We start from the raw sequence: 288,358 nt of genomic DNA on the forward strand, positions 1-288,358 counted from the left end.
CCCAACTCAAAACTGATTCAGCTTTCATTTTGGTGTCCTTGAGCCGCAGGGCAGGGGCAAGCTCCACACACAGTTCCAGGAGGTGGCTTTGTGCATCCGAAAATTCTGCAGCCACAGCTCACCACTCCATACCCACATAACAATGTGATCTCACCACTTAGTTCTTGTTTCCTGATCCCAATAACTACAGTCCACCATATGCAGCTGCTCTGTGAATGCCAACATCAATCTTGAATTGTTTCTTTCCATGGCACACAACAGGGCAGGCACCACGATATATTGTCAATTTAGCAACTCATGAAATACTGTACAATCTACCATGTTGTGTTCATAACACTCATTACAAGACTGGAGAGAAATGCAGGATTCATGCTTTTAGGATAGAGATGGCAGGTGCACAGTTTACAATTGAAAAACTGCTTGAAATGGAATTGGAAGTCCGTGGAATGATGAGATGGAGAAAACTGCATCATGGAACAGTGAGTCCACCACTATCATGCACTGCGATCCATTTCCAGAACTCTTTGTGGCAGAAGGTGGTGAGTAGCACAGTGGGATAGCTATCCATGATGCACTGCTCTCTCTTTCAGTGCTAGAGCACTATCTGTGGATGCTCTCTGCTGACTCAAGGGGTGTTGTGTGAACATGCACAAACAATGTAATTACAGTGGTTCATGATCATTGACATACCTTAAGACATCTTAACTCTGCAGTATACAGCTGATCTAAGAAACTGCTCCTTTTATTCTTGGTTCCTCTTGCATCTGGAGAAGCAGGACTTTGTACATTCCTTGTCAATAAACAAGACTGTATCAAAGAAAATACCAGACTCCAGCAATTTCTGTTTCCAACAGGAAAGCAAGGCCCCAAAGTCAGACTACAATTCCCAGGACGCAGCAGCAGCTACTCAGAGGGGACACAGATTAATGTTGCCCTTCAGTTCAACAAACTTTGTTCCATTAAACATTTTAATATTTCAATTTTACATCCTTATTTGGGACAAAAAGCAAATTTTGAAATATCAGAATTTCCTATAGAATGGAAGTGCCAATTTTTGACCAACTCTAGTATATGTAGCGGATAAAAAGGAAGATGTTTTCAGTTACCTAAAGCTGTTTGTAATTGGGTTATTCAATAGAGTAGTCTCCTTTTGTCAGAGAGCTAGCAAAACAGAATAGCACTTTTGAACTACCAGCTCATGTTATCTATTTCATTCCCTTTGTTTTCCAATAACTGGTTTAATGTCACCTAGCGTATTGCCCAATGGACCATTTTCATAATGCTGTTCTGTTCTTTTGAAGTGACAATGTTTTTCTGACATCTTTAGTACATAAGAACATAAGAACGGCCGTACCAGGTCAGACCAAAGGTCCATCTACCCCAGTATCTGTCTACTGACAATGGCCAATGCCAGGTGCCCCAGAGGGAGTGAAGCTAACAGGCAATGATCAAGTGATCTCTCTCCTGCCATCCATCTCCATCCTCTGGTGAACAGAGGCTAGGGACACCATTTTTTATCCTTTCTGGCTAATAGCCATTTATGGACTTAGCCACCATGAATTTATCCAGTTCCCTTTTAAACATTGTTATAGTCCCAGCCTTCATAACCTCCTCAGGTAAGGAGTTCCACAAGTTTACTGTGCGCTGTGTGAAGAAGAACTTCCTTTTATTTGTTTTAAGTAGATGAACAAGCTCTCTCCAGCAGTGTTTTGTCAGGTGTGGCTACTGCCTTCATAAAATCCTGGGTTTAACTTTGGTGGTGGGTAGGAGAAAGGCAGCTTTATTTTTCCCCATCCTTTCACACTAGCCCAGGACAAGCACTTTTAAAAACAAAGGGTGGGGGTGTCAGCCAGCACTTTAACAAAATGAGTCAAGATGGCTTGTGCTAAACCTTGTAATCATGTGAACTAACTCAGCAAGTCAAGGAACCAGAACTAAAAACATTTGATTTATGGATTAGTTATAACCAACCAGTTCATCTTGAACATGTTACAAACAGCACAGCAATGGTGCAGCTAGATACCGGGGCACAGGCAATTCTGACAATTGGGCATTGGCATTCAAAGCACACAATATAGTGAGCAACTTCAGGTGGTCCACTGCCACTAATATGTTGTGATTCCATTTCAGATTTTGCTAGACTGAACATGGAGGTGGTGGTGTATATCTGTGGGCACAGGATTGTTTTTCTTATGCACATAGGTGAACATCCTAGTGGCCTTAAGGGTGAGAAACTGGGGTCAAGCAATGGGGTAAGGCTGCATTGGCATGGAAGGAGAAAGATTATTAGACCAGCTCATGCCATTGCTGTGTGCCGAGAGGCCCATCAGCAGTCACTGTCATGATGTGGCACACGTTGGTGCACACTATTTGGGAATGTGTAAAGGAGTTCAATTACTGCCAAGGACAAGAAAGGACTTGATGCAGATCTGTGTTGTCAGACTTGCATTCATGCAGGGTCTGGCTGAGAGCTGTAGAGTGCCACCTGAGTGGACAAGGCTCCAGGTTCCAGCAGGAAGTCACCAAATCCCTTTGGGTCATAAATGCTCATCAATTTGGGCATCCTGGGGCACCAAATTATTCAGAGAGTATGGGGTCCCCCTATAAAGCTTTGGAGCCCATTTGTTTTGGGCAATATAAAAGGAGGACAGTAAAAGGTGTCTGGGAACTTGACTGGGTTTGGTGAGGAAGCATTCAAACTAATTGTTCGTGCCTCCTTATGTCGGATGTTAATGATCTGGAGAATGGCATGGACTGCACTCTCAGCAAGTTTGCAGATGACACTAAACTGGGAGGAGTGGTCCATATGCTGGAGGGTAGGGATACTTAGGGTGACCAGATGTCCCAATTTTATAGGGACAGTCTCAATATTTGGGGCTTTTTTTTAATATGGGCTCTGATTACCTCCCACCTCCTGCCCCGATTTTTCACACTTGCTATCTGGTCAACCTAGGGATAGGATACAGAGGGACCTAGACAAATTAGAAGATTGGGCCAAAAGAAACCTGATGAGGTTCAAGAAGGAAAAGTGCAGAGTCCTGCACTTAGGATGGAAGAATCCCATTCACTGTTACAGACTAGGGACCGAATGGCTATGAAGCAGTTCTACAGAAAAGGACCAGGGGTTACAATGGATGAGAATCTGGATATGAGACAACAGTGTGCCTTTGTTGCCAAGAAAGCTAGTGGCATTTTGGGCTGCATAAGTAGGGGTATTGCCAGCAGATTGAGGGACATGATCATTCCCCTCTATTCAACACTGGTAAGGCCTCATCTTGAGTACTGTGTCCAGTTTTGGGCCCCACACTACAAGCAGGATGTGGAAAAATTGGAAAGAGTCCAGTGAGGGGCAACAAAAAATGATGACGGAGCTGGAGCACATGACTTATGAGGAGAGGCTGAGGGAACTGGGATTGTTTAGTCTGCAGAAGAGAAGAATGAGGGGGGATTTGATAGCTGCTTTCAACTACTGAAAGGGGATTCCAAAGGGGATAGATCTAAACTGTTCTCAGTGCTCCCAGATGACAGAACAAGGAGTAACGGTCTCAAGTTGCAGTGGGGGAGGTTTAGGTTGGCTATTAAGAAAAACTTTTTCACTAGGAGGGTGGTGAAGCACTGGAATGGGTTACCTAGGAAGGTGGTGGAATCTCCTTCCTTAGAGGTTTTTAAGGTCAAGCTTGACAAAGCCCTGTCTGGGATGGTTTAGTTGGGGATTGGTCCTGCTTTGATCAGGGGGTTGGACTAGATGACCTCCTGAGGTCCCTTTCAACCCTGATATTCTATGATTCTATGATTCTATGTCTAGCGCAGGTACTCCATAGGAAAGGTATACAGTGAGCAGATAAATGGCTTGGAAAATGACTTTAAAAGAGTTGTTCATTAAAAGAATGAACGGGGGGCAATTGGGGACTCCTATGATTGGTACAGCAGTATGCCAACCCCCATTCTTATAGCCCACCATAACCTTCCTACGAGGGGAGTGGATAGTAAGGTCCCAGCCGTGGATTTGCTGGAGGGACTGAATGGAAAGAGAGGAGGAGCTGGTAAAAGCCCCTTGGGTAATTATGAAATAAACACGGGGTTATCTGCACTGTACACTTTTATCTGTCGGGTAGTCCCAGACATCTAATAATAAAGTTGCAGCCTAATTAAACCCATGTCAAATGTCTCCTATCCTTCTTTCAGTATAGCTACTTTGTTTGTTCTTGTCTCAGTACAAACCTTTGACCAGCGCTGAGAGTATGACAAGAAAATAGAAAAACAAACAACTTTTTCCCATTCAACCATTAGGTCAACTTCCTGTCCAAGCACTGCCTCTCTCCATAGGTGAAAAAAGAAAACTCATGGGCTTGTCTTTCCCCTCCCTTCAAATTAAGGAATGCTCAGGGAGGGTGGAGTACTAATCCTAATTCTGCTCTTTCCCATGACAGCCCAGAATCTCTGCTCCCTCCATAGGGAAAAGAAATTCAGGGTTGAAGCCTTTTGCTATCCATTACCAAAGCAAAGAGCATATGTTTCCTGCTGCCAGCTCATATTGGGCCCTAGATGTGAAGGCAAGTGGCTGCAGATTTGCAGAACAGGAAGGAATGGATATTGTATTTGGAGTGAATGGGTTTGAAGAACTGGAGTGTTGACGAGGGGAAATGAAGAGAGAATATACATTATAAGGCCTTCTCTACATTTTAATGTGGTGGCCTATTTACAAATTGATATGTCCCTGCTGACAGAGGCAGTATGAAGTTAAATGTATTCATGTTTGAAAAGGTCTCTTAGATCCTTAGATACAAAGTGCTGTAAAAGTACAGGATAGTAGGTCATATCATGCCACTGATTTATACACAGAACATCCCACTGATTTCAATTGAGTGTTCTTCTTAAAAAAACAATAGCACAATGTAGTCTGTTGTTATCGTGGCCTGAAATGTGACAACAAATAGAAAATAAGCCAAAATAAATTAATCCTTTTTTTCCCCTCTGTTAGAATATAATTCTCTAGCAAATTTGATAAGTTGCAGAACTGTATTTTTTCTATTATTTGTTTCTAGAGAACCAATTATTTAAGCATATTTTTCTTTATTTTTCAAGGAAATGGTTGTCAGTAGATTACTTGCCTTAATTGCATTAGGAAATAATCTGTTCTGGAAAAATGCCATGGAATATAAGTGCATTAGGCAAGAGGTGCTAAAGAGACTTGTGGAACTGCTTTTCTGCTGCTGTGCTAATTGGATGGCAGGGAATATTTCAAAGACTGTTCTCTGCCTTTTAAGAAGAATACAGCAATCTAATACAAAAGTCTAAAAACTACTGCACATTGCAGCTAATTACAAAGCAGAGTGAAGCTATGGTGTTTAAGTGTCTTAAAAATTATGACAAGAAAAAAATCATGCTCAAGCAGGAATATGTTATCTTGTCTATTACCATGGTATCTGGGCATCTGAGAATATAGCTTCACATGAAGGAAATTCAGGATCAGAATATATGGGAGGGGAGGGGAGATTTTCAAAGTTGTTATGTTTCTGGGGATGTTTTGGAATTTATTTTAATTTAAAGAGTGGTTTGAACATTAATAAAGTGGTTAAGTTTTAAATAGGGCAACATTTACTTCCGAAAAAAATATCTCAAATGAAGTAAGTTAAAACCATTTCCTCCATCCTTTTTTCTTTTAATGTAGTGACATTATAGTGGTGTTTCAATGGTTTTATTTTTTGAGGATTTGGAAGAGATTTTAGGATTTGGGGGCTAGAACTTCCCTCCCCCCCAGTCCTCGTATTTTTGATTCTGTTGCTCCAGTTGTTTTTCATCATTGATTGTAAATTAAGTTCACAGTGTATTTATCCTCCTTTTTCTGGATTATGCTCAAGAGGAGATTTCTTGGTACATCCCATTTATTTTTTTAGTCCAAGTTGTCCAACTCACTTGACTATAAATGGGAATTGGGCACTTTAACTGGGTTCATAAATCCCATTTTAAATCCTTAGCTCTGCATGTCTGATCCAAAGCCCATTAATGGAACTGGGCAGTATAACATTTGTATTATTGCATTTTAAGGTTGCTTCTTACTCCTTCTCTTCTTATGTCTCCTAAAAGAAGCTAGACAGTCAAAAACAGGGTTTCTCAAACAGGGGTTGCTGCTTCTGTAGAGAAAGCCCCTGGTAGGCCGGGCCGGTGTGTTTACCTGCCCCATCCAGAGGTCCGGCCGAGCGCGGCTCCTACTGGACTCGGATCACTGCTCCAGGCCAATGGAAGCTGCTGGAAGCGGCGCGGCCCAAGGAACTTACTGGCCACCACTTCCAGCAACTCCCATTGGCCCAGAGCAGCAATCCGTGGCCAGTGGGAGCCATGAACGGACAGACCTGCGGACGGGGCAGGTAAACACATCGGCCTGCCCCGCCAGGGGCTTTCCCTACAGAAGCGGCTACCTCTGTTTGAGAAACCCTGGTCAAAACTATAGACGAATTCTAAAAATACTTGGCTGAATTTACTAGGACACAAAAAGGGATTAGTGATGCAAGGAATAGTGTTTTTTCTCCCTTCTTCCAATCCCCTCTGTGATCTCTGGTAACAAATACAGCTTTTGAGATAGGCCACTTATCAAGAAACTGACCTCTAAACAAACTCAAAGTTTCACTGGATCAGGGGTTCTCAAACTTCATTGCACCATGACCCCCTATTGACAACAAGAAGGTGACAGAAACCTGACCCCCGAGTCCCGCCGCACCAAAGCTACTGCCCCAGGCAAGTGAGTCCAAAGCTGAAGCCCAGATGGGAAGCCTGTAACCTGTTCCCCGCCCTGGTGACCCTATTAAAATGGGGTTGTGACCCACTTTGGGGTCTCAACCCACAGTCTGAGAACTGCTGCACTGGATATAATTCAGAGCTATTCAAACCATAAATCTAAATTTGATCCATTTGAATCAAAGTTGGATCAGGCTTTATCATAAATCTTAGATTGGAACAAAAAGCAACTGTTGAAAGAAAGATCTAATAGAAAAAGGTAGTTTTGAACCTGTTCATCATAGTAAAAAAAAAAATCTGTAGAGGAGTGTCAATAAAATATGATGCTCATGTGGGTTTAAAAATTAAAATTATGGTTTTAAAAAAGTCTTCTGAGAAGAATATTAGGTATTCAGACTGTTTGACTGTAAAGTTATTTGAAATATTTTTTTTTGGTTGTTGAACTCTTACCAAATGAGATTTCATCCCCCATACAGACACACAGACCAGTCAGATCTTCTCCATTTATACCACAGTCTGTTTCACCTATCTCAACTAAAATAGTCAAGTAAATATAGCATTGCAATAGGGTCAGAAACACAAATACAGTCTGGAGAAAGAATGATATCATCATTTTTAAACAAAAAAAGGTCCCCTCCCCCAGTATTAATACAACTACTCGAAAACACAGAGCAAAAATTATTGGCCCAGCAGCCTGAGTTCTTATCATTAGGTTTTCAAGCATCACTTTTGAATGAAAAACAGAAACTTTTTTTTCTTTTTGCACTAGTATGTTACCCCTTTCTTTCCATTAACACAATTAGGCCAAAAGGAAGCTCTTCAAAATGAAGATGTGTGTTCTGATGAGGATGTTTTGAATAAGTCCCTCTTAGCTGACTATGAAGAGTTGATAATTTGATGAAACAAATAGCAAACGCACAAAAATAAGTTTATATGCCACAAAGCAAAATGATTACCTTTATAATTTGTCTTTGAACTATTAAGAATGATATCCTCCAACTTTTCCTTTTTTGGCTATTGCGTATTAGTGGACTTTTTGCTAGGTCACTCTTTGAGAATTTTAAAATTTCTGTAATGACAAGACTTTTACATTATTTCTCTCTTTTCCCCATGTTAAGATATGACAAACATAAACATTTCACACTAGACTACTGTAATGAGTGCTACAAGAGCCTATATCAGGGGTTGGCAAACCTCTGGCACGCGGTTCGCCAGGGTAAGCACCCTGGAAGGCCAGGTCAGTTTGTTTATCTGCCGTGTCGCCAGGTTCGGCCAATCATGGCTCCCACTGGCCACGGTTCGCCATCCCAGGCCAATGGGGGCAGCGGGCAGCTGCGGCCAGCACATCCCTTGGCCCATAGTGCTTCCCGCTGCCCTCATTGGTCTGGGATGGTAAACCGCAGCCAGTGGGAGCCACGGTCTGCCAAACCTGCTGATGCACATGATAAACAAACTGGTCTGGCCCACTAGGGTGCTTACCCTGGTGACCATGTGCCAGAGATTGCTGACCCCTTGCCTATACCTTAAGTCAATCTGGAAACTGAAGCTGGTGCAGAGTGTATCTGCCAGCCTGACATTCAGTGGTCGGGCGCTCATGACACCTTTTGTGCTGTGATCTGCCCTGACTATATATTATTTCCATTTTGAGTTTAAGTGGCTGATTTTCCCCTATAAATCCCCAGATAGTTTGGGAACCTGCCTGCTTGAGAGCACCTCTCCCATCAGGAGGGAGCTATTGGCAGTGTATTCTATGGAAGGAAACTTCATCTCAATCTCCCACCCACTTCCCATTTGTCCAAAATACCCCAAATCTGTTGGCTTTCAGGGTACTTAGTGTGTCCAGGCTCTCGAGGAAGGCATGACATAATGAAGACTGCCATTTGTAAATGGGTAGGGTATTGTTTGTGTTTGTGCTTATTGTTAATTGATTACTTTTATGGTTTAAGGTAAGGAGAAGCTGCTGGTTTGTTATGTGATTGTATTTTAAAAGTGTAACAAAAGGCACCTTGAACTTTGGATTTTCACTTTAAGTTGCGCTACAAATGAAAATTGGAAAGAAAGAAAAAAGAGTTTGTTTCGTTTGTCTTTAAATCTACCTAATATTGCAGAGGTAAGATAGGTAAGATGATATCTTTTATTGGACCAAATTATGTTGGTGAGAGAGAAGCTTTCGAGTTACACAGGGCTCTTCTTCAGGTTAGGGAAAGGTACTCAGTGTGTGTCACACCTAAATACAAGGTGGAACAGGTTGTAGCATAGGTGCTTAACACACATTTTAAGAGTATGTCTACACTGCAATTTAACTCCCACAGCAGTCTGTGTCAGCTGGCTTAGGCTTCAAGGCTGTAAAATTGAGGTGTAGATGTTCAGGGTTGGGCTGGTGCCCAGACCAAGCCTAAATGTCTACACTGCAATTTTACAACTCCACAGCGTGAGCCTAGTAAGCCCAAGTCAGCTGACACAGGACAGCTGTGGGAGTTAAATTGCAGTGTAAACATACCCTAAGAGCCATTCAAGGTGAAGTGGCCTGTTAGAACATCTACAGTCATAGAAAAAGAAAAAAAAAAGCAGAGGGGAGTTAATGAGTTACAGATTATTGTAATAAGCCATAAATCCAGTGTCTTTATTGAGACCATGATTTTTAGTGTCTAGTAAGATTCTGAATTTTAGCTCCCAGGCTTGTCTTTTGAATGGGGTTGTGCAGATTTCCTTTGAGGATGAGGACTGAAAAGTCAGACATGGAGTGATTCTTCTGTGAACAGTGTTTGCACGTGGGTGATGTGGTGTTTTTTTGTCTTATTTTTGTGAGTTCATTCAAAAGAGTAGCAATTGTCTGGTTTCATCCACATAGTTATTGGGGCATTTAGTTCTTTGTATGATGTACACCACATTGTGATAAGCACCCCGGGATCTTGAAAGTTATATTGTAGGACAAAGTGATCATCATAGCAGAGGAAAATGCAAGTAAATTTTGCATTTGTTGTTTTTACATGGTCTTGTGCCACTTTGAGTAGGTGGGTCCTGGGCTGTGGGCACCTAGCTTTTGATTATGAGTTTGGCAAGGTGAAAGAGGGTTATTTGAAGGTCAGAAGAGGGGATTTAGGAAAGATTTACTTCTGAATGTTATTCCCATTGAATATGGTTGTAGTTGTTTAATTATAGCATGTATGAACTCCAGTGTGGGTGATAGGTGACAACAAGGGGTGTGTGGTTGGAAGGTTTTTTTGTTTGTTTTTCTGTATTGAAGCAGGTTCTCTCAGGGTATTTGGGCAGCTGCTATCTGATGCAATCTACTTCTCTGGTGCAGTATCTTTGTTTGGAGAAGGTGAGTAAGTTAAATTGTGTAACCCAGATTTTCTCCCAGTAGCATATGTTGTGGTATATGAGTGCTTGGCTGTAGATATGTGTGTTTGGGGTTATTGGGTCTGTGAAGGCAAGCATGGTGATCTCTGGGTTTCCTGTATATAGTTTTCTGTCGAGTTCATTGCAAATACTTATTGTGGTGTCCAGGAAGTTGATGCTGTCGTGGGAGTGTTCTAGAAAGAGTTTGCTATGTTTGAGGTGATTGTGGAAGCTGTGGTGGAAATCTATGATGGAAATAATTTGTACAGAGGATGAAAATATCATTGATGTATCTCAGGTATATTTTTCCTCAAGGCTCACAAAGAAGTTGGACTACTGGGGAGCCATCTTAGTACCTGTGGCTGTTCCCATGGTTGAGCAAAGTGTTTGTTATTGAATGTAAAATTGTTATGATTGAGGATAAAATGGATGAGTGTGGTGATGTGTTTGGGGTGGATATCTGAGGGTTGCCCATTGCCTTGTAGATATTGGAGGCAGGCAGCAATAATACCTAATATTGTCTGGAAAGTTGAGAGGTAGTTATAGCATCCTGATCTAAATTACATAGTATGGGGATATATATTGTATATTTAACAGGACAGATTTATATTTATGGTGATAATTTGGAGAACGTCTACAACCCTTAGGTCAGAATTGGTTGGAGTGAAGGACTCAGGTTTAGTGTTCTGTTATGAGCTGGGTTAAAACCTGTTGAAGTTGGTGGGTGTAACACTTTCATTCAAGAACACAGAAGCAATTAAGCTCCATTATGTAAGTAGGTAGCTGAAATAACAGAGTACCACCCAAATCAAACCTGAAGAGTTTCCCTGAGGACTGTTACAACAAATACTGGAGGGAGGAGGGCATTGCTTAATGGAGCCATATTTCTCTGGGGTTTCTGTTAGTAGATGAATAGAAAAAACAGAGAACCTGAGAGAGAAGGCAACAAAAAAGCACCAGACTGGTAGAAATGGTAGCAAGGCCCTGAGGAAAAAGCGTTTGGCCTGAGTACTAGCTGAAAGAAGTTTGGAGCTGTGAGAAAAGGCTTTATTTTCTGTTGGATTCCTTCTGTGCTCAGAGAAACGGGACTTTGTACATTCTTTGTAAATAAACAGGATTGCATCAAAGAAATACCTGACTCCATTATCAGTTTATTCTCCTAATAGAAACAATCCCTGGAGTCTTGAACTTTGGCTAACCTTTCAGGTCAAAAAGGCTAACCTTTCAGTTATAACACTAACTGAATCTCCTGAGTTTCTAGCTTTTGGAATTTAAACCATAACTCATCCTTAACATTGTTTTAACCAACAAGATAGTTAACTGTATTTATGGATTTGAGTAAGTATTTGGTTTGGCAATAAAAGTTGAGTGCTTTGGATCCCTCCCTACGCCCCTCTCTTATTTCTTGATGCATCTGATTACTGGTGAGTTATTTTTGGTTTATACATCCTATTGTTTCAATATTGTAGCATAGTTATTTTCTTATACTACCAATTTGGAAAGAAATAAAAATGTGATTTTTCATTTCATATTAAAAAAGAAAGGATAATATACATATTTAAATTTCTGTAATGTCTGGTTGAGGCAGATTAGACCATGACAGCAAACTCATTTTCATTGCACTGCCTTGACAGCAAAGTCACATATCTTTAACTTAATAAACATGAAAGAAAAGGGAAGTGTTTAAATGTATTTGAAACTTCCATAGCAAAGACACAATGAGCAGTTGGGAACATGGGGCACCCTCATTGATTTGGCATTTATTTAATCAAATTGACAACAAAGTCACATATCTTTAACTTAATTCATACATAGCATTTTATTGTGAAAGGTCTTGACTGTCTTGGCAAACTGGGAATACTCAGGACCAGTTTAATTTCAGAACAAAGCCACAATGCAACTTGATATTAGACTGAGCTCTTTTGAAAACCTGGCCCTTAATGTTCTCACGTTATTGTATTGTTATTGAAAAGCCAAAGCTATATATCTGTTCTCATTTCCTTACACTTGTTCATAGATAGGGGTATGCACTAGAAAAGATCACTTTATTAGAGCATATATTTAGCTGACTTATTTGTCTTCAGTCTTTATATGATAACATTATTACTACTGTGATAAAGTTCCTTCTTTGCCTTGGTGGGTCCTATGCTTATTGTCAGATTTGTTTTCCTCAGAGATTCAAGGCAGCCCTCAGTTTGGCCACTTTTGCTAGTGGTTCAAACCTGCTGTTCACTCAGCTAACCTCATCACTGGCCAGCGTGGTGAAAAGGAAGGAGAACAATCCACACAGTCTCTGCTGATCCACGTAGTGGGTTCGGGGACAGGCCAGGGACCTTCCCCTCTGGTGGGACTCACAGTCCAGGTCAACTTCTCTTGTATCCAATAGGGGGGAGGCGGTTGGGGGGAACCCAGGCCCACCCTCTACTCGAGGTTCCAGCCCAGGGCCCTGTGGATCACAGCTGTACAGTGTTTCTTGTGACAGCTCCAACTCCCTGGGCTACTTCCCCATAGCCTCCACCAAACACCGTATTTATCCTCACCACAGGACCTTCCTCCTGATACCAGATAGCATTTGTACTCCTCATTCCTCCAGCAGCACACCCTCTCACTCTCAGCTCCTTGCGCACCCCTCACTGACTGAAGTGAGGTCCTTTTTAAACCAGGTGCCCTGATTAGCCTGCCTGTCTTAGTTGGTTCTAGCAGCTTCTTAACTGGCTCCAGGTGTCCTAATTAGCCTGCCTGCCTTAACTGCTTCTAGCAAGTCCTTGATTGTTCTGGAACAGCCCCTGTTACCTTACCCAGGGAAAAGGGATCTGCTTAATCTGAGGCTAATATATCTGCCTTCTATCACTCTCCTGTAGCCATCTGGCCCTACTCTGTCACACTACAAAGTTATAGCTTCGGCTCACCCATGAAGTGTGCATGATCATGCACCCTAACATGTTGAGGGTGAGTGCCTAAGGTTTGGGTTTCAAGTCTATGTTTAGGCACTGAAATAAAATGGATCAGACCTTCAGAAGTCCTGAGCACCAAGAGGTCCTAAACAACACCTCTGAAAAATCAGATCTATTTTATTTAGGTGCCTAAGAATGGATTTTCATGTCTAACTTCCAGGCATCCATACATGTAAGTTTTGGCCTTGTAGCCATATTTTTATGTAATAAGTGTAATGTTTGGGCTAGAAGTACATTTCATTTAATTATTTAACAAATAAACCATCTAAACTACAAATACAAAATTACAAATACTATGTTTTATTATTCAGAGATTTTCTTAATGTGTGGGTCTGTTAGTGCTATCTGCTATAGAACAGCGGTTCTCAAACTAGGGCCACCACTTGCTCAAGGAAAGCCCTGGTGGGCCAGGCTGGTTTGTTTACTTGCCGTGTCCACAAGTTCGGCTAATCGTGACTCCCATTGGCCATGGTTTGCTGCTCCAGGCCAGTGGGAGCTGCAGGAAGGGCAGCCGCTTCCAACAGGCAGTGGGAGCCGCGATCAACCAAAGCTGCAGATGCGGCAGGTAAACAAACCAGCCCGGCCAGCCAGGGGCTTTCCTTGAGCAAGTAATGGCCCTAGTTTGAGAACCACTGCTATAGAATACTTCAATATTGCTGTAAATATATATTTTGCAATATAACACAGGACTGTAAATACAGTTTTACTGCAGATCTGAATTTAGACTCTGTCTTGCACTGCTTAGCATGACATTTAATTTTTGCTTAACAGCCCAAAACAAGGGGAGCGTGAAATATACTGGATGCAGACATTTCTCATTTTACAGTATCTATCTAGTTCACAGCTAAAGGCTAGTCTGCATCAGAGCTCAACCTCAACAATGTCAAAGAGATAAAAATCACAAGAAAGAACTTTGTTACATAACACTTTGGGCACTCCTCTCCCAAGCCACACAATCTTTGCTGTTCTTGACTAGGAATAGGAAGGAACAGCTGATTACACAATGGGTCAGATTTTCAGACGTGTACATCTCCCACCAGCTTCTGTTATTTTGCAAGGGAGTGACTGGGTGCCAATCTCTTTTTAAAATCTGGCTAACTCTTACTTTCCATTGCCATCATCAGAGGGATGCCAACTGGGAGGTGAGAGAGTGTGGGGGGAGTTCTTCTTATCGACTAAGACCAGTGATAAACAGTATGGCCAGTTTTTCATTGCCTCACACACACACACCTTACCATCCTATTAATTATTAATTATTATTATTCTCATTAAAGAAGGAATAACCATTTTTTATTCTGTCATCCAGGTACAAATACTAACCACATCATATCAAATGAATCTATCACCAATGCATAGACTGTTTCCCGTGGTATTTTCTAGGGGCAAATCCAGCTATCTATAAGTTCAGGCTCGTGCATTCTGGTTCACATTTTAGATGCTAGTACACAAGATTCCGTGGCAGCTTTAAAGCTATATTATTTTCGGTAAGCCCCCAATGGCTAACATGCATAAACAAACTTTTATAGTTGTCTCTCATAAAAAGTGTTGTTGCAATTAGAGCCTTCCAGATCTTTTTGGCTGCTCACCATATAATCCCACTTCTTGTCCATTTCTATCTGAAATGGTGTTAAGAGGATCAGCTTTTCTTATGGACTGCTATGATTTGGAGTAATTTTCCCATCAACACGGTCTTACTTACTTCCACACCCATATGGGGCTGATGTCAGGGAATTGGCCTCAGGGAGGTCCATTCCTCACTCACCTATACCCAGCTGCAGGGCTGATATTATGGCAGAAGTCTCAGAGGTCTATGCTTACCCACCTCAACCCTATAGCACTTTTTAACAGGGTACCAGACTCTGTTTCACCAAACCCTGTGTTGCAAAGCTGCCATGAAAGCAAAGGCCAATGTGGGATTGCTGCCTTACCCATCTCTTCTCTCTAGTAACACATCTGCCTCTGGGGTTCCAGCTCATATGATTTTATCATAAGGACCACAATAAATGTCCTTATTTGGGGAAGAGAGTAGGAGAGTTTCAGGTTGTTAAAAACTTTTGCATGATCTGCCAGTTTCTCTCAAACTTGGTCCTTATTTGAAATAGCTGTCATTGTGAGTTACTTTCAGCCAGGTTATCCTCAACTAATATTGCTGCCATTTCCTTACACCCTTTGAAGATAGCAGGAAGGCTCCTTTGTCCCATCATCTCCCATAGGACTGAAAGCAGATTGCCATATTCTGTGAGGACAATCTCCCAGGCTCTATTATTTGGTGCAGGGTAATGTGGAAGACAGATGGAGAATAAGAGGGAAAATAGAGTAAATGTTGGTGGGCAAGAGACTATGATAGATTATGGGAGGTAAGAGAGCGTTTGGGGCAAGAAAGGAGGTCCTGACAGGGAGAAAGTGTTAATTCCCCTAATTTTGTGAAGGGTCCCTATCAGAACAATATGGATTCTAATGTAGGATGTGCAAATAAACGTTGAATTTTCAACTGAAATGATTGCATACACATTAGAGAGAGACCTCATCCCCCTAAAAAGGCTCAAATTCAACCAAACAAATCAAACAAACTGAAAGCAGACCGAAGTGATTTTTTTTTCTTTTAAATCTCATAATTTTATTGACGGAGGGAGAGGTCTGATTCATTAAATGGAAGTGTCTGGCTGTACCGTGAGTACAAACCAGGATTCCTCATCAGTTTCGGGTGGCTTGGCTTGCCTTGCCATGCACCTCTCTGTGACTGGCACACACAGCATACAGATCATTCCACATTGCCATGGCTTCATCAACTTTTCTGAGGACGTGAGCTTCTGCTATGCAGTAGGCATATGCACTGGGCTACGTTTCGGCGTACTGAAGGGCATAATTTTAAGAGAGAAGAGACATTCTGTTCTGCTGTGCAGTAGGCAAATGATGGAATAAGGTATTGCAAGAGAAGATCAAGAAAGACATATTTTTGGTCTGTCCTTTAAACCCCCCAAATAAGAAAAAAAACTAAAATGAAAATGCGAATTTAGAGATTAAATTGACATCAAATAAAAAAATGGCACTTAGTTATCTTAAAAACTCCCCATGTTTAAGACTGTGCTTTTTTCTTTAGAAACTATACTCTGAAGGATTTTTCCATCTATATGTTTGAAAACAACAATTTTACAAACTTTTTTCCCCTCATCACTGTACTCCAGTCATGGGGGTTGGGGAGGTTACCTCTTATGTTTCTGGATCAATGAAAACGTCACACATTGAATTTGAAAGTACTTTCCCTCTATTATTTCAATTGCTATGAGTTAGTTCCAGGAGGAAACATTTTTGAAGCTCTATCAGATGATCTTTTTATTTTTAGTGGAGCTTTCTTTATTACCTTCTGAGAGAAGCTGACAGTTATCCTAGCTTCTTGTTAAGTATGTATTACTGCTTCAATACATTCTGAGGGATGTTTGATACATTTAATATGAATTTTGCTTTTCTACCAGAGGTATTATTACTTTTTTAGTTAAATATAAGAAACAAACAATATATAGAAGCAATGTTTTTTCCCTCTAAAGTGTGCTATCTATTGCTGTCTCTTGTTTTTATCCATATGGTTTGATTAGGTCAGCTGATTAGTATTGAAAGTGAATCAGGAGAAGGGAAGGCTGAAGGAGAAAAGAAAAAAAGCCAGGAAAAAAGAATGTGTGTGTTGTGTTGTGTAAATTGAAGGAGAGAAGGAAAGGAGGCAGGGGATAGGGAGGAGATACAGAGAATAAAGAATGTACATAAGAGATAACAATAGTCTATTATTAACCTGTTCTTAGAAGTAAAATAGTCCAGTTTATTACCTGTCTGAGCCAGACTCACACTCCTTTGACACTAAATTTAAAAAAAGCTATTCAGTAATATGTAGGCATGTGACTGAAGGGAATGACAGTTCATATGTAACAGGTAACAGTACACTTTGGGAATGCAATATGTCATGTTTGCAGTCATTGTTGTCATTTGAAGGCAGCCAAGAAGCCAAAGCTTTTTGATAATAGAAGGGAACTCTGGAATCCAGATGAAATCCATTATAGGGATGTTACCCTGACCCCTTTGGAATAAATAATATAATTCCTATTGACTATTACGGGAACAGCAGCAGTCTCAATGTAATTACAGACACGCAATACATAGCTGTTTTCCCACAAAGATAAGGTAGTAAAGACTGAAGACAAACTACCAGATATTAGTAACCCAGGAGATTTAGCTATGATTAAATTTACATGAACATTTAGATATTTGAAAGAATGGGAATCCACAGGTATGTTAGCCAAAACTCAACTCATGCCACCTTCTTCACACATACCAGGCAATATCCTTGTACCAGGGATCAACAAGAAGGCAGGAGGGGACAAACTCTCCACTAACTCCATCTACTTCCCAGCTCATCTCTGAGCCAAAATTAGCTTGTATTCACCCAACAACACACAACAATATTAGTAATTAAAATGTTAACATGTCAAATTTGATTTTAGTTATGTAATTGCTGGTGCTGTGCATTAGTTGGATCTGGGAGTACAGTAAAACTAAGTTCTTTCTTTTCTTCTGATTGCAACAAAATGGAAAAGTATTCTATAGTAATTCTATTTTACCAGTTAATTCATCCCAGCTTCCAACCAACCCAACAAACACTTTTCTGACTTGATCAAGACTGTGTTCTAAAATATCATGGGGTCAAAGGAGCTCAGCATGAGTCTTGGAGCCAAGAAACTCCTGCGTTCTAAGATTTGTGTTGATGCTTACTCATTGAATGGCCTTTGCCAAATCATTCAATATATAGGTCTCATTTTCTTCTTGATATAGAATGGGGACACTACCACTTACAGTATCTCACAAGGTTATTGCAGGGATTAATTAATATTTTATGCAACTTTGAAAATGTAACATTATACAAATTCTAAGTATTATTTTACAGCATACCCTAAGACAGATATTTTAGTAGAAAATATTGTCTTTAAAAAGAAGCAATCATAAGTCCTAATCTTGATCTCCTTTTTGGATCCTCACACCTCTATGGAATCTCACTGCACAATTGTGGCTTGGTTTGCTCTGTTAATGTCTCCTAGTGAAAATATAGTAAAATTAAGGTTGTTTCTAGTGATTGGATAAGCATCCAAAACTATTGACGTTAGCCAAAGTTAATAGAAACTTAGCTGAAATTTGAGATTTCTTTTATCCTTCTCTTGCTCCATTTGTTTCACCCTCATCTTACTTCTTCTCTCTCCAGAGTATACCATGATCCTTCTCCTTTTACTGATTACCAAGTCCACCTCTCTTCCATCTTTCAAAGTCTAATCCCAGAATACCCTTACAACACCCAGCCACAGCTCCTTTTTAACTCAAGTTATCTTTTCCAAACCCACACTTTCTTCTCTCTAATTCTCTCCGTCAGCATAAACACACAATTTTTTCCCCTCATAACAACAACTTAGCCTGTGGGCACTCCAGGTGAGAGGATGTTGTGGACAGTTTGCATGATTGCAACCACCTGCCACTATAGTTCCTTTGTTCTGATTAATTCTATTAGGGGTGCATTTATCACTTCTAATTAGTGGATTATCTGTTTCTTAAATTTAGCATGATGTGTCCAGCACTATTTATAAAAAGTTATTTTTCAAAAACTGTAATGGTGTTAAAAAATGAAGAAACAGCAACAAATTACAAAGATAATTATTAGCAGCTCTGCATGAATGTCTAATTGCTGTTTCGAAACCTGTGGATTAAAGCTGAAAACAACAGCTCCCTTCTTGAGTTCAGAATTATGTATAGTGTATTCTGTACATGACCCAGTAAGCATTAATGCAGTACTAACAAGACACTATCACATTAGTTATTTATGGAAATCTTTCAAATTGTGTGAGAACTGAAATATGCTCTGATACTACAAATATTCTGGAAATGTGTAATTTATTAATTAATGCAAATTAGTAAACCTTGTGTCAATAAGTTACTGCTTGTACTGTTTTAAAAATACAAAGAATACAAAATGCAGGATAGTATGTGTCATGGCTAATGAATCTCATCATCTGAGATTCACCAGTACACATGTAAGATCTTTAAAAATGTATTAGATATAGCATTGCCTGAAAGTGAGCAGACAGAGACATTAAGAATCCAATAATTAATCTATCTCTGGTTATGACTCTTTCCTTGAGCCAAGACTCTTCCTCTATGAATATTCACAAGGTTCAGTAATTAGCCCATTGTTCTTTTCTATCTAATTTCTCCACCTTTTTCATTTAGTGCTTGATTTTCAGAAATAGTGAGCATCTACAACTTCATTTGACGTTAATGGGAGTTGTAAGTGTTTGCCGTTCTTAAAAATCAAGACTTTAATCTTCAACTTGAAATTTAAATCCCTTTTTTATATTGATGATACTGAACATTGCATATCTTTTTTGCACCTTTAATAATTCTTTGACTACTTGTCCTTTCTTGGAAAGGAAGTATTTAACTTCATTCTAGTTACTTTTATTCAAATACATGATACACATATATTATATTTCTCTTAGGAAACAAGATCTTTAATTCACTACTCCACCTGTTCCCCCTCTACCCCTCCACTCTTTCTTACATTTGCCTCCCTTTATGTTTCCAAATCTTCTGAGTCTACAAATCTACCTATTATGACCTCTGCAGTATTGCCAAAATTGAATTCCACCTCTGCTAAATCTTACCATTACCTTCATCTTCTCTAACCTGACGATTGCAACTCCCTCTTTTATGACTTCCTTAAGTTCAGCTCTTAAGGCTGCAGTAAGGACAAAATGCCACTTTCAACCTTCTAATTTATATCAAGCAGGACACACCCACTAACCTCATCTTCATACAGTTCAGATTTCAGGATCTATTTAATAATTCCCTCCCTGTTTTATAAGTCCCTCTTAGGACATACACCATTTCACATGTTCTTTCTCTCTCCTATATATTCCTTCCTCTTCATCTAGTACTGAACTATTTTGTATACAAGTGTCCTAAATCTGATCATCTGCTACAGACAAGTCTCACCTCTAACCAATAAAACCAAGGTTTTCTGTAGTAAGACCGACACACATAAATCTAGTTAAAACTAAGAATGTAGGAATATCCAGGGACTCTGTCTCCACTATCTCTCCAAACCAAGTAGTTGATTTCTCTAATTTTCATGTGAAATCCATCACTATTGCTGCATCAGATAATTTCTCCATCTCCCTGTCCTGCATTGTTATTTTCTGAATTCCACATTCCAATGGACAGAAATACAAAATTAGCTGTTTCTTCCTAAAATGTGTAATGTTGCAGTGCAAACCATACAAAGTTAGCCCCACTTTAGAAGACATAAAATTTCAGCAATATTGCTTTTCTTTTGTATTTTAAATATAGCAGAGGCCAGTTTTAATTTGCCATTAAAGGCAAGTTGAATGAGGAGAAAAAACAAATATACGCAACTCGAATTATCTTGAAAAAACAGCAGAGCTGAAAATCTCTAAATCTTCTTGAGCACTGGTGCCGACTTCAAAAGCAGTCTGCTTGAGGAGTTTATACTACGTAAGTTAAAGGCAACTGGCTCATGATGGTGAATCTTGTATTTTTTTCCTCCAACAAAACTGCCTCAAAGCCATTCCTCCCCTCCTCACATATCTTATTTTCAAACTGGAACAGGTTCAGAGACGGGCTACTAGGATGATCTGAGGAATGGAAAACCTGTCACATGAAAGGAGACTCAAAGAGCCTGGCTTGTTTAGTCTAGCCAAAAGAAGGCTGAGGGGGGATATGCTTGCTCTCTATAAATATATCAGAGGGATTAATATTAGGGAGGGAGAGGAATTATTTAAGCTTAGTATCAATGTAGACACAAGAACAAATGGGTATAAACTGGATACTAGGAAGTTTAGACTTGAAATTAGATGAAGGTTTCTAACCATTAGAGGAGTGAAGTTCTGGAACGGCCTTCGAAGGCGAGTAGTGGGGGCAAAAGACATATCTGGCTTTCAGACTAAGCTTGATAAGTTTATGGAAGGGATGGTATGGTGGGATAGCTTAATTTTGGCAACTGTTCTTTGATTATCAGCAGATGAGTATGCCCAGTGGTCGGTGATGGGATGTTGGATGGGATGGGATCTGAGTTACTGCAGAGAATTCTTTCCTGAGTGCTGGCTGGTGAGTTTTGCCCACATGCTCAGGGTTTAGCTGATTGCCATATTTAGGGTCGGGAAGGAATTTTCCTCTGGGGCAGATTGGCAGAGGCCCTGGAGGTTTTTCGCCTTCCTCTACAGCGTGGGGTAAGGGTCACTTGCTGGTGGATTCTCTGTAGCTTGAGGTCTTCAAACCACAATTTGAAGACTTAAATAACTCGCACATAGGTTAGGGGTTTGTTATAGAAGTGGATGGGTAGGGTTCTGTGGCCTGCTTTGTGCAGGAGGTCAGACTAGATGATCACATTGGTCCCTTCTGACCCTAAAGTCTATGAGTCCTCAGTACAGAGTGACATTGTCAATGAAAAATGAAGAGCAAATACAAAAAGAGCTTACCAACTCTGCAGAGAGGGTGTACTAGTTTGCACAATTTATTTTATAAATTTTGTTTTAACATCCTGATTTGTATTTACATTTTATTTTAATGTCTTAGGTTAAACTAAAAGGTGGCTCATAGTTTTAATTTCAAAGACTGTCAGAGAGCTTGAGTTGGAGTGAATTAAGAATTACCTTATTCTTCTCTTTAGAAGTTTTCCTAAAATCCATGGGGAGTAACTTTTGAAAGAAAGCCCTATAAAATATTTGTACAGCTATTTAGGCATCTAATACGCATTGAAGTAAGCACCTAAATATCTTTCAGGATCTGGGCCTTAGTCATCATTAAAATTATTGATACTTCTCCTTTGAGCACTCAATTCCTTCCCTCTCAGTTTTTTTCAATAGATTTTTACTCTGGCCTGCCATGGGGAAGGAAGCACAAGGAGATGGTTGTTCGAAAAGCGGGAGGTAGCGCTAAAGTGGCAGTTAGGATGGGAGGAGAGTAAGTGAATAATAGTTGTGAAAAGAAGGGAGTAGTTTGACGTAAGTGGTTATGTATAGTGACACTGTGCAAGCAGGAGGAAAAAACAAGGCTGATATTTGTGTAACAATATTTAAGTATTAAATTAAGACCATAGGAATTTCCATATGTATATACTGTCTTGGACATTGGACTATAACAGCAACTTCAAAGAAAAATATAAATCCCCCATAAAGAATAATTACTACTATGTGGAAGGTTTCTTCCTCACTTGAGTCAGTTATTGGTTGCTTTTTTCCTCTGAAACATAAGGCTTGATACATAAGTCAGCTTCCTGAGTGGTTATAGTTAATTTAAACCCTAGCAGTATGGATGAGAACTATTGACTAGAGTGTTAGGACATTTTTTAAATTTGCCTCATGACTGCTCCTCCCCCACAATCTAAATCCATCAATAAACATAATAAAACAAAACTCGCCCTAGTGACACATCACTATGAAAGTCCTTACATGTTGAGAACTAATCATTCATTCTTACCTCAATGATTTTTTAATCTAATGCAAAACTTTGCTTTACCTGACTACTTACATGCATCCAACGAAGTGGGTATTCACCCACAAAAGCTCATGCTTCAATACGTCTGTTAGTCTACAACGTGCCATAGGACTCTGTTGTTTTTTACAGATCCAGACTAACACGGCTACCCCTTTGATACTGGCTACTTAGTTTTCCTAATAGCTTCTTATAGGGACCATATCAAAACCTTTTGGAAAATCTAGACAATGTATCTCTAGCAGCTCACTGCCCTTCTTCCCATGATTTTGATGATTTCTTCAAGAAATTATAAAATTAGAAACAAAGCCTTCTCCTTACTTATACAATTTTTAAACTAATGCAAGTCCATTGCTTTCACGTTTACAGTGACGTAAGGGAAAGAACCAAGACCACAGGTTTCCTTTACAGATATATGCTGGTTAGTCTCTATCAAATCACATGTCAGTTGAACATTTATCTTATCCCAAACTCTGGTTGCTTCATAAGAGAAAGTCATTATGCTGAAGAATAAGCATGTTTGAGAAATAACTGTTTCTCCCAGCCCTTTCATTTAACACCAAGAAAACGACAGTCATCAGTAGCTGTGTCATCTGTCCAGCAGGCAGCATCTGAAGCCAACATGATAGATGAATGAAGATCCGCCTTGGCAAAAGAGTGGAATTAAACCTTAAACTCTAGAATTCAGTCACTTGAAGTGACAGGCCATTTAAAAAGAGACTGATAAAAGATGAAAATATCATTTGTAGGCTAGAGGAAAGGGGAAAAAAAAACTAAAACAACCAACCAACCAAACAAACAAAAACTACAGGCCTCTGTAGCCAAGTCAATGTTGTAAAAAATCCTGGATTGTTGGTGTAAACAAGGACATAACAACACACAGTATAAGTTGGATGATACTGAAACTTACAGTGAACTTCAGAATAATGCCCTCTAATCATATGCACTTTTGAAGCAGTGCCTGGGGACATAACAGCATTTTTGAATACATGGCTGTCTGGAGCAAAGAGCAGATAGCAGCTCAACAGGTCAAAGCTATAAGCTGGAATAGCTGCCCTGCAGAGTGACTAAAATGTTGCAGCAGTGCTCCTGTAATCATTCACCTTGAAGCATCTTAAGGCAGCTGCCTCTTGCAGCTTTAACCACCACATAGCTGCCTCATTGTCCTAGATCTCTTTGATTAGACCCATTGCCAAATAATTCCCCTCTTTCAAATCCTTATCCTCCAGTATTCCTCCTAAGCCAGGGGTCGGCAACCTTTGGCATGCGGCTCGCCAGGGTAAGCATCCTGGAGGGACAAGTCAGTTTGTTTACCTGCCGCTTCTCCACATTCAGCCTACCATGGCTCCTGTGGCCAATGGGGAGTTCACTGTCCCAGGCCAATGGGGATGGCGGGAAGCACTGCAGGCGAGGGACGTACTGGCCAAGGCTTCCCGTCGTCCTCATTAGCCTGGGATGGTGAACCGTGGCCACTGGGAGCCGCGATCAGCCCAACCTGCCGACGCAGCAGGTAAACAAACTGACCCAGTCCACCACTGTGCTTACCCTAGCGAGCTGCATGCCAGAGGTTGCTGACCCCTTGGCTACTGGATTCTAGTTAACTGTCTCCTGTTGTGATGGTCTCAGTCAGGAATAAGCATAAGTATCTCGTTTATTATACATATTTATAGATGTATGTGAACAGTTTTTGCCATTTATGTGTGACTTGATCTTTTGAAATAACTTGACTTGGATTGACTTTGTTCACATTGCAGTGTACTTGACTAGGTTTCCTTTGTGCATAAAGTGCAATTAAATATTTACATGATTATCACTGATAAGGAGCCTGTAAACTGATACACATTTTATCAGTACAGTAGAGAAAACCAAGAGGCATAAGGGTTTTATCTTGGATATGTTTGAGTAACTCACACCAGTGATGAATTAACAACAACAACAAAACCCAAAAAACTAGCTATTTTTCTGAAGAGTGGGAGGAAGGAAAGAGACATCACACACAGTAAAAGATTTAAAAAATTGTTATGAAATGAAGTGCAAAATGTGATAACATGGTTTGTTATGGTTTGTTGTGTACCCCTGCACATTATCAGCAGTAGGGACTGAAAGGGGGGAAGTTCTGAATCTAAGAGCATGAGCCTATATTGCGACAGCTCAGGTCTGTCTCGTCTTACACTGGGGTTACGTTCTGCAGTCAGGGCCTAAAGCGAAAATCGTGTATAGTCAAAATTACATTGAACATACTGGCGGGTGGAATTGCCCGCACTATAGAAACAATATTTAAATTGTTGTTTTTCTCTTCTTTTTTTTTCTTGTTTTTGCCGACCGCATAAAGCTGAAATTGCGCATGCTAAATGCGCCTAAGATGCAGCAGACCTGTAAAGATCCCAGTCTCTTCAGACGGCCTCTTGTTGTTGCTGGTTTTTTTGTTAGGGGGAGAAGCATCTTTCACAAAAAGTTTTATTGGCAATATTGAACAGAGACTTTTTTCACATAAAGCATTCTGAAACCAAATCTATATAAAAAACAGTTCAAAATTGGTGCGGTGGACCTCTTCCTCACTGGGAAAAAAAAGTGAAGAAAAAAATTAACAGGTGATAGAAAAGAATATCTATTTTTTTTGTTTAGAATTTTTTCAAAAAGTGAAAATTTTTGACCAAAATAATTTCAAACAGACACACACACATATGGACACACACACAAAAAATCAACAAGGTGGAGGTGGACATAGGAGATGGAAGTGTTGAGAGTCTCTGGGTTAGGCTAAAAGGGGTAAAAAACACAGATGATGTCGTGCTGGGAGTCTACTACAGGCCACCTAATCAGGTAGAAGAGGTGGATGAGCCTTTTTCAAACAACTAACAAAATCATCCAAAGCCCAAGATTTGGTGGTGATGGGGGACTTCAACTATCCAGATATATGTTGGAAAAATAACACCGCAGGGCACAGACTATCCAATAAGTTCCTGGACTGCATCGCAGACAACTTTTTATTTCAGAAAGTTGAAAAAGCTACTAGGGGGGAAGCTGTTCTAGACTTGATTTTAACAAATAGGGAGGAACTCGTTGAGAATTTGAAAGTAAAAGGAAGCTTGGGTGAAAGTGATCATGAAATCATAGAGTTTGCAATTCTAAGGAAGGGTAGAAGGGAGTACAGCAAAATAGAGACAATGGATTTCAGGAAGGTGGATTTTGGTAAGCTCAGAGAGCTGATAGGTAAGGTCCCATGGGAATCAAGACTGAGGGGCAAAACAACTGAGGAGAGTTGACAGTTTTTCAAAGGGATGCTATTAAGGGCCCAAAAGCAAGCTATTCCGATGGTTAGGAAAGATAGAAAATGTGGCAAAAGACCACCTTGGCTTAACCGCAAGATCTTGCGTGACCTACAAAATAAAAAGGCGTCATATAAAAATGGAAACTAGGTCAGATCACAAAGGACGAATATAGGCAAATAACACAGGAATGCAGAGGCAAGATTAGAAAGGCAAAGGCACAAAATGAGCTCAAACTAGCTATGGGAATAAAGGGAAACAAGAAGACTTTTTATCAATACATTAGAAACAAGAGGAAGACCAAGGACAGGGTAGGCCCACTGCTCAGTGAGGAGGGGGAAACAGTAACAGGAGACTTGGAAATGGCAGAGATGCTTAATGACTTCTTTGTTTCGGTCTTCACTGAGAAGTCTAAAGGAATGTCTAGTATAGTGAATGCTTACGGGAAGAGGATTAAAAGATAAAATAAAAAAAGAGCAAGTAAAAAATCACTTAGAAAAGTTAGATGCCTGCAAGTCACCAGGGCCTGATGAAATGCATCCTAGAATACTCAAGGAGTTAATAGAGGAGGTATCTGAGCCTCTAGCTATTATCTTTGGGAAATCATAGGAGACGGGGGAGATTCCAGAAGACTGGAAGGGGGCAAATATAGTGCCCATCTATAAAAAGGGAAATAAAAACAACCCAGGAAACTACAGATCAGTTAGTTTAACTTCTGTGCCAGGGAAGATAATGGAACAGGTAATTAAAGAAATCATCTGCAAACACTTGGAAGGTGGTAAGGTGATAGGGAATAGCCAGCATGGATTTGTAAAGAACAAATCATGTCAAACTAATCTGATAACATTCTTTGATAGGATAACGAGCCTTGTGGATAAGGGAGAAGCAGTGGATGTGATATAGCTAGACTTTAGTAAGGCATTTGATACGGTCTCGCATGATATTCTTATAGATAAACTAGGAAAGTACAATTTAGGTGGGGCTACTATAAGGTGTGTGCATAACTGGCTAGATAACTGTACTCAGAGAGTAGTTATTAATGGCTCCCAATCCTGCTGGAAAGGTATAAAAAGTGGGGTTCCTCAGGGGTCTGTTTTGGGACCGGCTCTGTTCAATATCTTCATCAACAATTTAGATGTTGGCATAGAAAGTACGCTTATTAAGTTTGCAGACGATACCATACTGGGAGGGATTGCAACTGCTTTGGAGGACAGGGTCAAAATTCAAAATGATCTGGACAAATTGGAGAAATGATCTGAGGTAAACAGGATGAAGTTCAATAAAGATAAATGCAAAGTGCTCCACTTAGGAAGGAACAATCAGTTTCACACATACAGAATGGGAAGAGACTGTCTAAGAAGGAGTATGGCAGAAAGAGATCTAGGGGTCATAGTAGACCACAAGCTTAATATGAGTCAACAGTGTGATACTGTTGCAAAAAAAGCAAACGTGATTCTGGGATGCATTAACAGGTGTGTTGTAAACAAGACACGAGAAGTCATTCTTCCGCTTTACTCTGCGCTGGTTAGGCCTCAACTGGAGTATTGTGTCCAGTTCTGGGCACCGCATTTCAAGAAAGATGTGGAAAAATTGGAGAGGGTCCAGAGAAGAGCAATAAGAATGATTAAAGGTCTTGAGAACATGACCTATGAAGGAAGGCTGAAGGAACTGGGTTTGTTTAGTTTGGAAAAGAGAAGACTGAGAGGGGACATGATAGCAGTTTTCAGGTATCTAAAAGGGTATCATCAAGGAGGAAGGAGAAAACTTGTTCACCTTAGCCTCCAATGGTAGAACAAGAAGCAATGGACTTAAACTGCAGCAAGGGAGATTCAGGTTGGACATTAGGAAAAAGTTCCTAACTGTCAGGGTAGTTAAACACTGGAATAGATTGCCTAGGGAAGTTGTGGAATCTCCATCTCTGGAGATATTTAAGAGTAGGTTAGATAAATATCTATTAGGGATGGTCTAGACAGTATTTAGTCCTGCCATGAGAGCAGGGGACTGGACTCAATGACCTCTCGAGGTCCCTTCCAGTCCTAGAGTCTATGAGTCTATGAGTCTATAAGGCATTTCCTATCAAAAATGATGATTGTAAGTGTTTGACAAGCTATGTGTAAGGGGACTGTTGCCTCCTTACTAACATTCAGTGGGGGTGTTTTGGTTGCTAGCTCCCAGCACTGAAAGAGGAGGGGTCGATGGGAAATCAGGATCCTGAGACTCACAGTCCCCGGGAACAATGGGGATAGGCCAATGCTCCAGGTCAGCCCGATTGACAGGACGGGCAGGCTAATTAGGGAGTCAAGAGGCCAGGGTGGGTCCTATACTCCGCATGAGCTGGAATTGCCTGGGTCAGACAGAGTGGGGCCAAGCTAAGGAGAAAGCAGGGGCCCAAGCTGATCTGGGGAGCAGAGCTGTGCCAGATCCAGAGGGACCAGAAAAGCCACAGAGCCAGAGTCACAGCCCAGGAAGAGAGCAGAACCTGTGCTGGGAGCAGAGCTGCAGCCACAGAGCCAGGTGTAGTGAGCAACTGGGGCCAGCCAAGGGGGGACCCTGGGCAAAGAACCCGGTGAAAAAAAACACTCCCAGCCAAGGGTCCTTGCAGGCCAGGCTGGGAGGGGGATCTTAACCCAATGGGGGGCTGACGTTGGGAAGAAGGGTCCCACCACCCAAAGCCCGGAGGTGTGCGGCCACCACCATTGCAAGTGTCCAACCCACAGCATCCCTGCAGCACAGCCAGGACCTGAGAAGGAGACCTGGAACCTACAAGGAACAGACTGCAAAGTGCCTTGATTTCCAGAGACACTATTTGTAATGTTCCCTGCTACAGAGCAGAATGATGTGTTTTCTTTTAACTTTTTCCCATTTTTCCTTATTCTTTTCTCTAAATTCATGATTAAGTAAACAACTTGTATTTGCTTTAAATTGCATGGACTAATCAGTGGGTCAAGGAGGTGCCCAATGTAGAGAGAGTGGGGACACCCTAGCCTCTGTCCTATGTGACCACAGCAGGGTCAGGGGTCGAGCCTCCTAGACATCCTGGGCCCACCCTTATTGGGGTTACAAGGACTCTGCCAGACAGAAAAGTGGAAGGGGAGTCCTCAATGGCAGAGAGGCCTCTGGGTAAAGGAAGTAGGAGCGAGGACTCAGATCCTTTCGCTAGCCCACTTCTCCCGGGTAGTGCAGAAGCCAGGAAAGTTCCCCACAATAGCCGGACCATTCCCCGGCTTACATATGCTCATCAGTTCAAAAGCTGACACTCCTACAAGTAGTATTTCTGGGCATATCTACAAACATTTATACTTGAACTTTTCGCTGTTAAAAGATCTGACATTCTATCGAACCAGTCGATTACCCAATGTGGTTTTAGCTTCCTAGGCTGATATCATGGCACAAGCTACTTGAGTTGACTGGCTTAGCAATTGTCACTTGCTGGGTTCATGGCACTAAGTTGACTCAGCAGTTGTAGCATAATTGCTGTAATTAAGGCACAGGGCTCAGATGCCAGCTTAGCTGCTCTGTACTGATGGTATGACATGAAAGCAAATGCTTCTGTGGAGTCATTTGCTCTACAGATCTAGCTTGTTTGCCTGATGTCAAGACACAGGCTTGTGTGAGTTTACTGTCTCAGCTCCTCTAGTTTGTTGGGTTGATGTCAAAGACTGTCCCTCTGGGGTCACCACCTCAGAAGTTCCAGTTTGTTAAGCTGACCTCAAGGCACAGACATTTGAAATTACTTATTCAGCACTTCTAACTTGGTTGAAGAATATTGAACATATGTGGGATAACTGGAATAGCAACCCCAGCTTAATGAGCTAATATCAAGGTATTGGCTATTGTGCTGTTATTTTCTTGCTTGGCTGGTGTCTAGGACTCACTTAACTGAAACTAGCCTTCTTTGTGTTCATTTACTATGGATTAAAAAAAAAAGAAAAAATGGTTTTGATAGTGGAATAGTCATACAGGTAAGATAATAAGTGACAGCCAGCCAGTACTAAAAAGTCAGCTGAATTCTTGTAATTGTGAATAATGGAGAAGTTCAACTGTTGCATATTGCACATTTTATCCTACTGGAAACTCAAAAAAAAATCTTTTCTTTGGATATTAGTCTGACTGCTGTGCCAGCACTAACATCAAGAAGAATCTATTATAAAGGCACATGAACATTGGTGTTCTTTTCCACATTTTCTGCCTACTGGCCATAGGTCTGATACTCATTTGTGCAAGATCAGTTACATTTCATTAGGAATCAGGTTTGGAATATGAAGTGTGCACAGCTGGTAAAAGTATCTGATGTATCTACTGTAGGAGTTCTTTGCCTCATTGTGCAGGTGCATGACACTTATAGTAGCCTTCTTTTTAATGTCAGTCTACTTCCCAGTTTTACTAAGTAATATATTCTTTTATGTCTTTTATGTATTTTGCAATGAATGAGCTAATATATTACTGCTTAGATTCTTTTGGTTTTGGTTTTGATGGGTGATTAGCATGTACATATTTTTTATAACAACTGGATTCAGAAAAAATTAAGATGAGATGGTTAAATAGGTAAATGTTTGGTGGGGGAGTTGGGTAGAAGAAGTACATTTCTTTCAAGGGTCCATTTATGAATTGAATTGCATAAAGCATGACGGTACTGAAAGTAGAGATTTGGAAACCCAGCATAGTTTGAGGTTTTGTGCATATATTGAAATATTTTTTCTCAAGTGAGCAAATCCAATTTTCTATAAATTGTTGGTTGGTTTGTTTGTAAGATTCAGTTTATAACAGAAAACATAGTTGTCTAATAAAAGCGAAGTCTGCTTGCAAGGGTGGTGTGCTATAGAATAGGTTCTCCAGGAAGTGTAGAGAGGCCATACTTCCTACATACTCCTCACGTCATCAGTGACTTTCCTGTGATTCACTTTCTTCTAGAGCCAGAAGCAAGAAAGCCTACAACAGGGCAATTGCAGGCTCCTCACTGAGTTATTTTAGCTACCCTGAAAAAGGGCTGCCTACAGCACCTGGATTTCCTAGGTGAGGGATCGCAACCTTTGACATGCAAGCAGACTGGTGTCAAGATTAATCCTTTATTTTTTAAGGAAAATTTCTACTAGGCTGATTAAATTTGGGTGGGAGACCACCTAGGACAGGGATCAGGAACCTTTGTTATGTGGCATGCCAGAGTAAGCTCCCTGGTGGGCTGGACTGGTTTGTTTACCTGCTGCGTCCACAGCTTCGGCCGATCGTGGCTTCTACTGGCCGCGGTTAGCTGAAGCTGCAGCCAGCATATCCCTTGGCCTGCGCCACTTCCCTCAGCCCCCATTGGCCTGGAGGGGTGAACCACGGCCAGTGGGAGTTGCGATTAGCCAAACTTGTGGATGCGGCAGGTAAACAAACCCTGGAGGGCCGCGTGACAAAGGTTGCCGATCTCTATTCTAGACAATGTCTATGATTGACAAATCAAAGCTTTATTTTCAGGTCTGTCACAAACTTCCTGTATAACCTTTGCCAAGTCACTTAAATTCTTTGGGCCAGAACTCCATTTAGAATAAAATCCATATAACTATAACAATGTGCCAGTTTGTACAAGAAAAAGGATCTGTCCCAGTAACTCTGTTCCTCAGTCACCCCGTGTGGCGAATGGAGCTGTGAACATTCTGTATTCATAAGGAGGAAGACAGAGGATCTTTTTGCCAGATCTCAGAGTTTCCTTTTGAAGAATGGCCCTGCCTGGTTTAGAGGTCAACTGCTAAAACCCTTCCCTTTTCCCCAACTTCTTCAATATTAATGAGAGATTGAGAGATTTTTTAAGAGAATATATAAAAAGGCATTGAAAACTCAATCACAGTATGTAACTGCACTGTTAAGAAAAGCAATCAAGACAAGAATGAACTACTCTTGTCAGTTGCATTGTACATCTATGATAAGAGTTAAAGTTTGCCAGCTGTACAGTTTGTCCACAGCTGTTATCATTTGACTCTTTGTACAACATCCATATTCTCTCCAACATTTACAACTGAAGACAGAATTGATCAAAATTGCTGCAGCGTAGAACACCAGTAGTATAATAGCTTAGTTTTAAGCCATGCATAAGGAAATCTATTCCAGAAATAATTCTTCACATAATGCTTAAGACTGCACAGATGTCCATATCTGATCTAGCTCAACATAATTAAGAGGAAAATGCTGACACAAGCAGAGTAGAGGCAGTACCTAATAAAGCAGAAAAATCATTTGGAGGAGGTTAAACTGGCACTTTTGGGGGAAGAGAACATATGTAAGTAGAATGTGTCAGCACCTGTATAGTTCCCCTAAGTACTAGAGGAGCAACATTATGTTTTGGCAGGGCTGTCACAGTAAACTGAAGCAAACAAACCATGAATATCATCAGCTGGTAAGTGTTGGAACATGCTTTTCTCTAGAATCGTTGATTATTCAAATATTTGGTACATGAATGCCTGTTTCATTAGAATAAACAAATTGAAAATATATAGAGATAACTATTTAATAAAACAAGTCTCGATCTGAGCCTAAATGCTGAAATATAACTCACAGCTTCATGGAAAATCTTTGGATTAATTCTGTAAGTATCACACCTTCACAATGGTGCAATATCATGGTGCGGTATGGTATGCTGTACTAGTAAGATATTTATAGCCAGTACTCTGTACCAGGAAGACACAGGAGGAGCAGAACTGCTGGGCAGCCCCATGCCAGCTGCTCCTACAGCATGGCTGTACCAACCCCAGCCCTGCCCCCAGCCCTTCAGTGCAACTGTGTCTCCTGTCTGAGGTCTGTACAGCACCCCACTGGAGGACATGGCAGAGGGCAGGGCTGGGGACAATATAGCCATGTCAGAGGAGCTGCCAGTGGCCCCATGTTCTGCTCCTTTTGCCATTATGGTTCCAGAGAGCCCTGCAGTTCAGAACTCTCTGATGCAGCGGGAGGAGGACAGAGCCCCTCGCCACTCAAGTAACGTGGGATTGATCATTGGAAGGGGAGAGGGAGAGTGCAGGGGCCCTGAGTTAGGGAAGGGACTGAGAGGAGTCACACAGGGTGTCCCGTGGGAAAGTCACATGCCCCCCCCCACTTTAGCTGGTGCTCCCCCTTTGTGTCCCTCCCATGAAAGCAGTGTACTGGTAAGAAATTAATTCTACTTGCACCACTGCACCCTCACCTCTATACAAGGATTGTTCTGCCCCTATCATTTACTCTTATCTTTGCTCATGTCCCAGCAGATCTACTGCAGGGTTTCAGCAGGTCTGCCAATCACTGCACAGCTGGCTCCTATGGCAAAATATTATGGGTTCTCAATAATTTCTGCAGTCATATGGGGTAGTGCCTTCTGGGACACTTCTGACCTGGGAAACCTAGTAAGCAGTAATTTAAAGAAGCCAGCTATTTCAGCAGGGACTCTCTGCCCTAATGAGACCTTGCATCATGACTTGTGAGGCTATCATTTATGGTTTCTCTGAGAACTGCTTGCGGAGGTAAACCTCTGCACAGAACTCCCTCTCCTATACAAAAAGTGGATCCAGCCACCACCATGGCATTGTCTCTCCCTTTCTTTCAGTCCCACAGAATAGGAGAGGGTTAGGGCTGGGGAGACAAAGCACTTGCACTCAACAGATCTCAGAGCAGAAGTGTAATGCAACCTAAATTGAGTTTCTTCACTCTTATCTCCTCTCTTATCTCTCCTTATCAATCTTTCATTAGGAATCCCCTGTCAAAAGAGTCGCAGAGACAGCTGTCAGCTACAGAGGCCCTGACAACCATATTACCAGGGATCAGGTACCTCTGTAGATACAGAGCCAGAGCAGAAGCACCAGGTCTTTGTGTAGTTGGTCCTGGCCTCTCACTGATCCTCTAGGGTGCATGCAGAGAAAGGATTGGCCTTAGCCTATAGCACAGAAAACCCAGGTTCAGTTCCCTGTTCTCCCATAGGCTACTTGTTTGACCTTAGACAAGTTACTTATTCTCTCTGGCCCAGATACTCAAAAGCATTTATGCACCTAGTTTCCACTGATATCTGTGACTCTGTGCCTCAGTTCTCCATCTGTACAAACGGTGGTAAAAAACCCTCTCTTATTTCACAAGGGTCTTGTGAGGATAGATACTATCGTTTGCTAAGGTAGCACCTAGGGAAATAATGTGCAAATACATAACACAAAGACTGTCCCTGCCCAGAGGGACTTATAATCTAACTAAACGCAGGTATCACAAAATGACACTATTAATTGTAGTCTTCCAAGGCTTTATATTAGCGTGCAAACAAATGTTCTGATGTCTGATGGTGTTAGTTTGGGGTTATACACAGCTCCTTTGCCCAGAACATAGTAAGTAGGAGACCTTGCTTTCTGCCTTAGTCTCTGGAGTCAATTACTGGGGCAGAATTACTCCCTGGGAACTGTATATTGGTGATGCGATAAGATTCCTGAAATAAAAGACTGTCCTGCATGCTGTTTTATGACACTTCTGTTCAAGAATGCTGCATGTGAGTAAATAAAAAAAGTTACACTTAATATATAACCAGACTCCACATCACTAATTTCTCTTCCAGTGTAAAGCCAAACTGCAGCATATCAGACATCTGCTACACTGCTTGACAGAGGAAGTGCTCAGATATTATGAAAAATGGGGGTCACATGATTACCCAAGACAGGCAGAAGTCTGCACTGTTTGTGTACTTGCTATATAGCCTCTTCCATTGGCATAAAAAAGTCAAACATCTTCCTCCCCTCTAACTGAACAATTGGAGAGTCTTTTCACCTCAAATAGATATTTTATTTTCTCTTAGCATCTTGTCAAATGTTTTTCCAGGGTCCAGTTGCTTCCTCCTATGATTTATTTATATCCTTACTCAGCTCCCATGGAAATCCAGGTAGATGTGAACTGAAGGCTAATCAAAACACTTAATTGGGATTTATAACTGAGAAATGATTTAACTGAATGATAGTGAATGGTAAAGACTATTGCTCACTCAGAATACTATTAGCATAAATTCAGAAGCACATTCAGCCATGTATTAATGGTTGAAAACAAAAATTTGTTTTTTTGCACACCTCTAAGTAAGGGACATGTCAATGCTAGCATATCTTGTCTTTGCCAATAAAGATAACCATTAGAAAGATGTTTAATCTCTCTTGTATTTGAATTTTAAATGAAGTAAGCAATGAGAGTAGACAAGAAGCTGAAATGATTCAGGACAACCATAGGAGTGAGACAAGGATGCACACTAATTACCAGATTTGTCCAACTTCCTATTGGAAGCAGGAGTAGCTGTAGCACTGAGATATGAAATAGGAGGAGCCATATTATGTGGTAGGACACTGCATAATGATTTGCAGAGAATAACTGAAATGGTAGACTGAGAAAGCAGAAAATTCAGCACAGAGAAAACAAAAATTATGGCATTTGGAAGACAAGCAAAAATAGTAAAGATTAACATAAAAGAGAAACAACTGGAATTATTGGGGGAAAAAAGTGCCGCCCTGGAGGACTAGTGTCAAAGAATGAGAGTTGTGAAGTTTACCTAAAAAGAAGAATCAGAATATCCATTACTGCATTTATAAAACTCTACAAGATCTGGAAGGCTAAAGGCATTTCAATAACAATAAAAGTGTATATGAGTATCTTGTGGATACTGCTGTATTGGTTGAAAAAGCTGAAATATGAGGAAAGCTAATGAATTTAAGATCTCAGCTGAAGAAATGAACTGGCTGAGGGGAATGCTGACAGTATCTAGGCTTTAGAAAATATGAAGAAATAAGGCTAGGGCAAATAAAACACTGTTACCCAAGATTCAAGAAAAATGACTGTGATGGTTTGGACATGAATGAAGAATGGACCCAGAAAAGATACCATACATGACAATACATACTACAGCACAAGGAACTAGAAATAGAAGACAACTGAGGATGTCTTGAATAGAAATTCATAGTGTCCCTGCCTGCAGGTATATGGGATCTTGGGGAGCAATTACCACACAGGTGGGGTGCAAAATAAACTTTATTAAGAAAATGCAAAAACAGGGAAAATTTAATAGTGAGGGGTATGGGGTTTGTTAAGGTAGGCAATTGGGGAGGGAGTTCTTTTAGTATAGTATAGGGGGTTTCAATAGTGGGGTACAATACAGTGGGGTACAATACAGTTGGTAACCAACTAACACTGAAGTATAAATGTAACAGGTAGCTAACAATTTCTAGGTAAAGGGTGTGTCACAGCAGCATATAACCAACTAACAGTTATGGGTAAAATGTGTTAAATAATCAACAACTCTAGGTAAAAATGTGTCACAGTGGTGTAAATATAAAATGTGAGGTGTGTGAGAGAGAAAAAGGGTAACCAATGGGGTTTTATGCTAGACTTCAGTAATACAATTGAGGTTTGGCAGCAGTAGGAGCGGGGTGAACACGTGGGGGAAGGGATTAAAAGAGAGAGGGAGAGAGAGAAAGGCAGTGGTAGAGGAATGAGGTTAGGGGATGGGGGAAGAGGAGCACGTGGTGGAGCAGAAACCAAAGATAGAGGCGCTACAGAGGGAGATTTAAACTCAGGGAGACACAGAGAGCAGACAGGCTGCAAGTTTAAACAGCAGAGAGACTGCAATGAGTGACTGGGGAGCTCGGGAGGGGGGGATTGGGGCAGTGGGAAGACAAATTCAAATAGTAAAAACCTTATCTATCCCCTAACTTAATCAAACTTATATAAAATGACAAGCAGCTACAGATACAACCAGGCAATGATTTTCTAAACTTATCTTAACCAACAATTAGGCAACACAACAAATATCACAGAAACTTACAAGCTCTACAATCTTAACAAACTATGACTTATTAAATAAAAAAAAAAACAAGACCTATGGTGCACCTTATGCTATGGGGAGGTTACAGAGGGCAGAGTGGTATGTATCCAGGACCCAGCTCCCAAGGAAGCCAAGGGATGGTGGCTACAGCGGTGGATACAGCTGAAAGCAGAGAGCCCCAAGGCAAAGCCCACAGGAGCAGAGCTTAGCAGTGGCAAAGAGCCCTGTAGTTTAAGAGAGGTTTTAAGACACAGACCAAGGTTTAGCTTGAGTCTGTGTGCTGGGGAAACAGAGCCAGCAGCTAAAATAATAAAATAAAAGTATAGAAAGTTTTACAGAGGGATTCTTACCAGTCCCCAAGGCAGCAGCAAAGGCAGAAGCAGCAACAACATCAGAAGAGGCAAGGAGGGTTCGGTACAGTCTCAATAATCAGGAGATCTCTCAGGTAGCAATTCGTTCTTCGTGGGGGGGGTTTCAAAAACGGGGGTACGCTCAAAAATAAAACGAGAGCGGAGAAAGGACCCCCCAGAACCCCTGGCTGATCAGACCAGGCAGCAATGCAGGAACCTTTCTGAGGTGTGTTTCAAAAATGTCTGGTTTTAAAGGCAAACTTGGGCAGTTTCCCACCAGTAATCCTGATAGGCTCCCTCTGTCACAGGGGAGGGGGCACAGGGGAAAAACTGAAGGTAAGCCCAGAGACATGCCTGGACATAGTCCTGTGCAATAGGTGACTCAAGAGCACATGAGACTATGACTCATGCCCAGGATCTTAAAACCACAATAGGCCTTGCAGCTCTGGACATTGCCTACCCTACACCAAGCCCAGGTTCAACGAGGTGATAACAGGACTAACCCTTTGAAAAGGGCAGTGGTCCCACTTAGCATGCAGCACAAGTGGCCATCCCTTTGAGAAGGGCAATGGCTCTTGTTAAACAACTTAAGGGGCCCTCCCTTTGAGAAGGGCAGTGGCCCTGGTAAACAACTTAACAGCCAGGGAAGGGCGGCCACAGGAGAACAGAAAACAAAATGGAGTCTGGGGAAACAAAATGGAATAGGGGAATAGCTGTAACGGACATGCCCCCCTGGCCGACCTGAACGGGCTGTGAGGGGGATGTCCCATGCAAAGACCAAAAAAAGAAAAAAAAAGAAAAAAAAGGTTTTACAAGTCATCGTCTTCGTAGTATGGAGGTGGTGGTTTGCTGCTGTCCAAGGGGATGGAGGAATACCTCACCTGCAAAGGCAGGGCTGACACAACCTTATGAATTAGCTGCTTGACCACTGCTATCCCCAACAGAAAGGCCTCAAGAACAATAGCCACAGTAATAAGCCACTGCTTGATGGACTGAGCCCAGGTCCCCAACCCCCAGCTGGACCACTGAGCTTGCCACCAATCCCACTGCTTACGCTCTTCACGAATCTGGACGGCGAGGGAGGATAGTTGGTCAGCCACGGCTGAGACATTGTTCCACCCAGGCTGAAGGCGCAGGCAACATTGTCCTTTAAAGCGAGGATCGAGGTCCTCCAAGGCGACACAAAAGTCCTTCTGTAGGATGGTCTGGATCAGAAGACGGTTCTGCTCGGCGTAGTTGGCTAGGATAGTGAGGGCGTCGCTGGTTCGACGAAGTCCTTCTGCTGTGATGTTGGTGAGGGCCTCCAGACCAAGCGACAGTCCACGGATTTGCTGTAAAGTTAAACTGTATGAGAGGGGGTTAAACTGTATGTACCCTCCTATGACCATCTCGGTGGCTGACTTGAGTCGCTCCCATGCGGTGGCTGTTTGTCGTTTGCGTGGTGAGGAGAAGAAGGGGCGACGGTGGTGAAAGAGCCCTCCTCCCTTTATGACGAGTTGCCCGATGGCACATACCCCCTTTGGGAATGCGGGTAGAGCAGTCCGGGCAATGTTGTTCCCACAGAGCCACACTTGTCCTGGGGAAGAGGGTAAAAACTGGTCATGGATGGAGCTTCGCTGGGGGGATTTCTGGCCAGGTGGTATATCGACCTCCATCCATAGTAGGTGGGCGGCTCTGACCTGTCTCAGTTCTACATGGGTCTGAGCTGTGGATAAGTATTGGGTGGGGTTAAACACTGTACTTGTTGAAAGATGATTAAAAAACCTGGTGAACTCAGTGCGGTATCTTGAGCTTCCTTTCTTGGGGTTTGAGTTAGGCCGAGGTCCTATGAACCATTGGGTGCAATTGGGATACTGCCCCAACGGAGTGGGATTGGAGAAGCCAAAGAACACGATGCAGGGGGCTGCTGGGAGTGGTCCTGTCACCGCAACAGGGGCGAATGAGTTGGGTCTTCGGTCGTCGCTGGTGGTGTTGCACGTGAACAGAGGCCGATGAACCCAGTTTGTGTTGTTGCAGGCTGAAGCTGGATGCTGTGGAGTCAGGTTCGTGAGGGGGAGGAACTCCCAGAGGAAGGGGGACCCTCCCTCTGAGGCCTTTGGTCTTGTACAGGCAACGCAATCGTGTGATGGGGGGACATCTGACAGGTTCCCGATGAGGACCTCCTGTAGGGCGTAGGCTCTCAACCAGGCAACCAGAGGGTTTTCTCGAGGCGGGGTGGCAATCATGGTGACTGATTCCTACGGAGACATAAAAGAAAGGTGGCCCCTCTTAGGGCCTGTTATGACCGAACACTAAGCCAGTTGTGGTGGACCAGGTCAGGCTTGCCCCGTCCATCTATTTGAATATGATAGGTGTTAGGGAACCGGCCAGGTGTGATGATGGTGGCTGCTAGTGGAGTGCAGGTTCCCTGGGCATTGGGAATAGAGACCCACACTGGCTGAGAAATACTATAGGCAGGTTTCCAAGGTTCCCGTGGTTTAGGAGCAATTTCTGGCCATCGGCTGTATGCTGTATTAAGGGAAATGAGGGCTTGAGGCAGGACCCGGTCCCACCCCTTGTAATCAGGGGTGCCAAGTATGGCCCGAATCTGGGTTTTCAGCATTCCGATCCATCTCTCCAAGACTCCGTTGCTTTGGGGGTGATATGGCAGGTGGGTGTGAAGACGCACCCCCCACTGGGACACCGTCTGGCCTATAGCTTTACTGGTGAACGGTGGCCCTCCATCGGTCTGGATCTCTTTGGGTGCCCCCCAGGCAGCAATTACCTGGAGAAGGGCTACAGAAACAGCTGGTGCAGTAGATCGCCTGAGGGGAGAACACATTAACTGACGAGACCCTAGGTCAACTATTACAAGCCCCTTTGGATACTGTTTGGCCCCCGGGAGGGGGCCAATGAGGTCCATCTGCCAGGTTTTACCTGGGCTAAAGTGCTCAGGGCTATAAGCACCATGAGCATAGACAGGCTTGTTAGTGACTCGTGCCTGTTGGCAGCTCAGACACCCTTGAACAGCTTGGGTGCACTGCTGCCTAGACACGCTCGATGTTCGTCTCCCTCGGTCAGTCAACAGCTGATGTAGGGCACGGGCAGGCAGGGGCCCCCACTCTTTATGAAGCCAGGTGATGAAGGGATCACTGCAAGAGATAATGTTAACCTGGGATATGTTACACTTATATTCTCGGAGTTGTAGATCCAGGCTGGAATGAAGAGGGTTACTGTCAGACCTGTGTGAAGGACAATGAGTAACAAACCATGGCAGCTTGGACTGTATAAATAAGATAGTTTGTGTCTTGCACGGTGCTCACAATATCTGGGTGTTATTAGCAGAGCGCTGTGCTAATAAAACAGAGTGGTCTGACAAACTCTGAGTCCTGAGTCTAACTTTGAAAATTTGGAGGTCCCACTCAGACGGCAACTGTCTTCATTGGGGCCATATGATTCCTGACCCTTTTTGTAGGATGACCGTGGCAGCCGGCACCTGGGCATTTGGCCCGAGCGGTCCTCCACTAGAACGGAAAGGCACACAACCACAGAGAAGTCTATGCTATCAAACCTGTTGGTTCCCACTCTGTTCTGGTAGGGATCCCGGGATCTGACATCAGGAATCTGGTCAGGTAATTATTTCTGTGTTTTGTCCGGACTGAGGACTGTCCTGTCTCTGTGTTTATCCATCCTCTTGTGGAGTGTTTGAGTTTGGGTGCCGTCTCTGTCCGGGGATTGGCCGACCAAGGGGTTCCTGTCCCTGTGGTCTGAGTGAGTGGAATCTGCACAATCGCAGCCACATCGCACTTTGGATAAAGCTCCTGGTGTGAAAGCAAGGCCGATTGAGGCAGTAGCCTGTGGGCTCCTTTTGTGTGTTGCACCAGGCATCGCTCTGACTAACCTGAATTTCCTTCTTGTGTGATTGGTGTGTGAAGTCCTCCTGTATGGGTAACCAGACGTCTAAGTCAGGACAGTTCCTTAAATGAACGCCGGCTCATTTTATTTATTTAGGATGGGTCCGGACTCCTGTAAAAAGGGTCCAGACTCCCGTAAATTTCTGGGAAAATGGTCTAGGCTAACTCAGAGGGATCCCAAAACTCAGTGGCCACTGTTAATATCTTGGAACAAAGACCGAGTGGACATCTTAAAGGACAAACTTGGCCAACCTGAAACTACATTGGCTAAAGGAGAGGTTAATTGTTTCATGCAGTGATGGGAAAAGGCAATTCGTAGGTGGACAGAATCAAAACTGTCCTCTGCCAATTATTCAAATAATAAGTTAAAAGCTTTATTAAAAGTCTCCTCTCCCACCACCAGACCGAGTACTCCCCTTTACCCCATTCTCCAAACCCCGGATCGATCCCAACCCCTTCATACTCCTATATCATTGTAAAAAGGACAAAAAGCCCCTTGTTCTGTTCCCCTTTGTTGTCTGCCTCAAAAACTGATTCTTTAGTGTTCCACTACCAATTCAGCAAGGAGGGTGGGCTCCTCAACTAGCCTCCACCCTTCCTGGTCCCTTTCCTTAAACATTTCTTTCAAAATTGTGAAATGACCACAATATCACTCACAAAAATGGTTCATTGGAAAAAGCAGGATCAGGCCCAGACAAGCAAGCAAGCAAACAGATAAAGAAACCGAAAAACAGATTGGAAACCCTGAGGACATAGTGTCAGGAGTAAGAAAAGCAGTAAGTGTAGGCATGAATCCCTGGAGCAATACTTAAAATATTTAAATTTGAGTTCATGAAGGTGTCATTTTGGGAGATAAACAAGTGATTTAAGGAAAGAGAGTGAAAAGTTAACTCTACAGAGGCTGCAGAGAATTAAACTTTGTGAAAATGTTAAAAAGGACCATGTTAAAAAGAGAGAATTCTTGGTTTCTTTGCAGCCATTCTGAAGGGAAAATGGGCCCTTTTCCAAAAGAGTGCTTGTAAATAATCCAAATATATGTACAGCTATGTAAAAACAAATCAGTGTAAAGGAATGTTAAGGAAAAGAAAATGTGTATGTATCTATTTGTCTGTGAAAATATATAAATTTCTAAGAATCTAATCCAGCACATCTGGTTTTACAAACTCCTGTTTTGTAGGTGTAAGATAAATTGGCTTTGTTTTTGTTTTTAATGCCACTAAAAATTCATTTGACTCTTTAATTCAAAGTTGCAAAACTGACAGACCTTTTTGCAAGACACAGGTAATTAGTGCTGTTTGGCTTTGGGATTTAGCATTTAACCCTTAAGGGGCAACTTAATATGTTAATGTTTAAACAAAAATTAAAATGTTCTTAAATAACGACCAAGTCATGGCTGCAATAGGGCAGTCAAAATCAGGAGAATAGGTAGAGATTCTGGAGTCTTTTTGTTTGTTTGTTGTTGGTTTTTTTTGTAACAATAGCAGATAACAGCTGTAATGAAAGAATAAGAAATTAACAGTGACCCTCTGAAGCAACAGCAGAGGTGAGGTGCACAAAACAAAAAGAAGCAATGTTAAAAACACTGAGCCTTAAAATAGCTCTGTGTAATCAGACTGTCACTTTGATAAGGGTACATGAAAACTCTGTAAGAACAAAGGAAACAGTTACACCTTATGTAAAAATTGATATGGCTAATGTTTTTAAAAAGTTATAGTATAGAAGGAATGTGCATTTTCCCTAGGACATGTGCAATGTATATTGTAGAAAGGGGTAAAAGAAATGCAAATGAAACGTGCTGCTGAATTTAAATCCTATTAGAGCTCCAAAAAGAGTGCAATAGGCTGTGTTTTCTTTTTCAGATCCCTGTGTGTTAAGACAGAGTCTCTGAGCTCTGCTGATGGCTTTGAATCCAAAAGCCAAGCCTGTGTTGATGCAAATTACCTAACTGATAAAGAAAGGTGAGAACTGCCAGCATAAAAGAAGCTGCAAATAAAGAACATACCTGGTCAGCAAACAAATTGCCTACCTAAAAGGCACGGTATAACAAGATACCTTTAATAGATTTGATGCTAATGTTATTGTTAATATTAAACGTTAAAATAAATTTAATGTTAGTATGTACCCCTGTAACAACTTAAAGTGTGTATGATTTTTGGAAAAATCCTTTCAAGTAATATGGTAATGATGCTTCTCAGCTGTTACCTGTGAATAAACTGAAAGCTTAACACAGCAGAAAAAACATTACAAACTTGGTCTGCTACATAAGAGGAAAAACTTGAGGTGCACTACCTCATGAATTTAATAGCTAAACAGTGGAATAATTTCCGCATAACCCTTAAAAAGTAGAAGCCATTAAAACCTGGCCTGCCTATAAAAAACAAAACAAAACAAACAAAAGAAAATACAGGAAAATAAGGGGGTAATTCCTCTGTTTTGCCTGCAATAAGCAAGAGTCTTTGTAAAAGAATGGAATATTTAACCAATAATCAATGCCACCCCAAAAGGGGTAGAAAAATGTTATTTTTGTCTTTCAGATAATCCAAAGTACTGTATAATGAGCTATGTGTATGTGTTAATTCTCGGGGAAAAGTGTTTAAAAAGTGTTAGCAACCCACCAGAAGACAAATGTAAATGTAATGTAAGTACTTTGTTTACCAATAATCACATTTACTATTTGCTACAACAACAACAAAAAGGCTCAGCTTACTGTAAGCACTGATTTAGCTGAGTTCTCTATCAGTCTTGGCATTGAATGGCAAAAAGTTACCAATCATCTGTTAAAAAGGTAAAAAGGTAACATAGTTCCTAGAAAAAAAAAAAACCACCACTGTCATAAACAGATAGTTAAGGGTTAATGTTTCTTTTACCTGTAAAGGGTTAACAAACAGTGAACCAGACACCTGACCAGAGGACCAATCAGGAAACAAGATACTTTCAAATCTCGGTGGAGGGAAGCCTTTGTTTGTGTTTTTTTGGGTTTTGCTTTGTTCTCTCTGGGTCCTGGAAGGGACTAGACGTTCAACCAGGTTTCTTGCCAATCTCCCTGCGACAGTCTCTTATATACTCAGAATAGTGAGTATTTAGTAGAGAAGGCGGTTATAGTCTTTTGATTGTTTTCTGTATTTGCAAATGTGTAGTTTGCTGGAAGTATTTTAAATTGTTTTTTTGCTGGGGGGGAGGCTTCTTTCTAGTGTCTATAAGCTGTAAGACCTTGTAACTTTTACCATCTAAATTGCAGAGATAACTTTTACTTTTTTTCTTTCTTTTTTATTAAAAGTTTTGTTTTTAAGACCTGTTTGATTTTTTCCCCTTGTTGAGGCTCAAGGGAATTGAGTCTGTACTTAACAAGGAAGGGGAAGGGAGGGGAGAAGGGGGAATCACTTTGTTTAGATTCACGGAGCTTGAATCTGTCTCTCTCTTCAGGAGCCCAGGGAGGGAACACCTGGATGGGAAGAGCAGGGGAGGGAAATGATTTATTCCCCTGTGTTGTAAGACTCAAGGAATTTGGGTCTTGGGGTCCCCAGCGAAGGTTTTTGGGGGGAACGGGTGTGCCCCAAAACACTATATATTTTTGAGTGGTGGCAGTGTATCAGATCTAAGCTGGTAATTGAGCTTAGGGGAATTCATGCTGGTACCTCAACTTTTGGACTCTAAGGTTCAGATTGGGGAAAGATACCATGACAACCACGGAAACGGAACCATTCATCTTATACATGCAAATGGAGACATGTTAAGAATTGCCACTGCAGAAAGACGTAACAGCCTACCATTGGTATAACATATTTTCTGGATGTGTCATAAACAGATAGCTAAGGGTTAATGTCTCTTTCACCTGAAGCACCTGACCAGAGGACCAATCAGGAAACCGGATTTTTTCAACTTTGGGTGGAGGGAAGTTTGTGTCTGAGTCTTTGTTTTCTGTCTGCCTGCTTTCTCTGAGCTTTGGAGAAGTAGTTTCTACTTTCTAGTCTTCTGTTCCTAAGTGTAAGGACAAAGAGATCAGATAGTAAGTTATATGGTTTCTTTTCTTTGGTATTTGCATGAATATAAGTGCTGGAGTGCTTTGATTTGTATTCTCTTTGAATAAGGCTGTTTATTCAATATTCTTTTAAGCAATTGACCCTGTATTGTATCATCTTAATACAGAGAGACCATTTGTATGTATTTTTCTTTCTTTTTATATAAAGCTTTCTTTTAAGACCTGTTGGAGTTTTCTTTACTTCAGGGAAATTGAGTCTGTACTCGCCAGGGAATTGGTGGGAGGAAGAAATCAAGGGGGAGTCACTCTGTGTAATTTCACAGAGCTTGTGTCTGTGTATCTCTCCAGGAGCACCTGGAGGGGGGAAGGGAAAAAGGATTATTTCCCTTTGTTGTGAGACTCAAGGGATTTGGGTCTTGGGGTCCCCAGGGAAGGTTTTTCAGAGGGACCAGAGTGCCCCAAAACACTCTAATTTTTTGGGTGGTGGCAGCAAGTACCAGGTCCAAGCTGGTAACTAAGCTTGGAGGTTTTCATGCTAACCCCCATATTTTGGACGCTAAGGTCCAAATCTGGGACTAAGGTTATGACAGGATGGTATCCCACAACTACTAGCATACTAATGTTGCTACCCCTAATTGTTTTTGGTTTTAAATTGTATGTGTTTAATTGCAATATTTAAAATGTGCTGTTGGATAAAACAAATGTATGCAAAGCTAGAGCCACAGGCCCAAATCACCTCCCAGTATTTTCTATTACGTGGACTAAATAAGAAGTGACACTAGCGATTAATAATCTTAGTGTCAAAAGGGGGATATGTAGGAGCAGGATTTTATAAAGTCCCATAAGAATTAATGTATGATTTGATTTCATCCTGCTAGCCACCCTTTTTGAATAGCAGAAAGAAATGACCCTCTGGGACTGTAAGATTCCATTTTCCCATATGCATTACAAATTAGGCCCTCTCTCAACTCTTTGTTTTAAGATTTAGTTAGTAAGAGACAGGATTCTCTATTGTGTCTATGTTAAGTAAATTAGAGAAACATTGAAGGCCTGGGTCTCAATGTAAATTGTCTTGGTTATTGATTGTAAAACTTAGCAAGATTTAATTTGCAATGCAATTTAATTGGAATGCAATGCAATCCATTTTGCTCAATATAAAATACTGCTGTTTGTATTCTCAGTCTGTTTGTGTGAATGAGAAATGTATGCATCAGGAAAAGATAAGATGTGAAGGCCATTGTTATAGCCAGAGTCAACGAAGAAGTAGTAAAGAGACTTAAAGAACATCAAAGAATCATCAGGCACTGCTTACTACCCCGACGGCTGTTAAACTGTCTGGCATTTCAGAGTGGATACATGCTTCGCAGTGTAAGAATGCACCACCCCCAGTGAACCAATCATCACCTCAGGACCATGCAGAGTCAATTTTGACTCCAGAAGAAGACGTAGAGGAACAGCCTGCAATACCTTACAATCTACCCTCTCATAAGGGTTGCCAGAAGCAGACAACCACATAAAGCAAGAAGCAGTAGTGAGCCTAGCACCTGCTGCCTGGTGACTGCAGTTCCCTCAGTTGAGGTTGTCAGAACCAGAAGGGCCCTGCCTCCAACATGCACCTCTGGTGGTGCCTGTTCCTCAGCTGTTGGTGTCTTAAGGTCTGGGGAGTCCACAATGAAAATTCTTTTATCCAGCAGCAAGTGTGGATAGCTCAGACCCTTAATATTTCTAAATGCTAGGTCTGCAGCCACATCCCAGCCCATTCTCAAACTGGTGTTCCTTTCCCGGCTACCCATTCAATTCCCCAGACCTTACTGGAGGACCTTGTCCGTTTAACACAATATGGAACAGTAATGACACCTGGGAAGAGGCTATTGGCAGTTCCTTTATCCCACTTGGAGGAGTAATACGCCATGCAAAAAGCTCCTGAGGTTACAAGCAATAGTTAAAATAATGGCAAATAAAACTGGAGAAAGTTTAAGAGCCCTGGCCAAAGAAACAGGGGTGATCTGACAGATGGCCCTCCAAAACTGTCAGGCATTGAACATAGTGCTGGTGGCCAAAGGAGGGTACTGTGCTCTCATTGGAGAAAAACACCAGTGAGGTAATAGATCGCTCCAGCCACTTAGAACAAATTGCATATCTTCCTCATGTAGAGCCGAGTTCTTTATGGAAGTGGCTAAGTAACCTATTCAATTTCTCTGGCATAGAAAACTGGTTGTTTCAGGGAGCCCTGACTATCCTGTTTGGAATCCTAATGATTTTTGTATGTCATGAGTTAATCTCCTGGTGCATCCAAAATCGTATAAGACATGCCACACAGATAGCTGCCCCAAACCAGAGTGCTAATATGATGATTTTAAATATCACTGATGAAGAAATAAAGAACGATTGATTTGTGGAACCCAGTAATTGTTGGTCATGGCGTGAGCTTGACCAAAAGGATGGATTGTGAAAATAGAATGAGTTATATTGTAAAAATAAGAATGGATTAAGGAAATGTTGTATGTACCTTTAAGCAGAAATAAGAAATGTTGAAAAACAGGTGCTAGAAAAAGAAACATTAGGCATAAACAAGGGTGCTAATGGCGAAACATTAAAAGAAGATCAGTAATAGTAAGGAAATAAGATATGTATGCCTAGAAAGTAGAATGAATTATATTGTGAAAATAGAAAGGATTAAAGAAATGATGTCTGTACCTTTAAGCAAAATTGTTGGAATGCTGCAATCCAGGTGTCAGGAATACAGACATTAACATAGAACAATTGCACCGTTTAAGGGCAATTGGTGAAGTATTAGCCTTAGATCGATAAGAGTTAGTAAGGAAGTAGGATATGCATGCTGTGCCCCAGGTGAATTTTACTGTTTTGCTTTCTTTGTCCCTTTGTCTAATTCCCGCTCTTTTATCTGTATAAATAAGATAGTTTGTGTCTTGCATGGTGCTCACATTATCTGGATGTTATTAGCAGAGCGCTGTGCTAATAAAACAGAGTGGTCTGACAAACTGTGAGTCCTGAGTCTAACTTTGACAGATTGAACTCACAACCCTGGGTTTAGCAGACCAATGCTCAAATCTCTGAGCTATCTCTCCCCCCAAAACATAGAGAAGAATGACATAGGACAAAAAAGGTTTGCAGATGAACAAAGCCAAGTTTTTTCTAGTACAATAAACAAAAAAAAATGAGGGAAAGAACTCAGTTGGACCCATCCTTGCTATTTATCTGATGGATGGATATCAAAGAAGAAACTAATAATTAATCAGTCTAAAAGCAAGGTTGCTGATTTATCTGAAGTGTCTGTAAACTGAAAGAGTTTATTCTTTGGTTCACTAGCTATTCATTTACATTTTGATTACTGCAATAAGTTTTTATCCACTAAATCATTCATACCTCTTCTCGAGATACAGTATGACCTTTAATATTAGCCATTATAATTCAATAGATGGAAAGAATTTATGCAATACAAATGTACAAAATCATATTAATTACTTGAAGGAGTCAAAATTCTGTTTTACAGACATTGTTAAATGTCATACTCAGATAATTCTAGAAAACTGTTTCATGCAATTTATAATGCAAACAATTAAAAATAAACCTTTCAAAATAAGAACAGAAAGGATAGAATTTTCAAAAAGATTTAGCACTGGCCGCATTGTGCTCCCACAAAGTTAAAAATTCCCACCTCAACGCTAGTGACTATGAGAAAGTTTTAAAGAGAAAATGTTTGGAAAAAAGGAGAGAGGGAGAGAGAGAGAGAGAGAGGGAGAAGAACAATAAACAAGAGCAAGTTATGATATATCTCAAGTAATTAGTGGGGGGCTGGTGGTGATCTAGGGTAAGAAGTCTGTGCAGCTCATTCTTCTGGGTCTGTGTTAGTTTCCTATACTAATTCCATCCCATAAGTTGAAGGCTGCTTTCCTGATTATTTTTTTTTTCCAGATAGCTTGCCTTGTTGAACAGTTAATATATTTTATGTAGTTTAGCTAATTTAGATTTATAGCTAAGTTTAAATATATTTAGATGCAGAATGAAATCTGTTTACATAACTGAGATAACAGGTGACAGTATTTGTCTGGTCACCTTCATAGTTTCAACATCTTGGATTTTGCATCAAGATGGTAATTTTGCAAATAAAGCTAGTTACTAGGCATAATTATAAACTTGCTTTCGAGAAACACACTGTAATTGAATCATTATAAATATGTTATATTAAGTCATGGGAGGAAATCTGAATAACCAAATAGTGATACAGGTAAATATATATGTAAAAGTAAATTTCTCTTTACACGGTGAAAATAATCTAGTTTGCATCTGCATTTGATCAGGGTTTTTGTAAAGTAGAAAGATTAGTGGGAGTTTGCCAGTCCTGCAATCTCTTATATTCATATGTTTAACAGAAAGTACTTGAGCAGTACATGTTTAACAGAAAGTACTGACTGTGCATGTCTTTAAAGTTAATTATCCTGTGTGTAAGACTTCACAAAATTCTGCTTGAAAGGAGGCTACATTTCAGAAAATTATTTATTTACTGAGATTGGGATTTCTAAAGGACCCTAGGAGATTTGGGGGCCTAACTCTCTTAGACCTTCTTTAAAAATTCCTGCCCAAAAGATTTGGCTCTGACATTTAAACATATGTTATCTGTGAAACTAGATTTTTTTAAAATGATTTTCTAAGACCACCCACTCAGCAACTAGTTGCAAAAGTAATTGGTTCAGAGAAGAGAACTAATATAATAAAGTACTCTTATAGTGTGTTGAAATATGTAAAAATGTAGATTGCTTCCAGTGTTTCTATACTCCAAGATACTTGGGGGCAGAAAGTATTCAGAGAGATGCAAATAAGATTCAAGTAAAATCAAACATTCACCCTTTGTTTAATGAACTATAAATAACTGCACTACAACTATGAACTTTACTTGGAATATTTTCAGTACTGAAACAGTACTACAATGAAGGATAGGATTCCATGGAACCAATGCCACAACTTTTAATTCTCGTGATTAGTACAGGGTAGGTAACCTATGGCACACGTGCCAAAGGCAGCATGCGGACTGCTTTTCAGTGGCACTCACACTGCCCGGGCCCTGGCCACCGTCTGGCGGGCACTGCATTTTAATTTAATTTTAAATGAAGCTTTTTAAACATTTTAAAAATCCTATTTACTTTACATACAACAATAGTTTAGTTATATATTATAGACTTATAGAAAGAGACCTTCTAAAAACGTTAACATTTATTACTTGCATGCAAAACTTAAATTAGAGTGAATAAATGAACACACGGCACACTACTTCTGAAAGGTTGCTGACTCCTGGATATATATTTGCTCACAGGGCAAGTGCAACAAGTTCATTTGCAATAACTAGTCCAATGGACTACTTGTTTGACCACATATTACACTCTAATAAGTCTTGATTGAAGAATTTGAGTGTATGCATCTAGTGTTAGTATTTTTAAAATGTATATGTTCATGACTAGAGCTGTTAATTTAAAATGCAACTGGTGGCTCCAATTCTGTAAACTATCACATGTGAGCAAGCCCTGTGTTCATCAGGAACAGTAATGAATTACTGAAATCAATACTGTAGGTTTTGATGTCAATTTGGGTGCAGGAATCCACTCTCATGGAGCAGCTAGTAGGATTAGGGGTCATCTCGCATGCTGATCGTCGGAGCCTTGGGCAAATGGGACCCCAGTAATGAGCGAGTGCTGACAGAATATGGAAATGGACAACACTACACTCGGCTGATGCGGCAACTCATGGAGTCGGACGCCATCAGGTGGTCGAGGGACATCTATATAGAACACATCACTGGAAATTGACAATATCAGGAGGAATGAGCTGGAGTGCCAATGAGAAATGCAGTTGGGAAAGTAACTCAAATACTTTCCTGATGGACTCTTTTTTTTCTCTAAATGTACAACCTATCCTAAATTCTCAATTACTGAGGGACAATCTTTACTCATTGATATATTTTGCTTTCTACCACCAACTCTCTGTATGAGTTTTTTCATGAATAAGGTACCCAAATGCATAGATGCTAACTGTCTAAATTGTATTCTTAAATTCATTCATCTAAATTTGGGTTATTGCTGATTATGCACTATAAGTATCTTATGATTTTAAAAACAAACTTTGTATTTGTGGATAATCTAAGCACTATACCCAGATGAACAGACATTCTTTTCTCAACCTGTGCAATAATCATAGTCAACACAATTCTTTATTCTCCAGAGGTCTAGCTGCCTCTCCCTGGATTGCCATTGTTTTAGAGCATTCATAATTTGTCTCACATTTTTTCTTCTGTAGTAAAAACAAAAAAAGCATATATTTGATTTCATGAGTTCAAAAATATACTTCCACTCCACCTACAGTAAGTGCCTTTGTTGTCCTAATACACACCACATTTAAAAAAATGTATTGTTAATAGTAAATTTATGTTGCCATATTAAAAAAAAAGTTTTGTGGGAAGAACATTGCAAGGTTATTGAAGTGAATTCATTCTTCTTGAACCAAATGAAGTTTAATTTTCATTCAGTAAGAGTAACTATGATGCATTCTCTATTAATGCAACAGGTAATACATTTGTAAACTCAGGGAATATGGAGTCTAATTCAAAGCCCACTAAAATCATTGAGTGTCTTTTCATTGATTCACAGGGCTTTGGATATGGCCCATAATCAACAAGCAAGCTATTTGTCCAGGAAATTTAGACATAGTTAAAATGGGGCATAACAAATTATGCTGCATCTTTCCTAAAAAGGGAACGGGTTATTAAAGTGTGCCTTCATGACGTGCATTTGAGTCAGAATTAGAGCCTGATCTCCTAGAGGGAAGACATGATACGCACCATCTCTTGATGTTTTAAATAGCACTGATGTTTGTTTAATGAAATTGGAATTATACCTTTCAAATATGCTTTTGCTCTTTACATAAACTTACTTAATGGCTTCTGACAGTGGATTAAACTTCATATATTACATTTTTACCCTCTAAGTTTAACATTATACAACAGCTTTAAAAATCACATTTCTACAGTTGGTATCAAGAGCACAAATCAATAACTACTAGGACTCTATATTTGACTTACTATTATTATTATCTTTCCTGGGGATGTATCATTTGCTAAACATACTCTGTGGAACTGAATAAAAAATATATTCTTGTCCTATTCAAAGAAAAATGTTTAATTCTCCTATCAGCTCTAGTCCTGATGAACACCCAATATAAAGACATTTATTTGATTAGAACTAGCTGAAATGGCCATATGTTTGAAACATCCGCCAGAATAATTGGCCCATGGATGCCAATAACACATAGGCTGTCTTGAAATATCCAGCATCATTTTCAAGTTTAAGGTACTTTGCTATGTGATAATTTCCCTATGGACCTTCCTAGGATTCTGACTTATTCGTGCACATCATTGGTGAAATTATTCTTGATGACATTTTTTCCATCAGATATCTTCTCATTAAAAGTAGTACAAAAACCATGGCCTTCAGACTCAAATGGAATGTTACTTTAATTGAAAAATTAGGGTCTAGGTCAGGGGTCGGCAACCTCTGGCACACAGCTCGCCAGGGTAAGCACCCTGGTGGGCCGGGTCAGTTTGTTTATCTGCTGCATCAGCATGTTCGGCCAACCGTGGCTCCCACTTGCCAAGGTTCACCATTCCAAGCCAATTGAGTCTGCGGGAAGCGGTGTGGGTCAAGAGATGTGCTGGCCACGGCTTCCTGCCACCCCCGTTGGCCTGGGATGGTGAACCACAGCCAGTGGGAGTTGCGATCAGCCAAATCTGCTGACTTTGCAAGTAAAGAAACTGGCCTGGCCCACCAGAGTGCTTACCCTGGCGAGTCGTGTGCCAGAGATTGCCGACCCCTGGTCTAGGCACAGATTTTTCTGCCTGCATACAAGTCTATATTTCATTACTTACAAAACAGTTTTAATAGTTTCCATAATACTAAATGATTCTATATATTTCTTGTTGGATTGAAAAGCATTGAATAGTGATGGTGGAATTCTAGAAAAGAGGATTCATGAATATTTGTGAAAACATGGCAAATTTGCTCCACTAATTTGTGGAATCACATCATTAAAATTATTGCAAGTATTTGAATGATTGCCAGGTTTGGTATTTATGAAAACATTTGAGAGATTAAAGCAGGATTTTGATTAGTTTTTCTGAAATCCGTAGCGTAAGATTAACTTTTTTTGGCCATTATTCTCCTGTTAGAAAAGTTTCAGTAATTGAATATCATCTTATTTACATGACTAAGCATGCATTATGACTACTTAAGAGTCAGAGTGGACAATTGTGGTGCTCTGCTCAGAACACCCAGAACCATAAGTCATTATATTACCTTAGCAAGAGAGCTTTGCTGCATCTTAGACTTGGACTGAGACAGCTCCCTTCCACACCAGTGTGTCCACTGTACTGGAAGCCTTCTTGAGAATCTGCCAGTCTAATGTTGCCTACCATGTACCAATCAGTGAAGCCCAGTTCCTGAGTTTCCAGAGACATCTTTCTGAAGTGTCTAGTCCCTTTCACTGGGTACTACCAGAAATTATTATATTTACTTCCTCCAGAGAGACAGTATACACACACAAATCAGGACTGCTTCTCAAACCTGGGGTGAAACATATCACTTTATTTTCCTGATAATTTACTCATGACCATTCAACCATCTTCTAGTTGTCACACTCTAGAATTTCCAGAAAAATGATCCCTTTCACTAAAACCTACTCTTGTAGAATGGATGCTAATACAAAGTTTATCATGGGCCATATCTTGCCATCAGTCTAAAAACATACCAGTTGTTATAGATCAATTTTTGTGTCTTTCATTAAAAATATAGTTATCTAATAAGTCAGATAAACATTTTAACAAATTGAACTAAAATAAATATTATGGAGATAAGATTAATAACACATTTAGAGGTATTTCTACAGTTAACTGAAATAATCAGGAAAAACTGAATTTTTGTGGGTTTTATGCATCTGCTTACCACCTCTGAAAGAAATAAATTTTAAAATAAGTCAAAATTGGAAAGTGATATATTTAAAAGTTTAGTAAGTGACACTAATGAACAAATTAGTTGTTTTTAAATATTGTATATTAAGGATTCCAGAGAGAGTGGTCCTTATACTGCTGTGTAGATTGAGAAAGAATTGGGAACTTTTCATGGCATTTTTCTTGCATCTTAAAGGAAAAAAAGAATTGTGAAGGTATCTTGGAATCAGCAAAAGCTTTTTTTCCCTTTTAAAAATATAAAATGGTGGCTCTGGAGTTTTCTTTTTTCTTTATATTTTTAAAAGGCTGTTATCAGCAGGAGCATAAAGATAATTAATTTATAAGCTCCCTACATGTTCTTTACTCATAATGAAAAGATATATATTTTAGAATAGCAACTCAGCAATTAGTTCATTGCTTTTTAAGCTGGGTGTTGGAGGACCAATGAATAATGATAGCTCTCCTGGTTGTCTTTAAATACTTTGTTAGAGTTCAAATATTACACTTAAATTTAATTAAAGTCATCTTGATAGGAAACAAAAAAGCAATGTTAATTGACAAAGTATCAGTTTGGTGGGTGGTATCTGGGCCTGGTGAAGTATCAAAAGGAGAGATGTTATGTTTGGATAGATAAATCTTACAAGTAGGTCTAAAGAGTATATAACCATGGATTGAAGAGTTAAATGGACTGAAAAATTACAAAATGGGATTCAAATTGGAAAAGTCATCCCAAAACACTGATACTCAATCAAAAGGAGAAGAAACATGAAAAGCAGCAATGCTGGAAGATGTAGGAGTGAGAGTGGACAGCAAATTAGAGATGAGTTTACAGCCAAAAAAAAAAATGCAAATACTGTTTGGGGCTGCCTTTGCTGAGGCATCAAAATACAGGAACATATAATCTATCTTTACATCAATGTTCCATGCCCACAGATACAATATTTTGTTCAATTCTGATCCACTTATTACCTGAAAGACAGACAAATTACAAAGAATTCAGAGAAAAGCAACAAGAATTAGAAAGGTGCAGATAATGCTTTATGAGGAAAGATTTTAAAAGATAGTATAAATATTAAATATAATAGTTTGTCATAGAGAAGACTAAAAGGAAAATAATGACCATCTACACTGGAGTTACTCCTGGTTACAGTAGTATTGGTGAGAAAAGGATCAGATCCATGCAATGATTTTCTTTAAAACATTTGGGGAAATGGTGTAGTACTGTTTGTTTAACCAATATTGTGATTAGAGAATACTATTACATCTTATAATATACTTCTCACTTTTAATATTTTCTTGTAAGAATGTGTAGGAGGAAAAGAAAACAAATATATCTAGTTCCAATATATATCGAAAAGAAGGAGACACTCCAGCAAAGCAATTCTCATCCTCTCTTTAAAGTATCACAGCTATCAAAGTAGATAGTGTAAATTTAACACATGCCCTTTACCCTGGCGTTTTAGATTGAATTGATATTAAACTTAGCGGGATAGTCTGAACAAAGGTTATGAGAGAGTGTTAAGTTTGGAGACCATAGAAATCTAGAGATGCAAGCATGCCCAACCAATAATAGGTTCAATCTCCACAGTCTTTACTTTCAGTGTCTTCCCTGGCGCTATTCTTCACAGACATGTATGAAAGCTTATTTGCTGTGCCATGTTACTCAGACAGTGTGCAGATATTAAAAGGTACCCTCAGTTCTACAGGTTAGAGCAGTGTGACCACAACCTCTTCTTTCAGGGAAGTCTTTTAATTCTCATTCAATTCTTTCTTTTAACTGAGGGGTGATACCTACATCAATAAAGGATAATGCCTTCGTGCATAACCTATTCCTTTTTCCTCACTGCCTGTAGCACTCTAACAGTGTCCCAGGTGTCTACCAAGGTCAAAATCATAGTCCCTCCTACACTGTTACTCACTGATGGACTCATTGTGGGAATCCTATAGGATTTATTGATGTAGATTAGATTTCTTTCAAGTTATATAACTGAACTATGGATAAAAAAATCCATGAAAAAGATGGTGTCAACACTTTTGGTTCCCTCTGGAAACCTCAGAAACCTAAGGTTTCTGTTTTGCTTTTAGCTCTCCAAAATTTCAAAATCATCTCTTCAATACTTTCATCTAAGGATTTAATCTACCCTGGGCTTTTTGCATCAGTTATCCCTTTCCCATTCTATTTCATTATTTGAATTTGAGTAAGCAGTGGTAATTAAGTAAGAAATGGACAGAATAATGTTTGACCTTTGACTCTCTTTAGAAGCAAATTAGTGCATTGTGTGAGATGTTAGAGTTTTGATATTTCCTTGTTTTGAATTACTATGACCTTTCAAAGTAGGAGGTTAGAGAGTTATTCATACTTTGGTCTCTTCTAGGTTTGTTTAGCCTATATAGCTCCATCACACCTTTGTTATGATGCAATTAATATTAGGTCTGCCTGGAGATCTGTGACAGTTGAAGCCAACCTATTATATCACTGTGCCCCATTTTCAGATACAAAACTTCATGGAGTTCCAATGTGAATATCTGCTTGTATTTGAGGGAAAACACAACTCCTACAGGCTGGAGTATGACAACATACGTGATCTCTCAGCATCTCTTCACTATGGCAGCTCATGAATCCCTGAACAAGAATGCTACTTGCCCTTTATCATGCAGAAATGATCAGTGCTACCAGGGTACTGAAAACTACATGTTTGTAGAATGGAGGCATCAGTGGGAAAGAGTTTTACACACTAAGGCCATGGCTACACTAGAGAGTTGCAGCGCTGGTGAGGGGGTTACAGTGCTGCAACTTAGGATGTGGCCACATTTGCAAAGCACGGCCAGCGCTGCAACTCCCTGGTTGCAGCGCTGGCTGTACACCCGGTCGAGCCTCGGGTGTAGCGATTCCAGCGCTGGTGATCCAGAGCTGGTCAGCAAGTGTGGACTCCCACCAGCGCTTTTATTGACCTCCGGGGTATAAGGAGGTATCCCAGCATACCTTTTAAGCCTCTCTGGTAATCCTGCACACTCCACTGCCCTGGGCTCAGCTGACCCCACCTTTAAATGCCCCGGGAATTTTAAAAATCCCCTTCCTGTTTGCTCAGCCAGGTGTGGAGTGCAATCAATCAATCAATCAATCAGCGACCATGCCTCCATGCCCCAGATGAGCCCCAGCATGGAACAGTTCCGAGCTGCAGGACCTCATCAGTGTTTGGGGTGAGGAAGCTGTGCAAGCACAGCTGCGCTCCAGCCGGAGAAATTATGATACCTATGGGCAGATATCACAGTTCTTGCTGATAAGGGGCCATGAACGGGACGCGTTGCAGTGCAGGGTAAAAATTAAGGAGCTGCGCAGTGCTTACTGAAAAGCCCGTGAGGGAAATCGCCATTCAGGAGCTGTCCCCACAACCTGCCATTTTTACAAGGAGCTGGATGCCATACTTGGGTGTGACCCCACTGCCAATCCTAGGAGCACGATGGAGAGTTCAGAGCAGAGAGAAGTGGGGGAGGGTGTAGAGGAAGCCGAGAGTGAGGCTACTGGGGTGGAGGGAGACACCCCGGAGACCCAGGAGGCATGCAGCCAGGAGCTCTTCTCAAGCCAGGAGGAGGCTAGCCAGTCGCAGCAGTGGGAAGTTGCTGGTGAAGAAGAAGCAGAGGAGTGTTGTCGGGGTAAGCAGATTTTATGTTTTGGGAGAGGACGGTTTGGGTTATGGCTACCTGCATGCATGCCTAAACGTGGAATAGCCCATTGATTTGCTCTATCACGTCTCTGTAATCGGCCTCGGTAATCTCTTGAAAAGTTGCAGCCAGAGCGTGGGCAATGTGCTTTTGCAAGTTTATAGGGAGAGCCACCGTGGTCCTTGTCCCGGTCAGGCTAACTCGTCCGATCCACTGTGCAGAGAGGGGTGGGGGGACCATGGCTGCACACAGGCAAGCTGCATAGGGGCCAGGGCGGAATCCACATTGCTGTAGAAGACCCTCCCTCTCTTCCCAGGTAACACGCAGCAGTGATATATCTGGCAGTAGGAAACCCTGTTGAGAATTTAGGGATACTTCAGTGCAGGGCGCCGAGTTCGCAGTCCCGCTCCCCCCCCCCCCGCGCCAGCAGGTCGCGAGCACCGCATTGCGTTCCGGTCTCCCCACCCCCTTCCAGCAGGTAGCCAGCACCGCGGTGCGTTCCGGTCTCCCCACCTCCCTTCCAGCAGGTCGCCAGCACCGCGGTGTGTTCCGGTCTCCCCACCTCCCTTCCAGCAGGTCGCCAGCACCGCGGTGCGTTCCGGTCTCCCCACCCCCCTTCCAGCAGGTCGCCAGCACCGCAGTGCATTCCGGTCTCCCCACCCCCCTTCCAGCAGGTCGCCAGCACCGCGGTGCGTTCCGGTCTCCCCACCCCCCTTCCAGCAGGTCGCCAGCACCGCGGTGCGTTCCGGTCTCTCCACCCCCCTTCCAGCAGGTCGCCAGCACCGCGGTGCGTTCCGGTCTCCCCACCCCCCTTCCAGCAGGTCGCCAGCACCGCTGTGTGTCCCCCCCCCCAGCAGCCCGGCAGTTCCGCGGACCGCCCCCCCCCCCGCCAACAGCTCGCCAGCTTCATGTTCCCTACTTTCCCCTGTGCAGGCCACCTCCTGTACCCAGTGCAGATAAACTCCATTGAGCCATCAGTCAGTTCCCCCTCCCAGGTGAAGTCGGGGCAGAAACACTCACCCCATTGCTCGCCATGCCTTCGCTTCCCTGGCCTCTCTGTGTTATGTTAGGTATGTGGGAATGATGCTACAAAAAGTCTACAAACTCCTTCACTGTGTGATAATAAACAATGTAGCCTCTGTGTATTACATGTTTCTATCTATGTTTTTTTTAGTGACCTTGACTAATGCAGCAGGATCACCGGCCTCACGTCGCTTGCAGAACTTGAGAAAAAATCCGCGAAAATCAAAAGAAGAATTGATCAAAGCAGTTATGAATCACTGCAACAGAGGAAGTAGGAAGACGCAGGAATGGAGAGAGAAAATGTATGAGTGGAGGCAAACACAAAGCAGGAGAAAGGAATTGGCTACCAGAAAAACCTCCAAGCACATGATAAGCCTCCTGGCTCGCCAAACTGACTCTTTCGAGTCTCTCATAGCCATGCAGGCAGATCTGTACCGTGGTAACCCACAACCCTCCCAAAGCTCTCTTTCTTGTTCCCCAGTATTTGCACAAAACACCTTTCTCCAGCAGCCAGTGTCTTAATACCCCCAGCTGCCCCCAATACCTGTACGATCACCTACCAGCCCTGATAACTACAATCCTTACCCTGTGCACTCCACCCCCATTACTCTGCAGCATAGTAATCCTGAAGTGCAGCAGACATTGAACAGCAATCCAAACAGGACATATTCAAACCTCTGAATGTACGGTCCACCACCCTAACCCCCCTGGCCTTTTATGTACTGTACTTTGAATAAAGGATTTTATGGCTTTTACAATACTTTTTATTATTGCAGAAAGTGGTAAATACGGTACCCCAAGGTAGAAAGGAGCACAGCAAAGGCACCAAACATTACTGTTGGCTCTCAGCATCAAATTGCTCCCTTAAGGCATCCCTAATCCTTGAAGCCCTTTCCTAGGCCTCTCTAGTAGCCCTGCTCTCTGGCTGTGCAAATTCATCCTCTAGGCGTCGAACCTCGGAGGTCCATTCCTCACTGAATCTTTCACCCTTCCCTTCACAAATATTATGGAGGGTACAGCACGCGGATATAACAGGGGAGATGCTGCTTTCCCCCAAATCTAGCTTCCCATAAAGACACCTCCAGCGGGCTTTCAAACGGCCAAAAGCACACTCCACAGTCATTCTGCACCGGCTCAGCCTGTAGTTGAACCGTTCCTTGCTCCTGTCAAGCTTCCCTGTATACGGTTTCATGAGCCAAGGCATTAAGAGGTAAGCGGGGTCTCCAAGGATCACAGTGGGCATTTTGACATCCCCTACTGTGATCTTGCGGTCTCGGAAAAAAGTCCCAGCCCTCAGCTTCCTGAACAGGGCACTGTTCCGAAAGATGCGTGCATCATGCACCTTTCCAGGCCATCCTGAGTAAATGTCAGTGAAACGCCCACGGTGATCCACAAGAGCTTGCAGAACCACGGAGAAATACCCCTTGCAATTAACGTACTCTGATGCCAGGTGGGGTGGTGACAGAATAGGAATATGCGTCCCATCTATTGCCCCTCCACAGTTAGGGAAACCCATTTGTGCAAAGCCATCCACAATGTCCTGCACTTTCCCCAGAGTCACAGTTCTTCTTAGCAGGGTGCGATTAATGGCTGTGCAAACTTGCATCAGCACCATTCCAACGGTGGACTTTCCCACTCCAAACTGGTTCGCCACCGATCGGTAGCTGTTTGGAGTTGCCAGCTTCCAGATTGCAATAGCCACCCGCTTCTCCACTGGCAGGGCAGCTCTCAATCTCGTGTCCCTGCGCTGCAGGGTAGGGGCGAGCTCAGCACACAGTCCCATGAAAATGGCTTTTCTCATCCGAAAGTTCTGCAGCCACTGCTCGTCATCCCAGGCTTGCAGGATGATGTGATCCCACCACTCAGTGCTGGTTTCCCGAGCCCAAAGGCGCAGTTCCACAGTGCTGAGCACGTCTGTTACTGCCACAAGCAATTGAGTGTCTTGAGCGTCAGGCGTTTCAATATCATCGTCTGACTCCTCACTGTCACTTTGCAGCTGAAGGAATAGCTCCACTGCCATGCGTGATGTGCTGGCAACATTCATCAGCAAGGTCCTCAGCAGGTCAGGCTCCATTTGTAACAGAAATCTCAGAAATCGAGCTGCAGACTCACAATGCTGCCAAACTGCTCGGAATGTGTAGCAAAGAACCACGGGGCGTTGGAACAGGAAGCGGAAAGACACGCACACTTCCTTCCCCTTCCCACAAGCCACAGCGCCAAAATGGGACGAGGTGCTCTGTGGGATAGCTGCCCACAATGCACTACTCCCAACAGCGCTGCAAGTGCTGCAAATGTGGCCACACTGCAGTGCTGGTAGCTGTCAGTGTGGCCACACTGCAGCGCTGGCCTTACACAGCTGTACGAACACAGCTGTAACTACCAGCGCAGCAGAACTGTAAGTGTAGCCATGGCCTAAGTAAATTCAGGAGTCCGTTACTGCATCTGCCTATGTCTACTTGGTCACATATCCTATACCAGGTGCTACAGGCTGCTCTCTGGCTCATCCAGAGTTGCTCCAACTATGCACTGGATTGGCCTGTTATCTCTCCATGCTGTGACTGGGGGGCAACACTGCAGATCGTAACATGCGGTAGAAGAGTGCCCAACTCGATATATGGAGGGCAGTTTACAACACCTAACCTCTCTTGCTACAGGAGCGATCCTCTGCTTATGGTACATGGACATTGAACTCCGATATCTGCATTGAAGAAGATGATAGATATATATTAGTTCTTAAATTGCTTCAATATAGAGAACAGCTAGAGCTGTTGATCCAAATGGAGTTACATGAGGGACATGTGAATGAGATTTTCCATCATAGTTTAATTGTACATGAAAGTGTTATTGGGTAAATATCTACTAGCATATATATTTTTAAAAAGTGTAAAGTGATGCATGTCCTTCAACCAAACTGTCAAGGAAATATGGAAATAGCTCCAACTTTGAGGGGGCAATGTTTTCCCTCTGTCAGCCAGAATTGAGGGAGAACTGGCTCTAGCACCTCTGAATTTTTCAAAATCAAGGATTGTGGTAAAAAAACATGGATGGGAAGGACATCACACAGTGCAATTGTTTCTCACCCCACCCCCCACAAATGTCATTGCTCATGCTCCAGAGATTATCTCTGACCAGAGTACTCTAGAATGACTCCTAGGGTCAGCAGCTATAGTCTGTCCATTTTCCCATCACTTTTACCAGTATGTTTTTAATCTTGTGTCCATTAATTTTTATTCTAATACCTAAATTTTACAGGGGTCGTCAACCTCTGGCACGTGGCTTGCCAGGGTAAGCACCATAGTGGGCAACCTGCCGAGTTGGCAGTTCAGCCAATTGCAGCTCCTGGGCCAATGGGCGTGGCAGGAAGCGCTGCGGAACTAGGGATGTGCTGGCCGCGGCTTCCCACCTCCCCCATTGGCCTGGGACGGTGAACCGCAGCCAGTGGGAACTGCGATCGGCTGAACCTGCCAACGTGGCAGATAAACAAACTGGCCTTGCCCACCAGGGTGCTTACCCTGGTGAGCCATATGCCAGAGGTTGACGAACCTCTGATAAATAATCAGCATCTGTAGCTTGAAAATAGCTCAGTGTTTGGAACTGAATCTCATAGAACTTTACTTCTCTTTGGATAAAATAATGGAAAATGTTGATGACTACAACTGAAAAAGGAAAAAGGAAACTTAAAAACAACAACAACAACAAAACCAAAAAGACACAGTTTGCTTTCCATAGAGTATTCTTTTTTCAAAATTCAATTAGTTATTTTTTGTCCCTAATATTAACCTATCCATACAATCCCATCAATTTTGTGATGTCTTTTCTTTTTGTCCAATCCATTCACATGTGAAGATTATTCTGTTTTCCTCTCAAGCACTGGTCATCCTAGAAGAAAGATACCTGAATTCATGCCATAGACCTGAACCCCTTGTAAATTCTAGGCCCCTATTTGCAACTAGCTGTACTTGGATTTCCTACATAATTATCCTAGAGGTCACAGATGACTATCCAATATACATTGGACAAAAGTGTGACATCAAGTCTTCTCATCCCCATCACCCTTCTCAGGAAGTCTGGGAGACAGACACAGGCACAATGATTCCTATAACTTATGGGGAAGCACAGCTGTGGCTCCACCTTTAGAAAGGGCATGCCCTCCTGACCAGCGCAGAAGAATAGGCCCTGCACAATGGCCCAGCTCTTGGCCATTTCATTTCAGTTGTATCCAACAAAATTAGCTCTTCTATTTGTGCTCAGCTTTTACAATGGTGCAAGAGAAGGGCAAAAGTGTATGTTGGAAGGGCACAATTTGTGGATCTTTCTGTACAACGTATGAATTTTGGTTGATACTATGAAATGTTATTATGTATACTGATATGTCACAAATGCCTCATTATGTGTGTATTACCATGTCCCCGTAACCTTCTCTTTGTTAAAATAAATAAAGCTCCTTTAATCTTTCTTTAAGACATGTTTTCTAATGCTTTAATCATTCCTGTGGCTCCTCTCTGAACACTCTCCAATGTATCAACATCCTTCTTAGTCAAATCACAGTTGTTTAAGTACCTTCCTATTGTCCTCAGTCTGGGGAACAAACATTTGATAATGAGCTCTTCAGTTTATAAGGGAAAGGTATAATATAATTCAATGGCTGGAAGTTGAAGCTAGACAAGGTCAGACTGAAAACATAGTGTAAACATTTAACAGTGATAGTAATTAACAAATGGAACAGTTTACTAAGTGTTGTGGTGGATTCTTTATCACTAGATAGAGATTTTTAATCAAGATTGGATGTTTTCTAAATATATGTTCTTAAGAATTATTTTAGTGAAGTTCTATCACCTGTGTTGTACAAGTGGTCAGACTGGATGATCACAATGATCCCTTCTGGCCTTGGAATCTATGAGTCTTGAATCTAGCTATGCTAACAAGCAACTGCATTCTCAGGGAAACCAGTTTGTCCTACTTCTCTACTGGGAGGGAGTCTGGTGCAGGTTTTGGAGCAGTAGAAAATTACCAAAAAGAACAAAGACAGCCAGATTTGGGAAAGAGGGACCTAAACAGACATACAGATCCTCACAGAAGAACTTGGAAGAGAAACACAGGAATGGGAAATGCTGGAAAGAAGAAAGGAAAGCTGAGGAAGATGACTCCATGAGGAAGAAGCAACCCAACATGTAGCAGCCTGTCTGCGATAGGGGCACTTATCTATTTACCTTCCTGAACACAGTTGGTCTCTCAAGGGAGGAGGAAGCTAGCAAGGGACATTGCAGTTAGGCTGTTTGTTGCGTTCTATTTGCACTATATTCTCTTGTGATTAATATGATTAAGTAAAACAGCAATAGTGTTACACTGTGGCAAAGTAGCTCTCTGTGTTATGTGTTTTAAAATCATCATGGACCTCCTGAAAGAGCTAAACTGAAAGCTAAAGTTTGGAGTAGTTTTCAGATATGATGTGTTGAAATGACTAGGGAGGCTGTTGGGTCAGCATTGAGTCCAAGGGTTAGCACGACTGTGAATTCCAGCTCTCAAGGAGCTTTAGAAGGTCTACACTCCACATGCATGCCCAAGCACCCTAAGTGTGGAGCAGTTGTTAGGCTCCACTCTGGTTCCAGAGGCTTAAAACAATCAGGGATGCAGAGTGGCTAGGATTCCCCTCACAGCAAACAGGGAGGTCCTAGGCTGATCTATGACAAGGGGAAAAGAGGAAAAGTAGAGAGGCTTCTTCTTCTCCCCTACTTCACTTGCAGGCCCACAGGGATCACACACAGTCGAGACTGATATATTTATGAACAGCATGACATACCCTTCACAATGCATCATAGCACTGGGATGTTTTCTTCACTGTAAAATGAATGTTCCAAAAAGGCTGCTAAGTGAATCACTGCTATAAACAGGTTCAGATGAGTATCATTAATATGTGCCATTGAAGATAAATGACTTCTGTGTCAATGTAGTAAAGTTCTTAATGTGAAATATCAACATACATGACACAGCAGTCAAATATATAGTTCTAGGCCACTTTGACTGCCTGCAGGAAACATTTTCACTTTCAGATTAATCAGTTGTGGCATTTTGATATGATTTATAGATCAGGTATGCAACATGTAATTTTAGCTCTAAATTCATGAATATTCTTCAGTTCTTAATCATGGAATATAAAGAAGATTAAGACTATTAGTATAGCTAATCTTTCCCTCTCTGTCTTTTTAAAATACTAGAATGAAACTAGGCTGACACAAGAGAGTGATGTGAACTTTGAAGGTGTTGGTTGAAGAAGGCCAGGTCTCATAGGAGGCAGGACTTTTGGTGGCCAGATTCAAGACCCTTACTTATGATGAGTAATGGCTTAGCTCACAAGTGGTAACACCTTTGCACCACCCTCCTCCTGAGATGCATCAAGACCTAGATTTTTAAATGTGATATTCTTGAATTTAGAGCTAAAATTGCATACTCAATGTTGCAAGACTGAAGTGATATAAACAGCTAAGTTTCATTTTCAAAACAGACTTGGGTACATAGGATCATATGTATCATTGAAAATCAATTAATATTTTGGTATTTTCACAGTTGCAGGGGGCAGGATGGTAATATTGCCAGCAGGCACTATGAACAAAACAAACCAATCTGCATGCCTAGTGGAACTTAAAAAAATACATAAAATGAGGGAAAATGCACAAGGTGTTACAATTTAAGAAGGTCGTCGTTATGAATCATGACTAGCTGGACATATTCATACTGCAGATGAGGCATACATTTTTAACATGAAGGTAATTACCAGTTAGAACAATTTACCAAGGAGCATGGTGAATTCTCCATTATTTAACTTTTAAAATTGAGTGATATTTTTTTTTCTAAAAGAAAAACGTTTTGGAGACTTTCTATGCCCTGTATAATATAGGAGGTCAGAGTAGAAGATCAAAGGGGTCCCTTCTGGTTTTGAAGTCAATACAAACAGCAACTTTAATTAAAAATATTATTTGCCATTAAACATCAGATCGCTGGTCCATCAAGTCTAGGCCACTGCCCCAGGCAGTAGCCAATACCTAACACTGCAGAAAAAGACAATACATCAGACAAATAATTCACGTAGTCAATTGTGCAACAGTGCAAATGGAGGAGGGAGGAATTCCTATTGACCTCTGCAGATAATTAGCTTGCATCTTAAAGCATGATATTTGATTATCTATATCTTAGCTGGCAAAATTACAAATGTTATTAAATTGTCATGAAATCATACAAACATTTTTGAAAATTGTACATATTTCACTTTAAGATCTCATGTGGCAGTTAATTTCACAGGTTTGCTCTGTATTATCTGCAACAATATTTTCTAACTTGCTTTAAGTTTACAGGTAATTAAATTAATCATGTTTTCTTGCCTTATGAGACAGGAGGAAAAGGTTTCATTATATCTTTCATAATTTTGCAAACTTCAGTCAAGGACTTCCCATCTCTTCTCCTTTCCAGGCTACATAAACTCAAATTTCCGTTATAAACAAGTCTTGTAATAACCTGACTCACCTCATCCACTTTTGGAATTTCTCCGCTGTCTAGCAGAGTGCTAGGAAAGGTTCTCATTTGGATATTTTCAGTCTCATTTCTTTAAGGTAAGGCAACCTAAACTAGACAGAGACCTGGTCCAGAAACCATTGGAGTCTATCTCAGATGAGGCCATATCCCTCTTTCATATGGAGTCATAACAATATTTTCCATTAAGTATGATTGTAGATCAGAGATAGGCAACCTACGGCATGTGTGCCGAAGGCAGCATGCGAGCTGATTTTCAGTGGCACTCGCATTGCCCAGGTCCTGGCCACCAGTCCGGGGAGATCTGCATTTTAATTTAAATTTAAATGAAGCTTCTTCAACATTTTAAAAACCTTATTTACTTTACATACAGCAATGGTTTAGTTATATATTATAGACTTACAGAAAGAGACCTTCTAAAAACATTAAAATGTATTACTGGCACGTGAAACCTTAAATTAGAGTGAATAAATGAAGACTCGGCACACCAATTCTGAAAGGTTGCTGACACTTGTTATAGATTTTGGTACTTAACTGTAAGTTCAAACCTGGCAGAGTACAGATGCTCTACTGAATCCAATCAAGTTGCATCTTTTCACCACATTTGTACTTGGACTAAAATATTTTGCTCTTTTTTTCTCTGACAGTTAAGGATGTTTAAAATGCTTCCCTTGCTTGCCTTTTTATTTCATTTGTTGAGGCTGCATTCTCTCTCTATAGGCTACAAAATATTTCATGAATTTATTTTTGTTATGGATTCTGTTCTTAATGAGCTGGCAGGGTACACAGAGTCCAGAAAAGAAGTTTTTTATGCTTTTGTTAAACACTATGTAGGAAAGTCAGTGATACAGTAGAGTTGTGGTCACAAAGTAGTGACCTCTGCTTTTATCATGAAATTTCCCTGTTAGGGCTCAAACCTGCCAGGTGCTGAGAACTCTGGCTCTGAACCAGCAAAGCACTTTAGCACATGGAATTACTCAGGTATCAATGGGACTTTGTGTTCAGTATGGGCTTGAGTGCTTTCCTGGAGTAGGGTCAAAGTACTCAGTACCCTGCTGCATCAAACAGTGAAAAATAAGTCTCATATTCACTGTATCCCAGTTCATTACAACCAGTCTCCTTATGACACTAACGTTTTGTTTGATAAAGTGCTGATTACCTTCATGTAACAAAGAATTGGATGTAACTATATTTAAGGGAAATTATTTCTCTAGTCTTCTCCTTTTGACTAAAACCTCGACTAGTATAAAATGTATCTTAGAATGCATAACCTATTCTAATAGTCTAGTGTAGACAAGGCATACAAAGTTTAGCACATATTAAAGGTAAAGGCTATGGAGGAGACCTGACATTAACCAACTTAATACTTGATAAAGTGCACACAGCCTGTCTGCACTGACTTTTAAGGTGTTAGAACACGTGATTGTAGAACATAGGCAGAAACTGCACATTATTCTTTCTGACTGAATTGCTTCTTAGGCAGCAGACAGATGTTACAGGTTAAAATATTCAGCTTGTATAAATAAATTAACTGCAAAGACATTTCTCTAAGATGTAACTTATCTCTAACATTCAGTTAAGCTGAAGTCTTAGAACTATGTTATAGATCCACTTGAGTAATATCCATTACATGTTAGGGGTCGCTGCTTCCTCATAGTGCCTACACAGATAAAAAATATCTGACATCTTATTTTCATCCCATATATGCATCGCTGTAAGTGCTCACAGCCATGTATTTCAACCTGCATGTAGTTCAATCCATAGATGTGAGAAGCCCGGACAAAAAGAACACAGACTTCTATTTGCAGAAAAAAAGGACAAAGTCATCACTAGAATGCCTTTACCTGAAGAGTTACCTGTTTGGTTTTGGTAATATGCTTTCGTGAGAACATAATTAGTTGCTCTTGTTGCGCATCCTGTTAGATCTTTTTGTTGAGACTTCAAGGTACATTGTAAACTTAGCACAGATTGGTTTCCTAAATCTAGTGTTTTCTGGATCAGCACAATTCTTTGCAGATGTCTATCTCACGTTTTAGTGCTCCTGTTATACTTTGTGGAGTACCTATTCCTAAATCTATAATAGTATCCACTTCAGTCCGTTGTGCCTTAGGAAATTGCTCTCATCCATTAAATCCATTTATATAGTCTTCAGATAAGTCACCTGGTTTAACATGTTTTATTAACTCTAGCATGTTTTATTAGCACATTCTTTTGTGCTTTATATTGGCATCATATTAAAAATCCAGTTACCCTCAAATCTTATTAAAAATGAAGTAAAACAAAAACAAAAAGACACCTATTTAGTTATATTAATTATATAATAATGAGCTATTAGTTTACCCATAAATATTTTATATTTCCTACAAAGGAGGATATGATACAGAGTTTCCTTCATTCCAGCAACAGTACTTTGAAGGACAGAAATTAAACACCTTTGTATCATTATTTCGTCTCTTTTCACTCTCATCTTTGTTCACTTTGATCACACAGGAGCTAATAAACTGACATTCCACTAGACCCAGATCTAATTCCCTTACAAAGATAGATAGATTAAATGAAGGACAGAGGGATGCAGGCCAGTATTGAATAAATTGCAGTGAAGAGAACAGACTAGAATGGTTGCTCACAGATTGCTCCTTAGTATTCTTCCCACATAATCAGATGAGAAGATCACCTTTAAGGATTACCCATACTAACGATGGGACTGGGATTTCACACATTCATCTTCAAATGAATAATAATTTACAGCTGTATTTTCCATTGCAATGCCACAGTTTACGAGGAACTTTCTAGGATGATCTGAAGGTCACTAATATAAATGGAAGTCTTTCTATTCATTGGGCTTTGGATAAGGCTATTCAGTGACTATCTTACAATATATTGGAGGAGTTTAAAACTAAATATATCTGTGGCCTTGGAAAGATTAGAGAGAGAGTGATGGAGAAGGGGAGATAATCCCTGATTGGGCACAATGACCGGAATTCTGCCATTTACTAGACACTATCAGGAACTGCGGATGTTCATCTGAGAGCAAAATATGCCCCATGCTAGAGAAGCTTTATTGGTATCATAATAAATGACACATAGAAGAACTGAACTCATTCTCCTGCACAAAGCTGAATGGAACAAGAAGAAGGAAAACTTGTGGCAATGATCTTTTTGTTCTTGGTCTGGAGGGTTGGTGCTCTTTTTGCATGAAATGGTCACTTGCAAGAAGCAATGGAGTTCAGCAAATTGGGCACTCAACTGACTTTTAATATCCAACTGATAGCAATCTACTGCGTGACTTTAGGCAAGTCACTTCATTTCTATTCCATTTGCAAAATGTAGATTATACTTACCATCCTTTGCAAAGTTCTTTCAAATCTACAAATTAAAAGTTCCATGAAAAAGTAAATCTAAAATTGCTTACTGACTACAAAAATACTGTCATAGATAAGCAAGGGATGTACACTGGTGAAATCAAATATGCTAAAGTTTTAATACTGAAGCTGCAACATTCTCACTATTATTTTGTCTTTGAATGGTTCATTTAGACTTCAAGTTCTTCAGAGCAAGGAACTTATTTATTTGTGCTAGGTTCTTTCAAGGCAAGTTTACCACTAAACAAAAAAAATAAGCAAAAATAAAAGTGTGGATGCATGTTATTGTTAATATAAGGATATGATGAAATTCAAGCCATAGTATTGCTTCAGTGATGGGAAGGGAATGAAGAAATTGGAAAGTGCATTTACACATTCTACAAATAGCAGGAGTTATTCTGTGAATGGTAATAAATGGGAAAAAATTAGTATACTTAAACTGAACATGGCATCACATCCGTAGTCTGCTATTTCTGGTGCTAATTATTGTCACCAAGAAAAATATTTATTAGAAGAGATTTATGTAATACTGAAAAAATCACTAGGACAGCTCATCAAGCTGTGTCATCCTAGTCAGAATCTACAGAATCTGAACTCTTTAAAAAGAAGAACAGTTACACAGTATCCTCTTCAACCTATTAGAAAATTAGCTTCTTGTTGTTCTTAACTTTGGCAAATACCATGAAATGAAGTTTGTCCAGGGACATCTGTCTTCATTATATAAATGTATTTATAATAAATAATGAATAAACCATCCCTTCCAGGAAGGAAACGAATAGTGACACATTCATTTATTTTGATTGCAGTATGTCATGAAGATGACTCACTAGATAGAAACACAAGTTGAAAATGTTCTATATGTTGAAAGTTGGACAGTTCTCTTTATTATAAGAAGAAAAGAGGTTTGCATTTGTATCCTTTAAGTTGTTATAAACAAAGGGTGAAATTCACCTGGTTAGAAGGCAGAACAAGGCCTATACATCATGCAAGTCCTATGTAAGTCTATCCAAAAAGGGATTACCTAGCACGAAGTTGTGCTAGTTCTCTACACATGAATTAATTTCACCCCAAATTTCTATTGCCTTAAGTATTTTTCACAGAGAGTGTTCATAAGGTCTTGCATGCCCTTATGAAAGTACAAATAGTACATGTATATGCCAGAGCAAGTTCAGTGTCTCTAGGTACTATTAGAAAAGTTAATGTTTATTATTTGTTTAAACTTTTGGGAAAATCTGGAGTTCATAAGCAGGTTGGGCAACTGTCATAGGCTAGAAAACAGAAGGACCACAAATTCTGGCAAGTAAGAAGTATAATAAGGAAGGCCAAGAAGGAATTTGAGAAGCAATTTTCTAAAGATGCAAAGACTGAGAGTAAATATGTATGTCAGTAGAGGGAAGCCTGCCAAAAGTCAGTGAGGCCAATAGATGACAAAAGGTACTAAAGGAGCACTCAAAGACACAGCAATTTCAGAGAAACTAAAAGAATTATTCTCTTTGGTCATCACTGCAGAGGATGTGTGGGAGATACCCAAAAGGAATACTACTGATGTGGGTGACAAATCTGAAATACTGTCCCACAATGATGTGGCAACAGAAAAGGTTTTGGAAATAAAACAAACAAAAACCAAACTGATAAATTATACAGAAATAAGTTCTCAGGACCAGATGATACCTAAGAGTTCTGAAGGAACTCATATTTGAAACTGCAAAAACTATTAACTGTAGTATGTAACCAACGTATCACTGAAGCCAGCCTTTGCACCAGCTGACTAGAAAGTACCTCATGAAATGCCATGCCAATTTTCAAAAGAGGTTCCAGAGGAAATTCTGGCAGTTACAGGCTGGTAAGCTTATTTTCAGTTCCAAGAAAATTGGTAGAAACTGCTGTAAAACAGAATGATCAGACACATAGATAAATATATTTGTTGGAGAAGAATCAGCATGGCTTTTGTAAAGAGAAGTCATACCTCATTAATCTACTGGAGTTCTTGGAGGGCATCAACAAGCATCTGCACAAGAGTGGTCCACAAAATATGGTGTACTTGGACTTTCAGAAAGCCTTTGACAGTCCCTCAGCAAAGGTTATTAAGGAAACTAGGTAGCCATGCTCTAAGAGGAAAGGTCCTCTCACGGATCAGTAACTGGTTAAGAGAGGAACCAAAGGGTAGGAATAAATGTTCAACTTTCACAATGGACATAGGTGAATAGTGCGGATGCCGAAGGATCTGTGCTGGGACCGGTATTGTTCAACATATTCATTAATGATCTAGAAAAGGGAGGTGAACATTGAGGTGGCAAAGTTTGCAGATACTAAGTTACTCAAGATAGTTAAATCCGAAGCAGACTCCAAAGATTCACAGAGGGAATATCACTAAATGGGGTGACTGGACAACAAAAAGGCTGATGGAATTCAATTTTAATAAGTACAAAATAATGCACATTAGAAAAAAATACCAACTAGACATATACAATGATGGGTTCTAAATTATCTGATACCACCTAGAGGTGGAGTTGCCATGGCTAATTCTCTGAAAACCTTTGTTCAATGCACGGCAGCAGTCAAAATGGCTAATAGTATGTTACGAACTATAGGAAAGAAACAGATAATAAAACAAATGATCCCACACCTTGAATGCTGTGTCCAATTTTGGTCTCCCCATCTGAAAAAAGATATAATGGAACTGGAAAAAGGTTCAAAGAAGGGTAACAAAGATGATCAAGGGTATGGAGCAACTTTCCTACAAAGAAAGACTAAAAATATTAGAGTTGTTCAGTTGAGCAAAGAGACTAAGGAGGGGTATGATAGAGGTCTGTAAAATCATGAATGGTGTGGAAAAAGTCAGTAGAGACAAGTTATGTACTCATTCACACAATACCAAAAGAACAAAAATGGGCCACCTTATCAAATAGGAGGTAGATTTAGTATAAACAAGAGGAAGTACTTTTTACACAATGCACAACTAATCTGTAGAACTCATCGCCATGGGATATTGTGATGGCCAAAAGTATAACTGGGGTCAAAAAGAAAACTAGATAAGGGCATGGAGGATAGGTCTGTCAATGGCTATTAGCCAAGATGATACAACTCCATACTCAAGGTGATCCTAAATCTCTATCAGAAACCAGGAGTGAAAGACAGAGGTTGATCACTCCAGATTGCCCTGTTCTGTACATTCCCCTTTAATGCTCTGGTATGGGTCAGTGTCAGAGACAGAATACTGGGTAAGACGGAAGATTATCTGAATCAGAATGGTTGATCTTATGTTCTTAAGAGCCCCTTCAAATATCTACAAAAAAAATAGCAATGGTCCCAAATTCTGACAGCCAATTTTGCTGATCAGTACTGGAATGACATCTCCTAAGCAAAATCTAAAAACAATGATGAAATGCAGAACTGCATACTGTTTTTGGGTATCCACTGATTACAAGGCTAAATCCAAATTCAGACTAATAATGGATCACCATCAGCCTAACCTAATTGGGAGGACAATTAGCTATTTAAAAATATAGTCAGATAGGGCACCCTTTTAGTAATATATCCTGATCTGATTTGATTTAAGATTCCAAGTTTTTCTGCTCTGTAGCTTATGTTCAAAAGGGTCTTGTGTAGTGCTGGATATAACAAAACACACTCATGCTTACAGTTTCACATCATGAGTGTGTCTAGTGCATGTTCACTTTCAGCAGCGCTGCTGCTGTTAATGGAAGTCATTTTCTTTCAGGGTGTGGGGGAAGTCATGTACTATCACCACAATTTGAAAGTTATGACATATACACAGGCATACACAACAAAAAATGGAATGTCCTCTAGTATAACAGTTTTCAGAGTTACTTGTGAAAAAATACACATTTTTTCAGCTGAAATTGTAGGGCTAAAAAAATTTTAAGTCTGGTAGATAGACTGCCTTCAAAACACACTGCATTCTCAATGGGTAGTGTTTTATACTCACTTTGCACAGACTAAGTGACAAATGCCTACTGTAGAGGCATCAGGTCCTTAATCTAAGCATTAGTTTCAGAATGGGGTCTGTCTTAATATTGCATTCTTAGATCAATGTAAGCCATCTTTCACCAACATAGTTGTGCATTGCCTAAACTAAAAATTTCTAAAATGGCTACGACTCTGAAACCTCTCCCACCAATGTAAGTGCTCCACACAGTAACCCCACGTCCCCGAGCAGCAGAGTCATTGCCAATGCACAGATGTTGATGTAGCATGAGTATAGACACTATGTTACTTATGTCAAGCCTAAGCAATCCTCCAGAATCTGTCTCACAATGCCCAGCATTGACCCCTCTGATCACAATTGTCAGCTCCATCACCCAGGAGTAGCAGAGACTGGAAGGCCCTCCTCCTGCCCCTTTAAAGCTCTGTGAATTTTTGAAATGCCTTTTCCTGATTATCCAGCTTGGCAAGAACACTAACAGCTCTCCATTGTTGCGTGGAATTGCCTAGCTGACCATGCCAACTACACACTGTAGATGTGCTGCGGTTTGGAGTAGACAGGAGAGATGGCTCATGGGGAGAAGAGGGTATGCAAGCACAGCTACAGACCAGCCATAGAAATGTTGACATCTATGAGCAGATTCCATGGGGGATGAAGGAGAAAGGGTACAAGAGGGACCAGAAGCAAAGGAACTGTGTCGGGTATATCAGAAGGCCAGGGAGGTCAACAGTTGATTCAGCATCTAGCCACAGACCTTTTGCTTACCCCTTTGGATACCCCCAGGAAGTCTGAATCACAGGCCCTTGTCCTCACTGTTCATGCCAATGAGGTGATGGAGAATGAGGTCCAGCTACACTATGAGCCAGTACATGTTTAAGACTCCACCACAGTACACTCAGTCCCTGCAGTAAAGCACAGGTTAGCTGATGTAGGGGGAAGGATCCTCTGATGAGTGTGTAATTTTATTTCCCGTTATAATGATGTGCTGATTTTGCCCTCAACTTAACAGGATACAGATATTAACTTTTCATTAATTTACTCGCAGTAGAAGACATAGCAGTACAACCATGAGAGGTAGTGTTATCTGCTTTTCACTCCCCTGTAGAGTTAGGCAAGGGGAGCCACGTAGAGCAGTTTATGTACACAGGGACATCCCTTGAATCTTCCTGAGAGATTTCAATTAAACTCTTTTAGAGGTACTCTAATCTTTTCCTGAAGGTTTCTAGGGATGGCAGTCTTATTTCTTCCATCACAGTAGGACACTTCCCCATGCCAGTCAGTGATACCTTTGGCAGGAACCACTGGAGTACACAGCCAGTTGCACTCTGTGTCTTTGTTACCCTAGGGAGTGAGATGTCAGCTAAAATCCCACTGCCTGTAGAAATTGGTGCCAGTATTCAGTGTCACTGCTCTAGAGTCAGGATCATTCAACCAAGGTGTCATTTCCCTAACACCAGACAGGCCATGATCATCATGGCTGGTACTGTTAGTGCTGCTGTGCACAAGCACTCTGCAAGAGAAGGATTAATAAGGATATCTTGTTTAAAACTTTAGGGGAGAAAAGGAAGGAAATTCTTGCCTTAACTCTCAATTTCCTTTGTGATTGTCGTGACAATGGTGCCTGTGTGCATATGTATAATCTGCAGCTGATGCCACTGTATGGAATGTCAGAGCCAGATGAGAAGAAAGAAGAGGACTCAGGATGACATGTTCAATGGATCCTACAAGACAGTGCTTCATCAGACTGTGAGAAACATTGCAGACAGCCTTGAAAAAAAAAGTTGACAGGAGAAAGGGCCAGGAGTCCTACCAGGAAAAGGAGGAGATGCACCAGGACATCATAGGGCTTCTCAGCAGGGGTGGCTCTAGACATTTCGCATGGTGGCAGGCCAAGCATGGTGGCAGGCTGCGAGGGGCACTCTGCCAGTCACCGGGAGGGCGGCAGACGACTCCAGTGGACCTCCCACAGGCGTGACTGTGGAGGGTCCGCTGGTCCTGCGGTCCGCATGTCCTGAGGCTCTGGTGGACCTCTCACAGGCATGCCTGTGGGAGGTCCACCAGAGCCTCGGGACCAGCGGACCCTCCGCAGGCACGCCTGCAGGAGGTCCATCAGAGCCACCTGCCGCCCTCTCGAGGACTGGCAGAGCGTCCCCCACGGCATACCGCCCCAAGCATACGCTTGGCATGCTGGGGCCTGGAGCAGCCCCTGCTTCTCAGGTAGAAAACACAAATTTTGTAGACTCTTCTGGACCTACAGGTTCAACAATCATGGGTTTGCTTCCTTTGAACTCCATTACAACACCTCCCTATACTTCCCAGCCCACAATATCCTACATGGAAGCAGAGACCACTCCACATCAAGGAAAATTAAGGACAACCACAGCTTCACATGCACATACAGCAGCTGTGGCTTATATGAGTCATTGTAGGTAAAATGGACATAATTGTTAACCTCCATTACATTATTTTTATTTTATTTGCTTTTAAATTGCACAGATTCTTCTTCCACGGGTTTTGTTGCAGAATAGAATTCTATTATTTGGACAATTGTTCATTTTTATTAGTTCACAACATATGCTGCAGAGTGCCTAGCAGTTCTGAAAGCACCCAGTTACTGTACAGTGTGACAACTCATAGGATCAGTGACAAAGAGTGTAATAGTAATCACAGATTTACACCAAGCAGTACACAATTCCTAAAAGACCTCAAAAAGCAGGGCCAGGTAGAACACAGTACATAAACATTACTATGGCTCAATCTTTCAAAGCCTCACTGAGCTGTTTAGCTCCATCTTGAGCTCTTCTACTAGTCATTGTGTCTGGCTGTTCAAACACAGCAGACAGCCACTCCACTTCAGCAGCAACTTTATCCCATTTGCTTCGCAGATATTAGGCAGGACATAGCAGGCAGATTTGCCACTTACATGTTTCCCTCTCCCTCCTGAAATCCAATCTTGAGAGTAAACAACATCAGCATCCCTTTTATCTGTCAAAAGTGCATTCACTCGTCATTCTGCACTTGCTGCACTGGTAGCTGAATCTTTGCTTGGTGATGCTGAGGTGGCGAGTGTATGTTTTCCGTGATCAGGGAAGCAAGGGTAAGTTGGATCCCCCAGGATCTCCATTGGCATTTCAACATTCTCAAGGGTAATCCATCCATCAGGAAAGAGTTCCTGGTTATAGCTTTCTGACTCATACTGTATTTTTAAAGATGCGAGTGTCATGCACCTTCCCTGATAGTCAATATTGGTGTCAGTGAAGCATCCCTAGTGATCAACCAATACTTGCAAAAGGACAGAAAAATACCCCTTTCTGTTGACGTACTCTGTGGCAAGATGGTCTGCTGCCAAGATAGTAATGTATGTGCCATTTATTGCCCCACTGCAGTTTAGGAACCACATTGCTGCAGATTCATCCACTATGTCCTGCACATTGCTGAAAGTCAGTGTCCTCACATATGTGTATGACAACTGGCCCCACAGTGAATTTTCCGTCTCCAAAATGATTTCCCAGCTCACCAGTAGAAATCCAGCTTTGCAAGTTTCCATAGTGTGATCATCACAAACTTCTCCACTGCCAGTGCAACCCTTGTTTTGGTGTTGTGGCAAGGCACCTCTTCTCTCACCAGACTTAGTGTTTCTCCCTCTGATGATGGCGGGCTGGGGGTAATCAGCCCCATTCAGGTAGGGTTTGCCTTCCCCTTTCTGTGATTCTTTGGTCGTATTTTCAGGGTATTCCTGAGGGTCGGCCTAAGCAGTGATCCTCTACCAAACAAAAAGGAAACAGTCTCAAACAAACACCCGAGGGCGAGGGGGTAGGTACCTTTCACTGGCCCCCTCACTGGGCAAGGTGTCATCTGGTGGGTTGCCCTGAGGTGTCAGTCCTTCCCGTAACAGGCATTCAGATTTGGCAGTTTCCTCTACGCTAAGGAGCACAGCCTCTTAGCCAGGAACAGCCTATTTACCTGCTGCCCTGGCAGCAGCTTCTCTCTCTCTTCCGAGAGAAGGGTTTTTTAAAGGCTTCAGGCAGCCCTTATTGGATTCAGATATGGCTAATTGACCTGTGGTAACCTCTTCTCAGCTTCTAAGAGAAAGGGTCTTTAAGATTCTAAGGCTAATATATTGGCCTTCCAGGATCCTCTTGTATTGGCCAGCCCCACTCTTGGATCATCATTTGGTGACCGTGATGGCCTCTCTCATCTCAGAGAGCTGGGGCTAGCCTACTGGCACTTTAATAACAGCTTGTTGGAGGATTTGGGCTTCGTGGTGTCCTTCCAGGAGTTCTGGCTGCCCTGGTCAGGGCAACAGTGTGCTTTCCCTTAGCTCAGTGGGAGGTGGGAGTGGGAGGTCTTGGAGCTGGAGAGGTGTCTGGCTGCCAGCACAGGGGATCCATCCCTCTGCGGAGCATGCCAGGAGAAGCAGGAGAAGGTCCAGGTCCTCAAGGACCATCAGGCTTGGGGCATGTTCATTTGATCCTGCATCCATCTCTGAGAGATGAATCACGGCTCCCGCTTCTTCTACACCCTGGAGAAGAGATTATGGCACCCCCCTCATGAATCCAGAGGAGATTTGTCTATGGGCAGGCCATACATCCCTCAGCCTGAGCCGCTTCCAGCAGCTCCCATTGGCCAGGAGCAGCGATCCGTGGCCAGTGGGAGCCATGATCGTCCAGACCTGTGGATGGGGCAGGTAAATTGTTCTGGCCCACCAGGGGCTCTCTCTTCTCAAGGGATGACCCTTGTTTGAGAAACCCTTGGCTATCCCTCCATCTCATGCCCTCTAATAAATCTCCAGGCATGGACAGGCTGACCATGGAGTTCCACCACGTGGTCTGGAAGGTCCTTGGCAGGGATCTTGCTTCTGAAGGAGGGGGACCTTAGAGACCTTCAGAATTGGAGTCCCATCTTGCTCCTTAGCACAGATTATAAGGTCGTAGCGAAGGCCATCTCACTGCGGCTGGGCTCTGTGCTGGTGGATGTGGCCCACTCCGACCCATCCCAGGCCATACCATCTTCAACAGTCTGTACTTGTTCCAGGATCCCTTGTCATTCACCTTTCTGTCCTTGGATCAGAAGAAGGCATTTGACAGGGTGGACCATGGGTATCTCCTGGGCACTGTGTAGGCATTTGGCTTCAAGTCCCAGTTCGTGGGTTCTCTCCAGGTGCTGTACTCCTCCTTGGAGTGTCTGGTCAGGCTCAACTGGACCCTGATCAAACCAGTTAGCTTCAGGCGAGGGGTGCATCAGCGTCCTGTTAGTGTACACTGATGACATGCTCCTCATGGTCCAGGGCAACCTGGTTCAGGTGGAAGCTTGCCAGGCCATCTCCTCAGCACCCTCCTCTGCCTGGGTCAAGAGATCTATCCTGGTGGGTAGGGATGGATGGCAGGCAAACTCCCTTGCACCTGTGCTTCAAGCCATCTGGTGGAGACTAGGTCTGCTGCTTTATCTTGGCTTTTACCTTTCTGTTATGCATCCTTCTCCACTGGAGAACTGTCTAGAGTTGGAGGGCAGGGTGTCTGACTGGCTGAAGAGGTGGATGGGAGTATTCTGGTGTCTCTCCCTGTCAGAGAGGGCACTGGTTCTCAACCAGCTAGTCCTGTCCATGCTCTGGCACCGGCTTAACACCCTGGTCCCAGCCTCGAGTTTCGTGGCTGTTATCCAGAAGCTGGTTCTGGAGTTCCTTTGGCCAGGACTGCACTGGGTCTCTTCAGGGTTCTCCATGTCCTGCTGGAGAAGGGAGGACAGGGCCTAACATGCTTGTGCACTCAGGTCCATGTCTTCCACCTCTGAGCTCTGCAGAGACTCCTCTATAGTGCAGGTAGTCTACTTGGAGAATGTTGGCACATGCTTTCCTGTGCTGCTTCCGAGGGCTCTGTTATGACCGACAGCTCCTTGATCTCCATCTGAGAAGTCTTCCATGAGACCTCTCCAGGCTGCCTGTTCTACCAGGACCTCCTCTGAACCTGGAAGCTGGTTTTGTTGACCAGGTCCATTGTGGCTACTGAGAGGGCAGATCTCCTCACAGAGCCCCTCTACATAGTCCCCAACTCTGTGTTCAGGTAGCGGAGTCCCACTCGGTACTGCAGAGGTTGGTCCTGGCAGAAATCACCAGAATCAGAGACCTCCTGAACTACGAGTAGGGAGACTGGGTGGATCCCCCGACACTTGCTCAGTGCAAGAGGATCTCCACCCTTCATCCTCCCCAGCATGTACTTTCGGAGGTGAGGGCAGCCTTACTGCCCACTACTCAGGTTTATCTCTACCAGGTCCTGCAGGAGGGTACTCCCCACCCACCCTGCACCCTGTGCCCTCTGAACCTTTTCACTGGGCCCCTGCCCTGTGAGTCCCACCAGTTGTCCCACCTATACACCATAAGCCAGCTGCTTGACTTGCAGCCAGTTCGTTTTTGGACTGCGCCAAGGAAACCTCTGTACAAACTCGTGCACCACCTCCTTCATTTCCTTACCCTTCTGTCCCACCCCAATATGAAATGGTGGAATGTATTACCACCTCTTGAGGGTGAGGAACACTGGTGGACCAGCCTATATTCCAGCCTAGTCTCAAGGCCCGCCTGGGATATTAGTTGGTGACTCCTCCACGGAGCCATAATCATGGGCGTGTACTTGGTATTGTTCAACCCCATCCCTAATGCCTGTCTCTTTTGCAGCATGAGGGAGACCCTGGTGCACATGTACCTGGAGTCTGCCAGGTTGCAACCCCTATTCCAGCTCCTCCTGGACATCCTTTTACCTTTCTGGCTGCACTTTTCCCCTCACCTTTTCATATGCTCACACCCTATCTGTGGCCCCACAAAGTCACGGTACCTCCTTGTCAACCTCTTCCTAGTGCTGGCCAAAGTGGCCATCTATAAGACCAGGGAGAGGAGGTTGACTGACGGGGTTTCCTGCAACTGTGGGGCCTATTTCTGATCGTGCCTTCACTCACATATCCTGGCAGAGTTCCTCTGGGTGGCATCCACTGGCTCTCTTGCCACCTTCGAGCAGCAGTGGGCACTGTCCCAGATTCTCTGCTCGGTGTCTCCTTCAGGTTCCCTTTGATTGACCCTTTGAAATTCACACTTATCCTGTTATGTTTTTGGTTATGCTCCATAATTCTTTGAGTTCCTGGACTTTGTGGATTCTCCCTCAAAGGCTGGGGGAAGGTCCTTTAGCAGTGGGCAAACTTATGTCCACCCACTGCCTGGAACCCAATATGAGGATCCTCTTGTAGCCATCTGGACTGACTTTGTCACACTGTTCTTGCACTTGAGGGCTGGGATGGGCTTGTCACACAGATCCAGGAATGTGGCCTTATACATCCAAAAGTTCTGCAGCCACTGCTCATCATCCCAAGCCTGCATTATGATACAATCCCACTAGTCAGTATTCATTTCTCGATCCCAGAACGGATAGTCGATCATCTGTAGCTGCTCTGTAGGTGCTCACAAACCACCTTGAATCGATTTGTGCTATGTCCCATAGTAATGTGTTTTCCAAGAAATTGTCATGCACCCTGTTGATTTGGTTCTTCTTATGCCTCTGCAAATACTAGAGGATCATGCATCCTTTTATTGTAACACTCATGACAGTAGTACAGAGCTGTACAGGCTCCACAGTGCATGTTCATGGGATTTTTTTTTAAAAAGCTTTAAAATTATGGGATATAGATGACATTATGGAATAGAAACCATTGCAGTCTTGGAAGGTGACTCCTTGCTCCAAGTCACTCTTGCATGACTTGTTTCTGCCCCTTACTGCATTGCCAAAACTTCCCAAAAGACAGTGCCCTGGATGTAGGCAAGTTGCACACAGGGATTCCTATCCCCCGTGCACCAAGACAGGCACTCATAGTAAGTATGATCTGCACTGATACAAGGAGCCAAGTGGGCAAATGCCAAAGAGATACATTTACATTGCCATATAGCTGCCACTGTAACTTGAGACAAACAAAGTTTATAATGTGGACATGGTCTTAGATATTCAAAGATTAAAACCAGAAATGAGCATTGAGATTGTCTAGTCCAGGGGTCAGCAAATTTTCAGAAGTGGTGTGCCAAGTCTTCATTTATTCACTCTAATTTAAGGTTTCGCGTGCCAGTAATACATTTTAACATTTTTAGAAGGTCTCTTTCTATAAGTCTATAATATGTAACTAAACTATTGTTGCATGTAAAGTAAATAAGGTTTTTAAAATGTTGAAGAAGCTTCATTTAAAATTAAATTAAAATGCAGAGCCCCCCGGACTGGTGGCCAGGACCCGGGCACTGTGAGTGCCACTGAAAATCAGCTTGTGTGTCACCTTTGGCACTCGTGTCATAAGTTGCCTACCCCGATCTAGTCTGACCTCTTTCTTAACACAGGCCATAGATCTTCCACAAGTTTACTCCTGCTTCAATTCTAATAGCTGTTCTCGAACCAGAGCATCTCTTTTTGAAGACATCCAATTTGATTTAAAAGCTTCCATTGAATGAGAATCCACCACAACTCTATGGTAAAACTGAGTCTGTTAAATTTGAATTTGTGTAGCTTCCTACTTTCAGCCATCAGTTTAACATGTTCTTTTACCTGTTAATATCCTATGACACATGAAGGAACATGTTTTTAAATTTTGAAGCTATTGGATTACTTTTCCTTAGTTTTTCCTTACAAGTGAAAAAAAAAAATTACATGATCCATTTTTTATGCACTACCTTACATTGAAGAACAGTGGTGTTTTAAAACTCCCATCTTATCTCTAGGTGATTATATATTCCTTGGTAGTGCAGAACTCTCACACTGACTGAAGGAACAGACAGGTTTAATATAAGTTTTATTAGATTGAATGCATGTCCGATTGCTATTGAAGTGATCCTAAATCACACACTGTCAAAGTTATATTTTTACTCTCCACTTTTGCACACACCATGTATATTTATGGATGATCAAAAAGCAATACCTGGTTATAGATGCAGTATAGTTAAAAAAAAAAGGGGGACTTTTCACTCAGTAGAGAAGTTGGAACCATTATCATTAATTTAACCTTGAAAACATTCTGAAAAGCTAGGCTTGCCTGCATTTGATCCCATCTGCAATCACTTAAAGTTATTCTCCTGCATTATGAACCATAAAGAGCCTTTATTCACATTCTGTAATAAAAGCAGGCTACCTTGGTAAAATTGGAAATTACAGGCTGATTATGTTTTGATGGAGTCAGCTGCTGAATCATAATATACTGTAAGTACAATACGGCTAAAGGTAACTTTTATAATTGCAACTCATTTCATGAGCAACAACATGTTCTTCCTAGATTCTGTTGTCTAATAATTTAACCTCTTCCTGATACACAGTTGCAATTGTATTACTCTCTGATGCACCCCAGAACAGCACTCCCAAAACAGAAGAAAATTGGAGCAAGAAAAACAGGTAAGTGGTCAATCAAGGGGCTCCATTCATTATGTTGGCACCTCCTGCTGGTTGTCTTGGGGATTAGCGCTGCAGATCAGTACATTCTCTCCCAGTGGGGCCTCACATGCTGTCACATCTTCTCCCATACCCATGACACTCCAAGGACCGTGTCATTATCTTCTGGGGACTCTGCAGTCAACTGTACAGCCACTTCCACAGTGGTGAAAACAACTGTCCAATCAATTCCCAGTGATGAGTGGGAGGAACCCAGGCCCACTCATTACTTCAGGTCCCAGCCTAGGGACCCTGTAGATGACAGCCATGTGTTCTGTCACCTCCAACTCTTCTGTCCCTCCTTGAACTCTAGAGAGTAACCAACCCCACTCTGTCCTGCATCTCTTTTTGTACGGGCCTGCTGGGTCCTGATTGGCTGTTCCTCTCAGCCCCACTCCTATTACCTACTTCCTATGCCCTATTAACCCTTTGCATGCTAGTGCGGGGAGGATGCCTCACCACTATGTAATAACCATGAACCAGTCAGGTCAGCATCAGCCTGAACAAGATGTAATGGTCCAAGTGGTAGGTATGTAGCAGAAGACTCAGTAGCACACACCCAATGCTAAGTACACACACACACAAACGTGTGTGCATACACAGGGACTGGAACATTCAGTTCAGGGAGCAAGATCCAGGAACCAAACAGGAACAGAAAGGCAATACACACATACCAGTTAAAGTTGCAAAAAGTTATTGTTAGAGAAGCAGAATATTGTTTAGTACAGGTATTTGGAGAAGCTTTTATTTGGTACGGCTCCAAACTATGCTGTGGATTCAAATAAAGTCACTAGACACTTCTAAACCAGAACATTTGAATGAAAATTGAAAAGCACTGTAACTAATCAAATCCCATAAGATAGGAAGCACTACTCTTTTTTTGTACATAACTGATCTTAATAAGAAATCTGGATAAAACTCTCAACACAGAAAGAGGGTGGTTGAATGACTAGAGCCGGGGCAGAGAGGTGCAGGGGGTCAAGCTTACCAATATGTATTCCGAGCTCTACTATTTTGATGTTAAACTCAATTCAGCTCCCTACTGAAGTCAATTTAAAAACTGTACAGCCCTGGTTTGCAGCCTTGAATCATCTCTGGGCCTCAATTTGCTTGTCCGCAATATGAGAATACACTTAGGCTTAGTGCTTTGCAAAGTGGTTTGAATGTTTGGATGGAAGGTATAATTGCAAAGACAATTTGTTTCAATCAACTACCACTGGTATAGATTATTCTGTTCTGTAGATCAAAATTAGTTTACATCTTATTGATATTAATTACACTATCATCTGAAATCTTCAGTAAGAATTAGGCCCACCTGGGCTAGAAGCCAGGAAAATAGGTCTTTTATAGCAGAAAAAATATCTACTCAAAATCTATTTTGAAAGATGACAGAGTGAATGGAACAAAGGCAGGTGGAAAAAGGAAGGCAAGAACATAGTTTAGTTATTGTACATTTAATTGCTTCTCCAAAACTTGCAAAAGAGATATTTCATTTTGTTCTGCCTCTTCCATAGCCATTAGTGTTTGACTGATTTCTGGTAGGCACCACTGAAGTGGGTGTTGAAGAATATGATGGAGTGGAAGAATCTGTTCCATGTGGTCCTTTAAACATGACAAAAAGTGTAGCGTTGTTCACAGGGGAAAAAACACAGAGAAATGGGGAATGGTGACTGGAATTGTTGGCTTAGTGGAAGGGCAGATGGTAACACAAGGTAGAAGTGATAAGTGGAAAGGTGAAGAGTGACAAAGGTGAGGACATGCATTTTGAATGTGATGTAATGGGAAAGGTTGCTTCCCTGGAGAAATGCAAATGTGTGCTCATGAGTTAGGGGACATAAAACAGTGATCTTTGCAGCAATGTTTTGAGGGACAGATGGTGTACATGCATATGGCCAGGAAAAAGATGTCGGTTAAGATGAAGGTAAGTTTCTGAACTAGTTTTTAACAATGTGGATTTTGAAAGGGTTATACAATGAACAAGCAATAGAAATTGGATAGTCTGATTGTGTGGAGTGAAGGTGACCCCCAGGATACAGTCTTGAATGGCAAGGAGAATGGAGAGAGAATGGACTCAGGAAAGTGAGTTCATTTTTGGCCAAGGTTACATTGATGAGACATCCAGTGGAAGCAGCTAGACAGGCTGCAATACAAATTCAAAAAGACAAAGATGATGCCAGAATAGAAAGGCAGATTTGTGAACCATTGGCATAAAAACAGTAGTTAAAACCATGAGTGGATAAGATCACCCTCCCATCTACTCACCCCCCAAAATGGGGTATACAGCAAGAAGGTTACTCAAGCATGGAGGCAGATATTGTGGGTGAGCCAAAGTTATAAGTTGGTGGGATAGACATTGCAGAGTGCGGAGAAGGAAGAAAGGTGCCAAGGGTGATATTGATAGAGTATGGAGGGAATCAGTGACAGACTCCATTCAGAACACAGCAAGAAGAAAGGTCAGGATCGATGTGGCAGAAGAGTCACGAGCATTGATGGAGATCACAGAAAGGGTGGTTATTTATTTTCTGCAGCTCTTTCAAGTGCTCTTTCATTCCACAGATTTAACATGATTTTATTTGTAAAATACTAGACTGCATAAATGTATTTCATGATCTATAGCATCAGCATAAAAAAACCTCTTCATCTTATATTTTTAATAACTTCACTGATCTGGATGTATTTGCTGAGGTTTATTGATTTCTCTAATTCTTTTCTAGTAAAGGCTTTTATGGAAAAATGCCAACTAAGTTATAACTCCTGGTAGATCTCATTTCCCTTATCCATACTTAATTTCTAGTGTACTCATGCTAAAGAAAGAGCTTGTTTCATAAATTAGAACTTGTGTTCAAAGTAAATTTTTTTCCTCACCCATCTCAGAGGAATATAAGACATTGCCTCTTTTCCATACTTCCCAGCCACTGAACTTACAAAACTTTTCATGTGAGCTGTGACCAAGGAAATTCATTCCATTAGTGTTGTCTCATACATAAAGTATTAGAATACTGAGTAAAGACAAGCTTCAGGCTTTTTTTGCATCCATGTAATGGTAACCTGTTCACAGTTCTATGCTAAAGACCTCCTCATATTGCTCTGAGGATAATTCTAGGAAGAAGAGATTTAAAGCCATGAATCAGATAGAAAATAGCAATAATTTCAGTTGGACAGCTAAGTTTGACATAGTGTTAAAGATAATTCAGCCCATCCTACACTGGCTCTTATATCATGACTATCAGCAATGCATTCCTGAGTGCAATATTTTCCACTATAAACGTTCATTCAGTGCTTGTTCTCCAAGTTTCATATCCATGCCTATTTTTCAAGTTCCCACTTCAATGCTCTAGTTCCATAGGAAAATTAAAATGCTGTGTAGAGCTTTGAGGAAGTATTCACACACACACACACACACGCAAAATAGCACAATTTCAGCCTATTTCATATCCTTTTAGGTTTTTTTCTACCTAGTTAATGCTGAGTCACTGCTTTTTAAGTCAAAACATGCAAAGATGTGAAGAGGCCTTCACCCAAAACTGTAAGCACACAGTTTTAAAGAGAAGTGTTCCACATATGGGTTTGCCTTAATTGAATTTCCATCAAAATGTGTTGAGCAAGCTACATGAAGAATCCCACCCTCAAACCCTGCATGCATCATAGCAGCCTCATTGCCTGAAACTACAAAGGAGCTTATCTATTCCTCTCTCTTCTTCCTGGTTCTTCTTCAGAGGGGCACAAGCAGCATGGCCTCTGCTGAAAGCTCTTGCCATAGTAGTGAAATCATGCTGGTCATCATTTCTACCTCCAGAGCAAAAGCAATGATTATGTTCATATATGTGTATTTTTAAATTCACTGTGCCTATGCCAGTAATAACTGACTACAACTAATTGCAGGCACACATAATAGCCTTTAGAAAGGCCAATTAATTATGCTGTAAGGGTCCATCACAAAAGGATTTCAGCACCTAACTGCTGCATTAGGACCTGAATTCTAGAATCAGGCCCCACTTGAATTCTAAAAACCCTCTATTCAGCTGCCTTCATACGCTCAAATGCCTAAGTTTTTCCAGTAAAAATGTATTTTCTGCCTCTGGTCATGCCCACTGCACCAGGTGTCTGGATGCCTACACCCTAGAGTGATGTACAAACCAGAGAAAGTAAGCATTTCTTTGCCTATATCACCTGAGGGACCCAACCCACTAACCAAGGTCAGCCCTCATTTACTGGACTGGGCCTCTATAGAGAAGTTCAGACAAAACAGGATAAGGACTCCTGTCATAAACCGTTAGTAGGAGTTAATAGAACAGAAGTACTTTATATCTTTTTGCCTGTAAAGGGTTAACAAAATCAGAAGCCTGGCTGTCACCTGACCAGAGGACCAATCAGAGGACAGGATACTTTCAAATCTTGAGGGAGGAAAGTTTTTGTGTGTGCTCGTTAGAATTTGGTTGTTGTTCACTCTGGGTGCTCAGAGGTATCAGACGTGCAACCAGGTTTCTCTCCAATCTCTCCGATACAGGCTCTTATAACTTCAGAATAGTGATTACTAGGTAGATAAAGCGAGTTAGGCTTATGGTTGTTTTCTTTATTTGCAAATGTGTATTTGGTTGGAAGGAGTTCAAATGTGTATTTGGCTGAAAGGAGTTCAAATTGGTATTTTGCTGAAAAGATTTTAATTCATACTTGTATACTTAGGCTGGGAGGGTATTCCCAGTGTCTATAGCTGAAAGATCCTGTACCTATTCCATTTTTTTAAATTTACAAAGATAATTTTTACTGTTTTTTTCTTTTTTTAATTAAAAGCTTTTCTTGTTTAAGAACTTGATTTTTTTTTATTCTGGTGAGACCCCAGGGGATGGGGTCTGGATCCACCAGGGAATTGGTGGGGAGAAAGGAGGGAAGGGGGAGAGAAAGGTTAATTTCTCTCTGTGTTAGGATTATTTTCTCTCTCAGGGAAAATCTAGGAGGGGGAAGGAGAAGGAGGGGGGAAGGTAAATTTTCCTCTCTGTTTAATGATTCAAGGAGTTTGAATAGCAGTGATCTTCCAGGGGAACCCAGGGAGGGGAAGCCTGGGAGAGGCAATGGTGAGGGAAAGGGTTTACTTTCCTTGTGTTAAGATCCAGAGGGACTGGGTCTTGGGGGTCCCCGGGCAAGGTTTTGGGGGGACCAGAGTGTACCAGGCACTGGAATTCCTGGTTGGTGGCAACGCTACAAGTACTAAGCTGGTAATTGAGCTTAGAGGAATTCATGCTGGTACCATATCTTTGGACGCTAAGGTTCAGAGTGGGGAATTATACCATGACATGGTGTGCAGCGTGTGGGATAGATAGATAAGATAGAATCCAAAAGCCAGTGAGGTTTTTATTTCTCTCCCTGCTAGCTATCTGCAGTCAGACTGAGAGGTTTGGGTTTAGAAGCAAAAGCCAGTAGGATTTTTTCTTTCTCTTTTCCTGCTAGCTGTGTGTAAGGCAGGCTAGAGAAGACTGTTTTTAAAAGCAAAGGTCTGCAAGTTTTTTTTGGTCTCTCCCTTCTGAGTACTCTGAAGGCAAAGACATTAGGGTTTAACAAAGATCTTTGTTAAACAAAGGGACTCCAGTTGTGAGTCACCAAACACCAACAAAACACATTTGCAAATGAATGTTTTTTTTTTCTTTCTAACTCTGTCGGGAATACCTAGGTAGAAGGAGTTAAAAAAAAGACTCTGTTGCTAAGCAACCCTAAGGAGGCAACAGAGAAGCAGTATTTCATGCAGTAAACACCAGAGGGCACCCCAACACAAGAAAGCAGAAACTATGACTACCAAGGACACCCTGAAACAGGAACGAGCAAGACTGGAGGCAGAGGGACAAATCAAAGACGCAGACCACAGGCAAGACATGGAAAAGAAACAAAAAGAACTAGAACTAAAACAAAAAGAGATAGAACTGAGAGAAAGAGAAAGAGAGGCTGCCCACAGGAGAGAGCTGGAGATAAAAGAAAGAGAGAGGGAAGAGAGAGAAAAAGAGATAGAACTGAGAGAAAAAGAGATGGAGCTGAGAGAAAGAGAAAAAGAGGCTGTCCACAGGAGAGAGCTGGAGATAAAAGAGAGAGAGAGAAAGCATGAACTGGAATTAGCGCAGACTAGGCAGCATGCTCCAGCCAACCCTTACAACCCTTCTCCAGTTATTGTTCCACATCCCAAGAAATTTCCCACCTACAAGGCAGGTGATGACACTGAGGCCTTCCTAGAAAATTTTGAAAGGACCTGGCATGGGTACAGCATCTCTGAGGACCAATACATGATAGAGCTGAGGCAACTGCTCAGTGGACCCTTAGCAGAGGTGGCGACTGAAATGCCTAAGGAGAACATGAACGATTATAAACTTTTTCAAACCAAGGCCAGAATCAGAATGGGGTTAACACCCGAGCATGCCCGTTGGAGGTTCAGAGCCCTAAGGTGAAAACCAGATGTGTCATTCACGCGACACACCTACCACATTGGAAAGAATTATAATGCCTGGATATCAGGAGCCAATGTTAAATCTCTGGACTACATGCACCTCGTAATACAATTGGAGCAGTTCTTAGAGGGTGTTCCAGAGGGAATCGAAAGGTACATCCTAGATGGGAAGCCCAAAACTGTAACTGAGGCGGGGGAGATTGGAGCCAGATGAGTGGAAGTGGCAGAAAAGAAAAAAGCTACTATCAAGGGGAGTGAATATCACAGAGGTCAAACTGACAATAAACCCTATACCCGAGGGCAACCCAAGACCCCACCTACAACCCAAGGAAAGCCACCGACTCCCTATTCTCTCACCTCACCAGTCTCCAGTAACCCACCTCGGCCCAGTGACCAGTCAGCTGGGCGATGCTTCAAGTGTAATGAACTGGGACATATAAAAGCCAGCTGCCCCAAGAACCCCTACCGAGTGCAGTTCATTACACCATCGTCACACCAAAGATCCCCACGCTCAGATGCCTCTCAAATACCCTCGGAGCGAAGGGAAATTTTGAGAGTGGACAGAAAGAAGGTTATCGCTTGGAGAGACACGGGGGCACAAGTGTCAGCTATCCACCAATCCTTAGTGGACCCCAAATCCATCAACCCAAAGGCCAAAGTGACAATTTACCCCTTCATGTCACAAGTGGTAAACTTGCCTACAGCTAAACAGCCTGTCCAGTACAAAGGCTGGTCAGGAATGTAGACTTTTGCAGTCTACGACAGTTATCACATCCCCATGCTACTGGGGGAAGACTTGGCCAACCAGGTAAAGTGGGTCAAGAGAGTGGGAATGGTTACACGCAGCCAAGCCAGGCAAGCTTCCAGATCCAACTCTGTTCCTGAGCCATCCACAGGGGCCCCGTCTGTGTTAGCAGAGACCCAGACAGAGGTAGTGGACCCGGATCCCCTGCCAACGACTGAAACAGCCACAGTACTTCCAGTCCCAGACCTGGACCTGGAAACGCAACCAGCACCAGAACCATTGCCAGCACTGACACCAGCGCTTGCAAATGCATCTTCAACCCCAACGCCAGAGGGCACCAGCCATCCTGAACTGGCAGAAGCAGCAGACAACCATACCCAAGAGGCTCAGCCAGAGCCTGAAATACCACCTGGTGCACCAGCGGAGAGCGGTTCACCAGCCACGAAAACAACCCCATCACCTACATCGCTTCCCAAAGGATCAAGCCCAAGTCCACAGCCTAAGGAAGAACTGGTGTCTCCAGCCTCCAGGAAACAGTTCCAAACTGAGCAGGAAGCAGATGACAGCCTTCAGAAAGCTTGGGTGGCGGCACGGAGCACCCCACCGCCTCTCAGCTCTTCTAACCATCCCGGTTTGTTATAAAACAAGGGCTTTTATATAAGGAGACTCTTTCTGGTGGACACCGGGAAGACTGGTATCCACAAAAACAGTTGGTAGTTCCAACTAGGTACCAGGGGAAGCTCTTAAACTCAGCCCATGATCATCCCAGTGGCCATGCTGGGGTGAATAGAACCAAGGACCGGTTGAGGAAGTCCTTCCACTGGGAGGGGATGGGCAAGGATGTTGCCAAGTATGTCCGGTCTTGTGAGGTATGCCAAAAAATGGGAAAGCCCCAAGACCAGGTCAAGGCCCCTCTCCAGCCACTCCCCATAATAGAGGTCCCATATCAGTGAGTAGCTGTAAATATTCTGGGTCCTTTCCCAAAAAAGACCCCCAGAGGAAAGCAGTACATACTGACTTTCATGGACTTTGCTACCCGATGGCCGGAAGCAGTAGCTCTAGGCAACACCAGGGCTAAAACTGTGTGCCAGGCCCTAACAGACTTTTTTTGCCAGGGTAGGTTGGCCCTCCGACATCCTTACGGATTCAGGGACTAATTTCCTGGCTGGGACCATGAAAGAACTGTGGGAGACTCATGGGGTGAATCACTTGGTTGCCACCCCATACCACCATCAAACCAATGGCCTGGTGGAATTGTCGTTAGCTAGAGAAATAAAAAAAAAGTGGATATTCAATTAATTAGCTACTGTCCATTCAGTAAGTTTTCTGGAAGAAAACATCTTCAATGAATGCCTTGATCTACTTCAGCTACTAGTGTACCACTCAGCAACTCAGATCTGGCAAGCACTTCACATAGCTTGTTGCTCCATTAATGGATATGAATACTTGTGTAAGTAATATTTTTGACATTGCAACTCCAGTGTGCAGCCACAGTGGCTTAACCCAGTGCAATGAGACATTCCTGTCTTCTGCCCTGTATAGCTTAACAAGTGGCAAGAACCAGCAGCAAGGATAGCCTATAATATAAATTGACAGTATGGTATGGTATATGATAAAAATGTATGGAAACCTCACTTGTAATGTCTACATCAAATTTTTGTTTTACTCCTCATGTATGTATCATTGTGGGTCGCACTATAAAAATATCTGTTCTACTTTGAGTAATAATTTTTAATTGCGTCAGTTATGTATTGCCACAATTCAGCTTACTAAAGCAGTATATATTTCTTGAGAGCTATTACCTTTGTTTCATATATTATTTGATTCATAAATTCATATATTAATTTGGCAAAGGTGTCTCCCTTATACAGTTATCAAAGTGACAAGGAGGGGACTGTTATCCAATACATATATATCAGGCATATACCACGTTAATGGGTATTATGCACACAGTATTAATATACATTATATCTATATATAAAAAATATTGGAAAGTTGTTAACTGAATGTATTGTGCACTTACCATAATTTGTTCACTCATGCTCAGTACCTCAAAACACTTCACAAACTTGGAATCAGCTTCTGCAGTAGCTAATAGAGAATTTGTCAAAGGCAAAACACATTTGCCCCATAGAACACCCCATAGAACATTTGTTCTATGTCCTGGTACAGAAGTCTTCAGAGGCAGGCCCATCGACGGGTGGTGAGGGGGATAAAGGGGGCAATTGCCATGGGGCCCAGGTGATTTAAAAGGGCCTGGAAGCCCCAGGTCCTTTTTAATTGTCCGGGAAGGCCACAGGGATCCTAGGTGCACACAGGGTAGCGACCTCTCTGAGCCAAGCACTCTGGGGGGCCCCGTTGGCCAGCACGATTGTCCAGCCCAGCACAGTCAGTCCCAGAAGTGACAGGACTGGTCCCAAAAGTGACAGGTTTCTCACTTCTTCCCTGGGCCCCGCATCCTCCTAAGGATGGCCCTGGGGCCCGGAATTGCTGTCAGTGGACCTGTTCATAGGCAACTGGTTTAGAATGTAGTATAAAAAAAATACAAAATAAAACAAGGTCAGAAACTGTTATAAACTGGTGAGTTGGACTTAAGAGATTGTCAAAGCTTATTCCCCACTCTGGCACTTTGAGTGCAGAAGGTGGGGGCCCGCAAGGATTTTAAAAAGTAATACTCCGCACTCCAGGCTGGTATTAAACTCCCAAGGTTACAGGTTTTCTCTGACCTTGGATTTGTAGATGCTACCACCACCCAAGTGCAAAACCCTGTTGAGAACCCAGGAAGGTGCATTTGGGAATTCTTTCCTGTGGCGTACCCTCAAGTCCTTTCACCCCAGCTCCAGTGAAGAGCTGAGAAAGAAAAGAAAACAAAATGAATTTAGCTGTTGCCACCATCTAATTCAGAGGTTGGCAACCTTTGAAAAGTGGCCTATCAAGTCTACAGTCATTTAAGGTTTTGTGTGCCCGTAATAAATTTTACATTTACAGGGGCCCCCAATAGAACTCCAGACTATCAGCTGGCTGAGCCTTGCTGCCGGTCTGGGGTTCTGTCTGTTAGCCCCTGCCAGCTGGAGTCCCATCCGCTGGCCCTTCTCGGCTGGCTGAATGGGGCCCAGACCCTGGCTGGCAAGGGGCTGGCAGACAGAACCCCAGACAAGCGGCGAGCTGAGCATCTCAGCCAGCTGACAGTCTGGAGTTCCAGCTGCTGGCTCCTGCCAGCCAGGGTCCTGGCCGTTGGCCCCACTCAGACCGCTGCCAGCCTAGGATTCCATTCACCCAGGCAGGCAGTGGCCTGAGAGGGCCGGTGGATGGGACCCCGGCTGGCAGTAGCATGCCAGTAAAAATCAGTTCGCATTCCACCTTTGCCATGCATGCACCCTGAGCTAACTAAACAACATGTACACAAACCTCTTAAGACATAAAACCCCAATTATGTTCTTAAAAAAGATAAAAGTCATTAATTAAAAAAAGAAAATACATCTGGGAACTTAGGCTTTTACTTGATTTAAAAAAAAAACTACAAGGATTAAGCATCAAGAATAGCTCTCTTGATATCCATCTTAAAGGTTACAAGCAAAACAAAAGTACTTGGGGTTAGCACAGAGGAATACACAAGCCATAAAGAAATAAAAGGGATAAACCTCATTGCATCTTCCTAGACATTTCCTGATCTACTTACATATCTGGGGTTTTAGATGAGTAGTTTCTAGGTCTGATACTGATGATTTTTCGTATCTGGCCCAAGCTTCTCACAGCATAACTGCTCCCTGTCTGCCTCTCCCTGAGAACAATGGACAGACAGACAAAAAGGGGATTGTTTTTTTTCAATTTTAAAAAGTTCTAGCCTTCCCGTTAGCTCTTTTGGCCAGGTGCCCACTTACTTCCTTTTACCTATGCATAGCAGTGACACTTTTTAACCCTTTACTGGTAGAGCAATTAGGGAACAGCTACTGCGAGGGATTTTATAGGTACTGTCTGGCTGGGTGTCCACACTTTATTTATCACAGAGATGTATAGAAAATTTTGTAATTTTTTAAACAGTACTATAAATAGAGCTAGTTTAAATGAATATTTCCAAATCACACTTTCTGTGTAATGTAAACATGCTACTAGATAAAAACAGCTTCCTAGAAGGAAGCCACATATGTTTCCTTTTCATCTCGTACTGCTTTATCTTTAGACAATAAATTTTGCTAAGTTCAGTTATTTGGTCTCAAACACATTCTTAAAAATTAACCACAAGTTGTTTGGATTCCCTCAGAGACCTTTCCACTCAGCTTAGCTAAAACAGCTAGTCCAGTTCTTAGTCTAGTTCTCTGGTATTCAAAACAACCACAACAAGAACCCTCAGTTTGACTCCAGCTTGTCACTCAGGTTACTTTATTAGTCATAGAATAACTCTTTACCTATGTTGGCCCGGCCCAGATGCAGGGTGTTTAGTTACAGAGTGATATCACTTCATTCACACACTATACAATTTATGTACATCTCTTCTAGATACTAAGATCTACGCCAATCGTGAAGACCGACCATAGTAATTATGTCAGCAATTACTTGTTCAGGCTTCTTCAGCACTTACTTGTTCACGTACGTCTTGTCTAAACTTGGGCCTGCTCATGTCAGCTAAGCCAGCTTCATATGAGTATAGTCAAACAAGTGGCTATAGTTAATAGACCTACTAGACACAATTTCCTTTATTATGTTTTTTAAACAGCTATATCATGAACAGCAGTTGTGGTGTTACCCTGGAATTGAGAGATGTTTTACCCCAGAATTTCGTCAAGCTAATTGCAGCCATATTGTGTGCATTCAACCACCATGAATTAATAAAATAGGTAAGGGTTAATTTGGACAAACAGGGCTTTTGGAGGCAAGGACAAATACTAGCTGCAGGCTTGCAGGTTCTGTTAATCAGAATGGGTGGAGGGGAGGAAAGCATCAACAAATTTTGATACTGAAAGAAAATAAGTGGACAGAGACCTTGAGTTTGGGTGCCTTTGATACAGAAGCTTATTATGGCTAAGATTGTTAAGAGTGTTTTGTTTATAAGTAGTTGATTGAAGTTTGGAGAAGTGATGGCCCGGTAGGGGTCACTATGAGCTATGTGTTTTGTGAAAAAAAAATGTTATAAAAAGACTAGATCAGTGGTTCTCAAAGTCAGTCCACTGCTTGTTCAGGGAAAGCTCCTGGCGGGCCAGGCTGGTTTGTTTACCTGCTGCATCTTCAGGTTTGGCCAAACTGGCCGGGCCCGCCAGGGGCTTTCCCTGAACAAACAGCGGACTGGCTTTGAGAAACACTGATCTAGATAATAGAGTGTACTTTGGAGCAGTTCTCTGAAGCTATCCTGATAGATACTCCATCATGTGCTAGCAATTCCCCTCTGCTATGTACATGGGCCAATCTGGACAGGCCCTATGTAAAAAGATAAATGGACACAAGTCAGATATTAGGAATGGCAATATACCAAAACCACTTCAACCTCCCTGGCCACACAATAGCAGACGTAAAGGTAGCCATCTTACAGAAAAAAAAACTTCAGGACCAGACTTCAAAGAGAAACTGCTGAGCTTCAGTTCATATGCAAATTTGACAACATCAGCTCAGGCTTAAACAAAGACTGTGAATGGCTAGCCAACTATAAAAGCAGTTTCTCCTCTCTTGGTGTTCACACCTCAACTGCTAGAAGAGGGCCTCACCCTCCCTGACTGAACTAACCTCATTATCTCCAGACTGATTCTTGCCTGCATACTTAACCTGCCTCTGGATATTTCCATTACATGAGTCTGACAAAGTGGGCATTCACCCACAAAAGCTTATGCTTCAATATATCTGTTAGTCTTTAAGGTGCCACAGGACTCTTTGTTGCTTTTTACAGATCCAGACTAACATGGCTACCGCTCTGATACTATCCTGATAGACTTTTTCCTGACACTTTATATGCCGGCAGGTAAGTGACCGGCCATCACTGAGCTTCTGCTAATTACTCAATACCATCTCAGATTTTAGGTAATTCTTTAGGATTTTCTAAACCAGAGGTCGGCAACCTTTCAGAAGTGGTGTGCCGAGTCTTCATTTATTCACTCTAATGTAAGGTTTCACGTGCCAGTAATACATTTTAACGTTTTTAGAAGGTCTCTTTCTATAAGTCTATAATATATAACTAAACTATTGTTGCATGTAAAGTAAATAAGGTTTTTAAAATGTTGAAGAAGCTTGATTTAAAATTAAATTAAAATGCAGAGCCCCCCGGACTTGTGGCCAGGACCTCGGCACTGTGAATGCCACTGAAAATCAGCTCGTGTGCCACCTTTGGCACCTGTGCCATTGGTTGCCTACCCCTGTTCTAAACCTATTGCTTACGTCTCTGTGTGCTTAAATCTAATAAATAATTTTAGATAAGAGCATGCTTACTTGTATCCATCTTTCATCAGACAGAAGCACTATATTCTCATTGATTTATTAATTAAGTTACCACTGCTTTGAGTTCTGAAAACTCTGAGTAACAGTAGTAAAGGGAAGGGAGGTGGAAGTAACGCTAATTAATCCAGAGGCATTCAAAGGGGTTATTGAAAGCAATAGCTGCCTAGATCAATCCTGTGGATGATCACTAGAAGAAATCAAGGAGTGGATGACCTTGGCATGCTTACCAAGGACACGCTGACTGTAAGAGTTGCAGAGGGCTGTGGTTCTCTCTCACTATGCACCTTTTGTCATATTTTCTTCTCTTGCAAAATGTACAAATAGAATGTCTTCTGATCTGGTATATGTGTGCAACTGAGCAAACATTAAAGATGAATATGCAGTGTGCAAGGCAATAGAAAAATAAAGTCTACATTATTTAGCCAGGAGGAAAGAGCAGTGTTTTTTCTCAACCGTAGCCTAGTCTATTCCAGCTTCTCCCTCATCCTTTCCAAGCTAGGAGAGTTTGGGACGGGGGGAGGGTGGAAGGTCACTCCCCACACATCTTTAACCAACCATCCTTATAACACCATTACAATTATGTTTTAAGTGTACATTTTTGGAAGAGAGAGCAGCATAAATTGCTTCTGAACATTGTTTATCATGTCAAGAGAATCACCCACAAAGTGTCATATTTGTCAAGACAGTTATTACAGCCAACAGTTGCAGCAACAAAGACACAGATTTCATATTTTGCATCTTACAAGAAGTTGCACAAACTCATGAACCTTATTATTGCACAACATTTTATCGTGCCACGTGATAGTCCTTTCCATCTCCCAACCCTCTGAATACACATCTCAGTAGCCCCAAACTTCTGTTACCCCATTAGTTAACCTCTGCCTACTCAATCTTCATAAATATGCTCTCATACCATTAAAACTTTAAATGGGGGTGGGGGAGGGAGTATCCTCATAGCTCCTTCATACAAATTATTTTTACTGAGACAGTCAAATTCAACATTCTCCTAATCTCAGAATAATTTCTGGTTTAGTCTCTACCTTCAAAATGGGGAAGTGTCATCACTCCACAGGCTATTTTAAGTGCCTGAACATGTTCAAGGCAAGATCTTGTTTAAAAGAAGGCAGTTATTGTACCAGAGCTCTGGCACATTTGGTTGCTAAATCTTATTAAAATTGTATAGATGAATTCTTAGTCTAAAATAAAAAAGCCAACATATTTTAATAAAAATTAAATGTTCAATACCCTATATTTAAACAAATAGAGGTTATAAGTGTTGTATTCTTCTGTAATAGTTAATGCAACCTGAAGGGTACAGATAATATTCAGGAGTTTGTTTTTTATTTTAAAAAGTCCTGCAGTAATCTCCCTTTCCAAAGTTTTCCTTTTATAGATAGATAACAGTAGTTGAAGAATTTAAGGATGATCACGTGTATTCATATCTACATTATAAATGATAGGCATATATACAAAATGTGAATAAGATAAATTAATAATCTAGTCACATGCTCAGGTCAAATGTTGCAATAGACACAGGCAATCTACAAAAATATGTCATTTCAAAATTCTGGTTCAGCAGTTCTTTCTCCATAACTTTTAGGAGAGCATTTATTTAAAAATGTTCTATTAATTACAAATGTTTAGTCACAATTAGACATTTCTACTGCATAAAGTTTTTCAAAAATACTGAACATGATATTACATGCACATTTACAAAAAGAGCACTATAAGCAAAAATAGTGGATGGAAAGTATTTAAATGAAACTTTTTAAAGTTTCTATTTGGTTCAGAGTGTTTGCCATTTGTTATTGCTTATTTTTATCATTTCTTTCTAAAAGTGAGAAATTCTTATGTATAAATATTTATAGCCAGAAATTCTATAAGCCCTCTTTGATATTTAAGGTATGAATATTGAGGAGAACATACAGAAGGACGACCATACTGGGTCAGACAAATGGTCCATTTAGCCAGGTATTCTGTGTTCTGTCAGTGGCCAATGCCAGGTGCCCCAAAGGGAATGAACAGAATAGGTAATCATCAAGTGATCCATTCCCTATTGCTCATTCCCAGCTTCTGGCAAACAGGGGCTAGGGACACCATCCTCGCCCATCCTGGCTAATAGCCATTGATGGACCTATCCTCCAGGAACTTACCTAGTTCTTTTTGAACCCTGTTATAGTCTTGGCCTTCACAGCCTCCTCTGGCAGGAATTACCACAGGTTGACTGTCCTTTATGTGAAGAAATAGTTCCTTTTATTTGCTTTAAACCTGCTGCCTATTAATTTCATTTGGTGATGCCTACTTCATGTGTTATGAGATACAGTAAATAACACTTCCTTATGTACTTTCTCCACAATAGTCATTTTTTATAGACCTCTATCATATCTCCCCTTAGTCATCTCTTTTCCAAACTGAAAAGATGCAATCTTATTAATCTCACCTATCAGAAGCTATTCCATACCCTTAAACATTTTTGTTGCCGTTTTCTATAATTTTCTCAATTCTAATATATCTTTTTTGAGATGGAGGAACCAGATATGCATAAAGTATTCAAATTTGGGCATACTATGGATTTATATAGAGGCAATACGATATTTTCTGTCTTATTATCTATCCCTTTCCTAATGATTCCCAACTTTCTTTTCACTTTTAATTGCTTCTGCACACTGAATGGATGTTTTCTGAAAATTATCCACAATGACTCCAAGATCCCTTTCTTGAGTGGTAACAGCTAATTTAGACCCCATCATTGTATATGTATAGTTGGGATGTTTTCCAGTGTGCATTACTTTGCAAATATCAGTATTGAATTTCATCTGCCATTTTGTTGCCAAGTAACCCTGTTTTGTAAGATATCTTATTAACTCTTCAGTTTGCTTTGGAATTAACTATCTTGAGTAGTTTTATATCATATGCAAATTTTGTGCACCCCTCCCATTTATCCCTTTTTCAAGATCCTTATGAATATGTTGAACAATACCAGTCCCAGTACATACACTTTGGGGACACCACTATTTACCGCTCTCTTTTCTGAAAACTGACCATTTATTCCTACCCTTTGTTTCTTATCTTTTAACTAGTTACTGATCCATGAAAGGACCTTCCCTCTTATCCCATGACAGCTTACTTTCCTTAAGACCGTTTGGTGAGGGACCCTGTCAAAGGCTTTCTGAAAATCTAAGTACATTATATCCACTGGATCCCCCTTGTCCACATGCTTGTTGATCCCCTCAAAGCATTCTAGTGGATTAGTGAGGCATGATTTCCCTTTGCAAAAGCTATGTTGACTCTTTCACTTTCATCTATATGTCTGATAATTCTGTTCTTTACTATAGTTTTTTGACCAATTTGCCTAGTACTGAAGTTATGCTTACCAGCCTGTATTTGCCAGGATAGCCTCTGGAGCCCTTTTTAAAAAATGGTGTCACATTAGCTATTCTCCAGTCATCTGGTACTAAAGCAGATTTAAATGATAGATTACACACCACAGTCAGTAGTTCTGCAATTTCACATCTGAGTTCTTTTAGAACTTTTGGCTGAATACTATACTGGTGACTTATTACTGTTTAGTTTATCAATTTGTTTTACAACCTCCTCTAAGGACACTTCAATCAGGAGGAAGTAGTAATGGGGTAAAAACAGAGAAACAAATGAAAAGAAGTGAAAGAAGAAAGGAGGCAGAGTATGTATCCGAACAAAGACACTAAATATCTGATCAAACAAAGCATGTAGAAGTCAGTGGGGCTATTCATGTGCTTAAAGTTATAAATGGGCTTACGTGCTTTGGTGGATTCCATGCTAAATATATTTTGGTTTTCTAATGTGTTGTGATGATATAGAGAAATACATGATAATGTGGTATAAAGGTTATACCATGATTAAGGTATGCAGGAAACCACGAGTTATTCAATTCATGACAAACACGTTAGGACAAAGGATAGAATTCTCAGCAGTTGCTCGACTGAGGTCAAAGCCTTTGTACCACATCAGATCATATTCAGTAGATAAACTTGAAGTTACTGGTTCCAGCAATATTCCCTCGGGAGATGGAGAATACTGCTGGAACCAGTAATATCTCTGAAAATGGAATGGTTTTAAGTATTCCTTTCTATTACAGATTAAAGCAATATCTTAGAAATAGAGTCTTTATACTTATTGAGACTATTGTTTATATCTCTCAGCCTGTAAATCCTGTTGCCATAGTTACCAGCTACACAGGGTTTCATGAGCCATAAAGGTCTCTACAAATAATCTAAAATACTTTTCATGTTCAGAGATGGCCATCTTTATCATTTGTTTTGTGACCTTCCTTGACTGGAATACAGTGCTAGACGTCACATTGGGAGGTTGGGAATCTCCCTTTTCCTACAGGAAAAAGCACCCCATTTACAACTTAATACAGTTGTGTGGAGTCCATTCCAACATTGCCACAGGTAGCTTTGTAGTCATGAAGTTTATGTCTAGAAATGCAGAAATAATCTTGCTACCTAGAGCTGTGGTCCGATATAACATTTTTAAAAGAAAAGATCACTTTCAAGGAGGAGGTGCAGAGAAACAGTTGTTGAAACTTCTCAAGGATTTGAAATGTTGAATAAGACAGAGAAATGGTTTTACTGGGCAGAGAGTAGGTCACGTGGTCAAAGGGCAGCATAAGTTCATTTCCCATGAAATATATTGCCATACAAAAATGCAAATATTAAAGCTTCAAAATGAAGCACTCAAAACTTTAGAAGGTCCAGAATTAAGGTAATTCATACAGTCTTAGTTATGCCCACTTGTTTATTATAATTAGTTTCAGTTACATTGTCACACAATTCTGCCCTTTCTTCACCCTCTACCCCCCCCCCCGCCTCTTTCTTTGGGCTCAGGAATTGGAAGAAAATGCAATACAGTCCTCCTAAATGCATGCTCCCATTTAATTTTCTCAATACTTTTGCTCTCCAGTGATCACAGGACAGATAAGCACTATATCCCTTGGTATTTTTTTTAAAGTTACACAGCTACAAATCCTCCCATGTTCACAAAATCCTAAAGCAATATGGTACAGCATATGGAATAAATTTCCACCTCTTAACAAAGTTTTCCTGCCTATATGTACTATCATCTGATTTCTGAAGTGGAACATTTGAGATGGCCATAAGCAGCTGATATAGCTACTACATGCAGCAGCAGTTTCATCAAGATCCAATTATACAACCCAATTTTAAAAGATGGGTTTTAAAAGAAAAAAAAGTTACTACGTATTTTACTCTATTCCTCACCCCTCCCTGAGCTTATTGGGCTGCAGGAGGACCTGGAACATACAAGAATTTAAACTGAAGATTACACATTCAGAGTATATCTAGAATTTGTTATTTTTAAGAGACTTGGCCAACTAATATTGAATCTTAGGGGCATGTGAAGCTTCCCTTGAGCTGCATGGAAAATAATTTGGATTTTGAAGTTTCAGCAGAGAAAGCGCCCCTGACACACACTGAACCTTATGTTTAAGAGACTGGGGGGCAGGGAGGAAAATGGTTCCATCCCTCTCTGATCATCTTGTTGTCTGCTTCCTAGCGGTAATGACAAAGCAAGCATAGGCCTAACCTGAACAAAAAAGTTACTCCATCCTTCAGGTGTCACTTTCAGAAGTTGCTCATCCTAACTGGGTCTGAAACAGATTTTTAAAAGTTTGTACAAGTCTAATTGATTCAGTGACCAGTTCAACCCATAATGCAAGGCTATTGATCTAGGAAGCTCTCTAATTAAGATGCCCTTCACCTCTTGTTTTACCTGACAGTGTGCCTTCTGTCAACAGTTCTATTGTTAGACAAGACAACGTTCACAGAAAGTGCCACGTACTCAGGCAAAAATCCCTTTGAATGTAATGAACTTTTCCCAGTTAAGTATTTCATGGCTGACCCCAAAGAATAACTTTGTTGGTGTAAATCCCACGCACCTGATTTATATGCTATTTAAGTACTAAACTTGTTGCAGTTTCAATGATTTTTGAAATGGCAGTTTTAGAGTGGATTAAAAAAGTAAACACATGGGATTATATTGGTTTTCAATGAGCATTCAGAGAAGGAGCATAGTGAGCCAGTGCTGCAAGGATCTCTCTGAATTAGCTACTTGTGGCAGTGTTCTAAAGGACAAACCAGGTTGCTGGAATCTCTCCTGCATCCCTAATCAATGTAGAGGGCAAAGAACTTATGACCAAATGATAGGGCAGCCTGCTGATTTTGAATAGAAACATATTAGACAGATATTTCTATGGAGAAAATGCCTTTAGAGTTTAGTAGAGGAACAGGAGAGAGTTAAGTAAAAATAGGAGACAAATTCAGTTCAGTTATTTCCGTTCTACCTGACTCAGCAAGCTGAGAGGGAATCTCCTTGCACCCTCTTATCCTTACTATGAACCCACATAAGTAAGGCAGACTCTGCTGCATTTCATACTTGGATCTTGTCTAGTGTTACAGGATTGACCATTGCAATACCTCTGAAAGATAGGTGTTATTCCTTAAAGATGAAGAAACTCAGCTACAGATAAGCAGAGCACATACAGACAGAATCCCTTTCTCACACGCACTCTCGTTATGTCAGCAATAGACCACACTTTCTTTGTCTAAGCCACAAGACAATCCTCTCCCTCCTGCAGCATATGGCATATCCCCCCAAACTACCATTTTGAGACTATTAAACTATCAAAGCACAGAAAATTGTAATCCCTTTGATAGGCAGTTGTTTTGTACTCTTAAAATACTAATTCAGCTAAACCATCCTAGAAGAGTTAGATAAGAAAATGAAGATAATATTGTCATTGTGAAGAGTAATTTTAATGTACAATAGCTTAAACATTATCAGAATCTTTTGCTAATCATTTTTTGGGGAAAATGTTCCAAGGCTGGTCTTTCTACATCAGTGGAAAAAACATTGTATTATGTTAATGGTTTTCACAAAACTCAAACTTTGTTTTCTTTTTTTGGTAAACATGTTGGTCTATTCCATACTGTGTTCTGACTTATGCTTTATGAGAAAGAAGAGCTTTATTGCTTTAAAAAGAGAGAGAGATTAGATAATTATATACATATATTCCTAAAGTTTAACTCTGTACTTTTATACTAGTGCTACTGCAAAAGCACGCTACGCTAATAGATCAGAATTCTGCTCCAGATTAATATAAAATAGCATTCTTCATTTTACACTAGTCCAGGGGTTTCAAACATCTGTACTGGTGACCCCTTTCACATATCATGCCTTAGAGTGCGACCTCCCCCTTACAAATTAAGAACACTTTTTTATATATTTAACAACATTATAAATAGTGGATGCAAAGTGTGGTTTGGGGTGGAGGATGACAGCTTGCAACCCCCCACATAATAAGCTTGCCACTCCATGAGGAGTCTCGATCCCCAGTTTGAAAATCCCTGCGCTAGACTTTTATATCAGAGGGAGAGCCGTGTTAGTCTGTATCCACTTCATAAGGGTAAATTCATTGCCTTGCATGGTACCAAGTATCAGAGTGTTAGTCATATTAGTCTGTAAGGAGTCTTGTGGCACCTTAAAGACTAAGCCCTGGTCTATATTATGAGTTTAGGTCAAATTTAGCAACGTTAGGTCAATTTAACCCTGCACCAGTCTACATGACCAAGCCTGTTTTGTTGACATAAAGGACTGTTAAAATCAATTTCTGTACTCTTCCCCGACAAGGGGAGTAGTGCTGAAATTGACATTGCTGGTTCGAATTAGGGTTAGTGTGGACACAATTCAAAAATCCAAAAATAAGATCTTGTTAACTTCCAAAAACAATTAAGTACAAAGCATACTTACTAATGCAAAATGCAAAAACATTACGGCCGGCAGACGCGTAAGCTCCACTGAAACACGAGAGCTGAGAGAGGCTTCGAGGTGATCAGGCTCGGTTACGGGCGCACTCAAGGTGCCAGTGACTCAGGTGCGCTCTCCTCTCTGCCTGCCAAACTGTGGGCAGGACAGATATACCCAAAGTGACGCTCCCCAAGATCTAGTGTTGAAATCGCTGATAGGTATATGGGGCTTCTCGTCTACCAAATAAGGTTAAATAAACTATAGATAGGGTTTCGCCAAGTTTCCCCGAAGAGGCGGGGGGTATTCTGTTGCAAGCTGTTTGCAAAATATCTGTAAAGTTGCAACAGAGCGGTCAAACTTCAGCCTCAGCCTTTACTGGAACGGTCATCCCTCTGCCTTTACTGGCAAAGACAATAACAGGAAACAGTTCGGTGTACGTGCTGGCTTTGCATCTAAGCATGGAGGCCAGGGCAGACATGCAGAAGCAGGCCTGGTGTTACACCAAAATCCTGCAAACTTTTGAATTTTGTTTCCTGTTTGATGGCAAGCTGATCAGCGCAGGTGACCATGCAGTCCCAGAATTGCAAAAGAGCTCCAGCCTGGACCGAATGGGAGGTACTGGATCTGAACGCTGTATGGAGGGATGACTTTGTGTAGGCAGAACTCTGTTCCAAAAGACAAAATGCCAATATATTTGCCAAAATCTCCAAGGGCATGATGGACAGAGGCTACAACAGGGACATACAGCAATGCCACATGAAAATTAAGGAGCTCAGGCAAGCCTATCAAAAAACAAAGGAGGAAAATAGTAGCTCCAGGTCAGAACCCCATACTTGCTGCTTCTATGATGAGCGGCATGCAATTCTAGGGTGGGGAGCACCCTACCACTACCCCACCACTGTCTGTGGACACCTGCAAGGGAGGCGTCTCACACAACAGGGATGAGGATTTTGTGAATGAGGAACATGAGGAGGAGGAGGAGGTGGTTGAGGATAGTGCACAGCAGACAAGCAGAGAATCCCTTCTCCCTGACAGCAGGAACTGTTCATCACTCTGGATCCAATACCTTCCCAACCTTCCCAAGGCAAGCTCCCAGACCATGAAGTTAGAGAAAGCACCTCTCATGAGTGTACCTTTCTACATGTAATACAGAGTTTAAACGCAAGCAAGTTTAATGATTAATTTGCCCTGAAGACTTGGAATGCATTCATGGCCAGTATAGCTACTGGAAAAGTCTGTTAACATGCCTGGGGATGGAGCGGAAATCACCCAGGGACATCACCATGAAGCTCTCCTGGAGTTACTCTAAAAGCCTTTGCAGAAGGTTTCTGGGAAGGGCAGCTTTATTCCATCCTCCATGGTAGGACATTTTGCCTAGCAAGTAATCTGGAATCATTGCAGAACAAATCATTTGCAGAACAGCAAATGGGCCCGGGCTTTGGTGGCATTCAAGCAACATTCGTTCTTTATCTCTCTGTGTTAGCCTCAGGAGAGAGTTACATCATTCTTGGTCACCTGGTTGAAATACGGGAAATTTGTTTAAGGGGACAATCAGAGGTGCCTGTTCCTGCTGGGCTGTTTGCCTTTGACTGAAAAGAAATCATCCTCGCTGTTAGCCACGTGGTGGGGAGAGGCCTATTCATGCTGAGTTGTTCGCATTTGGCTGACAGGGATCTTCTCTTGGCCCGCACCGCTTCCCACAGCTCCCATTGGCCTGGAGCAGCGAACCGCGACCAGTGGGAGCTGCGATCAGCCAGACCTGCGGACGGGGCAGGTAAACAAACTGGCTCAGCCCGTCAGGGCCTTTCCCTACAAAAGTGGCTTCCCAAGTTTGGGAAACATTGCATTAAGGGGTAGGCTGGGTCCCCAAGGATAACTATAGGCATTTCAACATCCCCAGTGGTAATTTTCTGATCTGGAAAGTAAGTCCCTTCCTGCAGTTGTTCAAACATACCAAAGTTCCTGAAGATGTGAGTGTCATGCACCTTTCCTGGCCATCCCACATTGATGTCAGTGAAACATCCCTTGTGATCCACCAGTGCTTGCAGTTTACGCACTGGTTGTCAAGGTGGTCCAATCCCAAGACAGAGCTATACATTCCATCTATCGCCCCACCACAGTTAGGGAATCCCATTGCAGCAAAGCCACCCACTATGACTTGCACATTTCCCAGAGTCACTACCCTTGAAAGCAGCAGCTCAATGATTGTCTTGGCTACTTAGATCACAGCAGCTCCCACTGTAGATTTACCCACTCCAGATTGATTCCTGACTGACCGGTAGCTATCTGGTGTTGCATACTTTAAGAGGGCTATCACTACTCGCTTCTCAACTGTGAGGGCTGCTCTCATCTTAGTATTCTTGTGCTTCAGGGCAGAGAAAAGCAAGTCACAAAGTTCCATGAAAGTGCCCTTACCATGCGAAAGTTTTGCAGCCACTGGGAATCATCCCATACCTGCAACACTTGCAGTACCACCAGTCTGTGCTTCTTTCCTGGGCCCAGAATCGGTGTTCCATGGCAGGAACCTGCTCCATTACCTACATGATGTCCAAATTGCGAGGGCCGTTGCTTTGAGAGAAGTCTGTGTCCATGTCCTCATCGCTATCATAATCGTGCTGTCATCGCCTCTTTGCCTCTTTTGCAGGTTCTGCACATACTGCAGGACAATGCATGAAGTGTTTACAATGCTCTCAACAGCAGCAGTGATGGTGAGCTGAGAGGGCTCCATGCTTGTCGTGGTATGGGCTCTGCAGGAGAGCAGAGTTGCAGCAGAAGAGGTGGATGATGACGAATGCCACGAGAATAGATATTTATAACTAATGACGAGAGGGCCTGTGAGGTGGATTCATGGCACCAGGAGAGCAGAGTTGCAGCAGAAGCAGTGGAAGATGACGGTTAGCACCATGCACATTTTCCGTGCAAGAACACACGTACCTGGGAGCACATGACAGACAACTTGGAGAAATTTGCTATTGAGACAAGAGCAGCAGAGCAGAGTTGCAGCTGAAGTGGTGTATGGCAACAGTTAGCAGTCCTACTGCACCGTCTGCTGACAGCAACATCCAGGATATAACAGCGGTGGTGTTAGTGAGCTGAGCTGAGCTGAGCGGGCTGCACGCTTTCTGTGGCATGGCGTCCACACAGAAAAAATGGTGTGAAATGATTCTCTGACGTTGCTTTCCTGGAGGGAGTGGCGAATGACAACATGTACCCAAAGCCACTCGCGACAAGGTTTTTGTCCCGTCACGCATTGGGAACTTGACCCAGAATTCCAATGGGTGTCGGAGACTGCGGGAACTGTGGGATAGCTACCCACAGTGCATCACTCTGTAAGTCGATGCAAGCCATGGTAGTGAGGACGCACTCTGCCGATTTAATGCACTTATGGATATGCAATTGACTGTATAAAATCAATTTCTAAAAATTGACTTCTATAAAATTGACCTAATTTCATAATGTAGACATACCGAAACAGATTTACTTGAAATGTCAAAAAAAATTACAGATGACAATTTCTTAGCATGTTTTAGTACTGGCAGCATGACACCTCCAGTTTATGTTGCTCAATCCAGAGGCCCACAGGATAATGCAGTTACCCTGCCCGTTGCCCCCCACCCCATCACTGTTGATATAATGACTTCCCTGCACATGTGTGTGATTTGGTGGTCTGTAGAAGATGCCAACTAGTACCCCATGTTGTGCTCAGGTTTCCATATCCAGGAAGTAGACATAATATCCATCTCACACAATGCTGTGAAGTTTAAAGCATAATGGATCAGAATATGGAGTAGTTACTCAATTTGCCCTATTCGTTTCAATGGGACTACACAGATGCTTAAGTGTTGACTAGTATAAGTAAAGCCTCCACTATTAGAGCCAATGTTTATAAACTAATTTGACTTTAGAACTCAGCACAGCTTCCTAGTTTTAGATTTTTATGTCCTTTTTTGGACCAGTTCGATTTCAAATACTCAGATGGAAGGCATATATAACTGCAAAGTATTATTGTTATTCAGAAACTGTTTTTAATGATAGGCAAATATAGCTGATGCTAGACCAGAGGTCAGCAACCTCTGGCATGTGGCTCACCAGAGTAAGCACTCTGGTGGGCCGGGCCAGTTTGTTTATCTGCTGTGCAGGGGTGGCTCCAGGCCCCAGCACGCCAAGCGCATGCTTGGGGTGGCATGTCACGGGGGGCGCTCTGCTGGTCGCCAGGAGGGCGGCAGGCAGGCTGCCTTTGGTGGCGTGCCTGCGGAGGGTCCACTGGTCCAGCAGCTCCGATGGACCTCCTGCAGGCACCTGTGGGAGGTGCACCGAAGCCGCGAGACCAGCGGACCCTCCGCAGGCATGCCTGTGGGAGGTCCACCGGAGCCGAGGGACCGGTGACCGGCAGAGCGCCCCCCGTGGAATGCTGCCATGCTTGGGGCAGTGAAATGTCTAGAGCCGACCCTGCTGCTGTGTCAGCAGGTTCGGCAGATCGTGGCTCCCACTGGCTGCGGTTCGCCATCCCAGGCCAATGAGGGTGTCGGGAAGCCGCTGCCAGCACATCCTTGCCTGTGTCACTTCTTGAGCAGACATTTATTGTAGAAAATAGCTTTTCCATTTTTAAGATACAGGTATAATTGTTGGCGTCTGAGATGCCAGTGTCTCCTATGCTGATGTAGATTTCCCAAAACCTTTTTTCTTCACATTTGTGTTGTTCTATTATTTAAGAAATACAGTCCATATGAGAGCCCAATTCTTATCTCAATTATATCAAAGTTTGTAAATAACTCCATTAATTTCAGTGATGTTATGCTATTGTGAAAGTGGCAAATGAAAAGACAACTTGCCCCCTGAAAATCCCAAGTAATTAAAAAAATGGAAAGTCACTTGTCATAAAAACAGAAGCAAAATGTACGATATTTGTTTGGCTATTACTATCAGGTGAGGAAGAGCTGGGCTTCAAACCCCAAATTGTCATTCCAATCCATTATCTCATTTGAGATATTGATAGGGTTTGCTCCTAATTAACTTTGAGCCAGACACTGTTACAAGACAAACACTTGTAACATCAGTCAGTTTGGAGAATGAGCTTTCGTGGGTGAATACCCACTTTGTCTTTGCTGCTTTTACAGATCCAGGCTAATACGACTACCCCTCTGATATCAGTCAGTTTGTTTTTTATTCTGTAATATCCCCATGAGTAAGTGTTAAAAGCACTGTCATAGTGTCATAAACAGATAGCTAAGGGTTAATGTCTCTTTCACCTGAAGCACCTGACCAGAGGACCAATCAGGAAACCGGATTTTTTCAACTTGGGGTGGAGGGAATTGAGTGGCTTTGTCTTTGTTTTCTGGCTGCCTGCTTGCTCTGAGCTTTGGAGAAGTAGTTCTACTTTCTAGTCTTCTGTTTCTAAGTGTAAGAACAAAGAGATCAGATAGTAAGTTCTATGGTTTCTTTTCTTTGGTATTTGCATGAATATAAGTGCTGGAGTGCTTTGATTTGTATTCTTTTGGAATAAGGCTGTTTATTCAATATTCTTTTAAGCAATTGACCCTGTGTGTATCATCTTAATACAGAGAGAACATTTGTACTTATTTTTCTTTCTTTTTATATAAAGCTTTCTTTTAAGACCTGTTGGAGTTTTTCTTTACTTCAGGGAAATTGAGTTTGTACTCACCAGGGAATTGGTGGGAGGAAGAAATCAGGGGAGATCTGTGTGTGTTGAAGTGGCTAGCCTGATTTTGCATTCCCTCTGGGTGAAGAGGAAAGTACTTTTTGTTTCCAGGATTGGGAACAGAGAGGGAGATTTACTCTGTTTGGATTCACAGAGCTTGTGTCTGTGTATCTCTCCAGGAGCACCTGGAGGGGGGAAGGGAAAAAGGATTATTTCCCTTTGTTGTGAGACTCAAGGGATTTGGGTCTTGGGGTCCCCAGGGAAGGTTTTTCAGAGGGACCAGAGTGCCCCAAAACACTCTAATTTTTTGGGTGGTGGCAGCAAGTACCAGGTCCAAGCTGGTAACTAAGCTTGGAGGTTTTCATGCTAACCCCCATATTTTGGACGCTAAGGTCCAGATCTGGGACTAAGGTTATTACATGGTGGCAGCGGTGGGATATAGACTAGAATCCAGAAGCCAGTAGGAATATTATATTTTTCTTTTCTCTGCTAAGGGCTTTTTAGCAGAGAGAAACAGTTGGTTTTAAAAGGGAACCAGAGAGAATTTTTTTTTCTGCTCTCTCTCGCAGTTTGTGGCTTGCATGTTAAGCAGAAGTCGTTAAGGACTATTAACAGTCTTTTGTCACACAATAGCACTCCCATTGAGAGTCATACCAGCACTTATAGGCATGCAAATAAAGTGGTTTTTCTGGTTTCCCTTCATTGAACATTAGCTAAAGAGAGAAAAGGACAAAAAACACTGTTGCTAGGCAGACTTCAGGAGGCAACAGAGAACCTGCAGTTCAGAAGATAAACACCGGAGGGCACCCCAACACAAGAAAACAGGAATCATGACTTCTAAGGCAAAAATTGAGGCCCAAGAGCAAGTCAGAGAAGCTGAACACAGGCGACAACTGGAAATAAAACAAACAGAGATGGAAATAAGAGAAAGAGAAAGAGAGGCGGCCCACCGCCGAGAAATGGAAAAACAACAAAAAGAAAATGAAGAGAAGGAAAAACAGAGAAAACATGAACTGGAGTTGGCAAAAGCTGGGCTGCATGTGCCAGCCAACCCTAACAACCCGGCGCCCATTATTGCTCCACAGCACAGGAAATTTCCCACCTACAAGGCAGGTGATGACACCGAGGCCTTCTTGGAAAATTTTGAAAGAGCCTGTCTTGGGTACAGCATTCCCGAAGACCAGTACATGGTAGAATTGAGGTCACAGCTCAGTGGACCTTTAGCAGAGGTAGCAGCTGAAATGCCTAAGCACCAAATGAATGACTATAAACTTTTTCTAACCAAGGCCAGATACAGGATGGGGATAACCCCAGATCATGCCCGTCGGCGTTTCAGAAACCAAAAGTGGAAACCAGAGGAGTCATTTCCCAAACACGCCTACTACATTGCAAAAAACTATGAGGCCTGGCTAACAGGAAACAACATTCAAACCTTGGAAGAACTGAACCTCCTCATACAAATGGAGCAGTTCTTGGATGGTGTTCCTGAAGACATCACACGGTACATACAAGATGGAAATCCCAAAGATATCGCTGAGGCAGGGGAGATTGGAGCCAAATGGATGGAACTGGCAGAAAGCAAGAAAGCTACTGTCAAGGGGAACGATTACCCCAGGGGGCACACAGACCATAAACCCTACAACCGAGGACAGCCAAAGACCCCACATACCACCCAAGTAAAGCCACAGATACCCTACCCTTCAACCTCACCAGTCTCCAGTAACTCACCTCGGCCCAGTGACCCATCAGATGGAAGATGCTTTAAGTGTAATGAACTGGGACATATCAAGGCCAAGTGTCCCAAGAACACCATGCGAGTGCAATTCATTACACCACCATCACACCAAAGATCCCCAGGCCCGGATGCCTCTCAAATACCCTTGGAGCGAAGGGAAAATTTAAGAGTGGGCGGAAAGAAGGTTACTGCGTGGAGAGACACGGGGGCACAAGTGTCAGCTATCCACCAATCCTTCGTTGACCCCAAATTCATCAACCCAAAGGCCAAAGTTACAATTTACCCCTTCATGTCACAAGCTGTAGACTTGCCTACAGCTCACCTGCCTGTCCAGTACAAAGGCTGGTCAGGAATGTGGACTTTTGCAGTCTATGACAATTATCCTATCCCCATGCTACTGGGGGAAGACTTGGCCAACCAGGTGAGGCGGGCCAAGAGAGTGGGAATGGTTACACGTAGCCAAACCAGGCAAGCTTCCAGACCCATTCCTGTTCCTGAACCGTCCACAGAGGCCCCGTCTGTGTTACCAGAGACCCAGACAGAGGTAGTGGACCCAGATTCCATGCCTACCACTGAAACAGCCACAGCATCTCCAGTCCCAGGCCCGGAACTGGAACAGCAACCAGCACCAGCAAGTGCAACCCCATCTTCAAACTCAACGCCAGAGGGCGCCAGTGAGCCAGAACTGGCAGAAGCAAAAGACAACCATACCCAAAAGGCTCAGCCAGAGCCTAAAATACCCTCAGGTGCACCAGCGGAGAGCGGTTCACCAGCAACGAAAACAACCCCATCACCTACATCGCTTCCAGAGGGACCAAGCCCCAGTCCACAGTCTGAGGAAGAACTGGTGACCCCAGCCTCAAGGGAACAGTTCCAGACTGAGCAGGAAGCGGATGACAGCCTTCAGAAAGCTTGGGCGGCGGCACGGAGCACCCCACCGCCTCTCAGCTCTTCTAATCGATCCCGGTTTGTTATAGACCAAGGACTTTTATACAAGGAAATTCTTTCTGGTGGACACCGGGAAGAATGGCAGCCGCAAAAACAGTTGGTGGTTCCAACTAAGTACCGGGGGAAGCTCTTAAGCTTAGCCCATGATCATCCCAGTGGCCATGCTGGGGTGAACCGAACCAAGGACTGGTTGGGGAAGTCCTTCCACTGGGAGGGGATGGGCAAGAACGTTGCCAAGTATGTCCGGTCTTGTGAGGTATGCCAAAGAGTGGGAAAGCCTCAAGACCAGGTCAAGGCCCCTCTCCAGCCACTCCCCATAATTCAGGTCCCATTTCAGCGAGTAGCTGTGAATATTCTGGGCCCTTTCCCAAAAAAGACGCCCAGAGGAAAGCGGTACGTACTGACTTTAGTGGACTTTGCTACCCGATGGCCAGAAGCAGTCGCTCTAGGCAACACCAGGGCTAACACTGTGTGCCTGGCCCTAACAGACATCTTTGCCAGGGTAGGTTGGCCCTCTGACATCCTTACAGATTCAGGGTCTAATTTCCTGGCAGGGACCATGGAAAAACTGTGGGAAACTCATGGGGTGAATCACTTGGTTGCCACCCCGTACCACCATCAAACCAATGGCCTGGTGGAAAGGTTCAATGGAACTTTGGGGGCCATGATACGAAAATTCATCAACGAATTCTCCAATAATTGGGACCTAGTGTTGCAGCAGTTGCTGTTTGCCTACAGGGCTGTACCACATCCCAGTTTAGGGTTTTCACCATTTGAACTTGTGTATGGTCACGAGGTTAAGGGGCCATTACAGTTGGTGAAGCAGCAATGGGAGGGGTTTACGCCTTCTCCAGGAACTAACATTCTGGACTTTGTAAGCAACCTACAAAGCACCCTCCGACACTCTTTAGCCCTTGCTAAAGAGAACCTAAAGGATGCTCAAGAAGAGCAAAAGGCCTGGTATGACAGACATGCCAGAGATCGGTCCTTCAAGGTAGGAGACCAGGTTATGGTCTTGAAGGCGCAACAGGCCCATAAGATGGAAGCATCATGGGAAGGGCCCTTCACGGTCCAAGAGCGCCTGGGAGCTGTAAACTACCTCATAGCATTTCCCAATTCCTCACTAAAGCCTAAAGTGTACCATGTTAATTCTCTCAAGCCTTTCTATTCCAGAGACTTACAGGTTTGTCAGTTTACAGTCCAGGGAGAGGATGCTGAGTGGCCGGACGGTGTCTACTACGACGGGAAAAAAGACGGTAGCGTGGAAGAGGTGAACCTCTCAACCACTCTGGAACGTCTGCAGCGGCAGCAAATCAAGGAGCTGTGCACCAGCTTCGCCCCATTGTTCTCAGCCACCCCAGGACGGACTGAACGGGCATACCACTCCATTGATACAGGTAATGCTCACCCAATCAGAACCCCACCCTACCGAGTGTCTCCTCATGCCCAAGCTGCTATAGAACGGGAGATCCAGAACATGCTACAGATGGGTATAATCCGCTCATCTACCAGTGCATGGGCATCTCCAGTGGTTCTGGTACCCAAACCAGATGGGGAAATACGCTTTTGCGTGGACTACCGTAAGCTCAATGCTGTAACTCGTCCGGACAACTATCCAATGCCACGTACCGATGAGCTATTGGAAAAGTTGGGACGTGCCCAGTTCATCTCTACAATAGACTTAACCAAGGGGTACTGGCAAGTACCGCTAGATGAACCTGCCAAGGAGAGGTCAGCATTCATCACCCATGCGGGGGTGTATGAATTCAATGTCCTTCCTTTCGGCCTTCGAAATGCACCCGCCACCTTCCAGAGGCTGGTAGATGGTCTACTAGCTGGACTGGGAGAATTTGCAGTTGCCTACCTCGATGATGTGGCCATTTTTTCAGACTCCTGGCCCGAACACCTACTACACCTGGAAAAGGTCTTTGAGCGCATCAGGCAGGCAGGACTAACTGTTAAGGCCAAAAAGTGTCAAATAGGCCAAAACAGAGTGACTTACCTGGGGCACCAGGTGGGTCGAGGAACCATAAACCCCCTACAGGCCAAGGTAGATGCTATCCAAAAGTGGCCTGTCCCACGGTCCAAGAAGCAGGTCCAATCCTTCTTAGGCTTGGCCGGATACTACAGGCGATTTGTACCCCACTACAGCCAAATCGCTGCCCCACTGACCGACCTGACCAAAAAGACCCAGCCAAATGCAGTTAAGTGGACTGATGAGTGTCAAAAGGCCTTTACCCAACTTCAGGCAACGCTCATGTCTGACCCTGTGCTCAGGGCCCCGGACTTTGACAAGCCATTCCTAGTAACCACGGATGCATCTGAGCGTGGTATAGGAGCAGTGCTCATGCAGGAAGCAACAGATCACAACTTCCATCCTGTCGTGTTTCTCAGCAAGAAACTGTCTGAGAGGGAAAGTCACTGGTCAGTCAGTGAAAAGGAATGCTATGCCATTGTGTACGCCCTGGAAAAGCTACGCCCATATGTTTGGGGACGGCGGTTCCAACTACAAACTGACCATGCTGCACTAAAGTGGCTTCATACTGCCAAGGGGAACAACAAGAAACTTCTTCGTTGGAGTTTAGCTCTCCAAGATTTTGATTTTGAAATTCAACACATCACAGGAGCTTCTAATAAAGTTGCTGTTGCACTCTCCCGTGAGAGTTTCCCAGAATTCAGTAGTTAAAAAGTGTTCTTAAAATGTAGAAGTCTGTTAGTTATATACTTAGGAGTATATGTAAAGGTGTATGTGTTGTATTAATCTGTTTATTTTCAAGTTCTAGAAGGAAATCGCCGCCAGTGAGCTTCCCCACTGTCTGCAATTTGGGGGGCGTGTCATAAACAGATAGCTAAGGGTTAATGTCTCTTTCACCTGAAGCACCTGACCAGAGGACCAATCAGGAAACCGGATTTTTTCAACTTGGGGTGGAGGGAATTGTGTGGCTTTGTCTTTGTTTTCTGGCTGCCTGCTTGCTCTGAGCTTTGGAGAAGTAGTTCTACTTTCTAGTCTTCTGTTTCTAAGTGTAAGAACAAAGAGATCAGATAGTAAGTTCTATGGTTTCTTTTCTTTGGTATTTGCATGAATATAAGTGCTGGAGTGCTTTGATTTGTATTCTTTTGGAATAAGGCTGTTTATTCAATATTCTTTTAAGCAATTGACCCTGTGTGTATCATCTTAATACAGAGAGAACATTTGTACTTATTTTTCTTTCTTTTTATATAAAGCTTTCTTTTAAGACCTGTTGGAGTTTTTCTTTACTTCAGGGAAATTGAGTTTGTACTCACCAGGGAATTGGTGGGAGGAAGAAATCAGGGGAGATCTGTGTGTGTTGAAGTGGCTAGCCTGATTTTGCATTCCCTCTGGGTGAAGAGGAAAGTACTTTTTGTTTCCAGGATTGGGAACAGAGAGGGAGATTTACTCTGTTTGGATTCACAGAGCTTGTGTCTGTGTATCTCTCCAGGAGCACCTGGAGGGGGGAAGGGAAAAAGGATTATTTCCCTTTGTTGTGAGACTCAAGGGATTTGGGTCTTGGGGTCCCCAGGGAAGGTTTTTCAGAGGGACCAGAGTGCCCCAAAACACTCTAATTTTTTGGGTGGTGGCAGCAAGTACCAGGTCCAAGCTGGTAACTAAGCTTGGAGGTTTTCATGCTAACCCCCATATTTTGGACGCTAAGGTCCAGATCTGGGACTAAGGTTATTACACATAGCCAGAGCCTCACACAACATTGCCTGCCTCCTCCTAGTGTCAGCATCACTCTTGAAAAAAATTCAAAACAAAAAACAAAGAGAGTTTCACTTTCCATTCCCCAGCCTCTCTCAAAACTTCTGCAACCCAGTTACTGGGCAGAATAAAAAACCCATTGCAATGGCATTGCTACAGTTACTATGCTGAGTGGTTGAATTACACTCACAGCCACTCCCCAGAAGAATGTGGCTCCTTCTGGAAAATAAAGACTCTTGCCTCAGGAAGCAATTATGTTAAGAAGTTCAGGGGCATGTCTGTTGTTCTTAGCTATAGAGGAGAGGGAAATAGGAAGTATCAGCAACTCCAGCAGCAAGAAAAGAGTGGTCTCTGTACCCACTTATTTGAATAAATGGACACCGTTCTTTGGCTTACTGAACTTGTATCTATGTTACCAATCCAGGGATTATGCGGCTTCTGGCTAACACATGAGTCGGCTAAAGAGTGGACTGTAAGAGGACATAACAGAACATATGAGAAGAAGGACCTCAAACCAAAGTCTTGTGTTGCAAACTTCTTAAATTTTGCGGATGTTTAAATCAGAGATGGATGAAATTTTTCAGACAAAAGTTTATAAGCTAAAAATGCAGATTCGAGTTGACTGAAATATTTTACAAATTGATGTTGAACTCACCAAATTGATTCAGCTGGAAAATAGTTCCAGAGAAGTATATGTGTTTTGAAAATGTCAAAACAAGTGTTCTGATGTTTTAAATTGAACCTCTCTTCACTTTGCATTTCACCTTAATTTTAGTTTAAAAAGTTAAATAATCCAAAAATGATAAACTTTTTCTTTGCTCAAAATTATTCTAATTGTTTAGTTCAGCTACCAAACTGGGGCTGAGTGGGAGGAAGCTACTTGTACAACTCATTGTAGTCTAACTCCAAAGACATATCTGAATCTTAGTTTGACAATTCACAAAGATCAGGTAAATAAAGCTCTCTTTTAACTGTATATTTTTAGCTTTTCACTAGGTTTTCCAAGCTCCATTTGTACATCACTAGTGGATTAAACCAGAAAGTTGGAGAAAACTAGATTTGCCATTTTTAAGCATGAAAAAAGTGAAAAAAAAAGAAAAAAAGAAAGTTCCCAAAGAATATTTTAAACAGCTCTACAGGCAAAACAGCTAGCGTGTGACAGCTGAAAATATTGTATATCACCCACTATTATAAATTCCTGCCAAATATGTTTCTTTTTGATTGCCTAAAAGTACTAAACAGATGTCTCTTGCTAAATATTGCAATATAGTTAATGTAATATATCTCAGGACATGCACTGTGCCACTTTGTGTATTAATATTTCTTATTATTCCATCCCATTAGGTGCCCTTCTGGGTCAGTTTCCTCTCACTGATCAACAGTAGCTCTCTGCTGACAGAATAGTTTGGACCTCTGGCCAGCTGAAGACTTCTCCCCTTCCAGGATACAAAAATCCCCTCCCCCCTCTCCAAAAAGCCAGTCAAACCTTCACTGCCATAGCTCTACCAATAAGACTTCACTCCTTGGCTGAAAGATACTTAGTCACCCCCCTTTAGAAAGCACCACTAAGGTGAACAGGAGGCCATGTCTCCCCTCTACCCCAGGTTCCAGTCCCAATGTCCTAACTAATGAAGCAGCCATCTGCTTCAGCCTCAAAATGACACCAGTGTTTTTGTTTTTGTTTTTTCTCTTCAAGGTTACTTCCTGTACAGGTTGGCTTGCTTGCTTCTTGGCAAAGGACAACTAAAAGAAGAAATAAAATTAACAAATGTACTCACACGAGTCCCAGTTTAACATAGCCCTTTCTCAGGAACTCCAGGCATTTCCTCCCATTCAGTTCTACAAACTGTTTAACTCTCATGTCTTTAAAAAAACAGCATAGTGCTCTTCTTTTCCCAAGCAGAGTAAAAGCTGTTTCCTCTTAAGATAAGTACCTGTTTTCCTGAGATCAGGTCAAAACTCTTTCCTTAATTAGACAGCACAGCAGTTTCTGAGAGACAGGGCAAACCTTTGTCTGTCTGCCTTTGTAGGAAATGCACCCCTTCCCCATCTAATCCAATGTGGGATATGGTAACCCCCTGAAGACTGTACGTCCAGTAATCCACAGAAGGGATTTTTTTTATAATACTGCCCTTATACTTCTATAATTACTACTAAAATTTGTTTCAAATTCAAATGATTTCAATAAAGCCCTGAAGTTTTAGAGAGTCAGGCTTTTAGAAATCTGGTTATGCTTCAGTATTGGCAATCAAGCTCTGTTGACCTTTGGTTTGACATTCAAGATACTTCTGACCTTCTGTGGGCCATTTTTGCTTTGCCTCCTAACAATCAAAACCAACTGAATTGTCCGATGAGACTGCAAGATACATATTTACAGGGCATGCAAAGATAAGAGAATAATAAGGCAAACATTTCACGTACAAAATTTTTAAATAGAGCTAGAGAACATTATGTTGCAGTATAACCTAACACTTCGACTATTAATTCATTTTAAATATAATTAGAGCTTTGCTTACCAGTATGTAGCAGTGATTGATTCAGTGTATTAATTTAATAATATGTGGTAGCCACTGGGTTTACACCTGTGCAAACACATGTGTGTTTTTAGAATGTAGTCCGAAGTATTAATGTGACTGTAGCTATAACTTCTCGCTATTTTTCAGAAAGGAATTATTTAATTTTTCAAAGATTTTTCTAATACATATAACAACCATTACAACCATACTTCTATAAAACTACTAGAAGAAATGTATGTTACTGAGTGAATTAGATACATGTATGATGTTCTACATCAGAAAGTCAATACTGAAGTATAAGGTTGGGGAGGTAATATTTTTTATAGGACCAACTTCTGTTGGTGAGAGAGACAAGCTTACACAGAGCTCTTCTTGACCTGAAGAAGAGCTCTGCATAAGCTAGAAAGCTTGTCTCTCTCACCAAACAAAGTTGGTCTTGTATCTCCAATATCCTGGGACCAACACAGCTACAACAACACTGTATAGAATACAGAGGGAGGCTGGTTTTTCTCATGATAAATGCAGTGACATAACCTGATTTGGCCTGTCATATTTTGTTTCATCCCAACTGTGTAAGTTACAGTTACCCTCTTTCGTCAAGTAAGAAATTAGAGTTAATGAACAATATTTCACAGCCCTGAAAGATATAATTAGACCTATGTTTTAGGTGTAGATATGGCTTAAGTCTCCCATTTGTGATGCACAAAACTTCTGCCAAACCTCATAGGTGCCTAAACTCATTTGGCACCTATATTTTCCAAAGTAAAAATTCCCTCAGTGCCCAAAGTTTTGCACGCAACTGCCTCATTCCAGGCATCTGGATGTCTAATTTCAGAGTGATTCACAAACCAGGGGAAGAAAGTCATACAGCTGCCTTACTTGCCCAGGGGGCACAATCCAGTAGCACACACACTGGATTGGGCCCCATGCAAGTAAGGAGGTCATTCCAGTACCCACTTGTCAACTTTTAGTCAAGTGATTAGAAAACTCATTTGGGATGTGGAAGTCCAGGTTTCAATTCCCCCATCCCCAATAGAGAGGGAAAAAAGATTTCAACAGGAGTATCCTATCTCTTGAAAGAGTGCTCCAAACACAGGTCTATGGGATGTTCTAATGTGGGGTTCTTCAATCTTTCCTGCTGATGCTGTTCCACTGTGGATAAATAATGAGAGTACTAGAGCAAGAAAGAGCAAGAAAGTAATAGAGCAAGGCACCCAACTGAGGGGCAGGAGACCCAGGGTCAAGACCTCCTGCTCCAGTTACTCTTTATTTATCCACAATGGAATAGCTTCAACAAGAGAGACTGAGGGACACTGCATCAGAATATTCCAGAGCCCAGTTATTAGACCAATCTCTTGAGAGAGAGGATCTGAAATGGGAGTCTTCTTTCTCCCTCTCTGCTAGGGAAAGAGGAATTAAATGTGGATATTCCACATCCCAGGTGAGTACTCTGACCATTGGGCTAAAAGTTATGAGGTGGACAGCAGCACCTCCTGGAATGAGACAGGTGTCTAACTTGTTCCCACAAGCAATTAAACCAGGAGAAGAGTTCCCATTAATGGATCACTAGCAAAACTGAGCACCTCCTTACAGTTTGGACTGAAGTGTCAATCTCTGAGAAAGGGGTTGGACTTAGAGCATTAGTGTCTCCCATCAGCTAGTGTGCTAGTTTTTGTGGATTCCATTCTTAGACTCCTAACTCTCCCTATTCTTTGTACAGGGAGTTTAGGCACATAACTTGGCTTTGTGGATTGCAGCACTGTTCCTCTGATTTTCTAAGTACCTCAACACTTAGAACTCAGCATTGCCACACTTAAATCCCTTCATGGCTTTCAGCCTTGGTGATGGAATACATATGCTAGGTTATCTACTTCAGTTGTTCTCAGCCTTTTTGCCACTGGAATCCAGATCTGACTCTGGTTTCTTCTGTAGGGTTCTCTGCAGGGTGTCAGGCATATGTAAGATCAGAAAATTCCTCCACCAACTTTCTGCATTAAATGGCTCCGGTATTAGTGACCCAATTCATAATATCAAACTAGAAAGGAGGGAAGAGGCACACTCTAAAAGACTTGCTTGGATAGAGTAGGGAGGGATGTTGGACTATGCTATGGCTAAAACAGCCTAGCCTCTGAACTTCTTCATTCCTTCCTCCAAATGCTGCCCTAGGTTCTTTATTCCCTGTAGTTGGCTGTGCCTTTGAACCCCATGTCAGAAGAGATGCTGTTTTTGTCCTCCATAAAGGAAGCACCTTCTGTGACATCACAGTAGGGACTCATGGCTTTTGTTTGTTTATTTGTTCTTTTTCCAGGAGGTTCCTGGGAGTCCCTATCCTCTCCTCCCAAACCCCTTCCTTCAAAAAGCCACCACCACCACCACCACAAAATTATTTTTAAACAGCATTTGTATTAAAACATTATTAGACCCTTAGGACATGTCTACACTATGAAATTAGGTCAATTTTATAGAAGTCAATCTTTAGCAACTGATTTTATACAGTTGATCAAGCATGTTCCCACTAAGTGCATTAGATCAGTGGAGTGCCTCCTCCATACTGTTGCTAGCATCAACTCACAGAGTGGTGCACTGTGGGTATTTATCCCACAGTCTCCGCTGCCCATTGGAATTCTGGGTTAAGATCCCAGTGCCTGATGGGGCAAAAATACTGTCACAGGTGGTTTTGAGTACATGTTGTCAGTCTCCCCTCCCTCTCTTCCTCCTTGAAAGCAACGGCAAACAAACATTTTGGGCCTTTTTTCCTGGATTATCTGTGCAGTTGCCATAGCATGGCAAGAATGGAGCCCGCTCAGCTTCAGATTGCTTTTGTGAGCATTGCAAACATTTTGTGCATTATCCTGCAGTATGTGGAGATCCTAGCTAGGAGCCTCCAGCATGAGGAAGATTGTGAGGAGGACATGGACAAAGAAGTTCCTGAAAGCACGGGATGTGGCAATTGGGATATCATGACGGCATTGGGGCATGTTAATACAGTGGAACGCCAATTCTCACCTTTTTGTGTATCACTGGTTTCACTGAGACTACACATGTCCTAAAAATTAAACATATGCTTAAGAGAGCTAAAAAGTACTTTTCAAATGGAGTCCAACCCTGCTATATTTGCAAATGCAAAACTCCCAGGAAATCAATGGGAGTTTTGACTGAACAAAGTCCAGAGGATCATTTTATGAATAAGGATGAATGTCTGTCACAGAGGTCATGGATTCCGTGACTTTCTGTGACTTCCATGACTTTTGCAGTGGCTAGTGTGGGTAGCCTGGGGCTGCCCAAACAGATCAGGCAGCCTTGGAGAAATCACACCAGCCACTGCTGGGACCATTAGGGTGTGGGACGGGGCTCAAAACTGAGGTTTGAGGTACGGAGCAGTGCTTACCTTTGGGGTCTCCCCGGAAGTAGCCAGCATGTCCCTGCAGCTTCTAGACAGAGGGGTCAAAGGACTTCATGCTTTTCCCGCACCTCCAGGCACTGCCTCCGCAGATCCCTTTGGCTGTGGTTCTCAGCAAATGGGAGCTATGGAGCTGGAACTTATGGGAAGGGCAGTGCGGGGAGCCCCCCTGGCTTTCCCTCCCCCTAGGATATGCAGGGACATTGCATCTGCTTCCAGGGAGCTGTTCAGAGCCGTGTAGGGAGACTGCCAGCCCCGCCAACCTTCTTCCCCCCAGCACGAGCAGGGGTCCCAGGCTGCCCATTGCTGCCTGCCCCCCACCCAACACCAGTGGGGGCCCTGGGCCGCACACAACCGTTCGCCCTGCCCCAGCACCAGTGTGGTCCTGGGCCATGTGGCGCCACTCAGCCTCCCCACCAGCACCAGCGGTGGGTCCTGAGCCATCCCCCCAGCACCCACAGCACCCCCAGACTGCCCCTCTCAGAGCACTTCTGGCCTCCCAGCCCAAGTTCTAGTTAGGGATATATAGTACAAGTCATGAACAGGTCATGGTCCAGGAATTTTTGTTTACTAACCGTGACCTGTCCATTACTTTTACTAAAAATATTTGTGACTAAAAGGTAGCCTTGTTTATGAATAACAGGACAAGAAAGAACACTGAAAACAAATAGTATGTCTTTTAAAAGGAATTCTGAAATGTCTGTTAGCTTTCAAATATTGTGATGATGGTTTTGTGCTCCATTGACATGCATTGCTAAAAGATCGAGATAGCTGCACTTCTCTGCCAGGTAAAGTTTGTGAAACTCTCTACTATCTTGTAAAATGAGAGGGGCTAAGCAAATGTAAAATATTATATAATATTTATTTCCACTTTGGAAAAGCTCTCAGAATTACTTAGCACTTCATTCTAAAACTAAATAAATGAAAGTTACTTGCAAGATATATTTTTTCATTGATGAATGCAGGAAATTAAGCATGCTATCCACCCACAGAAAATGTACCTCTTCATGACATTTGCAAAACAATTTCATTTATGTTACCATTTTTACAGCATTTTTCATAACCTTGCACTACTAATTAATAAGCACAGTTGCCAACTTCTTCTCTTTGGGTATTTATCAAGTGTACAATATACTAAATGGTTTCAGCTAAAAAGAGTTTCTTATCCATGTTTAACTCTTATCAGTTGATGATTTAATTAAAGAGAGAAAAAGTGAATGAAGAAAAAGAAAAATACACTGTAAAGACATAGTGATTAAAGGAGAGATCACAACGTTCTTTATCATATGTTCTACTGTTGTGCATCTAGTACCTCAGACATGTCCAAGACAAAATAATCAATGCAGGGCTTTGGTACTTTGGGGATCAGAACTTTCCATCTGATTGAGCTGGGCTCCATGCAGAGGGTGAGAAGTGGTGAGAGGCAAAGGTGTCTTTAAACCATTTTTATGCTTGCCTGAACTATGCGCTATCCAGTTCCCAACATGAACTAGAGCAGCTCGTAGACCATTGCAGCAGCTGGTATAAGAAGGCTACACTGGACAAGAGAACTTTCAGGTAGGTAAAAGGCTATTGAAAAGAAAAAAAATATTGAATATAGGAAGCTTCCCATATTCATTTTAAATAGAGAAGAGCAGCCTTCATTCAACCTTGTCTGCAGAAAGCAGTTCTCTTTGCTCGGACACAATGCCACCCGCAAGAGTGAGCACCAAGCAGTCTGAAGACATGCTGCATGGTGCGTTACTTAGGTAATAAAGAGCAGTTTTTACAGAAGCTGAGCAGAATCAATTGTTTAAAATACGCAGTCTTCCCAGACACTTGCAGAACATTCTTCATGGAGATATCATCCTAGTGTGACATAATAGCTAGTGGTGATAGGGAGAAAAATAGCAATTGTTGGCCATTGATAAGAAAATCTCGAAGCTCTCTTTCTGCTCCACTACACTAAGCCGTAGCATGGCTCTGATATCATTTTAAGTTTATTACTGTTGTTGAGTTACTGTTTTTCACCTTCTTTTAGACAAATCCATCTTATCACTTTCTCCCACACTGCTCCATATATATGGAATATTCCATCCCTGTGATCTTATCTGTAAAGCCATTACCTTCCCTACAAGGCTCATCTCTGCTATGATGACTGAATTATTATCCATTTAATAATTGATTTAGGGGCAGATAGAAGTAGCTGCCACTTATTTTAGATAATTATAATTATTAGAAAAACATTGCAAATATATATATAAAAAAGATCATTTTTTTATATATTGATTTGTATCCCTTTTCTCCATTCTAGTGTCACTTTTGTTCTTAGGCACTAATGCTGTGAAGACTTACACACATGATTAACTTTACACACTGTGGGCTGGTCTACACTATGGGGGAAAATTGATCTCAGATACGCAACTTCAGCTAGGTGAATAACGTAGCTGAAGTCGAAGTATCTAAGATTGAATTACTCACCGTTTTCATGGTGTGGGATCGATGTCCACGGCTCCGCAACTCCGTTCGGGTTGGCGGAGTTCCGGAATCAATATAAGCGCGTTTGGGGATCCATATATCGCATCTAAATGAGACGCGATATATCAATCCCCGAGCAATCAATTGCTACCCTCCGATACGGCGTGTAGTGAAGACGTAGCCTCAGTTACCAGATTTTCCCATTACTTTGGGGTATGCTTATTTATTAGGGTTACTCTTCTGGAGGAGGGGGAGTGTTCTGTAATTCTATCAATGAACTTCTTGTGTCACTTGTGTTTTCATATGGAGCTCTACTCGTCCCTTCTGCAAGTCCTCTCCCAGTGGATTTATCCTGCTGGACCTAGTTTCCCCAGAGCTGGGCTCTTCCAGCCCCAAAATCAGATGAACACACACGTACACGCACACACATGCACACACACACACACACACGCACATACACACATATTAACAGAGCAAGTCTGAGTGAACTGGGTCAATCAGCACTCTCAAGCTGACCCCTTATATCTCCCTGGACTCAGTGGTCTGGGTCAAGCAGGATTTCCAAGATGCCACCTTTATATGCCACAGGTACAGCACTTGAATAGAGTAAGCCTGAGCAGGTTGGGTGGAACAGCATTTCCACGCTGTCACACTTGTATGCCCCTGTTCTCAGTGGACTGGGTCAAGCAGCACTTTCAAGCTGCCAACCTTATATGCCCCTGGACTCAGTACTCTGGGTCAAGCAGCACTTCCAAGCTGCCATCCTCCTATGTCACAGGTCCAGCACGTCCCTATCCCCACTTTCATGTTACAATTGTTCTGGTAGTAACCCACTTGATGAGCAAACCCCACAGGATTTTTGCGTGCCACCGGGATCTTTAGCTTAGGTAAGAGGAGCGTTGTTGCAGAGTAAATTGGGAAGCCAAAAACACAAGAGTAAAGTTCAGAGAAAGAGGGAGGGAAGCAACCAGCTTAACCATAAAAGTTATTTCTTGAATAATAATGATAACCACACAAGGAGAGCCTAAACCAACATAACAGTTACCTTATTAAAAATGCAAAAGTCATTTATAGAAAACTATACCTGATCAAAAAAGTCAGGGTTAAAAAGTTATACCTGAGGTAGAAAACAGAGAGAGAGAGAAAAAGAGAGAGACAATTGGGGTCTCACCACCCCATGAAGCTTGAACTGGTCGGGGTTTCCAAGTGATGGTGGTAGCTCAGGGTCCTGAGTGCTGGAGATAGGCAGAGCCCCCAGCACAGTCAGTCAGGAAAAGATGAAGTCCCAGTGGAACTGATGCAGAGTTTGAATCCAGGCATCAGAACACTTACTTGAACGTGGGTAGGGGTTTTTGTAGGGAAATAACAATGGTTCAAGGGAGAACACTAGATTTGTTTATGGGTAAACAAATGACTCAAGGGTTTTCTTTAGGCTAGACAATAGGAACTGATCATTCCTGGCTACAGGTGGTGTTCCTTCAAGAGAGCTCACAATGCAGTTAGGCAGCTTCAGTATTTTGGATATCAATCAAGGATTAATTACTAGAATTGGTCAGATAACTGCTGAGCTGGGTGAGTGCAGACATAGGTTCATTAACATCTGGAGCAGAGATTCTCCATGATGCAGTGCTTCCCTGCTTTCGTGGTATCAGAGTTCAGTGAGGTTCTTACCTTGGACTCTCTGTTCTCCATTCTGTATGCTAATGGAGATGCTTCCTTGTCCCATCTTTGATGCAGATGAGGCTAGGGGAGTTGCTTTAATCCTGTCACCCTTGTCAGGGTGGGGTTAGGTCTCCAACTGCCTTTTCATTGCTTTCTGTAAGTCTTTCCTTTGATCAGTTTTGGTTCAAGCAAAGGCTGGGGCGTGGTGTCCTTCACGAGCCATACAGGCTGGATACGGCACCCTGGTTCCCTAAGAACACAGAGATGACTGTATTAGCTGTGAATTGTCCCATTTAATTCTACAGGACCACTCATAGTTTGTGAAGTTAAGCATAGGGCTGGCCATAAAATGAGGAGGAATATCATCAAAAATACATAAATGTCTGACCCATTTTTTTCAACTATGTTTGAAATTTCTACAAAATATGTTATCAAATTCAAAATATGGAAAGTTCCCACCAGCTCTAAGTAACCAAAACTTACTTAGTTTTTGAATGAGAAGTTTTTGAATGGTCAATGACCTAGAGCACGGGTCGGCTGCCCCCATTGGCCTGGGATGGCGAACCGCAGCCAGTGGGAGCCACGATCAGCCGAACCTGCTGATGCAGCAGGTAAACAAACTGGCATGGCCCGCCAGGGTGCTTACCCTGGCGAGCCACATGCTAGAGGTTGCCGACCCCTGACCTAGAGGGTAACCTCTTCAGGTGTGATTTTCTACAGCACTGAGAAGGCCTCAGTCTTGATGTATCTAGACTATCTAGACATCTTTACTTTTTGTAGGGTCTTTTCACCAAAGAAGGTGCCAACTGCAACAAGCATACATGGGTTCATAATTAAGCAAACAGATTACAATTTTGTTCAAGTGTTCATTTGTCAATGGGTTGTTTCTGAACTATAGACAGTGGTTCTCTGTGATACTCTTTATAGTAGCAGGTAATATAAAAACAGCCTTACTCGTTAACACCAGAGGTCCATCTAGCCTAGTATCCTGTCTTATGACAGTGGACAATGCTAGGTGCTCCAGAGGGAATGAACAGAACAGGTAATCATCAAGTGATCCATCCCCTGTTGCCCATTCCCAGCTTCTGGCAAACAGAGGCTAGGGACATTATCCATTCCCATCCTGGCTAATAGCTACAGATGGATCTATCGTCCATGAACTTAAATTTTTTAAAACCCTTTTATAGTCTTGACCTTCACAATATCTTCTGACAGGAGTTCCCCAGGTTGACTGTGCATTAAGTAAAAAAAAAAATCTTTTTGTTTCTTTCAACCAGCTGCCTATTAATTTCATTTGGTAACCCCTAGTTCTTGTGTTATGAAAAGGATAAATAACACTTCCTTATTTAATTACTCCATTTCATAGACCACTATCATAACCTCCTTAGTTGTCTCTCTTCCATGCTGAAACCTCCCAGTCTCCTCATATCTCTCCTCATATATAAGCTCTTCTATACCCCTAATAATTTTTGTTACTTTTTTCTGTACCTTTTCCAAGTCCAATATAGCTTTTTTGAGATGGGATGACCACACCTGTACACATTATTCAAGATGTGGGCATACAATGGATTTATATGGAGGCAATATGATATTTTCTGTCTTATTAATTATCCCTTTCTTAATGATTCCCAACATGCTGTTCACTTTTTTGATTGCTGCTGCACATTGAATGGATGTTTTCAGATAATTATTTCTTTCTTGAGATGTAACAGCTAATTTAGACTCCGTAATTTTATATGTAGAGTTGCAATTGTTTTCCAATGTGCATTACTTTGCATTTATTAACACTGAATTTCATCTGCCATTTTGTTGCCCAGTCACCCAGTTTTGAGAGATCTTTTTGTAGATCATTACAGACTTCTTGGAACTTAAATATCTTGAGTAGTTTTGTATCCTCTGCAAATTTTGCCACCTGTTTACCCCTTTTACCAGATTGTTTATGAATACGTTGACCCCTAGGGTACACCACTATTTACCTCTCTCCATTCTGAAAACTGACCATTCATTGCTACCCTTTGTTTCCTATCTTTTAGCCAGTTACCAATCCATGAGAGGACCTTCCCTTTTATCCCATGACAGCTTAGTTTGCGTAAGAGCCTTTGGTGAGGGAACTTGTCAAAAGCTTTCTGAAAATCCAAGTACACTATATCTACCAGATCCCCCTTGTCCACATGCTTGTTGATTCTCTCAGTGAATTCTAGTAGATTGGTGAGACTTGATTTCCCTTTACAAAAACCATGTTGACACATCCCAAACAAATTATTTTCATCTGTGTCTGACAATTTTGTTCTTTATTATAGTTTCAACCAGTTTGCCTGGTAGTGAAATCAGGCTTACCGGACTGTAATTGCCAGGATCACCTCTGAGACCTTTTTAAAAATTGTTGTCACATTATCTATCCTCCAGTCATTTGGTACAGAAGCTAATTTAAATGATAGATTACAAACTACAATTAGTAGTTCTGAATTTCATATTTGGATTCCTTCTGAACTCTTGGGTGAATACCATCTCATCCTGGTGACTTATTACTGTTTAGTTTATCAATTTGTTCCAAAATCTCCTCTAATGACACTTCAATATGCAACTGTTCCTCAGATATGTCACCTAAAAAGAACGTCTCAGGTTTGAGAATCTTCCTCACATCTTCAGCCATGAAGACCAATGCAAAGAATTTATTTAATTTCTGCACAATGGCCTTATTGTCCTTGAGTGCTCCTTTAGCATCTTGATCATTTAGTGGCCCCACTGGTTGTTTAGCAGACTTCCTGCTTCTGATGTACTTAAAACAAACTTTGCTAATACTTTTTGAGTCTTCGGCTAGCTGTTCTTCAACTTCTTTTTTGGCCTTCTTAATTATATTTTTACACTTCATTTGCCAGAGTTTATGCTCCTGTCTATTTTCCTCATTAGGATTTAACTTCCACTTTTTAAAGGATGCCCTTTGTCTATCATTGCTTATTTTACTTATTTCACTGTTTACTCATGGTGGCACTTTCTTGTTCTTTTACTATGGTTTTTTTTGTTGTTGTTTTTTAATCTGGGATATACATTTATGTTGAGCCTCTAGTATTATGTCTTTAAAAAAATTCCAGGCAGCTTGCAGGGATTTTACTTTTGGTGCTGTACCTTTTAATTTCTGTTTAAATAACCTCCTCATTTTTGTGTAGTTCCCCTTTCTGAAATTAAATGCTACAGTGCTGGGCTGCTGTGGTGTTTTCCCTGCCACAGGGACATTAAATGTAATTATATTATGATCACTATTACTAAGCGGTCCAGCTATATTCACCTCTTGGACCAGATCCTATGCTCCACTTAGGACTAAATCAAGAATTGCCTTTTGTGGGTTCCAGGACTAGCTGCTTCAAGAAGCAGTCATTTAAGATGTCAAGAAACTTTATCTCCGCATCCTGTCCAAAGGTGACATGTACCCAGATAATATAGGGATAGTTGAAATCGCCCATTATTACTGAGGTTTTTTAAAAAAAATTTATAGCCTCTCCGATCTCATTGAGCATTTCACAGTCACTATCACCATCCTCGTCAGGTGGTCAGTAATATACCCTACTGCTATATTCTTGTTATTAGAGTATGGAATTACTATCCATAGAGATTCTATGGTACAGTTTGTTTCATGTAAGAATTTTACTTCTTTTGATTCTATGCTTTCTTTCACATATAGTGCCACTTGAGCATGACCTACTTTGTCCTTCTGATATATTTTGTAACCTAGTATTACTGTGTCCCATTGATTATCCTCATTCCACCAAGTTTCTGTGATGCTTATTATATCTATATCCTCATTTAATATGAGGTGCTCTAGTTCATCCATCTTATTATTTAAACTTCCAGCATTTGTATATAAGCACTTTAAAAACGTGTTACTTTTTAGCTGTCTGCCATTACATGATGTAATTGAATGGGACTCTTTTTCATTTGACTGTTTCTCATCAGATCCTACCTGTATTTTATCATCTTCCATTCTCTCCTCCTTACTAGAACATAGAGAATCTCCATTAATAGATCCTCCCCTGAGGAATGTCTCTCTCTGAAACATGTGGTCCTCTGCATCTGTTGGCTTTCCCCCAGCCCTTAGTTCAAAAACTGCTCAATGATCTTCTTAATTTTAAGAGCTAGCAATCTGGTCCCATTTTGGTTTCAGTGGAGCCCATCCTTCCTGAATAGGCTCCCCCTTTCTGAAAAGTTTCCCCAGTTTCTAATAAGTCTAAATCCCTCCTCCCTACACCATTATCTCATCCATGCATTGAGACCCTGCAGGTCTGCCTGTCTAACTGACCCTGTGCGTGGAACTGGAAGCATTTCAGAGAATGCCACCATGGAGGTCCTGGACTTCAATATTTTACCTAACAGCATGTATTTGGCCTCCCGGAACTCTCTACTATCCTTTCCTATGTCATTGGTATCTACATGTACCAAAACTGCTGGCTGCTCATCAGCAATACATATAAGTCTATCTAGATGTCTTGAGTGATTCACAACCTTTGCGCTAGGCAGGCAAGTCACCATGCTGTTCTCCTGGTCATTGCAAATGCAGCTATCTATATTTCTAATGATTGAATCCCCCATAACTATTACCTGTCTCTTCCTAATAACTGGAATTTTGTCCCCTGGAGAGGTATCATCAGTGCGAAAGGATACCATAACATCATCTGGAAGAAGGGTCCCAAGTATTGGATCATTTCCCTTTGCTCCAGCTAGATGTTCTTCTTCACTGAGACTTTCATCCTCCTCAACAGCACAGACGCTGTCAGATCGAGGGTGGAATCATTCTACTGTGTCTCAGAAAGTTTCATCTATGTACCTCTCTGTCTCCCTTAGCTCATCTAGTCCAACCATTCTGGTCTCCAAAGCCTGTACATGGTTTCTGAGGGTCAGGAGCACCTTGCTCTGAATGCATACATACACCATCTGCCCATAAGGCAGGTAATTATACATGCTTCATTGGATGCAATAAACTGGATAGCCTCCACTCTGTTGCTGGACTTCTGCCAGCATTCTCTTTTTACTCCTGCATCTGGTTCCTTTGTTGACAATTTGTTTTTATCAGGGGGTGTATCTAGCCCCTCCCCCTACACTCCTCCCTAAACTCCCTCACAAAACTTCTCTGTTAGCCACTCCTGTTCGCTAACTACTCTGTCTCAGTGTATGATCCCCCATACAAACATACCACACAGTATATTTCAGTCAAGCAGCAGGCAAATCACAAACACAAGCACACAAACTACTGGGAAAAAACTTACCCCCAGGGTCATGTAATTGCTCCTCCTTCTGCTGGACAACTCCCTTGCAAAGCTCCCCTGATAGCTGCTCCTGTTCACTAGCTCCTCTGGTCACTTAGGAGTGGGCTTTTTAAAGCCTTAGACTTCCTGAGTAGCCCCCTATCCCGATTAACGGTTGATGGGTGCTAAAGGCTAAGGGATCAAAGCCTCATTAAGAAGCTCTCAGCCTTGCTTAGCAGGCCGCTAGGCTCAGCATATGGTCCCCCAATAAACAGACCACATGGTATATTTCAGTCAAGCAGCAAGCACACCACAAACACAAACACTACAGATAACAAACTTACCCTAAGGGTTATGCAATCGCTCCTCCTTCTCCTGAAGAACTCCCTCAAAAAACTCCCATTAGCTGCTCCTGTTTGCTAGCTCTTCTGGTTGCTTAGGAGCAGGCTTTTTCAAACCCTGGTCTTCCTGAGTAGCCCTGCCCCCTGGGTAAGAGTTGATGGGTGCAATCGGATTTAGGGATATCCTTGTTATATCAGATTATCATTTGGAATAACCCATATTGTTCCAGAGAGACAACATCTTCATGTTTTGAACTGATGTACTGAATTGATGTACAGGGGTGTGTGTGTGTGCGTGTGTGTGTGTGTGTGTGAGAATCACTACTGAGTGTCGCTTAATCAGTACCCACTTAATTTCACCATGTCTTGTGTATCATTTACAGATAACTAGACCACAAATCTGGGGCAGGAAGGGGAATCATCCAGCTATACTGAAAGGACAGGAGACATTTGATCTCCATTTAATCAGGCCACAACTTTATTATTAGATGTCTGGGACTACCCAACAGATAAAAGTGTACACTGCAGGCAATTCCATGTTCATTCAAATAACTACCTGGGGCTTCATCAGCCCATCTTAATTTTCCATCTAGGTTCACTAGCCAACCCATGGTTTGGACCTTACCATCAGTCCCCTTTAAGGTGGTCTATAGGATAGGGAGTTGGCTCCTTGCTGTACTAATCATATGATCCCCAACCTCCCCTACTCCACATTCAATTTCTTCCCGATGGAGTATCTGCACTGGACATCCGCCACAAGGAGGCACTAGTAATTAGGAAACCCAGACATCTCCCAATGGCCTCTTTTATAGCGGCAAAAAACATGTTACCCTCCAAGTTTAAGAGGTGAATTCCCAGCCTCCTGAAAGAACTCAGCTGGCCCTTGCACTACACCAGGACCATTGAGGATGCCAGCAGCTCTGCTGCCAACAGTCATGTACTGCCTTTTTGCAGCAGTTTCTGACCTCCTTCTCCCCCACCCGCCTACCCCAACATGTTACCTTCCTCCTGCAAGCCTGGACAATGTCTCCTCCTCCCTGCTTCAGGTGCAGGGTGGCCATTTCTGTCCCACAAATCTCTGTGCATTTCCCCACAAAATGACATTCTGAATCAAAAGAAAATGTCAAATATATGAAAATTTTTTGTGGGAAGGACATTTAAAAAAACAAAGCCATTCTGGAAGAATGAAACTTAAAAAAAAAAATTTGAGCATAACCTCCCCCAGCCACCTGGTTCCCTAGCAGCCAATCAAAGGGGCTGCTACAGATATCAGGAGCTTGAAATCCCATGGAGCCCCACTCCCAAGTTTCCTATCCAGCAAGCAACTTTGAGACTTGCTCACAGCAGTGAGGAAAAACATAGACAACATTTATTGGAATTAGAATATGTGGCATTGATTATGTCTTATAGGTAGCTAATAAAATAATTATTTATTATTGAATTCCTGAAGTGATTCTTGTCTACCTATTAAGTATACAAGAATTCAGATAAATCAGTGTAATGTATGTATGGAATTGACAGCAGGAAATGAAATAACATTGACTGATTAGTTGTTAGTGGTGGTTATTGATAGATTTTTTTCCCCTGGGTAATTAAGAATCTATACTGTGTGGTGAACCAGAAAATCAAGATATTATATGCAGTGATAAAAATCACTGGATGTGGCCAAAATGCAAACAAGGTTAGTAGTCAGGGAGAGATTGTACTCGGCTGATCCTGGGGCTGCTGTGTGCAAAGCTACTCCCCTGGTACAAATTAAAGAAACATAAGAGATAACTGAAACAAGATGCCAAAACCATAGCTGGGTTATAGAGGAATCATAGCTATGCCCTTCTCTCCTCCATTCATACCTTTTATGCCAGCAGCATGAGTCAGGATGGTGGTTTAGAAACCATTCAATTGTCCTTTTGTGATCAGAGGAATCTATTTGAGGTACCTACCTGAAGCCAGATATGCTTGATCTATGCTCACATTTTACTGGTGACATGGTGCCTGCAAAATGGAGGATCTGAACTTGAATCCCTGCAGGTGACAATTTGTAAGTAACGGTGCCTGGTAGAAATTTGAAAAAGACAGATTGTCATTACCTAGAGAAATTCCACAACAAGACTACATTTTAAAGCAATTACAGTTGGCAAGTGCAACATCCCCTGAGCACAAACCCCTTAAAAGCCAGAAATGCCAAGTTATAGGACCTCTCCTAACTGTACCCTAAAGCTCACACAACATTTCCACTGACAATGACAGCCTTTGCATCTACCCAAGAATTTCCTTCAGCCTTCAACAGATAAGAAAACACTACACAATACATCATTCTTTCTGACAGTGTAATGCAAATGTTACTTACCAACTCAGTGGCATTATCAAATATTCAGTGTTTGCATAATTGCAGGGTAAGTGGGAGGTGAGTTATAAGTTTGAGGGAGGAGTTTTAGGTGGTAATTATTTTTTGCCTTAACACTGATTCTATTGCACTACCTTTTCTGAGTTCTGTCTGTGCCCACACACAATCTGAACTGCTAGATTTTCCTTTACAAAAATCTCTTTGGAGGGGTATGGGTATGGGGGGATGATTCTTTCATTCTCCAATCCCTCACTGCAAAACAGTGTTCCCTCTATCCCATTTACTCTCAAAATATAGCTGTGTTCCTGGCACATATTCTGGAGGTTTTTTTCTCAGAAGTACTTAAAAAATGTTAAAACAAACAAACAAAACACTCATGAGACAGCCGAAAATCCAGTGGTTTCATAGTCATCCATTACTTCAGGGGAACAAAAGTTGTCATGTTCAGTTATATGCACAAACCTACTATTTTCCATTCCAACCCTTCTTACATTACATCCTACTTTTTTTTTCTCCTATGACTCAGGCTATATGCGAAACCAAAGGCCTCGTGTCTTTCCCTAGAACAGATACTTGGTTTAGAGGTTTCTTATTGCTAAAAAGATTATTTTCCGCAGCTGTAATCTGAATATGTGTGAGATTCTTAACTATTTCTTAGATGGCCATGTGGAATGAAAGTGATGTAATATTTAATTTTGTAATAACTTTTCTTTGCAACATTTTAAGCTAGTTAATAACCTCAAACAAAGGGCAATATATAGTTGTACTCCCTCAGAAGACAATGTTGTGTCTGTTGCTCATCGCCAGGGCCGGCTCCAGGCCCCAGCATGCCAAGCGCGTGCTTGGGTCGGCAAGCCACGAGGAGCACTCTGCCGGGCCATGAGGGCGGCAGACAGGCTGCCTCTGGTGGCTTGCCTGAGGAGGTTCTGCTGGTCCTGCAGCTTTGGTTGACCTCCCGCAGGCGTGCCTGTGGAGGGTCCGCTGGTCCTGGGCTTCGGTTGACCTCCCGCAGGCGTGCCTGTGGAGGGTCCGCTGGTCCTGCGGCTTTGGCGGAGGCAGCCTGCCTGCCATGCTTAGGGCGGCAAAATCCCTAGAGCCGCCCCTGCTCTTTGCAACAACAAATATAACAGGAAGGAACCTCCTAAACACATTGGGGTTCAAATTATTGTGTTTACTAACTACCATGCCAGGGCTACCTACATACAGAGACTGCTTCTCTGGCAGGATTCTCGTGGCTTTTGAAATATAGAAGACAGTGAGTACCACAAACTATTTGAAGAAATACTACACAATTCTTATATTCTGCAACCAGGAGCCAGATTTACACTCAGAATTACAATCTGTTTCCCAGTCTCCCCCTCATGATTCTCTCACCCACACACATCAGGAGGAAAGTATGCGTGCCAGTTCTATACCTGGCACAGGCTACTCCCCTGGCACATTGAGGTGCTGGAGCTATGACATTTACTTCCCAACCCTGTCTACCTACTCTCTTCCAACCTGTGCAGGAAGGGTAGGAGTCTTGCAAATGCTATCTCTCCTACCCCTCTACTATCTGTGGTTAAGGTAGACTGCAAAGAGGAGTAAGGGGGGGCTCTCTTACTTCTCTTGCCTAAGAGCATAAGAACGGTCACACTGGGTCAGACCAATGGTCCATCAAGCCCAGTATCCTGTCTTCCAACACTGAACATTGCCAGGTGGTTCAGAGGGAATGAACAGAGCAGGCAATCATCATGTGAGCCATCTCCATCATCCACTCCCAGTTTCTGACAGTCAGAGGTTAGGGACACCCAGTGCATAGACTTGCATCTGTGACAATCTTAGCTAATAGCTATTGAGGTACCTATTCTCCATGAACTTGTCTAACTGTTTTTTGAACCCTGTTATATTTTTGGCCTTCACATAATCCCCTGGCAATGAGTTTCAAAAATTGATTTTTGCATTATGTGAAGTACTTTGTTTTGTTTGTGTTAAACCTGATGCCTACTAATTTCCTTGCATGACCCCTGGTTCTTGTGTTATATGAAGGAGTAAATTACAGGTCCTTATTCAGTTTCTGAACACCATTCATGATTTTATAGACCTCTGTCATATCCCCTTCTAGTTGTCTCTTTTCCAAAAGTCCCATTCTTATTAATATCTCCCCATGTGGAAACTGTTCCATACCCCTAACCATTTTTGTTGCCCTTGTCAGAACCTCCTTCAATTCAAATATACCTTTTTTTGAGATGGGGTGACCAGAACTGCATACAGTATTCAAGATGCGGGCAAACCATTGATTTATATAATATCATTATGAAATTTTGGTCTTATTATATATCCCTTTCCTAATGGTTCCTAACATTCTGTTTGCACTTTTGACTGCCGCTGCACATTGAATGGATGTTTTCAGAGAACTGTCCACAATGACTCCACAATCTCTTTCTTGAGAGGTAACAGCTAATTTAGACCCCATAATTTTGTATGTATATTTGGGATTATGTTTTCCAACATGCATTACTTTGCATTTATCAACATTAAATTTCATCTGCTGTTTTGTATCTCTGTCACCTAGTTTAGCAAGAACCCTTTGTAACTCTTTGCAGTTAGTTTTGGGAATTAACTATCTTGAATAATTTTGTGTCATCTGCAAATTTTGCCACCTCAATGCATACCCTGTTTTCATCATTTATGATTATGTTGAACAGTAAAGGTCCCAGTACAGAGCCCTGGAAGACACTGCTATTTATCTCTCTCCACTCAAAAAAATGAACTTTTTTCCTGTATTTTAACCAGTTACTGATCTATGAGAGGACCTTCCCTCATATCCCATGACTCCTTACTTTTCTTAAGAGGCTTTTGATGAGATATCTTATCAAAGGATTTTTGAAAGTCCAAGTACACTATATCCACTGGATCACCCCTGTCCACTTGTTTGTTGACCTGAATCAAATAATGCTAACAGATTGGTGAGGCATTATTTCCCCTTAAAAAACTTCATTGTAAAGTTGTGTTTATCTATATGTCTGATAATTCTGTTCTGCATGTAACAGCTGGGGACAACTTATTCCTGGTAATGGCTATCCAGTTATGGAGCAAATTTCCAAAACCAGTTAGGTGAAGCCAATGTCTGACTATTTTAGGAAACACTTCAATTCCTGCCATCTTGAACAGCCCTATCCTCCATATTAATGGCATGCACTAAATAAAATAAAACTTACAAAGAGAGGCTGAGGGAACAGGGGTTTAGTCTGCAGAAGAGAACAGAGAGGGATTTGATAGCAATGTTCAACTACCTGAAGGGGAGTTCCAAAGAGAATGGAGCTAGGCTGTTCTCAGTGGTGGCAAATGACAGAACAAGGAGCAATTGTCTCAAGTTGCAGTGGAGGAGGTTTAGGTTGGATATTATTAAACATTTTTTCACTAGGAGGGTGGTGAAGCACTGGAATGGGTTACCAAGGGAGGTGGTGGAATCTCCATCCTTAGAGGTTTTTAAGGCGTGGATTGACAAAGCCTGGGCTGGGATGATTAATTTAGTATGGGTTCTGCTTTGATCAGGAGATTGGACTAGATGACCTCCTGCAGTCTCTTCCAACCCAAATATTCTATGATGCTATGAAAATAGCAAGCAAACCTTGCCAATGGCTACCAAAAATTATCCTGAAGCAAATCAACCTGGAATAATAATTAGTGAAAATAAATATAAATAAAATCTTAAAAAACCCCAAAGATATCTAAAAATAAAAAAACCCTTCCCTAGTCAGAGATTTTTCCCCAAAAAAGGAAGTGCCAGAGATTCTTTGAAGTCCATTATGGACTTCATTACTATTATTGATTGTATGCAACATGTAGCAGTATAAAATCCTAAAACATACTTTAAAAAAAACAACAACTAAACATTGATAATTTTAGTCATACTTTGAAAGCGTTTTATAATGACCTCTGCTACCCATTAACAGATATAGTTGGTCATAAAATGGTGAAATATACTGATACCATGAGACATGCCAGAGAAGAATCTTCACAGGCCAATGGAGCAGATGTCAGCTTCTTCCCATGTTTTGCACAAATCATTCTGCACTGGAAATTCTGAAATTTGACAACACGTATGTGGCAAAATAACAACACTTATGAAATTATGAAACAAACTAGTGAGACTATTGACTTGGTCATTCTACTTGCTGATAAAGCTGAAAATATGAAAATTACCAATTCAGGTGTTTTTTGTAAGATTCAGGAAAATGTCAATAATATTAAAGATAACTTCAATGGTTAATAATTGACATTCAAGATTTCACATAGAAATTTGCATGCATTTTTTCTGTTTCATTTCTTCCCTTATTCCTCCCTTATTCAACATTTGTTATTTTTTCCAAAATAACCGTACATTGACATTTGAAAAAATGTTGTCATGCAAAACGCATATTGTACTTTTCCAGTTTTAGTTGCACAATTTTCAAAAATGAAAGGCCAGGTCCTTCAGCTGATATAAACCAACATAATTCTACCAACTGTGGATTTGGTCTTGAGTGTGAATTTTCTAACACTTAAACAAATCCAAATGTTGGTTTCTCCACCAAAGCTGTACAGGTTTAATTGTAATGTTTAATATAGAAAGTAAGAAAAGAAGTACTTCTTTGATAAGTCACTTTAAAATACCCTTCAATTCCCATTATTTTGTTCTTAAAGAAGTGATATAATTAGATGATCAAAACTTTAATTGTTGGCTGAATAGAACTTTCATAACCAAACAGCTATCAGAAATCCACTGCTTGACAAAAAAAGGCATGCATAATATTATTTTAAAGCTCCTGTTCTGTGTTTGAATATGTAGAGGGTTTTTTTTGTTTGTTTGTTTGTTTGTTTTTAAAAAAATCCATGTTCCGAGGTAAAAGAAGTGCAAAGAATTGTTAAACATTGTTCTACATTATAAAACACAACTAATTTTGGATGGAGTGCTATTGGAACTCCCATTTTCTCTTCTACTTTGCAATTTCTTAAGAAAAATTATAGCACCCATTTTTAGACCCATAATGGCTTCTTACAATTAAAATATAGGGAGTAGGGATAGAAAATAGAACTTGCTATGGAAGTCTGGACTCAATCTCAGCAATGGAGTCCAGGATTTTTAAAAAGGGGTGCTGAAAGTTAGGTTATTAAGTCTGTATTTAAACATTTAAATAAGATGACAGATATTCAAAAGTGTTGACCCCTTAGAACTAGCTTAGCTCCAGGCCCTAGTGTATAAAATGGAGTCAGTTTCTGGAAAGTTGTCAACCTTAGGTTCAAAAGTTGCCACTGATAAGCAGAGATCAAGCCATGCATCACTGACGTTAAAGGGACAATAAAAATGAAAAAGTGATCTCTAAACATGCAAAATCACTTAATAAAAATGACTCTGCTGGAAAGAAAATGGGAAGCAATTAAGAATCAAGATAGGATTCAAAATACCTACATCCTTGGAATTCCAAATGAATGAGACTCTGAGTTGTAGGTGGGTAGGAAATTGTATCTTTAAGCTCCTGAAAAGGGATATTACAAACTATCTCAAGTAAATGAAGAGCAGTTAAAATATCCCAACATGAAAAACGATGAAAGGGGCAAGAGGGAAGGCAGCACTATTACTGCTACCCTGCCTGAAGTACATGATAGAGTGAACTCTGAAAGTAGCTGAAGTCATAAGGATTACATGATAATTGGGTTCTATGGAGTTCTTCAAAAAATATCATATAGTCCAGTTTCACAGCCATGTTTGAAAGAGTTTGTTCTTCTTAAATGGCCATATGAAGCATCAGTAGTAGAAACAGGTGGAATATTTCTGGGAAAATTCTGGGTTATCTATGAAGAAATGTAGATTGGCCAGATCTTGGGGTTCAGATGCCCTGCTGGGAGTGCAGATCAGGATGTGTATGCAGAATTATCATTAAAGATCATCTTTGCCCTTCCCTGACCCTGATGCAGTCTCTGTGCAGGGCCAGTCCCTCTGTCCTGGGTTAGAACAAGTTAGAAAATCCTGAGCACAGATCTAGTTTGAATTGGCAGCACACTGTTTTTGGGGGTCAAAACCACACCAGAGGTGGACATGGATGTGACAGCCATGCCCCTTTACTCAAGACAGATCTTCTTTTTCCTGGTATATCAGCAGCAGGGAGGAGTGGTCTAGAAACCACTGAATGATCCACTAGGGTGATACTTCTAAGACAGATACGCTGGCTTTAAAGTCAATATATGTCATTGGTTCAGCCCAAAGCAGCCTCACTAAACCAGAGAATCTGACTATTTTTTCTGTGACATTAGTTCATCTAACACCTGGCTGGAAGGGATATTATAGCCAACCAGTCTGGCTCCTTTGACTTCTCAGAAGAGAAAGACTGATATATTTATGTTTCAATAGCCTTCCCAAATAATGTGTATTTTGGAAACTCATTCACTCATTTCATAGATTTATAGACATTAAGGCCAGAAATGACCACTGTTATAATTTAGACCAATCTCCTGTATAAAACAAACCGTAACATTTTACCCAATGATACCTTCACTAAGCCTAGTTACTAGTGATAGAACTAAAGCATATCTATCAGAAAGACATTCAAGTCAGATCTGGGTAAAAATTTTCAGACTAATAGTCAATCCAAAATTACTTGTGAATTAGACACAAATTTACAGAGTAGCTTTGCCCCTCTCTTCACTCTCCACCACCGCCAAAGTGGCTACATTCACAAAACCAGAGAAGGAGGTGGTGATTCCGTTATTAATGTTAGCCCAATAGTTAGGCTGCTTATGTAGAAGGCAGAAGATCAAGTTTCAACTCCCCACCCTGGAGCAGGGACATGGAGAAACATCTCTTCTCCTTCAAGGTGATTGTCCTAACCACAACATTAGAGGGTATGCTGGTATGAGTGTCCCTTAATCTTTCCACATGAAGCTGCTCCACTTTGTATAAAATACTGAGATTGTCACCGGGACACAGAGAAAGAGTGACTCTATAATCTGGAGCCTAGTGCATTTACCTAGAAAGGGGGGCAGTCTACTTCAGAGTGAGACTATGAAACTGGGTCTACCACATGAGTGTCCTAAACATGGGACTGAAGATTAAAATGAAGTGTGGGGGCACTTCCAATTCTTCTTTCATCAGTCTGTAAATATAGCCCTTCATTTCTGTTTTTATTTTAAAAATGTCCAGAAACAAAACAAGTGTGTTAAGTATTTTAGGTACATGGGATTATAAACAGAATTAACTGCCATTGGGGAAAAAAGACTTCCTTAAAGATCTTTATTAAACAAACAAACAAACAAACAAAAAAAGTAAATACAACTATTTTGAAGGAATTCTATTAACATTGTCATTTTATGCAAAATACATCTAAAATAAGGTATTTTTATATAAACAGCACTGGTTGTTAAAAGTAAACAGCCCATGGTATACGTGGGATAATAAATCCACCTTAGGATCCAAGGAATCAAAATTAATATTCCTTTCCTATTATTTTCTTTTAAATGAATTAATGCATTATTGATGCATTCATGGCAGCTGATGGGGAGACAGAATTAATACAATTTGAATTCAATTCCACCTCAGCACTTCTATATTTTAACCAATAATGTATAATTAAATGATCCTTTAAAAATAAATTGAATTACTTAGAGGTCTATTCTTCTTCAGTGTACTTGAGTAATTCTCCTTGGTTTTCACAGTGCAAGAAGAGTGGGGCTGTGTTTACCCTAAATAATCCATGAACTAACCCCTATGCATTGCTTCATTGCGGATGCAGTTAGAGCAAATTCTTTATATTCTCCTGGACATATGAGGTTCTGTGTGATCTAATATAAGCTATACATTTCTATTGAACCTAACACCATCATCTGAATGACAGTCAATTTTATAAAATTATGTTTTTGTTTTGTTTTGTTTCAAAAAAACAGCTAGAATCCACCCCTCTCATTCACATTAGAGCTTGGAAAAAAATTTAGACTGAAAATTTGTGTGGCAACATATGCAGATTTGGAAACTACTAAATATTTCACATTTTCATGGTAGTTTTGTCAAATTGTTTTGGGAAAAAAACAAAAAAAATCTGGTTTTGTTTTAACATTTGCAAAATTAAATGTTTCATTTTTTCCCATTCAAAACACTTTGGTTTCAATATTTCTTTTTTTTTTAAATCAAAAACATATTGTGGACGAGGGGGCGCCAGGGCTCAACCCTCCCTGGGGAGGAGGGGAGCCACACCGGCCTCGTCTCGTCGTCCGAGTGCCTCTGCCCTAGGGATCGCAGTCCGCTCCGGCAGCTCAGGCCCTGTATACGGGACCGAACAGCTACACAGTTACATAATAGGGGCCCAGCCCTGGGGTCGGGCGGGCACCAATATAGTTACCGTTATCGGCTCTGGCCCTTTGAGGCAGGGCAGAGCAGTGGCAAAGTCAAAGGGGGCCCAGCCCTTGGTTCGGGCGGGGCACAAAACACAGTTCAGTTAGCTCTGGCCTTTGGAGCAGGGCAGAGCAGTGGCAAAGTCAAAGGGGACCCGGCCCTTGGTTCAGGTGTGGCACCAAACACAGCAGTTGGCTCTGGCCCTTTGGAGCAGGGCAGAGCAGTGGCAAAGTCAAAGAGGGCCCAGCCCTTGGTTCGGGTGGGGCACCAAACACAGCAGTTGGCTCTGGCCTTTGGAGCAGGGCAGAGCAGTGACACTAGGCGGGAAGCGGGGGAGTCTGCCACCCAGTTACGGGTGGCAGGGGGAAGGCAGGCCCACCCACTCCTCTGCGTTCCAGCTCGGGGCCCTAGTAGCGGCTGACGCCGCTAGTGGCGGTCAGTGGGGAGGTCCTGACTGAAACACACTGACATAGGCACTGGGCCTTCTACAACCTGACTATAGTCAGCTGCCCCCGGGCTACTTCCAGCCTCCCCCCTGGTTCCTACCTGGTCCGTCGGGGTGTCCAGTACCATGGGCTCCTCCCAGTCCGGGCAGGGCGGTAGGTCCGGGAATACCTCCGGGACGGCAGACCAGGTCTGGTCTAGTGGCTCCTCGAGGCCGTAGTGAGGACAGGGCAGCTCCGGCAGCTCCTGGTCGTAGCGACTGTGTGGCATCTCTGGCAGCTCCTGGTTGTAGCGACTGCGGGGCAGCTCCCACCGGCCTCAGGCCTCAGTGGCTTCCCGGTGAGGAGGGTCAGCAGGCACGTCTGCTCCTGCCGGCGGCCGGGGCCTGACTGAGGGCTGAGGCCTGGCTTTTATCCTTCCGGGTCGCCACCTGACCCTTTGAGGGTCGCGACTTCCTCCCAGCGGTTCCGCCCTGGGGGGTGATTGACGGGGCTCAACCCTCCCTGGGGAGGAGGGGAGCCACACCACCTTGCTACACATATAAATCTAACTGTTGCTGTAATCAAAATAAAACATTGCATTCAACCAAAAACAATTTATTCTCAACTTTTTGATTTGCCAAAAAATTTAGAAATGTCCCCAAATGATTTTTTTCTTGTAAAAAATTGCCATCCAACTGAAAAATCCATTTGTCTAGCCCTATTTCAGAGCACTCTTTCCTCATTTATTTACTGTATTCTTTGCTTTCGGCTGCTCCCTGAGAAGGGATATCACTAGGCTTCCGCCAACATCAGCCAGAGAAGGTTGTGTGTGAAAAGATGAATTTTGCATTATAGCAGTCAGCTTGGACTCACCCTGATCTCTTGCTCTATAGAGTTCCACAGCCCAGGGTCCTCAACTGCAAACACCCTTTCAATAGACTAGAAAAATTTTACTCTGGGCTCTGTTAATGACAGCATCCCTGAATAGTTGGTGTGGTAGGCCATGGAAGGAGAGATTAGTCCTGCTTCTCCTCTGCCTAGCAACTTGTCTAGTTATTTATCCATCTCTCATTGACCTCTTTCTATCCGTTCCACAGACACACCTTCCTCTGAAACAGCCTTAAGGAACCTTGCCATGGCCCTACTTATCTCTGTCCATCTGCTAATGTCATCTAACTCCAGGATTGTGTTTGTGCACATGGAGCTATATGGGAAGAGAGTCAAAAGAAACCAGTTAGGAGAAGGAGGCTTGCAAGGTCCTCAGCTGTGTGAATATCCTTAGCCCAGGTTCACTGAGCATTTGAAAACAAGGGTTGAAGTTCACAAATGCATAGAGGGCCTGATCTGAAGTCAAGATTCAAAGCCCATTGAAGATACCCACTGACTTCAGTGGGCTTTGGATCAGACCCTAGAACTTGAACTCCAGGCTTATTTTAAATGAGTCTAATGTTCAAAGATGAAATAATTCTAGTTTCAAACATTTTTTGGATATTTAAGCTGAGCTCTCAGACTTTGTGGATAGATAAGCAATGGCACTGCCTTTCAGCCAGTGTGTAGCCAATGCATTAAACATCATGCTGGGACAATAGGTTTAATCTGAACTACTGATATGTCGGTTAAAGACTGATAATTAACTCAGTCTAAATATTGTTTTTTAAAATTTCCATTAGATACATACTTAAATCTCTAACAAGTCTGAAACTTACTCTTGGGTTTTAAATCAGAAAAAATGTGTTGCCACTTTGTAATGGTTCCCAATCTCAGTTTATCTGCAATTAGCTTAGTTTAACTTTAATGCTGCAGAGAAAAACTGTAACCATCTTGCAAACAGATGCTAGAATTTTGTAAGTATCAGTTAGTGGCAGCAAGATGGGAGAAGGTGAGGAAACGTAAGGGAGAAAGACCTCCAGAGTTAGAGTGAACAGAGTAGTCAAGAAATGTCTCTCCACCTGCTTAGTGATCTTACTGACTGAGCCACCACTATCATATCATCTACCCTTCCGCAACTGATGAGAGGTTGATAGGATTATACAGTTTTAATTATGGTCAGTGCCGCTTAAGATATCACCTGCAGAAAGATTTTTAATTCTTCTCAGTACTGCTGCTTTACGGTTCATCCTGATCTCTCAGCTGCTTGTTCAGTAGCTGAATCAAAGAAACAGAGGGTGGTGCCATGTTTTATTCATTAATCTCACTGATTTAATAGACTGCAAACTAGCACTGGCATCCTGCTGCATGTATCAGAGGTGTAGCCGTGTTAGTCTGGATCTGTAAAAGCAGCAAAGAATCCTGTGGCACCTTATAGACTAACAGACGTTTTGGAGCATGAGCTTTCGTGGGTGAATACCCACTTCTTCAGATGCATGTGGTGGAAATATCCAGGGGCAGGTATATATATGCTAGCAAGCAAGCTAGAGATAATGAGGTCAGTTCAATCCTGCTGCATGGCAAGTATGATAAATAGAGGAGAGGGGGGAGTAGCTCCCTTTTATGGACACCCAACTAGCCAGTAGCTATAAAATCCCTCTTAGTAGCTGTTCCTGAATTGCTCTACCTGTAAAGGGTTAAAAAGTCTCACTGCTATGCATAGGCAAAAGGAAGTAAGTGGGCATCTGGCCAAGAGCCAATAGGAAGTCTGGAACTTTTTAAAATTGAAACAAGACTCCCTTTTTGTCTGTCTGTGGTTGTTCCAGGGGAGAGGCAGACAGGGAGCAGTTATGCTGTAAGAAGCTTGGGCCAGGTATGAAAAGTCATCAGTACCATACCTAGAAACTATTCATCTAAAACCCCAGATATGTAAGTAGATCAGGAAATGTCTAGAAGACTTGATTAGATTTATCCCTTTTATTTCTTTATGGCTTGCGGATTCCTCTGTGCTAACCCCACTTCATTCTACTCTAGTTAAAATTTCTGCATAGTTTGGAGATATACAGTGCATTGCAGGAAATCTAACTTCAGAGTAACAAAGCTATGAATAATATGAAATGGTCCACCTCAATAAGATAAAGCCTTAATCTCTTTTTAGAGTTCAAATGATAAAGAACTCATAGTAACAAATGCAACATGAGCATCAGAAAACCTGCTAGGGATCCATCCAGGCTGTTGGACTATGAGCTTTTATAATAGATAGTAAAAATAGTACTGGAACTAGGAGCATTGATATTAACTTCTCCCTTGCTTCTAAATAAGGGATCGGCAAACTTTGGCATGTGGCCTGCCAGGGTAAGAACCCTGGCGGGCTGGGCTGGTTTGTTTACCTGCAGCATCTGCAGGTTGGGCCGATCGCAGCTCCCACTGGCTGCAGTTTGCCGATCCAGGCCAATGGGGGCTGTGGGAAGTGGTGCGGGCCGAGGGATGTGCTGGCCATGGCTTCTTGCAGCCCCCATTTACCGGGAGTGGCAAAATACTGTCAGTGGAAGCCACGATCAGCCAAACCTGCAGACACAGCAGGTAAACAAAATGGCCCAGCCCGACAGAGTGCTTACCCTAGTGGGCTGTGGGCCAAAGGTTGCCAATCCCTGTTCTAGGTGCTTTCTACTCAATCTTATCTGGGTTATGACTCAGAAAGCTAGACTTCATTTATGTCCTTACTTCTGTTAGGCATTGGGTTCATTATTTAAGCAACAAGAATGATGCCTATGTTTGAAATGTAGCACTGGGAACAGGTCTACAACTTCTCCCTTAGACATAGCTACCATCTCTTGCGGGAGGTGGGTCAACTACCCCAACGGGAGCACTGGTGTCTTCACTGAAGTGCTACAGAGCCACAGCTGTACCAGTGTAACAGCACTGCTGCAGTTCTTTAAGTGTAGACCTGGGTGTTATCAGCAGGTTCAAAATTTTCCATTGAAACCTTTTAATTGATGAAAAGTTGTGTTTTTGACCAAACAAAATCTTTCATGGAAAGTATGATTTCCTCAGTATTTTTTTTTCAATTTTTCACTGGAAAGCCAAAATCCTCAAACTGAATGTTTTTTGACAAATATTTTCCATTGTTTGATAGCCTTCAGTTTCATTTGCTAAAATCATGAAAACATGATTTACAGCTTTTTGATGAAAAATTATAATTTTTCAGTGGGAAAAAAATCCCCTAAGAATAGTATGCGTGGCTATATGCAATGTCAGTAAAAGAGCTAGGTGGAGAGCTAGGTTCAAGTTCCTGGTCCGAGTGGGGCAGAGCAGGAGCTTGAACCTAGTTCTTTCATATCCCAAGTGAGCACCCTGAATACCGAGACATTGGTTATTCTCTCCTTTCTGGTTTTGAACAAAAATTCTATCCTGGATGAATGTTTTCAATCAACATTTAGTCAAAATGGTACATTCCTGCACAAGAGCTTCAGTTTCCATGGATCAGCACTTTTCAACAGTAAAGTAGAGTTAAAAATTTGCTAACTCCTCTGGTCTTTAAGTATGTAAGTCTCTGTGATCATATGAAATGTATACACAGCAACGGAATTAAATCATAGCCCACGTCCAGACTAACCCGCGGCATCGGTGGGTTAAAATCGATTGCTCGGGGATCGATATATCGCGTCTAGTCTGGACGCGATGTATCGATCCCCGAGCGCGCTCACATCGATTCCGGAACTCCATCAACCCGAACGGAGTTCCGGAATCGACATGGAGAGCCGCGGACATCGATGCCGCGCCATCTGGACGGGTGAGTACCTCGATTTTAGAAATTCGACTTCAGCTACGTTTTTCACGTAGCTGAAGTTGCGTATCTAAAATCGATTTTAATACCCTAGTCTGGACGTGGCCTAAGATGAGGCAATGGAGACAAGGACAAATTATTGCGTTTTACAACCTCTGAAGTCTTAAGAAAGTAATGGGGTTTATATACAGTTTTGTACTGTGAAGCAAAGGTATCTGCATTTTTTTTAAGATTAATATGAGAGAACAGAGAAAGAAAAACAGAATTGTTGCTGTGATTTCCAAAATCTTCTGTGTTTCAGTATCATTCACACTTTCCAAACTCAAGGCAATACCCTTCTAAAAATACTAACATTATGATGTGTCTATAGATTACATTAATTTTCAGGTTGACTATAGGAGTTTGCAACCATATAATTATTCAGAACTATTGTAAAATATGAATCAATAGTTAATTAGATAAAAAGTTACTTCTTCAATAAAATGAATTCATACCAAAAGGGGAGAAAAGCTATTTTAAAATTATTCTGCCTGTCTTTTTTGGAACCTTTTGAAATTGATTTTTGAGTTTGAAAGTCTCCTGATTAACTGTTTACCCATTCAAAAACATATTTGTTATTGGTAAGTAACTGCCAGCCACTTTTCTGGAGACTTATTATTTACTAGTACATATAATGAAAGCAAAGAGAGGCTTGCGGTTAAAACTGGTCAAAACTAGGAATTTCCAATTCACAGGAAACTTGGACATTTTGAAATTTGATTTCATTCCAATTTAGACAGAACCCACATTTTTTTTCTAAATTTTCCACAAACTGGAAATTCTGTAAAATTTTGTTTCAGAAATACCAACTTATGGTGTTCCAAAATGAAACGTTCCTTGAGACCTCGGCAGCGGGCTTACTAAAATTAACGTGATCCTTGTAAGTGCTGCTCACCATTGAATAACGGTCATGAATCTAACAGGAATTATTTCAATTAAGGTCAGCAACACCCAAGGCTACTAAGGTCTGTGGATCTGGAATGTCCTGGCATCCTCACTGTGTAGACTGCAGGATTTCCAGACTCTCACCCTATCTATCTCCCCAGCCTGGCTTATTCTCAGGGCAAGTGCAGGAGATCTATGTTTGAATTCCCACCTTCCCACGGCTCCCATTGGCCGGGAAGAGTGAATTGTGGCCACTGGAAGCTGTGGGGGGCCCTGCCTGTGGATGGTCAACGTAAACAAAATGTCTCTCAACCTGCCAGTGGATTACCCTGATGGGCCACAGGCCAAAGGATGCCGATCCTTGTTTTATCTTATTAAAAGACAAAGCATCAAAAATTGTTACTTACTGCTCTGTAATCTCCCAAGCCAATTTGCCTATGTTCTTCTTTCCCTGTTTGTGATTTTACACACACTTTCTGGATTCCAATGATCTGTCCATTGGCTCTTTGGATCTGGCTCTTTCTGCTTCTATATGTTCACATTAGTTCCTGAGTAATTCAATCAGAATGGTACCATCAGTAATGTCCAAGATGATGATCAGTAAGCTGCAGAAAAAAGAAACTATGTCACAGAGAGGTCCATGATACAGAGCTCCTGACTGTTTCAGTGTAACAGAATCCTCCTGATTATATTATGCTAGGGATTTTGAAGAGAGAGTTTCAACACTTCAGAGAGAGAGAGAGAGAAAGGAAAACATTTATTCCATTAGTATGATAAAGAATTATTATTTTAGCAAATTAGAAGAAAACTCAGCATCCTTACAGAGGTGAAAGATATTATTTCCACTATTTCTTCTTCTTCTTCTTCTTTGATTCATGTTAGTCAGATCAGCAGCAACAATGGGGCCAAATGAAGTATTGTCCAGCTATATGGGAAGAAGAACAGGAGACACTGGATATGGTTTAATTAGGCCACAACTTTTTTATTAGTTGACTGGGAGTACTCAGCAGATAAATGTACAGTGATGGTAACTGCATGATCATTTCATTATCTATTCAGGGGCTTCCAACAGCTCCCCCCAGCCACACAAACACTTTTCCATTCTGGTCCTCAGAAAATCCACTGGTGCAATCTTACCACCCACCACCTCAAATGAGGGTTAAGGTGGGCTTTAAACCTTTTTTACTATATCTCATTCTTTCCCATGTCTATCCAACACATCCTTGATCTCCCTGTTTCTCGTTACTTACCCTCCAGTATGTGTCACCATGTATGATGTACTTTCTGGGTCCCTTCTTCACGTGTGCAAACCATCATAGTTGTCTTTCTTGAATAATCCTAGACAATTTCTATTAGTTTTTTTTTTATTATTTTCTGCAGTATTCCTCTCAGCCAATTCATTTCTGCAGCCAGTATATTTCATTCATTTGCTTTCCTCATACTACAGCTTTGACCTGTACAGCAGTATCAGCACAACCATTGTCCCATATACAGTGATTTTCATTTTTATCAAAATATGTTTAGCTTTCCAGAACTTGCAGAGCTTTCTTAATTCAGTAGAGTCTAATCAGGTTCTTCTTCTTATGTCATCTTCACGATTCCCATTCTTCAATACTAGTCCATGATATACAATTTTTTCACTTGTTCTAGTGTTTGGTCTCTGATTTTGATCTATACTTCTTACTCTTATCTTTTTTAAGACATAAATTTCCATTGTTTTTGTCTTTTCTGTACTGATCTTCCATTCAAATTTCCTGCTTTCCTAATCTACTATCTCAATTATTCTCTGTAAATTCTTCTTGGTCAGCCTTAGAGTCTGCTAATCTAAGGTTATTCACTGTCTTCCCACATAATATGACTCATCCTGTTGTTACTTGGGGTTTTCTGAATCTGAAGTTCTGGTAACTAGTCTGTGTTTTCCAGGCAGTGACAGGACATAAATCAAAGGGAGCACAGCTTCTCTATCTAATAAATTATTGGTACACATAAGAGTGCTTTAACCCAAAAATCCTTTTTTTATTAAGTCTAAGGCAGACATCAAAACTCAGCAATAGTCTACAAGCACCACAAACATGGTTACCCAACGTCTGAGGTGGTGTTTGAGTGTACAGCAGCATGTCTCTGGTGGGCAGCCTTCCTCCTCACTGCTGGAGAGATTGATGTCTATGTTTCGTTGCTTGTAGAACTCCAAATTTCTTCAAAGTATATTCTCTAATTAAATTTTTTATAGGTAGTATAAGACAAAGCAAAAATTCACAGTATCCTCTGTGACCACTCCTTAGAAACAGTAAAGAAACAACAACAAAAAACACTCTCATTTTTTCTACCTATCAGCAAAGCCATTTTTCAGCAAAAACTTATAATCAGAAGCACACAGGTTCACAGTTTCATAGTCAGTTTCTTAACACTCCCGTCCATTTCTTTGAATCTGTCACTCTCTTATCTTTGTTAACATGCATTTAAGCTGCAGATATCTTTTTCTTTTTCTTTTTGTCTGCTTAAGCATGGCAAAATTCTTTTTCATTATGTAGTGTCCTCACTTCCAGTTTATGGTGGCTAAGTGCACAAGATGGCTGTGGGTTATGTCAAAACCAGGTTATGCTAAGTCCAGTTCTCTCACAGACAGCTGCAGTGGCATAGGTGCCAGCAAACAGAGCTGCAAACAGGAGAGTTTGAGTGGGAGTTTACAGAGGGAGTTTGTGGAAGACTAAGGCCTGATCTACACTACGTGTTTATGCCGAATTTAACAGCGCTAAACCGATTTAACCCTGCACCCATCCACACAACAAAGCCCTTTATATTGATATTAAGGGCTCTTAAAACCAATTTCTGTATGACTTCCCATAGAGGGGGGTAGCGCTCAAATCGGTATTGCCATGTTGGATTAGGGTTAGTGTGTGTCCATAATTCGACGGTATTAGCCTCCAGGCAGTATCCCACAGTGCACCATTGTGACCGCTCTGGAAAGCCATCTGAACTCGGCTGCACTGGCCAGGTAGACAGGAAAAGCCCTGCAAACTTTTAAATTTCATTTCCTGTTTGACTAATGTGGACAGCTCACCAGCACAGGTGACCACGCAGAGTTCATCAGCACAGGTAACAAAGAAGTCTCCTGAGAATCAAAAAAGAGCTCCCACATGGACTGCAAGGGAGGTACTGGATCTGATCGTTGTATGGGGAGAGGATTCCATGCTAACAGAACTCCATTCCAAAAGATGAAATGAAAAAACATTTGAAAAAATTTCCAAGGCCAAGGCCATGATGCAGAGACACCACACCAGGGACTCAGTATAGTGCAGAGTGAAAGTTAAGGAGCTCAGACAAGCCTATCAGAAAACCAAAGAAGCAAATGGAAGGTCCAGGGCAGGGCCGAAAACATGCTGCTTCTACACTGAGCTGCATGCAATTCTAGGGGGGTCTGCCACCACTACCCCACCCCTATCCGTGGATTCCAAGGTGGGGATGGTAATCTCAGCCATGCCTGAGGATTCTGCGGACAGGGAAGATGAGGAGGAGGAAGAGGAGGACTAGCTATCAGAGAGCACACAGCACTCAGTTTTCCCCAACAGCCAGGAGCTTTTTCTCACCCTGACGGAATTACCCTCCCAGCCCTCCCAAGCCACTATCTCAGACAACGAAGCCATGGAAGGGACTTCTGGTGAGTGTACCTTTGTAAATATAAAACATGGTTTAAAAGCAAGCATTTTTTAATGATTAATTTGCCTTGAGGACTTGGGATGCATTCGTGGCCAGTAAAGTTACTGGAAAAGTCTGTTAACATGTCTGAGGATAACGCGGAAATCCTCCAGGGACATCTCCATGAAGCTCTCCTGGAGGTACTCCAAAACCCCACCCTGGCTACCTTGTCAGTTCTCGCCCTCTTTATATAATTAATTAATAAAGAAAACATGATTTTTAAACAAGAATGATTTTATTTCCTTAGGAAGCAAACTGTAATCGAAGGGGGAGGGTGGGCAGCTTACAGGGAATGAGTCAATCAAGGGGGAAGGGGGTTTCATCAAGGAGAAACAAACACAACAGTCACACCGTACCCAGGCCCGTGATGAAACTGGTTTTCAAAGCTTCTTTGATGTGTACCGCTTCCTGGTGTGCTCTTCTGATCGCCCTGGTGTCTGGCTGTGCGTAATCAGCGGTCAGGTGATTTGCCTCAGCCTCCGACCCCACCATAAAGGTCTCCCCCTTACTCTCACAGAGATTGTGGAACACATAGCAAGCAGCAATAACAATGAGGACATTGGTTTGGCTGAGGTCTGAGTCAGTAATGTGCACCAGTGTGCCTTTAAACGGCCAAATGCACATTCTACCACTATTCTGCACTTGCTAAGCCTGTAGTTGAACAACTCCTGACTACTGTCCAGGCTGCCTGTGTATGGCTTCATGGGATAGGCTGGGTTCCCCAGGATAACTACAGGCATTTCAACATCCCCAACTGTTAATTTCTGGTCTGAGAAGTAATTCCCTTGCTGCAGCCGTTTAAACAGAATAGTGTTCCTGAAGACACGAGCATTATGAATCCGTCCTGGCCATCCCACATGGATGTTGGTGAAACATCCCTTGCGATCCACCAGCGCTTGCAGCACCATGGAAAAGTACCCCTTTCAGTTTATGTACTGGATACCATAGTGCTCTGGTGCCAAGATCGGGATATGGGTTCCATCTATCACCCCACCACAGTTAGGGAATCCCATTGCAGCAAAACCATCCACTATGACTTGGACATTTCCCAGAGTCACAACCTTTCGTAGCAGCAGCTTAATGATTGCTTTGGCTATTTGCATCACAGCAGCCCCCACAGTAGATTTGTCCACTCCAAATTGATTCCCGATTGACCGGCAGCTGTCTGGCATTGCAAGCTTCCAGAGGGCTATCGCCACTCGCTTCTCAACTGTGAGGGCTGCTTTCATCTTGGCATTCTGGCATTTCAGGGCAGGGGAAAGCAAATCACAAAGTTCCATGAAAGTGCCCTTAAGCATGTAAAAGTTTCGCAGCCACTGTGAATCGTCCCAGACCTGCAACCCATGCGTTCCCACCAGTCTGTGCTTGTTTTCTGGGCCCAAAATTGGTGTTCAATGACTAGAACCTGCCCCATTACCAGCATGACCTCCAAAGCGCTGGTTTGAGAGAATTGGGGCCCGCGGTTTGAGAGAATTCTGTGTCCATGTCCTCATCACTCTCGTTGCTGCGCTGCCATAGCCGCCTCCTCCTTGACTGGTTTTGCGGGTCCTGCTTCAGCATTGGCTACACGAGAATGCGCGAAGTGTTTACAATAGCCATGATTGCTGTCTTGAGCTGAGCAGGGTTCATGCTTGCCGTGCTATGGTGTCTGCATAGTTCACCCAGGGAAAAAGGCACAAAACAGTTGTCTGCTACTTGCACGGAGGGAAGGGTGAGGCTGTACCCAGAACCACTCACGACAATGTTTTTTGTCCCATCAGACACTGGGATCTCAACCCAGAATTCCAATGGGCAGAGGAGACTGGGGGAACTATGAGATAGCTATGGGATAGCTACCCACAGTGCAATGCTCCAGAAATCGACGCTAGCCTCGGTACATGGATGCACACCGCCGAATTAATGTGCTTAGTGTGGCCGCGTGCACTCGACTTTATACAATCTGTTTTAAAAAAATGGTTTCTGTAAAATCAGAATAATCTCGTAGAGTAGACATATCCTAAGAGAGGCAGGCAGAGGAACACACAGGCTACTGAAGGGAGTGTGCAGTGCTGTAGCAGTGTCTTGGTGCTTGTTGGGGGTTTGTTTTGCCATGGGTGGTGGTGTTTTGGGTTAGTTTGTGTTTCCCAGATTTACAGGATTTAGGTGGGAAGCCTATGACAGATATTGAGGCAGCAGTTGTAGTGACCCAAACAGTGAAAGACCCAATGAAGATGACTGGATGTGAAAGCTGCAGCATGTACATGATCCTGGAGGAGGAACCTGAAAAGAGTTTTGTCTGCATGTACTGCTGCCTGATGGAGCTGATGGAAGAAAAGATCTGAGGACTGGAGATGCAGGTGAAAATTCTGGTCAAGTTTAGAAGCGGGTTCGAGTGGATGATGGAGAAATAACATGATGAGGCTGAAGGGAAAAGTTCAGACTTGCAGATGGAAGCAGGACAAAAGAACTCTGAGGGGAGACTGCTGGGTGAGGAAAGTGGACAGTGCAATCATGTGACTAAGCAAACCAGGCAAAGGAAAAGACAGGTTAGTGAAGGAGCAATAGAGCTCAGGAATGGGTTTGCGGAGTTGGGAAATGAAGAAGGGGCACAGTAGGTGGTCGCTGAAGGTGAGAGGGCAAGGAAGAAGAGAAGAGCAGCTAGTCCTATAAGGAGAGGGGAAGAGTCAATGGAGATGACACCAAACATGAGCCCCAAGAGGATATGGGATGGGTTGCAGAGGATTGCAAGAGTGAATAGGAATCGAGAGGACTTACATTCAGAGGGAACAGGGGATAGACCAGAGAATCGCACCGTCACCAGGAAAAGGCAGGTGTACGTGACTGGGGACTCCTTACTGAGAAGAATAGACAGGCCTGGAACTAGAGCTGATCCAGAGAACAGAAGGGTGTGCTGTCTGCCGGGTGCTAAGATACGGGATATGGACCTGAGGCTGAAAAGGATATTAATGGGACAGAGAAAGAATCCGCTGATTGTCCTTCATGTGGGAACGAATGATACGGCTAGATTCTCGCTGGAACTTATCAAGGGAGACTATGCCAGGCTGGGGAAGACACTTAAGGAAATTGAGGCTCATTAGGATTCTGCCTGTCCCTAGAGAAGAGCAACAAAAATGTGACAAGATTATGGTGATCAAAGAATGGCTCAGGTAGTGGTGCTATAAGGAGAGTTTTGGGATGTATGGCCACTGGGAGGCATTCATGGACAGACAACTGTTCTCTCGGAATGGACTTCACCTGAGTAGGGAGGGAAATAGACTTCTAGGATGGAGGCTGGCACAACTGATTAAGAGAGCTTTAAACTAGGAATTGGGGGGAGATGTCCAGGTAATCTCCATGCCGAATTTTAATATCGAGAGGGAAGAAAACGAAGCAAGAAAGGATATTGTCATGGGCAGGAGAATGGACATACAGAGGAAGGGTACTGTAGATACAATTCTAATAGGTGATAGTGGCGGTAGGATGTCTGGGCCTAATCGGGTAAAGAATGTGAGTGAAGCCAAACAGCAAGAATTAAGATGTTTGTACACCAATGCGAGGAGCCTAGGTATCAAAATGGAGGAACTAGAGTTACCGGTGCAGGAAGTAAAACCGGATATTATAGGGATAACAGAAACATGGTGGAATAGTAGTCAGAACTGGAGTACAGGTATTGAAGCATATGTGCTGTTTAGGAAAGACAGAAATAAAGGCAAAGGTGGTGGAGTAGCATTTTATATCAATGATGAGGTAGACTGTAAAGAAATACGAAGTGATGGAATGGATAAGACAGAGTCTGGCTGGGCAAAAATCACATTGGGGAAGAAAGCTAGTAGAGCCTCCCCTGAGATAGTGCTTGGGGTGTGCTTTAGACCACCGGGATCTGATTTGGATATGGATAGAGACTTCTGTAATGTTTTTAATGAAGTAAATACTAATGGGAATTGTGTGATCATGGGAGACTTTAACTTCCCAGATATATACTGGAGGACAAGTGCTAGTAATAATAATAGAGCTCAGATTTTCCTAGATGTGATAGCTGATGGATTCCTTCACCAAGTAGTTGCTGAACCAACAAGAGGGGAGGCCATGTTAGATTTGGTTTTGGTGAGTAGTGAGGACCTCATAGAAGAAATGGTTGTAGGGGACAATCTTGGCTGGAGCGATCATGAGCTAATTCAGTTTAAAGTAAGTGAAAGGATATAAAATAGATCTGCGATTAGGGTTTTTTATTTCAAAAGTGCTAACTTTAAAGAATTAAGGAAATTAGTTAGGGGAGTGGATTGGACTGAAGAACTTGGGGATCTAAAGCTGGAGGAAGCCTGGAATTACTTTAAGTCAAAGTTGCAGAAATTATCAGAAGCCTGTATTACAAGAAAGGGGAAAAAAATCATAGGCAGGAGTTGTAAATCAAGCTGGATGAGCAAGCATCTCAGAGAGGAGATTAAGAAAAAGCAGAAAGCCTACAAGGAATGGAAGATGGGAGTGATCAGCAAGGAAAGCTACCTTATTGAGATCAGAACATGTAGGGATAAAGTTAGAAAGGTCAAAAGCCATGTAGAGTTGGACCTTGCAAAGGGAATTAAAAGTATAGTAAAAGGTTCTATAGCCATATAAATAAGAAGAAAACAAAGAAAGAAGAAGTGGGACAGCTAAAGACTGCAGATGGAGTGGAGGTTAAGGATAATCTAGGCATGGCCCAATATCTAAACAAATACTTTGCCTCAGTCTATAAGGAGGTTAATGAGGAGCTTAGGGATAATGATAGGATGACAAATAGGAATGAGGATATGGAGCTAGATATTACCACATCCGAGGTAAAAGCCATATTCGAACAGCATAATGGGGCAAAATCAGGGGGCCCAGATAATCTTCATCCAAGAATATTAAAAGAATTGGCACATGAAAAGCCCATTAGCAAGAATTTTTAATGAATCTGTAAACTCAGGGGTTGTGCTGTATGACTGGAGAATTGTTAATATAGTTCCTATCTTTAAGAAAGGTAAAAAAAATGTGGTCCGGGCAAATAAAGGCCTGTCAGTTTGACATCTGTAGTAGCAAGGTCTTGGAAAAAATTTTGAAGGAAAAAGTATTCAAGGACATTGAGGTCAATGGTAATTGGGACAAAATACAACATGGTTTTACAAAAGGTAGATCGTGCCAAACCAACTGGATCTCCTTCTTTGACAAAGTAACAGATTTTTGAGACAAAGGGAATGCATGGATCTAATATACCTTGATTTCAGTAAGGCATTTGATATGGTTCCGCATGGGGAATTATTAGCTAAATTGGAAAAGATGGGGATCAATATGAAAACTGAAAGGTGGATAAGGAACTGGTTAAAGGGGAGACTACAATGGGTTGTACTGAAGGATGAACTGTCAGGCTGCAAGGAGGTTACTAGTGGACTTCCTCAGGGATTGGTATTGGGACCAATCTCATTTAATCTTTTTATTACTGACCTTGGCACAAAAGTGGGAATGTGCTAATAAAGTTTGTGGATGATACAAATCTGGGAGGTATTGCCAATACAGAGAAGGACCAGAATATCGTACAGGAAGATCTGGATGACCTTGTAAACTGGAGTAATAGTAATAGGATGAAATTTAATAGTGAAAAGTGCAAGGGATTAATAACAAGAACTATTGTTATAAGTGAAACTATTGTTATAAGCTGAGGAGGCATCAGTTGGAAGTAACAGAAGAGGAGAAGGACCTCGGAATATTGGTCGATCACAGGATGACTATGAGCTGTCAATGTGATATGGCTGTGAAAAAAGCTAACGCGGTCTTGGGATGCGTCAGGCAAGGTATTTCCAGAAGAGATAAGGAAGTGTTAGTAAAGGCAGTGGTGAGACCTCATCTGGAATATTGTGTGCAGTTCAGGTCTCCCATGTTTAAGAAGGATGAATTCAAAATGGATCCGGTACAGAGAAGGGCTACTAGGATGATCCAAGGAATGGAAAATCTGTCATATGAAAGGAGACTCAAAGAGCTTGGCTTGTTTAGCCTAACCAAAAGGAGGCCGAGGGAAGATATGATTGCTCTCTATAAATATATCAGAGGAATAAATACCAGGTAGGGAGAGGAATTATTTAAGCTCAGTATCAATGTGGACACCAGAACAAATGGATATAAACTAGCTATCAGGAAGTTTAGACTTGAAATTAGATGAAGGTTTATAATCATCAAAGGAGTGAAGTTCTGGAAAGAGTCTTCCAAGGGGAATAGTGAGGGCAAAAGACATATCTGGCTTCAAGAGTAAGGTCTTGGCTACACTGGTGCTTTACAGCGCTGCAACTTTCTTGCTCAGGGGTGTGAAAAAAACACCTCTCTGAGTGCTGCAAGATACAGCGCTGTAAAGCGCGAGTGTAAACAGTGCCACAGAGCTGGGAGCACAGCTCCCAGCACTGCAAGCTAATCCCCATGGGGAGCTGGAGTATGTGCAGCTCTGGGAGAGCTCTCTCCCAGTGTTGCTGCTGTAACCACACTCACACTTCAAAGCGCTGCGGCAGCAGCATTTTGAAGTTTCGAGTGTAGTCAAGCCCTAAGCTTGATAAGTTTATGGAGGGGATGGTATAATGGAATAGCCTAATTTTGGCAATTAATTCATCTTTGACTACTAATGGAAAATATGCCTTATGGCTGGTGATGGGATGAGATCTGAGTTTCCACAGAGAATTCTTTCCTGGGTGTCTGGTTGGTGAGTCTTGCCCACATGCTCAGGGTTTAGCTGATCGCCATATTTGGGGATGGGAAGGAATTTTCCTCCAGGACAGATTGGCAGAAGCCCTGGATATTTTTTGCCTTCATCCGCAGCGTGGGGCACAGGTCCTTTGCTGAAAGGTTCTCTGTACCTTGAAGTCTTTAAACCATGATTTGAGGACTTCAATGGCTCAGACACATCTTTGATACAGGAGTGGGTGGGTGAGATTCTGTGGCCTCCATTATTCAGGAGGTCAAACTAGATGATAATAATGGTCCCTTCTGACCTTAAAGTCTATGATACTATGATAACAATATTTCATCTCTCAGTGCTACAGTCCTTACTGTTGAACAAATCTGGTGATAGCGTGCAACTTTGTTTCAGTCCTACAGTCATTTTGAACCATTTTATCATCTTGTCTACTCTCGTCATATTCATCAACTAGCTGTAAATGTTTTCTAATCAGTTTTCTCAATTCCTCAGTGATGTTATTCATTCTCAACACTTGTCATAACCCTTCCTGCCAAATGCTATCAAAGCCATGTTTGAAGTCTGTACAGTTGTTGTAGCATGTTTTGTTGTGTTTTATGTACTTCTCCGGCAGCTATCTAATCAAAAATGGCTGATCCATTTTACTTTATCCTGGCCTGAATCTGGCCTGTTCCTTGGCCAGCACTGCTTCCATGAATCTCTTCATTTACTTCTGTAATGTCTTGGTGAATACACCACACTCAATACACCACTTCTTATCTCCATTGCTATAAATATGTACAATTATCACTTCCCTGCATTTGCTCAGTGCAGTGCCTTTATTGTGTTCTTCACCTGTTTGCAGCAGTTCTGTGGTTGTGCTGTCTTTTTCTCTATTAAACTTTCCATGGAGATCTTTGCTTCTTTTTCTAAGAATTCTGGCCTGTGTTTTCATTCACTTGTACTGTGAAACTTCTCCAGCACCATTTCATATAATATCAGGGTTAGAAGGGACCTCAGAAGGTCATGTAGTCTAACATGCTGCTCAAAGCAGGACTAATCCCCAGACAATTTTTTGCCCCAGATCCCTAGATGCCCTCCTCAGAGATTGAACTCACAACCCTGGGTTTAGGGAGCCATTGCTCAAATCAATGTGCTATCCCTCCCTGGAGGGGAAGTGCCTCTTCCCTGCTCCTGCTCCTGCCCCTCCCTCCCAGGAAGTCCTAAGTGCCATCAAACAGCTGTTTAGCAGTTCTTAGGACTTTCTGGGAGGGAGGGAGGAAGGGAAAGAGGGGAGCAGTGGAGACACAGAGCTTCCCCGCTCCTCCCGCCCCCTCCCAGTGCTTCACTCTTAAGACTTTCTGGGAGGGAGGGGGAAGGATCGGAGACATAGCACTTCCCCGCTCCTCCTCCTCTCTTCCAGTAAGTCCAAAGTGCCACCAAACAGCTGTTTGGCAGAGGGGGAAGCGCTGGGTGAGTGGGGGAGGAGGCGGAGAAGAGGAACTTGTGCAATGCTCCCTTGTAAAGTAGTTGCTCTTCCACAGAATCTTACAAGCAGTGGAAAGAGCAGGCAGCCAAATTACATTATAAGGGAGCATTGCACAACTTTAAATGAGGATGTTCCCTAGTTGAGCAGCAACATAACTTTGAAACAATGTTAAGTGGGAAGATGTTAAATGAGGAGTTACTGTATTTTATTACACTGCTTCTTGTATTTTCAACATTTATTTCTTCTTGTAATAGAGACATAATTATTTTTCTCACAATTTCTTTTTACTTTTCCTGTTTTCTGGTTCTTTCAATTTTCCACATCATAGATCTTAGTTCTTGGAACTTTTTAAAAGTTTTTTTAGTTGCTGTCAGCCTCAAGCCTATATCAGCCTCAAGTGATCTACATGACAACACACTTGATTTCTGTCTGTGATTCATGTTCTTACTTTGTCCATCAGGTGAAACCCAAGTCCACAAGTGAAATTCCTGTGAGGTTTTCTTTGTTAAAATAGCATGTTCAATATCAACAGGTTGTTGCTTAGACTGGAATTTAGTAACCTTTCTCCTCCTCTTCTTTTCTGCCTATTCCTCTGCCTATTCCTCAAGCCCAGGAATTCCAGTCTGATGCAGATTTTGTATTAAAATCTCCCATAACCAAAAACATATCTCATTTTGAATCTTCTTGTAGTACTTTCTATAGATTGTTATTAAATTCATCAATGTCTTTCTTAGGGACTGCTGAGATCAGCATATATACTTCTACTATTGTGACTACATTGGATTTTATTCTGTATCTTGCCTTCAACATAGAAAGAGTTATTGGTGACACTCTCCAAAGCTACTCAGAGTTGTGAAACACGTGACTACCACTTGCCCTTAGCATAAAGCAATGTTGTCTCTTCCTGCTATGCATCAGATACCTGAAACAAACAGCCTCTGGCGGCAGTGATTTCCAGAAATCCGCAGGCCTTGCTCCTTCTGTACAGATAGTGATAAGCACACCAAACCCCCAAGTTTTCTGAGCAATCCCTGCAATGTCCAGCCCCTAACAGTCACAGAAATTACCAAACTTGTTTTCCCCAAAGTAACAATACACACCAGCTCATAAGATTCAACTCAAACAATAGAGATTCAAGCAATAATGAGTAAGCATATGGGAAACAGATGGCTAGATATAAAACAAAATTATAACACACTTTCTAAGAAACTAAATTTACCTAACAAGTTATTTTATTGTCTAACGAAACTGATCTCATGCAAAGTGCTCTCCAGCATTTTCAGCTAAGACTGGCTGAGACCCCTTTTTTCATGAAGCCAAAGCACTATCCTTTTAGTATCTCAGGGAAGGGTGTCTACATGCCCTATTTGGCTCCCACCAAAAATAGTCAAGCAAACCTGACAATTCTGAAAGGATAGTTAAAGGCAGATATATCAGTCGTGGAATGATTAAAGACCTTTTTTATCCATGAACTGAAAGACTTTAACCTAAGTTCAATTAAGGGCTGCCTGTAACATTTAAAAACTTCTTCCACTGGAGGAGGAGACAGCAGAAGCTCCAGAAGGATTGTGTGCAACAAAGGGAAAAGGCCTCTCCTAGGTAAAGAACTGATTTTTTCTATAAAGGAAAACTTGGATTTATTTCTGTTTGAGAAGTGGGCCTTGGTTCCCAGAGGAGCTGAGCCCAGAGTGGGTTAGAAATGTTGGCTGATGACTGTAGGTAGTATAAGAAAAGGCTTTACTGCAATGGAAGTTAGGAGATGTAATGAAAGAGGTGCACTGTCACAATATATAACTCCTTACACAGTATCTGTATATACATTTCACAATGATATTAATGACTAGAGTGGCACCAGATTTCATTTGAAGATAAGAACATAAGAGTGGCCATACTGGGTCAGCCCATAGGCCCTTCTGGCCTAGTATCCTGTCTTCTGAGAGTGGCCAATGCCAGGTGCCCCAGAGGGAATGAGCATAACAGGTCATCATCAAATGAACCATCCCCTATTTCTCATTCCCAGGTCCTGGCAAACAAACTCTAGGGGCACCATCCCTGCCCATCTTGTCTAATAGCTTTTGTTCTGTCCCACTATGTCTTTTCTTATGTATGAATTCATCATCTGTACAATACTTGGTCATATAAAACAATTCTGTAGAATCAAATTGGTAAGCAACTTGGCTTGATCCTTCAATGTAGGTAACATAAGTACCTTTGAACATCCCAATCCGATGTCCACTTTTGATTACTGCACACTTCAACAAAATGGTCTCTTATAATCTTGTGTATTTAGCCATACATTTTGGATTTGTTTAAAACAGGAATTTATAAGTGCAATAAATTAAATAAAAATTATATTTATTAAATAAGCATATTCACTCAATAAAGTATCCACTACTGTCTGGCATTTAATCCTTGTTTTGTACTATATCTCATAGAGATGACTGAATAACAAGACAAATAAAGTTTAATTAGGTAGTTTCCTTTTAGTAAATGTAAGAAAGGAAATAAGAAAAGCATCATAGCTATTTCAGTGAACAGTAATTTATCATCACTCTCTAGATAATTAAACCTAAAGTATATCATCAACATATTATTTCACGGATCAGTTTGACTTAAGAGAGGACATGGTTAACAGTACATCTGGTACAAAGTTGTCTTTGCCTTAGTCACACGAGTAATCCCTTCATCTTAAGCACAACTACTCAAGGGAGTAAGGCAAGTAGGATTTTGTTCCTATAGTACTATTATTGATTAAGGTTATATCTACACTGCAATCTGAGGTGTGATTGTAACATGGGTAGACATACCATTGCTAACTTTACTCATACTAGAACAGCTAGAAATAGCAGTGTAGACGCAGTAGCAGAGGACTAAGTATGCCACACCCTAAGTGCATACTTGCATTGCTAACCTATGCTGAAGTCCATGTTGCTACATCTACACTGGCATTTTTAGCAGTGCTAGCAAAGGTAACACTAACATAGATATATCTTCCTGGGCTGCAATCACACCTTGGATTGTAGTGTATACATACCTTGATTAGTGTGCCAAAGTCACTCCTATCACAACTTCTCCTGGTTTATCATTGCATATTTTCCTTTCTTTTTTATGGTTCATATAATAATATTGCATTCCATTAGCATAAATAAGGTGTTATTCTGGATTTACAGTAGTGGAGCTGAGAACAGGCTCTGGCTCACTATGTATAGTCCTTGTCTCCTTGAAGTCCTATAGATGGACTCCATAATGCAGGATGGACAAGTTAATTTTGCAGTTGGTAGTAGAAGCAGTCTGATTTCTAGAGATATTTAATGCAATGGCTATTCTGTGAATAATTTCCATGGCAAAGTACTTGTCTGTAATTAGGCTTGGAAGGATTAAATTTTTACAGGTAATGTCAATTTCACCCTACACATACAAACTGACAAAAACAAAAACAGATTATAATAATAATTTACAGATAGACAAAGTAAGAAAATTGGTGCTTTAGTATTTCTTAGAATTTTATTTAATGATATTTCCTTCATATGGTTTGACATGTGATATTGACAAGTTGTGTTTAATGCTTATAAACAGGGGTCGGCAACCTTTCAGAAGTGGTGTGCCGAGTCTTCATTTATTCATTCTGATTTAAGGTTTCGCGTACCACTAATACATTTTAACGTTTTTAGGAGGTCTCTTTCTATAAGTGTATAATATATAACTAAACTATTGTTGTATGTAAAGTAAATAGGTTTTTTAAAATGTTTAAGAAGCTTCATTTAAAATTAAATTAAAATGCAAAGTCCCCCGGACCGGTGGCTAGGACCCGGGCAGTGTGAGTGCCACTGCAAATCACCTCGCGTGCCGCCTTTGGCACCCATGCCATAGGTTGCCTTCCTCTGTTATAAAAGATTAATTTGTTGAATCTCAGTGTCTACTGTCATTAAAAAAATATTGTCTAACACTCCCCATAATTTCCCACAGATGTGAATTTTTAAATAAACTTTGAAAAAATGCTTAAAATAAATATTAATATTGCCCGTGAATATTATTAAAAATAAGTTTATCTGTGAGACAAGATGTGTAAGGTAATATCTTTTATTTCATCAACTTCTGTTGGTGAGAGAGACAAGCTTTCAACATGACAAAAAGATTTTCTTCAGGTCTGGGAAAACGGAGTGTCACAGCTAAATATAAGATGGAACAGATTGTTTGCATAAGTAATTAACACATATTTTAAGGGACCATGGGCACTGATGAAGATAGAGGGATCAGCAATTTTCTTTCATGGAGAGGGCTATGTCAAGAAGAATTCTGCTGATTTCAATCCACGACCAAGTCCCCAATGAAGCGGTCAGACAGAGGAGTGCAGTGCAGGACATCATTGTTGAAAGCAGGTACAGTAAAATGTGATGGCCTGGGCATGTAGTGAGGCTCACTGACAATCGATGGAGTGCAGCTGTCACTGAATGGTACCCACGGGAACTGAAATGACTGTTTGGCTGACCTCCAAAGAGATAGGAAGATTTCATCATGAAAAGACATAGCCACAAATGGAGAAGGAAGACCAGGATAAGAGCAGAATGGAAGACATGTTGTGATTGACACAATCTATATGAGGTCTGAAGAACCGATCAATTAAGGTGATCAAGGTGACTATTTTTCCCTTTCCCATTGTCCCAGAGCAACGATCTGCGGCCAGTGGGAGCCGCGATCAGCCAGACCTGCGGACAGAGCAGGTAAACACACTGGCCCGGCCCGCCAGGGGCTTTCCCTACACAAGTGGCGACCCCTGTCTGAGAAACCCTGATGTGCGTTAACCTCAGGTATTATGTTGGCAATTAGAGAAAACATTTAGTTGTATCACCTAACCAATTATTTCAGCATCCACAATATTGAATACATATAGTACTTCAAATAAAGAAAGCTACTGTAGCTATTAGACTGATATAGTATCTTTGGTTCAATGATGTAATACATTTAATGAACACATTTGGCCTCTAATCTGTGATTCATTTTTATGGTGTTTTCCCAGGCTCAATCCCACTGACTTTTTGTAAAATTACAAGAAACTGTACTGAGATCTAGCCCACAGATTAAGTTTGAGCTACCCCTAGCATCTCTGCCTTCTTTCTGCATGGCCAAGCTGCAGAGGATGACCCTGAAGCCTGTGCTTTCCCTGCCATTCAGTGCAGATCAGCTTTGGACTATATTCAGGGATGAAGGTGAGCTGGTACAGGCTGGTACTCTGAACTGGTAAGAACCCACACCCGGCCCATACCCAGCCCACACTAAAGTTGCCTCCACTGTCGTGGCAAAGACCGTCCTTAACATTGCTGCCCTTTCCCCCCACCCCACCCCCCTCATCGTCAGCCCTGCCTGTAGGGTCCATACCAGCAGAGCCGTTGACAGGGGAGGCAAAAGGGGCAGGGACATTAAAGTACTGACGCAGCAGTGCTTTAAGGATGGTCCTTTGTGGCAGCAGCATTTTAATGTTGCTGCTCCCCCACCCCGTTGGCAGGGCCACCGATGGGGGAGGGGAGGTGCAACAAAGTTAAAGCACTGCTGCGGCAAAAGACCCTGCAGTGCTTTAATGTTTCTGCCCCTTTTACCCCCCCTCTCAGACACTGATGGGTGGCGGGGTGCAAAGGAACCAGCTGCCCTGGGGCTGGTGATTTAAAAGGGCCAGATGGGCTGCCACTACTGCAGCAGCTGCGTCTGGAGCTCCAGGCCCTTTAAATCAACACGGGAGCCCTGGGCAGTGTGGGCCAAAGGCTGGCTGGGGGATGCTGACCCCAGCCCCACCCCTTCTGCTTGATGCCCCACCCCTTCTGGGGACCAGAGCCACGCCCCAATACCTGTAAGTGTCCTCAGTTACTTTCACCCCCAACTATGTTGCTCTATCTGACTTGTGTCTGAATAACATATATATTCACACAAATATATCTGCCCAAATTACTTAAATCTATGCTTGCTTTTTAGAATAACAAGAGTAAGGCAGCAGACTTTTAGGCAAGTAGGTTAACTATAACCCATTGCTACATTTAAAAAATATATTTTCCTTCTTTGGACTAAGGACTTTACAAATACCTTGACATATAAATGCTGCAGATGAATAGATTACAACTACCCTGTAAAACTACCCGAAACTGTATTGAGATCCAGCCCACAGATTCATTCTGGGTTGCCTCTGGCAGCTCCATCTCCTCCCTGCAAGGCTAGGCTGGATCTGACTAGAGCTCAACATAGCTGTATGTTTTGTATCCCTGACAGAAGTCACTACTGATTGGCCAGGATTTTCCAGCTTCTGACTAACAGGTTATGTGTGTACATGTTGTAATGTTTTCTTTTAATGACGTCTTCCACACCAGCTTCAAAACACCTACTGAGGATGTTTAACAACTTCCTGCGCACCATCGCAAGGGTTCCCAAACTGTGGAATGTGAGACATCTCTGGGGGGTACACTGGAGAAATTGTGTAATGGTGGATTTTATTAATTAATTATTTTATTTATTGCATTATCACAATAGGTCACTCAGATGAAGCTATAAAACTCTGTGGTATTTTTTTTAGCGTAAAAGACGGTAGTACAGAGCCCTCATCTCCGATCACTGTAAGGCATGGATTCAGTTGCTGAGCAACTGTCCAGACTAACCGAGCTCAGAACTTAATCAGAGTTTTTTGTTTTTTTTATTGTATATGTTGCACTCTACCTACATATATAACAGTAGCAGTGAAATATAGACAGATGGCTAAAGACAGGTAGTGTTAAGAAGAACACCCAAAGTATCACTGATGAGAAGGGCAGGAGCATGCAGGAGGCTCATAGATCTAGAAGAGGTACATAATAAGAAAAGTTTGGGAACCTCTGCTCTAGAGTACTGAAATAGCAACTACTGTACTTCTGTGCATTCACTCAAGCCTTTATACCGTCATCTTGTCTGAGAATGTTTCCATATCAACGCACAGCAAGCAGAAACAAAAGATGTAATGATAGCAATAAGGTTTTTGGCTGAACACCAGAAAATAATAAGAAAAAAAAACCAAAGATAAGGGCGTTACACTTACATGTGATAGGCCCCCAGGGTCTGATCCTGCTTCCATTGAAATGAGTGACAAAATTCCCATTGACCATAATGGTGCAAGATTGGCCCTTAGAAAGTCCACAGACGTGTTTGCCAAAATACCTTAAGCCACTTTGAAAGTGGCAGCAGAAGAAAACAATGTTTCACTAAAAATGACAATATATTGATTAATTTCAAATAAACAAAAGTCAGGTTAATAAACCAGAGTTAATAGAAGGGGTTCTTTCTCAGCATCTTCTTAACCAGTGATCTAGATGTTATTCTGACTGCTGTGGCTATGGATCTCTGACTAGTCTACTCTTTTCATTGTTCCCCCGTTAGTGAAAACTTTTGAGATTTTTTTTCCCACTTGTTTTATTTTATTTTAAAGAGTTTAGCACATTTGCTCCATCTGACTCATTCTATTTGTCAGTGCTGCATAGTGCCTAGTGCCTATTCCTATTTTTAATGTCACTTAGTATCTGCTGAGGAGGCTTTTAAGTCTTTCTTTGCTTTTATCATGTCTGAGCTTGGAAGTTGTTCACATCTTCAAGAACCTTCTCTTCAATCCCTCTGCTCTTATTGTCTCCTTTGAAGGTAGATTACTCTTTTTTAATTCTGTGTCTTCTAGGGACTATGAGAGCCAGCCTTGCTGGTTTTTGATCTTTTGGTCTTCTAAAGTGAACTTTGTCTCTAGGCTCTAAGTATGGTGCTTTTGATTTTGCTTTGTATTTAATTTTGAAACAGATTTTACAGTATGAGGCCTCACAAGGTGTCCATCCACCCAGCGTAATAACATGCAGCCAGCATCTTGCTAAGAGGCTTGGGGAGATGAAAGGGGCACTAACTACCTTTGTACTGTACCTATCAGTAGCAGGTGAGCAGTGAGACAGACAGGAATATGTCATTCTATGAGTGACATGTTCTGTTCTCCAATTCCTTCCACTAACATTAGCATAGAATAACTTTCCACTTTGGTCATCAATGTATCATCTCTTTATTTCTATCCTTTTCCTTTTCTCAACAATTTGCAGATAGACAGCAGGGTGGTTGAAACCTTAATATCATAAGAAGAGCTTGTTCTCAAAATAATCTATTGAAAATGTCATAAGAACAAACCAACCACACAATATATTATTGAACATACCATGGAAAACAGCTGTTCCCACCAAACTTAACTCAAAGTATATTTGCTATCAGGGTGTTTTCTTTCACAGACTGATTTGGGTACCAAATTGCAGTGGGCTCTGAAGGTATTTGATTGTGGCCAGAAATGCTCACCCATTCTCCAATACCTTCTATCCATCTTCCTCACTGGTGTATCTCAATTTATATTTGTATAGGTAATTAATCTTCCCATTCACACTAATAACATTAACATAGGATCTTTTCATTTAATTTAGCATCCCCTCAGTCTCCCAGATGAAAGGTATTTCAAGTAAACATTGTAAATGAATATTGGTGCTGTTTGTAAGAGGCTGCTTCATTTGCTTGAAAATATGACCATATTTCTGAGTCCACAATAAAAGACCTGATCAAGAATCTATTGAAATCTATAGAAAGATTGCCACTAACTTCTCTGGGTCTTGCATCAGGATCTGAGTGCCTATATACAGTTTTCTGATGTAAAGATACAGAGAGATTTTCAAATATTGATTGAATTGGTAGTAGAAAGAATGCAATCCTGATATAATACACCTACTAAACACCACAACCAGAAGAGAGATAAAACATAATCCCCCCAGAATCACAAGCACTAACACAATCTGAAACTAAATGAGAATCAAAATATCATTAGCAGTACACCTAGACAAAACATTTAAAAATAATGAAAAATACAAATGTCAAAGCAGTTTCTGTTTCAGAAATTTTGTCTTTTTTATGAATATTTTAATCAATATTTGTACTGGAAACATTCTCCAAAATATTATGTACATCACTATAGAAACTATACCAATATAGGAAATTTTCACTTACTGAAAAACCTGTTTTTTTGCTGAATGAAAATTTTCAATTACAGTTTCTATAACTTTTTTGATAAAAAATTGCAAAATATTTACATAATAATTGAAAAAAGTCAGTAGCTGTTTCATGAAAAGATCTATTTTTTCTATGAATGAACTTTTAGTTTGAAACATTCTGTTGGGTGAAAAGCACTGTCCACACCAATTACTAAATTTTACTAAATTAAACTTTTAATTAAAAAAATAGGACAATATACTACCACCTTAATTAAGCAGAAAACCTAAGTAAAACAGATAGAGCAGGCTAATTCAATAATCATTTAACCTGTCCTGGTGTGCAAATAAGCTGTTTCTGTCATTATTAGATCCATCTTCTCCGATTTGGTGAGGGTCCAGCATTGCTCCACCCATCTTTGTTAAACATACATCCTTTATACTCTGTCTCATAACATTGCAGATGCAGATTATTAAAACTACATAATGTATAAACATTCCACTGTAAATATATATTCTAAAAAGACAAGGAGAGTGATATGATATCTTTTTACTGAACCAACTTCTGTTGGAGAGACATGCTTGTTTCTTGCACCAATAGAAGTTGGTCCAATGAAAGATTTCAACTAGAAATAATCACACCTCAGATTAACTTCATTGGCTATTACTTCAGCCACCTTGTCTCTCTAATATCCTGGGATCAACAGAGCTACAACACTACTGTATATTTTCTAACATATTTTTACTTATTTTGCTAAAACTCTAATTGGTACCTCCTTATCTAAATTTTGTTTAAAAAAAAGCAAAAAAAAAAACAAAACCCAAACCCTCTGTTTTCATGTATTCATCATTTCGTACAATAGTTGTCTTATTATTACTTATCTACTTCTTGTGGCCTTGAAATTACTGGTTTTCTAGCTCTATTCAGTCAGTGTTTATCCTCCTCTTTTACTATGGAGGTCCACATCTGGCTAGTAAACCACACATTTGTCTTGTTTGCTTATCCTGGCTATCTACACAGACCAAAAATCCGCTACACAAAAAGACACAAACCAACGTTCTGATTTCTTATAAAACTTTGAAAACTGTGTTAACAAGATGAATACAGAAAGCAGAAAAAATCCCTTTTAAATTTTCTCATAACACTATTAAATATATAATATCCACTTCTCTAACATTATTTAATACACATTTGTATAGCACAGTTTATACACTTCTTACAATTCTGACCAACTCTAATTACTGTTAGTGTTGTCATACAGGCTCCAACCAAGATCAGGTCCCCACTTTGCTAGGCATTACACAAACACATAGAGAGAGTCAATACATCCTCAATAGTTTATTATTTTGTCTAACTAGACAAACAATTAGAGAGGTGAAGTGGCTCATCGTTGAACACACAGCAGGTTAGTGATAGAGGTGGGATTAGAACTCAGGACTCCTAACTCAGTGCCTTATCTACTACAATATGCTGTTTTCCATAACCAAGTTTCATTATCAAGAACATCAGTGATGCAATTAGTGCTGGTGTGCACTGAAGGACAGGCAACTCCTGTCATGGATCTCTTCCTACAGTGAGCTATATGGCACCAGATGATCCCTCAGGGATCATGTTCTCCAGGGCTTGAGTCATGCCAGAATGCTCTGGAATGCCATTCTGGCAGTTGGGGCGGGGGGAGTAGAGAGGAGGGCATTCTGGTACTTCCAGTCCTATCACTTACAAATGTGCATTCCAACAGGTTTTTTTCTGGAACTCACACATTGATTATTATATTTGAACCCAGCAGAGAAGGTGATAGACACAGAGAGGAGCTGATAGACACACATCTATCTGGTGTGGTGACTTTCTTGTTCTGGCAGCAAAACTGAAACCAACACAAAACTGAGTCTTTTAACTGGGAGTGTAGGAAGAGAGAAATGAATGACCAAACACTTCAAGGGGAAAGACATCACATTCCTTCACCTTTGCTTTAAATACTTTCCAAATATATACAGCAATTCACTAGTTAACAACTTATAAATTCAGGCACACACTCATTTTCAGATTCTTTTGGGATAACATGGTGGTGGTGGTGGTGGTGCAGGTGTCCTGAACAACAGTAACAGTCAGAAGTAAGGAATCAGCTGGATCTGGTAAGCAATCAGCTGCATCTGGCACCTAAGTTTCTCCCAACTAGTTGTCAAAATTAGTAGTTGTCATGGAAGGAGGTTTGACCAGTAGAACAGCACATCTTACTAGAATATTCCCTCACTCTGGTACTTGTTGAGGCTGCAACTGGTCCATAACTCATTTCCCTAAAGTATTATCAGATAGTTTTACCACAAACAAAACCGATCCCATGCATTTTACAATTTCTCCAGGCACTCATTTCGCTCTACCACCGGAGTTGCAAGACCACACTAAGTCTTCTACTTGAAAAGAATGATGACAAGTCGTATGTCGTTGACCAGTTTGCATAGCCTGGGATCTGGCTACATGTGAAGCAACATCAGGACATATCAGATCCCAATAGGTACACAAAGATAGCTTAAAAAAATAAAAAGACTTGTTGAGTGGCTCCTGGCTAGTAAGAGTCACTGTGGTGAGTCTCTATAGACAAGCAAGAAATTGTCCAATTTCTGCAGCTGACTCAGAAGAGACTTGTTAGCTCTAAAGACATACTTAGGTGTCTGCACAAAGTGTTTTCCTAGTCCTTTTTTTTAGCAGGAGGATATAGAGAGATTACGTGACCTGAAATCCATTTGAAGCTAGGAACCTCTGAACAGAATTGAGGTCTATTGTCACTTATCAACAGTAACAGTAAACCAAATTGGCTAAACAAGGTACAAAGATGTCCAATGTTCTTAGTAGCGGTAGCAGAAGTCATTCAGAAAACTTCTGTCCATTTCAAATTATTCAACTACTGTGAAAAACATATAACCTTCTAATGGTCTAGCATATGCCATGTGAAGAAGTGTCCAAGGAATCTGAGCAGACAACTAAAGGTGTAGATAAGCAGGGCCAGGATCATGCTGAATTTGCTGACAAACAATGCAGCATTTCGCCTTCATCGAAATTTCTTTGCCAACATCCAGCCACCAGACAGGAATCCAGGTTAGGGCCTTAATTCGTACAATGCCAAAATGACCTTCATGAAGAGCTTCCAAAACCTGAGACTGAGGTGATTTTGGAAGGATCACTCGCATTCCCTATAAGCGGCAACCTTGATTCACAGATAAATCAGGCTCATGTGACACAAACTGTGTAAACTGCGAATTCTTTTGATCCAACACTGTACTCTGTAGTACCATTCCCTTCACAAGAGAAAGCACATCATCATTAGCAGTGTCTTTATTGATGTCTGTGCTAGTAATGGGCAACCTCCCTATCAAACTGAGATGCAACTTTTTGGCTGAAGTTTTTTGGGGTTGATGGATTGGGTCCTTGGGCATGGCAAGTATGACAGACCAGCGTTACCATGCTGAGTACCTTTATGGAATTAAATAGTATAGGAATGAGCAGAAAGAAGCAATGCCCATTGTTGCATAAGAGCAGCAGGTAATGATGGGATTCCATGTTTTTTGTCCAAAAAATGGAAGTGTTGATCCAGCAGCAAGGTAAAATGTCTACCATACAGTTAAATATGGAACTTCCATATTCTGAAAATAATCCTGAGAGTTTCTTGCTATATTTACACATACTTCTTCTCAGGGCTGGTGAATGTTTGTGAAAGAAAGGCAATTGGTTTCTCCATGCTATCAGGAAAAATGTGGGAAAGAGCTGCACCCACTCCATATGGTGAAGCATCACAAACTGCTTGCAATGGTAATGAGGCATCAAAGTGCTCAAGGACTCTGGCTGATGTCAGTAGCTTCTTTGTTTACTTAAATGCTTACTCACTCTATTTTTCTTTGCTTGTAAGAATTTGTGTAAAGGTGCCAATACTGTTGCCAGATTAGGCAGAAATTTATCATAGTAGTTAAGCAGTCCTAAGAATGAATGTATCTGTGACGTGTTCTCTGCCGATGACACTTGAAGAACTGCCTTCTCTTTCTCTGGTGATTGCCTTAAGTTCATTGCAACTGTAACCCTTCTGCCCCTCTGAGTTGGCAGCAACAAGGGCCGGGTTCAGTATCCAGGGGTTCCGTTTCAGTAACACAATGCATAACCGGCTCGAGCCCCCACCCAGTGACCTGGGACACTCATATACCACACCCCCCTGGGCGCCTCTAGGAGGCAATACTTCCCCTCTCGCAAGCACGGTGTCTGAGTGTAGCAAAATCTTTTTAATAAAGGAAGGAATCAATGCGGCATCCCACTGGAGAAACACCACAAACAGGGTTATAACACAAACCATAAACAAAAACCCACCTCCAAGTACGTTTGGCAATGTCCTTTTTCCCCTTAGGGTTTTAAGTCCAATCACCCCAAAGTCCAACAACCCAAAAGTCTCTGGTCAATGCCACCCCAGAGTTCAAGAGTTTATCTGTAGAGGTCCCTCCCCCCAGCCTGGGTAGAAAGAGGTACCTTACGTGGTCCGGGGCCAACTGCCCTGCCTCTCCGTGGGTTCTGCTTCCGCTTTCTCCACGAACTGCTCCGCTTTACCAGCCGCTCAACTCTGCTCCTCCAGCCATCCTCAGAAACTGATCCACTCCACCAGCTGCTCCGCTCCATGAGCTGCTCCAGTTCTCCCTGCAAACTGCTCGGCTCCTCTCACTCTGTGGGCCGCTCCACCTGTCCCACAGCTACTCCGCTCTGCCAGCCGCTCCGCTGCCACCAGCTGTCCCGTGATCTGCTCCAGCCGTCCCCACAACTGCTCCACTCCGCCAGCTGCTCTGTTTCACAGTATAGCTTCAGGCTCCCCCACTAGTTAGCACAGTACTCAGTGCTCTCAGCTCAGTAATTTCAGCTCTTTAGTGATTTCAACTCTTAGTGATCTCAGCTCTTAGTAGGGGAGCCCCAGTGCTAGTGCACCATTAGCCCAAAGTGAGTTCAGCTCAGTAACCTGTATTTAGATTCTTGAGTGAATAAAAAAATCAACTCTGACATTCCACAGTGGAGAGAGGAGGGGGTGGAACTGGTGCTTCCGGCTCCACAAGGAGACTGCACCACCAGGCACAGATATCTGTCCCCAGCCTCTCTCAATTCACTGGGTTTTGGAACCCATGTCCCTTGTCTAGCAAGTACCATTCAACTGAGGTTAAGTCATTTCTGTCACAAAGCAGTCCCACAGCTCGGCAGCATGGGATGGGGTAGGCGTGCCTATGCAAATACACTCTCTGAAATTCTTTCCACCAGATGTCAGGGTAGAGCTCATCCTGACTCTGCTTACACAACAGTTACATGTGTCATGGCATAAATCCCCAATCTGAACCTTAGAGTCCAAAAGATGGGGTACCAGCATGAACTCCTCTAAGCTTAATTACCAGCTTAGATCTAATAGGCTGCCACCAACCAGGACTTACAGTGCCTGGTACACTCTAGTCCCCCCAAAACCTTCCCTGGAGACCCCAAGATCCAGATCCCCTGGATCTTAACACAAGGAAAGTAAACCCTTTCCCCCACTGTTGCCTCTCCCAGGCTTCCCCTCCCTGGGTTATCCTGGAAGATCACTGTGATTCAAACTCCTTGAATTTTAAAACACAGAGGAATTCCACCTCCACTCCTCCTCTCTCCCATCAATTTCTTGGTGAATATCAACTCAATTTCCTTTGAGCCTTAACAAGGGGAAAATCAATCAGGTCTTTTAAACAGAAAACTTTTAATAAAAGAAAGAAAGAGTAAAGATCATCTTTGTAAATTCAAGATGGTATATTACAGGGTCTTTCAGCTTATAGACACTAGAAAGAATCCTCCCCCCAGCAAAAATACAATTTAAAATACTTCCAGCAAAATACACATTTGCAAATCCAGAAAACAATCAAAAGACTAAACTTGCCTTTTTCCTGGTACTTACTAAAATTAGAACAGAAGAGATTTTTTCAGAAAGATTGGAGGAATCTGCTTACATGTCTGGTCCCTCTCAGAACCCAGAGAGAACACGAACAAAGAAAGAACACACAAACAAAGACTTCCCTCCACCAAGATTTGAAAGTATCTTGTCTCCTGATTGGTCCTCTGGTCAGGTGTTCCAGGTTCACTGTCTGTTAACCCTTTACAGGTGAAAGAGACGTTAACCCTTAACTATCTGTTTATGACAACATGTTCATTCAGATGAACATTTGAAAAAGTCACATTTGTCTTGACATACTCTCAGTCTATATTTTTACAAACATTGTAAAACAGTATCCAAGTTTTGAAGATGATACTCTTAACCATTTCCCTCTAACCAGATGTCATCCAAATAGCATTGAACTCCATTCAGACCCTTCAGAATCTCATTCATGGCTTTCTGGAACAGGTCAGGTGATGATGTGATATCGAAAGGCAATCTATTGTAATAAAATAAGCCTTTTGTGAGATATTTGTGAGAAACTGGATCAATCTCCATTTGTAGGCACATATTGGGCAAATCTCATTTACTGAAACATCGTCCTCCATTAAGAGCAGAAAACAAATCTTCAGTATGAGATAGTGCAGTGGTAGGAAATCTATGGCACGGGTGCCAAAGGCGGCACATGAACTGATTTTCAGTGGCACTCACACTGCCTGGGTCCTGGCCACTGCTCTGGGGGGCTCTGCATTTTAATTTAATTTTAAATGAAGCATCTTAAACATTTTAAAAACTTTATTTACTTTACATACAACAATAGTTTAGTTATATATTATAGATTTATAGAAAGAGACCTAAAAATGTTAAAATGTATTAGTGGCGCGCGAAATCTTAAATCAGAGTGAATAACTGAAGACTAGGCACACCACTTCTGAAAGGTTGCCAACCCCTGAGGTAGTGCATACTGATCTGCACATAAAACTAGATTCAGCATCACTTTGAAATCTCCATATATTGCTCATCTATCCAAGTTCTTTTTTTAAATAGTCTGTCCTGTATTTCTTGAAGGTTTTGAGGAATTTTCATGACTACTTTGATCTTGATCCAATTCAATGTGAGCTTCTGAAGCCAAGATCTGCCAAATAATGGTGGATAGTTCCCTTCAATCATACACAAGGTTAAAGCAACTGGTTGTGCATCTAGTTGAACTTTCAGCAGGAATATCCCTTTGGGGACTATCTTTTCTCCCATATAAGTTCTTCTTTAGGGTCAGTCTTCACATGTATCTTTTTGGATGGACAGTTACTTTGTTTTGCTCGTTGTTGAAGTCTACAACACGTCACAGTTATGTGTCCTTTTTTCAAGCATTTCCTGCAAATGACCTGGCATGTCCAGCAATCTTCTCAGCATGTGTCATTTGAGCACAATGGCCACATGGAGATTCCTTACATTACTGTGTTCTTCTGTCTCATTGATTCAGAAGCCGAACTTCCCAATTCACAGTAAATTCCAGATAATCTTTTTTTGCTGTTTCCATGGCAATAACTATTTCAATTGCCTCCTTGAATGTAAATACTGATACATTTTTTTCCAGATTTGGTAATTGTGTAATCCAGAAGCAAACTGGTCACACAGAGGCCTGGTCTACCCTAGTCTGTTATTTCGGAATTAGCCGAGTTAATTCGGAAACAAAAAAAAAGATTCCGTCCACTTACCAAACCGACTTTTTCGATTTAAAGGGTTCTTTAAATCAATTTCTGTACTCCACCTCGGCAAGTGGAGTAGCACTTAAATCGAGATCACAATCCCAGGCTAAAGGTATTGTGAACACAATTCAACATTATTTGCCTCCAGGAACTATCCTAGAATGCTCCCTTGTGACCGCTGTGGACAACACTCTCAACTCCGATGCACTAGGTAGGTGGGATGGAAAAGCTCCTGGAACTTTTGAATTTCAATTCCTGTTTGGTCACCATCAGCACAGGTGACTGTCAGCACAGTCCACCATCACAGGTGACCATGCAGAGTCCACCTTCACAAGAGATCACGCAGTCCTGGATTTGCAGACGAACTCCAGCATGGCCCGAACAGGAGGCATTGGATCTCATTGCATGCTGGGGAGATGAATCTGTTATGTCAGAATTACGTTCCAAAAAAAGGAACGCAAATACATATGCTAAAGTCTCCAGGGCCATGACAGAAAGAGGCTACTCCAGGGACACAGAGCAGTGTTGTACAAAAATCAAGGAGCTCAGGCAAGCATACCAAAAAGCCAGGGAGGCAAACAGGCTCTCTGGGTCACAGCCCCATACATCCCACTTCTACCCTGAGCTCCATGCAATTATGGGGGGTGACGCCACCACTACACACCACTGTCCATGGACATCTGCAAGGGGGGAGTTGCACGGAGCGAGAAGGAAGAATCATTGGAGGATGAAGAGGAGGAAGAGGAAGAGGAGGAGCAGGAGGACAGTGCACAGGCACCAAATGGGGAATCCATTTCCCCCTCTAGCCAGGAACTATGCTTAAGGCTGGAGCCAATAGCTTCCCCCAACTCCCACTGCAGAATCCCAGACCATGACCCTGGAGAAGAGCCTGATTGGAGCCACATGGTGAGGGGTGGGGGAGGAAACCCAGCCACGCTGGGCTGTTGGCATATAGTTTAAAGGGATCATCCCTGTTCAGAGCCTCATTGGAGCCACACGGTGGGTGCGGAGGGTTGGCGGGGTTGGGTGAAGTGATCATCTCAGAGAGCCCGCAGGCCCTCCTTTATGGCAAACCCACCAGGCATTGTTTGCTATGGAAAAAGGGTCCCAGCAGTTTGAAAACATTGAAATGAATGTAGAAGAAGCAGAACCCCACATGCCCCTAGGCTGCCTGCAAATTGAATTCTGTTGCCCACGTGTGTGTGATGGCTTATTCATACCAAAGTGTCCCCTTTGTTCTCTGAAATGTATATTTTAAAATACTACCCTCCCTTTTTCTCCTCCTGCAGGTGCAAATGTTTCAACGTGGTCCCTATCTACTCCGTCCCAGAGGCTCATCCTGATTAGAAAGCGGAAAAAATGAAGTCAGAAAGACATGTTCGCCAAGCTCATGCAGTCTTCCTGCACCGATAGGGCCTACCTGAATGCATGGAGGCAAACAATTGCAGAGTCCCATAAAGCATTACAGGAACACGAACAGAGGAGGGATGCACGTGATGAGAGCAGGCAGGACACTATGGTCAAGCTCATGGGGGAGCAAACTGACATGCTCTGCTGTATGGTGGATCTAATGCGGGAAAGACAGCAAGACCACAGACTGCCGCTGCAGCCCATGTAAAACCTCACCCAGGCGCCCAAGAACACGATGGGGGAGGCTATGTGGACCCACACACTCAACCCCAGAGGATTGCCCAAGCAGCAGAAAGCTGGCATATGTGAACTTTGGTTTGGTTTCTTGACTTGTGCTTCCCCCCTTTCCACCCTCCGAACCCCCACCCCCCCCACTCCAGTCTGCCTTCTGTTCTTTCAATGTGTTGTGCAACAAATAATAAAGAACAGTTTTAAAACAATGTAGAATTTATTTATTTATGCGTGAGGTATTTACAATGGTCAAAACTGCAGCAGAGATCTGAACAGGCTCCATGCTTGCCATGCTATGGCGCCTGCACAGGTAATCCTGGAAAAACGGTGTGAAATGAGCTGTTAGGTTCAAGATGGCCGATAAAAGGTGGTAAATGGTTGTCTTCTGTAGCTTTCATGGAGTCGGGAAGCTCGTTAGAGCTGCAAGAGCGGGAAAGCAGAGTTTGTGGTGGAAATGTGAGCAGGGTTTGTGGCAGAAGCAGTGCGGCTCTGTTCATGTTGGCTGAAAAATGGCAGGGAATTGCTGCCTTCTGTACCTTCCATGGACAGACGGCATGGAAAAAGTGGTGGAAGCTGTGAGGTTCTGTTCATGGTAGCCGAAAAAAGGCAGGAAATGGTTAGATGAAAGGGTAGATAGAAAGATGAGATGACATGCGAGGTGGATTGATAGTACCAGGAGACAGGCGGTGCACCGTGCTGCACCGTCTGCTGGCAGCATGGCGTCTGCCGTAACTTTCACGGAGGGAAGAGAGAGTGACGGCACACACCCAGAAACACCTGAGAGAATGTTTTTGCCCCATCATGCACTGGGAGCTTAACCCACAATTCCAAAGGGTGGCAGAGACTGAGGGAATAGTGGGATAGCTACCACAGTGCACTGCTCTGACTTTCGATGCTAGCCTCGGTACTGTGGATGCACTCCACCGAATTCACGCTATTTAGTGGGGACACAGAACATAGAATGTATAAAATTGCTTCCAAAAATTTAAATAAAATAAGTTCAAATTAATTTCGTACTGTAGACATACCCAGAGTGTCACTTCATGTATGTCCAAACTGACAGTGCTCTGACAGCTGCCTTAGAGCAGCAATTAACTGTACTACCAACTCTCCACTTCCCTGATGTAGCTTATGGAACCAGTATTGTTCTGTTATCGTTGTTGGGGTAGGAGAAAAATGTTTCCACACTGCTGCAATAATTGTGGCGTAGGTGCCAGTTCCAGGCACAGTTGGGGACAGTAAGTCACATGGTAGTCCATATGCTTTCAGACCCATAACTTTCAGCAAGATTGAAATCTGTTGTCTGTCTGGAATTGAATTACAAACAACAAATTACTCAAATCCTTTGAGATACACCCCACCCAGGGGATTCATAGTTTTTGTTGAACTCAACAATATCGCTCACAGAAGTTACCATTTCTCTGTTCTCCTGTTGCACTCCATGTCCTCGTATATGTCTTCACACCCATAGGGAAACTTTTATTTCCTTTTTCTTATGTATTCACCCATCTGTTCTTGATTTGCCTCTGCTGTCTGTGGGCTTACACCGAAGAATGAAGAATTCTTTCTTTTGCTATATTTCATTCACTCTGCTGGCTGTAGACTCTCAGTGCAGGCTAACAACTGTTTCTCTCTCTGTTTGATTGCACATGGTCAGACGAGATGGGTGCTTGCTTTCCCCTTGCTGTTTTGTTTGAATAGCTTCATCAAGAATTTGTAGCCAACTCTTCCCTTTTTAGTTTTTATTTACCCACTTGCCCTCTATAGCTGGCTGGCTGCAGCTATCTGAAGCAAAAAACGGCAGTCTGCCACCTGGAGCCTATTAGTGAACTTTTTTCCCTTTTTATTTACATATTATTTTCTTATTTTTTTCTTCATGTTCAGCAGAGGTAGCACTGGACACTTATGGGATATAAATTCTTCATCACAAATATATTATATTTGGACCCAGCTGAGAAGGATATAGACACAGAGCTGCCTCCTGTGGTGACTTTCTTGCTCTGGCAGCAAAACTGAAATCAACATAAAAGTGAGGCTTTTTTACACTGAGATGAGGAAGTGGAGTACAGAACAATCAAATATTTAAAGGGACAAGACATTACTCTGATGTTCTCATACTATTTAAGGTTTATGTGAAAAGTTTTTGATTGTGGTTTATGGAAGGTGGGTATTAATTTTTTTCAGGGCTGGTCTTTACCAAAGTTTATTACTGTAGTCACCCTTTGCAAAAGAGCTTCTGAACTTTATTGGGACTATTCCAGGGGAAAACCCTTTGTGCTGCAATCTAACCTTAGAGCAGGGATCTGCAACCTTCAGCATGTGGTTTGCCAGGGTAAGCACCCTGGCAGGCCAGGACGGTTTGTTTACCTGCCACATCCAGAGGTTTGGCCTATCACGGCTCTCACTGGCCGCAGTTCGCCGTTCTAGGCTAATGGGGGTAGTGGGAAGCCACGATCAGCACATCCCTCGGCCCGCTCTGCTTCCCGCAGCACTCATTGGCCTGGGACGGTGAACCACAGCCAGTGGGAGCCCCAGTCGGTCAAACCTACCTATGCGGCAGGTAAACAAACTGGCCCAGCCCGCCAGGGTGCTTACCCTGGCGAGCCGCATGCCAGAGGGTGCCAACCCCTGAGTTAGACCTATGCCACAGGTTATTATTATTATTATTATTATTACTATTTGAAGGGGTTTATTACTAGAGGTTCCCAAGGCACGCCATTGAGTACGTACAGGGACCATCCAGGTAAAGGCACCACCAATTTTAGCTTCTTTTAGGAGTAACGAGACTGCAGCAGAGGCGTGGATAGAGGATTCCCACTTATCCAACATTACCACTGGAATACTCAGGATCTCCCTTAATGTCTACAACATCAGGCATCCAGGCACACAGGTGAGCGTTGCCTGCTCCTAAGTTACCCTGGTAAGAAAGGGGGGCGGGGGGATTACATTAGCTCACGGGTAGGCAACCTATGGCACAATCTGCTTTTCAGTTGCACTCATGTTGCCTGGGTCCTGGCCACCGGTCTGGGGGGCTCTGCATTTTAATTTAATTTTAAATGAAGCTTAAACATTTTAAAAACCCTATTTACTTTACATATGATAGATAGGATGCTTTACAGTGGGCCCGAAGGCCCACAAGATAGGCTGAGCAAGTGATCACATGCTTGATGCATGAACAAGGGGGGCTCAGAAGGTGGGTGAATGAAGTCAGCAAGCAGGATAACCCCTCCCCCCTTGCAGTCAAGCTTGAGAAATGCCGATAAAAAAGTTCTCAGTACTGATAAGGACTACTACTTGTAGGCCAGGAACTGCTCAAGGCCAAGAATTTTGTGATCAAATGCTTTACCAGGTGCCGTTAATTAACCACAGGCAATTAAATGCTTTAACTGTGATGTAAACTTGCTTATATAAATTTGTGCTGTATTGAAGAAAGGGGGGGGCTGGTTTTGGTTCTCTGTAGAGAACGGGCTTGTTCTTTGTTGTGTGTGTGCATGCATAAATAAAGAACTTGGTTTCGGACTTTGCTGGGTTGCCTCTCTTGCGGTCAGACAATGAACGTGAAAAGTCTGGGATAAAGATAAATCCGACAAATTCAACAATAGTTTAGTTATATTTTATAGACTTATAGAAAGAGACCTTCTAAAAACTTTAAAATGTATTACTGGCACGCAAAACCTTACATTAGAGTGAATAAATGAAGACACGGCACACTACTTCTGAAAGGTTGCTGACCCCTGCATTAGCTTGAGTTAACTGAAGACCACTTTTTTCCAACTACTTTGGAAAAGCTAATATGGACACTTTCCACTTTTGTTTCACTCTAGGCTGAACTCTAGCATAAATCAGAAGTGTTTGCACACCAATATAAACATATGGAGTATCAGGGGCGGCTCTAGACATTTCGCCACACCAAGCACAACGGCATGCCGTGGGGGGACATTCTGCCGGTCGCCCGTCCCGCGGCTCCGATGGACCTGCCGCAAGTGTGCCTGCGGAGGGTCCGCTGGTCCCAGGGCTTCAGTGGACCTCCCGGAGCTGTGGGACCAGCGGACCCTCTGCAAGCATGCCGCCGAAGGCTGCCTGCCTGCCGCCCTCTCGGTGACCGGCAGAGTGCCCCTCGCGGCATGCCACCCCAAGCATGTGCTTGGCGTGCTGGGGCCTGGAGTCGCCCCTGTGGAGTATCCAGACAAGACTTTCCAAATGTGTTAAGAGAGTCCTCAGACTTACGACGCCTGACTTACGTCCGATGCCACTTACGATGCTTTTCAATTGACTAACCATTTTGCCCTATGACACTTGGTTTGCCCTTACTATGCTTGATTTGCATACAGTTCACTTGTAATCATTTCCTGGTTGTATTATACTGGTATGAAGCTGGAAGGGGTCGCTTCTGATTGGCTTTGAGGCAGCAGGGTAGCTTGTTGCTGGGTAGGGTTGCCACTTGTTTTTGATTGGCTTCTGTCCCCCAGGCTCAGCCAATCACTTTTCGAGCTTTCTGATTGGCTGAGGCTCAGCATGTGTGCCATTCTGCCTGGCTTTCTGAGCCTGTGTTTCTGACGTTCTGAGCAACATATGTTTATTTGAATGCTGTTTACAAAATATAATGTACAATAAATACATTGATGTTGCAACACTCGTCATCTAAAATTCATTTAGTACAAAAATCTCAGTTATTGTGATTAAAATAGTGTATTAAGCCTTGGATGAGGAACCAATCCCCCTTTCATACCATTGATTCCTATGGGAAAAGCAGTTTCGACTTATGATGCAATACTGAGGAAAGAATTGTGTCATAAGTTCAAGGTGTCCCTGTATTGATAATTAATTGGCAATCAATTAACTCAAAGTAAAAACCACAGTGTACAGATAACCAAAAGAAATAGCAGTTATGCTGCTACTCTCTGCTGCTGTTGAAGCCTATGACTGGTTTTCATTTCCCCCTATAGAATCCATTCCAACATAATTCAACCTAGAGTTATGGATGACTATAGAAAACTGCATTTGGAGGAACACATCTCAACTACCAAATATTTCAGAAGTGACAAAAATCATTCTTGACCATCACTGAACCCTAGACTTCCATGGTTAGACCATTATATGAAAAATAACTTCAAATTCTGAAAAGTATGAAGTTTCCTAGGGCATATCACATTCACAAACAAGACAATCACAAAATAAGTGGAATCTCTGTAAAATTGGGATGGGCTTAGTGGACATGAACTTCAATGACCAGTCACACTGTGTCTCACTATGGTCATGTTAATTGCATATGTAGGCATCCCAGGCACATTAGAAGTATATTCTATTATTGAAGGTCACTTAAGGTATGTCTACACTATGAAATTAAATTGATTTTATATACGTTGATTTTTAGAAATCGATTTTATACAGTCGATTGTGTATGTCCCCACTAAGTGCATTAAGTCGGCGGCGTGTAGGTTGACCAGATAGCAAGTGTGAAAAATTGGGACAGGGGTGGGGGATAATAGGAGCCCATATTAAAAAAAAGCTCCAAATATCAGGACTGTTCCTATAAAATTGGGACATCTGGTCACTCTAGTGGAGTGCATCCTCGCTACCATGGCTAGCATCAACTCACAGAGTGGTGCACAGTGGGTAGCTATCTCACAGTTCCCACAGTCTCCGTCGTCCATTGGAATTCTGGGTTAAACTCCCAATGCCTGATGGGGCAAAAACATTGTTGTGGGTGATTTTGTGTACATGTCGTCAGTTGCCCCTCCCTCTATGAAAGCAACAGCTGTCAATCATTTTGTGCCTTTTTTCCTGGGTTACCCATGCAGATGCCATACCACGGCAAGCATGGAGCCCACTCAGTTCACCATCATGCACTTTAAATGCTCGCTGGTGCTGTTTGCTGCCTAGGTCAGACCTCAGTGCAACCAGCATTCCCATTGTTATTGCTGCTTGCTGTGTGCTCCATAATATCTATGAGAGTAAGGAGGAGACGTTTATGGTGTGGTGAAAGGTTGAGGCAAATCGCCTGGCATCCAATTTTGAGCAGCCAGACACAAGAGTGAATAGCAAGCTGCACTGTGCATCAGAGAGGCTTTGAAAACCAGTTTCATGACTGGCCAGGCTACGGTGTGACAGTTGTGTTTGCTTCTCCTTGATGCAAACCAGCCCCCTTTGTTGATTTTAATTCCCTGTAAGCCAACCACTCTTCCCCCTTCGAAATAAAGTAGCTTATTAATTAAAAAAAATTAAGATAAGGGGCAAGGTAGCCTGAATGAGGTGGCGGAGGAGAGAAGGACACAGCCACATTGTTTACTGTAGTCATACTAAAAATCAAACTGTTTAAATGACAGCCTTCTGTTGCTTGGGCCATCCTCTGAAGTGGAGTGGCTGGGTGCCTGGAGCCTCCCCGCCCACCCCATGTTCTTGGGCATCTCTGAGGAGGCTATGGAACATGGGGAGGAGGGTAAGTGGTTATACAGTGGATGCAGCAGGGGTCTGTGCTCTTGCTGGCTTTCCTCAGCATCATGTCCTGCCTCCTCTCTTCACACTCACTTAATTCTTTCCTGGCCTCTGCCACTGAATGTTTCCATGCATTGAGCTGTGCCTTATCAGTGCAGGAGGACTGCATGAGCTCAGAAAACATGTCATGAGCACATTTTTTTCATCTTCTAATTTGCAGTAACCTCAGGGACGGAGATAATAGGGGAAGCATAGAAACATTCTACACTCTATGATTCTGGAGGGACTGCACAGTCACGTGTGCTGCTGAGTGCTGCTGAGTTCATTATGCTGACCAAACAGGAAATTAAATTCAAAAGTTCCCAGAGCTTTTGCTGTGTACCTGGCTACTGCATCGTAGTTCAAAGTGCTGTCCAGAGCAGTCACATTGGAGCACTCTGGGATAGCTACCGAAGGCCAGTACCATTGATTTGTGTCCGCGCTACCTCAAATTCTACCCATCAAGGTTCATTTTAGCGCTAATCCCATTGTCGAGGGAGGAGTACAGAAGTCGATTTTAAGAGCCCTTTAAGTCAATGGAAAGGGGTTGGTTGTGTGGACGCATTCATTTTAAAATCGACCTAATGTGGCTAAATTTGACCTAACTCCGTAGTGTAGACCAGGCCTTACTGAACCTTTAGTAATCCTATTATTTTTAGGATTCAATTTACACTTGCTGTTCATTATACATCCGAAACTTTTTCCTCGACTGATTCCATCTTTAATTCAAAATGAACAGTATCTGTCATGTGACACAGAAATTCCTATGCCCAGTTGCGGGCTTAACTGTGAAAGGTCATTGGGTGAGACCAATTAGCCAGGCTCTGAGCTCGGGGAGGTGACCATAATGGTTCCTTTTGACCTTGGAATCTACGAACACTTCAAAGGTTCAAGTTTTTCTCTGTGGAGGAACCACTCTGTTCATTGCAAAATATTGCAACAAAAAATCTGCCTACTGAAGCCATACAAGATGCACCGCTCAATGCAAAGATTCTCGGACAAGGGAAATGGGACAGCTTTATGTAGAAATGGCTTATGAAGCATGTAGGGGAGCCTGAACATGTACACATTCATGATTGCCAAAACATAATACTTGAACTTTTTCCATGCTACATGAGGTGGGAAAACACATCAAAGGGAATGCCTCAGCCATTAAGGCAGGCAGAAATATTCTTCAGCATTCTTCACATTTCTGCCAGTTTCATAGTCTGTGAATTCGCAACAGATTCTGAAATATGAGTTAAAGCCTCTGGCATTGGGATGACAAATGGCAGTCTAAGAAGAGGCACAAAAGCCATACTGGGTGATGTATTGACATCAGATGTCCACTACCAACCAAAAGTTACTCCTGTTGGGAAAGGCTGTCTTGTGGTAGTTGAACAAGCTTTGGTTCAAGCCATAGGAAACCTGTCCAGAGCCAAAACATTTGGAGACTTTGCTGACACTATTGGAAAATAAACAAAGAAACAAACAAGCAATTGTAGAAAAATAAAGCCAGTGTTCCACAGAATAAACATTGTGTTTGATAGGTATTACAAGAAATCTGTTGAGGCAGGAGGGATAGTGCATTGGTTTGCTAAATCCAGCATTGTGAGTTCAATCCTTGAGGAGACCATTTAGGGATCTGGGGCAAAATCAGTACTTGGTCCTGCTAGTAAAGGCTGGACCCAATGACCTTTTAAGTTTCTTTCCAGTTCTATAAGATAGGTATATCTCCATAAATTATTTTTTTTTAATTAGTATTAAGGGTGGAACAAGGCAAAAATTTTCAACTGATTCAGACCCATCCAAAGAGTGGTAGAAGGCAGATATGTGCCTATTCAAAGTAACTGGATGAATTTAGTTGTGTTTCCAGAAGATAATGAGGATCCTATAGTGCTTTTATCTGAGGAACTAATGACAAAAGTGCCACATGATAAAATCATCGTTCTGGCTAGTGGATTTCAGGATGAGGCTGAAGTATGGTGTTCAACAGCAGCAGCTGACACTAAGTAGCTGTGCCCGCATCAGGAAAAAAACAAAAACAGGAATGATTTTACATTGTATCCACAGTGATACCAACAGTGAATTGTTGCAGCCAGGGACATTGAAGTACTTATTTTTTTGCAGACTCACTATAGCAAAATGACAGGTGATCAGCTTTAGAAGAAAGCTGGCACATCAAAAGAATTGCAATACTTTCTTATTCCTGTCATTTTTGAGAAACTACAATATGGACCCACTATTCTAAAAACTGCTTCCATTTTATTCCTTGACTGGTTGTGATGATCCTTCTTTTATTGCTGGGCACGGCAAGAAACCTGGATGAAAAGTTTTACAGTGACACCATCGGCTTCTATCACACACGGAACAAGCTAACCTGGACTTGGAGAATATATAAAGTACAGAAGAGGTTCTTTGTAAGCTGAATGGCTTGCCAGAGGTGCAGAGCAATGACAAAACATATGCAATTTTGTTCATATTCTTCCAGTTGACAAAAGCTCTACCCCCAACACATGTTGCTCTTTTACTCCACATACAGAGAGCTCATTACCTGGGACAAGTTTGGAAACAGGCCTACCGCCAAAATCCAATACTTTCTCTTCCAAATAGAATGGGCTGGAAACAGATGGACGGAGGTCCAGTGCCATAGCTCATGCCGTTACCACCAATATCAGCAGACTACATGGAGGCATACTCTGTGGCAGAACAACAGAGTGCAGAAGTCAACATTACAGATGCAGGATAGCACAATTTGTTTTTACAGGAGCATGCAAATGTAGAGAACTGCAACAAGAGTGTATTAAACATTTAAATTAATTTTATCCAATAAGTAGATGTGTCATAATAAGTGCCCTAATAAGATGAAGCTTCAATCTGCCACTTAATACCAAAGTTTCTTGAAATAGCACATTAATATGTGCGCTTAATTTGTGTACATTAAAATGTTTACTTAATTTTTAGTCTAGAAAATATCACTTGTTTTAAAAACACATATTTTCAGATTAGGTGCTGTACTTTTAGGAGCTAAATCAGCTTGTATACTTTTGTTTCACGGTGTTAATGATGAAGTTGTAAGAGCCATTTAAACATGCACATTCATGGTTGTATAATATATTGAAATATTTCTAGTACTTTTGCAAAAAAGAAACTGAAATTCAACAGCTTTATAAAAAATTCTGCATGTTGACACTTTTCTTATATCCTACAGCTCATTAAGATCCAACTGAAGTATAGTAATCCTAAATTAAAAGGAATAAAAATTTACACTTCAGTGATTTCTCCATGTTACTGTGTTCTTTTTGTAGAGGCCTTTATACACAACATACAGATTGGTAACCATATTTGGACTTCCTAATTATCTGTAATAGACTTCTTACCAGCTTTTAACAAAAATACGTCCTAGAGTTAACTTTTTTTGAAACCCAGCTAGCCTCTGTATTCACTCGATTATATTGCAGTCCTGCTGGCTAAAGGTCTAAAATGCATATTGGGTGAAAGCCACCGTACTTGATGGTTTCAAATCAAATATTTCTTTCTGGTGAAAAATAGAAAATAAGTTATTTTATTGAATCCTCCAATCATTTGATCCTCCAACAATAAATTAATATTTTTTTCCATTTATAATCTAGGAGGCATATTTCACCACTGAAAATACTTTATAGTTATTCAGTTCAAGGGGATTTAAAGGGAGATTACATGGTTGGAAAAAACATTTTATGCTGGTAGATATTTGATGTTCCTTTATCATATTGTGTAAAACATCTTTATTTTGTCAATAAATAGTTGAATTGTCATTCAAAAATTCCCTGTTGGTCTGATTCAAACATGTTTTGAACAAGAATAATCATGAGTGCTGTTCTGCCATTGTGATAATGCACACTGTTTTTTCCCTCCAGGACAAACGACACTGATTTTAGTAAGACCAGAAATCTGCATTTTCATCACAGAAAGCCCCATTTTTAATAATCCTTTTGAAAAGATCAGGCTTAATTTCCTATGTCAAGATAGACAAAGAGCTCTTTAGGATTATTAATAAATGCAAAGGTTTTGTCTTCTAGATAAGAGACTTTGCTCTGTGCCAGTCTCAAGTAGTTTTCATTAGTTAAAGAAATGAGACTCTTTGTGATCTTATAAAAGTACTACATCTTCTTGTCTCCTAGGCTCTGTACAATTCCAACCTTCCTGAAACTCTGTTCTTCTCATTTCTCTACCTTTTTGACTACACAAATTATTTCATTCTCCTTGTCTTGTTCTTCTCTTCTAATTCCTATTGAAAGGTGTTTGAGGCAGTGACTGTCTCATCCTATGTGTCTCAACAGTACCTAGCACAATGGACCCCCAATATCAGTAGTGACATGCAGGTACAATACTAATAATAATAATTAGAACAACTCAATTATTTTCAAACTACTGTAATACAGGTAACATAGTGTAATACAGGTAATGTGGTGTAAAAAGAAAATTAAATATTTGAAAGTATTAAAAAACAAACCCCAGAACCATTATTTGGTGTCCATACACTCCCTTGCACAGCTGTGAAGTCATAACCCCATTTTATTCACTCCTGGATTACAAGGAATGGGAGAAACTGAAGGCTAGTTCTAAACTCTCCAAAGACAAAGGTGTGGGGCTAGTGGACACTAGATACCTATTCTGTATCACCTAATGGACCTGAGTAGGCAGGCTGGGGTAATTTATGGATGAGTTAAACAGAATTTAGAATATAGAATCTAGTAGACAATAACCTATTGGAACAATCTAATAGACTGCAATAGAGAATTATACCTCCCCTAGAGGCTTCTATCAAGTGGTTTAAAAATGTATCAAATTATGTTAATTCTTTGTCTCAGCTCTTTGACTATAGCTAAGGTGCCCACAGCAAAGCTCTCGAAAGATATAAAGGTGGCTTTCCACTCATTTGATTATAGTCTTCCATGTGCTGGCTTGGTCTCCTGGTACGATTTAGAGCAGCCATATAATTGATCTAAGATATGACAAATAACAATGGTGTAAGGGAAGACCTGTGAAGCCTAGGGAAGCAAAGCTCTGAACATACATTTTCCCCTGACCATACCATTATGCCAGCAGCCCTGAGACGGCTGGCATAGGTTGTGCTACAGTGGCTCTGCACCACTGGAGGATCTCTCTACAACCAGATGATCCTCTTGTGGCTACCTACACTGGATTTAGGGCCAGAAACTGTATCACACCCCAGTTTCTGGTCACAGAGTGATTTCTATGGAGCCCTATTTAATTCCTTTAGAATCATATTGGTTTCATCCTCATGGCATTCTCCAAAGCTTTTTCACAAGTGTGTTCTTCCCCAAATCTCCTAGGGGCATTGTAGCTCTTTCAAGCATAGTGACTCCAGAAGCTGACACCTCTATAATGGGCTGTGACACAAAAGCCGCCATCTTCTCCTCAAATATTTACACTGTGTAGAAGACAAATGCAGATAATCAGATAATTTTACATAAATGGGGTGCATTATATTGCAGAAATACACAAGCCATGGAAATGTATAATGGAAATGATGTAGAAATATGGTGATCTATTTGAAAAACCATTGTCTGAGTTCAGGCATGCTTCCTTTGCACTGTCAATGCACAGATGCTCAGATGGAGTAAATCAACATAGTTCCACTGTCTTCACTGGTAGCATGACAATTTACACTGGATGTGGCCCTGTTTGGTCTGTTTCAGACCTGGCATGCAAATTCCTCCTGGAACAGAACTTCGCATCGCTGTAGCCATCTTCCTTTCCTGAAAGGAAAGCATAAAGTATGATTGGTCTCCTGGACAGAATTACAGATATCCTCTTGGTTAAATGAATGGAGGGCAGAAAAATACATAAATTAAATACCAAACTCAGATTTTTTTAATAATAGGCAGTGCTTGTACTGGCATCATTAGTTAAGGGTGTCTAACCCCTTACATTATTACTCCTGTTTTCAATTGCTTTTAATTGTGCCAAAGTTTAACCATTTAGGCTGAAGTTTTTCATGCTATGTCTTCACCTCAAGCTAAATCATTTTAGAAAAATTCAGCAAAAAATGCTGTCATTTTCAAGAATGAGACTAGGGAAAAGCATTTGTTTTTTGTCTCTATTATTTAAAAATGTTTTGTTGTGATGCACTACCACCTCCATAATGTAGAGCAGAGAGACTTAAAATTTGATTGTGGAAAAAATATGTGATCATGAAATTAAAGGCTTTAGTGTAATGTCTACGCACAAGGGGGTAAAATGTAGGCTGCACAGGCAACCTTAATTGTGGTATTAATTTCTTGTGTGCTTAACTTTGCAACCCTAATGTTCTTTTAACTAGGCAAGGGAAGGATTGTCTATGTATTGATTTTTTAAATATAATTTATGTATAGGTTTTCCTTCAAGGCCTGATGTAGCTCCCACATAAGTCAATGGAAGCATTTCTATTGACTTAAATGGACATTAAATCAGAGCTTTGGTGCTCAAACAGTATCTGAAAATATATACTACTGGAGAAGATATAGGATAAAATTCTGCATTCCTAACTTGACCTTGACTTCATCATGTTTCAAGAAGCTGGAGGGTTATTTCTACAGTCATGAGGGCTAAAACACTGCTTTTTTTAAATGAAAGCTTAAAGTCTGCAAAACATGAATGTCAAGACAAGCCACGTACAAAGATGAAGCAGGAAAGAGCAGACTCATGGGCTAGTGGTGTGACAACCTTGATCAAATGAATGATCAGGAAATAGGAGAAAAAGATTAGAGGGAAAAAAGAATAAATCATTAGATTGAATACATCTTCGGAGGAATCATCTTGGAAGCTAATACTCATCAGTTGAACAAACATAAGAAAACTCAGGTAAAAGGGTAAATCACAAATAAAAAAAGTGCTTTCAATTAGGATATCATAAATCAATAATTGTACTACAAGGGCATTATTTTCCCTGAGATTGTTAGTCTTCACCCGCTCACAGTTCATCCACTGGTATTAGTATACTACCAGCAGACTTCCAAGGAAAATCATATTTTTTTTAATTTGTACATTGGTTTATAAAATATGCACTAAGCAATTTGTAGCCTCTGCCAGGTGAATAACTGCCAGGTGATTTGTTCAGGGATGCAGTGCTGAAGCACAGAATGTCAACATACCATACTCATGTAACTAAACAATCCCCAGGAGTGTGGATTCTTAGTAATGTTTTGGTTTTGAGTTTTTTTTTAAATGGTCATTTATCAAAACATTTTTAAATAATACATTTCTGATTTATGTCAGTCTCCGTTGCTGCATCAACTGGCTTGGGAACAGTTATACCCTTACTAGCCTTGGATACCACAACAGTCCACAAGCAGTCCTATTGAAGTCAATGGGTCTAATCATGAACTAAAATATGAAGAAAATAGCATGAAGAAGAATTGAGCCTCCAATTTATAAAAGCAATAGTGCCAAATTATGGCTGTTTCTGTGCTGATATGCTGGACAAAGAGAGGTTGCAGGAAACCTCTCATGCCTCCTCACTCCGTATTTGCAACTAAAAAGCAGCCATAATTTGGTTGCAAGCAATCCTGAGCTTGGAGAGTGTGTGGAGTAGCTTTCATTGTTGAGTCAGAATGTGTGGTGTGGCTGCGGTGACCAAAGGTTATTCTCCATTTTGAGACACAGGACTCTGACCTGCAGGGGGCAGAAAAGGAACAGAACATTTGACCAAACACAGATGTCGTGTAAACAAGTTATAGTCTACTAAAGTCTATGGAACTGTAGCCCCTGACATCAAGTCTGAATGTGTCGGAGTAACCAAAGATGAAAAATGACATGGACCTCAACTGCTGTTTGTGGGCTTCTCATCATCAGTGAAGCAGGAGCAGGCTCTAAGTGTGGTTTAAACTGGCTAAAGCTAGGGCAGGCTTTCATTGCTGTCAAGTATCAGAGGGTAGCCGTGTTAGTCTGGATCTGTAAAAGCAGCAAAGAATCCTGTGGCACCTTATAGACTAACAGATGTTTTGGAGCATGCTCCAAAACATCTGTTAGTCTATAAGGTGCCACAGGATTCTTTGCTGCTTTCATTGCTGTGTTACATAATGCTTACCTAAAAATAGTGTAAATGTTAAGTACAAGCTTTCCATACCTTAATAAGAATAACAACAAAACAGAGAGAGGGATAGTACTGATGGCAGTGCTTACTGCCCATGATGGGACATGTTATGGTGGGAATCCAGACATTCTTCACTACACACATACACACAGAGTGAGAGAGAGACCTGGCAAAGCATCACTGTGGTGAGTGCATGCTCTTATGTAGATATAGTGTGCTGTCGGCATCATTATGTCTTACACAGGTGACAGTCATAATTCCTGTAGACAACACCCATTTAGTTGGTATGCTTCCTTCCCCTCACCCCATCTCCAGTCTTGAGGATTGTTCAGGTTTATATGACATGCAATACAACCCATAAAGAGTGGATATATTTGCTTACTCAAAAGTTTATCTGTTAAATGGCAGAACGCTTTAGATAATGACCAAATTTCTAGATTTACTTAAATCAGCTCTTCTCAAATACCAGCTTGCGATCTTATCTACATACTGTCAGTGTTAGTTGTTTTATGGTATATACAGAAATTCACTAATTAGCATTAAACTACGTTTAACTTTTGATTCTGATAAATAATTAATAGTAATGCCATCTGTTCATTAGAATATGAAATAAAAATATCAGTCTCTTGGATAAATCCAGCCCTGTGTCTGTTCTATAGGTTTATAAAGCAGTATGCTCAAGGGCTGCATACAAAATGTAAATTAGAACAAAAAATAGAATAGGAGTGGCCTATCTCTGGATATTTGGGATGCTGCAATCATCCTGCCCTGTCTGGTAAATAGTATATATTTATATTTAGTCTGAGAGAACGGTGACCATTTTTATGCACATCATCTTGTAAATCACTAGGGCTAGAAACTAAGGACCTAATTTTACAACCACTTATTGATACTGCCGGGCACAGCACTTTCTACCAGAAAGTAGCCTCATTGACTTGACTTGCTATTACTCTGATAGTAAATAATAACCCAGTAGTAGGCGTTTTCAGGACAAGGTTCTATTATTATACACAATTGGAAAGTTGGGAACTCAGATACATTGTTAATGTATAATTTGCTGATGGCCCCATGAGATATCAGACCTAAAGATAATGGCACTCTCATTACTATATTTCTCTCTCCCACACATCCACTTTCAACCTCATTTGAATGAAGAATTCAGAACTAGAATGAATGTTACATATACATTCTAAGTTTGTATATTATTTCTTTTGTGGTAGCATCTCAAGATTCAGTTAGGATTGGTGTCCTCCACATCACCCAGTGGACCCACCCATTGACTACGAGGTGGGAATTGGAAGAGAAGAGCAGCAACAGTGGAGACAGGAGAAAGACGAAGGTGGTGTCCAATGGCTACTAACCTTTTTAGTGAAAACTGAAACAAAAAAAAATCATTTAGCATTTATGACATTTTCTGTTACTGTATTTCCCCCCGCCCTTGGGCCTTCCCCTTGTTTCTAATATATTTGTAGAATGTTTTCTTGTTACTGTTTATGTCTCTAGCTAGTTTAGTCTCAACTTTAATTCAATAAAGTTTAACTTAATTCAGTAATTTTAATACCTTCAAGGCCACTGTATTATAAATGCAATTGTGTATGTATTATTGTGGAATTGTACGTTTGTGCCTTTTCTAGGAGACTGACCAATGCAATCTCTGAAAGGCATTAGGAATTCCTATGGGCTTTTGGGAGCAATGCCTTTAAAGTTGTAAGGGGAATGCAAGTGACCCACTTCAAATCTATCCTTTTAAAGCTGCAGCCTTGGGAGAAAACCCATTGTCTACTAATTTCCTGCCCCTGGAAACTCCAGATCAAAGACCCATGTAACGTATAAAGGGTGGACTAAATTTGTTATGAGTGTGCTTGGTTTGACTTGAAGATGTGATGAACTTGTGAGGGCAAAAGAAAACCCTTGGTTGGGGTTTGGAAGAACTGCTTCTGCTGGAACCCATGTTATGGTTGGGATAATCTCTGGTAAACTTATTAGCCTGTGTGCAAGTTCTTTTATTGTTTTTAATATGTTTTTTTTCCCATAGTGATTTTAAAACATGCTTGCATAGAAGGAACTGTATAGTAACTCTGCTACAGTCTAAGGCCTTATCTACACTATGGGTGCAGATCGATCTAAGTTACGCAACTTCAGCGTTGCAGTGAGTCAACAGCAGATGCGCACCTGTCAACTCTGCCTGTGCCTCTCACTCTGGTGGAGTACCGGAGTTGACGGGAGAGCTCTCGGTGATCAATTTATCGTGTCTAGACTAGACACAATGAATTGACCCCTGCTGGATCAGTCAATGCCCGTCGATCCAGCAGGTAATGTAGACAAACCCTTTAAAGACAAAGCATGCAGCTATGCTTGGACAGCCTATTTCTTCTGGGATTAATACAGTGAAGGCAGGGAAGTGTGCAGCCTGGAAATAACCTGATCAGAGGGAAGAGAGATGCAAGTCCCCACCATGTCGAGGTTTTTTCCCCACTTTGAACTTTAACGTCCAAAAAGTGGGAACCTGCATGGACCCTTCTAAGCTTAATTCCTAGCTTAGATCTGATAATGCTGCCATCAGCCAAAAATATAGTGTTTGGCACACTTCCTGTTCCCCCAAAACCTTCCCTGGGGAACCCAAGACCCAAACCCCTTGGGTCTTAAAACAAGAAGAAATAAACCATCCCCTTTCCTTTCCCCCCTCCAGACTTTCCCCTCCCTGGGTTGCCTTGGGAAGCTATACAGATCCAAACTTCTCGGATCTTAAAACAAAGAGGAATTAACCATTCCCTTCCTCCTTTCCCCCCCACCAGTCCCTGGTAAGTTCAGACCCAATCCCCTTGGGTCTTAAAACAAGGAAAAAAATTACTCAGGTTCTTAAAAAGAAAACTTTTAATAAAATAAAGAAAAAAGTAAAAATTATCTTTGTAAAATCAGGATGTAAAGTGCTTTACAGAATATTCAGATTCATATAGCCTAGAGGGACTCCCCGCCCCCCCATTAGCCTGAGATTTAAAGTTACAGCAAACAGAGGTAAAAATCCTTCCAGCAAAAGACACATTTACAAGTTAAGAAAACAAACATAAGACTAATCCGCCTTTTCTGGCTATTACTTACTATTTTGAAACATGAGAGACTGATTCAGAAAGATTGGAGAAAACCTGAGTGTACCTCTGGTCCCTCTTAGCCCCAAGAGCGAACAACTAACAAAACAAACAGCACAAACAAAGACTTCCCTCCAACAAGATTTGAAAGTTTCTTGTCTCCCTCTTGTCTCCCTATTGGTCCTCTGATTAGGTGTCAGCTTCTTAACCCTTTACAGGTAAAAGAGACATTAACCCTTAACCATCTGTTTATAGACTCATAGACTCATAGACTCTAGGACTGGAAGGGACCTCGAGAGGTCATCGAGTCCAGTCCCCTGCCCTCATGGCAGGACCAAATACTGTCTAAACCATCCCTGATAGACATTTATCTAACCTACTCTTAAATATCTCCAGAGATGGAGATTCCACAACTTCCCTAGGAAATCTATTCCAGTGTTTAACTACCCTGACAGTTAGGAACTTTTTCCTAATGTCCAACCTAAATCTCCCTTGCTGCAGTTTAAGCCCATTGCTTCTTGTTCTATCATTGGAGGCTAAGGTGAACAAGTTTTCTCCCTCCTCCTGATGACACCCTTTTAGATACCTGAAAACTGCTATCATGTCCCCTCTCAGTCTTCTCTTTTCCAAACTAAACAAACCCAATTCCTTCAGCCTTCCTTCATAGGTCATGTTCTCAAGACCTTTAATCATTCTTGTTGCTCTTCTCTGGACCCTCTCCAATTTCTCCACATCTTTCTTGAAATGCGGTGCCCAGAACTGGACACAATACTCCAGTTGAGGCCTAACCAGTGCAGAGTAAAGCAGAAGAATGACTTCTCATGTCTTGTTTACAACACACCTGTTAATGCATCCCAGAATCACGTTTGCTTTTTTTGCAACAGTATCACACTGTTGACTCATATTAAGCTTGTGGTCCACTATGACCCCTAGATCTCTTTCTGCCATACTCCTTCCTAGACAGTCTCTTCCCATTCTGTATGTGTGAAACTGATTGTTCCTTCCTAAGTGGAGCACTTTGCATTTATCTTTATTGAACTTCATCCTGTTTACCTCAGACCATTTCTCCAACTTGTCCAGATCATTTTGAATTTTGACCCTGTCCTCCAAAGCAGTTGCAATCCCTCCCAGTTTGGTATCGTCCGCAAACTTAATAAGCGTACTTTCTATGCCAACATCTAAATCGTTGATGAAGATATTGAACAGAACCGGTCCCAAAACAGACCCCTGTGGAACCCCACTTGTTATACCTTTCCAGCAGGATTGGGAGCCATTAACAACTACTCTCTGAGTACGGTTATCCAGCCAGTTATGCACCCACCTTATAGTAGCCCCATCTAAATTGTACTTTCCTAGCTTATCTATAAGAATATCATGTGAGACTGTATCAAATGCCTTACTGAAGTCTAGATATATCACATCCACCGCTTCTCCCTTATCCACAAGGCTCGTTATCCTATCAAAGAATGTTATCAGATTAGTTTGACACGATTTGTTCTTTACAAATCCATGCTGGCTATTCCCTATCACCTTACCACCTTCCAAGTGTTTGCAGATGATTTCTTTGATTACCTGCTCCATTATCTTCCCTGGCACAGAAGTTAAACTAACTGGTCTGTAGTTTCCTGGGTTGTTTTTATTTCCCTTTTTATAGATGGGCACTATATTTGCCCCCTTCCAGTCTTCTGGAATCTCCCCCGTCTCCCATGATTTCCCAAAGATAATAGCTAGAGGCTCAGATACCTCTTCTATTAACTCCTTGAGTATTCTAGGATGCATTTCATCAGGCCCTGGTGACTTGCAGGCATCTAACTTTTCTAAGTGATTTTTTACTTGCTCTTTCCTTATTTTCTCTTCTAAACCTACCCTCTTCCCGTAAGCATTCACTATACTAGGCATTCCTTCAGACTTCTCAGTGAAGACCGAAACAAAGAAGTCATTAAGCATCTCTGCCATTTCCAAGTCTCCCGTTACTGTTACCCCCTCCTCATTGAGCAGTGGGCCTACCCTGTCCTTAGTCTTCCTCTTGCTTCTAATGTATTGATAAAAAGTCTTCTTGTTTCCCTTTATTCCCATAGCTAGTTTGAGTTCATTTTGTGCCTTTGCTTTTCTAATCTTGCCTCTGCATTCCTGTGTTATTTGCCTATATTCATCCTTCGTGATCTGACCTAGTTTCCATTTTTTATATGACGCCTTTTTATTTTGTAGGTCACGCAAGATCTCAAGGGTAAGCCAAGGTGGTCTTTTGCCACATTTTCTATCTTTCCTAACCATCGGAATAACTTGCTTTTGGGCCCTTAATAGCGTCCCTTTGAAAAACTGCCAACTTTCCTCAGTTGTTTTTCCCCTCAGTCTTAATTCCCATGGGACCTTGCCTATCAGCTCTCTGAGCTTACCAAAATCCGCCTTCCTGAAATCCATTGTCTCTATTCTGCTGTACTCCCTTCTACCCTTCCTTAGAATTGCAAATTCTATGATTTCATGATCACTTTCACCCAAGCTTCCTTCTACTTTCAAATTCTCAACAAGTTCCTCCCTATTTGTTAAAATCAAGTCTAGAACAGCTTCCCCCCTAGTAGCTTTTTCAACTTTCTGAAATAAAAAGTTGTCTGCAATGCAGTCCAGGAACTTATTGGATAGTCTGTGCCCCGCGGTGTTATTTTCCCAACATATATCTGGATAGTTGAAGTCCCCCATCACCACCAAATCTTGGGCTTTGGATGATTTTGTTAGTTGTTTGAAAAAAGCCTCATCCACCTCTTCCGCCTGATTAGGTGGCCTGTAGTAGACTCCCAGCACAACATCACCTGTGTTTTTTACCCCTTTTAACCTAACCCAGAGACTCTCCACCCTTCCGTCTCCTATGTCCATCTCCACCTCAGTCCAAGTGTGTACATTTTTAATATATAAGGCAACACCTCCTCCCTTTTTCCCCTGTCTATCCTTCCTGAGCAAACTATACCCATCCACACCAACATTCCAGTCGTGTGTATTATCCCACCAAGTTTCAGTAATGCCAATAATGTCATAGTTGTATTTATTTATTAGCACTTCCAGTTCTTCCTGCTTATTACCCATACTTCTCGCATTTGTATAAAGGCATCTAAGATACTGGTTTGATTTTGCCTCCCAGCTTTGCCCTGACCCTCCTTCCTCTCTGCCATTATAGCCCGTGCTCCCTCCTGTTTCCAACACCACCCAAGGAAGAAAACAGCTGGAGAGCTGAAAGCCTGAGTGTGGGTGCCATTGTTGGACCACTGAAGGGAAACAGAGGTGTAGTGGCTTAAACTGTGACAACTACCATTATGTTTCCACACATTCTTAAGCAGATAAAATCCTAAGACTCTGATATTCTATATTTGAAATGAAAGCTTGGATACATGTTTAAAATAAAACATACTTAAATCTGGTATTCAGGAATCAGAAAGGAAAAGAAATAAAAACAGATTCATTTTGGTATCAGATGATGATTATTATTTGATCACACTGGTTCCCCAGTGTGACTCACGAGGGAGTGGAACTAACCTAGGCAAGGAGGCTTTAAAAGCCAGAGACAGAGAGACTAGGGGGCTGCAGACAGGGGAGTTTGAGAGGGATTTTGACAGTGGGAGGCCTACGATGGTTAGGGAGACCCGCAACACCTGTGCCAGCACTGCTTCTGTCTCCTCCACCTACACCTATAGCCAGACAGAGCTCCTGAGCATGGATGCTTCTACCAAGATCCTAGTGTGGTTTTGCAGAGACTGTGACTTGCAATTCCCACTTACTGATATCCAGGCTGGGGAGACCATTCAATGTGAAAGGTGCCTGCTGGTGGAATCTTTCAAGCAGCAGGTGGGAGAGCTACAGGAGGAGGTGGCTAGGTTGAGGAGCATCCAAATCCACGAACAATTCCCGGACAGTGTCCATGTGGAGATAGCTGAGGTAGCTGTCCCAGTTCACAGAACTGCTGACACACCACTGGTGGAGGAGGAGATGGCTCAAGGTGGACACTGGCAGCTGGTTACTGCTGGCAGTAGACAGTGCTCCACCCCTGCTCCAAACCCTCCCACAGTGGTAATAGGAAACCATTATGCTCTTCTTGATACAGGAGAGAAGGAATCACCCCCTACAACAGAGGAGGAGAAGCTTCGTACCCCTTAGGCTGGGAGGTCTGCTGCCACCACTGTGAATAGGAAACGTAGCATAGTGGTGGTCGGAGACTCTCTTCTGAGGGAGACGGAGGCACACATCTGTTGCCTTGATATTTAATCTTGGGAGGTATGCTGCCTGCCGGAGGCCTGTATCTGAGACGTTACGGAGGTATTGTCGAGGATTATCCAGCCCTCTGACTACTACTCCATGCTACTCATTCATGTGGGCATGGATGATACTGCGAGGTGTGATACTGAATGGATCAAAAGTGAGTGCAGGGCTCTGGGAGTACAGGTGAAGGAGTTTGGAGTGCAAGCAGTATTCTTTTCAATCCTTCCTGTCAAAGGTAGGGGCCTGGGCACAAGACAGGTGCATCGTGGAGGTGAATGCCTAGCTGCGAAGATGGTGTCGCCAGGATGGCTTTGGCTTCCTCGACCAAGGGACGCTATTCCAGGAAGGACTGCTAGGAGGAAATGGCATTCACCTTTCGAGAAGGGGAAAGACTCTATTTGGACACAGACTGGCTAACCTAGTGAGGAGGGCTTTAAACTAGATTCGATGGGGACAGGTGAGCAAAGCCCACAGGTAAGTGGAGAACATGGAGACCTGTGAGATCGGTTGGAAACAGGAGGGAGCATGGGCTATACTTGCAGAGAGAAAGGAGGGTCAGGGCAAAACTGGGAGGCAAGATCAAATCAGTTTCTTAGAAGCCTATATACAAATGTGAGAAGTATGGGTAAAAAGCAGGAAGAACTGGAAGTGCTAATAAATAAATGCAACTATTACATTGTAGGCAGCACAGAAACCTGGTGGGATAATACACATGATTGGTGGGGGGCACATGATCACCCTACATGTCATCTCTGAGAGTGTGGGAGACATGGGGAAAGTTGAAAATTCCCTGCTGACTTTGGCTGGACTTTTGCTGCCAGCCGGAGCAGAGTCATTCACAGGGGAGAAGCCCTGTCCTGCAGGGTATCTGACCTGTGGGCTGGCTGGAGGAGATGGGTGAGGCTGTGACTGCATTGTTTTGCCTGCAGATGTGAGCCTGGGAGTGGTGGAGGAAGAGAGCCCAACCTGGGGAGTGAGGAGAGGAGGAGGGAAGCTCAGCATGGACTCTGGTCCCATTAGACTGACTGCTTCATGCCCCGGTGTAGAACAGAGAGATAGGAAGGTACTGAGTTGTTAGGAGTGATGCAGGACTGAGCACACCCACTCCCCTGCCATTTCTAGGTTCATTGGGAAATGGAAGACACATGTCCCCTTTAATTTTTTTATAGTTTAATAGACATATGGATAGATAAACTAATTTTGCCAGTTTATAACTCCTCTCCTCTCCCAATAATCAGGACAGTTCTACAAACTTGAAAGTGGTCTTTATTTTTATTATATATCTAAGTGTAAATACTTCTCTCTTAAAAATAGTTCAGTTCAGTCCTGCATATAAACAGCTTCATTTTGCATCATCAGTAGATTTCACTATTAAGATATAACAACTTAATTTTAATAAAAGCATTGGTGCAAAGCATGAGATCCACTTTATTGCCATATTTCCTCTGTATTCCTAGTTCTCAATGATACTGTAAGATGGAGTGCTCTCATGGAAAAAAATTAAAGCTTCATTAAGTCCTTTTAGTTATACAAGATATACTCAACTCAAAAACTGCTTAAAGATGCTGGAGAATATACAAATATATAGTAGTATATTGACAAAACAAGAATAAAGACTAATTATAGATTACAGGCAATACATCTTTCCTATCTGTCAGGTTGCTGAATTTTGTGTTTTTAATGCAAAACAATAAAAAGTGCCACTTTAAGACCAATAAACACTTAGCTGCCTGTAACTTATATCTTCCTGATCAGCTGTTGCCAGCATTTATTCTGCCTTATGACATGTTGCTGTCTGTTTAGCATACACCACGAGAGAACAAAAAGTATGAGACCGACAAATGAGTCATAACATGATTTTTTTCAGCTTTATGGCTTTTAGTTGTAATTAATCTATCAAGATGGTTAGCACAAAATGCAATCTAAAATATAACAACATCTAGCTATGTATTTCAAAGCTGCAAGAAAGAGTTTTCTATTTGTTTATTATTCTATTAACAAGGAGCACAAATGGGACATCCAACTTAGTAATGGCTCATTAACTGCTTTTCATGTTAATAATATTATGAAAGAGAGTCTTAAAATACAAAACCTTTTAATCATTTTGGACAGCTGCAGAGGGGAAAAAATGATTCCTTTCTGACAACCATATTTTTCCAAGGGGGTGGGGCTATTCTACAGGCAGTGATATGTGCCAGGACTGTGACAGCAGCAGTAATTACCTTCATCCAGTGGTACTGGGAATGAAGCTGTCATTTGTCTCCATTATGGTTGAATGTTGCCGTCCACATTATTCAGTAAGTGAAATGCTTTAACACCTGATTGTGCAATGCTGCTGAACAAAAGCAGATGAAGAAAGAGGCGTTAAAAGCAAAGATAAGAAACAATATCTACTCTTTGGAAAGCATATTCTAGTGTTCTTCATTTGTTTATGTTGTCAGAAAAATTAGGAATTCACATAATAGATTCCAGAACAAATACTGTCTGCTGGTGTTTGAGATCATCACTACACCTTTTCTTCAATCTGAATGCCATGTACTTTTTATTATTATTTTTATCTATTATTGTTCCTGACAAAGAAAACCTTGCTCTAAATTCTTCACCGACTGAAAGGTCAACTCTTGTTTTCTTTTCTACAGTTTTTAGGCACTCTCCTTTTTGGCCTAAATAAAACATTCAATCAGAATTATTTTCCTTTGCTGTCCAAAGGCTAGAAGATTCTTTATGGAAAACATATTTTAGAAATGTAGAATGTTCCTATTACAGTGAAGGTGGTGAGTCAGTGAGAGGTCATGCAAGGTGGGAACTGCACCTGTGATTCCTGACCTAACATCCCTTGAAATTAATGGGAAGATTCCCACTGACTGTAGTGGATATTGGATCAATCTATTGTGAGATGTTTTCGTTTTCAGTTTCCAAATGTAATTCCAGAATAACTGGAGTAATTCCAGATATACAATTTGTAAATGAAAGCAGTGTTTGATATATAGTAACTAATTTTTATTTGAATTATCATTACCCTAACACAGGGATTGGCAACCTTTGGCAGGCGGCCCACCAGGATAAGCACCTACCCTGGCGAGCTACATGCCAAAAGTTGTCGATCCCCACCCTAACACCTCCCAAATACTTCCCTCTTCTTCAATGGCCACTACAATTAACTAGCCACCTCACAACAGCATGGCTTGAGACTAATTTGAAAAAGTCTATAAAATATACATCAATAAATTGTGTTAAAACTTTGTATTGCCAGGGCATGGTCAATCACTAGCTGGCTACCTCCTGAGGCCCCTTTCAACCCTGATATTCTATGATACCTTACAAGTTTATGGTTCCCATTTCCATTGTTCTTTGACTCTATCAGTTTTGGGGTATTTTATTGAGTAAGAAGGGTATGATATCAAGGTAAGAACAATGCCTTCTTTGTCTTAGCACATTACTGATCATAATGTCAAATAATTGAGACAAAAATATCAGTAAGAAATATTAATCACTAATCATTATCAATGTTAAGCCACCAGGCTAGGATACCACAAAAAATAACATGTCAATCTATGCTTTAACAGATTTTTTTTATCCTGCATATAACTGTTTTATTTACACTGTTTTTCATACAGATCCAGGATGAGACAGAGAAAATTTGTTTCAAAAACTCATGTACACAAGAGTGATCTCTCAGGTGCATAGTGTTCCAGTTTCTTATAGAAAGACTTATAAACCTGTAGATCTCAAGAATGGAGCATTCTATTTCCTATCACCTCTGGGATTCTAAAAAGTGTTGTAAATAACTCTGATTCGACTTAAGGAAGGTTAAATTCTATCAATGTCTTTGTGAAAGCCAGCTTTCCTGCACAGACTTTATCTTTATATGGTTAAATGATGAGACATCTTTCAGTTTCACAAATCTATTATGCAAAAATATTTCTTCATATGAATCTGCATGGGTTCCTTTGTACCGTGTATGATATATTTCTAATGATTCCTAATTATTTCTTTATCAAATGTAACAGAAAATGCTCCAGATTCTCAGAGTTATGGGTACTCCCAAAGATGTTGATGGATTTATCTGCATTATTAAGGCAAGTACAATTTGACCCAAACACTAACTATTAATAGCAGTATTATGACCCAGTTCAATAAAGTACTTAAACATGCATGCAACTTTAAGAGTGTGAGTAATCCCATTGATTTCAATGAGAATATTCACATGGCCAGAGTTAGGCATGAGATTTTCTGAATCAGTATCTATATGAAGCATAAACAGCCTTAAATTGGAGCTGGAAGATATTTTATTTGCCTACTCTTGATCCTGTTACAAATAAAACTAGATAAATATAGTTAAGCAATTCAGTTTACTTGACCCTATTATGTATTGCATTCTTTTTCATGAGTGAGGACATCATATCATAGCATATGATATTCTACTCAGCGAAGGCCACATACTGGCTTTCTGACTTTGTTGAAAATAACTGTTTGACATGTTTTTTACTTCACTGAGAGGCATACTTCTCTTATGATTTGCACAAGTAATTCCAGTTCTTTTATATTCTCACACATGGCATTATGGAGAGAGATTAAATAGGATTTCTAAAATGGTAACAGCTTTTACTGATATAATTTAAGTACACAAACAATCCATTCCATCAGTGCTTAGATGGAAAGCTGATGGATTCTTTAAAGATACCATAATAGGAACAGTTCATATATTCTTTTCACATGGTTTTTCCACAGTTTTATATGCCACATGTTCTAAATGTTGAAGTTATTTGCAATCTGACAAGGATAGCTGATTTCCAAATCATATTCTCTGTTTTACTTAATCCTACAGTTAGATCAGCATGCCAAATTTGTGATGCTGCAAACATATTCATGATCCAAAGAAACAGGACAAGTGGATCTTAAGTCATGCACAGGCCTTGTGCAGGCTAACTGCATGGGGTGAATTTCACACTTTGATTTCATTGTTTTTAATGACTGAAAAAATATTAGTGTACATCTATGTCAATCACAGCTGTAAATACTAAGGACTAGCCCCTCAATAGAGTTAACTCAGTAGTTTCATTGACTTCAGTGAAACAATACTGATTTATACCTACTGCAGGTCTGGTTCCAAAGGTTTCATTGTACTTTACTAATTGATTTATGTTTTCAAAGTCTTGCAATGAGCACCTCAAATACAGATGATGCTCCTGAATACTAGATTTCACATTTATGTTTCTGAGTTAACTGAAGGAAGTGTAAAAAGTCAGGTACCCAAATACAGCTTACTATACACACATAAAAGCTCAGCTATCTAAACTGCTGTAGCCAGAATCTGAATAAGCTATACTCAAGAAATGTGGTCCAATTGCACCTCTCTGAGACATTGTAATGGAAAGAATTTCTGCACAGGGCTGAAATGTCTCTCTCATTCTATCCATGCTCACCTGGGGATCTGCCATTTATCAGAAATATGGAAGCCATGCAGACAGGGCTTTTGGGATAAGAGCAGAATATGATATGTCAAATATTTCAATTTGGTCACAGTTTGCAGCCCCTCTAACACATAAATGATTGTATTTAGTGGAGTGGGGCATCAGCAGACCTATGGACATAATGTGTGTGCAAATATTTTTGCTGATTTTAATCTAGTGAATTTAATAGTATCCAGGCACTGAACATATACTGCACTTGTGATTCTGGAAGCTATACAGAATTAGTGTATGATAACACTACTCTTGCATTTCAGTTGAAACACAGCATGATCTAATAAGAGCCATGAACTAGAATCACACTAGACAAAAATTGATAAACAATTAACAGAAACAATAGAACATTTGTATAACTTAGCCACTATAATACTATCCCAAATAAATAGTTAGTGTTGGCAGAGCCTGTAACAGGAAGAAGAGGTGGGAACATTACTTATGAAATGTAATCCTTCTTTTCTAGCTTTTGTAATTGAAGAGTTTACTCACCTTGTGCAGTAACTGAGGTTCTTCGAGATGTGTGTCCCTGTGGATGCTCCACTATAGGCATTTGTGCTCCACTGCACTCATAGTCGGAGACTTTTGGTAGCAGTGCCCAGTTGGGTCACACATGCATGGACCCTGTCTCACCCTGTCCCAGACAGCTAACTGACACTGTCCAATGGGAGATTCAGGAGGCAGCGTCCAGCACGTCCCTGCAGCCCACCGCTTCCTGCAGCTCCCACTGGCTGGGAGCTGGTTTCAGGGTGGACTTTTCGGTATTTATTGGGAGGCCCAGGTTCATGAAGGTTACCGTCTGTTTGGTGGCTTGCAATGCTGCTGTGTTGGCACTTTTAGCAGGCAGTTGTCCAGGTATGGGAATATCATAATTGCATTCCTGCACAGGTAGGCCACCACCATGGTCAGTACCTTGAAAGACACTCAAAGGGCAGTGAAGAGGCCAAAAGGGAGGACCTTGTACTGAAAATGGTCCTGTCTGATGGTAAAGTGGAGAACTCTGTGGTGGGAGGGGTATATGAAAGGTGGGAGGGGTTACATGAAAATAAGCATACCTGAGGTCAAGGGCTGAGAACCAATCCCATCTTTCTAGTGCTGGGATTATGGTGCCTAGTGTGACCATCTTGAATGGCTGACAAGTTTATTGAGTCATCAGAGGTCGAGTATTGGTCTCCATCTGCCAGACTGCTTCTTTGTGAAAATATAGTGGGAATACAACCCACTTCCTGTGTTGTGTAGGAATGGGTTCTACTGCTCCTCATTGCATGACATGGTTCACCTCTTGGCGCAGTAGGTACTTGTGAGAGGGGTCCCTGAAAAGGGACAGGAAGGGAGGGTGGGTAGGGGGTTTGGAAAGGAAGGTGATGGTGGTGAAGTAAGCAGTTTGTTGGATGTGATTGTCTTCCAATTTGGATAGAACAAGACTAAGCGATCCCTGAATGTTCAGGAGAGAGATGGCATCAGCACAGATAGCGCTAGGGATCATGGGTCCTCGGCCAAGGCTTCAAATTTGTTCTCTAGAGGTTGATGGTTGAGACGCAGCTACTGAATAAGTAGATTGTCGGCTCCTTGAGGACCTATGTCTACCACCCTGTGACTCAAATCGTCACTGTTGTTGTTGTGAATACATACTCTGGTGGTATCATTGGGACGTATAATATTCCTCTGTTTTTCCTTGGGTTTGGGGGTATAGATTTCCAAGGAGCAGAGTGTCACTCTTGAGTCCTTAAGTGAGTGGAGGGACTCGTCTTGCAGCTGTGTCTCTGGAATCAAGTGTGGTGTGGAGGGATGTTTTGGAGATAAGTTGTCCCTCTACCACAAGTGCTGTGAATTTTTCTCTCTTGTTCTCAGCAATAAAATTAGTCATTTTGGACATTTTAGTGTAGTTTGTATAATCATATTTCGCTAGTAATACCTCTTAGTTGGCTATATGGAGGTGTAGTGTAGCCAAGGAGTAAGCCTTACAGTTGAACAGATCAAGTCTTTTCCAATCCTTATCATGAGTTATATTTCTGGGCTGTTGTTGCCTGCCACTTTCCTGGAATGTGTCTACCACTGAGGAATTAGGGGTTGGATGCCAGAAAAAGAACACGGTGCCTTGGGCTGGTACATAATATTTCTTTTCGGACCTTTTGTATATTGGAGGGGCAGTTGCAGAGGTCTGCTAAACGGTTTTGACAGGGTCCATCAGTTCATCATTCCTGGGAAGGGTGATTTTGGATGAAGCAGATGTGTGCAGAATGTTGATTAGCTTATGTTATGTCACTTGGACCTCCTCAAGGCAAATATCTAGAGAGCTAGCTACCCTCTTAAACAGGTCTTGTAATAGTTTGAAATCATCCCCTGTATTAGGAGGAGGAGGTATAATAGTATCCTTTGTGGACAGTGATGGCAAATGGATAGGTGATTCCCCCTCCAGGGGTTCTTCCTCTTCTTCCCCAGGAGCCACCAAGGGTCCTGGCACAGAAGTCACATGTGATTGCTGTGTGCTGGGTCTGGACGTAGTGGGCGATCCCTGTTGTGTGGTGTATGTGGCCCATGGATTCCGTATGCCCATTGGGCTGGGAATGGCATAGGGGGCCCCAGAGTTGTCCATATCACTGTAAGTACTTGGAGTCAGTGTAATATGCCCCAGGAGGGACCCCTGGTTTGGCTGGTTCCTGGTAGATAGGGGACGATGCAAAGAGAGCTCTTTGTCTCCCTCGCTCGAATAAGGGAGTGATGTTGGGAATCCAAGAAGACCTGGTGCTGAGCGTACCATGCTCGTGTTGATACCAAGGATAAGGTTGTCGGGGCAGAGCCAACTACCAGATCATTCTGCCTGAGGAACTGCTGCCGTGCTGGTTTGATTGGCCCTTACAGCTACCTGTTTGTTCATGCTGGGGGTTGTGGAGCATAAGATGCACTACTGACTGCGCTTTTGTGTGTGTTGGGCATGGCTTTGAAGAAGCCGCCTTTTGTATCAGTGCGATGCTGCAAATTGCAGGTCACAGTTTCTTTATTGGCAGTGCAGAGGCATGGGGTTTTGATTTCCTCTCAGTGTCTCTGTCAGAGCCAGCTCTTTTGGAGTCTCTGGTTCTAGTAGTGCTAGGGTTTCCCACTACTTCTGCTTCTGGTGCTGACAGCACAGTTGGTACCAGTGCTGGATGTCCACCCATGGAATGGCTTTTTTTGGCTGATTCCTGAGGTGGGGACCCAGGTGTTTGCCTCTTCACTTGATGTCTGGTGGGGTGATCCAATGTAGAGGTGGAGGAAGGACTTCATCAGAAGCCGTGGTCGGTGAAGTGAGTCCAGAACAGGGGGCTGGGGGGTATGAGTTTTGAGATCCCATGTGGGTCTGAGAGACTTCTCCATAAGAAGGAGCTTGAGCTAGCCCTTTGATTCTGGTCATGAGCTTAAGGCAATGTTGACACTTTTGTGGTATGTGTGTTTCATCTAGGCAGTGAACACATGAATCGTGGCTGTCCGAGATAGGTATTGCAAGCTTGCAGGTGAGGCAGCATTTAAAGCTCGGGAAACTGGGCATTCCGGGGGCGGTGAGGGGTGGGGGGAGGGATTCACCTTCACAACAGCTATGTATGCCAAAGTTTGACTGAAATTCTCCTCAGGCAGTGGCCTGGGAGCCACGAAAGTTAAAAAGATTAAACATGTAGCTGCTAACAAGGAAACTAAGTAACTAACTGTAAACTAATTAACTACTAAGTAACTGTGACGAACTAGGAATGTTCTTAATGTTTGCTCTGAATACTGTGTTGGTGCCTCAGTGTCCTCATGGCAGTTCTTAAGTATCTAGCAGAGCAAAGGGCCAGTGCACCTAAATGCCTGACCCTCTGTCTCCTAGCAACTGATGGCCTGGGCCCCTCCTCTGCAAAGGTGCCAGCTGAAGGTGTTGGAGACAAAGGGATCAGGTGACCTCCTGGCCCGGGAAAGGAGCTGAGCAGAAAGGAGGGGCTGGAAGGGGTGGTTAGTCTGGAGCTGGCTGGGGTTGAGGGTGGAGGGCAGACCTGGGGGTCTGGCTCACTGACCCCCAGAATGGACCCGGCCGAGGGGTCTGGTTCACTGTATCTACAAGCTCTGTTTTAGACCCTGTTCCTGTCATCGAATAAACCTCTGTGTTACTGGCTGGCTGAGTCATGTCTGACTGCAAAGTTGGGGTGCAGGACCCTGTGGTTTCCCCAGGACCCTGCTGGGGCAGGCTCGCTGTGGGAAGCGCACGGAGGGGCAGAGGATGCTGAATGCTCCAAGGAGAGACCCAGGAGGTGAAGACGTGTGAGCTTCTTGCCCTGAACAAGTCTGCTCCAAGGGATAGGAGGCTCCCCAAAGTCCTGACTGGCTTGGTGGGGAGCAGTTCCAGAGCATCGCTCGGGGACTCCGTGACAGTAACAAGGTGCTGCTGATTGCTCTGAGTTGTAGCCTAGGGCAGTAGAGAAGGAATTGAGTTGAGGTAGGTCGCATAGCATCAGTTAATTGTCTGGAACTTCACGAGACAGGGACCACGCATGTGCGACCCAACCGAGCACTGCTACCAAAAGTCTCCGACTATGAGCACAGGGGAGAATAAACACCTAAAGTGGAGCACCCACAGGGCCAGCACTGGAAGAACATCGTCCAGATTTCTATCACAGATTTGTGGTTACAAAGGACATTTTGTCGTAATTCGTTGCATCAAAATGGTGGAAAACTGTGGAAGTAAAAATCACAGAACTCAAGATGGTAAAGTTCAGAATTTTCTCTGCCCAGTCACCTCATCATTAGCCGACTGAGGTTTTAACACATTATGATGGGTTTGGTTGAAAATTCATAATAGATAAGGTGCTGAGAAAAGCAAATAAGTTACAAAACGTCTCTTTGTATCTAAGGACAAATTCAAAAGCATTAGCAGATAGGACTCTATCATACAGCCCTTTATGTTTCTCATTATGGACAATATATGTATTTTTTTATAGCTGAGAAATACATTTTCTTATCAAGTCATTCACATTGTATGTATTTTGTGGTTTTTTTTAATCAAATCAGTGAAGGAGTGTTGGTTATTTTGACAGTGTTGTTTGCTTGTGTTTGTTCAGATGTTTAAGCATTTTTTTCCAGGTTGTAGGCAGGGTGGGGAAATTACAATAACCCTGCAAAAATAACTTAGTCAACTGACTATTTCTTGACTCTTAATCTTCTTGTAATGCCTGACAGTGCAAACTGCCATCTTTATTACCATTTAACACTGATTTCCCCAATCCAAAGACTGGCACCTTGCAATGGACAAATGAGAATATCATTGAGACAGAAAGTAGCAGGGGGTAGCCATGTTTGTCTGTGTTGAGACAAAAAGAATCACATTCACTCTCAGAATTTTATGTGTCATTTAAAGAAGATTAAATCAGTGAACAATACATCCCAGTTAATTAGATTTTCAATGAGTCATCTCCATTAATCATCTCTACAAATCTTCATTATCAGTGTAAATACATGAACACTACAGGAAGGTCTGAGAGGGAAAGGTGAGTGTCAGCTCAAATTATAAGAGCAGCAAAGAATCCTGTGGCACCTTATAGATTAACAGACGTTTTGGAGCATGAGCTTTTGTGGGTGAATACCCACTTCCTCAGATGCATCTGAGGAAGTGGGTATTCACCCATGAAAGCTCATGCTCCAAAACGTCTATTAGTCTATAAGGTGCCACAGGATTCTTTGCTGCATTTACAGGATCCAGACTAACACGGCTACCCCTCTGATAGCTCAAATTATAGTTAATCCTATAAAAAATTTCAGGATTAGTAACAATCTCGGTCCCACTAGCCTTTGAATGGAAATATACTACTGGATGGCCTTTTTATGAGAGGTGAGTTCAGTGATGGCTCTAGGTCAAAATTTTAGATGGTGCATTCTAACTTGCCTTTGCTCCAGATCTGCTCATTAATGAATAGCACTTTCTAAAAGTGTTCTTTTGCCTTCTAGTGTAATTGATAGACTGTTCAGATTAATCCTGTGGATTCTGTATTGGATCCCTTTACCGGAATGTGCAGTATAAAGTCCTGGACATTGCTGTGGCTGGCCAGTCTGAATTTTTCATGTGGAAAAGTCTATTAAACAAACAGCTGCAACTGATATATAGAGCTGGGATTCTTTTTAACTGAGGAACAGCGTGAGGTACCCTGCAGCAAAGTTGCCATTGAGCATGTTCACCCTTCAAACCCAAATCTAGCTTTGGGCTAGATCCTTAGCTGTTGTAAATCAGCATCTCTCTCTTGAAATCAATGGCTCTATGCTAATTTAAATTGGCTGAAGCTCTAGTTTTTCCTTTTCTGCTCAGAAGAAGTGAACTCCTTTGAATTTGACACTTTTAGGTTACATGCCTTGAACTGAATCAATCAAAAAAAATATATCAGAGAGCTCTAGTTTCTACAGGAAAAAGAGGGCAAATCTAGTTCTGTCTGATGGCAAAACACAGGTTTTATCATAATAAAAGAAAAGCTCCATTCACAGTATCACCATCCTCACATCACTTTATTCTCAGGAGTATGTGAGACACTAATGTAGCTTTAAATGACCTTGTGACAATAGCCACAGCAGAGACAATATGGAGAATTCAGTACTTTCTGCTGTGTCTAATGAAGCAAAATATTGCTTTCATCCTGCCTTAGTAATGCAGTCTTTAGAAAACAGTTTAGAGAAAAAAATGAGAAAGACCATATGTATTAATCTACTTTTAACAGGATTCAGTTCCAATTTTCAGCACAATTTCAGTGTTATGTTAAAGGAAAATGTGATGCTACATATACATGCAAGTTGAAATATTGCCTGCATTTTCCTTTAGCACCTTAATTATCTAGATTCCACACAGTTGATTATTATGGTAAAATGTGATCTCAAATGGAATAATTTTCTCTGCCATCATGAATTTTTTAAACATTATTTTCAAGTAGTTGTACCTTTGGTTGCAAACAGCTTTTTTCATATACAACTAAATATCTACACCTAGGGCACAGAAGCTCCTGAACAGGACTAATGCATTCCAACAATTATTGCACTTTATTGAAGCACATAGAGGACAGAGCATCAAAGAATACCTCATCTCAAGACTGTTGCACAGAGTCTATGCTGCTTTTCTGGTGTAATTCTGAAATAACTCCACTGAAGTCAAATCACTTAAAACAGCTGTCAGTGTACAAGCAATGACAAAACCTGATGGCAGAATCATAATTCTTGCACACCACTGTGACCGTATTTCTCCTACCACTCTTTGAACCCTCTGGCTTCTCAATCTGCATCTGAAATTTAACCTTTTTGTTCTCAGGCCAAATCAACAGCTGGGGTAAATCAGACATCATATAAGGATCTGGTCTCTTCTGTTAAACTTCTATATTGCTTAACTTTTGCCTACATCTCAGTTCTGGTCTCTTTTCAAGTTCTTTCCGTTCCTTCTGCTTCACCGAAATTTGTAACAGGAATAGATACAGCTGATCAAGATGCAATTGCCACAAAGCTTTGGAGTTGCAATGCTAGAAACCAGAAAAATATCAAGAAACTAAGGTTAAAATAAAAAGCAACTCCATAGTAAAAAAGTTAAACATATAGAATAAGTTACCTAGGAACAATATTGAAGCCAAGAGTAAAAATGTATTCAAGAAACACTGAGAGTAGATTCATTTCTAGAGAAGAAATGTGTTAACTGAAGGGTGAGAGTAAGATAAATTACAAAAAATATGCTTGTTCATCTGGATTCTCATCCTTATTATTTCTTATTCTTCTTACCATTCAATAGAAATATGACTTCAGCAATTTCCTTGAGTCAATAAAATCCAAGATCTTTTTCAAATTACAAGAAGTATTTGTTTTCCTTGCTAAAGATTTTGTAGTTACAATAAATTGCTTTCAGACACATATGAAGAACGTTAAAGAGGTATCTTAAATGCATAATTTTCAGTATTTGTGTTTAGCAAATAGAATGCAGTAGACTTTAAACAATTGCCCAGAATGTAAGAAAAAAAAGCATTAAAAAAGTCTTGAAAAGTACAATTTAGTAAAATAGTATTTTAATTCCATGTAATGATCTACTGAACAAAATATATATGTGAGTGAGATTAATTCTGAACTTTTCCCACACTGTGAAAGCAAACATGTAACGAAGGTTGATCTCTTAAATTGTTTCAGACAGTTAAATGTCATGTATGGAATAGGAGAAAAAAAAACATTCTTATCTACTCATTCGCAAAGAAACATTAGTAATAACAGGGCTAAAATCCTATCATCATCAAAATCAATGTCAAAACTTACATTGACTTCAATGGGACCTAAATGTCATTCCAAGTCTTTTCAATTCAGAAGACCCATGGTCCTGATCTCCCTACTGAAATCAATGAAAGCATTTTGATTTACTTTAACAAGAGATGTATTAAGTGTTAAATGTTCAAGGAAGGAGGAGTTCATAGGTTAAAAAAAATCAGTTGCTAGTAGTTCAACTAACTGTGTCAAATCATTCTATAGTCACTGCCCCTGCAAAGTTTATTGCTTATGTAGATTATGAAAGATGTACATGACTCAGACCTCATTGCTCCCCCCTCCCTTTTAAAGCAATGCCTACTAATGTGCACTTACATTATGGTCAGAGAAATTTGTTGCCAAATAATTACACTAGTAGAGATATTTTTTGAGTCAAATATATTTACATACAAATGTTTTAGTGCTGCCTTTGTAATATGTCTCTCCAAGACAAAGTAACACTCTTAGTGACATAATATAAACATGTTTATTGATTATTCTTTTAAAGCAAAATAAAACAACTGCAAATCTACCATTGGCTACAATCAGAACCAAAGAAGGCACAAGACAGGTAGCTGTAAAGTTAACACTTCACTTGCTTACTTGTGTTTTGGAAACGAACTAGCTTCAGATAGTCTATCAGGCATGACTATTGTTCCCCATTAACAATTTTTCAAAATAGTATTGCTCAAGCAGCCTGGATGAGGATTTTACTGATTCTACAGTAACACAAACTTATTTACAGAACAAAATTATTTCTTGCTCCCAGCTAGCAGGATTGTTAATTCCATTTGAAAATTCCATATGTGTTCAGCTGAGTAACACATAGCCTCTCTCTTTAGGAATAACATGGATAATATAATAATCCATTATATTTTGCAAAAGTAGATTTTTGATCAATGTACATGGGAAAATATTATGACTGATGCTGTCTGATTATTCATGGTGTTCGTGGCAAGGCACCTGCTTCACCTTGTCAGGCACAGTGTTCCTCCCCCTTTCCCCCCCACCCCCAGTGCCAGAGTAAATCAGATCCTCTCTGAAGAGTTTTTATTCCTCATTTGGGTTTTTGTTCTTCCACATTTATAAGGCAGGCCTCAGGGTTGGCTCAAGGAGTGTTTTTCAGCTCAAAAGCAACAAGTTAACAACACAAAAAAAGGAATACCTTTCCTTGTCACCTCTCTTGGTGTTACTGGCCTCTGTCTTTCCCCAAAAACTCTGTTCATGTGGTTTCTTCCTCTATAAGGAGGAGAGCAGCTTTCTCCACTCAGGAAAAGGCTTTTGTCCAACTATTCCGAAAGGACAGTAGACACTTGATATGCATTTAATCAGGCCGAAACTTTATCAGATGTCTGGGACTACCTAGCAGATACAAGCGTACAGGGCAGGTAACCCCCAGTTCATGCAAATAACTACCAGGGCAGCCACCAGACCCCCTTCTTTTTCCATCCAGGTCCCCGAGCCAACCTATGACTTGGACCTTACCATCCACCCCCACCCTCGTATGAGGTCTAAGCTGGACTATAGGAAAGGGGTTTTGCTCTCTGCTGTACCAATAATAGGAGCTCCAGTGCCCCCCCTCATTCTGTTCCTTTAACCAGCATCGCCTTTTAAAGTCATTTACCATTTATCCAATCACTGTATACCTTCCTTATGGAGTCCCTGCACTGGTTTAGGTACTTCCCTGCAATGGAGGTGCCAGGAATTAGCTTGGCTGCCTATCTCCAAAACCCAGATAGTTTCCTAGACATCTCCCAACGGCCTCTTCTATAGCAGCCAAAAACATATCTGTCCCCAATTCTGACAGGTGAGCCTCCATTGTCCTGAAATAACTCAGCTGTCCTTTGCCAGGATCACCAGCAGTTGCCAACAATCATGTACTGCAGTACCCCACTCTCCATAACGGGCCATATTGGTGACCAGCCTTCCAGATCTGGAAGAACTCATTAAAACTTCCTTCATAGTTTGACCATGTGCCCTGAGCCAAAGATCTCCATTGACATCATATGTCAAGGCTCCATAGCACCAGTGACATCTGCTTAGGTTTCTCGCTAGCTCCTGGTACAAGCTCCCAAAATCTATCAAACAGTAAACAAGACAAGGCATCTGCTATGCCATTATCCACTCCAGACATGTGCTTGGAAGACAAACAGATGTTAAGGCTTAGACATTGTAGCACAAATGCCCTCAGTAACTTGATAATTCTATCTGATCTGGAAGTCTGGCAATTGATAACATGTACCACCGCCATGTTGCCGCACCAGAAACACACTCTTTTTTTAGCTAACTCTGGTCTCCAAATAACCACTACAACTAAGATGGGAAAAAATTAAAGGAAAGTAATTCACACATTCACCTCTTTTGCATCCAGATGGTGGGCCACTTCTGGGCACACCACCTGCCTTGGTAAAATACCCCAAAATCTTTACCCTCAGAAGCATCCAAATAGATTTTCAAACCCACCTCTAAAAATCATTCTTCCTTCCCTAATTACACTCCATTTTAATTTGTATATAATGGTGTGGCCTGACTATTCCCACTGTTGCCACAGCAAGCTGGGTACAGAATGAGCACCCTGGAGCAACAACCCTGCAGGCAAAATTCAGGTGCCCCATAAATGCCTGCAGGTCTTGTAGCATTAACATCTTGGCTCCTACAGCTATCCTGAAGCTTATCTTGAAGGAGCAGCAATATGCCTGCCCTTTTGTCCAGCTCAATCCCCTGATATGTTAGTGTAGTTCTTCCACTAGTGGAACCCCAAACTGTTTAACCAGGGCCTGAAATGTGTCCAACAGGTGAACATACTCATCTGATTCAGCTCATTTTGCAAACAAAAAGTCATCTAAATAATGCACTGTTTGGCACAGTCGACCTGCCTACACCACTGTCCAAATAATCACAATACAACACTGAGGTTATCCATCCAAGCATTAAAGGAACACAAAACAAAGAAACAAATCAAAACACAAACAAAAAAACATAGCTCAGCTTCAGTACTAGCAAAAGCATGTAATTTATTGTTAAAAACAGTAACTATTATGGAGGACTAGGTCATGGCTAATCTTCCATACATTGTTTAGCAGGAATTAAGACCAAGTCTGAGAAGTATAGATGATTGAGTCCTACCTCTGTACCAAATAGTTAAGAAAATTATTAAAAAAGAGAGAGTAACAATGCTGGGGCAGCAGGGGGATGCGGTGAGGAGCCCAGGGCTGGGATAGGATGCAGCCAAATTTTTCTTTGCTTGGGGCAGCAAAATACCTAGAGCCAGCCCTGCCAATTGCTACTTACAATTGTTTTGATTTTATATGATATTGTAAACTACAGTTTAGTGTTATGTCATTCATTTGTTGAACACACAACTGAGTGGATCACTCTTAGTCTGCTCAGGATTCTGGAAACATCTATTCACATTAGACGTGCTCAGAGAAGTAACATATGCATTGTAACTGCCACTTCCATAATTAAATAACTGTATCTTATTTGCATAATGACTCTCATACTAGTAACATGATACCTATTATTACATGGACTCAATTAATAGTATCCCTAATTAGTGACCAGACTTTTGACTAGTCTATGCTAGAAGCACTACAGTAGCGCATCTGCACCGCTGTAGGATGTCTTGTGAACATACTTTATGCCAGCGGTCAGAAATCTCTGGCATGTGGCTCGCCAGGGTAAGCACCCTGGTGGGCCAGGCCAGTTTGTTTATCTGCCACGTTGGCAGGTCTGGTGGACCGTGGCTCCCATTGGCCACGGTTCACTGTCCCAGGCCAATGAATCATAGAATCATAGAATATCAGGGTCGCAAGGGACCTCAGGAGGTCATCTAGTCCAACCCCCTGCTTAAAGCAGGACCAATTCCCAACTAAATCATCCTAGCCAGGGCTTTGTCAAGCCTGATCTTAAAAATCTCTAATGAAGGAGATTCCACCACCTCCCTAGATAACCCATTCCAGTGCTTCACCACTCTACGAGTGAAAAAGTTTTTCCTAATGTCCAACCTGAACCTCCTCCACTGTAACTTGAGACTATTACTCCTTGCTCTGTCATCAGGTACCACTGAGAACAGTATAGATCCATCCTCTTTGGAACCCCCTTTCAGGTAGTTGAAAGCAGCTATCAAATCCTACCTCATTCTTCTCTTCTGCAGACTAAACAATTCCAGTTCCCTCAGCCTCTCTTCATAAGTCATGTGCTCCAGCCCCCTAATCATTTTTGTTGCCCTGCGCTGCACTCTTTCCATTTTTTCCACATCCTTCTTCTAGTGTGGGGCCCAAAACTGGAAACAGTACTCCAGATGAGGCCTCACCAATGTCAAATAGAGGGGAATGATTACGTCCCTCGATCTGCTGGCAATGCCCCTACTTATACAGTCCAAAATACCATCAGCCTTACTGGCAACAAGGGCACACTGGTGACTCATATCCAGCTTCTCGTCCACTGTAACTCGTAGGTCCTTTTTTGCAGAACTGCCTCCTAGCCATTCGGTCCCCAGTCTGTAACAGTGAATGGGCGGCGGGAAGCAGTGCGGGTGAGGGATGTGCTGGCCGCGGCTTCCCGCCACCCCCATTGGCCTGGGATGGTGATCTGCAGCCAGTGGGAGCTGCAATCAGGTGAACTTGCTGACGCGGCAGGTAAACAAACTGTCCCGGTCCGCCAAGGTGCTTACCTTGGCAAGCCATGTGCTATAGGTTGCCGATCCCTGGTCTAGATAATACTTAGCCCTGCCTTGAGAGCAGGGAACTGGTCTAGAAGACATCTTGAGGTCCCTTCCAGTCCTATGATTCTATTATTCTTTAGACAACATACAGTCAATCTGTGGAACTCATTGCCAGAGGATTATGTGAAGGCTAAAACTATTACATTTGTGTGATGCTGGATTTATAGACATGTTTGTTTTGTGAATGTTTAAGCCTCCAGGTCCATGATTAGAGTATCTAGGTGCTACAGTAATATAAATAATAAATAATATGATCTGGGGTGTGCTGGATTACAATACAGCAGATACTCATTTTCTTTTTTAGGATTAAGTGGATCTATTCAATCTGTGAGAAAAGCTAATTTTAATGTTAATTCACTTTATTTCTTTTGATCTTTATAACTCACCGTCTAATTTTCTGGAGAGTCCTGGTAACCTTTTTAAAATCCACCTATAAACAAACAGACCCATCAACTACCCAAAGATCAAATAACCATGCAGCATCATGTATTAAATTTCCAGAAAATCCCTGGAGTCCCATACCACCCTTCCCCATCATCTACATCGTTTTGAGGAAGAAAGAAAACATGGGCTTTTAATTACATTCTGAATGCTAACGAATTCAGACTCTAATGTAATTTATATTTCTTGGATGCTTCAGTCATGAAAAATACCCAAGGATTGCTTTAGATTAGAAATGGGTTCAAAAAAGCAAAGAGGAAGTTCTAAAAAAAGTAAATTAAAAACATAGGAAATGATTGTGAGAAGGAGGAAAATAAAAGTTCAAGAAAGATGTTCCAAAGCTACCTTCATGTTTTTACTTAATTCAGTTAATAAATAAATTGAAAAAGTATAAACACAAGAATAATATCTATTATATAGGCATTAAAGTGGAATAGCTATGCCTTACAAGTGTCTTGGGGAATGATGGGTGGAAATCAAATGCATGTCTCCAGAAGATAAACACCCTTTACATCCTCATCCCTAAATAAACTTGAAATGCTCTTGAGTGATGGAGCCTGCTCCCAGTTCAGCCAGGGAAGTGGTCCTCTGCAAGCAACCATGTAATACCGTATAAGGCATCAGGCAGCCATACAGTAAGACCATCCTTTTTGAGGCGATATGTAGCAATCAGACTCAGTGGAATGGGACTTGGGGATGTGCTTTTCTTCCCCTTGCAGATTCTACATGTTTTCCAAAGGTAATTAGCCATATTAATAGGCTTGAAAATTGGAGAATGCATCCTGATTGACTTTGAAACTAATCACATGCATAAATGGACCAGCAGATTTTCAGCTATAGACTATATTTTGAGATTGCCACCCCACTCCTTTCCAAGCCAGCCAATATGGTCACTGAGACTTTCCTCTCCATTATGATCTTAAGGAAATCATACTGGGCCACTCCCTCAAAAGTTTCAATGAAGTTTGTTCAAATGGTCAGCTACATATTCAATCTTGTATTCCCTCATGCCTCCATTTCTTTCCTTTCACTCATCAGTGCACTCACCATTCAAGACTTTATAAAGGTAAGAGCTTTTTTTTTTTTTTTTAAAGAGAAACTTCTTTGAATTTGTGAGTCCTGTTTCAAAGAGACAACCTTACTTGTAATAACTTTAGCTCAGTGAACACTTGCAATAGTATCTCAGAAACTGATGCATACAGTTTGAGTTCCGATGCTTGGAATCCCCCAGAATTATTGCACAACTTCTTATTTCCCATGAATGTTGATGATGAAAAAAAATCTGTCATATAAAAACATTCTATAAAGCAAAAAAATTTAGGCTGTGCACACTCTCTCTAGGTAGCTGCTTGTGACACCAAGCAAAACAACAAAGAAGGCCTTGTTACATGCACTGTACTTTTAATGGTGATTCTATAGACACTTGCCAAGAAATTTAAAGTGTCTGTCAAGTGACTGTCAGCCAAAGGAAGAAAGATAGATACCTTGGAACTTGACCCCTAAAGCTTTTATTTAGAAGGCAAACATCTGCTGAAATGAGGGAACAAAATCAGCAAGAGGAGAAAACTGGTTAACAACAAATCATACTGGCATGTGGTTTCTCTACAGTGCTAATCACACAGTAGGAGATGTTATTGGAAGACAGCTCTGAAAAGCTGAAGTAAAAAGAATCTTGATTATTGTCAATAATTCTATATCATTGCAGAATTATATTTCCCCCCCCAATGTATTTGTAATGTACTAAATGATTGATTTTGCCAGTTGTTTAGACTTAATAATGTATGTTGCTATTGGAGATTTGAGTCAGTGCTTATTGAAAATTGTTCCAAAACAGAGGTGACAAATCCTCCTTGCACATATCATCATATATACATTAACAAAGATAAAGAATTGGATAGATAAAGATAAAGAATTGAACTACAACACCCTTACAGTAATTGCAGTTTGTGCCTTGGGGGGCTGCCATTGTATGTTATGTGGAAAATGTCCACCATATACCACTGCTACAAACACATTGTTTGGTGCCAGGATTTTTCTTATTTGTTTGTGCAGACCATTATGTAGTTCTTCAGAGTCAGTGCTTTTTAAATTAGAGCAAGGACTTGAAGGAAGTCAGGGGGAGGATCATGCAATGGAATTTAACTGAATGAGTCAAATATATGTGAAGGTACATAGGACCTTATGCTATAAACACTTATGAATGCGCGTCACTTTGAGCATGTAAGTAGCACCACTGATTTAAAAACAAAAATTGAACATATTAATCAACACCTACATTTTAATATTAAAGAGTATCCGTGACTAGCATGTGTTCCTCACTCCCATTTCAACACTCAGCATGATATTAGGATCCAATATTCTCATAAAATCGTATTAGGGATTAATGAGTAGGCACTCTTACTAGAAGGGCTTTGAAACTTTATTGGGAGTGTTCCAGCTGGGAAGATCCTGTGTGCTGCAAGCTAGCCTAAGAGACTACAATTCCCATGATGCTGATTTTTTAAGGTCTGATTATTTGCAAATGACCATGGCTATAAAAATATTGATGGGAATCACTGGAAAGCTGAGATTTCTTGTTTCCAAATGGTATCTGGAATTAGTTTACCACTCTGATGGTTCAGAAGATATCAGCCCTTAAAATAGTCACTTGTCCTTCAGACAAAAAGAAAAGAAAATAATAATAAAAAGAACTGGCCATTTGTGGAGTTATTTCATCTTTCCAAGCATCATGACTAGGGTATTCTGCTCTAAATACATGTGGATTAAAAACCATGTTGGAATTCCTATTTAAGAAGGAATTACAATAATCAAGACTAATGTTATCAGTTCAAGTAGCTCTCTCATTATCTTTGTGTGCAATATCCTGGTTCCCTAATGGATAAGTCACTGGTCTCTTAAACCTAAGACTGTGGGTTTGAATACCATCTGGCATCACTGATTTATGAAATTCTATGGCCTATGAAATGCAGAAGGCCAGACTAGATGTTGATAATGGCCCTTCTGGCTTTAAAATCTCTGGACATACCTGAAATGCCTGTTTAGTGCAGTGCAACTGCCCTTAAAATAATACTTAATATCTTAACATTTGTAGGCCACAATACAAAATTCAGTGTTTGAAAAAGATGATTCCTTCTTTTTCAGTTTTACATTCTAAGATTATGGTATTGTTAGTATCTTGAATTTTAGGCCAAATGCATTGTGTGTAACCCTACTGTGTATTTTTATGAAACCATTAGACCTCTATTAGACTTCTGGAAAGATAACAGAAATAAAGTTAATTATATCTATCCTACTCTGTGTGTGTGTGTAAATAATTCAGTCATTTCCCAAATATTGTTCTTACACAATGATACATTAAAAATAATATGTTGATTCATAAAAGTTTCATTTTTCATTACAGAGAAAAGTTGAGTGTGGGGTGCTAGGAAAGGGAATTGAAAAACTAAGTGAATCTTTCCTGTTACCTGTGTGTGAAGAGTGCATGCTCTGCACTTGTATGTATAATGATTCTTGTAGTTATATATTAACATAGGATTTTGTAGCTATTGTTACCAACATATTAACAAAAAGCAACATCATAAAAATTGGTAATGTGTGACATGAACAGAACCTAATGTTATTTTCAATAAGGTTGATTAAAGAACTTGATTAGAATGGAACTGGGATGAGTTCGTCAGGAGAGGTTCTGAGCACCTACTGGAATTAGATCCTTAGGACACAATATTGAAGGCATTACTCAGCAACTTCAAACTGACAGTTCATGTGTGAGGAAAGCTTGATGTAAGCTAATCGGAAAAAAAAATCTGCTGAAATAGATTCCCACCCCCCCTTCCCAGTTTTTGGGAAAAGAGGTATTCTGAAATGCTTCTATTCTGCTTCATAGGAGTTGGAGTTTAGATGCCTAGTGCCTCTATTCTCTCTTATGGGCTGCACTCCCTGAACTACTCCTCTAATGAGGCGCCACCATCTGCCCTCTTTCTAAGCCACCATGGTGAATCATAGGAATCCTTGACCATAATGCCTCATGGAACATGCCTTCAAACTATAATACCCGTGAGGTCCAACAGCACCATTTCTGAGTGAAAAATATTCAAGTTTTAAACAATTTTTTGAGTTATCGGCCGAAAATAAAACTTTTCAGGTGTTTGGGATTTTCAATGAAAAATTGAATTTTTCCATGGAAAACAGTCATTTCTCATGAAAAGAAAATAATTTAATAAAAAAACTTCAGTTTTCCATCAAAAATAATTTTAAATGAAAATTTTCAACCAGCCCAATGAATAAGTCAATGACAATTCAGAACTCCGCAACACTTCACAGTACTGAAACCTGAGTGAGACTTTTGAGGTCTGCTTTCACTCCCATTAAAGGGAGTGGCAAAACTCTTGTTAACAACAGTGAGATCTTTAGCTCTTAATAGAAGATCAAATATACTGTGGGATAAAGAATCATACTGCATCCCATTTGAAATAATAATATTCTAATCAAGTTCCAGAGCATTTTCTTCAGTGACTCAATACAAATTAATTAGATAAAACCAAGCAGAATGAAAATCAGTATCAGAAAGTTTCCTACAGCTAATAAAATAATAAATCTGTTGTTAATTTTTAGCATGTTAATAATCTCCTGTATAAATTGCCTAGTAACAATAAGTCTTAAATTGTCAGTGTCAACAGAAGAGTGCTAATCAATCAGAAAGACAAATAATTACTGATTGGGGGAGCTCATGTTATCATTGATAAAATAAATAAGCAAACATAATTTATATTAGAGGAAAAATCTATCTGCCTCAAGGAGTCTGATTCACATCAAGACATATTAGAAATTTGGCATGATCATTCTTTATAATTTAAAGGCTTCTAAAAGCATTCTGTTTGGTTTGGCAAATATTTTAAATGTCATATTTCAAACAAACAATCACTATCTCTGTAGGGCGTGATCCTGCTCCAGCAGAAGAGAATGGGAATTTTGCCATTTACTTCAATGACAGTAGGATTGAACTCATAAATAGGGCTCCGTTGGGACTAAAGTCATAGGGGTGTATTTGAGGTAGTGCAGAGTTCTACGCTACCCTCCAAGCAGGAACACCTGGAAGAATTGTATTTCAGTGAGGCATAAACCTTTCCCAACTTTCTGCAGGAAGAAAGGGGAAGAATGTCTATGCTACACCCATTTAGGCCCCACCTTGGTAATGTCTTCTCCCTATCCTTTTACCAGATGGCCAACACACAGAGGACATTATTCAAGAGCAGTCCTGACTGGGTAAGCACAAGGCGTGCAAGGGTAGCTGTGTAGGTGAAATGTTCCATGGGTCCTCTAAGATAGAGGCTGGTCACAGCATGCCACATGTTTTACTGTGCACTTGTAAGTGCCAACAGTGTGCCCAGTGCTGTACAAGTCACAAAATGAAGACAGGTTCTGCCACAAAGAGTTTGCAGTCTAAAACAACTGATCTGGAGAAGATATTTCACACTGAGAAAGTCAGGGGAAGTTATCTTGGAAGTTTTACATATCTATATCTAAAAAATAGATAAGAAGAAAATGATTTGGAAATTAATTGTATGATGCCAAATCCATAGGTGAGGAGCTAGCATTGGGGATAGAACTGGGGGAATCAGCAATGCTTAATATATGAGCCTCCAGTGTCAGAGCCAAAAGACTCGGCTTTCTTAGTAAAGGCTTCAGCAGGCTCATTAAACTCTATTTGGCCAAGCCCTCACTAGAAGGGGACAGAGTGCCACACCATGCAGGCATGGCTGACATACCCCCACAGGCTAGGGCATTGATGCAAAGCCACTCCTTTGTTGATTTTAATTCCCTGTAAACCATTTCATCAGTCGCCCCTCCCTCCATTGGAGCAATGGCAGACAATTGTTTTGCACAAAACCAGGCAAGGAGGTGATGGCAAAACGGTGATGAGAGGGACATGGTCATAGACTTCTCACAAAGTAAGGGGCTGGTGAATGTGCCCTGGCAATGTGCACATCATGCTCATGAGCTCTGCATGAGCTCTGCAAACATGCTGGCCAAACAAGAAATGATATTCAAAAGTTGCAGGCCTTTTCATGTCTACCTGGCCAGTGCATCTGAGTTGAGAGCACTGTCCACAGTGGTCACAATGGAGCACTCTGGGATAGCTCCTGGAGGCCAATACCATCAAATTGCATCCACACTATCCCACATTCGACCCATCAAGGCCGATTTCAGCGCTAATCCCCTTGTCGGAGGTGGAGTAAAAAAATCGATTTGAAGAGCCCTTTAAGTTGAAAAAAAGAGCTTCATTGTGTGGACGTGTCCAGGCTTAAATCAAGGTAACGCTGCTAAATTTGACCTAAAGTCATAGTGTAGACCAGGCCCAAGTGTCAGTCATCTTCCTTATAGGATAAGGCCATGGTGGAGAAACTAAATGAATTCTCTGCATCAGTCTTCACAGATGAGTATGTGAGGGAGATTCCCAAACTTGAGCCAATTTTTTTAGGTGAAAAATCTGAAGAACTGTTGGAGATTGAGGTGTCATTAGAGAAGGTTTTGAAACAAATTGATAAGCTATACAGTAATAAGTCACCAGGACCAGATGGTATTCACCCAAGAGTTCTGAAGGAACTCAAATGTGAAATTGCAGAACTACCTAACCAAGTTTCTGTCCCAAATGACTGGAGGATAGCTAATGTGATAGTAATTTTTAATAAGGGCTCCAGAGGTAATTCTGGCAATTACAGGCTGGTAAATCTCACTTTAGTACCAGGCAAAGTGGTTGAAACTATAGTACAGAACAAAATTGTCAGACACATAGATGAACATAATTTCTTGGTGAGGAGTCAACATTGTTTTTGTAAAGGGAAATCATGCCTCAATCTACTAGAATTCTTTTGAGCAGGTCAACAGCATGTGGACAAGGGGGGTCCAGTGTACTTAGATTTTCAGAACGCCTTTGACAAGGTCCCTCATCAAGTGTCTTAAGCAAAGTAAGTTATCATGGGCTAAGAGGGAAGTTCCTCTCATATAGTGGTAATTGGTTAAAAGATAGGAAACAAAGGGTAGGAATAAATGGTCAGTTTTCAGAATGGAGAGGGGAAATAGTTGTATCCCCTAGGGGTCTGTACTGGGAGCAAGATATTCATAAAGGATCCAGAAAAAGGGGTAAACAGTGAAGTGGCAAAATTTGCAGATGATACAAAACTGCTCAAGAGAGTTAAGTCCCAGGCAGACTATGAAGAGTGTCAAAAGGATTTCTCAAAAATGGAAGGAATCTGGTGGCACCTTAGGGACTAACAGATTTATTTGGGCAAAAGCTTTTGTGGGTAAAAAACCTACTTTGTGTATACAGACTAACATGGCTCCCCTCCGATTCTCAAAACTGGGTAACTGGGCAACAAAATGACAGATGAAATTCAACATTGATAAATGTAAAGTAATGCACATTGGAAAACGTAATCCAAACTATACATATAAAATGATAGGGTCTAAATTAGCTGTTACCACTCAAGGAAGAGATTTTGGAGTTATTGTGTATAGTTCTCTGAAAACACCAATTACTGTGCAGAGGCAGTTAAAAGGCAAACAGAATGTTGGGAATCATTAAGAAAGTGATAGATAATAAGGCAGAAAATATCATATTGCCTTTATATAAATCCATGGTATGTGCACATATTGAATATTGCATGCAGATGCAGTCACCCCATCTGAAAAAATATATACTGGACTTGGAAAAGGTTCAGAAAAGGGCAAGTAAAATGATTAGAGGTATGGAACGACTTCTGTATGAAGAGAGATTAATAAGACGGGACTTTTCAGCTTGGAAAAGAGATGACAAGGAGGGGATATGATTTAAGGTATATAAAATCATGACTGGTGTGGAGAAAGTAAATAAGGAAGTGTTATTTACTCCTTATAACACAAAAACTAGGGGTCACCAAATGAAATTAATAGGCAGCAGGTTTAAAACCAACAAAAGGAAGTATTTCTTCACACAATGCACAGTCAACCTGTGGAACTCTTTCCAGAGGATGATTTGAAGACCAAGACACTAATAGGGTTAAAAAAAGAACTAGATAAATTTATGGAGAATAGGTCAATCGATGGCTATTAGCGAGGATAGGTAGGGATGGTGTCCCTAGTCTCTGTTTGCCAGAAGCTGGGAATGAGCGACAAGGAATGGATCGCTTGATGATTACCTGTTCTGTCATTCCCTCTGGGGCACCTGGCATTGGCCACTGTCAGAAGACAGGATACTGGGCTAAATGGACCTTTGGTCTGACCCAGTATGGCCGCTCTGGTGGTCTTATACTATAAGTAAATATATATTTTTACAGCTTCAGTTGCTAACAGATGAGTAGAGATGTGGCTGGAGAGCATGCAGTTATTCTCCCAGCCACACTGGAAGAAAAACCAGACACAACTTGTATAGTTTTATTAGTCTGCAAGATAAAATTAGAAGCCTAATCCCCCTTCCCCGGCTTCCTTAGGATTGCTTTTCTCTAAAATCCCCTTCCAATCCATTTTATCCAATAATCATATCCCTATCCCACTTGTACTAGACATCTGCCACATTTTTAGTTATTAAGTTATGACATTTTAACATATCCTGCCCGCCCACCTTACTGGGTCCCTGACCTGCTGTGAAGAAAATGAAGAAACCCACACCCTACTTTACTCAATCTGACAGTGAGGGAAAATTTCTTTCCCAGGCCTGAAGAAAAATGTGACTAGTGCAATCTCAGTGGGGGTTCATGATAAAATCCAATTCTATTCTGATTCCATAAGTAGGAGGATGGGTATTAGCCCAATTGCAGTGTGAGGCTCCTCTGGCAGTGACCAGGGTATAAATACCCCAGTCACCTGGAAGGACAAAGCCTCACACATGGTCCAGTCTCTTTCTGTTCCTCCCTGCTTTGCCTTGGTAAACTTTCCCTGTCACTGATAAGAGAGGGGGCAACAATCCCCTTTCTTCTGGCCATCCAGACAAGAACCTACTACACAAAGTAGCATTAAACACATTCACTCAGTGTTTGGAAAGGAAAAGAAAGGCACATTGCCTACTTTATAAATCTTCTCACTTACTGTCTCTTTATAGTTGGTGAGAACAGCCTCCAAATTAGATGAAAATATAAAAAGCGCACTATGTTTTTGGAATTATGCAGACATATTGATCGACACATGCTTTAGGCCAATAAAAATTTTCAATTGAAAGGCTTCTGTTGTATGTACGTTATTTGATCCTCAACAACGCCTCACCCAAATGTGCAGTACAGAACAGTATATAACAAGTTATTCCAATATAAAGTAACAGGACCACTTAAATACTGCTGATTCCCCATCAATGAAAGCAAAGCAAAAACAGAACATCTGAAGATAAATAAATACAAATATGGAGAATAATTTGTAAATAAAAAACAGCAGCTCAAACACACAATTAGATTAATTACAATGGAAGGCACTGGGAAATCTTTGGTGTTTCTACACAGCAAAGTCTATACACAAACTAGCCCACCTGAGCTAGCTTAAATCTAGTTATTGTGGATAATAGCATAGAAGACAGAACAGCATGGGCATCAGCATAGGTAGTACAAGCCCAGCATGGACCCTGACAGGATGAATTAAATAAATGGATTTCTAATGGATTATATAAATACTTTTTTCTTTAAGAAAAATCTATTTACAATTGATTTTTAAATTTGCCATAACTTATGTTAAATATCTAAACTTAATTTAATTTTTCATGTTATAAGAAGTTCAAACAGGGCCATCTGGGGGGGGGAGGGCAAGTGGGGCAATTTGCCCCAGGCCCTGGGCTCTGCAGGGGCCCCCAAGAGAACGACCGAGGCTCCCGCCTCCGCCCCTCTCCTGGAGCCTCAGCGCAACAAGCAGTGGCCCCGGACAGCGCTGCAGCGTGCTTCCGGCAGGCCTCCTGAGCTCCGCCCCGCTCAGAACCGCATGGTCAGAGGGCGGGGCTGTGAGCTCCAGGCTGAGCAGAGGGAGCTCAGGAGGCCGGCCAAAGGCATGCTGCAGCTGTTGAGGGATGCGCTGAGCTCTGGGTGAGAGGGGAGCTGGGGGTAAGGGGTCAGGGCCGGGGGACTGGCTAAGGGGCAGGGAGTCTTGGGGCCAGTCAGGGCACAGGGAGGGGGCAGAAGTTGGGGGAGGAGTCAGGGGACAGGGAACGGGGGGGTTGGATTGTGGGCATTCCGGGGGTCTGTCAGGAAGCAGTGGGGGGATGGATAGGGGTCGGGGCAGTCAAGGGGACAGGGATCAGGGTGGGGTCCTGGGGTGGTGGTTGGGTGGGGTTTCTGGAGGACAGTGAGGGGACAAGGAGCAGGATGGGTCAGGGATTCTGAAGGAGGCAGTCGCAGGGGGGTAGAAAGTGGGTGGGGGTCAGATAGTGGCAAGGCCAGGCTGTTTGGGAGGCACAGCCTTCCCTGCCCTAAAGCTCATTCAGCAGTCTGCGGCTTGCAGAAGAGCCAAGCTGTTAGGTTTTCCATTAGGGCTACCATCCCTTTCACTTCTCAAATGCAAAATTATAGTCAATATTTGATTTCAGTGCCATAGGGAGATTCATGTCAGGGGAGGGTAGCTTCATATAAAATTAGCCACTGGAGGAGGGATCACATGAGAAGAGCAATATCCTTCCCAACCCTACCAATGGAGACCCCCCCCCTGCATTCCCTGAGGCTTCAGAGGGGTTAATTCAATGGTTCTCAAACTTTTGTCCTGGTGACCCCTTTCACATAGCAAACATCTGAGTGTGACCCCCCCCCTTATAAATTGAAAACACTTTTTTATATATTTAACACTATTATAAATGCTGGAGGCAAAGCGGGGTTTGAGGTGGAGCTGACAGCTCGCGACCCACAGTAATAACCTCGTGATTCCGAGGGTCCCGACCTCCAGTTTGAGAACCCCTGGGTTAATTTAATTTTAGCACCCTGTGTCCATTCACATGCATGTGCTATTTTGAGCATTTCAGTTTTCACAACATAGGCTCATCTCTGACTGGATGGGCTCAGGCATTTGGTCACAAGCTGAGGTGGTTCAAAAGTTTTAGATTTTTTTTAAGCAGAATTTTTTTATTGTTTCTTTAAACAATCAAACACAGTAAGCAGCAAATATTTGGCCACACAGTTCTGAAACCTCAAACCATGTTTAGGTTTTGACAGACTAATTTCAGCTTTTCAATTAAAAAAAAAACACAACAAATTTTGATGGAAAGCAGACATTGTCCATGATTTTTTTCTGCTTTTTAAAAACCCCTGGTTTTCGATCCAAAAAAAGTTTTGATGGAAAATATTTGTCCAACCCTTTTAATGAGCTTTAGTGCCTTTTAGCACTAACTGATGCTGAGAACCAGTGATACTTTATAAAGAAGTTTTCTCAAAACTGGGTTTGTGCTGAGATGCGGAAGGTTTATTTTTCCCAGGTCTGCCCATGGAGGGGAGCAAATGGGGCAATCTGCCCACAGGGGCCCCCATGAGAATATAGTATTGCAATTTTTTTATGGAAGGGGCCCCCGAAATTGCTTTGCCCCAGGCCCCCTGAATTCAAAATTCATATTAAGCAACACATGCTGGTTACCAAAGTTTTAGAGAAAGTCAAACCACTGAGAACCTGGAACCAGTTTGTGTTGAACTGCTATCCCAGGTTTTGACAGATTTTTAAAGGCACACAGAGGATATATTCTTCATTTCAGTTTATTCAACTAGTTTTAGTTCAATTACTCTAATTCATTCACATTTAAGAAACCAATTGGGAGTTAAAAAAAACAACAACAGTTTTCCTCTTCTAATCAGTGAATAAAAACCTGATATGAAAAGGAAGTCTGCTGGATCTAATTTTGAAATGTGTGATGGCCAGAAACAATCAGTGCAATTCATTAACTACAGATAATATTTCTTTCATTTAATAGATCAGTTAGCTTAAAATGCAAAATGTAGCTTTATGGAACTAACAAATATAGTTAAGTGTTTTTTAATTATTTAATTGAATTTCAATATCCATCCAAATAGATCTTACACAAATTTTGAGTAAAACAATAATCAGCTAGTGAAGAAATGCACCATTTAACATTTTCTAACATAATTAAAATGTAAAAATTAAGAATCTGAATATATATAAAACTAAATAATTGTTTAAACATATACACACATATATAGATATAGATGATATAGATATAGATAGATAGATACACACATAGATATATCACACATTGTGTATCTTTGTACCTTGGTTGGCAAAAATGAAGCATCAATTTCAATGTAAACAAAAATTTTAGTTGCAAATCAGCATGTGTTATTGGTTATCAACCAGTGAGAACCAATGTTTCTTTAGGAAATTACCTACAAAGTATGAAGGCAAAACAAGATAAAAGTTGATTTAAAACAGGATTTTTTCCCTGCTTATTTAAATTGCTTTCATTTAAATCAATCCACCCAGCTCCTGGATGTTCATTTGTCTCACTAGTTCACTCTGTGCTGTCTTTACTACTATTGTTACCCACACTAGCTGGATTCAAGCTAGTTTGGGTAGGATAGCCCATGCATAGCTTCTGCTGTGTAGGCATATCCACTACCTACACAGACTGTATGGTGGGATGGAACATGCTGCCTGATAAAATTAAATTCCTAAAAAGTTGCTATACAGTAGTCAGATTTTTCTAGTGTCAAAGTTCTTTGAAGAAATGATCTCTACCAGCCTGTGTATTAAACAGTTACTGTATTACCTAGGTCAGTGCCGAGAAAGAAAAAATTCTGTGCTGCTTCAGCAGGATTTACTCTCACTAATTTTAGCAGCCTGTCTTGAGGTGAAATCCTGAGCCCACTGAAGACAATTAGAGTTTTGCTATTGATTTCGTTGTGGCCACAATTGTGTTCTTAATCTTCAAGGTTGCCAAAAGATTTAAAATAGCCTTATTTCCACTGCTCTTGTTTCCTCCTATCAATAGTCTGAAATATATTTTAGTATATAAAGATGACTATATTTACTTTGTCATTCTGCTAGAGAGCCTTGGTCATCCAATGAATCCTGTCAGAGTTCCTAACATAGATGTTCTGCCTCTCAGATGGTTTTCTTTTGAATCTATTTCCTTTCAAGTGATCAATTTTAAACTTATATTTAAGTCAATATATTTTCTTGATATAACCTTTCCCTTACTGAGGATCTCTTCTTCTAATTTGTTACCTCTTCCACCTTCCTATTCTACTATTGATCACGTTATCCATAGGATTATGTTTGCTTGATTAATCTTCCCCCCACTCCACATGAGATTAGGTAGTGTGAAGCTTGACTAATTCTGTCTATAGTGGTCTAACAAGAACCTCACCATTTCCTCTTTGAGTAAGAGAATTCAGGAGAAAAGGAGTCTTTGGCTTTGATTTTAGGCATTAGGATTTCTGTTTTCCACAGGATAAAGAACTCTCAGTCTAGTTAGTTGAATATATTTCACTTGTTACATAAACTATTAAAGCAGCAAAAAGTCATATGTCTCCTTAGGAGTTCAAAGAGAATATGCTGCTGGAAAAGAATCAGTATCTGCTACCACATAGGACCCAGTTCAAATCCCATTAAAGTCATTTGAGACACTTATGGAATCCTCTTAATTTAATATGTAAACTTCTCCAAAGAAAAAGAAACACCAAGCCTTTTCAGTTACAAGAGAAGCAGTGCTCTTTAATCAGTTTTCAAATAAGCAGATTCTAGCAATGTACAGCATAACGCTTCAGAGCTCTATTTTGCATCTGTCATGGAATAAACACATCTCAGGTTTAGCAGTTCTAATAAGTTTTAGAAATTTCCAATGCATTTTCACAAGTTTCCATGATCTTGGCCGAAAATTGGTCTATGAACCACATGAAAACTGATATACTTACTACACTTGTATTACTTTCTTAAATCAGGCAAATTCAACTTCCCTATCTTCCCCTCTCCAAACCTGAACACTGGGATCCTTCTTGTCCTTTTCCTATCCTCTTGCTCAGATTTATATATGTGTTCATCTTCTTCTCTTCTCAACTCACTCTTATGCCCCATGTTTTTTTTTAAATAAATAAATAAACCAACCTATAACCCAAACAATGTACCATCGAACTAATATAATGTTTGCCAGCCATCATTCTTATCACTTTGCCTATGTGTTGTGTTCCTTTCATCCCTGCCTTTTTCTGTCTTGCATAATTAGACTGCAAAAATCTTTGGGGCAGGGACTATGCCTCACTGAGTATTTTCAGTGCCCAATAAATTGGATCACTGATGCCGACTGGGGCCTTTGGGCATTACCACAATAATAAAATAATAATCACTACAGATACAGAAACATAAGGAATTGGATGCTTTTTAAAAAAAATAGTTTGTCATGGTTGAGTGGTTTAAAACATGTAACTTATAGTTCCTGTTTAAGCATCTCGTTACAGTGTCTCAATGAGGTGTGGTACACCTAACGATGGAAACCTTTAGGGGCTGTATTTTCATCTTGATGGTGCAATAGTATGGAAGTTTTTCAACTAGTTGATGTAGGTGCAGTGCACAGAAGTGATTACATACCTCTAACTCTGATATTTTGTAATACTGGCATTCTTCACTTTGTTAGAGTTTAAATATTGAGGTTATACTACAAGAAAAATAAATCTCTTGTTAAAAACAGGGGCGGCTCTAGACATTTCGCCACCCCAAGCACGGCGGCATGCCGCAGGAAGCGCTCTGCCTGTCCCGCGGCTTTGGTGGACCTCCTGCAGGCATGCCTGCGGAGGGTCCACTGATCCCGCGGTCCGCTGGTCCACCGAAGCTGCAGGACCAGCAGATCCTCTGCAGGCACGCCTGCGGGAGGTCCACCGGCCCCACCTGCCGCCCTCCCGGTGATCGGCAGAGTGCCCCCCACGGCATGCCATCCCAAGCATGTGCTTGGCGTGCTGGGGCTGGAGCCGCCCCTGGTTAAAAAGCCCCACAGAATTTGGTATCTACTATCTATAGTATATTTATATTACTACTTTTCAAATATAGTTTTGAAAGTTAGGGTTCAATGACAAAGCTTTTTCCTTTTGCAACTTTTCAAGGTTAATCAACTGTCAGAAAGAAACTGCAAATACACGTGCCTACAGTGAACATTACAAAATGTGCAATCACAGCAGGAAAAGGAATACGTTTTCCACTTGGTTGAAGTGCATTTATCGAGAGAGTTCTAAAGGAAAATGGTCTGTAACTTAGATGCAGTTAGGAGTCTTTTATAAAAATAGCTACAGACTCATGTCATGTTGTTAATACTTTTTCAAAATATTGCTTTGTAAGGACATAAACTAGGGATGAACTTAGAAGGAAAAGAACTGTGTGATAAAATAGAGCAAGGAAATATAAGTTATCTTTCAGTTCAGTCTGATTCTTGCCGCTACGTTTTCAAAAAGGTTATGATCGTGTTGCACATCTGTCAGTGGCAATTGCTTATCTAATTGGGCATGCAACTGCACTTGCATGGAGTTTAACATTTAAATAGGTATTAGATAGTAGGATAACTATTCAAAGCCAGATTGCGCTTAGCCCTTTGCAGATGCTAAGTGGGACAGGGATATTTCAGGTAGCACATAATGGGTAATAATATGAAAGGAGTCCATGCTTCTAAAACTAATATAGCTCTTTATTAAGATAACTATTTTGTGCAAGAAGTTGCTGACTTACTGGGGCCAGAGATTACTAATACATATTCCATCCTAGGGGCATGACTTTTTTTTAATCTCCAGATCACTGTAGCCTGTTAGGCCTCATAGTCCTTCACTTATACTGGCCTTTGAACTAGTCTCCCACTTCTTGTTTGTCTTACTACTGTTGGTGGGGAATCATGCTTCCATGCTGTTGCTGCCTTCATTCTCTTCATTGGCATCCTGTTGGTTTGTCCTCTGTGATGCTCATATAGTTTGTTTTTTCTGACTCTCCTGAATCAGGCCAGCTGATAGCTGAGGCTCTTTCTAGTCCTGGCCCCATCTATCTGGATGAGCCAGCTATCTGCCTCTACTCCACAATTCTCTTTGATTTTGTCTCCACTACTATTCAAAGTTTGTAGCTATGTCAAATGACCTGTGCCCCACAGCAGTTTTGACTATTGATTTCATCACTGCTTTGTGCGGCTATTTGATGGTTGGACTCAGACCTCCTCACCTGTGCGCAATGGCCTCAGGTCATTGCATCCTTTGTAGCAGCAGGCTGCCTGCTTAGCTTGGCATTCTTTTAACTGCTTCTGTATATTGTCCATTGTTCCTCACTGGGCTGCAGCAGAATATTCCTCATGGGAAGTCAGGTTTTGGTTCTTGGGTCTGCCAGTCTCATTTTAGGAGATGCCCCCAAAGCCACAATTGAGAAAGAAGACCACATTGGTTAAAAAACGAGGTGAGGGAGGAAAGAATGAAAGAACAAAGAAAAAAAAACTTGGCTTAGAGGGGTAGGCAGATATAATTATTATTTTGAATTAGTATATAACAAATGGAATAAAGGGGAAGTTGACAGCCATGACAATAAATGAGAAGCTAGAAACTGTAGAAAATTGTAAAAGAAAAAAGTACACAAGGAGAAAGCTATGGCTAGCAGAATTAAGAACAATAAGTTTAAGTATATTAGGAACAATAACAAAAAACCCACCCTAATAGTGGTACTGGTCGATTACTAGATGTAAGTTGTGCAATTGTCAATAATACTGTGGGAAAAAACAGATATGTTCAATTAATATTTGTTCTGTATTTTGAGAATAACACTGATTTAGTCATATATGACAACACTTTTGTCATGGTATAATTCCCCACTCTGAACCTTAGCGTCCAAAAGATGGGGTACCAGCATGAATTCCTTTAAGATCAATTACCAGCTTAGTACTTGTAGCACTGCCACCAACCAGGAATTCCAGTGCCTGGTACACTTCGGTCCCCCCCCAAAAACCTTGCCCAGGGACCCCCAAGACCCAGTCCCTCTGGATCTTAACACAAGGAAAGTAAACCCTTTCCCTCACCGTTGCCTCTCCCAGACTTCCCCTCCCCTTCCAGGTTACCCTGGAAGATTACTGTGATTCAGACTCCTTGAATCTTAAAATAGAAAGGAACATTCATCTTCCCCCCTCCTTCTCTCTCCCCCTCCCAGACACTCCCTGAGAGAGAAAGTAATCCTAACACAGAGAGAAATTAACCTCTCTCTCCCCCTTCCCTCCTTTCTCCCCACCAATTCCCTGGTGGATCCAATCTTCCCCCCTCCTTCTCTCTCCCCCTCCCAGACACTCCCTGAGAGAGAAAGTAATCCTAACACAGAGAGAAATTAACCTCTCTCTCCCCCTTCCCTCCTTTCTCCCCACCAATTCCCTGGTGGATCCAGACCCCGTCCCCTGGGGTCTCACCAGAATAAAAAAACAATCAGGTTCTTAAACAAGAAAAGCTTTTAATTAAAGAAAGAAAAAACAGTAAAAATTATCTTTGTAAATTTAAGATGGAATATGTCACAGGATCTTTCAGCTATAGACACTGGGAATACCCTCCCAGCCTAAGTATACAAGTACAAATTAAAATCCTTTCAGCAAAATACAAATTTGAACTCCTTCCAGCCAAATACACATTTGCAAATAAAGAAAACAAACATAACCTAACTCGTCTTATCTACCTAGTACTCACTATTCTGAACTTATAAGAGCCTGTATCGGAGAGATTGGAGAGAAACCTGGTCCCTCTGAGCCCCCAGAATGAACAACAACCAGCATCTAACAGCACACACAAAAACTTCCCTCCTTCAAGATTTGAAAGTATCCTGTTCCCTGATTGGTCCTCTGGTCAGATGACAGCCAGGCTCACTGATCTTGTTAACCCTTTATAGGCAAAAGAGACACGAAGTACTTTTGTTCTATTAACCATTGACTATCTGTTTATGACAACTTTCCATTCCAATAGTAATGCCAGAGCATGTTAAACAGCAGCTCAAAAGTTAGACATTATAAAAATCAGCAGGTCCAGATAGCTATCTCTTTAAACATTCTTGGATCCAAATTGAGGAGCTTGCTGGACCATTAATGTTGATTCAGTAATTCTTGGAACGCTAGGGAAGAAAGAAAGAATGAAAGAAAGCTGAAAGAAAGCTTATGTTGTGCCAAAACTTGAATAGGATAAATGGGATGACATGGGCAAATTGTAGGTCTGTCATCCTGACATCAGTCCCAGGCAATATTATGAAGTGGCTGATACAAGACTCTGTTAATGAAGAATTAAAGGAGGGTAATATAATTACTTGAAATGAGATGAGTAACATCAGGACAAATAACTTTGTCAACTGGGCATATCCTATTATATTCTGAGCTACCAAATGCCAGTGGCATACACAAAAAATGGTGTGGGTTTGATAGTATCAAGGGGGACAGCTAAAAGTCTGGTAGAAATAGCACCACTTCCAGAAAGGATTATAACAGCATGATTTACATTAAATTTCCAGAAAGTCTTCATTTTTCAATACTATGCTCTAATAAATCAAGCTAGCCAAGGGAGAAAAAAAAGAACACTTCTACCAACAGCCTCAGAGCATTGTAGATAAGGCCCCGGAAAGGGATGGCTTCCTAGGAAATGGAGACACAAATGCCAAAGTAAGGAGCAACAATACTGAAAAGGAAGTAATTATGGGGAAACCAGGCCTCAGTGAGTAAAATGAATGAAAATGGTGATATATTTGCTGATTTTTGTGAAATTAGCAGCCTGGCCATTGGAGGAACTATTTCCCCTCACTGTTTTATCTGAAAGGTAACTTTGAAGTCACCAGACCACAGAACAAGGAACCAAATTGATCACATTACAATTTGACACAAATGAAGAACTTTAAAGGATGTATGTAGCATGAATGGGGAAGATGAAGGAATGGACTATGCATTAGACTGGCTAAATGGCATGTAGCTGATTTGCAACTGCTAGTAGCAAAATATTTCCAAGAGCCAGTGATGGGACACTAGTTGGGGAGGACTCTGAGTTACTACAGTGAATTCTTTCCCAGGTGTCTGGCTGCTGGGTCTTGTGTAACTGACTGGATATTTGGGTACAGAAAAGAGTTTTCCTTCAAGTCATTTTGGCAAAGACTCTGGGGCAGGGGAGATTCACCTTTCTCACCTTTTGCAGAATAGGGAATGGGTTACTTGAAGATTTAAACTAGTGTAAATGGTAGATTCACTGTAATTTGAAGTCTTTAAATCGTGATTTGAAGACTTCAGTAACTCAGCCAGAAGTTATGGGTCTATTACAGGAATGGGTGGGTGAAATTCTGTGCCCTGAAATGTGCAGGAGGTCACACTAGGTTGTCATGATAGTCCCTTCCAGCCTTAAAATCTATGCATCTATGAGGTAATAACGGGGCAGGGCTCACCTTTGCAGCGCCTCCTGCTGGTCATCCAGGGAATTAGCATCTCCAGCCTCCAGAGTACCCTCTGCAGGCCAGTGTCCTGCTTGCCACGGACCCCCATGTCCCTCCCAGACCCAGTACCCCTTGTCTTCGAGCACAGCCCCCTGGCAGTACACCCACTCTCTGGGTCTCCCCACCCAGGGGAACCTCCACCCACTATCCCCACTTCACCTCAGTATGGCCACTGCCAGTGATTAACTAGCTCCCATTGCCTGGGGCAGACTGCAGTGTAAGTGCCACTCATGACAAGTGGGGGGTTGGACAGCTGCCTCTGCCTACTCTTGTGCTACTCCTGAAACCCCAGAACCTATTCGGCCTTACACTAGGCCTGCAGCCTGGGAGGTTTCCAGGCCGGAGCTCCCTGGCTCCTCTGGCCTTCCCCCAGCCCTGCTCCAGTCTAGGTACCCTGCTCAGCTCCCAGCAGCCAGGTCCCTCCCTTTCAAAGAACTAGAGAGAGTGTGGCCTGCTCTGGCTTCTGGCCCCAGCCCTCTTATAAGGGCCACCTGGGCTCTCATTAAGTCAGCTGCAGCCTGATTGGGGTGTGGGCCCCATCTGAGGCTGCTTCACCTAATCAGCCCCACTTTTCCTTCCCTGCAACAGCCCTCTCCCCAGGCTGTTTTAAGCCTTTTAATTCAGGAGTGGGTGACAACCCCACTACAGAGGTCTTTAGAGACTTGAAGTACACAGTGGATATTTTAGCAGGGTTCTTACAAAATATATGGGAAGAAGACCATGTTAGTTTAACTTCTGTGCCAGGGAAGATAATGGAGCAGGTAATCAAAGAAATCATCTGCAAACACTTGGAAGGTGGTAAGGTGATAGGGAATAGCCAGCATGGATTTGTAAAGAACAAATTGTGTCAAACTAATCTGATAGCGTTCTTTGATAGGATAATGAGCCTTGTGGATAAGGGAGAAGCGGTGGATGTGATATACCTAGACTTTAGTAAGGCATTTGATACAGTCTCGCATGATATTCTTATAGATAAGCTAGGAAAGTACAATTTAGATGGGGCTACTATAAGGTGGGTGCATAACTGGCTGGATAACCGTACTCAGAGAGTAGTTATTAATGGCTCCCAATCCTGCTGGAAAGGTATAACAAGTGGGGTTCTGCAGGGGTCTGTTTTGGGACCGGTTCTGTTCAATATCTTCATCAACGATTTAGATGTTGGCATAGAAAGTACGCTTATTAAGTTTGCGGACGATACCAAACTGGGAGGGATTGCAACTGCTTTGGAGGACAGGGTCAAAATTCAAAATGATCTGGACAAATTGGAGAAATGGTCTGAGGTAAACAGGATGAAGTTCAATAAAGATAAATGCAAAGTGCTCCACCTAGGAAGGAACAATCAGTTTCACACATACAGAATGGGAAGAGACTGTCTAGGAAGGAGTATGGCAGAAAGAGATCTAGGGGTCATAGTGGACCACAAGCTTAATATGAGTCAACAGTGTGATACTGTTGCAAAAAAAGCAAACGTGATTCTGGGATGCATTAACAGGTGTGTTGTAAACAAGACACGAGAAGTCATTCTTCCGCTTTACTCTGCACTGGTTAGGCCTCAACTGGAGTACTGTGTCCAGTTCTGGGCACCGCATTTCAAGAAAGATGTGGAGAAATTGGAGAGGGTCCAGAGAAGAGCAACAAGAATGATTAAAGGTCTAGAGAACATGACCTATGAAGGAAGGCTGAAGGAATTGGGTTTGTTTAGTTTGGAAAAGAGAAGACTGAGAGGGGACATGATAGCAGTTTTCAGGTATCTAAAAGGGTGTCATCAGGAGGAGGGAGAAAACTTGTTCACCTTAGCCTCCAATGATAGAACAAGAAGCAATGGGCTTAAACTGCAGCAGGGGAGATTTAGATTGGACATTAGGAAAAAGTTCCTAACTGTCAGGGTGGTTAAACACTGGAATAGATTGCCTAGGGAAGTTGTGGAATCTCCATCTCTGGAGATATTTAAGAGTAGGTTAGATAAATGTCTATTAGGGATGGTCTAGACAGTATTTGGCCCTGCCATGAGGGCAGGGGACTGGACTCGATGACCTCTCGAGGTCCCTTCCAGTCCTAGAGTCTATGATTCTATGATTCTATGATTCTATGATTCTAAGAAAAAAATACACAAAAAATGGGAAAAGAAAGGAGAACAAGTCAGTGCAAAGGCTAGAGGGACATTCAATTGCTGTCCATCCCATGTAAAATACTTCCATACATTATCCTAGCAAGACTAAAGAAAGCAGTAGTTTCAAGGCTATGACAAGGGCAGGCAGGATTTAGACAGGGTACATGAGTACATGAAATAGTAACCATATGTATCTTTCTAGCACTGCCAATTAAACCACAATCACTGTTCTCCATAAATTTCACAGATTTCCAGAAAGCCTTTGACAAAGTGGATAGATCAGTCTTATGGAAGTTGCTACCTCACTATGGAAACCCCACAAGTTTGTAAATATTCAGAGCTTCTATGAAAAGGACATGCCACATAATACATTACAGTAAACTGAATAAGGCATGCAAGGTAACTATCCTTGCCATACAAGGACATCTTATGTCACCCATGACCCTGCACCCAAGACCATAGAACAGCCAAGGGGTATACAATGGAGTTTCACACAGAAGCTAGATGTCCTCAACGTTGCAGAAGACATCAGCCTACTATCCCTTACCCACAGGGATATGTAAGCTAAAGCAAAGTTTTCTCCAGACCAATACACAGACCATCAACATCAAGAAAACAAAAACCATGAGAATCTACATACAACATCAATAACACTTTCTGGGATTTACATAGAAGAAGTCCAACACTTCATATATCTTGGCAGCACTGTGAGGAAAATAGGTGGAACAGATGAAGACATCATAGTCAGAAAGTGAAAGCCAGAAATGCCTTTGTGATCCTAAAGTCAGTCGAGAAACAGACATTTTGCTTTCCAAACTAAACATTGAATATTTAACAGCATTATAAAAATCTGTCTGAATATATAGCACTGAAACTTCGAGTTTTATTAAGACCTTGTGTTTGAGCTGGTATACCCAGATAAGTGGAAAACCAGAAGCTGCAGGAAAGAGTCCAGAGAAGGAACAACAAGGGCTGAGGGAAAGCAGACCACAGTTGCAGGTTTAGGGTCCCCGAACTAGAACTTGGAGTAGTTGGCGGGCCTGGGTTCCCCTTGTGATGGGATGGATCACAGAAACCCTCTTGGAGCTGGCATATCACCTGATATGCCAAGACTACTTCTACCCCTGCCTTCCCTGCCCTGGCACCCAGTCTTGCTGAGCCAGACACTTCTGTCTGCTCCAGCAAAGACCCAGGGTCTGGATTACTGCAGCCCCAAAGCTGCAGCTAACAGAAGTGTTCCTGACAGCAGCTAACAGAAGTGTTCCTGTCTTTAACACTCAGATGCCCAGCTGCCAATGGGATCTAAACCCAAATAAATCCATTTTACCCTGTATAAAGCTTATACAGGGTAAACTCATAAATTGTTCGCCCTCTATAACACTGATAGAGAGATATGCACAGTTGTTTGCTTCTCCAGGTATTAATACATACTCTGAGTTAATTAATAAGTAAAAAGTGATTTTATTAAATACAGAAAATAGGATTTAAGCGGTTCCAAGTAGTAACAGACAGAACAAAGTAAGTCACCAAGCAAAATAAAATAAAATGTGCAAATCTATGTCTAATCAAACCGAATACAGATAAGATCCTCACCAGTTCCAGAATGCTCTCTTTTACAGACTAATCTCCTTTTAGCCTGGGTCAGTAATCACTCACACCCCTTGCAGTCACTGTCTTTTGTTCCAGTTTCTTACAAGTATCCTGGTGCGTGGAGAGGCTGTCTCTTTAGCCAGCTGAAGACCAAATGGAGGGGTCTCCCAGGGATTTAAATAGACTTTCTCTTGTGGGTGGAGACCTGCTCCTCATTCCTATGCAAAGTCCAGCTCCAAGACCCTGCCAGCTCAAGTCACATGTCCATGCATGACTCACAGTTTTTACGGGCACCATCCATTGTTCTCATGCTACCTTGAATGTCCTCACATAGACTTCTTATGTGGATTGAAGCATTTCAAGATCCATTGTCCTCTAAGTGTTTCTTGATTAGGTACTTAATTTCAACATTATTTTCTCCAGGAACTGACCAAATGCTCTACTAAGGTTATTTAGAAATCAAGCCAGTACACAGCCAACATTCATAACATTCATAACTTCGAATACAAAAATGATACATGCATACAAATAGGATTAATACATTCAGTAGATCATAACCTTTGAGATATGTTACATGGCATATGGAGCATAAAACACATTCTAAGTATATTTCCATAAAAATCTTATGGGAGGTACCATCACACCCCTACTGGCCACTGGGGAAATGGCATAATCAGGGCAGAGCTGGAAAAGCCTTACTGGGACTATTTCTGTGAAATGACATTGGGTAACCTCCAAAAGTGGAAACCACACAGTTACCTGGCTGGAGGGCTGAGCCATGAAGAGGAGGCTGAAGTTCCTGGAACGAGAGAGGCGGCAGGGCAATACACCACCACAAGAAGAGGTGTCACATGTGATGAGTGGACCCTGCCACTGATCTTGCAAATTTTTAGAAACAGCTGCTTCAGTTAAACCAGGGATTGGCAACCTTTGGCACGCAGACCACCAGAGTAAGCACCCTGGTGGGCCAGGCTGGTTTGTTTACCTTCTGCGTCCACAAGTTCGGCCAATCGCAGCTCCCACTGGCCACGGTTAGCCACTCGAGAAAAATGGGGGCGGCAGAAAACAGCGGTCAGCACATCCCTCGGCCTTCCATTAGCCTGGGATGGCAAACTGTGGCCAGTGGGAGCCGCAATCGGTCGAACCTGCGGATGCAGCTGGTAAACAAACAGGCCTGGCCTGCCAGGGTGCTTACCCTGGTGAGCCAGGTGCCCAAGATTGTTGATCCTTGAAATAAACTCTCAGCAGATGGATAGGAAAAAAAAGTCACAGATGAATAGCTTTAGAGAAGGACAAAACAAACTGATAGGAAAGGAGATTATGGAATAACAGTAGAGGTGACTAAGACACATGGAGGAAGGAAATGAACACAACAACCACTGGACTGGAATTCCCAAGGCTGGAGGTGACAATGTGGAAATCACAACAGAAGCAGAACTGAAAGCTATCAAAATGTCATGAGATGAAGCTAAGATTTCAGCAAAGGAGCTCCAAAGTTGAAAGGCCACGCTGAAGCCTTATGATCCCATGAAATTAAAAAGAATAAGTCAAGTACATATAATTAATATCAATCAGCATGGCTTTATGAAAAACAGATCCTGCCAAACTAACTTGATATCTTTTTTTGATGAGACTTCAAGTTTAATTAATAAAGGTAATAATCTTGATGTAATATACTTAAACTTCTCTAAGGCCTTTGACTTGGTTCTTAACCGATGCAAAATTAACATGACACATTGAATGGATTAACAACTGGATAACTGACTGGCCTCAAACGTAATTGTAAATGGAGAATAATATTAGAGTAAGTGTATTTCTAGTAGGTTCCCATAGGCATCAGTGGACCTATGCTATTTAACATTTTTATCAATGAACTGGAAAAAAAAAAAGAGACAACCACTGATAAAGTTTGCAGAGCATACAAAAATTGGAGGAGTGGTAAATAATCAGGAGGACAGGTCACAGATACAGACAGATATGTATTCCTTGATAAACTGGGCACAAGAAAACTGTGTTTTAATATGGGTAACTGTAAATGTGTACATCTTCGAAAAAAGAATGCAGCCTATACTTACAGGATGGCATCTCTGTCCTGGGAAACTGATTCTGAAGATTTGTGGGATGGGGAGATAGATAACTGAACACAAGCTCAAGTGTCACACTGCTGGCCAAAAGATGAAATGTGATCCTTGTGTGAATAAGCAGGAGAATCTCAAGTAAGACATCAGAGGTAATATAATCACTATTTGGCATACTGAAATATTGTGTCCAGAATTCAAGAAGTACATTGATAAATTGGAAAGAGTTCAGAGAAAAGTGACAAATGATTAAAGGATTAAAAACATGCTTATAGTGACAGATTCAAGGAGCTCAGCTGATTAAGTTTAACAAGGGGTGACTTGATCCAAGTCTTTAAGTACCTACCTGGGGAACAAATATTTGATAATGTGATCTTCAGTGTAATAGAGAAAGGTATAACATGACCTTGGGGCTGAAGTTGAAGTCAGAAGTGGAAGTAAGTTGTACATTTTTAACAATGAATAATTAAACATTGGAGCATTCTACCAAGCATCATACTGGATTCTTCATTGGCAAATAAAAAAAAAATTCAATCTTGATTTATAAAAAAAAAATGTCTTATTTCAAAAAGCAATTATTTCTGGAACATTCTATGCCCTGTGTCTTGCAGGATGTTGGACTAGATGAACACAGTAGTTCCTTCTGGTATTAGAGTCTATGAAAATATAGATATAACGTCTGATCCATTCTGAACTAGTTTCAATCGGCATAATGAGGCTTCTTTGCAAGCTTGACATTCCTTCTTCTGATGGAAGTCTGTGGTAGTTACAAAGGCTTCATGTGGCATCTATTTTTAGCTTCAGTTTGCCCTGTAGGTGTCCCTTTCCTTGAAAATTTGGCCTGTCGGCAGCACCTCAGGTATTTACCAAGTGCAAGGCAGTCATGGTGGCATTCCTGTGCAAGCAGCAAGTATGAGTGTTCCCATACCGCGATGACTGGCTTATCAAAGGTCGTTCCAGATTTCAAGTGGAGGCACAGGTTGGCTTCATAAGAAGGATGTTCAATGAACTGGGTCTCCTTCTAAACGAGGTGAACTCAATGCTAACTCCACTCAAGCCAGGGCATAACTCCTAGAAGCCAGGTTTTGGTCACTGGGCTACATCATACGGGGCCTCAGGCAGTTCCTTACCATTACAGCAAGTAATTGCCTGAAGATTCTAGGGCACATGGCTGCTTGTACCTATGTAATACAGTATGCCAGACTCAGCCTTCACACACTTCAGTCATGGCTAGCGTCAGGATATTGATCAGTTCGGGATGCTTTGGACAGTATCATAACCCTGCCTAACCCGATACGAGACTCCCTCCTGTGGTGGCTCAACCCACAAATAGTATTTGCAGGTGTCCCCTTCACCACCCCACAGCCATCCCCCTCGTTAGTGATGGACACATCAGATTTGGGCTGGGGGGCACATTTTGGAGATCTCAGGACACAAGGCCCCTGGTCTCAGGCAGACCTTGCTCTGCATATCAATGTCAGAGAACTGAGAGCAGTGTGCCTGGTGTGCCAAACGTTCAGAGTCCATTTATCAGGGAGATGTGTATCAGTCCTCATGGAGAACATCACATCAATGTTTTATATCAACAAACGGGGGTGCACACTCCTTTCCCTGTGCCAGGAAGCCTTCATGGTGCGAGACTTCAGTGTAGAACACTCGATACACCTGCAGGTATCATACATCCCTGGGATACAGAATGAGCTGGCGGGTTGGATCAGCAGGTCTTTTCATGGCCATGAGTGGTCCGTCCGGCCAGACATAGTGAGCTCAATCTTCCAATACCGGGGCTTTCCCCAGATAGACCTGTTCACCACGCAATGCAACAGGAAGTGTCAGCTGTTCTTCCCCTTCCTGAGTCACAGCCCAGGATCCATAGTGGATGTGTTCCTCCTTCCATAGGGAGGCCATCTCCTACACGCATTCCCACCAGTTCTTCTGATTCACAAGGTGTTCCTCAAGATCCACAGGGACCGAGTCCTAGTGATACTATAACTCTGGCCTGGCCACATCAGCACTGCTACACATAGCTCCTGGAAATGTCCATGGCAACTCGGTTACCTTACCACTCGTCCTGGACCTAATAACACAGGATCATGGTCACCTCCAACATTCAAACCTGGAATCACTCCACTTCACAGCATGGAAGCTCCAGGGCTGAATGCTATGGAGCTGTCCTGCTCTTATCAAGTCACAGAAGTTCTCCTAGAAAGCCTTCCACAAGGCCGACATACCCTGCCAAGTGGAAGAAGTTCTCAATCTGGTCGGAGCAGCATCTTCAGATTCTGTCACTTGTCTTGGTGCCATTTATACTGGACTCCATCCATCTTAAGCAACAGGCACTGTCCATGTCGTCAATAAGGCTGCCATCTCTGCCTTCCATCTGGGCACAGAGAAGCTGCTTAGTCTTTGTGAATCCAATGGTCAGCCATTTCCTTAAAGGTCTCGACAAATTATACCTGGCTTGGGACCTCAGTCTGGTCCTTTCCAGACATATGGGACCACCATTTGAGCCACTGGTGATGTGCTCCCTGCTTTATCTCTCATACAAGGTGGCGTTTCTGGTGGCAATAACCTCAGCTAGGAAAGTGTTAGAACTCAGGACCCCCTTACACTGTATTCCATAAGGACAAGGTTCAGCTCAGACCTCACCCAGCTTTTCTCCCAAAGGTTGTCTCCCAGCTTCACATCAACCAGAACAATTTCCTCACAGTATTCTACCCTAAACCATTTACCAGTGGCAGGGAACAGAGGCTTCACTCATTGGATGTCCGCAGAGTGCTAGCCTTCTATATAGAGGGAACAAAGCCATTCCAAAAGTCCATCCAGTTATTTCTGGCAGTGATGGACAGAAGAAAAGGCCTCTTTGAATCATCACAATGTTTCTCGTAGTGGATCACATCATGCATCCGGAAGTGCTATGACTTGGCAAAGGTGCCTGCTCTGCTGATCACCGCTCACTCCACCAGGGCTCAGGCCTCCTCAGCAGCATTCCTGGCGCAGATCCCCACACAGAAAATCTGCAGGGCAGCAATGTGATCCTCTATACACACTTTAACCATGCACTATGCAATCACTTAGCAGGCCAAAGATGATGCAGCCTTCAGATGAGCAGTGCACTAATCAGTGGATGACTCCAACCCGAACTCTTCAACTCGAAGAAGAACAAACTGGTTACTCACTGTGATCAATGTGCATAAATCTTGTCAAGTACTGTTAGGCCTCCACCTTCCGGAAGTTGTAAGAAGTGAGTACAGTAGAATCCTGCAAGCATAAGCATAATCTATCCAGGAAACTCTGTAAAGGTAGATACAGATTTGTGATTACTATGCTCTGCAACCAAATACCTCTTTAAGCTGACTTGAGCATTTTTTAGTCTAGCAAATTGACCACAATTAGCCGCATAGAGAAGAGATGAATTGAGCACAGATGCACAGTTCATAAGTCCAAAACAACCGCAAATACCACCCTGGAATATTTTGCCACCTTGATTGGTTGACCTGTTTTGAAACATGGCCAGCAAATACCATATAAATAAGATGCAGAGGTGCAAGTGTATGTGTTGACCTAAAGGAGATCACTCTTTAGCAGGCTCACATACACCCCATGAACGAAAGGGACTTGCAGTTCACTGACTATCTGTGCCTGGCCAGTGCAGGAAATCGTCAACTGAAGGTAATGTATCTTTGGAAGAATGCAGGGTAAGATTTTGGATTGAAAAGGTCTGGTTATGCTCGACCTGCTTAATCTTAAGTCTGTATTAATACTATAGTTTAAGTACATTAGTAAATTGTTTAAGTTGTTTAAAAATAGTAGTAGTCAATAGTTAATCAATATATAGTAACTGTATATGTTTTGTGCCTTGCTGGAAGCAGGTACAGTGCTGGTGAAGTTGGTAGTTTATAAATCATAGTGGCTTTACAAGTCACTGTGCCTGTCTTCAGTATGTTACCATCAAGTTTATCATAAAAGTCAGTACAAGTTTATAAGTTGTTAAATAAGTTAATAGGTAGGTTAATATTAGGAAACTATAGTTGATTAATGTATCAGTATTGCATATGAATTTGTGTTGGTTGGGGATGGTTACAGTACACGTGAAGTTGTTAGGCACATTCTGTCTGTGTTGCCTTTATAGTCATAAGTCATTAAAAACCTTTCCTGAGAAATAATTAATTGTTTAGTTTCTCTTTTGCGGACACTAAACCTCATTACATCGGCACTGGGTGGTGGGAAGTAGCAATCACCCAGAGCCCCACTAGGGTCCTAACATGTGCCTCCTTCTTCCATTTGTCTCCACACTCACCTTCTTGAAACTGTTGTTCTTTTAGATGTGTTGTTCATTTCCATTCCAATAGCCACCCTCCTACCCCTCTGTTGGAGCAGCTGGCAAGAACTAAGGGGGTGGATGGGTCAGCAGGTCCCTATATTGGGTGCCATGAAGATGTGACTCCAGGGGGCACCGACCCTACGAATGCTGTTAAGGGAAAAATATTCCAGCTGGTGTGTTAGAATGCTGGATAGGACCTCTTCTGACTGTTCTCCCTCCTCTCTGACACTGAAAACATCCTGGTGCTGTATTGTGATCAAATCCATGGCTTGCCCTGCCCTGTTGTTCATCAGTGGGTAATACTCCTGAGTGTCAAGTACTATAAGTCCAAGCACTATTGTCTCTTGTTGCATGCATTTGCCCAATGGCCTCAGAATGGTTTTATTGTCCATCACAGTCACTTGATCACATTTCTTCAGTCTAATATTTCTGCTTGTCAGAGTTACTGGACAACTATTACAGCTGCTTCCCTAATCAACAACCAACTTGATTCTTGCTAGATCTAACAGCATAGTTGCAAATATGGCAGTTGAACGGCTGGCAGCACTCTTCTACAGGCATATATATTGAGAGTATGTCTACACTACGATATTAGGTCAAATTTATATAAGTTGTTTTTTCTGAAATCGTTTTTATACGTCGACTGTGTGTGTCTCCACAAAATATGCTCTAAGTGCATTAAGTCGGCGGACTGTGTCCACAGTACCAAGGGTAGTATCGACTTCCGGAGCGTTGCACTGTGGGTAGCTGTGAGTAGCTATCCCACAGTTCCCGCAGTCTCTGCTGCCCATTGGGATTCTGGGTTCAGATCCCAGTGCCTGATGGGGCAAAAACAGTGTCGTGGGTGGTTCTGAGTAAATGTCATAAGGCCCCCCTCTCCCTCGTGCCCTCCATGAAAGTAATGGCAGAAAATTGTTTCCTGCCTTTTTGCCTGGGTTACCTGTGAGACGCCTTACCACGGCAAGCATGGAACCTGCACAGCTGACCAACACCGTAGGTCTCCTGGATGGTAGCAGACGTGGGACTGCATTGCTGCACAGCAGCAGCTCATTGCCTTTTGGCAGCAGACAGTGCATTATGATTGGTAGCCATCGTTGTCATATTCCTGGGTGCTCTTTTAACCGACCTCGGTGAGGTCAGTCATGGGCGCCTGGGCAGACTCCTTCTGCCGAGCACCCAGTAGTTGACAATGTCTAGCTATCAAACTGCATCATCTGCTGCCACCCTAAAGATGAAAAACATAGATGGAGTGGGTTAAAACAAGAAAAAGACCTAATTTGTTTTGTACTCATTTGCTTCCTCCCACCCTTCGTTAAATCAACGGCCTGCTAACCCAGGATTTTGAGTTTGATCCTTGAGGGGGCCATTCTGTGTGTGACAGTTGTTTGTGTTTCTCCTTGATGCAAAGCCACCCCCTCTGTGGACTTTAATTTGCTGTAAGCCATGTCGTCAGTCGCCCCTCCCTCCATCAGAGCAGACAATCATTTTGCGCCTCTTCTCAGCCCAGACACCATAGCACTGGAATCATAGAGCCCGCTGAGTTCACTGTGGCAATTATGAGCTCTGTAAACACCACACGCAGTATCCTGGAGTATATGCGGAACCAGAACCAGCCAAAGCAAAACTAGGCAAGGAGGCAATGGCAGCGTGGTTATGAGAGTGATGAGGACATAGACATGGACATAGACTTCTCGCAAAGTACGAGCCCGGTAATGTGCACATCATGGTGTTGATGGGGCAGGTTCATACTGTGGAACGCCGATTCTGGGCCCTGGAAACAAGCACACACTGGTGGGAACACATAGTGTTGCAGGTCTGGGACAATTCGCAGTGGCTGCAAAACTTTTGCATGTATAAGGGCACTTTCATGGAACTTTGTGACTTGCTTTCCCCTGCCCTGAAGCACTAGAATACCAAGATGAGAGCAGCCCTCACAGTTGAGAAGTGAGTGGCGATAGCCCTATGAAAACTTGTAACGCCTGACAGCTACCTGTCCGTTGGGCATCAATTTGGAGTGGGCAAATCTACTGTGGGGGCTGCTGTGATCCATGTAGCCCACACAATAAAAGATCTGCTGATATCAAAGGTAGTGACTCTGGGAAATGTGCAGGTCATAGTGGATGGATTTGCTGCAATGGGATTCCCTAACTGTGCTGGGGCGATAGACGGAACCCTTAGCTCTCTCTTGGCCCCGGAGCACAAAACCAGTGAGTACATAAACCGAAAGGGGTACTTTTCAATGCTGCTGCAAGCACTGATGGATTACTAGGGATGTTTCACCAATATCAACGTGAGATGTCTGAGAAAGGTACATGACACTCGCATCTACCGGAACTCTGCTCTGTTTTATAAGCTGCAGCAAGGGACTTTCTTCCCAGACCAGAAAATAACCATTGGGGATGTTCAAATGCCTATAGTTATCCTTGGGGACCCAGCCTGCTCCTTAATGCCATGGTTCATGAATTCATACACAGGCATCCTGGACAGTAGTCAGGAGCTGTTCAACTATAGGCTGAGCAAGTGCAGAATGGTGATAGAATGTGCATTTGGACGTTTAAAAGCACACTGGCACAGTTTACTGACTCGTATAGACCTCAGTGAAACCAATGTTTCCATTGTTATTACTGCTTGCTGTGCGCTCCACAGTATCTGTAAGAGGAAGGGGGAGATGTTTATGGTGGGGTGGGAGGTTGAGGCAAATCACCTGGCTGCTGATTATGCGCAGCCAGACACCAGGGTGGTTAGAAGAGCACAGCAGGATGTGCTGTGCATCAGAGAATCTTTGAAAACCTGTTTCATGACTGGCCAGGCTACGGTGTGAAAGTTCTGTTTATTTCTCTTTGATGAACACTCCCCCCCCCCCGGCATGGTTCACTCTACTTATCTGTAAGCTAAACACCCTCCCCTCCCCCTTCGATCACTGCTTGCAGAGGCAATAAAGTCATTGTTACTTCACAATCATGCAATCTTTATTAATTTATCACACAAATAGGGGGCTAACTGCCAAGGTAGCCCAGGAGGGGTAGGGGTGGTGGGAAGCACAAGGTGGGGTGGAGGAGGAGGGAAGAACAAGGCCACACCGCACTTTAAAACTTAAACTTAAAAACTTTAAAACTTATTGAAGGCCAGCCTTCTGTTCCTTGGGCAATCTGGGGTCGAGTGGCTGGGTGAAGGGAGGCCTCCCCACTGCGTTCTTGGGTCTCTTGTTGAGGAGGCTATGGAACTTGGGGAGGAGGGCGGTTGGTTACACAAGGGCTGTAGCAGCAGACTGTGCTCCTGCACCTTTTCTGCAGCCAACCATACGCTGGAGCATATCAGTTTGATGCTCCAGCAGTTGGAGCATCGACTCTTGCCTTCTGTCAGCAAGCTGACGCCACCTATCCTTTTCAGCCCTCCACCTCTCCTCGCGTTCCTGTTGTGCTTTCCTGCACTGTGACATCGTCTACCTCCACGCATTCTGGTGTGCTCTGTCAGTCTGGGAGGACAGCAGTAGCTCTGAGAACACCTCATCCTGAGTGCGTTTTTTTTCGCCTTCTAATATTCGGTAGCCTCTGTGAAGGAGAAACATTTGCAGCTGGTGGGGGAAAAGGGAGATTGGTGGTGAAAAAGACATATTTTAGAAAACAATAGGATCACTTTTTCCCATTAAACCTTGCTGTTCACGTTACACAGCACATGTGCTTTCGTTACAATGTAGCATTTTGCCTCTTATATTGAGAGCCTGCCAGTGTGGTGTGAGAGATCACTCACGCAGTACCAGGCAACAGAATTCAGCTTGCAGGCAGCCATGGTAAGCCACAGTCTTTTGGCTTCTTTAACCTTCATAACATGCGGGAATGATTTCCAACAGCAGCTCCATCATTTCCCATACCAAGCAGCTGTTGGATTGGCCATTTAGAATGGGTTTGCAATTTAAAAGGAGGAGCTGCGATTTGCGTGTTAGCATGAAGCACAAACCCAAATACCCCCCATGCTATTCTGTGATGATTACTTTACCCCTCCCCCCACCATGTCGCTAACAGCGGGAACATTTCTGTTCAGCCACAGCCAAAAAGCAGAGCAGGAATGTGCACCTCTGAATGTCCTCTTAATAAAAGCACCCTATTTCAACCAGGTGACCATGAATGATACCACTCTCCTGAGGATAACACTAGAGAGAGATAAGGAACAGGTATTGTCTGAATGCCAGCAAAAACCGGGATTTGCGCTCCATCCCCGTAGATGTTAACAGACTTCTGCAGTAGCTGGGGTAGATTAATCATAAAACATGCTTGCTTTTAAGCCATGTGTAATATTTAGAAAGGTACACTCACCAGAGGTCCCTTCTCCATCTACAGGGTCCGTGAACATGCCTTGGGTTGGTTCGAGGGATACTGGCTCCAGGTCCAGGGTGAGAAACATATCTTGGCTGTTGGGAAAACCGGTTTCTCCGCTTCCTTGCGGTGAGCTATCTTCCTCATCCCCAAAACCCGCTTCCTTGTTGCGTGATTCTCCATTGACAGAGTCAAAGCACAGGGTTGAGGTAGTAGTGGCTGCACCCCCTAGCATGGCATGCACCTCAGCGTAGAAGTGGCATGTCTGCGGCTTTGCCTCGGATCTTTTGTTTGCCTCTCTGGTTTTGTGGTAGGCTTGCTTTAGCTCCTTAATTTTCACGTGGCACTGTTGTGCATCCTTTCATGTGCTTTGAGACTTTTTCTAATGTTTTGGCATTTCATTTACTGCAACGGAGTTCCGATAGCACGGATTCATCTCCCCATATGGCGAGCAGATCCTGTACCTCCCATTCGGTCCATGCTGGAGCTCTTTTGCAATCCTGGGACTCCATCATGGTTGCCTGTGCTGATGAGATCTGCACTCACCTGCACCTTGCCACGCTGACCAAACAGGAAATGAAAATCCAAAAGTTCGTGGGCCTTTTCCTGTCTACTTGGCCAGTACATCTGAGTTGAGTGAGCTGTCCAGAGGGGTCACAATGGAACACTCTGGGATAACTGCTAAATTCGACCTAAACTCATAGTGTAGACCAGGCCTGAGAATCACTGATCTGATAAAATCATACAGCATAGACTTCAAATACAGTGGTGGGTATGTCCTTGTGAAAGGTGTGCCTGCCTGGTGGTTTCTCTTACTGGAACAGTGTGTCTCTGCTGATGCCTGCCTCAGTTTCCCCTTTACTCAGGCCTTTTATAAAAAGTACACATAGCCCAGATAGTCATAAACAATCCCCTTTGGGGTCCAGACTTATCCAGAACACAGACTTATCCAGTCTTCATCCCAATCCCAAGGTGGGCACAGTTTCTCCTTTCTAAGGGTCTGTCTTCCCGCTTTCACAGCCCCTGTTTCCCAGAGTTAAGCTTTCTTCACAGAGCTCACCCACTGGCATCTTCTCCCTGTTAGCTCAGGGCCCTGCAGGAGCCTTTTTACTTCCTGCAGTGTCTTCAGGTATCTGACAATCACCATCTACAGCTATCTTGCCCTCTATTAGGCCCAGGTGCCTTCCCTTAAGCTCAGTTGAACAGCAGCTAATCTATTCAGGTTCACTGAACCCTGCTCTGTCTCAAAGGGACCAGTCACTTTGTGACAGTCTACAATCACTACATGTACTTCTGCTTTTTTCTCTTCCTGGGTTAGCTTTCCACAGTACATACACCAGAGTATGATGCTAGCATTCTCAGTTGGTCTTTCTGACTTGCTTCCTGATTTCCTTTAGATTGAATATATTTACTTGTTCTGCATTAATGGCTGTTATTATTTTGACTTTGCTAGCACAATTCCGCTGCCCTTGATATTTTGAGGCATTTATCTAGGATTAGATCAGGTGTCGGCAACCTTTGGCACAAGGCTTATCAGGATAATATGTTGGTGGACCGCGAGACATTTTATTTACATTGACCATCTGCCACACAGCTTCCTCGCAGTTCCTAGTGGCCATGGTTAGCTGTTCCCAGCCATTGGGAGCTTTGAGAAGTGGCACGGGCCACAGGGATGTGCTGGCTGCTTCTTCTCGCAGCTCCCGTTAGCCAGGAATGGCAAACTGTGGGCACTGAGAGCTACAGGGGGCCATGCCTGCAGACGGTCAAACAAAATGTCTTGTGGCCCCACCAGAGGATTACCCTGGTGGCCGCATGCCAAAGGTTGCTGACCCCTGGATTAGATCTTTTTCTCTTAATCTCTCCTGTAAACTGGATCCCATGTCTCTCAAACAATACTGTAACTAATTAGGAACCAAAGATACCAGTAGATGACAGAGATCTCACTCTGCAATGCAATATCTATTCCCTCTGCTGTTTCTTTGGATTTAAAGAAGAAACCCTCTCTACAGTCTCATTGCATCTCAGGGCACAGTACTTAACACCTTTATCATATGTTCCAGTGTTCTGGGCATTATTCCTGGCAACAGTGCCCTCACTTCAGTGAAAAAGCTTTACCTTCATTTTCTCATCTTTATGCCCCATGGTAATGGGCTGTATGCAACCAACCAATTCTTGCTTCCACTATTTCCATGCTTCATGCTTTTTCTGTCTGTAAATCCCTCTAATTTCCTCCATGCTACCTCTTTGCTCAATTCCTATGTAGTGCTTTGTCTCCCTGTTGATCACACTCTTTATTGCTGTCGGTTCACTAGACTGACTGCTACCACCATGTTTCATATACTATGTGCTGAGTAAACGTTAGATTACTCCATGTTTATAAAACTAAAGTGGTTCTTCACAAAGATACTGTATCTGTGTCTAGTATGCTAGTTATACACAAACAGGCTAATTTTGTGGTGCCTCTTCACAGCTCTTCCTTCCTGCAACCTGTACTCTTCTTTCCAAGTTACATACATACATGAGGAGAGCAGGCATAAGAAACCTATATTTTAATCTTATAAATAAGATTATGAACTTCCAGAGGGGCCTGGTGCTATTCAAGAGTGAAAGTATTGCTCCCTTCTGGTGCTGCATCCACTTGAAATAAGGACAAAGCCATAGCTCCACTTTTTCCATCTCACTAGCCAGCTGAGTTGGCTGGCTGTGGGAGGAGAAGCACACATTGCAGGGGGTAAGAGCTGCTACTGCACAAGGAATCTGGCTGATTGAACACAATTAAAGTTTTGCCTGAGACAATACATCATAATTAGGACCTTGACTTCTTAAGAAATACAGGAGCAGTCAATATATTGTCTTTTTCAAGAAATCATAGTTGATTACACCTTCAAGTTCATCACCAAGTTCAAACATTTAATACTTCTGAAAATAGAATTTTCCAGTTAGGGAAATAACTGACAACTGATTTTTTATGTAGAAGAGAACAAGGACTTTTTCATTTTTAAAACACACACAGAGTAGAGTCTGACTTTTATAGCCAGAGGTGCACTGGCACCATGCAGAGCTCCAGGTGGAATACTAGCTCCTCTGCAACACAGTCTTTCATGATTTAGGCACAAGTCTTCCAATGCACAGGAAAGAACAGCCTCTATTTCACGTATCTTTCTATGTGTCAGCTTTGCAGAGAAAAAAAAACAGTAGAAAAATATCTGTCACTACAGTAAGCTATTACTGGATACACAAAGAACAAATGGAACAAATAAAGGGTTTCTGTTTTACATCATAATTTCAGGTTAAAAATACACTTCAACCATCAGCCCATCTCCTCCCAACCTCCTGTCCAAACTGAATGTGTCACTACACCTCCAGGAACATGACCATTCTTCCACCCGTGCAACAATATCAATTACTGAGCTCAGAGTCATTTCCAGAAGGACAACTTAACTGAGGCTTTCTGTTAGTGAAATCCATAGCAGCAACAACATTACAATTAAAACTTTATTTTTAGCACATTCACTTATATAGTATGTTCTAACTCAAATATCCATATAGATGAGTAGGATTTAGCTGTAATGGTTTTGAACTAGTTTTATTCAGGAATTTTAAAATTTTGGTACAAATGAAGTGACATTAGGCAACATTAATTGGTAGTTTACATGGATGCTCCTTTCTAGTATTGAATTTAGCCTGTCTCTACTTTTTACTAGAGCTGGGTGGAAGATGGGTTTTCCACCCTTTTAAAAAAAATTCCCATTCCACATTGGGACAAAACTGAGATCTTATGAAACTTTTGTTTGTTTGTTTGTTTTGGACAAAAACTAAAAGAGAAAACACAACGAAAAAAACAGTGTACCACCAAACCCTATCCCACTCACTTGATTAGTGCCCTAATTGGATGAGATTCTTTTAATCTTCTCTGTTGGAGCTGTATCACTGTGTATAAATAATGAAATATTCATTAGACCAGAGAGAGACTAACTATAGCCCAGTGATTAAGGCACTAACCTGGCTGTTGCAGACATGTTCAAGTCCCACTCCAACTGAATATATATAATCGTTTATTCAAAGTAAAATGATCTAACAGCAGAGAGTAAGAAAGCTCCCTTCCCCCAATAGCTTGAAGGATAGAGGCAGGTACGCCCAAAGGGGTGGGGGAGGCAAGTAGGGCAATTTGTCCCAGGCCTTGGGCCCCAAAGGGGCCCCGCGAGCTGCTCCAGGTTTTCGGTGGCACTTTGGCAGCGGGCCCTTCACTCGCTCCGGGTCTTCGGCGGCAGGTCCTTCAGCACAGCGGAAGACTCGGAGCGAGTGAAGGACCCACCTCTGAAGTGGTGCCAAAGCCTCAGAGCGCCACCTGGTGAATATAAGTGCCACAAGCGGCAAAAAAAAAAAAAAAAAAGCCGCAATCGGCGTCACTTAGGCTGGTCTACCGCTGCTGCTTCACTCTTCGGTGGCAATTCGGCGGCGGGTCCTTCCATCCGAGAGGGACCCACCACTGAATTTCTGCCAAAGATCTGGCCCTGCCCCAGGACCCCTGAATCCTCTGGGTGGCCCTGGATAGAGGGCTCACATAGGGTACTCTGGTTCAAGACCATGATCTGAATCAGGCTGCATAGTGGCTGGAGCCTTGTCCCTCATCCCAGGTGAGTTCCCTATTGAGACTATTCAGAGTATGCACATGTGGAGCAGCAAGTGTCTGTTTTGAGCAGAAATTCCATCCTTGAGAAACCTCTTAACAAAAGTTTTGTTGAAATTAATATTTCTGCAAAGGTTTTAGTTTCAATGAATCAGCAGTTACCAATGAAACAAATATTTACTAAATTTCCCAGCCAGGTCTATTTTTACATTCTATGCTAGATTGTGACTTGTTCTACATGCCCTTCAAGGCAGTAAGGGAGGGTAATAACTCCACCTCCTCATGCAGTCTGCTCAGACCTTGGGTCTGGGTGCACAGTAAGGGGGCCATATGCCTGTTTACTTTCTATCCAAAGCAGGGGTGGTGAGTGGACTGAAAGGGATCAGGAATGGACAGAGCCTTTGTTAAGCCCCCTGCTCAGTGGCCAACCCAGCTGAACCAGTCCAACAAGTGAAGAAAGGAGACTGAAGTCAATAGGTTTGCAGTACATTACCTCCACCAGAGAGAGAATTGTGGCTTCAAAGGCCATTATCCTTTCCCTAAGATGTTCCTGGTGTGGTAAAAGTTTATATTGCTGTCCCTTACTATGGGCAGTGTCCTCATGACAAATCAAGCCTTATCTGTTGATTTTGAGCCTGCTTCTTGTACTCTCACTTCAGATATAAATATAGTACTAACTGTGAGTAAAGATGGCAGGACTTGAATAAGGGTATCAGAATCTGTCACTTAATGCCAGATTCTAGCCATCCCCTGCATAGGAGTGCAAGAAAGTTGATAGCAGTTTCCACTCATGCCACTAGTGAATTTGGCTCAAGCAGTAAATGATGAAAAAGTAATTTCAGGTTTTTTACTTCAATTTGGCCATGTTTTTGGTACCTTTATTTATGGTGAATGGTACTTACTCTGCAAATAATTTCATTGAAACTCTTTGCATGATTAAATGATCTAAAATAGTAAGGGTTCCAGGTAAGATATGTTTATTTAATGTTTGTTTTCATAAACCATGGCTCTTTAAATTTAATAAATTCTCTGTGCAGCTTTAAATACTTGATAAGTTTCTCCTTGTTTTCTAAACTAAAAATCTGTGGAAATATTTTTGAATTATCTAAAAAAAATTTCTTCCGTCTCCATCCACATTGCCAACACCATGGTTTGGTCTCACCTGGCATACTCTCTGCCCTTCCTAAAACCAACTGAACAACCTCCTATTTTCCACTTACATTTCAGACTCCACATCCTCATTGTAATGCTGCGCACAACTCCCCCACTGCCAGCATTTTCTCTTTCATCTCCTCTCTCCTGTGACCTAAAAATATTCTTCCATATGTTTTTACCCATCTTGTCCTCTAGCTCTTGCCCTGCTGCCTCATTTCATATTCTTCTTACACCTGAAATGATATGTCTGTTGCAGTGCACCAAGCATCTTCACTTTCCTTCAAAAGTCAGTCCTCTGCTATCTACTCCTCCATTTTGCCCTACCTTAGACTCAACTGAAACACAAACACTCAACTGAATATTTCCTCTCGTATTGAAACTACTTTTTTATTAGTTCTCAGTGTTGTTGATTCTTACTAGGGATTAGATGGATTGTTTTATATACAATGTCTACAAAAGTTACTTATTTTATGGTTAGCTTAATTGGCTCCCATTAGCCGTTAACTCTGACTACCATTGCCTGTTAATTGCCTGTTTTATCCTGAACTGCAGGTTTCACAGATCACATCAGCAAACTGACACCTTTCCACACTAAATGTACTCTAAGAATCTTTCGTTTTGTAACTTCATGTTCTTTTAGTATACTGAAAGCTTTGAAAAATATTTTCTGGTCTTTTTGCCTAGCAGAAGTTTTTTTTTTCCTCACTCATTAAACAGGTCAGTACTTCTGATCTCAGACATTTACTCCAAAGATACTTCCCCCCCCCCCCCACATACTTATAAGTGTATTTTTCTAGTGTGTTTTTTTGGAGTGTGTGTGTGGGGATGGGTTAGTAGTAAGATTTTCACTAGTGTAAGTAAGATCAGACTCCTTCCCAGGAAGTGTAAAACATCTGTTTAAGGCTGGTATGTACAGCTACATTAACCCCTACAAAGAGGAAAGAGAAGGAAAGGTGAAGGATGACGACAAATTCCCCCTCCATGACAGCTAGCATAAGTGGTGCTATGACAACAGCATAATATGCAGCCACTTTTCAAAAGGTGTAACAGTGGCCATGCTCCTATTGCTCTCACTAAAGTAATGCATCTCTACACCACACTCAGTGCATGCATGTGGCTATCTTAAATTTGGTGCTCTGATTATATTAGCCTCAGAATACAGCAGAGACTAATATTCAAGTTTATTATACCTGGTGGCTTTCCAGCTATCGTATCCAAACATTTTAGTCCTCTGCCAGCTGCAAACTCATCTGCCAGGTTGTGCCCTCAAGTCTGGAGTAAAAGGATTAAACAGCTCCCCCCCGCCAAATGACTCACTCCTTTGGCACCCCATTCTCCTAGCCTTGGATTTGAGCAGCTTTGTAAGGAAAAAGTGAAGCTTTCTAAGCCTGGAAGGTTTCTTCTCCAGTGGCTGGATCAAGGAGTTACACAAAGGCCCCTGATCTGCCCAGCAGGAGGAAGATAGTAGCATTCATTGAAGAACTTGTTTAGAAGAGCATTGAAAGCACAGAAAATGGTAAGGAAGAGGGATGTTAGATCAAGCTCTTTGAAGAAACCCACAGTAAGGGGAGGGAGCAACAGACTGAGTGTGTGCACGTGTCCATCCATCCTTTTTATCATATTTGTGAATTTTAGTAATTCCTTCTATTGGTCCTAGCTCACTAGATTTCTTAATTTTCAACAAAGCACATTCTGGATATCTAATATTATGGTTTTGCTGTCATCTGTAAGAAGTTCCTGTTGATACCATCCTAAGCTTTCCATTTAGTCCAATTAGTAAGAGAGAGTTCTATGATGGCTTTTCTCGTGATAGTATTCATTAGAAAAAAATATCTTTAATGCGTATTCTGTGGTTTCAAGAACACTAACAACAGGTCCAGGAATTTTACAGGAAACAAAACCAGAATGTATATCCTGAATCCTGTCCAATTTGTGGGAAGCTTAGGTCTGTATCTGGACTTTGTGATTCAACATTTCTGTAGTATGAAGTTTATCTTAACCTTTAAACATGGTTAAAACCCACACTAACTCCACTCAACAACCCAACAGGCTCCCACATTCCCCTCTCTGCTGTTGTCTTAACAGGTGGATGACAGAATTACATTCCACATCCCCAAACAGATCTTTCAACATATCTGTGAGCGTACGTAGAGATTTCTCCTCCCCTAAAGGATAATAGGCAGGGAGGCCCCTGGATGTCTGAAAAGCTCTGAGAAACAATATTGAAGAAAATTACCCAAACATTGGTGGAAAAAAAGCTTGAGTCTTTGTGAAGCATGATTTTTTATGCAAACAATGGTCTGTGAAGAAAAGTGAAACCTTGAAAAAAAAGTCACCATAGGGGCAAATTAGTTGTGTATGAGGACCTTATACAACCGTTAACCATCACACTCTCCCACGACACTATCCCTCACTTCCAAAGTGCACAACAATGGCTTAAATGGTTTAAGGGTTTATGATGGTGCACAAAACTTCTTGCAGGCATCCTGCATTGTGGTGAATACTGGGTAGGAATCTTCCTGCCCTTTGGAAAGTTTTGAACTGATAATTTCTTTTCTGATCTGTTAGTCAAAATATGGTATTCTAAATATTTTATGAATATGTCTTATGATTAAAGAAAATAAATTCCATTTACGATATTGGAAGTGAAATCCTGGCCCCATATAAATCAAAAGCAAAACAACTATTTACTTCAACCAAATAGGATTTAATCTCTGGTCTTCCATACATCAGCCACAACCTCATTCCCATACTAATATGTATCTTTACATTTTTATTGTTTGAAAGGTAGAATTCCATGCAGAATATATAGCCACTGAGACAGAGAACATAAGAGGATATGATATATAAGTGTAAATCAAATTGAAAGATGGCTTGAAATATGGATTAAAGTAAACTATCAAAAGTCATATCTGGTGCCTCATACATTAGCCATAACTATAGTCTTTCATTCACACTTTTCTTCATGAAGGCCATTCTACAACTTGGAGGCCATATGGAGAAGATAATACAAGATCTAAAGCAGGGGTTCCCAAACTTGGTTTGCGGCTTGTTCAGGGCAAGTCCCTGGTGGGCCGCAAGATGCTTTGTTTATCTGAGTGTCTGCAGGTATGACTCGCAGCTCCCAGTGGCTGCGGTGCACTGTTCACAGCCAAAGGGAACTGCGGGAAGTGGTGGCCCAACCCATGCCACTTCTTGCAGCTTCCATTGGCCAGGAGCAGCGAACCACAGCCACTGGAAGGTGTGAGCAGTCGTACCTGTGGTCTGCCAGGGGCTTACCCTGAGCAGCCATGAACCAAGTTTGGAAACCCCTGATCTAAAGGAAGCTGAAGGATATCATCCTTCCATTATAAATGTATGTGTATTTGAACAAGCATGGTATATTACAGTGGAAAAAGTGAAGAATACAGCCTCTGAATTAGAGATTCCAAACTTTTTTTTTTTGAAAGCACATGTACAAAACATTCTGGCTGAGCCTATTTCTTTGGCTTCCCTGCTTTCTGATTTATGTTAAATATTTTGGACAAGGACAGGTAAAAATAGTGATGACATCTATTGCATTCAACTAGTGGGCTGAAATGTTATCACACTAAACTCATAATTATCTGATTTAAACTCAGTCTAGAGCCTGAGAAAGAATTTCTATGATATGAAATATGCCAAGAGAATAAACTGTGTTAACTTTATAGTTATCATGCCAAAAGTACTATAAAAAGTTGGATTTATTTAAGAATACACATTATTAGAGAAATAACATTCATCTGTGTCATATCGGATCAAAATTAAGTTTCTAAAAGCATTATTAGAAAATGGGTACACATTAATGTGAGACTTCAACATTTACAGGTTCACAAGACAAATGAGCAATTATCAAGAATCTTTGACTTTACAGTAGTTCTACGACTAGAATTTGTACTTTTTCAGATAGTAGCAGTCATGAATGATGCATATTTTCATAGGTTTACAATTCAGTTGTACCCTAAAATGTGGTTTTAGAAAAATAGCATTGTGGAAAGAATCCCATGCACCGCTACAAGCTTGGGACTGACTAGCTAAGCAGCAGTTCTGCAGAAAAGGACTCAGAGATTACAGTGGATGAGAAGCTGGATATGAGTCAGCAGTGTGCCCTCAGTGCCAAGAATGCCAACAGCATATTGGGCTGTATTAGTAGGAGCATTGCCAGCAGATCGAAGGAAGTGATTATTCCCCTCTATTCGACATCGATGAGGCCAAACCTGGAGTATTGTGTCCAGTTTTGGTCCCCCCACTACAGAAGGGATGTGGACAAATTGGAGACAGTCCAGCATAGGGCAACAAAAATAATTAGGGGGCTGGGGCACATGACTTACAAGGAAAGGCTGAGGGATCTGGGGTTATTTAGTCTACAGAAGACAAGAGTGAAGGATTTGATAGCAGCTTTCAACTACCTGAAGAGGGGTTCCAAAGAGGATGGAGCTAGGCTGTTCTCAGTGATGGCAGATGACAGAACAAGGAGTAATGGTCTCAGGCTGCAGTGGGGGAAGTCTAGGTAGGATATTAGGAAACTTTATTTCACTAGGAGGGTCATGAAGCACTGGAATGGGTTACCTGAGAAGGTGGTGGAATCTCTATCCTTAGAGGTTTTTAAGGCCAGGCTTGACAAAGCCTTGGCTGGGATAATTTAGTTAGTGTTGTTCCTATTTTGAGCAGAGGTTTTGACTAGATGACCTCCTGAGGTCTCTTCCAACCCTAATATTCTATGATTCTATGATTCTTTGTGTCTCGCTGGTTTACATAGGGAGCATGCTCAGTTTGAAAATCAAGTGATGTTTCCCCATCCCAACAGTTCTAGAAACTGAGCTTTATATTTTACACAAAAACTGGGTCCTTTCCATCTAATGCATCAGTGATAAAATTTCTTCAAGACAAATCAAGCCCTCTCTTATACTTGTGCAACCCATTGCTTTCAGATTATGTCCTTCATTACACCTGCAAACCTATTTAAGACTAATGTGGCTACACAAGTCCCATTAAAGACATAATCTGAAGATAATAGGGCTGCATCATTATAGCTGTGAGTTTATGGGGCTGTTAGGAAACATCTATTTACCTGCAGACTGAATGCATTTCATATGGATATAAGTAAGAAACAATGAACATGGAAGCCTAGAAAGCCATTTTAAAATACTCTTTATGGTTGCAAGCAAATAACACGCACTTTAACACAGTTAAATATAAACATATACATATGGGAACAAAGAATCTAGGCCATATTTACAGAATGGGAGACTCTATCCTGTTGTATGTTGAAATTGATTAAATAATCTCAAATCATTATTAAATTTAATTTGACATTGTTATTTGCCAAAGCTTGTTAGTTAGAGATCAATATAACACTAAACAGATTAATAGATATATTACCACTGTTGGTGTAAGATAAAGAGTTGGCCTCTGTGTCTCTGGTCCTCCATAACTGGTGTGAGGCCAGCAGTTTGCAGTTCCCAACCTAATTTCTAAAACTTCTATGTTTTTATAGGATGAGAGACAAAGAGACCCCTTTCTGGAAGAAAAAATATTTTCTCATGGTTAAGTGTATCATATGTTCTGTTTTCCTAATTACTGATGGGATTTCTTTTATGGTCCTCTGCTTCCCTGATAGACGAGTAAAAAAAGACATTTCTAATCCAATCATTATTACTAATGACTGTGAAAACAGATAGTTCTTAATGAGCTAAAAATATCTTTCAATGAGTCATTGTTTCATCCACTACAGAACTCATCTATAATAACAATTATTTGTTATTGATCATTACATATAGTTGGTGTTGGTCTGCCTTAACAAGCATACCTTATCTATCACCCAGTTTTGCTTATAACACAATTACCTAGACACTTTTAGTAGTTTCAGGGAGTTTTTTCCCTGGACACCTGGATTCCCACAGACTTGAAGATGCTGAGGTTAATTAGAGCCTATTATTCACTCAAACATATAAAATTCCTAAATACAGCTCACTCACAGATTAGAAGCCAACACTCTGGGCCTGAGAATTCAAACATACTATTTATTAATATCAGAAGGATTCTGGAAGAATAGTTAATATGTAAATGAATTTAACATACAAAAAGAAAGAGAATGAAAAGGGTTAATATTTACTAACAAAATCATGGTGAATAATCTGCTGAACATGTGCTCCCAGTGAGGTACTGGCCAAAGGGAGCGAATGTGATCCTGTGGTGAATAAACAGGGGTATCTTGAGTAATAGAGAAGTTATTTTACCTGTGTATTTGGCATGGATGCATCTGCATCTGGCTGTCCAGTTCTGGTGCCTACAATTCAAGAAAGATGTTGATAAATTGGAGACGTTTCAGAGAAGAGTCATTAGAATGATTAAAGCATTAGAAAATCATTCCTTCTAGTGATAGACAGACAGAAGGAGCTCAATTAATTTAACAAAGAGAAGGTTAAGACACAACTTGATTACAGTCTATACTAACCTATATGGAGAGCAAATATTTAATAATGGGCTCTTCAATCTAACAGAAAAAAGAGGCATAATATGAGCCAATAGCTGGAAGTTGAAATTCAGATAGGAAATAAGTCAAACTTCTAATGTGAGTGTAAATAATAATTGGAACAACTTACCAATTATTCTCCATCACTAAATTTTTAAATTAAGATTTGATTTTTTTCCTATGCTCTAGGACAGTGGTTCTCAAACTAGGGCTGCTGCTTGTTCTGGGAAAGCCCCTGGCAGGCCGGGATGGTTTGTTTACCTGCCACGTCTGCAGGTTTGGCCAATCGCAGCTCCCATTGGCCGCAGTTTGCCGCTCCAGACGTGATAAATTGACTGCCGCTGGATTGATCAGTGCTGTGGATCAAGCAGGTAATGTAGACAAGCCCTTAGAGTTAAACATACATTTTTGTTAAGAATATTTATTGGGATATTTGGTTGTAATCTTTACATAAGAAAAAACAATCATAAAGCCACAAGATAAAGTATTGTTTTTTGAAGAAAGATCAACACAGATCTTTACCTTTAAATTATTATAATCATTTGAAAAAATGTATTATGCATTCACATGTTTGCAGATGAATACATCAACATTTATACTGTATTATGAAAAAGGATGCATTTTATTAGTATTTTCAGAATAAGCCATACAGTATCAGTTGTCAGTGGTGTTTAAGATATAGACCCTCCGCACAGCAGAAAAGGGTACAGTCTTCTTTAATATTTCATTTAAAAACTACTCAACTCTGGTAAAGGTGTCTGCTCTTGCTTTGTGTTTTAAAATAAGATGTATTTATATGGTAAGTGATTGACATTGACGTAATTAGTGATATTTATTGCTATTATGCTTTTGAATTAGTATAATTTATATGTAAATTTAGTTCTGAATTATTCGTCCAGTTAAATTTGATCTGATAAGCTGTGAGATAATTAATTGCTTATATGATTGAACTGTTTTTGCATTTGATATACAGATTTTATTGATTTCTTTTAATTACATGATTTTTTTAGTTGTGTGAATAGAAATCTCTAGCGAGGGCCACAGTAGTGGCTGAGTTAGAGCTAAGGTTAACTCTTTAGTATTAGAATGTTATTCTCATTAGAAGGCATATTCTGGAGAGATGTGTTCAATTCCAACCATTCTGTTTTAATAAGGCTACAAACACAAGACTTTCATTAGCAAATGATGAAAGAGATTCCAGTTCTTCAACTGTACATAACTTTGTTATCTTAATGCTGACACTATAATATTTGCAATTACACAAGTTATCAAATGTTTCTAGGCCCACATCCATAAACCGTCTTACTCATTGCAAAGCTGAGCATTGCAATACTTAACTCTTAGGCACTTAGCCACCCAAGAGAATTCACAAACCTTGTGTCATAAACAGATAGTTAAGGATTAATGCCTCTTTTATCTGTAAAGGGTTAAGAAGTTCACCTAGCCTAGCTGACACCTGACCAGAGGAACCAATGTGGGGGACAGGATGTTTCAAAAGGAAGGAGGGAAGTTCCCTTTGTCTTGGTCAGTTTCAGTTTCAGCCAGAGTAGAAAAGATCAAGGAACCAGCCTCTTATCAGAGTAATGAGTTTTAGAAAAGAATAAATAGGTTTATGTTTATTTTCTTTTGTGACTTTGTCTTTGTGCAATTAGAAGAATAATCAAATTGGGAATTCTTTTGTGTACTAAGTTTTGCCCAGGGGAACATCTTCTGTGTTTTGAATCTGTTGTCTGTGAAAGTAGCTGGTATGCTAATCTCTCCCAGAGGTTTTTTTCTTTTACCTTTCTTTTCTTTAATTAAAAGTCTTATTTTTAAGAATTTGATTGATTTTTCCTTGTGTTAGAATCCAAAGGGATTGGATCTGGAGTCACCAGGAATTGGAAGGGGAAAGGATGGGGAATGGTTAAATTCTCCTTGTGTTAAGATCCAAGGGATTTGGATCAGTGTTCACCAGGAAATTGGCGAAGAAGTCTCTCAAGACTACCTAGGGAAGGGAGTTAGTACTTGGGAGAGGCGGCAGCAAAACCAGATCTAAGCTGGCAATTCAGTTTAGGGGTTCACAGGCAGGTCCTCATATCTGTACTCTAAAATCCAGAGTGGGAGTGAAACCTATGACACCTTGGGTTAGGCTGCCTGTACAATGAATGGGGAGAGATCAGTACCAAAATATAGCATGCTGAGCAGGGATCCATCTAAGCAAATGCTGTGGATAGGGGGTGTGCCTAAACCCCACCCTCAAAGGGAGTTGTGGGACTCCCTTCACCCTTGATTTAGGTACCAATCTCAGTTTCCTGGAATCCACAGCAGAGAAGCCTCTGTAATGTTGCCTGCAGTGACCCAAGAGCGTGATTACGAACCTCAGGCAGGACCAAGGCACATGGAATCATACAGTCTCCTTGGGTACTCTCATGTATCTCCAGGTTAGCATACCATTGTGAAAGATGATCCCTTTCACCAAGAGTCACAGCAATATTTGGATTACTCCCAGTCCAGAAGACCAGTCACTTACCCCAAGTCAATTGCACCTTGGATCTCACACCGAAGACACTTATAGCCAATCCTATAATAAACAATCTACAGATTTATTACGTCAGAAAAGGATACCATATGGTTCTTTATAAGGTTAAAACAAGTAAACAAACACACACATGAATTGCAATCTTAAATTCAAAAGGTAATGAAAAGTTCCTTTTGTTTGGGGATTTTAATCCTCCACTTGCCATGTGCTCTGAGCTGCAAAATCAGCTGATAGGAGGAGACTCATCTTCATGGGGAGGAGAGCAGAACAAAGAGTCTTTTGTCATCTTGTTGACAGTACATAGGAAAATTCCAGTTGCAACATCTAACAATAGTCCATCTGGTTTTGATGGACCTTTCCTTTTTGGAAGGGCATAACGCTTCCTGTTGAAGATCTGCCCTTCACACTAATTAATCTGTTTCCTGTCTGGTTATTTATACACTCACAAAGGTTCACAATATAATAGCTCAATTATTATCTTACAAATAAGATTTAATGAATGCAGCTACTCAAAAGTATTCAATAAAGTCGAGACACTAAACACATAAAAATAATCTTATAATTCTAATATTGATTTAATCAAAGTTTACATACAAGTAAGCCAGACTGATTCCTCCTATGTATTTGTCAATGTTCAGCTGAGACATGGGAACCTTGACAAGAGCTGACACCAGGTCTGCCAGTGTCAGCCTCTCCTAAAATCAGGCATGTAAACAGTTTCTTACAAGAATGGCAGCCTCACAGGCCTAACTCCAATCAAAATAGTCTGGGGAAGAGGAACTAAGAAGAAGTCCCTTTAACTTAACTTGAAAAGATTAGATTTTTAAATCGATAAATGTCAATTTCAACCCACACACAAACCAACAAAAAAATCCATCATTAATAATCAAAATGTACAGATAGGCAAAGTGAGAAAAATGCTGCTTGAGAACTTAGAGTTTGATTCAAGGATATATACTTTCTGTTTTCAGAAGTTATATAGACAGTTTGTTTTAAAAGCTATAAAGCTTTAACTTTTTGAATCTCAGCATCTACTGTCATCAAATAATAGTCTGATCCCCTATAGTCTTAGTCCCTCTTAATTTTCCACAATTGAAAATTTAAAATAAATAAAATAAAAAATGCTTAAAAACAAATGTGATGGGTGGACCCCCTTCTGGGATGCCACCTGATATGCTTGAGTCCCACTCAGCCCTCCAGCCCTGCCACCCTGGGTTTGCCTTGCACTGGGTTGCTCTGCCAGGCTCTCAAGCACGTTTCCAGCACACACTCAGGCAAGACCACACCCAGCTGCAGACACAGACTACAGTCAGATCTGTGTGACAAGATTCACCCAGCACTCACATGCACACCCACAGTGGAGAAGTAAACCCCAAATAATATTGTCTTGTGCTGTATATAAAGATCTGCACAGTGCAAGCTCATAAAAATTCATCCTCTCCCTCAATGTGAAGAGAGATATGTATAGCTTCTTAACCCCCAGATAAGGATGGCACAAATTGGGTTATGTTATAAATGAGAAATAAGTTTAACTACAAAAGAAAAAAAAAACTACCCCAAAAAACAGATTTAAATTTATTATAAGAGATAGGAAACAGAACGAAGCAAATTACTCAGTAAATAAAACAAAATACATAAACTAAGCTTGATTCACTAAAGGAACAGGTTTCAAGAAGTAATTTTTCATCCTAAATGTTGACTGTAGGCAAGATGCAGATTTTCTGTAACTTAGATTTCCAGTTATTTCTCTTTACAGACTAGACTCCTTTGTCTCAGTCTGGACTTATCCCTTGCCTTTCCCTCAGTTTATCTCCTTTGTCCCTTCAGGTGCTTTCATCAGTCTTTCTTCTTGGACAGGAAGGCAATGGAGGAGAGTCCTGTTTGCCTTAATCTCCAGCCTTAAATAAGATTTACCTAAGGCAGGAATCTTTTGTTTCCCAGTCTTGACCTCTCCCTCTTTTTAATGGAAAATTACTAGAAGTCCAAGATAGTGTTTAGTACCAGGTGATAGGACCACCTGACCTAGTAGTGTCACAGCTACCTCCCAGGACATCTCTCAGGAAAGAGAGAGATTAGTATCTTGAAAGTCTTTTTGTTTCTTCCTAATGGCCCATCAAAGCTGATGGCCTGTTGTCGGGTGAGTGTCTCTCTAGATACACACGCAGTTGTAATTATTACATAGTCCATATTCCTAACTTCAGATACAGAAATGATACATACAAATTGGACAATCACATTGGGTTTTAGCCCACGAAACCTTATGCCCAAATAAATTTGTTAGTCTCTGAGGTGCCACAATTATTCCTCGTTTTTATCCAGTAAATCATAACCTTTCCAACGATACCTTACAAGACCCATCTTGCATAAAATATATCTTAGGTAGGTCGTATTCATATTATAACCATATTTATATGAAGAATATGGAGTGTGAAATCACAACTAACATCTGTTGAAATTATACAAAAAATCAAAATCAGATTCTGTCAACCCTACTTATAGACTTTAGCCCTGGGGCACTCAACCACTATGTAGGAGACCCCTTTTCAATTCCCGCCCCCCCCCTCATCTGATAAGGATTTGAACTGGGTTTTCCAACCTTTCCACTGAGTGCCCTATCCACTGGACTACAGAATCACTCCTACTCTCCCTCGCCCAACACATATTTAATTATTTATACACAGTGGAACAGTTTCAACTGGAAAGACTGAGATGACCCACAATTCAATGATTAGAGAAGTCACTTGAGATATAGAGAGCCTCTATTCAAATTCCTTCTCATCAAGGGGATCAAAGAGAAATTAAACTAGAATCTCCCACATCCCCAGTGAGTGCACTAGCAACTGTCATAAATTTTACAAGGGATACTGCCATAATCTCCTACCTCTTGCGTTTTTGTGGAGTGGATCTATTAGATCAAGCAAAAAAAGATCTTTCCCTAGTCTGAGAATTGTGCTGAGGCTTAGGTAGGAGACTGGTGTCCAGGTACCTGCCTGAGGCAGCGATGCACATGTCCAGAGGCAGAAACTTAGGCACCTAGGGGAATTTTACAGTGAAAGTGTAGGTTCTTAGTCAGTTTAGTTGCCTACAGAATTAGGCAGCTGGTGAGCAGAGGTATTGTGAATCTCAGTAGTGCATACACTGGGGACATAGACACCTCAATCCGGGCTAACGTGTACATCTGTACTTTGAGCTGGAGGTCTATTTCTACCTTGCATAAACATATTCATGCTAGCTTGGATTGAGGTAACTCACTAAAAATAGAACTGTATCTACTGCAGCATAGGCAGTGGAATGGTCTGGATGCCCAGAGTACAATCTCTCCCAGGATCCTAGGTTCTCATTCATTAGGCTAGCCTGTCCCACTACCAATGCCTCTGCATCTATATTTTTAACATGTTAGCTTGATCAAAGCTAGCATGCATATATCTACCCAAGCTGGAACTAACACATCTCTCTCAAAGTGTAGATGTACCCAAAGATGCCCAAGTCCCTTTGTAGATCTTGGCCAAAGTGACTTAGGAGCACCAATCCCATTCACCCTCTGAGTTTTGTAGTAGTTTTATAATATGGATGTCTTATGTTATTAGAAAAAACGAGGAATACCTGTGGACCTTAGAGACTAACAAATGTATTTGGTCATAAACTTTTGTGGGCTAAAACCCACTTTATTAGATGCACGGAGTGGAAAATACAGTAAGCAGGTATAAATACACAGTACTTAAAAAGATAGGAGTTGCTTTACCAAGTGGGGGGTCAGTGCTACTATCTGCACACTTACTTGGATTAATATCTCTGAATAAGCTCACATAAGGATGACCACACTGGGTCAAACCAATGGTCCATCTGCCTAGTGTTCTGCCTTCCAACAGTCAACAATGTCAGGTGCTACAGAAGGAATGAACAGAACAGGTAATAGTCCCCTATTGTCCACTCCCAACTTCTGGCAATCAGAGGCTAGGGACTCCCAGAGTATGGAGTTGCATCCCTTACCATCTTGGCTATTAGCCTTTTATGGGCCTCTCGTCCATGAATGTATATAATTATTTTTAATCCCATTACAGTGTTAAGGAGTATTTTAGTTGTTTGTTCTCAAAAGGAGGTAAATATGGTGGTGGGTGGTGGGGGAGAGACCATGGAGAAATTGCCTTGGAGGTTTGAGTCTGTGAACTCACACATGAACCTCAGATATTAATTCCTTCCCAGCCTCTGCATCCCAGGGTTCAGTTTGCAAAACCATTTTGAGAATTAATTCAGATGGTTTGTTGCATCTCTGCCAAAAAGGCAAACATTTGTCTTTATTTTCCTGATGCTCTCTTACTAAAACTGTTTCAGACCATGAACAGAAACACTTTCAGATGATAGAATAAACTGATTCCATCTTCCCACCCTTCCTTATGCTTATCATTCAATAAGCAACAGTGACAACAATACATTCACTTTTTGACCTAAGCTGTGCTTTTGAAGTTTTCTGCAGTAGCTTGGTTTACTATGAAGTGAGCAGCAGCATTTTTTTCTACCAGCTGTCACTTTTGCAGATTTGCTTCCAAAGCTGCTCACCTAAACCTTAGTAAATAAGAAACAAAATTGTACAGTGTTTGTTTTGGTCTTTCATATTGCTGTATGTCCTTTAAACTAGTAAATTAAAAACAATCAATCCTGCCTACAAGAAAGTAAGAATAGTCAGAATTTGTGTTCAGATTCTCTCCTCCTTTTATAATTATGCATAACATTCATAGCATTACTTCAAGCTTCTCAGCTTTTTAAAACTTGGACATTAATCAGTCAATTTGAGTGAACTGACTTATGAATGTATTAGCAAAGTTTTTGTTTCTCAGTGGTCCTCTAAATCTACATGTTAAAATCTTTTCTATTAAAATCCTTTTGTGAGATCTCCCTAAGGTGTTAAAACTTTCAAGTTAATATTCCTTATCCAAATTAAATGGGAGAAAAAGGTCACCATATTCATCATTCCTTTGTTCACATATAGTCTCCAAATATATTATAATAGGTCACATTATGGGATAGATTGTGAAATCTTTTCCCATTGGTGAGCACTCACTCGCATGAGTAGTCCACCTGAATATTTTGCATATGTCTTCATTGAAGTCAATGGGACTAACTCATGCAAGCGAGTATTCTTTGTGAGAAAGGGGTGCACAAATCAGCCCTAAATATAACTCTATAACTAAGGGATGGTGACAATTTATGCTTCTGTCATCATAAAATAAATGAAATGGACATTTTCTATGAGAAATTACTTATTTGTTAGCTTTTCAAGAAATCAGACAAAAACAGAAGGTGTTGGGGATATGTTAAAAAGACTAGGCTGCAGGAAAAGCCTATAACATGCCAATAGAGCTGACCAACTTTCTTTACGTGAAATTTTAACAAGGGGGCTGTCTATCTTTAAAATATTTTAGACATGTTCAATGAAAAGCCATCCTCACTCAGAAATAGGAACATTTTCATTATTAAAGTTAACATTTCAGAAGATTTTTTTTGTCAACGTCCATTCTTCAGTTCTAATAAAAGTGAGTGGGAAAGGACTTGATGTTTCTATCTGTCAGATTCATATACCATCAATAACTATAGTATTTTAAATGTTTATTTTCAAGTAGCTTTAGATGTCATTACAGGTAGTTTGTAAATTTACATTAGAGATGTGTTTAAACTAGAATTCAAGATCTATTTGCTTCCTCCAGACTTCAGAAAACTTTGAATCTAAATGTGAATTTCATAGGCTGATCAATCATGGGTCAAATAATATTCCCCAAACTTTCAGGAATTTCAACCCAAATCTGAATTTCATTTGTTGGACCATTTCTACTCTAATATTCTGGAGTCTCTTGCTTATAAATACAATTTCATTTAGTACTACAAATATTTAACTATAAACATCTCTTATTCAGATAACTATAGGGTTTAAGGCCAGAAGGGACCATTAAGTCTGACATCCTATAGACCAGAAGCCCTTAAATTTCACCCAATTACCCTGTATAAGTCCAATAACTTGACTTTGGCTAAAGTTGGTCTTCCAGAAAGACATCCAGTCTTGATTTGCACACATCAAGTAATGGAGAATCCATCACCTCCTTTATTTATTTGTCCCAGTGGTTAATCATCCTCACTGTTTAAAATGTGTGCCTTATTTTGAATTTGAATGTGTCTGGTTTCAACATCCAGACATTGTTTCTTATGTCTTTCTTTGCTAGATTAAAAAGCCTTTTAATATCCAGTATCTTGTCCCCAGGAAGGTAAGAGTACTCTAATCAAGGCACCTCTCAGTCTTCTTTTTGACAAACTAAACAGATAGAGTTCTTTAAGTCTCTCACCGTAAGGTATGGTCTCCTTGCCACAAATCATTTTTGTGGATTTTCTCTCACATTCTCTGTTTTTTTAATAACCCCTTTAAGGTGCTTCATGTAAACTATAACACATTTCATCCCAAAGTATCTCAATTTAGTGAACAATTAATATGCTTCATTCAAATCTCAACAGAGTCAATAGAAATCTTACTGTCTTCCATTGGATTTGGATAAAGACTAAAGGCCCAACTGGCAATAACTTATGATTGGTTCTGTCAGAGAGGTCTCTCTTTGAGTGAAGGATTACCACATCAAAAGGGCTACTTACATAAATAAGGACTGCCCAAAACAGGGGTAGGCAACCTATAGCACAGGTGCCGAAGGTGGCACGCGAACTGATTTTCAGTGGCACTCACACTGCCTGGGTCCTGGCCACCGGTCCGGAGGGCTCTGCATTTTATTTAATTTTAAATGAAGCTTCATAAACATTTTAAAAACCTTATTTACTTTACATACAACAATAGTTTAGTGATATAGTATAGACTTAAAGAAAGAGACCTTCTAATAACATTAAAATGTATTACTGGCATGCAAAATCTTAAATTAAAGTGAATGAATGAAGACTTGGAACACCACTTCTGAAAGGTTGCCGACCTCTGACCTAAACTGATGTAGTCACCTATGATGTGATTGTTGTGCTTGCATCACTGGGTGAAGTACTAGCCCCATTGAAATCTAATATATGAAGATATACCTATCTAATAGAACTGGAAAGGACCCTGAAAGGTCATTGAGTCCAGCCTCCTGCCTTCACTAGCAGGACCAAGTACTGATTTTGCCCCAGATCCCTAGGTGACCCCTCAAGGATTGTATTCACAACCCTAGGTTTAGGAGGCCAGTGCTCAAACCACTGAGCTATCCCTCCCCTTTCAAGGGGTCCAGGATTTCATCTTTAGTGGGTTTTTTTGTCTCTCTTAAGTTCGCCAAGTATTTTTTTTTCTTCATGCTAGAATCCCTTTTACTATAGTTTTAAGTACTTAGGTGAGCAATTTTACTCTCATTTTCTGTACTATATTTTATGCACTATTAGGCCCTTAGTTATCTAGGAGGAACAGAGCAATTCTGCTTTCATTTTTGCATTACAGAAATATAGTGGGTTAGTTTTAGTTTTTAATCTTTAGTCATATGTTTACTAAAGGATAGTATTTTGTCACTGGAAAAATAAAAGGATCAGTGGCTGTGAGGAGAAGTGTCATGTTATTTATACAAAATAGATATAATTGTAAATAAACACTTAGTTTCAGTTAAATTTGTTCTGCATTTCTAAAAATGTTCAAACATTTACTTATGCTATAAATGTAATTTATAAATATAAATCAAATAAAAACTCTAATATGACTCATTTTGGCAGATATGCAATGAGCAATATCTAATTTCTACATGCTATGACTAGAACTTTTGAATTTTTGTTTTGTTTTACCATGTAATCTTCCATTATTTTCCTAACACTTCAGACAAAATAACTGCTACTTTTTTTGTTTAAATTAAATTTGGTAATTTGTTTATGTTTTTTGAATGGGGAAACAGCCCCTTCTGTTTCCATGCGGGGGTTGGGGAAAGGAGGAAGTAACGCTTGCGTGTTTAAGTGTCATAGCTGTAGTCCCTGATATTTTAATTACCTGCATGCATATATATAGTATATACACACACAGACACACACAGAATGTACTCACATTATAGAATAATATTGTACACAGACACACATTCTATAAAATATAGAATATGTGTGTGTATATTTTAGTTAGACTCTAGTTCATATTCTGGTTCAGAAATAGCAAATACCTTGAATTTAAAGTTTAGTTCACCCTCTGTGCTCTTCAGTGCCTAAAGGTTTGAATATAAAAAATTGATGATTTCACATCACTATTCCACACCTCTTTGAAACTGTCCCATTTATATTCCTATTAATCATTCTCATCCTACAGCAGGTTAAAGGCCTTTTCATTATTATTACTGCAGTCAGGGTGATAAGGAGCAGAAAAATATGGGTAAGCAACTTATACTAATTTGCAGTTTATCATTGCCTTCCTTCTTCTCTCCTCAAACCCACGCATATTCTTCAACTCGCATGGGGAAGTTCGATTTTATTGTGTGTGATTGTCATGTTATTTGTTTAAAAGGTAGATTTTATTTGTGTTTTGCTAAATGTCTGCTATTAGAAAAGATGGTCTTCCCCTTCTCACATTATTTGAAGTCCATTTCATTTGGAAAATAGGTATTTCATAAAGTAAATAATTTTTTATTTAATAAAATATATGTTGCTGCTCAAAAACTCTGGCCTCGAGTTGCTCTACTTGGCTCCAAAGGTAGTGAGCTTTGCCACAGGGCATATAGTTATAAATCCTTGACTCTGTGCAGTAAATTTAGAAGACCATTACAACTTCTCATTACACATTTGCTGGTCATCTAAAGCCATTGGTTTACCTCTACTGAGGCTTTCACCCTGTGACTAGTAGTGCATTGATATAAAAATTAGAGGTATATCAGAAGTTAACGTATTTGTTTCTCTTAGAGGTGAATCCTGCTGCTATTGTGTTCAATGGAAAATTCCCATTGTCGTGAATGGGAGCATGATTACAGCCAATATCAATTACATTAATTTAAAGATGTTATTTTTCATGAAGATCTATTTTATAATATATACATGGAATTGCATAATACTAACAAGACCCAGGGAAAATTGAGTTGCAACTAAGAATTATCCTTTCACTTTTCTATTTTACTATCAAAGTTGAACAAAAAACCAAAACAAATAATGTTTTAAACCAACTTTATACTATTTTAGAGAGTTAAGTCACCAAAGAAGTTCTACACAAACACTTGAGCAATAGTAGCAGTCATCATAGTTTTAAGAAGCAATAACCTAGTTCTTTTGTCAAAATACTTTTCTTGACCATCTGTTGCACAGCTTGTCCACCTGGAAACCATTTTATTATTTCAGAAAAGGCTACATAGAACTAGAGGCTCTTTAGTACAATATTATGTAATATATAATAAAATGCATAATACTGTAAATGAACCCATGAAATATGGCTCACAAAATGTGTCCCTTTATATTTGCTACCAATCTATGAATGTTCAAATTGCAAGTGATGGAGGAAAAGCATGTGTTAATAATGTAAATATTAGTTTAATGGTCATACCGATCAATGACTGAACCCATTAAGGTATTATCTTACAATATTTCATGAACCATTAAATAAAAGTCATATTTAAACAGATAAGCCACTACATTAATTATAAAACACAGGAGCATGTGAATAGATCCCAATCTATCAACTTGAACATACAGAAAGTTGGAAACAACTGTGGCTGATAATATACAAATATTTTTTCTAGCATAACTGATGTAGTAACATGAATCTAAAGGGATGCCACATTTCATTTAGGTATCAGTAACCTCAGTTTAGAATTTCATTTTAGATATTATTTTCAAATCCATCCTCAACTCTTTTGATTGGAATTTGCAAATTGGGATGTTTCAAATAAGTGAAGAGAAGACTGTTTTTTCTGAGAATTCAGAAAGTGTGGGATTAAAGATGTTTATTTGCTATGTAATCAAAAATTATCTTTGTTTTAGCTCCCTCCTTCCCCCTTTTCCCAGTGTATTATGATTTTTTTGGCCACTTTATCATCAGCAGTAAGTCTTCGCAGATCCAAACTTCACACAGAGATGGCTCCTTTAGAGCCTGTGGAATAGGGTAGTTCAAATCACAGGAATTTTCCAAGAAAACTTATTTTGAAACCTTAATCCATATAGAATGTAATCTGTAGAGTTGGAAGAGATCAAGATAAATTAACAAGACAGCTTCATTCATCTTCGGAGGTGTTCGGCCTATTTGCTCTCTTTCCAGGTATTTTATGGCCTTCATCAGCATAAGCATCTGATTGCCTATTTTCTACATGTAGGTCTACAGCAGCACGGCTGCAGCAACATTGTGATAGCATAGACGCTTACTACTGTGATAGAAAGGGTTTTTCCATCACTGTAATAAACCAATGCACCCAAGTGCAAATTCTTCCACTGACCTTGCTGAGTCTTTAGTAGGGGTTAGACCAACCTCACTATGTCTCGCAGTACATGAAATTTTTCAAATGTAGCTAGGTCTACCTACGTTTTTGGTGTAGACCAGGCCTATGATTATAGAGGACTATAGGTTTCCTCCAGGATGAGGGAAAGGAATCTTACTTAGGGTGAATATTGGGACTAGAGAAGGAAACCTAGACTTGATGAAGCTGATGGGCCTAATAAGGCTTTTTGGTCAGCTGTGGGGCCTATTAGACATCAAGGTGGGTGAAAAGGAGAGAGTCATAACAAATTAACAACTTCTTCCCTTCTTGCCATCTCATGAAACTCATCAAACTTCATGACCCAGGGGTGCAAAGAACTGATGCCCTGCTTTACTATGCCCCACTGCTTCCCAAATCCCGTACAGTGGGTTCTGAGACTGAGAATCACCCTCCACCCACACATCCCATTCCTTCTACATTGATTCCATGGATTAATAACATTTAAAACAAATCCTTCAATACATTCCCAGACAACCCTCCTCCCCAAAATGTGTAGTTAACCTTTAGTTGTGACTGGGTGTATGTTCCAGTAACTAAGCGTACATCTTCACAGCATCTGGGAGGTGTTATTCCCATCTTGGGTAGACATACATGTATTACCTCTGCTTGAGCTAGCACGTAAAAATAGCACTCTATTCTCAACAGTCTAGCCACTCACATACAGACGCATGTGGTTGGACAGGATTGTGTTCAGGAATCTAGCCAATGTGGGACTCCTAGCTGTGTATAGACATACCTTTTTATGCCAGTTTTGACATAGCAGGATATGCCATGTACCCCCACATGCCCCCAGCACACCAGTATGGAAACACAGGTATGTCCCTCCCTCAATTTCTCCCAATGAACTTTCATTTAAATAACTGTTATATAGTGAACAGTGCCCCTTCAGTGGTTGAATTAATTTAGCCAAAGATCAAACATGGTACACATGTAAGTCTTGACCCTAGAGTCCTAGGGTAGGGGAGGGAGAAGGAAGAGTAAGTGAACCTTATTCTATCTGCCCCACGTAAGCCATTTGCCACTTTTCTCCATACTCCTTACTAGGAATGACCTCTCAACCATGTACCTTCCCTCTGGAATCAGACCTCTTTACAACACCTGAGAAAGGGTTTCTCCTCTGAGTTAGGGTACCCACACAGGTCACACCACTGCAGCTTTTCTCCTGATCAGCATGTAGTTCCTCTGTGATCTGTAGCCCCTTCCCTATCTAGTAAGATCTTTCTGCTGTGACCAGGTCCCCCTAAGGCTTGGCATTGACAACTCTTACCATCTGAAACCTTTTCCCTCTAGGTCCTAGGAGCACATTTCGTTGTTTCCTGTTGTATTCCTTACCCAGCTCTCCTGAGAAGTACCTCTCCACAGGAGCTTCCTGTCAGCTAGGCCCTATGACAAAGCCTTCATAACGCTTTATAAAAGTGTAATATGTTCCTTAGCTAATTAACTGTGACCTAGGCAATTAAGTACTCACAGGTGCTGTTGGGTATGAAATATTATATTGTTTATGGTTTGTGGAATTACATGTGTGTATTAGAGCCAATAATCAGTTTTTAAGGATATTGCAGCAATTCAAGGTAGAGTCTGAACTGTCATCTTGTGACTCCAACTTGTGACCTCTCTATGCACTGTCAGTTTAGCCTGGATGTAACTGGATTGAACTCTTTTTTTTCCCACCGCTGAGCTATCCCCAAGATTCTACCACCTCAGACTGTTTCCTGCCTTTCCCGGGATCATGCCATGTTTTTCTGCCACAAACTGTATAAAAGGACTGTAATCACAGACTGGTGGGGCAGTCCATCTTGGTGACTGTGTGTGCGCGGCTCAGGTTTTCATGGCACCAGTGCACCACCAAAGAATACCATTCACTCCTGAGGTGAGAAGAAAGAAGAAGACGCATTCCACCTTACTTGCTCCTGTTCCTGGGAACATCAACAACCAGAGGGTTCTTGATCCGTTTCTTCCATCCCAACTGTCATCCAATACTCCTCCTCTACAGGTTCCAATTATCCACGGAGTGGAGGGCCTGAACTTCACCACCGGCACAAAAGTGCTGGGAATATAGTGAGACATAATAGTTACGGTTTTCTTAGTTGGAGCTGCATTTTCAACTGCCAGGGTGGGTTCTGTATTTTGGGCCTGAGCTTTATACTCATAGGGAGAGCTGCTGTGTCACTGCTTTTGTGTTGTTTATATAATTATTGCTCATTCACATTTATCCCTTCCCTTGTCTGTAATTTATCCCTTAATGCACTTACCTCGTGTTCAACCGTTATTTATTTGTCAGTTTTATTTATTGCACACCACACAAGGGAAGAGGGGAGGAGATCTGCACCAGTCCACCGGCGACAGATACATTAGAGGGTGAATCTGCTCTTTTGGGAAAAAGGGGCTTGTTCTTATTCTGACACCTACACCATTAGATATTCAGAGTCATGGTGGCTCCCCTTTTGAGAAAACAATTGATCTGAGTTGGCTCATAATCCTTAGTGGAAAATGTCACAAGTAGGCTCAGATAGCCAACTACCTAGAGACAGTAATCTTTAGGGCAAAAAACATTCCAAGAATGTTATACCAATGGTTATTTAAAACAAAACTAAAAACAAACACACTATGAGAAATCCATATTTTTCAGAGGTAAGTTCAAACAAATAAAATTCATCTATTTGAAACTATGGAAATGCACAATTAGGGCACACAAACAACCTTAACTCTGCTCATGCGGTGATGATCTGAGAATACAGAAAACCAAATTCCAAAACTACTTTATCCACCTATAAGGAACAGTTTCATCTCTGTGGCTACTATCACTGAAAACCTTTATTCTTACCTCTGCATCCCTTATAAAAACCCAGTTAGGAAATAACACCATTTCACTATTCTTCATTTGAGTGGAGATTTTGAAAGGAAGTTAGGGGCCTAATTTCTATTTACTTTTAATGGGCATTAACAGCTTAGTTGCCATTTGTCCCTTTGAGAATCTCCCCCAAAGATTTTATCTTGGAAAGCTGCCACTAGCTGTCCAAGTATAAATAAAAACAGAGCTTATGGTTGAAATCCTGACCCAGTTAAAATTATTGTCAAAACTCCCATTGATTTAATTGGACCCAGGATTTTGCCCCATACATCTACACATATAATTCTCCTACTCCTAGCTATTGATATTATAGCATTAACATTGAAAGATCAAATAGGTTAGTATAGTGACAAGCACAGTTTCCAATTCTGTACAAGCTGTAGAAGTACAGTACCTTCTAAAAATCTAGCACTGTCAATGGCCAGCTAACACTGTTCATGTCCCATTGGAATGGTGGGAAACTTTAAATGCCTCAGCCTCTAAGTTAGTGCTTTCTGTGGCTTATCAGAGTCTCTGTATAATTACTATCCTGAATTTAAAAATATAGTAAAATCTTCTTGGAACAACTCACTAATTTTTACATATGTATATATAAGAAAGTTCACGGATTTCTTTTTTTAACTGTTTCACCATCTGTGGGGTATTTATTTCCCAAATAGGAGATGTTACATTAGGAAGTGAAAAGGAGACTTTCCTATGTGTTTTGTTGAAGGATTATAAAGCCAAATTTTATTGCAGATATTAAGATTGAGATTAGAACCTCCACTTGATGTTCAAGATAGCTGTCAATGCAAAGCAGAAAACTCTTCAGATTAATATGATAAAGACAAAGATTTACCACAGTAGAATTCAAAATTCAAATAGTCTTCCAGAAGTGTAATTACCTTCATCATGTAGTTTGTATGTGGGTATATATACATATGATGTAAACACACACACACACACACACACATATATATAATTTGCACTGGTTAATGAAATGAAGAGAGTTTGTTTTAGAAAAGACACACTGGCTAAATACTATATTTTTTCTAGGAGTGTATAGAATCTGGCTGAAATAGGACTAGGTGAAGAGTTAAAGCCCTTAATTGCAAGTTTTGTTGATAAAGTCAGGTTTTGTCAACAAATAAGTGGAAGTGTATACACTGCAATGCTCCTTCTGCTGACAAAACTCTCCTGCTCTGATGACAAAATAAAACCACCTTGATGAAAGGCATAGAGATTTTTGCTGCAAAGGTATACTAGCAAAAGTGTCAGTGTAGACACCGTGGTGGATTATGTTGCTATAAATGGCCTCCAGGAGATATTCTACGATGCCCTTCCTGACTTCTGTGATCAGCAGTCCTGTCCCCAAGAATTTTTGAAATTCTACTTCCTATTAGCTTAGCATGTAGAGCTCACATTTTCCTATCTGACCATGGTAGCTCCATGCAGCAAATACTCCCCTTGGAGCACAGCTGAGTTCTGGCCGTGGAGTTAAAATGGGAGATAGCTCAGAAGGGGTCTGACGAGGTAGGGACGAGGATCTGCCCTAAAAGATCCCAAGCACTGTTCTGCAGAAATCTCTTAGGAAGGAAGAAACTGCCTACAGATCCCAGAGGGACTGAAAGTTCAGTTGGTACCTTTTCTCATACTACTTCACAACAGACTGCAAGATTTTGACAAGAGAGTGGGTGGTAGGAAACAGCCCAGGGAGGCAGCCTTAATGAATTCCTGGGTCCTGGACACTTGGTAACCCTTATAGGGCCCTGGACCCCAGCCATGGAGTGGGAGGACTGGGGATCCCCTACCAAATCATCCTCTTCTCATTAAGAAGGCCTCCAAAGCTCTCACCATCTACATTCATTTCGCTTCTTCTCCCCCCACTCTTCTCCCCCCGCCCATGGGAAGAACGGAAGGAAAGGACAAGAACCTTTTGAAACCCTGGTGGGGGTCAGACACTCATAGGGGTCAAAGCTGATCCCCATATTTTCCTAGGAACCCTATCACAATGGGGAGAGACAGGACTGAGTGGTGACCTGACTGGAGAGTTGAGTCAACCCCCAATAAAAGACAGATTGATACCAAGAATGAAGGTGGTTCAGGGAAAAGAACAGAGATATGGTAACCAGGGCACTAACTCCCTAACCATTATTCAACACCGACAGTGAACACTGTCCATCACACAGCCCTCACAGCAGCATAGAGAAATTTCTGTTTAGAAGTTCAGTGCCCTGGGGGAGGGAAGGGGAAGCAAATGATAGACACATGTGTCCCATCAATTTTCCCAGTACAGCTTGAGAAGTCCATGCATGCAAATCCATCAATAATTTCCTGAACATCACCAAGCTTTATAACCCAGTGCAACAATATTTTTTCACCAGCATAACAGTGGTCCGAATAGTCAATCTCCCCAAGCTGAACTGGTCAGCTATGGACCGGTAGCCTTTGGGGATGACCAGTTTCTAGATGGTAATTCTGACCCACTTCTCCATAAGTATGAACCATCATATTTTCGTACACTATCTCTGTAGCTCAGGGATTACTTTGTCATATGTGTCAGAAAAAGGTTTCTTTCCCCATCCTGAAATTTTTTCACTGCTACTGGTCATCCCAGGTCTGCAGAATGATCCTTTCTCATCAATCCATGCTGGTTTGCAGCATGGTGTGAAGTTGGTCCAGGAAGCACTAGTATCAATTGCTCAGTGTCCTCCTTGTTTTCATCCTGCTTCCTCTGCCGCTGAAGTTCCTTCTAATGCTGGAGGAGCTGCTGCTACTGCCACATCATTTGCTTGTCAGTACAGTGGGTGAAGTCCAAAGTCAAATTCATCTGGCTCTAATACTGAAATGCAGAAAAAGCAGCCACTTTGTATTTGAGGTTTCCAGCATAACGGTGGACAACATTGTTTGGGCCATTCTGACTGATAGCAATTTGAAATGGCACTAGCCACCCAGAAAAGAAGCATGGGACAGAAACAGCAAAAACATGGGATTTCTTACAAATTAGAACCCTTCATATTCCGATATGCATCTCACAATTCACAGTGAGAAAAATGCCAGGATACATACTACTCAGCAGCAATGCAAAGGATCATGGGGTACCCTCCAAGAATGCCTTATGCTTAATATGAAGAAAGCCACTGCCATGTGTACACACAATGTGAATTAGATGACACCAGACATCCTATGTTCATGCTATTAGCATGGCTTGCATATTGTGCATTACATTATGTGCAGGAAAAAGCCGCAAATTACACCACCCTGGTGTAAACAAATCCTTGGATCTCTTATATTAGAGGTGTAAGTTCTGTTTTGGACTGTGCCTGATGTGACCTTGTTCAGTCTCAATTATTTGTACAACAGGGGAAATGATACCTGACTGCCTTCTACAGTATGGGTATGAAAACTTACTGAATAAATGAACCACATAGAGATGCAATCAGCAGACAGGAGATTTGAACGCCTGGTCTTTTCCTATCTTTGGTCACTTGGCTCCAACATAGAGTATTTTGCGATGACTACAGCTCTTTCTCTTTCTCTCTTGCTCACAAATTCAGTATGCTGGAAAAGTTTGATGTCAGCTGCTTGCATATATATATTGTAAATAAACAAAGTAATCATTTATTAATTCCATATCTACACATTTCTTTCCCCAAAAGAAAATAACCATCTCTTTGATTCTTATGTTTCCTGACTCCTTGGATGTCATTGCATTACTACCTATTATATGAATTGTAACTAACACCATGCAATATAAAAATAAATTAACATTCTTTTAGTTATTTATTTCTACTATGGAGACACTTTTAAATACACCTCTACCCTGATATAACACGAATTCGGATATAATGCGGTAAAGCAGTGCTCTGGGGGGGCGGGACTGCACACTCTGGCAGATCAAAGCAAGTTTGATATAACACAGTTTCACCTATAACCGCGGTAAGATTTTTTGGCTCCCGAGAACAGCGTTACATCAGGATAGAGGTGTATATAGATTTCTTTCTTTGCTTAACAAGTCAGTCTACAGTGTCCTTTATAAGAAAATTAAATTAGGGATATTACCAATATCTGTTACCTCTTGCTAAAAGCATGACCTAGGTGTGGTGAAAAAAACTACATTTTCTCCATCATCTCTGCCTTCCACTGAGGCACCAATGTGTCCTGTGATTTTAAAAAAAGTTTTATAAGTTAATAAATGAAAAGTTCATGGTTCAAGAGAGTGGAGGAGCAGGTATCAGATTTACAGGCAGTGGACGTGAGGTAAAATGAAAGGTGGGAGAAATCCTAATCCAGTATCTGACGCTGATTCCCTCAATGGACTAGGGCACAAGCTTCCATACACTTCATGTAAAATGATGGTAATATTTATTTATCTATTTGATAGGGCAATTTTGAGAATTAATTATTTAATATTTGTTAAGAGCTTTGAAGATAAGAAGGACTATAAAAGTGCTAAGAAGAAGCAGAATTTTCAATACAATTTGTAACCACTAACAGATTCTCCATGGGGACTTACTAACAAATTTAGCCATATATTTCTTTGTATGTATGTGCATTAAAGAAAGAGACATATTAGTAACTGTGACCTTGGGAAAGAGTCACAAAAATATTTGTTTATCCATGTGCTTCAAGGATTAAATGACACATGAATCACTGAGAGAGAACATGAGAAAGGAAAATTGCTGGCTAAGCAGGCTTTTATTTTTCAGTACAAGACATTTGGGGATGAATTTTGCACTACTAATCTTGCAGACACACATTTAACTGCAGAATAATTGGCTGCGTTTACACCCACGTTTTATTCATTTTGCACAAGTATATTTTACATTGTAAAAGGCCTAGTAATCTGCTACCTTCAACATTTTAACAAGGAGCAGCTGCCCACATTCCAGACTAGTGTGCTATTCTCAGCAGGTGGTGGATGGAGTAACACCTTTAGCTAAGGATTCCTAAGACTTTGTCTGTCTTTCAGCATTTTGGCTTGATTTGTTGCCACATCCACGATGGGCCAAGAAACTGACACTCTTGGTTTCTGGGAGAGTCTGTCCATGCAGATGTTCTGTGGAAAGCCCTACCTTTTGTCCTATGGAGTAGGCAGGGCCTTGTTGTCCATGTTTGTCTGCATGCTTTTTGTAGTCTTCCTTTCCCTTCTCCAGGTGTCCCTTCACTTTCTCTTGCATGTGATGGTAGATGTATTGTATTAAGTGCTAGGGTTAAGAGTTGGGGATGGATGTGGGTACATGTGAATGAAATCAGGGGCGGTGGGTGTTACTAGATGACAAAGAAGGGGCTTGGGTCTGTGGATGCATGGTCTGCATTATTATATGAGTCTCCAAAGGGTGGCCTCGGTCATTCAAGCTTGATGTGGATCATTGAAGAGGGTTCATGTTGACTGGAGGAAGGCATCCTAGTTCAACAGCTCTGGGCTATAGCCTTCCAGTAGCAAGGGGGCCTAGTCAGGAGGCTAGTTATCAAGACTAGCTTGCACTGTTCAGAAGCATAGGTTTTAGGATGCATCAGAAATAAAAGGTGGCATTGGTTCATGAAGCTCCAGAACGACTGGCATTGCCATGAAACAGTTCAAGCAGGGGTATCACAGGCCCCTGTCCAGGGCAAGGCACTGCAGCTGTGTTCACAGTATGGTATTCCCAGTGCTGAACTCCCTCACTTGCTTCTGCAGCTGCTGGTTTTCCCTGATCAGCTGCACTACTGGGGCCGAGCAACCCTTCGGTGGGCTAGAGTTCACTCCACTGCCCTTCTACTGCCTAAAACCAAGTCCCATAAAAAAGCACACAGAGAACCCAAGTTCAGTCACTGAGGATTTCCAGCAAGGACTGCTTAATCTCTCCACAATCAAGATCAAAAAGAAGAAAATATGGAATTTTTACATACCAACTTTATAAAATCTTATGATAAAGAAACAAAACTGAATTACTACAACATAAATACGGCTACTTTATAATCCACATACATTATCTTCACAGTTATACAAAAACATAAATAAATAAAACAATAATATCTAAACAGGTCAGTCCTCACAGAGTCACAGTGAGAAAGAAACTCAGAGTTCCCAAAAGCTTAGGTGGATGTCACCTGAATTTCAGTTACAGTCTTCGATGGCCAAAAATCTATTCAGTCTGCTGAATCAAAAGCACTGCAACAACATCTTCCCTTCACTTAGTTGTAGAAATCTTCGGCTGGAATTCATGCAGCCTCTTCCTTCCCTCTGTTGAAATCACTCAGTTAGCTAACTAATTAACCAAGCACTCAGTTTAAGTATATAGAAAAAAATGCAAAATTGAGAATAATAAAATATAAATGACTTCTCTCATCATCTCACTTAAATAAGAGAAGAGTTGGATCACACTGGATCAATCATACTAGGTGAGGCTATTTAACTAAAACTGTTAGGGTAAAATCAAATAATATTCAAAGGATACAATTAAAGTAAAAAAAATAGTTTTCCACTTTCTGTAATTAACACTGCCAGGGCTTCCCTATAGGAGGGTTAACAAAATCACAAACCTGCTGCAAAACACTTCAGAGTTGAGGAAAAGCAGCCTGTTTCTACTCTTATGGTTCAGCTTCTCCCAACCCACAAAGGCCACATGGCCTTTTATAAAGCAGCTGTCTTGACTAATTGCCCTTAATGGAGTCTGAGTCCACTTACAGAGAACCTTTTGAGCATGTCCAAAACTACCACACCTGACTCCAGAATCTTCTGTGCATGGAGTGCTAATTGTGCATCTGCCTTGTAACAGTGACCCAGACACAATTCATTCCTACCCCACACATTCTGAGATATCTCCCTATTAGACACATGGGTTACACCTGCACTGCTTGATTATCCAACTAGAAGTGGAGGGCCCATTTTGGTGAGTCTAATGCTTCCTGTGGCTATGCTGGTGCTGCTGATCCATCCTTTTCACACTGGGCTCAGTTTTGTAGGGTTATTGTGGTCCAAAGAACATAAGGTGGCCATACTGGGTCAGAACAAAGATCCATCTAGCCTAGTATCTGGTCTTCCAACAGTGGCCAATGCCAGGTGCCCTAGAGGGAATGAACAG

General features: G+C 41.5%; 2 protein-coding genes across 2 annotated transcripts; one reads left to right on the forward strand and one right to left on the reverse strand.

Moving 5' to 3' along the window:
• Window positions 1–26,299: 26,299 nt before the first annotated feature.
• LOC127049304 (uncharacterized) lies at window positions 26,300–240,901 on the forward strand. Its single transcript, XM_050949954.1, has 2 exons — window positions 26,300–26,581; window positions 239,576–240,901. Exons 1-2 carry the CDS (start codon window positions 26,573–26,575, stop codon window positions 240,800–240,802), a joined length of 1,236 nt encoding a protein of 411 aa, XP_050805911.1. The 5' UTR covers window positions 26,300–26,572; the 3' UTR covers window positions 240,803–240,901.
• Window positions 26,563–199,295, reverse strand: LOC127048929 (uncharacterized). Its single transcript, XM_050949039.1, has 2 exons — window positions 197,617–199,295; window positions 26,563–26,785 (listed from the first exon to the last, which is right to left on the reverse strand). The coding sequence occupies exons 1-2, from the start codon at window positions 199,164–199,166 to the stop codon at window positions 26,668–26,670; spliced, it is 1,668 nt and encodes a 555-aa protein (XP_050804996.1). The 5' UTR covers window positions 199,167–199,295; the 3' UTR covers window positions 26,563–26,667.
• Window positions 240,902–288,358: the final 47,457 nt, after the last annotated feature.

This window comes from Gopherus flavomarginatus, chromosome 1 (genome assembly GCF_025201925.1).
Source record: "Gopherus flavomarginatus isolate rGopFla2 chromosome 1, rGopFla2.mat.asm, whole genome shotgun sequence".
NCBI lineage: Eukaryota > Metazoa > Chordata > Testudines > Testudinidae > Gopherus > Gopherus flavomarginatus.

What these genes read in the sequence shown, in the direction of transcription:
- LOC127048929 (XM_050949039.1), bottom strand. Translation starts at nt 199,166, where the DNA reads ATGGACATAGGAGACGGAAGGGTGGAGAGTCTCTGGGTTAGGTTAAAA. An exon ending in TTAGATGGGGCTACTATAAG is followed by an intron (nt 26,786 to 197,616) that starts GTGGGTGCATAA and finishes TTTATCTATAAG; the next exon opens with AATATCATGCGAGACCGTAT.